We start from the raw sequence: 288,358 nt of genomic DNA on the forward strand, positions 1-288,358 counted from the left end.
AGTATGCTATAAAGCTCGCCAAGCAAAACTGGGCAGATTTCTGCAATTCGCTGAAAGGTACCCTAAGCACGGCTAAAGCATGGTCAATATTAAGAAGCTTGATAGACACATCAAAAACCAAAACGGCCACAAGAAGAACCCTTCACACCATAGCCCATAAATACCCGGGCACAGATGCAGAGTTGATCACCGCCATGCACAAGAAATACATAGGAGACCCTACTCCGGCTTGCCAAACTTCATATGCGGGTCAACCAAACCCCTCCCTTGACTCCCCCATAACACTGGCGGAGGTCTACTCAGCCGCCCGTACATTTACAAGAAACACTGCCCCTGGAGGAGACAAAGTCACCTACGCTATGATTAGGAACTTAAGCACCGAACATTTGCAAGACCTAACGAAGTACATCAACGAAGAACTGTGGGAGAAGGGACAGGTCCCAACAGCTTGGAGACACGCGGATATCATCACCATACCAAAGGCTGGAAAGCCACCGGCTGTGGAGAGTCTCCGTCCTATCTCCCTCACTTCTTGCCTGGGAAAACTCTATGAAAAAGTAGTCCACCTAAGGCTCCAAAATTACATCGACGAAAACAACATCTTTCCTTCCTGCATGCTGGGCTTCCGCAAGGGACTCTGCACGCAAGATGCTTTCCTCCGGATTAGGGAAGAAGTCATCAACACCATACCCCGAAAAGGCGAAAATTTCATTCTGGCACTAGATCTCAAAGGAGCATTCGACAACATTGGCCACCAAACCATATTGCACGAATTAAGCAATATCAACTGCGGGGAGAAAATTTTCAAATACGTGAAGGCTTTCCTCTCTGATCGCACAGCCACCATAGGAATTGGAGAGATGCGATCACCAAAAGTACCCATGCCGAACAAAGGTACACCGCAGGGTTCTATAATCTCTCCAATGCTATTTAACATAGCAATGATAAATTTAGCAAAAAAACTGTTGACCCGCACTGATATTGGCTTCACTTTATACACGGACGACATCACCATCTGGGCTACTCAGGGATCCTTGGCGCAAAAAGAAGAAGCTCTGCAAGCCGCTATAGACCTAGTCGAGGAATTTGCCGGGGAGAGCGGTCTTCAATGCTCCCCAGAAAAATCCGAACTTATCAGGCTACACAGAAGAAATTACAAGTCCCCAGGAGAAATTCAGCTCTCTCTAGGAGACCAGATAATTCAAGAGAGAAGGACAAGATCAGAGTTTTGGGGCTGTGGTTGCAAAGCAATTTGAGAGTGGATTATACAATCAAAACACTCAAAACCACAGTCATCCAAATTTCCAGAATGATTAGAAGGGTGACCTGGCACCGGAAAGGGATGAGGGAGGAGGACACCCTCCGCCTTGTACAGGCCCTAGTCGTTAGCAGGATTACCTACGGGCTCCCATATCACGAAATTAGATTCACTGATAAAAAGGCCATTGACACTATCATAAGAGGAGCCTATAAAACGGCCCTAAACCTCCCGCCAACAACATCAACGAAACGTCTTTGGGCACTCGGAGTGCACAACAACTTCGAGGAGCTCAAGGAGGCGGTTCTAGAGAGTCAGAAACAACGCCTAACAACAACGCAGGCGGGTAGGGAAATCCTGTCAAAACTAGGGCTATGGCAGGCACTAAGAACTTCTGAGGTCAAATCACAAATTCCGACATCCACAAGAAACAACATCTATGTGAACCCTATACCCAAGCACATGCACCATGAGTTACAAAAGGGTCGAAGGAAAGCAAGAGTCAAATCATTGGAAAAACAATTGTCTAAAGACGCGGAAGCTGTCTACGTGGACATAGGGGCTTACGGCGAACCTGGCAAGTTCACAATAGCTGCAGTTGACCACAAGAAGAGGCCAATTATTCAGGCTTCGATCTATGCCAAGGATCCTGCGGAAGCGGAATCACTGGCAATAGCCATCACCATAAAAACACAAGACAACCAAAATAAGTCATCACACGTAGTGACGGACTCCCAACCAGCCTGCAGGGACTACCTGGCCGGAAAACCTCACAAAAGAGCGTGTGCAATATTACGTTCCATCTCCCAGACGCACACAATTACATGGACACCTGGACACGAAGGCCTAGAAGGAAATGATGTAGCGAATGATCTAGCCCGAGCTCTCACAAACCGGGCGGATCCCCATCCCTACCTCACCCCTCTCCTAGGACCCTACGGCGACAGGCTGGAACACCTACGGTTAGAAAGAAGAATTTTCTCACCACCACACAAACACCTTCCTTCCTCGGACGCTATAGACTGGAGAAAAATACAAACAAACACATTCCCTAATCTTCAAATTTTAAATAAGATAAGCCCAACAAAATACACGAGTTACTGTCCTTGGTGCGGTGCAAGCCCGACACTCTTTCACATCTCTTGGGAATGCCAGGACAAACCTGACCCAACGTTAATAGTGCCATGCCCGACACACGAGCAGTGGGAGGCGGCCCTGACCAGCGACAACCTGGACCAGCAAGCCTGGATTATCCAGCTAGTCCGCAAGTCAGCTGCTGCCAGCGGAGCCCTAGACTAGGGGCACCGACCACCCAGCTCCTGCTAATATTTACTGATTATATGCTCATTAAAAGTTTTCTCTCTCTCTCTCTCTTTTTCCGTTCTGCGAGGTGTTTTTGAGCATGTCCTTACCCGTCGTTTTGCGGTGTGGCTTTGAGAGCTTTGAGCTGCTTTGAGTAATCGCAAGGAGTATTTTTCGACTGGGAAATCTTGAAACAGGAAGGGCCATCCTCGGCAGGGCGTGCGGGTTTTTTTTTTTTTTTTCTTTTTGAAACCGTCCGGCGCATGGTATTTCTGTTATATACTCGAGAATGCCGCCCGCGTGATTTTACCATGCGCAAGGAGCACCTTCGTTAGGCACTTGTTAAGACGACTTCAAAGACGGGAATTGCGCCTGAACTGTGCGCGTTCATCTTATATTAGGTCTAGTCGAAACCTGCCTGAAGATCAAATACCGCCGAGCCGTGTAGCCGTGGCGCCGTAGTAGTGGTAGTTGTAAAGGTCAGCGTTCATCTAAAATGAAAAAGATGCTGCACCTGTCTTTTTTGGTAATAGCTAGTATGAAACAATTGAGAGTAGAATAATAGCAAATGACATTCCAGTTTCAGCCTGGCAACGAGAGCTGTAAAAAAAAGAACAACAAACAAGTCAATAGTAGGATCCTATTTATGGTTGGAAAATCAAGCACACATATACTTCTAGGACTTCCTGCACAATTACGCTACAATAGCTCACTGAACCCGGTCTTGAGACTATCAAACTTAATCATAATATAAGCCAAATGAGTAATACCACCTCAACATCATTTTTACATACACAAAAATGTTCTTGTTGAACACTTCGGAGCTGCCACACACAATTGACTTAGAAAATATTATACTATAAATACCTTTCTCTCGACATGCTGTGGAGGTTGTGAAAAGAAAAAAAAATTAAATTTCCTTCTATCAGCGGCCCGATGTTTTCGAACGCCTGCCATGATAGAGAGATCTTGGTAGTATTTGGCTTTTGCTTACTTAGGCGTTCTCTCAGCGCAGAAAGTTCTATGCGATTGACCGCAGCTCCCTTGAACATTTGAAGGCAATAGTCCAATACTGTCAAACTGTTAAATACAATCGAAAAAACACACACACACACAGTGTGATGTGTTGTAAGATAAGCCACCGACAGCTAAGAGAGCGTTCTATTGTTAAATGAATTCCTTTGATGGCTCATTCGCTAAGGTGTTCTACTTTCTCAGCGTACCACGAACTTGCGGGGCCGATACGTGGCATCGATACTTGATGAGTGTGAGGGGACACGACCATCTAGGTAGTTTTATATGTGCACGTAAAAGAATCCGGATAACTGAAAGCCATTCCTTGTACAACTTTGTCACTGCAGCTTGCCGGACTGCTGCTAAATCTGTTTACATTGACCATAGAAGCAATTTCTAAGAGGTAAAACGGTCTTGTCTTACTACGCCACTATCAGGAAATCTCACGTTCACTAAAACGCCAATGAGAAACACATGTGTTTAGGCGGGTCAGGAAATGGGTGATGCTGAGAAAATACGTAAAGCCGTATCAGGTGCAACGTGAATGCGAAAAAAATGCTACGTTTAGCTCGTTTCCAAAAATTAAATTGTATTTTCTTTTCTTGTTCGACTTTTATATGTAGCGGATAGCAGATTTTGTGACCATTCGGTATTGATTGAGCTGTGAAATGAGTGATTTTATTAAGCGAAAGGGACATGCCACTAACAAATGTTCACAAATTCGAAGAGTATCAACGCAGAGTTCTCAGCACATTTCCATTGGTTGACAAATGAAAACAGGAAAAAGGACAAGATCATGGTAATAGGAATTGTTCATGTCTCCCATCTGCTCTTTCTGTTAAGAATAAAAAGCAAATTATCTTTGACTATGTCAGCCAAAGTAGCTGCACAAATATTGTCTCTGTCCATCACTGAAGATCGTAACGCAGCCCGAACGAAGATGGTGGAGCTGCCTTTTCTTTTTCCGTGCTGGGGTTTTCTTGTACACAAGCGGGAAAAGGCTAGCATTGTAGCTTACGCTGTTGGGTTCCTTCGATTTCGAATTGTCAATAAAGTGACTACAGCTAAAGGAGTGCGGCTTCGACTCCGAGATTCTCGTGCCGCCACTCCTGGGGAACAGAAGGCACAAAGCATCCGGTAGCAAGCGGAATTTTAAAAATTCGGCACTTTCCATGACCACACAGTAACCAAATACGTAGATTCGAGCCTCTGCCTTTGAAAGAACCGTGCTTAGGTCACCCGCCATTCATGCTTGTGTGGAAACCCGTAGAAATGAATCGACTTAAAAGCGTCCGACGTGTTTCGTTGATCATTAATTTAGTACACTAATTCAGCATCTGTAAGACATCTGACAGTCCACACTGAGCCCTGGACAATCCCCCTTCGTGGTTATGTACCGTTTATCAAGGTAAAAGAAGAAGAATCAGGGAATTTTTCTTATTTCCCGTTTTGTTTCTTTCCTCTACCCCTCAAATTACTTTTTGTTTTATGCAAGTATACTTCAAAACTTTTATTTTCTGCCCAAATCTTGGCCGATCCCTCTCTGTGGGTATGTGCCATAAGTTATTTGGTCAACAACAACAACAAAACAACAACAACAGAGAGACTGTCCCGCTGCTGACACCCGGCTGATTAACGCCAAACGAAAGTAAATTTGCAAGTGACAAGGATATAAATACATTTTTGCGAGGAATTTCGAGGAAGACTATCTTGAGGGAGGCGAAACGCCGCGGCAGGACAGGTAAAAATGATCCGACGTCTCAAGTTCATTGCACTATGAACACATTCTTGAGGGAGAACAGCCAGATCTATGGAGATAAAAGTTAAGGGGAGGAATCTTACACCTGAAATTCGTAAGAAACACTTCGCATTGACGGGAAAGGCACTCATCTGGATTACATTCATACTTAAAATGCTGAGAGTCTTCAAAAGATAGAAAGGGTGAATTTGAGGACGTCATCCAAAGAAATTGTGTGAATGACGCCTCCACCCATGAAGGGAAGTAGGGAAGTAATGAAAGGACAGGGCCATTCCAGGAAGCTGACGCAAGAAAGTGAGTGGTTTCGTTCATTGAAATTCTATACAGGCCGAGAACCAACACAAGTCTAATTTCACTGATATGAGATGTCACGAGGACATAAAACTGCCGACGCAAAATAGATGCATTCGAAGACGTCAAGGCAATACAAACTTAAAGAACGTCCGTAGCCACAATAAAGTTGTAGTGATGTAAACAAACTCTTCCGGTGAATAAAACAATAGCTAAAGATTCTGCAGTAAATATGGTGATATAGTCAGCACGGTGAAGTGAAAAAGCCCAATCAAATTGATAAGGAAAATTCCCAACCCCTCCTTTCCTTTATGCTGTGCAGCATTAGTAGCAATCACGGCATTAAAATGTTGCAAGTGGTCATCCAAAATGGAAACCAAGGTAGACTTCAGCAAAGAATTGGTATGATTGGGATAATTATTATTATAGACCAAATAAAACTGAGATATGCCAGAACTGGTTTGTGAAAGAGAGCACACATCTACTGGCAATTGAGATAAAAGCGACTTGACATATACGACCGGTGGCCTTTGATAGCGAGACCAATAAGTGTACAAAATAAATTAGGTGAAGTAATGAAGATTGCAAGGGAACCACAATGGAAAAGAAATATAATATTTTAGAATGGACTGTACCGTACGTAGCTGGAAATGGGAATCCGAAGGAAGTACGCGAGCCTCAGAGTGAAGGACATTTATTGCCACAAAACTATTGGAAGGCCGAGGCAAAGCAGGAACTTTTGCCGTTCATTTAAAAAAAGTAGTCGAAGCTAGCGCAGTCTGTAAAAAACACGCAGCCGAATTCCAGAATAGGGCGCTAGTAAAGTGTATAGATCATAAGAAGCGCAGAACTTCTCATTACATATCTCCTGTGGCTTATGCGACGCCGTAGACCCAAGGCGCTCCCTTTACGCTTAACACGTTCGATATGAGGTCTCCAACTCATTGAATGCTAATAGAAAACTCCCAAATGTTTAGGAATGGTAACCTGGTCTAAAGGCTCTTGATGGTATGAGAGAGAAATAGAAACCGATTGACTGACCGGAAAGACTACAAGGAAACATTTATTGACAATTACAGTAATGGAATGGGCATCTAAATTAGTGAATTCTTCTTCTACTTCTTTCATGGCAAATGGTTTCAGTGGACAGACAAATGTACTGCAGATGCTTGATCAGTGTAGTAAATCGATTATCGACAAAACAAAAACCTAGAATTTTAGATCATAGAACTGAACGAAAGAAAAAAAAAACAGATACTGAGCAAAGAGTTTGAATTATATACATTCTAAACACAATTAGCAAGGGAATCTGTACCTAGTTGGGGTGTATAATTACGTACATGTTGACAAACTTGAAGTAAAGAAAATGCTGTTGCACTCGCGCCGAAGGAGAGAAGAAGAGGGACCGGTAAATTAAATCCCAATTGTAGTATTGGAATTTTCATATGAACCCTTCTCTGATGCAAAAACCTTGGGCAGCAAGAAGCAAATGCTCAATAGTTTCAACCGCACCGTAAGCCTCACAAAGGTTTGCGAGACTGAACACGCATCTGAATACGTAAAGATTTAGACGGGGGATCATGCATCGCATAAGAGTCAGCGCAACCGCACACTGCCTTGGTTTATAAGAACGGACTTTCCATGTGGACATGACATGTTGATTGTCAGCTGCACAGAACAAGTCATCGTTGCACGAGGCGGCAATGTATTAGTGGGGTTGAAGACGAGACAATTAAAAAATGATGATACCAGGGACGTTACTTAGAACAGGTGCACCAGAGGCTGAGTTTGACAAGTCTGCCGCTCCATTCTGGAAAATACAGCCAGTACATGTGACTCACAAGAGGCCTACCTCTTTCACCTATCCAGGTATGAAATACTTTAATCGGCGGCTGAAAAGAGCATCCCGTGGTGACTCCAATGACAACAAAACACGGAGAAAGTCTGAGAGAGAAGTGAATTTTGACTGATTGCAGAGAACTTGCTAAAGTGCAAGCCAAATTATTACAAACTCTGCTAAAAATAAAGGATGGGCAATTTCGCACACGCACCCAAAACTCCAGCAAAGTCACTGTGAAAAAAATTATAATTGCTGATTTCTGTGCGGTCCTAGATGCATCAGTGGTGATTACAGTGGGATCCGGAAACCTTTCATAGAGATCTGAGAGGAGAGTTGGTATTAGTAGGGTAAGTGCTTCATGTTGTAGCGCGAATTCTGCCGCTTCATTGTTTTGACTTATTTGCTTTCGCACTATGCATTTCTATCTATTCATTAGAATTCGGATCTGCGTTGTTGTTTGGTACACCTGCCTATAATGCCCCTCTTTCCGTTCCATCTCAACCCAGGTTTTAACTGGTTTCCAGGAAAGGAAGCCGCAGTATTTTTCACATTTATTCCGTGGACACCTGAACGGAATAGTAGAGGAAGGGGGGACATGAGAGTGAAATCCCTGCCTTGATGGCGCAGTTAAGTCCGACTACTGCTCCGGAGTTCCCGGGTTCGAACCCGATCACCGGCGGCTGCGCTTCGATGGTGACACGGACAGACGTCCGTGTGCTGTGCGATGTCAATGCACATTAAAGATCTCCAGGTGGTCCCACCCGCAGTTGCGGCCGAGTGGCTTGGTCGCCCGACTCGACATTGGGAGGTGGCAGGTTCGAAACCCACCGCCGGCCAACCAACCGGTATAAATGGGTACATGATTCCCCCGATCTGGCGGACAGTTCTCACGGGGAGCGCCATGGAAGAGGCTAATCTCGCTGGGACCTGCGGGCCATCCACGCAGTTTTGAATACCGCCTGGAAAGGTGGTTTGGATGTGTGTTTGTGTGTGTGACGTCCACGTACTTGTCTTTTTATGTTATCCTCCTCGAGAGGGATGTCCAGGCACCAATGCGGGGGTTGTGGATGCACCCTATGGCGTAGGTGGTAGGTCCTGGATCCAGCTACGGGGCCGGCGTCAAAATCAAGACCCTTAAAAAATTAGTAGAATCGGACTACCACTTGAAGTGCGGCACAAAGAGAGTTACCGAAGTCGTGTGCGATGCGGCGCCTGGCAGGGGTGAAAGTCATGAAAGGTGAAATTTTGTCCCGCTACTAAAGCGCCGCAATTCATGACGTGGTGGTGAAATGTGAAACGCGGGGCGTTACCGTACAGAAGCTCCGCTGGCTTCCTGTGCACGAGCGAAGATTGAGTAGCGCCAGGCGTTTTTTTGGCGACACAGAAACGATTCTGTCGATGGATGCAAAATGGAGGTACTAAGTAGTGTTCTGTCGTTGGCAGCGACAACAGCAGGCGAAGCGCTAAAGGACGAAACTCACGTGTGAAACTGCAGATTCCTTTGTCACCTTTTCGGCAAGACCTATTTCTGATACGAATGGTATCTTTCTGAGATGTCTCGCATTCCTTGTGGAAACGAAAAGATTCACGTTCCCCCTTCGTAAACTCAGAATATCGCCAGTTGACCGAAACAGTACACAAAATTGTTAAAGCCTCTGGTAGGATTCCCTGCTAGGTGGGCCGATTCCGCTCTTTCTGCTCTTCAGATTCTTATTGAGTTGAAACTAATCTTTTTTTTTGTTGATGAGTACGGCCTTTTTGAAATTGTATTAGACATTTATATGTGCTAGTCTATTTCGTATACTCATATCTAACCGCGTAATTTCCATTTTACTGGATTCATGTGTGTCCAATCCCACTCGTGGGTATGTGCCATTATCTTACGGCATACCGACAATAGCAACAGCTCCATCGACGAAATGGAACGTCACTCCTGGACTTCATTGCATCAACCAACCTTTCTTCATTTATTTCATCATAGTGTTCATCCTGCATAACCTGACTTTTTATGCCCCAAGGCAATAAACATCGCAAAAAAAAAAAGAAGAAACTAGCTGTAGTTAGACTCAGTCTATACCACTGTTCTGTACTTGGAGGCCCGCATTCCGGATCTTAACTCCCGTTTCCGCCTTCTAACTGTTAGATCATTCTTGCGATCATTTGAGGCTACTCCCGTTGTGGCTATACGTATTTTTGTGTCAAACCCAGCCCTCTTTCTCACTCACCAGTGCCAAGGGTCGGCATGCCCCAGGTTGTTTTCACGCAGAGCATTTTAGCAAACATTGGTGTGGACCTAGGTTCTGTATGTGCTATTGGTTGCTCATCGTCCTTGGCGGATATAAATTATGATTCTATATTTCCATCTAATGGGCAGCATTTACCTTCAAGCCTAATATCCAGTCTCCTATGTGATCACCTTGAAAAGTTCTCTGATCACACTGTAATTGCCACTGATGCGTCTGTGACTGCGCAGAAAGCAGCGATTGGAATTTTTTCAGAATCTATCCTGGAGTTTTTCGGTGCGTGTCCCGGATTACACACCGATATTTTTAGCAGAGTTTATAGGAATTGGGCTAGCACTACTAAAAGTTCCCTGCAGTCAGTTAAAAATAATTTTTCTATCACACTCTCTTTCTGTTTTGTTTTCACTGGGGTCAGCACGGGATGCTCCTTTGAGCCGCTCACTAAAGTATTTCATACCGGGGTGGGTGAAAGCAATACGCTTAATCTGGGTCCCCGGTCACTGCGGTATTTTCAGGAACGAAGCGGCAGATTTCCTGGCTAAATCACTCTTGATGCATCTGTTTCATGTACCATCCCTAATATCACCATTTTTGGAATGTCCCGTTTTCAGCGTTATCAATACCTAGCTGCTTCATGCAATTATCCCTCGCTATCTCCAGCCGAATACCAGCATTTGATATACTCATGGAAAGTTCGTTCTTGTAATTTACGGCAATGTGAGGTAACGATGACTCTCATGAGATGCAGGATTCCTCGCCTAAATCTTTATTTATGTAGATGCGGGATCCACACAAACCTTCGTGAGGCTTGCGGTGAGATTGAAAATATTGATCGCTTGCTTCTTGCTTGCCGAAGGTTTTCACATCAGAGGAGGGTGCATTTAGAAACTCCAATTACACGCATGGGATTTACGTTGTCGGTCCCGCTTCTAGTCTCCTTCGGTGCGAGTGCGAAAGTATTTGCGTTGCTTCAAATTTGTCAGTACTTACATAACTACATCACAGCTACGGACAGATTCCCTTGCAAATTGTATTCCAAATTTACAAACTTCCAAATTTTTTATTCGTATTTTTCCTTTCAATCAATTTTGTGATCTTAAATCTTATGTTTCTGTTTAGTTAAAAATTACTTTAATGCATTAATTCAGTTTGTGTAGGACATTTGTCAGTCCAGATTGAACCTTGGCCAATCCCCCTTCGTGGGTATGTGCCATATATAATGGCAGAAGAAGAAGAAGAAGAAGAAGAATGTGCTAGCTACGTGCAATACGAGCGCCCCTGCGCCAACAATCAAGAACCCTGTGCTCCGGGGTGCTTTCCGATATGATAAGTAGTTCCTGCCGGCACTAGCGCCGAATATTCGCACTGCATCGGCTACGTCAGCAGGAAATGTTATACCCAGGCTCAGAAATGCCTTTCCTTGAGGGAGGGATAAGCTGTAGCGCTTTTTCTGACGGTTTTAGAGTTTCACTACTAGTACTAGTAATCGTATTGAAAGAGAGGAAGAGGAAGCGAGGGGTGATGCGGCGCAAGGCTATAAAAGGGCTCACCCATGCCCCTAAATAGCAGTCGCTATCCTGGGAGCTGGATTTGCGGAAGGGGACTCCAAAATGGACGAGATTGTGCACCTGCATGCGGGGAAGTGGGGCACCACACCGGAGCGAAGGTAAGCAGCGCTTCCGACTCGGGGGTTTTTCGCGGCACAGAGCTCGCCTCTTCCAGCGGGTTTCGGTGCGTCTTAGGTTAGCCACTGCACCGCTCTTAACGCGATTTTCGAGAGTCTCGTTTCAGACTACGGGCGTAAGTACAGGCTTTTGAGCCAGTCGCAGCAGACAGTAGGTGCGGTTCTCAGCTGCTTAGTTTTGGATTCTTTGTGTGCGTGTGAGAGCTGCGAACCATAGTGCGCCGCCAGATTTGACCTCTCCATTCGCGTTGACTGCTGCTTTCACTATCCGAACAATAACACAGCCGACATACAAAACGGTATTCTTTGATATTGCAGATGGTATGGCGTCACATTCTGGTGGTTGCAGCTTTTAGAGCGCAGCTCTTCGGCTCCAGCTCCTGCGTTTCGCGTCGCCGTCGCCGTCGGCCACGTAACCAACTCCGTCCCGCACTCAGCGTCCCAGCTCAGCTCCCCTCTTCCTCCATGGCACTAATCAGTTCTAATGGCTAACTAGTCACCTTCCAGTACTAACTAAAGATTAACTAGTCATTAACTACTTCTAATTCTAATTAGTCATAATTGATGACTGAATAGTCATGAGTAATGACAGACCACTATCACGCCATCGGCTGTGACGTCATGACAGGATGGGACGTTGTCATGATATCACATCCGATCATGGCTAATAACCGGACGTGATAATGACGTCACATCCGGTCGTGACGTCATGACTGCTGATGACGTGAGATTCACGCATATATGAAGCTGACCCCGTCGAGGGTTCGATGCAGGCGTATGTGCGGAGCCTTTCATTTGGCGCTTCCTAGAACGCCGCACCCCACTGCATACTGAAATAGACGCAGGCATCAGCGGCGTTTAAAATGGCTTGACCGCAAAGAAAGGGCGCTGTATCTGTCACTACTCTGCGCAGACACCTTAACCGAGCTGTAAAAAAAAAGAGAGGAAGGTGGCAGTGAAAAAAGAAAAAGAGGCGTCGTAGTGGATGGCTTCGGACTACTACAAAGCTTCCTTTATGACAGTCAAGAACTGTTAGTGGAATGTTTCGTGAAGGTATATGTGCTAAAAATTAAAAAAAAGTTCCGTATTTGTACATACATGTCTTGCTCGAAATATTTGCCTCAATCTATCAAAAAGATGAGACAGCTGATGAGCTGCGCTCAATTTTCGCACTATGAAGTAACGTAATCATCGACAGACATTTTGCCTCTGCCTCCTACTCGATGTCAGAGGCGGGACGTGGGTGTGGATGGCATTCGCAGAGGCATTCGAAGAATACTTAACCTGTGCTGTGATCGTGAAGAACAACTAGATTCATAAGGACTAGGTGTGCTGTTAAGCTTTGCCAAAGTTTCGCGAGAGTTGAGATACGTAAGCCGTAGGGCTCCTAAGGAAGGCTCTGCTCCAACAGCATTCTATGAAAAAAAATAGGCACGTTTTTTTTCCTGGAATTTGAAATAGTTCTTTTTGAAATAGTTCTTTTTGAAATAGTTGAAATAGCTCGAGCTCTCAGGCCCGATGTGAATGTTTATACTTGTCGTCACGGTTAGGTGTGAAAGCGCACTGATTAGTCCCATTTCTACCCGTCTGCAGCTCCGGGAGGTCATCTCTGACGAGCATGGCATCCTTCCATGCGAGGTCTACCAAGGGGATTCGGACCTCCAGCTCGAGCGTATGAATGTCGATTACGACGCAGCTTCTGGTGCGTGCCCTATTTAATAATGCGAAAACAGTTCCTGCTTCATTAGTAGCTGACGTGCCATTAACTCAACTCATCTCATAAGTGGCGTGTACAGGGTGTGTCGGCAGAGCAGGTCATCAGATCGTGTCGGTGCAAACATTCAATCAGTAATAAGAAAATTATAGAAGGTCTTAAGTATGTCCAAAAGAAGGTCGTGGGTTCTCGTCGTGAAGAGCGTCGCCAGTTCCGAGTCCATTGCTTCAGTAGCATTGTGAAATGCTTTCACATTACAGCGCTTAAGCCGACTTAAACCTTTAAATTTTTTTCCTTTATGCTGGCAGTTCACTTTCCTACTGTAACGGTCGCCTTGTGAGCTCTACTCCGGTAATATTGTTAAGAAGTGGCAAGCCGATGAAAACAGGAGAAAATAGAGATGGTCGATCACAATGAGATGACGTTTTATGAAATGTTGCGGGGCCTAGCGCGAGCGCTCCTGTCCGCGCCACTGCCCGCTTCTTTTTCCTTGATCGTCCGTATCAATAATTAGTTGACAGGAAAGAAAAGGCCCATTATCGGTTACACTTGCTCTGTGGACCCCTGACCCGCACCGTAAAGGAAGGGAGGAAGAAGCGGAGAGAGAGAATAAGGTGCCATAGTGGAGAGCTACGGAGTAATTTCGACCACCTGGATTTTTAACGTGCACTGACATCGTCCAGTACACGGACGCCTCTTCGTTTCTCCTCCATTGAAACGCAACCGCCGTTGGTCGGGATCCCTATATTCAGCTTTTATGTGACAGCTGACCGCTTGCCAAGGCAATTTAGAGGAGCTGTCATGGCGAACAGAAGTAGAAACTGCATAATAATAAATGGTTTAAAGGAAAGAAAATGCGAGCATCTGTCACTTTTCCGTGGAAACTTGATCACGCCGTAAGGAAATAGATGATGAGAAGAGGTGCATGTCTTCGCCAAGGTTCTGTGCTTCTGGCTCGCTCTAAAGTTCGCTGTAAAGCTTATATAATCCTAATTTCGGCAGAAAGTGTGAAATAATATGCGAAAAACAATTAAACGTATGCGAAACAATGATTCGACAAACATGAACGAAAATTCAGTTTCGTATTTTGAAAAAAGAAGCAAAAGGAGAAACGTAGCTTCCTATTCCTCACAAAAAGAAATTCATATTGTTCCAAATAGTTAACCTGACCATTGCAGTGATACAAGCCACTTATTAAGCTTGAAAGCAGCAGGTGCGATAAAGGTCTGTGACCAAGCATTTGTGACCAGCTAACAACAAAACCAACAGCAAAGGATCCAGGAGGAACATTAATTCTGATGGGTTACACAGTTACACACAATTGCCATCATGAATACGAAGGTCAAAGATTTATATGTTGGAAGCAAAATGTACTGGCAGATTGTATACTTATGACTAAAAAAGCAAGTTCATGCAAAACTCGCAGATAGCAGAAGGAAGTTAACAAAGCTCAAGATGTGCTACTCTGCTGAAGTGTCAACAAGGAATGATCTCTTCAGAATACAATATTCACTAATATTCCCAAGGTATGGATGACGCAGCAAACCACAATGCGATATTATCGTTACATGCGTTCTTTTTTTCAAAATTATGAACAGTGACACTACTCATGGTTAATTATACATCCCGATGTTTCTTACTGAAGTTTCATTTCTTCTTAGAATAAGTTAAACCTCGAAAGGTGGGACCGCAGTTTGTATCTCTACTAGACATATTCCAATCTTTTGTTATGTAATGAATCCTGATTTTACGTACACCTCGCCTGTACATTTGCAAAGCTTGACATGCTCGTCCAGGGTTTGTAGTCTATGATGTGGTCATTCAACTTGAGAAACATATTCTCTCTGGAGACAAGCTCACCACTCAAAGCGCTAGGCGCTATTTTGAAATAAATTGTCTAAAGGACATCAATTCTGCTTCCAATCGATGCAGCCCCTTCCTGGACCGTTAGTTATCATATACCTATTTGTTGCCTCTAAAGTAGGGGGCTGCTTCTTACGTGCTATGAATGCGAAATCAATTTTTTGTCTCTCTAATTTATTCTAGTATAATCCAAATCAGTCACCTTTAATCCAACATAATTCACAATAATTCAACGTGATCACCATCAATCTAACGTATTTCTTCTTAGTACAGCGTCCTCATTTTTATTAGACGTAATCCGCCATATTATAAGTTAATCCAAAGTATCATCCTTAATCCCATGTAAACTGCCTTATTCCTCCTTAAACTACCCTAATCAAACTTAATCCGCCTTAATCTCCAGTGTTGCCAAATACTGGATTTGTCACGTGTCGGGCGAGACCATGGCTCGGACCCGTTTTTTTTTTAAGGTGAGGCACTCATCTGGGGCCCAACGCAATTTTTGGTCGAGGTTTGGTTTGCTCCACGTTGGGCGCCAGATGAGGGCCTCGCCTTAAAAAAAAAACGGGTCCTCGAGCCCGACGAGTGACAAATCGAGTCTCTATAAACACCGGTTTATTCTGGATAAACGAAAAGGCATTATATAAAAAGAAACAACACCAGGCGCTGCTGCACTGAGAACATGCTGTTCAGGCGCGCGACAATAGAACACCAAAGAAAAGCGGGAAGCATGTCAAGGCTTTACCGTGGCGAGATGAAATACACTGCGGAGCGAATAGGACGAGCAATAGGGCCAAAGCCTAGCGGCGACAGAAGAAACATTGCTCCTCGCGTTACAGCAACTCACGCGAATACGCCTAGGCTGTTGCCGCTGGCACTCCTTCCATCTTCGCGTCGCCAGTCTTCTTTCCGTCGTCCGTGCACACCCCGCTGGTCCTTGATTATCTACTCAATCATGCGCACTCGCACTGCCCGCGCAAACACCGCACAAATAGGAACACGCGCGCGCGGTTTAAAACTCTAAAAGGGGCTGCGGAGCCCCACACATTATAGTGTTTAATGCAAAGTAATGCGCGCTAATCGCCCCTCACCATTAAAACTCACCATTAAAGCACCATTAAGCCTGTAACTGATTACCGTCGCCTATAGCCTCACCGGGCATAACAAATTCGTCACAAAGCGTATGCACGACCGTGCAGTTTGTTCAGTCCAGTCAAAGAAGTCTGGAGTAAACAACCCAACGTAGGTGGCCTCTGAGACTTTTGCTTGCCAACCCTTGTGGCTAACAGCCCGTTCACAACGTGTCTGCGTCTTAGGGAAACCTAGCAGAAAAGAAGCAACCGCTATATGCCCGCATGTACGCGCAGCAATACAAGGAGCACGGCGAGTTCAGAATGAACAATAACAAGCGCAATCTGCAAAATATGACTCCTGGTGTCGTTTTTACGCGGTTCGTACAGCCACAAGCCGTGCATGAACCAGCGATATTTGTCTTGATCGTGTTAAATGTTGCGTATTTGAACAGCTTTCACGTCTCTGTGCGCTCAGCAGGCGCGCTCTGTGCCAACTGGCTCAGTTTTCCTACCCCCTCACAATAGCGTCGCGGAGGTTTCACTCGACGGGCTTGGCTTCTCCTTAGGAGTGCGCGAAGCTTTAGGGGTTTTTTAATTAGCGCCCACTTGTTCATTTCTGCATTTATTTTTTTCGTTTCCTCATTAGGCATTCGGTCAGTGCATAAATCCAGAGGTTTTAATTGCCCCTGTGAAAATGATTCCGATTTTAATGTCTTAACCCACGCTTTTAAATACCTCCACCTTCAGGCCAGGATGGTGCAGGCTACAACTGGGCCAAGGGCCAATGCACGGAGGGTGCTGAACTGGTGGAGTTTCTGCTCGACGTCCCCAGCAGGGAAGCGGAGAACTGCGACTGCCCGCAAGGTTTCCAGATCTACCACTCCGTGGGTGGAACCACCAAATCCGGCATGGGCACTCTGCTCATCTCAAAGATCCGCGAGGAGTACCCGGACCGCGTGATCAACACATTCAGCGCGGTCCCTTCCCCTACGATATGAGATTTTCTTTGTGACACATTTTCCGCGCCTTTGAATCAGGTCGCCCAAGGCACGTTCCAAGACATTCTTTTCGAGATTGCCTTCGCCGGTGCGAGTGCTCCCAGTTCTCAGTGGGCTTTGTGCTTCTACCTCCAGGTTTCTGAAACCATCGGCGAGCCCTACAATGCCACCATGCCAGTGCACCAGCTGTTAAGGAATGCCGACGAAACTGTCTGCATAGACAACGGAGCCCTTTGCGACATCTGCTTCCGGACCCAGAGGCTCACGACTCCCACTTGCGGAGATCTTAACCATTTGGTCTCGGAAACTATGTCAAGTGTGAGCCCATGCCTTGGGTGAGTTTTTGAATGCTGCGCACAATACTGCTTTCCTTTAATTAGCAAAATAAATGCATTTCCTGAAGATCCCACAAAGTTTCACAACTCTCCACCGCCTGCTTCTAGTGACAGCAGCGATCGATTCAATATGAGGCTGACTGGAAACACAGCTGCCTCGACAGATATTAAAAAACATGTACACATATTCAGAACAGCATAATATACATATGCATGAAGTGCGTTTGGAAGCACAATTCGCGCAAAAATTCATTGAAACTGGAAACGTAAATAGAAAGCACCCCCGGCTTTTATGTCTGATTCGTAAACTAATAATAATCGTACTTCGTACACCAGCTAATTACAGGAAGCGAAGCAGGTTTCAGGATGCACTGAATCTGCAGTGGCAGTAGTGACGTCCACATGTCATTTAGGATTCTCCAAAAGCAGCCGCAGGCTGAAATAGCAGCCCCGATGCAACTCGCTCCGTCCGGTCTTTCGCTGCACCCTCAGGAACGGATTCTGTTGGCAGGGCCGACTTGGCTTCTCACAGTCTAACACTGATTTCGCCTACTATTTTATTTCGAGTTCTGTTGTGCGTCACAACTCACTCGTAAGTTGTTCTTGTAATCTGTTACTTCTTTTTTTAACATGTGCAGTGCCCTTTCTGCTTGGACCATTGTCTCCATTATGTGCATAAAAATCACCGTGTCCGTGTAGCTGTAAAATTATCATTACTTCGGTTACAAGCAAAAAAATTGAATATCTAGACGTCTTTTATTGGAGCTGACATAGATAGCATAGGTATATTAACTACGGTCGCCAAATATGTTTGCCATGTATTGAATTCCTAATGTCCCGTCATATATAGCATACGAAGCCCCCGTCCCTTTCCGTCCCTTTTTTCATCGCTGTAATACCTGTTGTAGCGGCGTGTGCCGCAGATGTACACGGAATGCCAAGCAACCAAGAAAATCCCCTTTATTTCAACATGCAGTCACTTATATACACAGAGCGACACTGGTGCCTCTGGCGGCCGGTGATCACAAACTCAAACCGAAACCAAATATACAACATATTCCCTTCCTTATAAAAACGGCTACATTGGTTAGTAATTTAGTAGTGGTAGTACGTTAGTGCTCGTGTACAGAATTATATTTACAATAATGACAACGTGCTTGTCCTAGCACATAATACAAAAGTATATAGAAAACAAAAACAAACAAAACAAGATACACTTCAATAATGTCCACATCTTTCAAACTCAACAACATTCGTGCGGAGAGTGACAAATTCATGTTCACTGCAGCACGAGTCCTTCTGCACTCAGTGTCCATAGCGGTCTGGGGGTCGCCTGTTCCTTGGTGGCTGTACCCTACGCTGTGGTCCCGATGCTTCAGAGAACCCACTGGCTGCAGGCGAAGTCTCTTCCGGTTCACAGCAGGTCACTGGTGGCATAGGTTGCTGCTTAGCAGCAGCCACAGCTGAAGACCCGGTTGGCGCTTCTGAAACGGGTCCGTCCATGGTAGGCGGTGAGCTGCTTTCCGTAGCGGTATCATTTGTACCATTCCTTTCACCCCACCCACAAAGGGATGCAGAAGCTTGTGGCATCCTCGACAATTTTGAAGCGTTCCACGTTTTTCCATCATCAAGGTGAAAAGACGATTGCCCCTGCTTTCTTATCACTTTCCTTGGGCTGCTAAAAGCGAAGTCACCTTTAAATGCAGTTGTAGGTCTTCGTACCCGTACAAGGTCACCAACATCCACTTTGGTTTCCCTTGCGGCCCTGCGAGCGTCTGTGTAGAGTTTACTGGATTGTTGCTTTTGCTTCACCCGCTCGCGTAGGCGGTGGAGCTCTGCACTAGGGTCAGTCGAAAATATGGCTGACGGGTACCCAACCACATCAAGCCGAGTTCTTGGCAAACGTCCATGCAGGAGAAGTGCTGGGGCAACAGCAGTTGTGGCATGTGGCGTGCAACGGTAAACGCCCAAGTATTCTGTTACCGTCTGGCGTAAGGGACGCTGCTCGAGTGTAGCTACTTGAACAAAACTTTTAAAAACTCTGTTAAACCGTTCTACTTGACCGTTTGCTTGGGGGTAGTATACGGATGAATGCCGCAAGCGGATGCCGCGATCCTGCAGAAAAGCTTGGAACTCTCGAGATGAAAACTGTGGCCCGTTATCGCAAACGATTTCTTCTGGGTAACCTTCACGTGCGAACACTGACACCAAGAAGCTTGTGACTGTGCGTGTTGTGGCTTGGTTGCAAAAATATACCTCGGGCCACTTAGAAAAGTAGTCGACCAGCGTGATTGCATATCGGCAATCGTGTGGCGCTCTCTCAAATGGGCCAACAATGTCCATTCCCAGCTTTAGCCACGGTTCCTTTGGTAAGGGGACCGGGTTCAATGGTGCAGCCCTAACCTTCGAGCTTTTGTCCGCTGCCTGACATATACTACATGTTTGGATAGCTAGCTCGACTTGCCTGTCCATGGCTGGCCACCAAAATTTTTCTCGCAGACGTGCTTTCGTTCGTACAATTCCAGGGTGGGCCTCATGAGCAGCGGTAATTATCCGCGGTGTAAGTGATGCGGGGACCACAAGGCGTTCGCCACGCAAAATCAAATTGTCCACCACTGAAAGCTCATCGCGAAGTTTGAAGAAAGGTTGAAGCTCACCCGGCAAGGATTTGTGCGTAGGCCACGACGATTCAATGTAAGCCTTGATTTGTTGCAGTGTGCCGTCTTCCGACTGGGCCTGTTCAAACTCTTCCCTGGTAATGCAAGAAGATACAAAGGCAACTGATACAGTTTCATCTGGTAAGGTCTCTTCTTCCTGAGAAGATGACGCCGGGAGACGAGAAAGCGCATCTGCTACTCGATTTTGCGAACCCTTCCGGTACTTTACTGTATAGTTGTACTGCAGTAGGCGCTCAGCCCACCGTGCTATTCGCAAAGGACGCCTTCCTGGCCCTTGGGTAGAAAGCAATGCGACCAAGGCTTGGTGGTCAGTAAGCAATGTGAAATGGCGTCCCCACAAGTAGACATGCCACTTTTCGCACGCCCAAACACACGCAAGTGCTTCACGTTCTCCTACTGAATATCTCCTCTCTGCGGATGAAAGTGCTCGAGAAGCAAAGGCGACTGTGTGCAGTTCCTCTCCATCCACCTGTTGGAGAACCGCTCCAAGCCCACAGTCAGAAGCGTCAGTGGAAACTACAACGGGAAGGGATGCATCGAACATCCGCAGGACTGTGCTGGACGCAAGTGCCTCTTTGATCTTTCGAAAACTGGAGTCTACCTCGCCAGACCAAACAAATGGTTGCCCTTTTCGAAGAAGAACACGCATCGGTTCAACCATCTCGGCAAAGTTGGGAACGAACCTAGAGTAGTATTCGACCAGTCCAAGGAACGATCGAAGGCTGGCTGCATCGGTGGGTGCCGGGGTATCCTTGATGGAAGCAACCTTTTCCTCCAGTGGAACAATACCACTTGCTGTGATCCTGTGACCCAAAAATGAAAGTTCCTGCGTATCGAAGATGCATTTCCTGTTCAACTTGAGTACTGCCTCTTTAATGCGTCTAAGTACTGATGCAAGGTTATCTATGTGCTCCTGCCGGCCCCGCCCGAAGACTATAATATCATCTATATAGAAAAGCACGCCCTTACATCCCTGCAGGACTCTGGACATCATACTCTGAAATGCAGAGGGCGCGGAAGCCAGCCCGAAGCACACTCTTTTAAAACGAAAGAGGCCTTCGTGAGTAAGAAATGCGGTCAAATCGCGACTCGCAGGGTGAAGCATGACCTGGTGGTAAGCTGATGCGAGGTCTAGCTTAGAAAAATGTGTTGCCCCCACTAGACTATGCAAAAGCTCTTCTGTATGAGGAAGGGGAAAGCTGTCTGCTACGACAGCTTTGTTTGCTTGTCTAAGATCTACACAGAGGCGAATACCTCCCTCTTTCTTTTTAACGACCACAATGGGTGACACCCATTCAGATGCCTCCACCCTCTCTATCACGTCAATATTTTCCAATCGACGGAGCTCTTCCGAGACCAATGGTCGCAGTGAGAGCGGAAGGCGCCGAAGTTTTGATTGGAATGGCTGCACTGTGGATCGCGTTTTGACGTGGTGCACAAAACCTTTTACGAGGCCAAGGCCTGGATCGAAAAGAGATCCAAACTCTTCAACTAATTCCTTTGGGAGGTTAATTTCCTGCACGGCTTTTGTCGGCTCAGAGCGCTGTTCCCTTCGAGAATTAGACGTTAGCGTCGTTTCAAGGCATTGAAGAGATGACCCATCAATCTGTAGACCGAGCGCCTTGATGGCATCGATACCCAAGAGTGAGGTGCCTTGTTCTACAACATAGAAAAGAAGACTTGTTGTGTCAGCTTTGTACGTAACGTCAGCGAAGAAACAGCCACGAACCGGAATTGGCTGTTTTGAATAGTCTAGTAACCGAACTGTTGGGGCAAAAAGTACGTGGTCTCCAAAATGCTGCTTGAAAAGGTCCTGTGTAACAATGGAAACAGATGACCCAGAATCTATAAGGAAAGTTATGTCCGTGCGACCAATCGAAACTGTGACGTGAACTGCGGAGCGAGCGGCCGTCGTCACAGCCAGAATGCTCAAAACTTCCTCGCTAGAAGAATTTTGGCTGTCTACCTCACGAACCGGAGCGGAGCCTCGTTTCTTGCAAACAGAGCGGAAGTGACCCATAACACCGCAATGGTGACAACGCTTGCTTTTGGCTGGACAGCGAAATGATGCCGCACTGTGCTGAGATGAACCGCAGCGATAACAACGCGATTGGCGGCTGTGTGACTGCTTCGAGCTCTCGTCGGAATATGGTGTGCGCGTAGGCGTATTTCCACGAGTATTTATACGTCCAACAACTTCAGAAGGAAATTCTTGCAGATCATTGTACGCCTGCTCAAACTGCCTTGCCAGGAGTACCGCTCTAGCGAACGAGAGAGACGATCCTTCAAGAAGAAAACGTTCGCGCAAGCTCCGAGACGAAATACCCGCAACGAACTGGTCACGCAGCGAATCTTCCTCAACAGGAAACGAGCATGTAGCAGAAAGCTCCCGTAATGCAGTGATGTACTCATTCACTGATTCACCAACTTGTTGGACACGCCTACTAAAACGATGCCGTTCGGCAACAACATTGCTTGTTGCCGAAAAATGAGCATGCAGAGCGGCCACTGCGATATCATACGATGATACTTCAGGCCTTCCATCGCCTGAGCCCGATGCTTTATCAGTAGCAATTTGCTCACCGAGCTTGGCGTTGTCCAAAGATGGGAGGGTGTAAAATATGCGCTGACCTTCTACCCCAAGACTGTGAAGAAGTAGTGCCTTGCGACGATCCGGTGTGCAGTCGGAGGCACCCGAAGCAAGCAGGTAGTTCTCGAAGATGCGGAACCATTGCGGCCACGCAACAGCAGGTTGGCCAGGCGCGGGCAGGAACGGGGGCGGTGGCGCGAGTCCCGAAACACTCATGGCGCCGAAGAGCAAGCGACGAAAGTCACGCCCCCTGAAATCGGCCAATCCTCGTCGCCAATGTTGTAGCGGCGTGTGCCGCAGATGTACACGGACTGCCAAGCAACCAAGAAAATCCCCTTTATTTCAACATGCAGTCACTTATATACACAGAGCGACACTGGTGCCTCTGGCGGCCGGTGATCACAAACTCAAACCGAAACCAAATATACAACAATACCCTCCAGGGTAGTGCGGATATCTGATGGAAGGTGGCCTGTGCGCGTAACAAGAAATGCAATTTTAGTATTTTAGTACTTAATGTAAAACTTAAGTATTCGAAAGGCTTTAATTAAGATAGTAAATTGCGACATCACTACATTGTTGACCATTTTCGATTTTGCAGGCTCATGAGCGGTGTAATTTATACTGCCACATAAGATTGCCATCCAACGTAGACCGCGCAAATTTATTCCCCTTGTGAGGCTTCTAACCGAACATCTTTTCCTATCAGGCTTTCTGGGCACCTGAAAGCTGACCTTCGCACACTGGCTGCGAATATGGTGCCCTTTCCACGCCTGCACATCTTCCTGACTGTTGTCGTTCCACTCGGCTCGCGAGGAAGTGAGCAGTACAGGGCCCTGACTGTGCCACAACTGCCGCTGCAGATGTTTGACGCCAAAAACATGATGGCAGGGTCGCTACCTGGCAGTGGCGGCTGAGTTCAGGGGCCGGATGAATAGGCAGGATGTCGATAACCAGATGCAGAACATGCAGAACCTTCTTTCTCATTTCTTCATCAAACGTATCGCAAACATCATCAAGAGTACAGTGTGTGGCATCCCGCTTGGGGACCTGAAAAGCACATGCTGCCTCGATGAGGCGCGTCGGACTCCTGCTAGAGCAACGTACCCAGCGCTGCGAAACTTGCGTGTTATCTGACGGTTTCTGCAGCGCTGGCACAGGCGCTTTCTTGTTGCACGGGGGGCAAACTTGAGATGCCGACCTCGCTGTACTAGCCTGCGAGCCTCACATCCCCTGTACCTTTTCTTAAGTTTGTTGATGGGGCCCTGAATAAGCGGAATGCCTACACATACATTGTATCTTCAGGGTTTTATTCCCCTCGCCCTGCCAAACGTTGCTTTTCATTTTGGGGGTGATAGAGTTGCTATAACTTGATGGGCTGGGCTGCCAACCTCTCTTGCCTCGCATGAAGACAGGTCGCACGGGCAGCTTTAGTTATGCTTGCGAATATCCTTTTAGTGCATTAAACAGCCCATTCATGGAATACTATATGAATATCCCGTGCTAGATGGTCTGTGTATTTTATTTGTATGCTCAATGTACCCAATAAACTCTTGTTTGCTATCGCCGCCCCCGAGTTGCGGAGTAGTTTTGCGGACCTAAATCAGCCCCAATAAAAAGTTGATTTCCATGCAGAGACGCCTGTGCTCATGTTTGTATATACAGCCTTGCCACTACCCCTTGACAATATTCACTCGACTACATAAATGTGGCTCAATTCACTCGAAAAATAAAACGTGCGTTAGTGTCCCTATTTGAATTCGGACCCATACTGAAATGTAAATAGCTTTCGTGTTAGGTTATTGTCTTCGATTTATTGCTTCTGCGTTTTCCCGTTTTCTCTTTGTGTGCGCCAATAACTGCCTCATACGAAGACGACGCGTTATCAAGTGCTCTTGCTTGCCCTCATAAGCAATAAATTATATCTGTCGATGATAGAAAGTTTCAATACTCGAGTGCACACTATGAATGTATTCCTTCGTGGCTAATTTACTTTTCATTCCTTATTGAAGCATTGCTGAGTTTTTGATATTTTTTATTCATCTGCACAGCTTGTCTACCCTTTGGTGAGTGGCATTTAATTATATTTTCGCGATTTCTGCATTTGTTAATCACTAATAGAAAATAAATCCTTGAGCCAAGTATACATTAATTTTGCCGGTAAGGCTATACTGCTTTAAATAATTACTCGTATGAATAACTTTTTTTTGCCCAACTCAATGTATTTGTCATTTGTACCAGCGAAAATCAGGTAACATGCATTTACACCAATTATGAAGAATATTACAGATTACAGAGTATTTAAGGCAAACGTGCAGTTATATTTTAATATGCTCGAGCTGTAAAAACTACGGTACTCCTAAAGAACCCTGACAAATAACGGGCCTCGATTCTCATATACTCCGCTTTCCTTCGCATGTAATTGCTTGAATACATATAGGCTTGCGCTTCTCGGCAGCAATCTTAATTTCATTACGGGAAGAAAGAATGCTGAAACGATTAGGTATATGGGAGCATGCTAAGAGATAAGGGGCTCGCACTTTGAGTCTACTCCATTGCATAAGCCACAGGGATATGGAATAATATCATCCATTGTTATGATTTATAAACTTTAGTTGGGCCAAGTCTGGAACTCGGCTGCGTCTTTTTCACAGGGGGCGCTCCTTAGAAACTTCGACTACTTCTATTGACTGAACGGCAAGCATTGCGGCTTTGCGTCGGCCTTCCTAGTTTTGCGGCTATAAATGTCGTGTGCTCTGAGGCTCGGGTACCCCCTTTGGATTCCCGTTTCTTGCAACTTACGGTAGAGTCAATTATAAAATTTATAATTACTCTCTACCGTGTTCCGTAATGATATTTATTGCTTCACCTAATTTATTTTTTGCACCTTTTAGTCTCGCTATCTAAAGCTGCAGATCGTATATGTGCAGTCGCTTTTATCTCTGTTCTGAGTAGATGTGTGCTTACTTTCACGACCCTTACAAAAATTGGTTTTGAAACTCCATTGTCGGACTATTGACCGCCTTTTGAATTTATTGAATATCGATAGACTTTCGGCCCCAGTTGAGTATAGTCTTCACACGACCAACAAAATTTTCATTGTTTTCTACCCAATAGACTTTCTGTACTATTGTTTCTATATGCTTTTTGTTGTCAGCTTTCAACATTCACGAAGAAAATAGCGGATACTGTAGTGCTGACCCATGTTTTTAAGTGGTTTTAGGCGTCAATGTTGAGAACATGTAGCGATTTCGTTATGCTTCTTTGATCTCACTTGATATTAACGATTGGCCAGATTCTGCAACGTAATATAAGAGCAGCGCCCAATTGCGTGCACGTTCATGTTTATTGAAGTGCATATGGACAGTTTTTAACATTAACGGTGCACACCTAGCTGATAGTTCGCAACAGAGTAGCGAAAATATGGCCCTGAAAACTTTATGATGGCAAAAGCTCCCCTCACTATTAATGCAAACACATCACTGAATGCTACTCAAACCTCGTAATAGATCATATTTTGTATGTCACACAAGGTAACTGTAATGCGAGGATATACGTATATAGTTTATATCAAAAATAAGTTCAGTGAGTCATCGCACTAACGAACACGATCGTAGATTTAACCTACTATGTAGGGCAGGGCAGAGCTTCATTAAACCAGTTGCAAAGTTTAGTATATGCTTCAGTGTCTGACATTCTGCAGAAGCCTAGATGTTTTTGCCCATAGCTCATTGCCGCAAAATGAGGTGCAATCTGCATTGGAATCCTCCACCGCTCTGCGTGTCTTTCGAAAGTTTCTTTTTTTTTTCTTTCCTTTTTTTGAAGTGGCCACCACGCTAAAATTAAGTCACTTTAAGCATTGGGGTGTTCTAATAATCACGGTTTGATCACACGGATACTAGTGAACAAGAATAACAAAAACGTTCGTTGTATTAAAAAAAAAAAAGGATAAAGCACGCTTTCTTCCGGTGACTCTTTTTCAAACACGCATTCGGCCGCCTTGCTCTTGTCCCCTTCATACGCACACTCCCCGTGCCCCGCGGACGGGCGCCAGCACGACCGGAGGCTCGGGGTTGCTTCCTGTTGCTCGGAGGGGGCTCCCCGCGGTGTCTCTGCTCTGCCTTCTCGGCCGTTTCTCCTCACCGAGGCGGCCTTCGCGCCGTGGCCGCGGCTTCCCCTTTTCTCCGAAGTGAAACCGTTTTTCTGCGCCCCGTTTCTGCATGTGTTTTCTTTCACGGCGACGCGGGTATGCGTGAGTGCGGCGGTGGGTAAGTTGGCGCTTTCCCGCCACCGTGGTCGTATGTTGCACTGTGAGCGAAGCATCGTGTGGAGGTTCTTTGGTTGCGATTATCACGAAGTTGGTTTTGTTTACATCGGAGCGCGAAGTGAAGTGAGACCCGTACGCACTGAACTCTTCGGAGGAGTCCGTTGCTGAGATAGAGCTTCTGCGCGAAGAGAACGTGTTTAAGAAGTTGAACAGTTGCAGGCGTTTTGGATTCAAGGCGAAAAGCGGGGCGGACTGAGCGTCTGCGTTCCGGTGAGTGTTTTGCTTTTCCTTTTCGTGTTGATGCCAGTCTTGTACAGTATGTGCTACAAGATAATGAAGCGCGTATGTACATATTTCCGGCAGGCAAGCCAGCCTCGTCGGAAAAAAAAGAGGGGGGAGGGGGAAGGAGAGAGATAAAGAGAACGAGGTTTGTCACTACCGCGGACGCGACATTTTCTTTCTTTTAAATGGTGACCGTTCTTGACGGGTTGTTCGGCACAGTGTTGTACTATTTCGATACGGTACCTGCGCCGTAGGGTAATGCTGGCGAGTTCTGGAGGCAGCGGCGATGCTAACTAAGCAGTGAAAAAGAGCGCCAACTCATTTTAGACAAGAAATGCAATTTCTTTACCTATGACGTGGGGCAGCGTACAGATCGCTTCGCTTTATTTTTTGGTTAGTATATACCACACCTTAATTATGATTTCCATTGTTTATTTCAGTTTACGCATGCGAGGAGTTCCCGGATGTATCAGCATCTTACACAAAGAACTGCCTGGCGTCATACCTTGCGCATGAATTGAAATAAAGCGAACAACCCAGCTCATGGTACGGGTTCAGCAACGATGCAATCCTTATTTCGTTTGTTATTAACGCGCATTTTAATTCTGTGTTCCTTTTCCACTGCGGAACGACAGAAAATGATGTATGATCAACGGTTAGCCAGGGGCAGACACGAGCTGGTTTTCATTAATGCAAAAGTAATACAGCACATATCCTTGCTGCGATCAGTCAACATATTCTATGTTCTGCTCGACCAATCAACAATCTAGCCAGGTCAGAGTATACGTTATTAGGTGAGCATGTATAATCGGGCTTAAAATAACAAGATCTTTTTTGTTGTTCTTTTAAGCCTCAATATACTTATCATTACCAAGCACTGATCTGACAGGATTGTTGATTGGTCGAGCAGAACATATAATGGGGTGAGTTATCGCAGCTAGGAGATGTACTGTACTACTTTTGCATTTATGAAAATCACCTTGTGTCTGCTCCTGGGAAACCGATGGTCGTGTACTATTTTCTGTTGTTCAGGAGTGGAAAGGTAGCAGAAAACCAAAAAGCGTCACTTGCAGAGCTTGTGAAGCATTTGAGCCTGAAACCAACAGAATTTCAGTGGTGCGAATTCGAAAAGCGCTCTTAAGAAACACATGGGCCACTATTCCAAAAGAGCTCAACATGGGGTCAACACGGCACCTTCAAAAATGTTGATGATTATCGATAGAGTTTCAACAGCGTATGTTGACGCATCTGATCCGAATTTCTATAGACACCCAATATGCATTTTTGTAAGGGGAGCGAGTTTTCGTATAAGTTTAATTTTGTCTATGATGACTTTTATCCGAATCATGACAATTATTTGCTGGTGGCTACCTTGGTTCCCATTTTCGATAACCACTTGCAACATTTTCAATCATATGCTGTAATTGCCACTGATGCTGCACATTGTGAGAAAAGAGCGGGGTTTGGTATTTTTCCTTCTCAACTTAATTGGGCTTTCTTCCTTTGCCTCTCAGATTATACCCCCTAATTTGCTTGTGAAATCTTTTGCAATTGTTTTAGCCACCCCAAGAGCTTGTTTATATCACTGCAGCTTTATTGTGGCGACAGACGCTCTTTCAGTTTGTACTGCCTTGAATTTTAGATTGCATCTATTTTTCGTCGGCAGCTTTATGACCTCGCAACATCTTATATCAGTTGAATTAGACTTTGTGTGTTCTGGGCCATTGTGGATATACAATGAACGAATCCGCGTACTTTCTTGCGTCAGCTTCCTTGAATGGCCCTGTCCTTTCATTACTTCCGTACTTCTTTTTATGGGTGGAGGCGCGATTCAAACTATTTATTTGGATGAAGATCTGAAATTCACCCTTTCTATCTTTTGAAGACTTGCAGCATTTGAAGTATACATGGAATCCAGGTCAGTATCTTTCCCTTCAGTTCGAAGGGTTTCTTACAAATTTCAGGTGTAGGATTCCTCCCCTTAATTTTTATCTTCATAGACCTGGTTGTTCTCCTTCAGTCATGTGATCATACTGCTATGAACCTGAGACATTGGATCATTTTTCCCGGTCCTGCCACGCCGTTTTGCCTCCCTGCAAAAACTCTCCCTTGAAATTGCTTGCAAACATTTATCTGCATTCTTGAGTGTTGCAAATTTACTTTCCTTTTACGCTACTCTGTCGGGCATCAGCAGCGGGACAGTTCGCTCCACTGTAAGAAATTTGATACAAGCTCTGGTACAACTCTCTGTTAGGTCTGCCGATTCCGCTGTTTCTCCTCTCCAGGTTCTTATTGAGTTAAAATTAATCTTTTTTTTTGCAAATGAGTACTGCTTTTTGCAATCATGCATATTTATAAGAATTAGTGTATTTTTTAATCTCATATCAAACAGAATATTACCGTTTTGACTTGGTTATGTGCCATATCTTAGGGCACACCAACAATAGCAACCGCTCCTTCGGTGAAATTGAACGTAGCTCCTCGACTTCATTACATTAACCAACCTTTCATCATTTATTTGATCATATTCTTCCTCTTTCATAATATTATGTTTATGCCCCGATGTAATAAACATCGCCAAAAAAATAAAGTAGAATCAAGCTAGACATGTGCTAGCTACGTGTACAACTTGCGCCCCTGCGCCCACAGTCGAGAGCCCTTTGCTTCGGGATGCTTTCCGATACGATAAGTAGTTCCTGCTGCACTAGCGCAGATCCTTCGCACTACATCGGCTACGCTAGCAGAAAACGCTATAACGCTATACGTGTACAGGGTGTGTCGACAGAGCATCTCATCAGAACGTCTCGGCAAATATAGTCAATCAGTAATAAGAAAATTGTTTAGGGAGAGAATGTAGAGGGATCGATTCCCATAGAAGGTCGTGAGTTAGTCCAAAAGAAGGACGTGCGTTCTCGTCCCGAAGAGCGACGTGGGTTCGTATCCATCGCTTCCGCAGTATAAGAGAAATGCTTTCAGATTACTGTACTTACGCCGACTTACACCACTGGAACTTTTTCTTTTTGGTTGACAATTCACTTAGCAAATGTAACGGCCGCCTTGTGAGCTCTTGTCCGCTAAAATTATATTATATCACAGGCAATTAAAGGCGCACTATCTGTCGCAATCGTTCTGTGGAGACCTAACCGTACCGGAAGGGAAGGAATGTGGAAGTGAAAGCGGAGAGAGAGAAAGAGGTGCCATGATCAAGGACTACAGAGTAATTTCGACCACCTGGATCTTTAACGTGCACTCACATCGCAAGGCACAGAGACGCCTCTCCGTTTCTCCTCCATCGAAACAAAGCCGCCGGCGGTCGAGATCCCTATATTCAGCTTCTAAGTGACAGCTGATCGCTTGCCAAGGAAGTTTAGAGGAACTGTCGGGGTGAACCGGAGTTTGCCTGTTTCACTATACTATACTATATATTGCGGAGTCACATGCTACTTTCAATAACGGTGTCTCTTTATAAGGTAGACAATTTTATATACAATTTATAATAGAGATACCGAAATTGCGACATATTCACAAGAATAATACAGTATTTGATACCAGATAATGTGGACGCTCCATTAGCATCCGTTAAACGCAACTCAGTTTCATTAGTGACGTAGTTCTCTTCTGTCTGAAATGTTTTCTCTTTAAGGAGCATATGCTCCTGTTCTTCTGAAGTCGCGCTTTCGTTCGGTTGGCGCGTAATTGCTTAGCAGTAGCTATTGCATCCTTTTTGCTGCGATTGATGTGGGTTGAACAATTAAGTCACCAGCCTCATCTACTAAATTGCTTTTACGCGGTAACGTATAGGGGGTATTCACTGGCGCGCGATGCGCGGTGCATTGTGGGCAATTTCGGGGCAGTCGACCATTTTTGTGTCCTCCGGGGTGGAGGGTTATCGTGCGGTCCCGCGCATTCGTCGCTATGGTTTATTGCGCTGTCTTCGGCTGTAATAGCCGTACACTGAGCAGGCAACAGAAGCTAAAGAGTTGTGCGAAAGACATTAGCTTTTTTAAGGTTCCTAAAGTACGTACGAAAGAGTGCGAACGAGCAAATACGCTTTCCGAAGTGCGACGTCGCTTATGGCTGGCGCGGCTCAACCGCGCGGATATCACGAATCCTGACAAATGGCGGATCTGCTCACGGCATTTTGTATCAGGTATGTACACAAATACTGCCAACTTTAAGCGCTGAACTTTCGATGGACAGAGAAGAACACGGAATATAGCGAATGCATGCTTTCAGCGAAAAAAAAAAGACACGGGGCGAAGAAAGGAGACAGACGCAGGACGAACGCTGAAGCTTCAGCGTTCGTTCTGTGTCTCCTTTCTTCGTCCTTTGTGTGTGTGTGTGTGTGTGTGTGTGTGTGTGTGTGTGTGTGTGTGTGTGTGTGTGTGTGTGTGTGTGTGTGTGTGTGTGTGTGTGTGTGTGTGTGTGTGTGTGTGTGTGTGTGTGTGTGTGTGTGTGTGTGTGTGTGTGTGTGTGTGTGTGTGTGTGTGTGTGTGTGTGTGTGTGTGTGTGTGTGTGTGTGTGTGTGTGTGTGTGTGTGTGTGTGTGTGTGTGTGTGTGTGTGTGTGTGTGTGTGTGTGTGTGTGTGTGTGTGTGTGTGTGTGTGTGTGTGTGTGTGTGTGTGTGTGTGTGTGTGTGTGTGTGTGTGTGTGTGTGTGTGTGTGTGTGTGTGTGTGTGTGTGTGTGTGTGTGTGTGTGTGTGTGTGTGTGTGTGTGTGTGTGTGTGTGTGTGTGTGTGTGTGTGTGTGTGTGTGTGTGTGTGTGTGTGTGTGTGTGTGTGTGTGTGTGTGTGTGTGTGTGTGTGTGTGTGTGTGTGTGTGTGTGTGTGTGTGTGTGTGTGTGTGTGTGTGTGTGTGTGTGTGTGTGTGTGTGTGTGTGTGTGTGTGTGTGTGTGTGTGTGTGTGTGTGTGTGTGTGCGTTCGTGCGTGCGTGCGTGCGTGCGTGTGTTCTTGCGCTGAAAATATGCATTCGTCGTACCAAGACTAACTAACCAATCTTTCCACGTTAACGGAATGTAATGCGCAGCACGTAGCACAAAGTCGATCGGTGCGTGTTTCAGAATGCTTGACAGAGGGCATGCCTCGCTGATTAAAATGGTTCAAACAGTGCATCATGGTCGCATTAACAGCTGGTGTTTCGCAAATTGTATATAAATCTAACATATGTGTCTGTTCTGCACGAACGAAAATTTTCGCGCAGGCTCGCCCGCTGCCCTCTTCGATGAGTGCAATCCAGACTGGGCTCCTTCACTACATCTTGGCTATGACGCAAAACCTGCCGACGAGATAAGATACAAACGGCTGAAGACGCGGCGAACTCGGCGAGAGCAGGTAGCTCCCGCTGGTAAATCAAGTAGATGCCTGCATTATGTGTAAAAAAAGTGTTCTTGTTGCGAAAACACTTTTCTGTTTTACTTTCTCAGATGAACCAATGGATGCATCGGTCGAGGCACCTGCGGTAGTAGAACCTGCAACCTCAGAACCTGGTATGCGCTGTTTACAGTATGGTCTGCACTGCCACTCACACTCCATACCTTACCTAACTAGAAGTACCATTGATTGTATGTGAGTTTACAGCTTGCCATCAGCAGTGATATGTACATATTTTGGTAGCATTTGAACAAGAAGTTGATGTTGAAAACTTCAACATGTCTGATTTTTGCTTAATTATGCATTTAATGTTTTAATTTTCTACTTTCCTTTATACAACGGCAATGGATGAACCATTCGAAGCAGCTGCAGCGATAGAACAGCCAGTGCTTCTCGTGGAGCCTGGTATGTTTTTTTCTCAGCATTGCCTGTACTGCCAGTGCCACTCCATGTATTTTAGTTAAGTGCCACCGATTGTGATGTTATGATTACATTAGAGGTATTTACAGCTATAATGTCAAAAGTTTGGAGCCAAAGGGGTTAGCTTCAAAGTGTGTTGTGGGCTTATGTAACATAGATAACTCAAACTTTCAGAGGATTTGGGATGTTAATTAGTTCCTGTCACTGACAAATATGAAACGTGAGTGCATAACGAGCTATACAGCAAGGCTTAGAATGAAACTTCTTGAGATCTTTGATTTTGACAGAGGTTGTACATACACAGGTAGTAATCAGACAATGCAGTGCAGGCTTTGCACTAGCCTTGAAACGTCAGGCAGGTATGGGTTTCTGTGATTTAATTTCCTGTCCTCATTTTTGTCTGTTGTAGGTACAGGTTGCCAAACGGACATGACAGCTGCATACATCCACAAGCTTGAAGAAGAAATCATCAATCTTCGAAATGAGCTACAGAATTCAAAGGAGAACTTCACAGCAACAAGGTTTTCTGAAGATTGTCTTCGTGGCAATGATGAGAAAGTTGCATTCTACACAGGACTACCAACTTTTCTGATGCTTTGCTCATTGTTCAATATTCTCAAAGACCATGCGGCACATTCCTCTAGAAATCTACTCTCGCAGTTTGAAGAAATGATGATGTTTCTCATGAGAATGAGGCTAGGTCTACGTACACAGGACCTCGCTTATCGCTTTAACGTATCACAATCCACTGCATCAAGAATATGTGAAAAGTGGCTCGATGTCTGATATGACCGGTTAGGTGTACTTGTACGCTGGCCAGAAAAAAAGGATATTGTAAAGACAATGCCAACAGCATTTATGGAAAATTTTGGTCTGAAAGTGAGGGCAATACTGGATTGTTTTGAGGTTTTTATAGAAAGGCCAAGTTCACAGCTGCCTAGAGCTGAGACATGGTCGTATTATAAGCATCATAATACGGTTAAATTCCTACTGGCAATCTGCCCGCAAGGCATGGTCACATTTATTTCTAAAGCATTTGGTGGCCGAGCAAGTGATAAAACGATAACAGAGGAAAGTGGTATTTTGCAGTTTTTAGACAGAGGAGATGTTGTGTTAGCAGACAGGGGTTTTTTAATTGCTGAGAGTGTCGGAATGAGCTTTGCCACACTAGCTGTGCCTGCATTTACGAAAGGCAAGCAGCAGCTGTCAAGTGCTGAAGTTGAGCGAACCAGAGAAATTGCCAACGTTCGCATCCATGTTGAGCGTGTAATTGGTATGGTTCGAAACAAATACACCATACTGAAAGGTACATTGCCGGTGGAAGTGCTGAAAAAAAACAGCAGCAATGAGTGCCTAATAGACAAGATTGCAAAGGTGTGCTGTGCACTCACCAACCTATGCAATTCGGTTGTCCCATTCGAATAGTGCGGCAACCTCCTGTTGTGGTGGGCACCTGTATCTGTATGCATGTGTTGTTGTTTTTTTTTTTTTGGGGGGGGGTCATTTATGGTAGAAGAGACTCAGTAGCCATTCATCATTTTTTTTTTATTTCTGTCTTTGATTCTGAATCCATGTTCAACACTACACAGACATTGGAAGTTCATCTTGCAGCTTTAATACCAGTCATGACGATTTCCATGACGCTGACACATCTGTGTAACGTTGAGAGGAAGTGTGCAGAGCGGGTCAGAAAAATAAATCAAGTTAATGACATTCTAGTGCAATTCAAGAAAAAGAAATGGGCAGGGCATGCAGTGCGAAGAGAGGACAACTGATGGTCGCTTAGGGTAACACAATAGATTCCAAGGGGGAGAGAGCAAAGTAAGGAGAGGCAGAAAGTTAATGGGGCTGATGAGGTTAAAAAGTTCTCAGGGGTCATTTGGATGCAGCTAGCAGAGGACCGGGTTAGTTGATGTAATATGGGAGAGGCCTTCACCCTGCAGTGGGGATAGTCAGGCTGATGATGATGACACATCTGCACCCAAGAACTGCTTGAATTTGTGCAGCACAGGCACTGTGCACATCTCTGACGTTCACTCTGCAACTAAACTAGTAAAGAAACCTAAACCAAGATATTACCATCTTTTTTTTTTATTATTAGAACCTCAAGGGCCCCCAGATGGAACATTACATGAGGGGTAATTCTATGTAATTCATAAAAATGTATTCGTTACGAATTAAGGGGGTACCTTCAGAAAAACAGGAACGTGTGTAGGGAAAAAGTGCATGTGTCGCAAAGTGCAGTGACAGTAGATCTGATTGCGCTGCTCCCCTGTTCATTGCCTATTTTGTTTTGTAAACAGAGACACTAGTTGCTTTGTGGTTTAAAGCCTAGGATTTGGGCTCAGCTAATGTCAAATGTACACAATAATTTCACTACTCTTTCAAGTTTCCTTACACCGCATTTACTTGAGGAAAACAATTTTTTACTGTGAACATTGGATTCCTATACAATGTGTCAATTTGTAAGGCTAGAATTGAATGCGCTGGAGATTTACACAAGGAAGTGTACAGCTATAGCCAGAGTCAGTTGATTTGACAAATTTTTGAAATTATGCGGTTTTAACTGTGTGTGGGAAAGGACAAGAGAAGCCAATATGTTTACTCACAGGCACAACCTAGGGTGCAATTTGGTGCTGAACTATGTATGTGTATCCTTTCTTCTGTTGTGTGCTGTGTACAGTTGGAACCCTAAGTCTCTGACATAGTCAAACACATGCCTTAATGTGAATTGTACACTGCAACCAAAGGGAACCTTTTGCAACACAGCCAATTTGTAGGGCAAGTTGTGCTTTGTATTTATGTTAAAGTGGCACTATAAATAATGCTTTTACATGCATTGGTGACAGCTGGCATTTTTGGAAAATTCCAGTGACGTAGACAGGCTTTATTTTGAAGGCTGGTTTCCAGAACATGAGTTGCAGAACCAGTACCGGCTCTTCGGAGCTCGTTTTAGGCCAACACAACTGAAATGAAACCATTTCATTTCGCACTTCTTGTTGCCGCAGGCAATCATACAGCCTTCTTCAGGCCCCTTGCATAGGCAAAACGTTTGCGTTGTTGCATTTTCTTTAGCATTCGATGTTTGTGTTTTTTGACTGTCGAACATTGTATTCGAATGCTGAGCATTACATGGCAGTGGTGCCAAAGGCATGGGGCTGTTGCTGGTACCTTTCATTGTATTTTTCTGGCTGTCATTTACGCTGACATCTTTTGTTACTGAAGGTTCTTTACCTTTGTTATTTTTATTCTTGCTAGAGTTTGAGAACTGATGCGCAACTAGTTCTGGTAAGAGGACTTTCTTGAAGAAATTGCTTGCAGTGGCAAGTTGCATTGTGATGAATTCGTTGTTGCTGAAAACTCGTTCAACATTTATCTCTTTCTCATTCCACAGGACAAAATCTGCATATTCTGTTTTGCACACGAACATCTGTAATTGAATCTGGTAGTAGTAGCGGTGTGTTCTCTTTAGTTGCAGAGTGCCGTCACAGTCTTTGACACAGGTGTTTGTATCTTTGAGCAAATCGCTCAAGAGGCCGTCTTTCACTCTCCACGGACACTTTGCGTCAACAACTCCTGCTCCACAGCATGTACACTGGACAAGCATGTCAGGTGTTGCAGCCACGAAAGGACACTTCTGCGAAATAAAAAGTCCAGCTTGTTTGAATTCAACGTTCTGGTGGAACTCAGTCATTACCTGTTTGTACTTTGAAAGTGCCTCAGGCTCTTTTTCACGGCCATATCTTACTGCAGGTGTGGACAGCGTGCTCGTCGGTGGGGTACAGATACGGTTCATAAGACTTGCTGAGGGATCCTCTAGCCGTGTATGACACACGTCATACAGTGTTGTTCCAGTGATTCGACCTCTCCTGTACAAATGCCATCTAGTATTCATAGCCTGGTTTCTCGTTCTTTTCTCAATGCTTGTGATGGCTTGCTCACTAATTGTTAGAGTCTCAAATACTTGTTCACATTGTTCTAATAATGCTTTGTGCGGTAAGTCGGCTGCATTCTGATCGTAAAGCATCCGTAGGTCAGCACCACTGCAGCTTCTGGCTGCAGGTACAAATAAGTCGCTGTACTTTGGGTCTGTGCTTGCAACAGCAGGCTGAAGTCCGCTGGCAATCACGATATCAAAGAATGTTTCCCACTCTCTCCTCGATGTTGGGGGCGCGGGTTTTCGGGGTGGAATTTTGCGCTCAACGCCTGAAGTGGGACCCTCTAAACGACGTTTTTTCATGGTGGAAGATGAAAAATCCATCTCAACAATAGGCCGTGCCGTAATCTTTCGGATGTGCGCTGATAGCCAGCTGTTGTTGCGATCCGTGCACGATTGCTCTTCACGTACACGCACGCCGTATTCAAGATAAAATAATAACGCGGCGACGTGGGAGCAAGCTTCCCCTTTCCCGGCCATGCACATGCAGTGCGCTGCCAACACCTCCCCGTCGTCTTTTGCAGCAATCCAAACCTTCAAAGGTGGGCTCGCCAAACTCTGAGTGATTGACCTGCATGTGGAATGAAGTTAATTACCAGTGGTTTCAGCTCATCCATAAATAACACGTCTTGCGCAATTACATGCACGCCGTAGAATGCTTTTCCCGGGATTATCTTCATTCTCAAGTACTTTAGCTGGCCAGCTAAATTGCTGAAACCTTGCAGCTCAAATTTCCCGCGGAAATGGAAACTGGTCGTCAGTAGTTTTTAACATCAATTTTATTCGAGCCCCTTGTCCCATTCGATCAGAAGTCGGATGCTTACGTCGTGTGTGCCTCGCCGTGGTTAAGATGCTAGACCACTGTGCCGGAGTATCCGGGTTCGAACTCGACCGCCGGCTGCTGCGTTTTAATGGAGATGAAACGGAGAGGCGTCCGCAGCCTGTGCAATGCGAGTACACGTTAAAGATCGTGTGTGGGGGCGTAAAAGCAAACGCGACTCTCGTTGTTTACATCTGCAGCGCCCTCCTGAGATTCGGTGAAGGAAGGTAGGCGGGCCGACTTGTTTTGCGGAAGGTTAGTGCTTATTATGAACTATTTATAAATAATTAGCATTTGGCCAAACCTGCACTAAAACAAGAGTTTTGTTCGTGCATCGCAATCTTTTTAAGCTCAGAACGCGACGAGATGGCACCACCGCTGCCATCGCTGCCACACACGACGCGAACATCCGACTTTTTCAGATCGAATGAGGAAAATACCCCAAACAAACTTGGTATATAAAAGGTACTGACGACCAAATATTATTTCTGTGTAACTTTGAGCTTCAGATATTCAGCAGTTTAGCCGGGAGAAGCACTCTACGGCATGAATGTAAGTGCGCAACTAACCTGCGTTATGGCGATGACGGTGCCTGGGTTCGTCTGCTTTAGCCACGGCTGCTTAACCCACCCGCTTGTAAGGTAGTTGTGTCCTTCAAGTGATTTGTACGCCTTCATTTGGTTTCTGGTGACGAAGCTCGTTCGTAGCACAAGGAACTCGTGGATGTCACACATATTTATGCGCGGCCACAGATCGACACTTACCGTGCAGTCGCGCATATCGACTGCGAATGGGTCAGTGCCACACAGGTCGATTTTTTCAATGTAACGTGCTCTGTCCACATCGCGCAGACTTTCCAGATAGTTGAAACTATCAGTCATGATGGCGATTTAGTTTTTGACATCAATGCTGCCATGAAGTAGAAATGACAGCGAAGCGCACACGATTAACTGAACCGCTAACCGGCGACCGCACTAGTCGAAATATAGGACACAAAAATGGCGTCGGTCACGCACTGACGTAAGCTGTGACGTCATGTGAATACCCCCTAATGGGTTCGTCTGCCGAAAAGCAGTCTCCGTCACCGTACTTCCTAATTTACTTATCGCGTAAGAAAAGTCGAAAAAAAGTACGCATAATTTTGGTTAAAATTGTGACGCAGCCGTACTTTGTGGAGCGTTTGGGGTTGTGTCATGCCGTTTGGCTTTCCATGTGGCATCCGCCTCCTAATCAAGTTTGAGGCCCATTTGTGATGGGGATTCGAACCGTGTACCTCCAATTGAATCCCAGTGGACAGTCAGCATATTTTTTAATCAATCAATCAATTAATCAATCATTTATTTCAATAAATATACAAATTGCAAAAAATGTTGGGCCAATTGCCGAAGCTAGTTTAGGCCCGTACATACATACATTCACATACACAGCAGTGGAGACACGCTAAAGGACATGTAACATGTTTTCAGACTTATACACACGCAAACGTAGCAATCAATGAGCACACAAAGTACAAAAAAATCCTAAAATACATAACAGCAAAGAAACGAAAAGCAGGCATGCACATACACAAATTATTTTAGGCGACTTGCATAACTGAGAGATCATGGAATACCGTTCCCTGTCTGAAGAAAATGAATACAACCAAGACATACACATTTGGTAGCGCCAGAAATGTAAGCATTTCTTATCTCTTTTATTTAGTGTTATAATAATATAATTCTGTCAAAATAAAATCTGTTGATGGAAAATAAAAAGTTCTTTGCCATTTTAGTTTCAAGTGAAATATTGTTCCATATTTTTACACCGACATACTGTATTAGGTGCTGGCCGTAAAAGTTTCTTGTGATAGGAAGGTTAAAGTTTATATTGCTTGCATTTCTGGTGTTCCTGTTGGGTAAACAAATATTGTAATTGGTAAAGGGTGCGCATTCAGGAGAATGGCATTTACTACACAGCAAACTTTTATTTACGACGCAAGAGTAAAAGGGAGTATATGTAGCTCTGAAAACAATAAAGGTGTAGATGAGTGCCAATTTGGTATCGCCGTTGGCTATTTTACGCCATCATTTGCAAGTCGGTAGGTCCCACCTAGAATGACATAGTGCGCCTTCCTTTTAACCCAAACCAACTGTTAAGATGCCTGACTACTGTGCCGGGTACCCGGTTTCATCAAACCACATGCTGTGACATTCTGAGTTTAGTGCTTGATAGCCCTGTGCCGATTAGCGCTCTAACAATATTACTTCCTTTTATTTCTTTAGAAGACAAGGAAAGATCAAGAGAAAAGGAGGGGAAAGGAGGGAAAGAGCGGTAGGGAAACAAAGAGAATTAGGGCAAGAGATAGAGGATGCGGCCTGCAGCACATCCCCCCTCTTCCTTTGTCTCTACTTCTGATCCATGACTATCATTATCTATCACTAAATATATCGGTCACAATATACCAGAACATCCACTGACATCCCGCTGAATCTCGCGAGCACATCTCGCTCGCAGATGTCGCACACATTTTGTGCGGACGCCATTCATGCGTTGTTAAAAGCTTTCGCATTGAAACTACTGAGTTGTCGGCATGAAGGTTTGCAGTTTAGGTGATTTCCCTTTCTTAAACGGCACGATTCAGGTTCAGAGAAATGTTGATACGGCGCGAATCTTTTCCAATAAACCAATTTACAAAGAAGCTGACGAAACTTGATCATGCCTATAATTTTTTGCGGCATGCCAGGGCTCCTATTCCATGTTTGTGTTGTTTTCCGAGTGTCGTTTTCGCCTCACCTCAAGTCGTAATACTGGTAAAAACACCTAGTAATAATTGGTTTATAGGAAAGGAAATGCGAGTATCTGTCACTTATTTTCGTGGACAATTGAACCACGCAGGTGGGAGTGGTGGAAGGTGAGAGTGAAAGTGAAGAGGGAGAAAGGATTACCGTAGTGGAGACCTTACAGAGTAATTCAGACCCCGAGGGGACCTTAATGAGCACTTCACTTCGCATAGGACACGGATGCCTCTCAGGTTCGCCACCATTAAAACGCCGCCATCGGAGGTCGGGTCCGAACCCGGGTATTCTTGGAACATTAGTCTGGAATCTTAACTACTACTGCTCCACCGAGGCGGGATGCAAACACAAAACTGGATGTTCGGTGTCCACCCATCTCACGCTGCGGTGGTTACACCAATCAGAATGGAGTTAAAATTGTCAAAATGACGCAAACTGGGAATACGCGCCCAAGATTACGAGACATTGTAGTGTGAAACAGGCAGCAGCAGTTTTCAATGGGTTATGAACGTTTCACAGTTTAAACCGTACGTATTTAAGGGACCAACTGTGTGTATAAGTCACATCGTGCCTGACTGAAGGAGTTGGGATATTGTGTATTCGTTCTGCACGAGCGGTAAAGAAAAAGAGTGAGATATCGCCTGCCCTACTCAGCATATACTTTCATCATTTGAGACTCCTGAGCTGTATCTACGCGTATCGCTCTCACTTCATTTAGGATTACGTGGACTGCAAACCACGATAGTAATTTTGTGTGTAAGGAAGGAGCATTACTATTAATAATGCAACTTGACTTCGAGTCATTTCAAAAGGAGCTCTGGCGAGACGATGAGTATGGGGTAACGGAATTTGAAGCCATGTAGAAGCACTAGCTCTCTATAAATTTTCCTACACAGTAAAATTAGGACATTATTTAACTATGATTTTATTTTGTTTCACTAGTTGATACTTTGTTGCGTTAGTTTACTTAGCTCATTTCAACCTGTCTCTTTATCAGTATAACGTTCATTATGTCACTAATAATATGTACAGGCATTCCGTCGTACCGTGAATGAGATTTCTTGTTAAGACGAAATCCTTTATGGGCTCATGGGTGCGTGCAGAAAGTGTCCGTCCGCAGAAGATGTTGCACCATCACTGTCGAATTTATGAGTAAAAGAATGACTGTATGAAGTAGAGGGTGAGAAAATGCCTTTATAAAAATTTGCTTATGAGAATTAATTATTTAAAGCCTAGAAAAATAAATTCGATGTCGAAATAGCCATGGACATTGAAATAGTGTGCAGGCGTAAACAGGCACGGACGTCAAAATTATGTTAAAACCTTCAAAATTACTGCGAAGCTTTAATATGAGGCCTCATGATTGGTCGCAACATCGAAAATAGTCAAGAGGTAAACATACAAAAAGTAATAAAGATTAAAAAAGTCGACCAGTAAATAGGAAATTAACCAATGAAAAAGTAGGAAGAATTAAAAAAAGAATATAAAAATGACAATGCAGCGAAAAAACAAATTAGTGAAAAAGCGGTAATGAGTGCAAAGACTCGCAGGAAAGGCTTGCGCCTTACAGCAGTTAATATTTGAGATTCCGCGAATGTTTTGCTTCAGGAGGTACATACGTTCCTCGGGCAATCCTGGTTGACCTCAAGCTGGGAATCATGGACGCTGGGCGCTCGGGACCCTTCGGATAACTATTCTGCTCCGACAAATTTGTGTTCGGTAAGCGGCTGCTCCTAAATGTTTGAAGCAACCTCGATGGCTTTCCATTTTTGAAGCGAGAGCTAAACTACTCCAGCTTTTTCGAGCTGTCATGCATCAGGGAAGTTTTCACCTTGGACAACCCTGAAGGTCAGGCAGATACTGCGCCTTTCCTTCCTTATGAAGCATTGTAAAATATATAGAAGAAAAAATATGAAAACATGATCTTGGCCTGGTTAGGTGTAGGTGTCCACAGTTCCATGCGTCCACTGAAATGTATAATTCTTCTTAATTTTTTGAAAACCTAATTTAAATAAAAATTATGAAAAAAAAACGCAGATTGAAAAGCATGTCTTAAAGAGCATATCGCTGCAACACTCACAGCTTTCGCTCTATAACTAGGTTCGAGCTATAGTTAAACCACAATTTTTGTTTCATTGCTGAACACACAAAAATAAAGTGCATGCCACTTAAGAGGGAACATTTCGGCTGGAGGTTGAGGGTCGTCCGTTTTTAGGCCGAACGCCAGGGTGACCCCGCTCTTCAAGAGGAAAACCGCTTGAAGCCCCAATCTGCTGCCGCCAGTTTGCTTCTCTTAGCGGCCTTGTCGGATGCATGGCTCTTCAGAGCGTCTGCATGTTCGACCATTCATTAACCTAAAAGAGCACGGTCATACAATATTAGCGTCCGCTCGCTCATTATGTTATCAGCTCAATTGCATCGTGGACCTGCATATCTCTCAGAGAAGATCTCGACTATATTTACAAGATTTCACACAACTGTACAGGGACGAGAAATTTCTCACCACGAGACAGAAGTCAACAATAAGTTAAATCAAGGGAAGTATATGGTGATTCTTTTTAAGTCACGTAATTACCTGTTATGGTAAGAGGGGCCCCCAGGTAGAAGGCTTAAGAAAGTTTATATAAAGACAACTGCGTTTCAGACCTGCAATTTGATTTTATCACTGCTTCAGTTGCGCCAGTGGTTCGCCTTCGGAGTTCGCTCCACGTGCGCTCTCCATTCCCGTCTTTTTACATCCAACGCCTCCAGCGAAGACTTTCGTGGCAGCGAAAGAACCTACCCAGGAATTTTCTGGCAACTCAAATGAAACATCCTGATTTTTCGGGTGCCTCGAGGACCCGGGGGATTAGAGGTGAGGAATTAAGTGATCAGTAGTGGCCTGCTATATCCGCCTTGCACACAAAGCGCCACAACGCGTCCTGCATGTGTCACTCGTTGTCGACCTCGAGGCCGAATCTATTCTTCGCTAGTCGGTATCCAGCAGTTTTGGGCGGTGCTTCCGGCGCGGACTGTCCAAGCCTTGGAATTCCCTCACCAGGTGACATATTGATGAGGTCTCGTAATGTCTGCAGGCGAAGCGTCTTTGGGCGCCCGTCTCGAGTGGTTTGGGCGCCCGTCTCGGCTGCGGGAGGTGGTCAGTTCGAAACCCGCCGCCGGACACCCACCGGTAAAATTGGGTACAAGCGTCCCCCGGCCCGGCGCCTGGCTCTTTCAGGGGTGTGCGTTTGGGAGAGGCTCTGCTAACCCTGCTGTGCTCCTTCGGGGGCTTAGTTTCGAACAACCATGGTCTGCAAAGGCCGTGCTGAAAACATGGAAAACATGGAAAACATGGAGAGGCTTCAGTGGGGTCATCGTGGGCTTCGCTTTGAGTGCATGTGCGCCTGCGGCAGCGCCAGCGGGCGATCACGTCTTCGGTGTAAGCCACGGTGGTCGGAAGTAATCGGGTCTGCATAAAAATCATATCATAGTATTTTGTGTTTCTGGTTCGTTTCGATGAAGGCGAAATGGAGAGGTTTCAGTTCACGTTAGAAATTAAGAATGAGATAGCCAAGAGATCGAATCACGGTTGTTCTGAGTACTTTATTTTACTTGTTTTCTCATTCATTGTGGATTTCGCGTTTCAACGGACAAGGACAACTCCGACGCCGGCTTTCTGCGACACAGGGCTCTCACGTTATCACCTAAAATGAAACATTGCATAAAGGAGACTGCAAAGTTGTCAAAATGTTTAGCAAGGAAAGTCAATGTTTGGTGATGATAAGTATCAACATAAAAAAAGTGTGAATAATAGAAAGTGAAAAAAAAAAACACACATTGTTTCTATAGGGCCATTTGTTTAACCTACACCAGCTACACCTGTGCAGCAAAAATGAATTGTAGGTATAGGAGATTTCCTACACTGGTGTAGCTGGTGTAGGTGAAAGAAATGGCCCTTGCGTGTGTAACACTATTGCGTCATAACCTTCACAGTGTAGCTCCTGGCGTCGCATAGAACGCATACGGCGCGTTCCGCTGAGCGCGTACTGGGACACGTCAAGTTTCAGGAAACGGTGTCTAAGCTTAGTGGCGGTGTTATCACCCTGCCGGCTACAAACAAGAAATATAAAACTGATAAAAAAATGAAAAACATCGTCCGCGTGCGCTTGCTACATTAGGCTAGCAGAAGCGGGTTTCCCCGACGCTACCCGAGGCCACAAGTGCGCATGTGCCGTAACCATGGCAGCTAGGGGCCTCGATCCACAGATGTTGGCATCATACATGGCAAAATTACTTTTGAAAAGGAAATAAATTACATTACTCATTACTGCTTCCCAAAAGTAATGAAATTACATTACAATTACTTGCACTGAGTAATTCAATTACTTTTAAATTACTTTCTCGTTTCCATCCATGCAAAAACTAAGTAAAGCTAGTAAACAAAACAACAACTTGCTCTCCAGACGCAAAGCACACACATTCTTTCGTCTTCTCGAAAAATTCCGATCGAGAGCTATTCCTCCCCTCTTTCCTACAGCACTTGCCATTACAAAAGCAAGACAACCGCAAAAAAAAAAAAAAAAAAAAGAAAAGCAGAAGCAGAAGCATGGTCGAACGGTCGTGAAATGACCGGCGAACGCAGCAGCGTATTGCTGGCCCGGTGCTGTCTCCACTCCCCGTCCCTCAACATGTAATCGCCATATCAGAAAATAAACGTTTTTCACTCACACTCACTCCGCCATTTCAAGGCCCCGAAGAAGCTAGGCTATTTATTACTTGCTCAGTCCCAAGAATCGACATCGGCACCTTGTCCTCACTGTTCAGTAATGCTCAAGCCGCGGTGGCTCACGCCATGGACCCTCCCGCACATCTCCGCCTCTCTCTCCCCAATCCTCTCCAGCCCTGTGGTGACGAGTGTAAGAAGGCACCACTGTGCCCTAACCGACGCAACAGGGAGTGCCACTGCGCCACGCTCACGAGTCACTAGTTTTCAACTCCAGCCTTCTTGCACCATCTCTCCTTTCGGCATTCCCTTGACGCCTTGTATCCTGCTGCTCGGAGAATGGTTGTCGCTAAATGACCCTGCTACACACGAGGTCTCAGACGCACTGTTCTGCACAATTCTGTCTTCTTTTGCCGATCCGTTACGCTGGCTTCGGCTTGCCGCACGTCGCTCCTGCTTTCGCGGCACTCTACTTCGTTGTCTATTGAAGGAGTAGTGGCGCACTTATGTAAAAGTAATTTTGAAAGGAATTAATTACTTTTGCTCCGAAATTACTACTAAAATGTAATTCATCACATTATTAAATTAGCAACCCGAAAAAGTAATCCCTTACATTACAAATTACCGAAAGAAGTAATTAAATTAAAGTAATTTCATTACTGTAATTCAATTACTGCCATGTCTGGTTGGCATACACCGCGCCGGTTTCCACTGTTGTACCTAGTGACGTCATCTGCCTCGTCATGTAGCCTCACTGCGCATACGGAAACCGTTCTTTGGTCACGCAGTGACTCATTAGGAACGAGGTGCTCGCAACAGAGAGGAAGACGAAAGTAGCGGCATTTCAGCAGAAGAGAAGCGTAGTTTCCGCTCTTCGCACGCGCACGCCGCCGCGGAGTGTTGACGGAGTCTAGTAGGAAACAGTCTACCGGCATCGCATGCGCAGGATATTGAAAGTGGGTTCTGCACAGAATGCTGCTGAACTTTGATGCGTTCAATGGAACGCCGGTTGTGTTCGATGCAACGCTCGGTCGCCCGCAGCCAAAGTTTTCGCTCCATAATCGATTCAGCATCGTTGAGCCCCCTAATATTTTGTTACATTTTGTACGCGAGGGCACGTATTCTTGGTGGGCCGATGAGGCACCTTAATGCTTTAGTACAGTCGGTCAGTAATGATTTTTTTTTGTAACTGGCACGTTACGTCCTGAACATATAGCGACAGAAGTTAGACGGCGAAGTTCCGCATCCGAAGAAACGCCGCAGTTATTAGGGGTGCGAGTTTTGGGCGACCTCTTTGAGCCTGTAGAGCGGCAGTTGTAGGCGGCTCTGGGAGCTTGTAATGGGTCGACCGAGCCTGTACCGGCAACGGCAGCTGCCTTTTATTGAAGGTGAAACGGAAGGCTCCTATTAGGTTTGCTCAGCCGCTTACCGCGTCATTCTACACAAGAGATCCTCATCTGGCTGTTAACTTTCGCCGCACAAACTAATTTTCAGTTATTAGAGTTGGCCACAAAGGACACGTTCCCTGCAATTTTGTTTTGTTGCTAACGCCGAAATTCTATCCATTGTGAAAAAGATGTGGCGTTTGCAGTGAGCAAATTAGGTGATTTCGAGAGGTGTCATTAAAGACAGTGAAACGAGTCTCACGAAGTAACCACCTCATAAGCTCACACACATATAAGCACAAGACAGGAGCGCATAGATTTAGCAGGAAGTTTATTTATTTATTTATTTATTTATTTATTTATTTATTTATTTATTTATTTATTTATTTATTTATTTATTTATTTATTTATTTATTTATTTATTTATTTATTTATTTATTTATACTGGGACCTGCAGCACCCCAAGGATATTATTGCAGGGGAAGGGGGACATTTTGACGAAAACATATGTCCTAAATGGACGTGTAAATGAACATATATCGGCATTAGACTTGCACTTGATATTTGGTACTTTGAAGACAAATGTCAGATCTTTATGGCAATCTCGTCCAGCTCTACTATGCCCTGTAGTCGATGCACAAGCTCATGAAAAACATCAAACTTAGCTTTCGTCGTAGTCCGCTTCTTGCGGGTTATTTATTTGATGTTTCAAGCAGTACTTTCAGTACTACACGAGTTTTCACATAACCATAGTGATTTAGAGAGTGCAAGTTTAAAGGTTTCGAGGTAGTTATCTGCCTTGGGTTTTGAAGCGATATCTGCACTACGCGAAATGAAACCAAAGTCACCGTGTGCTTTCGATGACTTTCAAACAGCTGTGCGATCGAGTTGGAATTTAAGGGGAACGAGATGATCGAAGGCAACTTTCTTTTTGACTCAGAGTGGTACAAATTAGTTCACTGTCTTGAAATGGCATCAAGGCTCAATGGAATATCTTCAGCAAGTTTTGTTTTATCACAGCTTACACGTTGCTCGTGGAATGGCTATCACGACTACAACATTAACTATTGGTTTTAATATTTAATAAGAACTGTTGTCTAGATCAAGTCCATCTTGATTTATTTATATTTAAGTGCTCTTCTTTTTAAAGATGCTGTATGCACCCTCTCCTTATGTTGAGAATGCATCATGGCCGAAGTAATTGTTAATAAAACAAATGTGAGCCTGGACAGCAAATCTGAGGCTGTCTCGATACAAAGCATATGTAAGTGATTAGAACAAACAAACGGTATTCAAATCTGTGCATCGATTGCGGTGCTATATTTTTCACGAGCAAGGTGATATGCCCAAAACAAGCCTTAAAGTTCTCATCTAGCATACATTACTTATGCACATTATATTGTGTATATATCTTTTTGAATAGTGCGTAGTGCTGTGCGATGAAGTAGAAGGAAATCTCTACTCCGGATTCACAAGATGCAACTGCTACAGCCATACAGCGCCTCCCTAAACGCCACCATCTCTTGACCAGAACTGTCGTTATTCAGTGGACCCCAGGTCATTCGGACGAATCAGGGGGCAATGCGGTGGCACACGTCGCGGCTACCTTGGCAGGTGGGATGTCCACATTTACTTCCCCACCCCCTTGCTTCATCCTTACTCGACCTTTGACGGGCAACAAACCCCCTTTCTTGCCCTTATGCACTATACTCGGATCAGTCTTCGTAGCCTCAGTCAGCATCGCATGCAGGTGGCCACAACTGACCCACCTTTTACGCTAAAAACCCACCTCACCAGAAGTCAAGAAGTCTTTTTTGTATAAGCTCATCGCCAATGTGGCTTACACGCCACGCATTATGGCCCGCTGGCGTCAGTATACGGAGAAAATGATTACGTACCCTCACTGTACGACTCTAATGCACTGCGGCATATCTCATCTACTCTGGGATTACCCTGCTTTTTTTTACTGCATGCTCCGAGATCAAACACTACCGCATGGACTACCGTTCCCTCCTAGAAACTGATGCTAAAACAGATGATATTTGCCAAGTATGGCTGCCTAAGTAGCCTGGTTAGAGCAATATGATTTGAGTGAAGACCTAAACAATGAAGATTCTGTCTACTCCCCTTTACCCCCATCCATGGCCATGAGCCCTCCCATGCTTCCCATTCAATAAAGGACATTCAATCAATCAATCTCTTTGAAGCACTTGGAATTTGTTCTTGGGAGAAATGTTTCAGTACAAGTTAAGCTTTCGCCATTGGTGTCCTAAGAGACATCTAAGAGACTCTCTAATATTATTGCTGACACAACCTTAACGACAAAGCCTTGTAATGCTTTCGCATTAAAAAAAAGTGGTCTACTTGTGATACCATGGCGTACCTAGCAGAACGTTACGCCATGAAAGAGACGGCGGCGTGCGCTTCGCCTTCACTTCCATTTGGATTGCGCCAGTCGTAACCTTCCTGCCCACGAGTGTTATACTATGCTGTGTGATTGCGCTTGCGTGATACGTTGCAGTATGGATGTGCCATCTGCATCGTCAGATAAGTACATCTGCTTCAAACTTCCCTGGAAGTCAGGCACCAGGAAACGTATGCCGTCCTGAGTAAAGCAAACGGAGACGAGTGTGAAGGATCGTGATTAATTTTGCAGTGCAATGCGGGTAACTGCGGTGATCTCTAACGTTTTAAGCTTTTCAGTTTTAAACGACCGTTGCGTGTGATAGCGTTGTCAGTGACCTGGTTCAGGTGACATGCGCTAATACAAGCAATTACTGGTAGGCCTCATGGTAGGTAAGTACAACTAGCGTTGTCATCAAGGTGGTTATAAGAAACTCCTGCAGTGGAAGTCTTCTATACTCACCAATGGGCTCGGGTGAAGCCTGCGGCGGCTTGTGGGGGGTCAAGAAGCCGCCTGCCAAGCTTTGGGAAGCACTGTTCGCCAGCATTGCCAGTGTGTTTTAAGTGTGCAGAATGTTTTTTACCACATATGTGTGCTATGAGAGGAGCCATACTGGACGTCTCCAAATCAAATTGAACTACCTGGATATTTAAAGATCTTGACAATATCCGAGTACTGGGGCATATTTAGCTATGCATATGTGCCAAAGTCGCAGCTCTACCTAAATGTCAAACTTTTTAGTCAAGCCATAGGAAAGCTAGTATTATATAGTTAAGTAGCTTATGTTGAGTATAGTACCACTGGATTAATTGCGAGTCTTAAGTAAACATAACAAATTATTACCTGCTAATAAACATGCGACATCACCGAATGATATATATCTCGCGCAAATTTGCATTTGGCTCATTCTAGTCCCTAATTATTACTGCTAGAGCTAACTTGGAAGAAATGTTTATATGCATGCTATAGCGTCAAGTTATATACCTTTGGATATATTATGCCAAATAGAATTGCACTGGTCAAAGTCAAAGTGCACGTCATATATAATGACCGGTAATTAGTTATAATTTAACATTGAGATGTATGCTTTATACTTGAAGTAATTTCTCTCGGTGTCTCTCTGCATTCGTAGGTAAAGCTCGCTCTAACGCTTAAATGTACCTAGCTTCCGCCTAAAGTAGAAAATAGTATACGAGGAGCCATGTAAGTTGTCATAATTCAAGTCATTCCAAGCATACAAAATAACAATGCACGCAACAAGCCTCACTTTATTCAGTATTAAAAAAAAAAAAGAGGAGAAACATGGTTTTCCATTCCTCACAAAGCGAAACCCATATTGCAGTAAATAATTAACCTGACCATGGCACTGATACAGGTAACTTTATGAAGCTTGAAAGCAGCAGATGCTATCAAGTTCTGTGACAAAGCATTTGTTACCAGCTCACAAAGAAACCTGCAGCAAAGGATCCAGGAGGAAAATTAATTCCGGCGGGTTAGTCAGTTACAAAGCCTTGTCAACATGAACACGAACGCCATTTTGTTTTTGACAAACAGAATTTACTGGCTGAAAGATACTTATGACTGAAATAGCAAGTGGATCCAAAACTCGCAAATAGCAAAATAAGTAAATTATTAAATATCAGTAGTGCTACTCTGCTGAAGTGTAAACGAGGAATCATATCTTCGCAATACTTTATTCACCAATATTCCAAAGGTTTGATTGACGCAGTTCAGTTCAGGCGTTCAGTCGTGTCCGACTCTTCGTGACCCTATGGACCATGTCACGCCACGCTTTCCGGTCTCTCAACGCAGCAAACCACAATGCGACCTCGTTAATGCGTTCTTTTTTTTTAATTATAAACAGTGACACTACTCACGTTAATGCTATGATCCTAATGCTGCATACAGAAATTTCAATTGTTCTTAAAAGAAGTTATTCAGGCTTGAAAGCGTGGACCTCAGTTTGTCATTTGTACCATAGACATATTCCCCTCTTTTGTTATGCAATGAATCCAGTTTTTACGCACACCTCGACTGCATCTTTCCAAAGCTTGTAGAAATGCTTGCCCAAGAATTTTAGTCTATGATGTGCGATTCAACTTAGAAAACGTATTTTTCTCTGGTGACAAGGTCAGCACTTCTAGCACCAGGTGCTTTATCAAATAAATTGTCTGAATGATACCAAATTCTGCTTGCAACCGATGCAGCACCTTCTGCGCTCTTAATTAGCAAAAACTTATTTATTTCCTTTAGAATAGTGGGTTGCTGCTTAAGTGCAATGAATGCGAAATGAATTCATTAGTCCACGTAATCAAGTATAACCCAAATTAGTCATCTTTAACGCAATCTTAGTCACAACAATTCAACGTGGTCACCCTTAACTCAGCGTAGCCCTTCTTAATCTAGCGTGATCACCCTTAACCACACGTAATCCGCCATAATCTAAGTTAATCAAAAGAAATCATCCTTAATCCTATGTAAACTGCTATATTCCGGCTTAAATCATTCTAATCCAACTTAATTCGCCCTAATCTAACATCATAGCGCTGAATAAAATGTAATCCGCCCTAATCGCCCCTTACTCGCTAACTCATCATTAACTCATCATTATGCCTATAACTGATTACTGGCGCCTATAGCCGCACAGGGCATAACAGATCCGTCACAGAGCGTATGCACAACCGTGCCGTTTGTTCAGTCAAGTCAAAGAAGTCTGGAGTAAAATGAACCCAATAGAGGTGGCCTCTCAGCCTTTTGCTTGCCAGCCCTTGTGGCTAAAAGCCCGTTCGCAACGTGTTCGCGCCTCAGGGAAATCTTGCAGAAAAGAAGAAACCGCGATATTCCCGCATGTACTCGCAGCAATGCGAGGAGCACGGCCAGTTCAGAATGAACAATAACAAGCGCAATTTTTGAAATGTGACTCCTGGGGTAGACTTACACGGTTCGTACCGCCGTAAGCCATGCATGAACTAACAATGTTTGTATTCATCGTGTTACATGCCGCGCATTGGAACAGCCTCCACTTCTCGTGCGCTCAGCAGGCGCGCTGTGTGGCAACTAGCTCGCTTTACTCTCCCCCCTCCCCCCCCCCCCCCCTTAAGACGGCATTGCGGAGGCTTCACTCGACGGGCGCGGCTTCCACTCGAGTAGTTTTTTATAACCTCCTTGCTTCTTACTTTTCTCCTTAGGAGTCCGCAAAGCTTAAGAGGTTTTTTTTTAAACCCTCATACATCTATGCTTACAGCAAAATTAGAAGAAACCTCAAAATAATGATACTAAGATTTATGCCGCAAACATGAACGGCAAATGCTAAAAGGTGGTAAAAGCAATGACAGGTAATTTTCTCAGGGCAATTAGTATTAATAATAGGCATAAATAGCCGAAAGTATGTCAAGACACCCACTAAGTATAGAAGAGTGGACTATCGCTCAAGACAGTTTGCGATATTTGTTATTCCTTTTCTGTAAAAACTGTCAACATTACGCATATTCCGTCCAATGCCTGTTTGCCATGTACTGAACTTGCAATGGCCCATCATATATACTATATGTAGCCCCCCCCCCCCCCCCCCCCCCACCATCCCAACCTTCTTTCCTTCCATGTTTTTATCGCTGTAATACCCTACATCATCATCACCAGCCTGACCATACCCACTGCAGGGCGAAGGCCTCTCCTATATTTCTACAATTAACCCGGTTCTGTGCTAGCTGCATCCACTTTATCCCTGCGAACTTCTTAACCTCGTCCACCCTACTAACTTTCTGCCGCCCCCTGCTACGCTTTCCTTTCTTGGAATCCAGTTTGTTACCCTAAGTGACCATCGGTTATCCTCTCTTCGCACTACATGTCCTGCCCATGCCCATTTCTTCTTCTTAATTTCCACTAGAATGTCAGAAACGTGACTTATTTCTCTAAGTCACTTTGCACGCTTGCTAGCTCTTAATGTTACCCCTACCATTTTTCGCTCCATAGCCCTCTGAGTTGTCCTCAACTTAAGTAAAACCCTCTTGGTTAGCCTCCACGTTTCAGCCCCATAGGTGAGTACAGGTAAGATCCAAGTGCTGTATACTTTCTCTTGAGCGATACCGGTAAGCTGCCAGTCATAATCGGCGAGTGCTTGCCAAATGCGCTCCACCCCAATCTTATTGTTCTTGTTACTTCCTTTTCATGGTCCGGATCTGCGGTTACTACCTGTCCTAAGTAGACATATTCGCCTACTACTTCCAGTGCTTCGCTACCTAACGTAAACTGCTGTTCCTTCCCGAGGCTGTTGCACATTACCTTAGTCTTCTGCATACTGATATAAGCCTACCTTTCTAGTTTTCCTGTCTAGGACATCAATCATTATTTGCAGTTCATCCCCCGAGTTACTTAACAAGGCAATGTCGTCAGCAAATCGCAGAATACTGAGGTATTCTTTATCTACCCTTATCCTTAACTGCTCCCATTCCAAGTCTTTGTATACTTCCTCTAAGCAAGCTGTGAATAGTACTGGGGAGATCGTGTTTTCTTGCCTAACACCCTTCTTTATGAGAATTTGGTTACTTTCTTTATGCAGAACTATGGTTGCTGTGCAGCCACTATATCTTCCAGCACTTTCACGTACGGCTCGTCTACCCCTTGATTTCTCAATGCCTGCATCACCGCCGAGGTTTCTGAGTCAAATGCTTTTTGTAATCAATGAATGCTATGTATAAGGGCTGGTTATATTCCGAGCATTTTTCTATCACCTGGTTGATGGTAGGGATATGATCGATAGTAGAGTACCGTTTCCGAAAACCTGCTTGATTTTTTGCTTGATTGCAGTCTAAGGTTCTGATGATTCTTTTAGCGATTACCCTAGTAAATCAGTTCAGTCGTTCAGTCGTGTCCGACTCTTCGTGACCCTATGGACCATGTCACGCCATGCTTTCCGGTCTCTCACTATCTTCCTAACATCACTTAACTTCATCTGCAGTGCCTCGAGGATGCCATCTAACCATCGCGTTCGCTGCCTACCCCTTCTCCGGCGACCCTCAACCTTTCCCAACATCAAATCTTTCTCCAGCGACTCCTCTCTTCTCATCAGATGACCAAAGTAGCTGAGCTTTAACTTTAGAATTTGACCCTCCAATGAGCAGTCAGGGTTTATGGTCGACAATATCGACTGATTTGACCTTCTGGCAATCCAAGGAACTCTCAAGAGTCTTCGCCAGCACCACAATTCAAACGCGTCAATACCTTAGTAAATACCTTATACGTAACAGACAGTAAGCTGATTGGTCTGTAATTTTTAAGGTCCTTAGAGTCCCCTTTCTTATGAATGAGGATAATGTTTGCATTCTTCCATGATTCCGGTACCGTCGATGACACCAGGCACTGCGTATACAGGGCGGCCAACTTTTCTAGCACGATATTCCCCCCCCCCCCCCCCCCCCCGCCGCCGTCCTTTAACAAATCTGTAGTTATCGGATCCTCTCCAGCTTATTTTCCCCCTTTTATAGTTTCTAATGCTTTCTTGACCTCGTCCTTTGTCACTGTTGGAACGTCTGACTGTTTCTCCCTACCGCCAATCTCATTACGGTCCTGAGTACTTTGGCTGCTGTAGACATCTGTATAGAACTCTTTGGCTACTTTGACGATGTTGCCCGCCTTGTCCTTTAATGCATACATCTGAGTTTTGCCTATGCCCAATTTCTTCTTTATCGCGTTGAGACTTCCCCCGTTCTTTACAGCATGCTGAATTTTCTCCATGTTATACTCCCTTTTATCGGCCACCTTGTGCTTATTAATTAGCTTTGATATCTCGGCCAATTCTATCTGGTCTGTTGGATTGGAAGCTTTCATGCTCTGGCGTTTCTTAATCAATTCTTTCGTCTCCTTAGATATCTTGCAGGTATCCTCTCTAAATATCCTACCGCCTACTTCTAGAGCGCACTCAGTAATGATATCTTATTGTTCATTGCGTCTATGGTAATGACGTCATCCTCGGTTATAGCTGAATATCTATTCTGTAGCGACATCCTGAACTCTTCTGCTCTCCCCCTCACCGCTAATTCTTTGATGGGTTTCTTTCTTACTAATCTGTTGCATTCCTTCTTCAGATTTAGGCTAATTCGGACCTCACCATCCGTGGTCACATTATTGCTTTCTTCTTTCACTAAGAATTGCTGTAACGACGTTTGTATCCTGGGGCCTCTCACAGACACCGCGGAAAGTGCTGTACATGTTGAAAGAGCTCACCACAACATGTTATACCGTTATTTTATTTACAGAGCGCGTCATCCCTAGTTCGGCAGCTCATTGAGCAATTATTAGGACAGATCAAATCATCTGGGTAATATTACCCGCTGAGAATGATACAACAGGCTTGGTGATCCACCTAGATACAGAAGGCGTCACTGAAACAACCTCTCAGATCTGGTGATGACGAGGCTGAACTTTTCCTAAGGTGAAGGTGTAGAATTTTTGTTACTCTTCCAGGGGAGATGAAGATGCTGCAGGAAGGACAGACCGAGCCTGCCCCGGTCATTTACCATGGTCACCCTAAAGCATCGCTCGAAGGATCTGCCTATCCAAGCCGGTGGTCGGCGCTCCCTTTTTTCCGCAAACAAAGCGAATACGAGGCGCTGATACACTGTCTCCGCTACCATCATTATTTACGAACTCCCGACATGAACTGAATGTTCGGTCACTTCAGAGCCGACAGGTAGAAGTGCTGTATAAACATCCTTGCAGCTGTCTGCATGCAAGCGCATTCTAGGCCTTATAGCGCAAAGACTGCAGCAAGGGGGTATAAAAAATTGCGGCAGCAAAATGACAAATAATGTTCAAGCTAAAACCATAAACGAATATGCAACTTAAAATCAGTAAGGGGAGTAACACTCAATTCCCTCCTGATAAGCCGCGGCCACGAGGCGAGGAGAAAGCCTGAAGTTGCGATATGTTCGCATCCGTTTTGGGACATTCTAAGGCGAAAGCCTTATTAGGCTCATGAGTGTCCATCCGCAAGAAGTGTCAGACATCTTCGCGAGATTCCGCGGGATACCGCATTAATGTGACGGCTTCACCTGGTAACGTCATCGGCCATGACCGGACGTGACGTCGTCATCACATCTGGTGACGTATAATAACTAGAAGTGACGTCACATCCAGTCATGACCGATGACATCACCAGGCGATTCACGCGTATACGAAGCTTACCCAGCCTGGCGTCCGGTCCATGCTCCGCCTTTCATTTGGTGCTTCCTCGAAAGTCGCTCTATACAGCATGCAGAAGCAGACATAGTAAAGCAGGAACCAGCTGCGTTTCAAACAAAGGTTTCGGTTCGGAGAAATAGCGCAGAAGACAAGCGCTCAGTGTGCCTACTTAATCTCTGTCCCTTGTATTTTGTGCTATTTCTCTGAAGTATGAACTAACCAGGCCAAATTTCAACGTTGCTCAAAGGTTTTGGCTTTATCGCACTTCTGTGGTCCAAAGTGCCTCAACCATTTTTTTTTTCCGATTTCGGAAATATGTGCCTTTTTCTGGGGACGTTTTAACAGAAACCCATGCACTGTTATATCGTTATTTTCAATACCGCCGGTCTACTAGCGTGCATCGTACTTATTGTTCTCCATTCCACTCTAACAGGGTGGCATATACGTTTACGGGAGGCATGATCTCAGGAGGCATGATCTCGGAAATTGTAGCATTACCTGGCGTCATACTGACATGGTATTGTTATCAGCGAACCTATAATGAACGCCATTTCATGCCTGATGTAAAACATTTTGGGTGTCTAAATTACGTGACTAGGTTTATAATATTTTTCCCCAGCACACTTGTCCCCTGTAAATTGTTCGATGGGAGACCAAACGTAATTTAAACGGCAAAAAACTAAAAATGCCTCTTCTTGAGTGGAATTCCCCAGCCAAGCACAAGAGCTCCCGCGTACGCTGCTCTCTCTGCTCCCGACTGCCCACATCTCGTGGCGCTTAATTGAAAGTAGCTTTTGGGAAGGGCATATTGAAAAACAAAAAAAAATGCCCGACATCGATAGAGATTTGCAGTAACCTTATTTATGCGTACGACCGATAAGTTTCAGATATTTGTTAGGATTATAACGTCCCCTTTTTACGAACACGCCTGTTCTAGGAACACAAAAATATCACCAAAGTGCAGGTTTGCCGGAAAGTGGCGATCATTATTTCGTTAGTGCGAATCCCTAACGTGTATTTCACTGGGGATTGCCGCGTACTTGTGCTCGATCTCAATACAACAAATGCGCAATTTGATACAAAAACTGCACATCGTCGCACAGCTCCACGACGCTTCACAATCGGAGAGACGCGGCAGAAAATTGCGATTTAGTCCATTGAGCCGGTTTTGTTTGGGCGCTCCCATACAGCCACATGTATTCTTAGCGTTACATTATTTGCAAACAGGAAAGGTCTTTGTATTACCGGCCAATTAAGGGAAGGAAGGAGGCCAACATCCGCGACCCGCGCCGTCCGGCTTCGGAGCGTGCGCCCTGGCTAAGTGGTGGAGTTCACGCTACAACCAGTGCGAGCGATCGTGCTTGTCTCGCAACGCTCTCGTGGTTCTCTGCAGAACAAACGAAGCCGCATTTCACAGTAGGTACTGGGTTGCACAGTCGCTGCTTGCGCTGCAGAGAAGCTGCATAGAAATAAAATTAAAGAACGAGGACATTGCTTTTAACGCACCAGTTACGGGCTGTGATGTGTTCCGTAGGGTCACCGCCATGCGCTCTAAGCCAATATATGCTTACGAATGTAGATAATGATGGTGCTTGCTCGAATGAACTGATGGCCATACGTGGCAAATAATACTGCGGCTTCCATTCCTGAATTGAAGCACAAGCAGACGGCGCTACCAAGCCGAAGCATCGCAAAACATTTTAGCTTCCAGAGCTATGCAAACATTTCGCAAAGCCTCGTTTATCTGTAACAACGGAGCATAATACTTGAGACGCACTACTTTTGTTTTTCCGTTTTCCCCGCCGCCGGGCAGGAATCCGCAGCGCTGGTTATCCTGACATCGCTAAAAACGCCTCTGGAGGCCGGCGATGATCGTGCGTGATTCTGCAGGCAATGCAGACATTTGCAGGCACTGGTCGAGTATATAGTTTTAAGCAATATCTTATACAGCTCGTTCGGTCGAAAAGCCGTCCGCGTATAATATAGTAGGGGGGGGGGGGGGGGGGGGGGGGCACCGTGTGTCGGAAATAATCGTAGGCTGCGTAAAAATCAACTAAAGATAATTTCTGGTTCTATTAATTGATGATTGAATTGTGGGTTATATGCGATCATGAATTAATGAAATCAGTGTAATTAACTGATGAATTAAGAAAATGAAAAATTGAGAAATGGGGGGTTCTAAGGTGTCAAACTTCTCAGAATAAAAAATTGCCGACGATTACGTTACTACCTAATGCGAAATTTGAGCACCGCTCATCAGCTTTTCGATAGAGTGAGGCAAAGAACTCGAGCAAGACAATTAGAGACAACTTTTAGGCAAGCGATTCGCAGTGGCGAACGGTGGAGGCCATGCGTTTCGGCTCGGGCGGTACACATATCGAGGTCTGCCGCCACCGATCCGGCGCTCTGGTTGTTCCCGCTCGGGGGTGAGGGAAGAGAGCAAAATAAGCTATCGGGAGGTCACGGAAGGCAGCGCGTGGGCCCATTGGAACGTTGCGCGGCGTAGAGATAGCGACTGACTGATGCCGCTGACGCCGCTAGCAAGTCAAGTCAGCGAGGCTCTGCGTTTCGGCTTGGAATGCAGCAACGTGATCCGCTTATGCCGAGCAGGCGCTTCGGCAACCGTAGAACGCCGTCGCCGCCACGTAGGAAGAGGGGGGGGGGGGGGGGGGGGAATACACGCAGCCGCGAATGGCGGCGGCAGGAGCGCACGCAGCAATCGGGGAACACGTGCGGTCACCGCCACGGAGGAAAAGGGAGGGGGAGGGGGGGGGGGGGTACAGGCAGCGACGAACGGTGGCGGTAGGAGCGCGCGCTGCCCCGGCTGCGGAGCTGGTTATGAGGGACAACGCCAACGGCGACAACGACGCGAAACGCAGGAACGGGCGCCAAAGAGCTCTAAAAGGCCGTGCTTGATGAAGATAATTAAGAAAACTTACAGCGTAGTATTGATGAAACAATTAGGTCGAAAAAAAATGAAGAAAGCGTTCATAGGTTTCAAACAGATCAGAATGCAAAATCAACGTTTTGCTGAGGCTAAGTATCGGCGTACAAAAAAACAAAAAAAAAAAACAAAGCAAAACAAATTAAAGAATTAAAAAGAGAAATAACATCGTCCATGCATGTGAAACAGTATTGCGTCATACCCTTAACGGCGGAGCTTAAGTGACGTCCCCCCCACTTTTCCCATTATTCGGTTAAATCAAAGCGAATCACAAACAACTTACCTGAAAGAAGACACTCACTTTGAATGTACTAATGCAAATCGATTGTGCGGTCAAGGAAATTTATTTCGCCAACAGTGAACATAGCACTCTTTTTTATGGTCTCCATCTTGGTTGAACTGCGGCACTACTGCACTTTGAGAAAATTGCCGGTAAGGACGTTTCAATTACAGTACAAAATCTAGTATATTGCTTTCAATATAATAGCGTTATTTTGTGTTATTAGAGAGGTATTTTATTACATAATCCTGTTTTTTGGTACAGAGCAGTTGAACTGGTATAGCTCCACAATTTCGTATTGCTTGACCGTCACTCACTAGACATGCTGCAGTCACCCTTTGAGGATTGTTCTACCACCATTTTTAATACGCCTTGTTTTCACGCGGCTCACGCTTCCTTTGGCAATGATTTCTCAATCCTGATTTCGCATTGCCCTTATCGTCGCGTTCTCCTAAACCATGGCGAAAGTTGAAAATTTTCAGCGCAGAATTATAGACCGGAAACAGGAATATAGACTGTAAACACAAATATAGACCGTAAACACAAATATAGACAGTAAACAAAAATATAGACAGTAAACAAAAATATAGACCGTAAACAGAGAATAGTTCCATTCTGCCTAACAGTTGCGCCACAGGGACGGAAGCCAATTCTCCCCTTCAGAACGCATGGGCGCGCAGTGCGGACTACTGCTGTACCGCTTGTGCAAGAATGCCAGCTGACTTAAACACCGGTGCTTTGATGCAGGTGTCATCTGTTTTGGCGAAGTAATCTGCGGGGAAGTAGAGCTCATGACCATGTGGTTTATTGGCGGAAGAACAGACGACGCTTTCTACATATGGTGCCCATCATGGCTTAGGCCGCCGTTTTTCTCGGAGGTGTATCACGAGGTGATGTTTCCTTCTGGGAGCTGTGGAAATACGAGACCGACCCTGAAGTTTTCCAGGAGTTATATATTGCGTATTTGCACTGCTGCTGCGTTATTTTCGTAAGATATTAAAATATATCTTGGCTGCAAAACTTCTGAACGAGTCGTCTCTCGCCGAAAGCGTGACCATAATCTGGACCCCAGCACACGCCGGTCTCGCCGGCAACGAGGCTGCCCACATGCTCGCCCGCTCCTCGCTACCTCGGGGTGCTGCGAACGCCTCCACAACATCTAAAACCAAAGAATGTATAGGTACCTTTAGGGATGTAACCGACAACTTGAAGAAAGACCGGAGGATATATCCGCCACCGGTTAGATCCCTGAGTAAAAAGGAATCGTACGACTGGAGAAGACTCCAAGCTCGAAATTTCTTTTCGCCCCTGTGGAGGAGTTGGACGGGTGCCAGAGGGCGGAAGAGGGACGGTGCAGAAACCGAAATTTGTAAATTTTGCGGCCACGTGGCAACATTAGATCATATAATATGGAGATGCGTTCGTGCCCCAGGGCGCAACGCGATTAAAACTAGCGATGAATGGGAGACCACGCTAAGAAGCTCCGACGAAAAAACACAGCGATTCGCCGTCCGCCTGGCGGCCGAGGCTGAAGACCTCTTCTCCTAGACGAGGCCAGGTGTCCTCTGGCCGCGGTGTGACAGACTGCCTCCCCGGACGCCTGCGTGCGGACTCGTAGGTGGCTGCTGCACCATATTCGGCGGAAATAAATGTTCTTCCTCCTCCTCCTCCTCTTGGTGTCGCTGTTAATTTCTACGCGTTCATAATGAACTGATTGTGCTAAGAGGGAAGGTCAGTGGGTGCATCTCAGGGAAAGTGCTTACTTTAAAGAAGCACTGATGCAATACATGTAATAATTGCTGCTTTTATCAGACTTATGCACTGGTCAATGGAATTTACCATGATATTTTTTTTTATATTCCCGCTTCTTCAGGCTGCCTACTGTGGGTGCTGAATTGCGGTGCAGTTTCCAGTCACTTTCGCCCGAGCGCCGCTGAGCGCCTGATGCAGCCTTTTAGCTGCGTAATAGTCTTTTGAAGCCAGGACGTTTACAGGAGGTAGAATAATATCTTATCAATTGCAGGGATATTACACGAGTCTATATTCAGTAATAAATATGGCGCACAATGCTAAACAGTGAACGTTCATATTGCGCAAACCAGCACGGTCTGATCCTGCTTTCGCCCTTTGCGCGAGAAAATTGAAAGGAAAGGTTTCAGGCGATATTCGGCTTGAAATCTGTTTAGTTTTACAGTATAAAGCTATGTTTTCCACAGAGAGCGTGAGAGGGAATTGAGAAAAAGAAAACGCCCCCACGGCTGACGGGCTTGACGACACGTTGTAGTCAAAGCCGGCAGTCCGAAGGTCGCAGTAAATGAACTACGTGGTTAAATTAATCATTTTGTAGCACCTGCTATGCGCTCTCACAGGATGCTTTTGGGTTATCTACAAGCTCCTTCTCCTCAAGGATAGCGGGTACGCAGTACCGCGCAACCGGGTGCCAGCGCTCTGGCAACCGTCAAACCAGCAGACCCGAAGGCCGGCGATAGCGGAAGGGTCACGTGACCAAATATGGCCACGTCCATGCTCTCGTGCTGTAAAGGGGTTATAGCACACGCTCACAGGATATACATAGAAGCGGATGTTGGTTATCTTAGAGTCTACGGGTTCTAACGCCCCGAAAAAGCTCAGGATTTGAGAGACGCCTTAGTAGAGGACGCCTTAGAGAGGGTTCCGCAAGTTGTGAACACCCGGGTCTTTTAACATGCGCCGATATTCCTCCATCGCGAAGCGGCCTTTTGGGCTTTTTACCTCCACCTAGAAGCGGCCGCCACAGCCGGAATCAAATGCTTGCATGAAGCAATAAAAGCTCCCCTGACGGAAAGCAATGAAAGATGCTCGGCTTCACTTATTTCTACACTAACACTATCATTAAAATTGCCATACAGGCCTGCCACAACATCGGTGTCTGCATATGCTTCTGCTGCAAGAGCGCTCTGGAAGGCAACATGTTCACGACCTCCGTTTCAGTGCGGAAGGGATACTCAGCATAGTAAACGTCAACCACTAATCCTGCGTGAAGTTTTTACTGTGCTCAGAGAAAGGAAAAGCTTCGGAGTGGTGCGGACTCAAACTCAAGGATTTCTCGTGGGAAGACAGTACGGAACCCCGCAACTACTTCTGCTACGCCGCAACGTCGCAACATTCTCTCGCACTGTGCATTGCATGTAGTCACCTCTATCAACTTCAGTCTTTGGAAAAAATATTTCGAATATCCTGCTCGCTTTAAGTATACACTAAAACAAAACTACTGCTTATTAAGTACTTTGCACCTACTTTACTGCAATGTAGGAAAGCGCTGTCTGTCGGTTTAATTGAGGCGTTGTGGATCTGATGTCGCAATATTTTATGGCTGGTACGTCATCCGTAGGCTGTAGTGAACAGCGCTCGGAACGTATTGGTAAGGAGGAAGATTTAACACGGGCTTGCAAATATATTCAATAATCTTCGAATGTTTAAATTCGCTTCACCGGATATAGCCGTTGCAGGCGTGGAGCCAACCACCTTCTCTTGATGTACGCTCTCCCAATCTGCTCTCAACCTTGAGTGCGAGCAACGTACCATTCTGCCCAGCCATTCTAGACTGAGACGCTGATCGATTGGCGCGGAGTGGTTATATTTCGTTGACACGTAGAGGGTAGTTAAAAGTTCCTAGGCCGAAGGTTTGCTTCTGGCCGGCATATTCTGGCACTTAAGATCTCAGTAAAGCTATCAATTATCTCAGAGGTTAGAATGCTTATGCTATCCCCCAGAGATGTTTCGATATTTGAGGTCGTCGTAGCTGCCCGATTATACTGCCCAGAAGCAGACACTGTGGCCTGAGAACTTTTGACTACCCCTGTACATCATAGGCCCCACCGGCTTACAAGGTGGAATACCTTATAATGTTCAAACGTTCTTAAACTACACTTTATGCCACTCTCTTGCCAATACTGCACAACCAAATATTTTATTTTGTGCTCCGACGCAATGGAAAGAATCAGTAAGATACGCTTTCAGTTTGGGACTTAATGGCCTTTATTACGCGATATACCGTTAGTGTTCAAGTTTATTCAGAAGAGTTTCTCAGTATAACTTTACTAAAACGCTTATATGAACGGTGAATTATATAAAAGCAAATATTTTGAAAAAGCTGCGGCTCTTCACGAAACCAATTGGCGAGACGCGCGCAGCATTAGGAAATAGCGTCAAAGAAAAAAATAAAAACCAGCTAAACTTGAAATACGTGTTATACGAGTCCCTAAAGTCTCGAAGTTTTGGCCTAAGTATCCACAGAGGACTATCTGGTCCACGATTCCAGAGTTTTCTCGTGGACAGGCGTTTCGAATTCGGCTTTTACTCTTGCCGGAAGCTGCTCTCTGCACTTCAGCAACTCGTACTTCAGCAGAAGCTGGTCGTCTTCAACGTAACCATCACGCTCAAGGTCGGCCAGTAAAAACGAATGTTTCAGGACGTATATGCCTGTGTTTGCCTCTTCTGCCGGTTTCGAAAAGTATTCAGGATCTTTCTTTTCGGGCTTGAAAATACTTGCGCTCTCCTGACCAGACACCGGATGAAGGACGCTAAGCCTGATGGCATGTGAAAAGGGCCATTGAAGAACATCGTCGATCACACCCTTGAGCAGATGCATGCGTATATGCAGTGACACAGAGCCACCATCATTCTGGAGGCGCACACCGGGCGACATGCAATAGCCGAGAAGATACACCCGATCGCACATGAAATTTATGCGCCCTTGTCTCACTGCAATGTCTTTGAGAGCGGTCACTTCCGTTACGCTGAAATGGCAATAGGAGGAATTGAGTGATGTATGGGCCAGCAGTTCCTCAAACCGAAGCAGTGTCTTGTGCTTGCTCTCTGTCATTTCCATTTGCATCGCTCCAATAGCCTGTTTTATGGAGAGCAGGTCTTGAGAGATTTCGTTTAGAGTAAAGCTTGGTGTATTCAACCACTCTTCCACTTCCTCGTCAACAGGGCAGCATACTTCAGGTGCGCTTAGCTTAAACCCGCACCGTGTTTGCTGCGTCGATTCCTTATCTCCGATGGCTTCTCTCAAAGCGTTTATTTCACAGCAGACTTTGCCGATGGTTTGGCTCTGTTCTCGGGTCTCCGTGGAAACTCTCCGCAAATCAGCCTTCAGGTCTGCCACGTCTTCCTGAAAGAACGCCAGTAAAGCTGCCGACGTTGCTGTTTGCTCTGACGGTAGTGGGTCCTCGAACGCGCCCGAGATTACGAAATCCCTGCAATCTGATCTGAGGTGCACCCAGACATCCCCGCAACGAATGGTCGATGAACACCGCGGACAAGACGTGCAGTGGTATTCACATTCGCTTTTGATGTGCTCGGGCAGCCTGGATGCAGGCATCCGTACTCCGCAGCCAGATTCTTCATTGCAGCATCTGACCTGAGAGAAAAAGTTGAGTTTATGAATTGCCAAATTCTTTTTTGGTGCCTGGAAACTTTTTGGTGCCTGGAAAGAAGAACCCCTGAAACGTTTCACATTTGTCGAACAGCAGACATGAGCAATAGCTTTCTCGCTTCCAGCTCTCGAATTCTTCTTGACAGAGTCCAGCCAACCCAGCAAAAGCAGAAAAAATACAGAATTCAATTATTTTAATTACAATAAAGAATTGAGCTCAGGATCAAATGAAATCGTTAGCACTGGTGGAATTTAGACAATTGGGCTGTTAAGGAAAAATGGGAGACTTATGCTTTGCCTTAAAAGGTGAGACCCCCAATCTTAGCGCCCTCCGTTATACTTGGAATTTATTTTTGTCCAAATGTAAATTTTTGAGCGGCCCAGGCAAAATTTAGGGGTGACCTGGACCAACTTTGGTGGTGATAATCGAACTGGACGTAGTCCATTATGACTGAATATCAATTTTGTCTAGATCACCAATTTGAGGCCTAGAAGAACGTGTCCATTGCCGATGTCCAAAGTATATTTTACCAGGCCCGCTCAATCAGGTGGAAATGAGACTGTACGCCATCGAATTCGACTTTGCAAAACACTGCCTCTTCTTCACGCGTACCAGGCGTGAGCTGGAGCGTGCAGTCGTCATCGACTGGACCATCGTAGCACGTTGTAGGACGCTGCAAACGTAACCAATGTGTTGGGCGTCCTGCACATAGGTTTCAAAATTTACGCAGGTTGGCGATTGGTCACCTGTGTGGTGACTTCACATCCTTTCTGACTAAACTTAATTGCTCCACAAGAAATACAAGATCTTGCTCACGTTGGTAGCCTCCAAATTAGTACTTTCACTCTAAATGCTCTCCTTTCTGTCCTAAAATACCGCATCGACGAAGAAGGATTCTTTATATCCTTATAAAAATCTTAGAGGTTTATCACCCTGACTACGCAAACCAAGCGGCCATTTTCTTTTTAAATTGTTTTCTGCCTAGTGGCTCCTACAGCTGTGTTGTTTTCACAGGTAACTTAGCTGTCGGGTCCACAAGACCGCAATGGTACAGTCAGCCTTTCGACAAAGTTTCGCAGTGCTAAAATGCATCGCTGGAAACGCAGTTGGGTCTGATGTTGGAAACACAGATGCTAGGGCGGTCATCTTCCACGTACATACATATGCGGGGAACCTCTTAAATAAGGTTGTCTTGATAGGGTTTGCGTACCTACAGCACCCCTTAATTGGTGCAGGCGATCATCCTCCTCGGGTCATTGCACTCATAGGAAACCGCATCCATCCTGAGTTTCAGCCAAATGTTACTTCGGAAGCTCAATATTTAGATGACCAGGGATGAAAACTTAAAGAGCGAGTGAAGTCGGTTTTAACCCCCTCCACATAAACACGTTTGCCATTATTGCAACGTAGTCCTGCCGCTGTGGCTCTCTTGTTAGCGCGCTCTAATACTGATGTCCAGAACGCGGAATCGAATCCCCGGCTGCGGTGGCCGTTTTTCGATGGACCAAAAGCAAGGTGGCCGTGTACTGTGTTACATCCGTACGCATTAAACAATCTCAATTGGTATGCATTTCCTTCCGGAATCATCCATGGCCTGCGGCGTCCCTCATAGCATGCCTCTTTGGGATGTTGAACCCCTTTTACCGTATGCCATACCAAAACGTACTATAGCATGCAATATCCGTAACTAACATAGCATTCTATGTCGTATGAAATCTATCTTACATAACATGCTATAGCCTATAACACACCGTAATTAGCATACCATATTCTATCATACCTTAACATACCATACCAAAATTTTCCTACAACTCTGCCGCGGTGGCCCAGTGGTTACGCGCTCGGCTGCTGATCACAAAAACGCGGGTTCGATCCTGGCTGCAGCAGCCGCTTTTCGATAAAGACCAAAAGCAAGGCGCCCGTGTACTGTGCGATGTCATTGCAAGGTAAAGAACCTCAGGTAGTCTTGTCCATGCGTCCCCATAGACTGAGTCGCTTTGAAAGGCTTAACCCTATAAACCGAGCCATTGCTGTAGCTTAGGAGGAGTTCAAGCTTCAAGTTCGAGGAATAACATGTGAGAACAGTTCGATAAGTCAACATTCTAAAAACTCAGTCAAAAAGCTGCTGCTCAAGAGCCCTTATAACCCTCATGAACTAGAATGCTAGGCTTCTGTCTGGTACACGGACGAAATATCTGCTGTGAAGTGCCGTCTTCAGAAGACCGACGTGAACGCTTTGGATTGGCCGTATCCGTTCTAGCACCACTTGTGCCTTGCACTCCGAGCAACATTGGGCACACCTTGCTTGACGAGCGCCAGCAGGCGGCTGTGAAAAGAATGTCTGAACTCTACTGTGGTGGTGCCTTGGTCACACAAGCACACGCGATATTGTTTTAGAGTTTAAAATATGCATCTACCTGTTTCGCCCCTATTAAAGTAATGGTAACACTTATGTATTGGTAACACTTCGTGTCCTTTGACGATGAATGCGTGATATTAAGCGACCCTGCAAGCTTTAGGTGAGTTGTAAACGTCGCTGTTAAACTAGTTTCCAAAACGACCGGGCCCCATGATCTTGCAGGTGAATTTACACATGACATTTAGATGTCTTATGGCCTGTTCTACACCAGTTTTTCCCTACTAGTATTAGCGTTGGAATCCTAGCTGTCACATGTAGTCATCACGAAGGTGACTGCTGTATACCTATACCGTTTTTTGATGGAAACGAATACTTTCACAAATGTTTTATGGGGTTGGCTGCAGTGCGCAATGTTTACTGGAATATGGCCTCCCCAGACGTGTCTCTTGAGGGGTCCGTTAATACGGTACAATATTATACGAGGGCGCACTGCATTTTAGTACTGCTGCAACTCTCAGGAACACTTGAAAATGCTTCAAATCGAGAATCTAAAGGCGTGTGAGAGTGTGCACCGGTAATTCATTTGTTTTTTAGTTTAAGAGAAAGTCAGTGTGTGCGTAGTCCCCAAATGCACTAAAACGCGGGGTTTCACCAGCTCCGGCAGCGTTCCGCGCGACGCAGCGATCGCAATGCTCAGTTCGCGTACAGTTGTTCAAATAAAAAAACAAAAATCTAAATTACACGTTAACCCTAATGAAGTCTACAAAGATCAGTGGAGATGGTTGCTGTCAAGCCTACCGTAAGTTTTGTCATGGTACAGCTGCGACGGAAAAAGATTAGTACAAGTGACTTGTGACCATAGCAGAAAAATTGCGATACGCGTTGCTATCGAAATTTGCCATGCTGAAATTTCCAGGCAAATTCTATTTTCCGAATTTCAGGTGGCTGGTAGAAATCAGCACGACCAAAAGCATGCACTTGAAATAATAGCTTGCGAGTTGCTTTTTGCTAGAATCACGCGCTACGTTGCTTCGCACGAAAGTCTGTTTTCTTTTTTGTTTTAGCTGGTGTTGCGAGCAGCCGTATTTTCTTTATCGCACTCTTCCCAGAAAACCCGCAATTAGCTGGATTTTATGATTTTGCTGTGGTCTCACGTAGACACTGCCGCACATTGCTTTTGACAATGCATTCCCCAGCCATTTTCTTAAAGGAAAACTGACAAAGTTACCGCTGCTCTCAATGCCATCACACACAGAAAAAAAAAAAAAGACAACCATGTGTGCAGCGACGTCGATACATAATTCTGACGACAAGAGATACACTAGCTTTAGTGCATGGTGCAGTCTTCTGGATTGGGCATCGTCCGAATGGACTGATTTTCTGCCGGCCACCCGTGCTTTAGGAAATGGCACGTGCTTGGCACTTTCGCCATCAGCGCCTTTGGTGAAAATAGCACCGCGTATAGTAATTTTTCTGCTCTAGTCACAAGTCACTTGTGCACCTGTGCGTTGAAACGATGACGCGGGCTGTAGGACGGAGAAAGACTTCGGCGGCGAAATCTCCCTTTGGACTGTTCCATCCTCCAACGAAAGGAAGCAACTCAAGGGCGTCCATGCAGCACACGCCCGTCGGGGCTGCTTGTTGATTTATGGTTTCACTATTTAACAGTGTAAAAACGCCTTTGCTAGAGCAGTTTTTAGCCGCTTGATTTAAAGCGGCTTATCCTGCATATGTAAATCGCAATTTCTTCCCCTTCATTTTCAGCTAAAAATCTCGAGACATGCATCTCGTAGTTAGTAGCGCCCTGCCTACCAAAATCATTTCACGAAAAGAAAAAAAAAACAGTCCATAACTCAGGCCCACGGGTCAGTGACATTTCCCGTTATCATATGTGCTCTTAACGTGTAGAAGACAATAATCGACTTTACTCAAGCAGTATGTACGAAGTGACCTCAAAAAAGCAGCGGCCAAACGAAATATGTCGCTCCTGGATTCTCTTCGTTCTGAGCGTGCATATAGCTTGCACAGAAACTTCAGCCGAGTAAAATATTGTGAAACGATCATTTGAAATTGAAATTGTTTGCATAGAAGACTTCAGTGGAGCACTCGCGGTGTGCCGCGAGACCAAAAGGAGGAATTACATTGCACCTGAAGTGTCCCGTAAGTGCAGATGACTGCTATTCATTTAAAAGGCGTACTAAATAAGGCGGAAACTTGGGCGAGTTGGAAAGGATTTGAATCCCTGAAAGCGTGGCGTTGCAAAACCTTCGCCTAAAGAACGCTGGGTTTCCTGAAGAAACCATTACATCTGTCGCTGAAAAGCTACTGAAAGAAGTGAGAATTGGACGGCGACCAAACCGTGAAGATCCCCATCGGCGTACTCGACTTGTGGCTATGCGCTATGTGCACAACGTGTCGCACCGTTTTAAAAAGTTGGCAAAAAAGTGCGGCGTCGATCTTGTATTGACTGTCCCAAGAAAGCTTGTGCGGCTGTGCCCTCTTGTGAACGGTGCGGCAAGGCAGACGATTTGTGCTAAAAAGCACCAAACGCAGTTCGTCCCGTGCAAAGTCGGCGTCATGTACGAAATCCTGCTCACTTGTGGCAAGGTATATATTGGACAGTCAGGTCGATGCTTAAATGAAAGGCTGAGAAAGCATCGTTTGGCCGCGGGATCTATATCAGCTGGGGGAATATCGCTGATCACTGCAAGTGGTGCCTCATCAAAAAACACCCCGGCGACCCAAACCTCGTACCCTGCACACCGATCCCTCAGAACACGCGCGTACTAGCAACCAATAAGGCTCAATCAGAAAGGGAAATTGCCGAAGCCCTATGTATAAATAAAAAAGGCCAAAACTGTGTCATCACTCCATCTGTGTATTTATCTGATAAAGAGCTATCGTACCTTAAGCGTGGCACCCTCACTACGCATGTGTGATGTGCACGTTGGGATTGTATATATGACATGTTGCTTCAATAAACGACAGTTGATGACTAGCGTCCGTCCTGTTCTTATGTGTTCCTCCTTCATCTAATGTCCCTTGTGTGTTAAAGAAGCGTTAGAAAAGAAGATTTTAAATGCGTACTGAACGCTGAAGCACTGTTCAATGAAAGACAGCGCGGCTATCAAGACCACGCCTCTGTTCCTCAAAGTTTCAAAATAGTCTTTAATCGCTCGGCTTTCGAACCGGTTATAATATTTCCTTTGGCATGATGACCTAAGCTAAGAAGGCCATTAATAACGCGTCACTTAGCAGAGCAACAAGAAACCGAGCGAAAAATAAATAACGGAAGATACTGGCCTTCGCTCCTGTCCTAGTATTATACACCATAGTCGGGCATCCTTCCTCCGGCCCACAACTGATGCTCAGGAAAAAATAAGCAATATTCTCCTTCACTACTGGACTTACGGCGTAAACAGAAATATATACCTTTATGCACACATCCAGTCCTGTCGGTTATTAAGTTTCCTTTCTCACCTCTCTCTGCAGCATCTCATCGGCAGGGGACTCCTTCTAGTCGACATCCTCGCCCTGGGACCGCTGGCCGTCGAGCGGACAGACATGCGAGCCGTCTTGAGCACACTGCTCGTAACAAGCCACGCAAAGGAGGTGCATGCAGGGAAGCAGTGCGTTTGTCTTTCGTATCAATCCGCAGGCGCTGCACACCTTATTCTGAGGAATCGGCTTAACGAAGCGCAGTTGCCTCCAGTCGAGCGAAGCGCAAAACCCGACCAGCGTGTACTGCAGACTTGCACGATGCATCGTCCTGGGTGTCCTGTGGCCGCACAGTGCTCTGCTTCCACTTCCTCAGCGGTTGCGCAAAGTGCGCCCTTATGGTTCTGCTCCAAAAAACTGTGAACGCGGCAGTCGCATCGATATCTGCTGCCTGGAATTCAGTTGGTTGCAAAGTTTGTGCGCGTACGTACGTCGTAAAGCAACCTCGAAAAGTAAATTTTTTTACGAAAAGATACAAAATCTTCAGTGTTTCTGTTGGTTATCTGAGTACCGCGATAAACGAAACAAAAGTGATCGTAGCAAAACGTCTTACGCATCTTGCAACGGGATCCCAAGTCAAGTTCTCAGCTACACGTGGCAGATTACGTTATGTGCTGCTTCGGCGATGAGGTGTTTTAGCGCGGTACCTTAAAGATTAGCACTTCGCTTATCACAACCCTAACGCTGCAGGTGGGAAAGTATTTTTTGAATCGTTTCTTTGCCCAAGTGTCGTCAGTGTGCTGTCCTTGTCATGCATGCTTATTTGCTCAGCTTATCGGCACCGCCCAGTATTGGATCCTAGCCCGTAAATTCAGCGCTTGCTATAGGAAGCCATGCGCCGAGTATGCGCCATTCTTATGCATGCTTTCCTTCAAGAACCCTAGGGCTACGGGTGAAAAAATTCAGAACAGAAAATCAATAACTGCAATTTTGTTTCAAGCAAAAGCCGAACAGATACGAGAAAAGACTTAACAGAGCCACGAAAATTTCGTCTGTAAGATAAAACTCTGCTGCCCAGAAGGTGTTAATTGCAAAGGTAACAGCTACTAATTTAAATGCCAACCTAATAATAATGTTGAAAAATCCCAGTCAGGCATTGCATTGAGAAAAAGCAGTAGATATTTCCTCAAGCCATTACCATAGACAGACATGTTGCACCATAACGAGCATGCACGGAGCCTGTCTAGGGCATTGTGGGCGAGGGAGTAAGCGGGTACAGCCACAGAAAACTGTTTACAGTACGCCGGCTGGCGAGAAAAAAAATATACGAGTATCCAAGTGGTCAGGCAAATAACATGAATGGCAAGCGTAAGATCATGGGAAGATGTACAGCTGCCCAGATTTTTAACAATATAGAGTGAGCGGCGATCAAACTGCTGGTCAGCGCCTTATAGCGACGATAAGCGTGCAACACGGCTAGAGTTTGTGCATGCGTACAAAGGTGGAGCGTCGGCTGCTACACTGTTCCGATCATGAGATCACACGTCCTGCCATATTATCTGTTCGTGAAAACCCAAAGGGCAGTAGAGCGCATGCGCACGAATAACACGCGACACTTAGACGTGATTTCCTTCCTTTTTTTTATTACGAGCGGCCACACTGGAGAAGCAGAGTTAAAATAAGAAAAAATAAAAGAAAGGAAATAAATACAGCAGCACATGGAAAGCATTGACTACTATTGCAACCTTCTGATTTGAGCAGCCCTCTGTATGGTGGAAACACAGTAAAGAGGCACAAGCAAAGCACGTGTGCTCTACTGCACGCCGGTTTCTTTTGTTTTTTTTTCTGTTTTTTTTTTCTTTTACAAGAAATATTGTGGCAGGGCGTGTGTCGTCGTGATCTGAACAGCTTACTAGATCTGGCCCTACCTTCTTACGCGTGCGCGAACTCTTGCACGCTTATCGCCGTTTTAAGGCGATGACCAGCAGTGTGGTCGACGCTCGCGCTATATTATTAAAAATCAGGGCTGCTGTACGCGCTTACTCCGTTGGAAAAATAGCAGCCAACTGGCTTATGTGCCAACACAGAAATTTATTTTCAGGCCAATTCGCTTGCGAAAACCTTTTGCCTAGCAGTATGCACTCAAGAACACCTCGTGCTCACTTATTGATCAGAAATTGCTGGGGTAGAAAACTAACTTCTGTAGCCAGCATTGTTTGACAGAAGTGGCGCATGCAAAACCTAAATAAGGAGGCCTCGATGAAGGTATCGGTCATGACTCATGCGGTGATAGAGTTACCGATGAAGGTATAAGGCTGTTCTAAACATGCACAACAAGCACTTCCATTGTCAGGGATCGTTACTAACATCCGCAGTTTGATTTCAAAGCGCGACATTCTTTCGAATATTGTCAAATCATCCTCCAGCAACCTACTAATCTTGACGGAAACGTGGCTAAGTAGTGACGTTTCTGATAGTGAAGTCCTTGCCGACTTTCCTAAATTCCGTGCTTTCCGTAAAGACCGTCCAAATAGAAGGGGAGGGGGGGGGGGGGTACTTTATTGCAACTGCACAGGAGCTATCATGCACGGTCATTCACCTCTTATCGGATATTGAAATAATATGGGCCTTGTGTCATGCCTCACCAAAGTCAGTTGTAGTAGGCGTTTGCTACAGGCCTCCTAGCAGCCCAGATTTTCCTCAAAGACGTAATAATGCATTAAATGAAATTAAAACCAAGCATCCTAACACGTGCACTATTTTATTCGGAGATTTCAAGTTTCCCAGTATCGACTGGCATAATCTAACCGCTACAGGTAACAGGGATGCTAATGATTTTCTTGACGTTTGCCTTAATCTCGTTCAATCAATATCCGAACCAACCCGTGTAACGGATGACTGCGCTAAGATTCTAGACCTAATATTAACGGATAGCCATGAATGCGCTCATTCTATCACCTATCTACCAGGTATCAGCGATCACCAAGTCGTACATGCCGGCTTCACGATTAAACCATCTTCACACGCAACATGAAAGCGAACAATGCGACTTTACGATAAAGGGAACTATATTGCTATAAATAATGAACTTCGTGCATTTTTACAAGATTTTCAATTTAACTTTCATCAAAGATCCGTCCACGAAAACTGGTTCATGTTTAGGAGGAAAATTGAAGATTTGGTCTACAGGTTTATTCCCAACATAAATATTCGAACTAACCCTCAAAACCCTTGGTTCACAAACACACTTAAACGTCTTGAAAATAAAAAAGAAGCGTCTTTTCCGCTCGGTCAAGTTACGCCCTAGTCAAAGCGCTTAGAACAAATATTACGCAGCTGAAAAAACGTATTTACTAAATATTCGAGAAGCCAAACGTACCTTTTTCCATACCGATCTGCCTAAAATGTTGACTTATACTAACCCCCGCAGGTTCTGCAAAGTCATTAACCCCCAGCACACACGCACTATTTCCCTCACCGATGCATCGGGTGCTACCATCTGTGAAACTGAATGCGCCAACATGTTCAACACAGCCTTTTCATCCTTATTTACCAATAAAACAGATCCGACATTTCCTCCAACGCATGGCTATTATCCAGGATACCATGCCTGCTCTTACATTTTCTCATACAGGAATTTTGTCCCTAATAGAAAACATTAAACTTTCATCCTCGGCTGGAATTGACAATATTAGCGCCAAAATACTGATTAACACCAAATATATATGTTCATCCCTGCTGTGCTTGTTATTCACTCAGTCACTCCTCACAGGTCAACTGCCCAAAGAATGGAAACATGGGAAGGTTGTTCCAGTCTACATATCAGGCAAAAAAAACTCACCACTAAATTACCGTCCCATCTCGCTAACTAGTATTCCCTGCAAAATCATGGAACATGTCATCTATACCCACATCATGGCATTTCTTGATTCCAACAATTTTTTCCATCCTGCTCAGCACGGGTTTAGCCGAGGTTACTCCTGCGAGACCGAACTTTCTACATTCGTTCATGACCTGCATGCTAACCTTGATTCTAACCTATAGACTGAAGTCATATTTTTAGATTTCGCTAAAGCTTTTGATAAAGTACCTCATAAACGCCTACTGATACAACCTTCTCGATTAAATTTACACCCCGATATATTGAAGTGGATTAAAGAGTTCTTGACTAATCGATCTCAGTTTGTCTCCATTAACAATGTGAACTCTAATTCACTGAGGCGTCCCCCAGGGGTCTGTGCTTGGCCCGCTACTCTTTCTCATATACATTAATGATTTGCCCTCAAACGTAACATCTAACATACGCATGTTCGTTGACGACTGTGTACTGCATTATATATTCTCACCACCGCTGACCAATCTTATCTTCAAAACGATCCTAAGGCTGTTCAGGACTGGTTTAACGAGTGGCTAATGGAACTTACCCCACGTAAGTGTAATCTTTTGTCCATTAACCGTCGCCGTAATCCTCTTGTTTTTCCTTACGTAATCTCTGAAGTTCCTGTACAACTAGTTCCTTCATATAAGTATTTAGGCATAACATTTTGTAGCGATCTTTCTTGGAGTATGCATGTTACTAACATAATATCGTCAGCAAACATGACGTTAGGTTTCCTATAACGCCATCTTCATCATGCTCCCGAACACGTAAAGTTGTTAGCCTACAAATCATTCGTCAGGTCCAAACTAGAATTTGCATCGCCCATTTGAAATCCTCATCAAGCGCACCTCATTAATGCCCTCGAATCTATTCAAAATCGTGCCGCTCATTTGATTCATTCATCGTATTCTTATGACATCAGCATTTCCTCCTTAAAAACAGTATTATCCCCCTTATCGCTCCGTCGTCGCATTGCCAGCCTATCTTTATTTCACAAACTTTTTCACAGCCCTATGCGCATCGCACCTTATATACTTCCCCCCGCACGCATATCTCATCGCACCAGCCATCAGCTACAAGTTGCCCGTCCACGTTCACGTACCGTCGCGTTTTCAAATTCCTTTTTTCCTCGAACAGCTGCAGACTGGAACGGCCTTTCGGATAACATTGCTCTCATCACTTGCACACCACAGTTCATCGAAAATGTCACAACTTTCCTGTTATTGTGATTATGTATTTTTACTCTTGCCACCCCTTATGTAACACCCCTTTTAGGGACCTTTAAGGTAATAAAATGAAAATGAAATTAAATGAAGGAAATATACGTAGAAAATAAAGTTGAAATCATAACTTATGAACAAAAAAATCACAACGAAGGAATCAGAAGTGTGATAACATTCGAGGAAGACACATGGGACTGGGCCAGCGTTGTCCCTTATCACCACGGCTGTTCATGATTTATCTAGTGAATATAGATAGTCACGTAAACTATAGTATCCTTCTATTAGCATAATTGCAGCGCGTTGAGGTTTTAGTTGCTTAGATAATGAAATTGTTTGCAGGTGCTGAATAGAGACGACCGTAAACTGAACTCCGTTTCACAAGGTATTCTCAGGACTACAAAATTTAAGGCGATCTGGTTCAATCAGGATGGCGCCTGCTGCATAATTGTTCTCCCATGCTTTTGTCGCCAACTGTGGTACAGAAAGGCAGGCGCAGTATCATGTAGTGCGCGCAATCTTGATTGGCCTATGGTAGACCTGTACGTTTGTAGTGCAGCATGTGAAACAGAGTATAGACATAGGTTAACACGGGACAAGGAAACACGACACAGAATGTTGACTTTGTCATTCCAAAGCAATCGAAAAGGACAGAAGAAATAAAAACAAATGGAAGAGAGGATTTGGAGACGCGTGGAACCGCAAGGCGAGCCATCAAATGGGCGCCGTTAACGGGTCCCATCAGGCGGAGCTCAAGTGGCCACCCTATATTTTCCGACTGCCGTCTACGGCGGCAGCGGTGGCTTTTCAGCGAAACGAGTTGCATACGCTATCGCGTAAAAATATGCTTTGCTTTCGCTTGTCCTTTCTTATGAGGGTGTGTCCCTTTTAGGTTGCGTTATGGGATGTTTTTGTTTATGAGTAGCTGTCCAAGTAAAGGCAAACGTATACGAGCTGGGAAGTAACATCAAATGCTGAGGTATGGCAACGCTCGCACTATTTCATTCCGTAATTATTTTGGTAATTATTTCTCGCTTTCAGTGGGTGTGTGTTACCTTTAGGTTGGGTTTACAGACACTTCTGCACCGCAATAATTGTATAACTACCTTATATAGCGTGTCCCAGCTAACTTGGACCAATATTTTAGAACATTCGGTTAGCCCTAGCACAGTTAAACCGATTCAGAGCTGTTCAGAGTAGACTATGCTAACCTCTAGTATTTTTTCGTTCACTAAAAGTAAATAATTAGTGAAGACTAATTAATTATTTTTGTAAATACTGGCTTGAGAGAAAAAGTTTAAATGCAGAAGTTGCAGATCTCGAAAACCAGGTAGCTACGTTGTTTCCATCAAACTAGCGTTTACGAGAAGTGATATTTTTACCAGCCGAAAACGAGGCCTGGCGCAAAAAATAAAATAAAATAAAACTTCCTCGTTACAGCGGCGTCACTTTAAAGCTTCGAGTCGCGCCCGAGATAACAAAGTCTGCTTTTCTTGGTTTTGCTCTCTACGATGTAGCTGGTTGTACGCGCTTGGTGAATAATTTAATGTAACAGCTGGTCACGTGACAGCATTTTTTGAAGGCCTATATATAGAGCGGCGTAAGTCGTAGCGTGGTGGAAACAATGTACCTACTTGTTTGGCGAGAAGGTCTACAACGTTTGCATTAACACTTTTTCTCTCAAGCCAGTAATTACAAATAGCTAATTAGTCTTCACTAATTAACTAACTTTAGTGAACGACAAAAATACTTGAGGTTAGCATAGACGACTCTGAACTGGTTTCACACTGCTAGGACTGACCGTGTTTTTTAAAACCTTGGTCTAAGTTGTTAGCTGAGACATCCTGTATATCCATCCAGATAGGCGGAAAAAGTTCCAGGACCCTACAGTTGAGAGATAGTAATCATGCATCGCCGTAGCCGATCACGCCTTGTGTAAACCTGCAACACACTGCTGTGCATTGAACATCGTCGTTTGATGAAGTTCCATCTGCGCCATTTCTTGATTTAACCTAGGTAAATGCGCCATACGTAAACGCCATCTCACTAAAGACAGAGACCGCAGCCGTGCCAGCCAGGCTACCGGGACCATTGAACAACTAGAAGACAGACTAGCTAGTTACCGAAAAGCTTAACAAGCGCGGAAGCGAGCCAAGATTGATGTAGCAGCACCAGCTGCGGTTGCGTGCAGTGGTGAATGCACGTGAAACTCGGTTCCAGATATTTGAACTTCTACATTTTTTTTCATCATGGAAATTTTACAGTGAAGCAAATGTTCTGTGTATATGAACTATGTATATATATGATACGGGTGAAACATCAGCACAATGCAAGAATATGGCTAAACCACGCAGCAACACATTAGCAAATAGGGTATGTGGCACGCAACACGGAGAGTGAATGCCACGATAGTCCTTCAATACCACATTATGGTTGTGAAATTTCTCCGTTATTCAGTGAAAGATCTTGGTATGATGCCCACAGTGACCGCACAGCGGCGCTGGCGTTAATCGAAAGGCATGTCTTTTGCGGACGGCGGAGTGGGCGCCCGTCTAATGCGTGGAAAGCGATGTGTTGCAGGGTTCGTTGTAAGGTTTTCGCATCGCGGCGGTTTTATTGGAGCATTGTCGACGTTCGTGAATACGCTTGTTTTCGTAAAGCCATTGAGCTCTGTGAACGATGCTGTCAGCTTGTTGTGTGATGGGCTGACGCTATGGCTCTGGGATCAACGACGAATAGGTGTCGCTTCCTTGTTCCTTGTTTGGTGTCGAAATACGACAGACAAGGATACTCGCCATCCGCCAAAAATAAGTTCGTGGCCTCTGATTCTACTCCCCAAACAAGTGTGTTTCTGAGAATTATTTAGGCACCATGAACACCGTCCGGTACGGTAAATTTGCAGCGAATGAGAAACTTGTGTGTTTCAAAGCTCCCAAGAGTGATGCCGGTAGCAGTTCCGAAAATGATCGAAGGGACCCCACGGTATTTAACGAAGACAAAACCACGTCGTCGTCCATCTGAAGTGGCGCCATATTTCATAATTTCTGAAATGCCGCGTACAATTTTTTTTCTCGGCTAAAATTCAACGCTTTGAAAGCGATTGTGCATATCAAATGCCCACTGAGCGGAGGCAAAACATTGAAAGCTTATATTTATCGATTTTAATGCGCTCAGAGCCCAAAGTCATTTCAGAAGGGAGCGGAAGAAAGCGTACATTGCATAACATAGCGCAGCAATAAAAATATTACGCTTGATCTGTATATAAGAACATTCTGTTGCGAAAAATAGAAACGCTGAATGAAGGTGCAAATTAAATTGACGAGATAAATTACATACCGCAGCCGGTGATGTTGACTACTCGGTAAAAATATTACAGGGGTGTCTCCATCCTTACGTGCAGAAGGGCGAAACCATTGCGAGGTCCACGCCTAGTTTCGTTATCCAGGTCGCCCTGCGTTTCGTTTCTCTTCTGACGACTGCAAATTTACTTTTACTTTATATACATGCTTACTTTATTTCTTATCACCATTCCGTTTTAAAATTTCTGCCCGCCGCAGTGGTGCATAGTTTAGGGCGCTCTACTGCTGTACCCAGGGACGTGGGGTCGAATGCCGGCCACGGCGGCCGCTTTTTGATGCTTTCGCAAAGCGGCCGTGTGCTGTGCGATGCCAGTGTAAGTTAAAGAACCCAAGGTGGTCTAAATTTTCGGAGGCATCCACTATGGCGTCTATCTTTGCCTGAGTCGTTTCGGGGCGTTAAATTGCAAGCGCGCCGCTATTTGGGTCCAGCTATGGACACTTAAATATACCACGAGAGCAGCATGTAGTTACTACCATCGTTTACGCGCGCTGTAGTGAGCGCCAAGCACTTTCTTGCTATCGGCACCACCGAGTGTGCGTGTCTTTTCTGGCGCTTGTCAACGGAATAAAATGTTTCTTTGGAAAACCATTCACTGTTTTCCTCACTTCTGCACTGCCGTAAGCACTACGTGGCTGTACGTGAATACATTGTTCATTCTGTATAAGGGGCAGCCGCATTTTTTCTTTCGCGCATTTATATACCACCGACCACAGCGGTGGATAGTTTGGGAAAATAATTTACACTGCCATGGTAAGCTCCTCTGTGCAGTGCTGTTATGTGCATCAAAGCGCGTCTAAATTCAAAACGGTGTTATTCGATCGGGGTCCGAGAATTTAGCGACACCGTGCATAGCATATTCAGTTTACAAATCGTGGTACCATGCTTCAAAATGGTAAACCTATGCGTGCCAAAACGTGTAATAATGAACTCAAAAAACGAACAAGAGAAAATGTTGTTTGCTGTGCAAGTATCGAGAGCGAGAGTGCACTACAGGGTCTGAATGCCACGCACAGCACCAACCATGTGCGACATCTTTGCGAGGTCGTAGGCTACAATCGCAGACGCTTAGTTAGAAACCATCCGGTAATATCCCCCGCCATCTAGTCGTCAGCGTGCATCAAGATGAAGCGACGTACAGTTAAACCTCTGTTGATGTCGGATGACCACATGTGAGCAAGCCGGGTGAGCAACAAGCGCAATACGAATCCAGTGAGTGCTGTCCGCTAACACGGCGTTTGCCTTACCGTGCACTGCTCCGCGGTCACTAGTATATTGTAGGTTAATGAGCACACTACACCCTTCGGAAGTGCTTCAGTGCCCCACTATAAGTAAAACAAATCTCACCACAGGAGCTAGACAATAAAAGATAAGGAGCCAGCTGTGCATGGCTCTGCTGGCAGCTTCTTAATATAAGCTTGAACTGTCCTACGATTACGCATGTGCAGCGGATACACAACCCCAGTTCAATTTCGCACTAAGTAATAAAAACAGAATAAAACAGCAGGAGCGAGAAAGCAAAAATGTAGGGTCCAAGCACGCCGTACTCCGCCGGGACGGCCGGCCACTCGCGGCCTCCCGGTCGGTGGTGGCGCCCCTCGCGGCCGCTTTTGTCAGCGAACCAAACTTCGGTGAGAGTTTCATGACAATTCGGAGTATTGAAGAACTCTGGTACCACTAAGCTTTGAACTTAGTCTGGGCATGCCCTCCTCTTAGATGAACAATCATCCTTCTTAAGTGGTCTTCTGCGGAAGCAACAAGTTTGCAATCTCGGTCCATCAGGCGTGCGTCCAGAGGCTGTTTGTGTAGGCCATTTAGAAAGAACATATCTAAACGATCATCAACAAATGACAATGTCGTGAGATAAAGTACAGAATATTGCGTCAAATTAAGCCTCTTTTCAATGTCCATTCCAAGATACCCCACAATGACACTGTGTCACGTCGAGTTTGCCTTATACAGGTCAGTAGCCTTGGCAAAAGGTCATGAAAAGAATTATTCTGACGTTTGTTGGGAGGGACTCTGAGCACTATAATATCTACCCCAACGCCATGGCGGGCTTTCGGAGGGGTCGCTCCTCTACTGACAACGTCATTGATCTTACCAAGATACTTTGTTGGGCGAGTTGGTACTTATTCATTATTAATATAAACAGCGCGAACACGAAGACAAGGGACAAGATACAAGAAAGCCACAGTACAAGCGCTGTGTATCTTGTATCTTGTCCATTGTCTTCGTGTTCGCGCTGTTTATATTAATAATGAGTCATTGATCTCGTCTCAACAGTTAAACAATGGAAACGCCTGTATCACATGTCCGTTACACTTTTTCTTGAAGGCTAAGGTGCCTGTGACAGTGTTACTCAAGGAGCAATCTAAGCGCACTGGAGACTGATCGAATTTATTTTCAGATTTTTATGTAGACAGAATGTTATCTGGCCAAAAGATCATTTTTCATCCGGCATGAATCATCCTCATCAGCCTGACTATACCCCCTGCAGGGCGAAGGCCTCTCCCATATTTCTCCACTTAACCCGGTTCTGTGCAAGCTGCATCCACTTGACCCCTGCGAACTTCTTAACCTCATCTGCCCACCTAACTTTCTGCCGCCCCCTGCTACGCTTCCCTTCCATTGGAATCCAGTTTGTTACCCTAAGCGACCATCGGTTATCCTCTCTTCGCACTACATGTCCTGCCCATGCCCATTTCTTCTTCTTAATTTCCGCTAGAATGTCGGTAACCTGAGTTATTTCTCTGACCCACTCTACATGCTTCCTATCTCTTAATGTTACCCCTACCATTTTTCGTTCCATAGCCCTCTGGTTGTCCTCAACTTAAGTAAAACTCTCTTGGTCAGCCTCCACGTTTCAGCCCCATAGGTGAGTACAGATAAGATACAACTGTTATATACTTTCCTCTTTAGCGATACCGGTAAGCTACTAGTCATAATCTGAGTGCTTGCCAAATGCGCTCCATCCCAATCATCCAGTATGAATATGGCCTGACATTTGTACATTGCACTTACCGGGCCGTGCATCCCATTGTCGTGTTCTCAGCACGACCCTCTTTCATCAGGCGCTCATAACGCCTCCGGATAACTTAACCAGATACCTCCAAATCTTCATATGTACGAGAATGGCATCATCATTCGGACCTGCTTTATGACGCGTCTCTTGGTGGTTGTCCGACTTCAGTGGGCAGCCACAATGACTTCTTCCTTTATCCGAGAGCAACGTATGACTGTTTCACCTGCAAAGTGCTCGCTTGTGGTATTCTCACGTAAATGCATGACGCCACATCTAGTGTTTATTTAAGTCCATAATGTTTCTTTTTTTTTTTTTTGCATACACCCTCGTTTTTCAGGGGTTTTAATAGTAAATTATTATGAAACCTGTATTGCGCGGTTCTGGTGAAAAGCTCACCTCTATCGCTCAACTACGCAAATTTCAGTCAGTGATGGAATGTTTAGGGCACTCGTAGAACTCCTGCCGTACAGTGCATTTGCAGTTTCATACACGTTCGCGATGAAGTTGCGTTTCCTCAATACTGTGCAACACAAGATCTTCAACTCATATGAAGGCTACGAAGCTGATACTGAAGTTCCTAACGGGCTTAAGGTTGATTAACAACGGTACAAATCACCATCTGCAGAAAAGCTTATATTTCAAATTGGGAAAGAAAGCTAGAGCAGAGCCTATGTTGCTTCCACATCGTGTTCCAAATAAGAAGCTCTAGAGAAGTTGACAGGCGACGTCGCCTCATCTAAATAAGAAGTTTATAAAAATAGGTTCAGTGCATACAGGTTATTTTGGTGGCAAAAAACTTCACTCGTCTAATTTTTTCACTGCAATTAGTCACTTTTCTTACACCATTAGCCAAGTTATTACTTTCATAATAACTGAAAGTGGTTTTTAAAAAGAAACATTGTTCACAGCATCACTGATACCAGCAGCTTCGCTACGGGCAAAAACAATTGGTAGTGTCATAAATAGATGCGTTCAGTTTATTTGACAACATTAAAAATAGACAACAGTGTATGAAACTATAGTTTAAGTATATTCTATGTATCTTAAGTTCATGTAAATGTCATTATTGCCACTTGTCGCCGCAGATGCGTTGGCTAGTCGACGTGTCTGCAGCGTCACGGCTTGCAGATGGCACCTGTCACTGTCAGAAAGGTGTACAGGAGTAATTGTTGCTTAGCTCTGCAGTGTGACGACCTCGATAATCCTTTTTGTCAGACGACCGGTGAGTGACGAAGTGAATACTTACAAGCCCGGCTTGAAGCGCTGCTACCGGCCGCTTCCGAATGATCTCACACGTCTTCCGGCGCCGCATCATTCCATTTCGGTTAGTGAATCTCTTGCGTTTCATAAAGTCTGATAAATGTCTTCACCACGTTATGCCTCTACCGCTTCTGTCAGATCCACATTACCCTAATTTTCTCTGTTTGCTAACCTGGAACGCCGAAGTTTTCTTAGCCCCGTCACTATTCCATCCCCTCATTATGCTGATCTTGCCCTGGCTCTTGGCGTGCCTGGCTCGGGTTCTTTTCACCGGAGCATCAATTAACCGTTGTCCGACAAGCCAGCGACCTCCTTAAGGAAATAATTTTGCATCTATTACTACACCTACAACTTTATTACTCCGGTAGCACGTGGTCACTGAAGTGAAAAGTTCAGATCACGGGAACACTTCCCATTTTATGCGTAGTTGGTTGTCGAAAACGTACTTCTCACGGATGAGGTCCGCCAGAATAAGCGAGGCACCAGGAAACCAACACCCGTATTCGCCTGATTCGGGAGGTTTTTCCAGTGCAAAAGAACGGGGTGGCTTGACGCACAACTGACGTTCTGCACCGTCCCGTGGATGCACGATGCTCAGCTTGATTTTTTGTTCAAATGGCCACTGTATAACGTTGTCGAAATCCCCCTTGTGCAGGCGGAGCCTCGCGTGTAACTTGAGAGATTCGCCATTTCTGCGCAATCTTATCCCAGGTGTCATGCGGTATCCGCGCAGGTATACCTGGTCGCTTTCATACTGAGTCCACCCTTCCCTCATAGCGGCGTCTCTGAGCGATTGGACACCTTTGACGAAAAACTCGCAACGCACCACACTTAGCTCAACGAGCACGAGCAATTTGTTGATGCGGTCTAACAAAGTCTGACCGGTTTCTTTTGTCTCTTCTCGGATTGCACTAATAAGGGTAATAATCTGGGTTTGGTTGTCACTGCTCTGACTAGTCGCATTATCGAGATGCGTTTTCGGTGCCTCATCGAGTTTGTTTAGGCTGTAGGAGAGCGCACTGATTGGACCGGCGCGCGAAACAGTGCTTTCTTGAACTCGCTCATGGACCGCCATGCACTCGCGCACAATCCTTGATACATTATCCTGGTTTTCTCTGGATGCCTGAATACGGCCTTCTTTGACGGCATCTTTTATGATGTGTATGCTGCGAGAGAGTTCCTGGGTAATTGTTTCTTTTAATGAGTCAATATTGTGTAGGCAACCATTTGTTCTGTCAGTCTGCCCCCCACTGTCGATGAGCAGCGGCCTCTTAGGAGCCCTCCGTTCACTCTCTTCTTCTTGTAACGCTCCGATAGGGTATGCAAGTGACATTGTCTCATCCTCGCAGCTTGACAGTGCGTCTTGTTCCTTTGAAAGGGGTGGCCCCGTATTGGTGCAGTCCGATCTGAGGTGGGCGCACACGTCGCTACACAGAACTGCGGCAGAGCACTTGGGGCAGCGAGTAGAGTGGTGTCGACATTCACGCTGGAAATGTCCGACTACGTCAGCGGCAGCCACGACTGCACCGCAACCGCTACCTTCGTTCCAGCATTTAACCTGTGCGATTAGAAAAAAAAAAACAGCATTACTCCATTATTATTAAAGGGCCAAATTAAATCTCAGACGTATTATACGTGCGCTTGTAGCATTAAACACTTATTTGTAAGAGAGGGAAAAAGTGTAGTGAATATATGAACACGCGATATGGAATTTAGTTTTATTTATGCATTATAGACAACATGAAAGAAAAAAAAAGACCATGACTGTTAAGGTCGCAGGTTCTGCAGACATTCTCATTTTTTCGTGAATACGTTACCTGAGCAATAGGATGGAAAACCGAAATTGTGAATGCCGGCATCTCCAAGGCAATGCCACTGCTTAAACAGCCTCAATTTTAATCTACTTTAAAGGGAGGTATTTTAAAGTACTACAGTGTAAGCAGGAGCTTACCGAGAGCCCTGTCGCGCAAATAGAGAACAAAACGATTTCAGCTTTTAAGATGCGAATTGGCAATCATCCTTCTTACCCTGGAACCCGAATCTTACAAAAATGTGCGTGCTTTGAAGAATTTTCCCGATCCCTCAGCCTAGAGCTGCCATCAAGTTTGGCCGCTTTGGCCGTTAGGTGCCCTACCGAATTAAAGGAACGCTTCCGGAACCATATCCACCTAGCAGCAGCAATCCCGCTTGAGCACCATGCAGGACCCGTGCTGCGAAGCATAACCTTTGACACACCGAGAAAACGCAGAGCGACATCCGAGCCTTTCATTGTGCAGTGAGTAGTGCGTGGAAGCGGGTATAAACATGAGACAAAGGCTTTGTTTGTCTGTCATTGTTTTTGCAGATAATGAATACTCCATGCGCCAGGTTTATCTACAAAGTCGCATTGCGTCTATCAGTCCGGCCGAGTTACTTTTCTGGGGGGGGGTCATGTGTATACCCTGCTGTCTTTTTTTGCTAACAAATAGCAGTAAAGCATCCTGAAGGGGCCAGGTAACAAACAACGCAAGCAGTAGTCTAATTTGTGTTGTCGGACTGCTAATTATTTGCAAAGCGAGTCATTAAAAAGGAAGAAAGGCGCTGGGAGGCTAGTTGCTGTAGAGGGAAATATCTGCGCAAGCCTTTATTGGCGAGGAAACCAGCAGACGGATATGTATTAAACTTGCGACATTCGGGACTGGAGGGAAAAAGAGGCCTGAAGAGGCAAGACTAGGAAAACTCTCTGTGAGTAAAGTCACGTTAATAGTTATAAAGAAAACTCGTCCATAGCGTTGTGATGGAAAGAAAAACAAAACAAAACTCTTTTTGGAAAAGGAAATGCGGAGTAAAAGTCGTACTTTTCAGTGGCAATCCCATCCAGATAGTGGAGAGAGAGAGAGAGCGATAGAGCGAAAGAGATGAAGGAGGCAGTGAAAAACGGGAGAAAAAAGCAGGCGCTACAGTGGACCGCGTTCATCCGTCCATGTGTCTTCCTAACAATAACGTGGTTCTTGAATGCAATCGTGTCTGAAGCATCAAACAAACGGTGCTGATTTTTCCTTGAGCACTTCTTGTTAGGAGTTTATTTCATAGCAGCAGAGCGTATTCAACGAGCTGATCTCTATCTCGGCGATTGGTAAGCAGCACAATCTCTCAATTAGTGCCACGTTCCAACACGGAAATTGCAACATACCCCATTCAAGCGGTGTCATGTGGTACTCAAAAAGCTGTCTTGCAGATGTTATTTAATTACGCCGTTCTATGCTGTGCATGAAGTAGATGTGCAAAAATGCGACACAACACTTGCCTTACGCCGCTGTTTTGCATACAGCTGGCTACACGCACGCGCATCGCATTTGCTGTTCAGAACTAAATTCGACCGGGATGATCTATCAGGCGTTTGCCAGGCGGAGGGGGAAAAACATCCACGACCACTACAGAATCTGCACTGGATAAATGCGAAACTCTGAGCGTTGCTCGTGCGCACGTTATATCGCGCGTTCATTGAAGAGCTTTCGCTACCAAGGCGGGGTCTCGTGCCGCCGAGTAGAAATTTGCTTGGCGCGCGTTCATTGCTGTGATATATATAATTATAATTGGTTTACAAGAAAGGAAAGCCGCAGTATTTGTCATACTTTTGAAAGTGTGAGATTGGATGTTACACAATCGTTCTTGTCGCGTGGCGTTCTTTGGCGCGTGTTCGTGTTAGTGCTCATTCAAGTGGGGATTGGCGGGCGTCGCTCCTATCGCGCGACGTTCTCGTGCATCTGCTAGTTAAGTCGCGGACAGCTCACGAGACAAGATTTCCAACCAGAGACGTATCTACGTCGGAAACCGCTGGCATGCAGTTTTGTCAAAACGCGTGGTCTCTCCACTTTTGCTCACGAGTGTACACGTACGACCAATTGTGTGCTTTCAAACCGCGTATTTTGGCGATTACGGCTTCCAGGTGCCGCGTGAAGCATAGCAGTTTACGTCGATGTGCAAACATACACGCCGAATATAATACCAACAGAAAGAACTTTAATAGCTGTGGAACGCCTCACTCCAAAAACCTTTACCCTCGGTAATTTAAGGCTTTCGAATTCCTACACATAAACCATTTGAAATCTTTCTATTAATTTTTAAGAAATATAGTTTCCATTCTCTCATAGGCCCTGGCACTGACGGGTGATCGGACTTTGACCTTACCTGAGTGCGCTTAATTCAAAATATTAAACAGATACTGGAGACTGTTGGAAAGTAGCGCGACACTCCGCACAGAAGGCCACACTGAAAAATCGCTTCTGCCAACAATATAACACGGCTTTCTTTCGACACAGCTGCTTGGCCACCTGCCCCTAACGCCCCATCTTTTTTTTAAAAGGACCGGTATACTCTCAGTCCATTTGGATATCACGCTAATATTTACACGTCTGACAGTAGGAACAGCTTAGAGTTTGTTGATATCTTTAATTTATTTGTTTTATTTTTGCATGTTTTTTTCTTTATTCCAATGGTACCTTGCGAAGAATGCACTTGAAGTGAACTCTTTGCTTGTTTGCCCCCCCCCCCCCCCCCCCGCCGCCCTCCCAAATCCGCAACAATGCGAGAAGCAATCTCTACACCGTCTTACGTGTATGTTATTGTCGCGCGCTCTCTCTGGAACTGGATGCACTAAAGGACCACGCTTGCTCCTTGTCTTGCGGACTTGGTTACCCCCGAACAACAACCGCGATGGGGATTTTGCTCTGCTGGCATGATGGCAACATTTTATGCTCCTCTCTTCAGACAAACAGTCAGGTGTTTGCAAGGTTTTTGTGACCTTGGCTCAGGTTATATCTGGTGCTTAATATTGGCACATAACGGCAGTAGACCACACATGAAGACGATGAAGGGCTTCCCTAAGAAACGCCTTATTGAGCTGATTCGCTTGCACAAAGAACTGCTTACTTGGCAACGGCGATATCAGCAAAACGCTATTGGCTGTCGTCGAACTACAAAATCGCCGCTTCTACCAGCAGCGTAGGTTTTAAAATCGGCAAGGAAACATAGAAGTAAACCGGGCAAAGGCCACTATTACAATATAGAGAAATGTAGAACAGTAGCGTGTGGCCACAATCCCTCGAGATAAACCTCCGCCCTTCGTCTGGTACAAAGAATGATAAAGCTGTCTTCGGGTGGCATGTCGCAATAACAAATAAAAAAGTAAATAGCTTCGCGCCAATATCCAGCGTTGACAAAGTTTTCTCTATCTCTCTTTCCTCTGATATACCCGAATGATTAGCTCACCTAGACGCCAATTTGGAAAAACAAGCACTAAATAAAAGAAAAAAAAGCATTAGTCGCTTAGGCTTCCTTCCTCACCTCTCTTCTGAGGAGGTCGTCGGTAGGACATTCTTTGCAGTCGACGTCTTGGTCCAGACACCGGTGACCGTCGATAGGACAGACGATTGCCGTACCTTGCTCACACTGCTCGTAACACGCCCCGCATAGTATGTGCATGCACGGAAGCAATGCGGTCGTCTTGCGGACCAGTCCACAGGCGCTGCATACCCGGTAGTGAGGAATGGGTGCAACGAAGTGCAGGGGCCTCCAGTCTAGCTCTGTGGAGAACCCGACCAGCGTGTACCAGATATTTCCAGGAAGCATCGCTCAGCGCCTCTCTGGCCCAGAGCTCACTGCGTGAAGTGTTTTCGTTCCCGGAAGGCCCACTGATATCTTTGAACGTCTCTTTTTCTTTACCTAGTCGTCCAGGCTGCAATCTGAGCGATATCTGCTAGCCCGCGTTCATCGCGTCATCTGCGTGTCTGCACTTCGAGCTTAATCATTTCTTTGCGTTATGCTTACGGTGCTAGAACGTCCTTTGTTTTTTTGGCTAAAATGTCCACGCCCAGAATCTTCGAAATGTTTGAAGGTTGTAAAAGTGCATTACGAGTCTGTCTATGGGGTTTTGTGAGGCATGTTTGCAAAAGTAAGTTCAAGTTCCTGGCCGTTTTTCTTAATATATTCATTATGATTCTCTGTGTAGTAAAAAGCATCTTAGGTTTTGGCTTTTGAGAAAGGGATTGAATGGATAGTCTCCGTGGCTTTGGGTCAATAAAGTCATCAATTAAATGCCTTCATCTGAGTAGCTGCATGAAACGTGACCGTGTGTCCAGTTCAGGCTATCCATAATCTTAAAGAGGACAGCAGTCATAACACAATTGTCATCATGTATCCCTAGAGAACTTATCACGCGCTTCCATTGTTAAATAATGGAAATAAAACAGAGAATCCGAAGAGAGGCATGAGAGTTTATCAACCAGCCACGTCTTGTTATGTAACTTACGGCGCTTTCCTAAGCAGTGGGGGGACGTACATTTATCTTACCAGTTGGTGTTTAAGCGATAAATACATCAGATTCAGGCAAAAAACGAACGGGGCGGCAATATGGCTTTGATCCGAGGAAGCTGCTGCTTACATTTACTTGTACCCAGTATGTAGAGCAAAAGACACAACAAACAGAATGGTAAGCAAAATCATACCGTTATCACTTATCAGAAAATTCAGGTAGGCATGGGTAACTAAACCAATAGTATTATTCACAGTTAAGGATATTTTTCTAGGTGTCTATACACGTTGAACGTCCTGTTATTATTTGCCTGGCAGTGTGGCAAGCTGTGCGCTGTCACACTAAGAATGGTCTTTTGGTTGAGAGAGATTTTTGTTCGAAGCACTCTGGAACCCAGGACAGAGAGGGGCAGCAGGAAAATCTCACCCCGCGACCCGGCAGAAAACATACAGGCTCTTACAATTACTCGAAACCCTCACACATTTATGATTTAATTCTGGCAATTTTGACACAGAGGCATTGCTACTCGCATTTTTGTATTTCGCCGCAGTAGCTGTGAAGCGTCTTTTGAGCAACCTTACGGGAAAAAATAAAGTTGCATGGATTATCTCTCTTAAACCGATTATTGTGCGAAAGCAGGGCCTATTTTTTACCGTGCTTGCTTTAAGTGCGTGTAATTGCTGTTGTCTACACGATGCTCACCTGATACAAATATTTTGTGTTAATAGTTAGCTACAATTTGAGCTGCATATGTTGTGGCATCGGGCAGTCGCTGCGTCAAAAATAAAAAAGGAGGGGGGTAAATGTAGCCCGCCCCCCTCCCTCCCAATCAGTTGTGGTGCAAAGGCGCGCTTGATCTCGGAGGACACGGATTTGACCCTACTTGCGATGCCAGAACGTGAGAAAACACCCGCCGCGGGGTCGCAGTGGATAAGACACTCGGCTTTTGAACATGGTTACTAGCGTTCGAACCCTACCGGTTGTAAGCAGCTCCAATTGTTTTTTCTTTAATGTGGAACACTACAAGAGGTCATGGACAGTGACTGGTCAGTCATAAGTCCATCATTCTCTTTGATGGCTGGGTAACTTGAATTACCCTTCAGGGAGACCCACGTGTTAAAGACGATTTACTGGACTTATTTTGAATTACTGCCGCGAAGCCACGCGGTTGTGTCCTCACGAACACGGTAAAGACCTTGTGTAGCAATTGTCTATCCTCGAACAGATAAGCCATTGTAGGTAGCGTTAGACCACTGCGCCATCTCGTTTTTTTTCCCATAACGAAAGACTTTTGTTTGTGTGAAGCAGATACTCGGCCATACAAGGACACAGACGATCAGCGCGTTAACGTAGCCTTGAAGAACCAGGAGAGAAGGGAAAATGAACGTACTGAAGAATCCTAGAGATTGACTAGTAAAAAGGGGATAGAGAAAGTGAATCACATAGGCATGTTGGCCTAGGATACCGGCAACGAATGATTCAAGAGACAAAGCCAGGGATAAGGGGGTGGAAACTTTGGCCAGTTGCTGGCGATGGTGCAGACCTCAGCGGCATTTGAACCGCTTGTATATTTGGGTTATGAAATAAACAGCAGTGCAGAAACCCTGCTGCAGCTCCTCCCGCACGCTACAGCGTTAGAGCCATTCGCGTCGAGTGCGCACGCGTTCACCCTGTTTTGTTCACCTGGCGCCGCTACACTGGTTGCAGGCCTCGCACACACTCCACCATATGCGCACACCAGAGGGCACGCAGTGCACTCACAAGCACGCATTTTCGAAAAAATACTCAGAAGGCGCTTCAAGGCACAATAGGCCTGTGTACTATGCCGAAAAGCCTGCGCACTTCGTCTTTGAAGATGAGCGCAGAGTCTCAAAACGTGTCGTGCGGTTGCTAGCTTGCCACACAGCAGCTTGTGAGTTGAGAGCGGGCGGGTCCTTTTGTGTCGTTGGTACCCTTGTGGAGACGGAGCTAGCTCCCTTTGTATGTTTACGCTCCAGACGAGCTCGCGGCACTGTCTGAGATAGTTCAATCTCTTACCGTTTCCATTTCGTCCCTGCAGTAGTCCCTGGAGCTTCAATTGCGCCATCTCGGATGCCGACTTCTTCACCTGGTAAGCTGGCAGCCTTTCACGCTACGCTTCGGATGTCGTCGTCTTCTCCTCTGACAATGTTGCACCTAAGGGCTTTATTAGACCTCCTTCCTCCTGAAAAAATTCTGGAGTACCCATGTGAGAAATAGAAAGCTAAACAAAGCAAAACTAAACCAAACGAGTGCTAAAATATTTCTGCATGTGTACAGTCGTGAGTAAAAATGGCATACAACACTAAGCAGGAACACTGCATCTAAACGCCATCTAGCAGCAGCGAAAGAGACAGCCACGGCGGTACACGTATGTCAATAAAATGGAGTGCCGCCGCAACAGTCTCGATGCCAGGTATAGCTGTTACTAGATGAGGCTTAAAAGCTGTTTTCCAGAGCTCCGCTATTGGCTGCGTGTTATATATCCCTTTTGTTCACGACTCTATACCCCTGCTTAGCCAACTTTAACCGCCGCTTTATTTTTCATTTAAGGGAAGTTTGAAGCTTGAAGTTTAAAAGTTGACGTAATCTGCTAGAATGGCTAAAGATATTGCAAAACTAAAAGAGGAATTCCGTAACGAGCTCGCGAAGCTTAGAGAGGAATTTCAGAAAGAAGTGAAAACATTAGCTGAATCTGCAGAACGTGGCCTGCGGAACGAAGTACGCGAGGTGAAAAAGGAGCAGATGGAACTAACTAGCAGCATTGAGTACGCCCAGAAGGACATTGCTGAATTGGAGATAAAGTTGCAGCAGGAAATAGAAAAAAAATCGAAGCTAACGATCGAAAATCAGGAGCTTAGCTCCCGATGCGCTTCGTTAGAAAGGAAGTCTCGAGAACTTGAGTTACGACTTGTTCAATGTGAACAATATTCCCGAAACCACAACCTCTAAATTCAAGGTGTCCCAGAACATGAGGATGAAAATGTCAGTGAGATTCTGTCAAAACTTGGTGATGCAGTCAAAGAGCCGATTACAGACGTAGATGTAAGGCTTGCCACCGAGTTCCTATTCGAAACTCCGGAAAATCTAACATTGTTGTTCGATTCAAGTCCAAAGCCAAGCGTGATGGTGTGCTGCAGAAATCAAAAACGATGCGGCTGACTACGGAGGATGTTGGACTGGATGACAAGATTTCAATCTATGTCAATGAACACCTAACGCCCGAAAACAAAAAAAAAAAGACTTCTTGGAGCTGCAGTAGCAAAGAAAAAGGAACTTAACTGGAAATACGTGTGGACGAAAAATGGGGCTATTTACGCTCGCAGAACTGATGAATCCAATGTCGTTCTTCTGTATCTGCAGGATGATCTGTCAAAAATGGCGTAGTAAGTGCTTATGCTCAACAGACACATCTGATCCCGATCCTTACTAATATGGAAGAGACAGCACTTTTTACACCATGTGAGTTCAACCGTTGTCTAAGAAACAAAGAGCGCGGTAAATATTTACATATGCTACACTTAAACATGCAGTGCGCTTTAAATAAAACGGATCAACTGACAACTTTTTTGTCGAGTCTTAAATGCACCTTTGACGTAATCATGATGTCTGGAACGTGGTATCGCTTTGACAGTGACATTATTCAAATTCCGGGATACCAGACTTTCGTTCTTAACCGAAGCTCGAAACGTAGTGGGGGCGTCGCCCTTCTAATCAAAGAAAGCTACTCGTGCCATATCAGAACACTGTCTGAGCGACCAGAACATTGAGATGCTTGCGGTTCATTCTGGCCGTCAATCCTTTACTGTTGTTTACCGCCCACCGCAAAGCAGTATAAACGAGTTCTTTCCGGTTTTTGAAAAAGAAATCAATTTCTTGTCAGATAATTTCTTATCTTGTATAGGAGGTGATTTTAATATAGACATGGGTGCCAACAGTTCTGCGCAACAAGAACTCACGATATTGCTTCAAGCTGCTGGCTTCCAGAACGTCATAAATAGGCCAACGCGCATAACGGCTACGTCTTCTAGCGTTATCGACCTTTTTATCACGAATTATAATGTGCCTCTTACCGCCGGGCGTTTCGCAGTAGACATCGGAGACCATCTGCCTATTTTCCTACGCATTGATACAAAACCCCGCTTAACAGATAGCTTTAATCCCTGTCGGCAGCTTATTTCACAGAAAAACCTTGAAACATTTAGATGCCGTATAGAGCAAACAAACTGGGAACCTGTTTTTTTACCACTGACTCGAATGTTGCCTATAGAGCTTTCTTGCGGATATTTTTACCAATCTATCATGATTGTTTTCCTACTATTGAAGCAAAAGTGCCGAAAAACGCTCGCAAGCCGTGGATGTCCCCACGACTTCTGCGGCTTGTAAAGAAGAAGCACAGAATGTTCGCTAAATTTATTAACACGAAGGATACAGCACTACTAGCCCGCTTTAAAGCATTTCGGAACTTCTTGAACAAAGAGATCAGGACAGCTAGGACGACTCACCACAATAACCTCTTTGATAAGGAACTATCTAATAATCCTAAAGAAAAATGGAGGCGCCTTAATCAACTTTTAAATAGAATCACTCATCCCAATAGCATAAAAAGCTTAACAGTAGATGGTATTGACCTAAATGGGTGTCCTTTTGCCAATGCTTTTAGCGAATTTTTTACTGCAGTCGGGAGTCGATCTCACTGCCCTGACTTCTCTAAATTTCTGGGCGATAGAGTTTTGCAATCTCTCTTTTTTGAGCCGACCGATGAAAATGAGGTGTACTGTATTTTAAAAAGCCTAAAAAATACGACAAGCTTGGACTCTTGCGATCTCCAAAGTCGCCCAATAAAATATGTCTTGCCTTTAATAGTTCCATGTTTAACGCACATATATAACACTGCGCTAATTACAGCAAATTTTCCTGCTGATATGAAACTTGCTAGGGTGGCAGTAATCTTCAAAAAGGGAGACAGAAATAGTTTGAGTAATTACAGGCCAATAACTGTCTTACCTTTCTTCTCCAAGGGACTATAACGCATAATTCATTCTCGAACGCATAATTTCCTTCTAAAACACTCTATTATAAATGACTGCCAATATGAGTTTACCAAACATAGGTCCACGGAGCATGCCTTACTTGATCAAAAAGAATATATATTAGGCAACATAGAATCCCAGAAGCTTACTCTTGGAATTTTTGTAGATTTCAGTAAGGCGTTTGATACACTAAATCACAATACCCTCTTTGCTAAACTCGAACATTCTCGTATACGTGGCCATGCCCTCAACCTTCTCAAGTCATATATGTGCTCGCCATCCCAATATGTTGTTATCAATAATTGTCGTTCCGATGTGCTACAAATTTCGAATGGCGTGCAACAGGGCAGTCTTCTGGGTCCTATACTCTTTAACGTATATATTAATGATATTGTTAATATAAGCAACGAGATAAAATTCATTATTTACGCTGACGACACCAGGTTATTCTGCTCCTCTACTGATATTAATCAACTAACAAACTCTGCGAACAAGGTACTCGCTTCTTTGAAGGAATGGTCATGCTTAAATTCTTTGACGGTAAACAAAGAAAAAACAAAGGCAATAATATTTCATGCTAAGGGCACGCTAATAGGGAATGCGCCACCTATATTTTTCGGCGGCTCAAGAGTCGAATATGTCCAATCATTCACATCACTTGGCATAGATTTTACACCCACAATGTCATGGGATACTCAGATAAACAAAGTCTGCGCTAAGCTTTCTAAATTCATAGGCATTATCTCTCGTAATATATATATTCTACCAACGAAAACGAAGCTTGACCTCTACTATGCATTCTTTTTCTCCTACTTAGGATACTGCTATTTGGTGTGGGGAAATACCACTATGTCCAATTTGCAAAAGCTTTTTGTTCTGCAGAAGAAAATGCTACGCGTTATAACAAATTCCTCCTATGACGCCCCAACCCGTCGCATACGGATGAAATACAAAATAATTCCAGTACCTAAGCTGTTCGAGTACAGGTTTGCTTGTTTTTATAAAAAACATACCGCACGAAATGACCCATTTTTGTCCCGCATTGTACAGCTGGTGCCACACAACACGCCCTATGCTACAAGAAACCCTGAATGTTTGAGTTACCCATATGTAGAACAAATTATGGTTTTGCTATGTTGAAGTATATACTGCCAATGTGTTTCAACACTTTTCTTTACAGCAACATGAACAAAATGACTTTTTCTTTCCTCCGAGAAATGTTCACTGATTAGGTTGTATTGATAAGGAATGCGTCTATCGACAATTCATTTTTACTTTTTCCTTGTCATTGTATAACTTTTTTTTCTGTTTCAAAGCCTTGTCTCATTTTGTAACGCTGAGTTGTTCATTTTATATCGCACAAACTGCCGCTGCTGTTCATCGTCGACCTTACGGGTGGCGAAGCCCGTCAAGCGGTCATTGCGAACTGCTTTTTTTTCGTCATCCGCGCTTTTTGTACGACAAAAACGGATTAAACATTGATTCATTCAAGTTTATTTCATCACGCAGATTACAGTGGAAAGAGGGGGCATCGGGCAAAAATGTGCATAATGCAGCTTGAAGTAGCACTCAGTGCCCCGGATATGTATCGAAGGCATTGTGTTTCGTGAATATCAGACTTAAGGTAAATTTAACAACCCCATCTCAAATCCAAATCCATATCCATATATCAAATCGGCCCGAAAGGAAAGAGCAAATCCTCACGAGGTTTTAGAAAATTTTAAGAATTAGAAGGGAAATGAGGGATATTTTTCGTGATAAAATACGGCTGAAAACCGCGTGGAGACGACACCATGGTTAGATTGAAATTGAAAGACAACCTTAACCGTGCAACCTGAAGTTAAACCATGTTCCCAAATTCTTAGCACCAATAGTAAGCAAACAGAAAAAAAGAGACTCGGGTGGCACTTAAGATCCGTCTTGATGGAGTATAGTCACCAAATATTTGGGCTCGTGTTTTAACCTCTGCAATGATGCGCAATATACTACTGTACACGGATCACCACGTGATATTCGCCTCGGTCCGTTGGATATGCTATAATCGAATTTCTTATCTTACCTCTTTCAGTTTTGGTCTTAACAGCCGACTGATGGCTGCGACGTCAAAATAAAGGCTATGTCACATGAAAAAGAAACAGCTATAGAATCGTTCCTTGGCCGTGTGACTTCCCTACAAATTTAAAGCGAGCTGGTGTCAAGAACAGGAATCACAATCAGATGTCCTGTCTACAAGTCACAAGAACATGAGGCAGATATTCACCATTTGTTGTGGGTTTGCCCTGCACTGAAGCCGGCGAGAATTCGGCACCTGGCGGCAGCGGGCCTTTCGCCAAACAACTCAACTTCGTAGATCGCTTGGACGCAAGGGCCTTATCATCGCTCTCTCTTGAACTTTATTAGAATAGCCAATCTTTTTTCTTTCATTTAATGTCCTTTAAAGTTTTCTAAACATAGTTCATTATGCCCTGAGGCAATAAGCAACGTTGTATATAAAAAATGCTCAGCGCTCCCGTGGAAAAACAACGAAGATGTCAAAAGCAACAACAACATGGTTCCGCTTTGGAGCTCACGCTTCTATCAGCTGGCAGCCGCCTTTCATAGGTCTTCATGAGGCGCCTTCAGCTAATGTGGACAACTCGCCACAAAGGCCTCGCCTTCTAGAGAACGGTTTATTAAAAAAAAAAAAGAAAAAGGTATTTGCAACGACCGGAATCGGGCGCCGTTTCAAAGCAAAACATAGGTCAACGCTCACGACAGCGCTATGCTGTTATTACACAGCTCTGGGGGTCAGGCCATCAACGTGGCTAGACAAAACACATTGGCGCGAATGGGGTGATGCGACACGGCAAAAGAACCATGAGCAGTAGAAGAAATATTGTTTCTCCAATGGTGGGGCTACTCACGTAAAGCGACTAAACATTTCAGGAGGCGTCAAGCCGTGGTGGCGCAGTGATTAGTGCGCTTGAATACTGTGACCAAGGATGCGCGATCGAATTCCCGCCGCTGCGGCCGCTTTTCGATGGAGGCCAAAAGCGAGGTTGCCGTGTGCTATGTGATTTCAGTGCACGTTGATGAACCCCAGGTGGTAGAAAGTTTTGGAGCCATTCCCTACCGCGTCTATCATAGGCTAAGTCGCTTTGGGGCATTAAACCACATAAATCAGTTGTTATCAGACATGAAGAATTCGGGGACCCCTTGCAAATCAGTGGAATTGGTGGGGGCCTATTGGGGCCGGAGGCGGGGAGGGGTGACTTTGAGGTGATCTTGTGTGAACTACTGCCCCAGTTCCGGGAGCAGTTCTCGAAACTGGGATTGAGTCAAGGCTAAATGGCCTCTAAAAAACGCGCACTTGATAAGCCAGTGCGCCACCGCCAGTAGATGACTTGGGGAAGAGGCTACGCGTCGGTACCGCTATGCTTGCAGCTAGAAAGGATTCCACTGCTCCCAATACCCTGCAGTTCACTTATCGAACGCCTGAATCGCTTTGCATTGCAGGTATGTCCAGCAGTGCAGCCAGATCTCGAATTTCATCTAGGCCGGCATCAGCAAACGCCGTACGCTCTTTCTCTCTCTCCTTCTCATCCGAGAGTATTCTGTGTACGGGAACGCTAGTTTGTGTTAAGCCTAGCGTCCCCCGATGCGTCGCGGCGGCTCCACGCACGCTCGTTCAGCCGCGAAGGATGGAGTACCCCGTCGACGGTGAAGATATTTCACAGGAACAGCTCTCGGAAGAGGGCTGGGAACGAGTTCTGGGACACCATGAGAAATACAGCCACATTGGACGCAGGAAATCCGCCAGCGGCCGGAACGCGGGAAGCAGAGATGCCGAGATGGACCCGTCGGAAGTCAACGTGGCCAAAGGCGAGTCCGAAATTCCCTCCGCTGGCAGCAAGCCACCTCTTCGCCCTCGCAGGGCAGCCCTTCCCCGCCTTCCGGCAGACTACCACAAAGTAGTCGTGAGGCCAAGAGGCTTCGAACTTCAGGCTTAAAGCCCCCGGGCAGTCCACCAGGCAATCACCGCATCAGTGAATCTCGACCCTATATTGGTGCTGAAGGAAGATTGTGTTCGAGTGAACCCTTACAACAACACGATCCCTGTCGCCACCCAGGATCCCAACCGCATGAGAAGATATCGCCAATTGCAGTCCGTCAAACTGGAAGGCAAGGAATTTCCAACTATGGCATATGTTCCGTCACCCGACGAGTCGTACAGAGGCATTATCTACGGAGCCTATCACCCGGGAGAGCCACCCGATGAAGTACTGGACGCTGTAGTAAGTCGCAACCCGGACTTGCCAATAATTTCTGCACGAAGAATTGGAAAAGCTCGTTCAGGTTTAATTACATTCGCCGGAAAGCATGTGCCCTATGAACTTTACTACGGTTCAGCATTGTTCCACTGCTATAAATTCTGAGAACAAGTCGAAACATGCCTGAATTGCCGCACAGTGGGGCATCGCGCTGACGTCTGCATCAAGCCGACGCAGCAGCTGTATCATAGCTGTGGTGAACAACACCCGCCCCCGAGCCCTGGCCCGCCCCTCCAGTGCACTCCTAAGTGCATCGTGTGTGGGGGCGCTCATGCAGCAGGGAGCAATAACTGCAAGTACCGCTACGTGGATCAAGTCAAGCCCTCAGCGCCGAAGAACCCGAATTCCAAGGTCGGGCAACGACGTGAATCAAGACCAAGGTAACGTCAAAACAAGAACAGTGGACACGGAGAGCAGTACAGATCGTTCCAGCTCATTTCCACCTCTCCGCGCAAGGTCGCAGTCTACACCCCGAGGAAAAAGTAACAGCAAGGGACACGAAGACACCAAGCCGGATAAACAGGTGGGGTGGCGTGCCGGGGTCTCCCAGGATAAAAGCCGGAAGCAGGAAAAACGTAAAATTGACTCCCCTTTGGATGAAATTCTTCAGGCTATTCGGAACATAAATAAGCGCCTAGATGCTATGGATCAGCGGATAGCAGCCAATCAGGCCACCATTGCCAATTCACTCCCCAATTCGCCTAAATTCTCAACCGGTAACCCGCGTCCTACGACCATGGACGAACAAATCATGGACACTACGGGCAGCAGCAATGCGCTCAAACGCCCTGCTACCTCTTATAGGGAACCCCAAGCAAAAAAGATGGCGGAATCCCCTTCAGACAAGGACCTCCCATCTAATCGTTTAACAATGCAAAAATTCGATGCCAATTGTAAACGCTACGTCAAAGAGCTTGAAGATAAAGTTGAAATCATGTTTCCAAACTTCCATTCGCAAATCATGAAACGATTAGAATCCATTCTACCCCTCCACACCCTGCCCCCGGCACAGGTTACTCAACCCGCACAGGTTATTCAACCCCCCCGCCTATTATTACCAACCATTAACCAAAATGGCTTCGCGAAGCCGGGAAATTGAGGTATGGCAGTGGAACTGCAGGGGGTATCGAAACAAAAAAGCCAACATGCATTTCCATATTCAAGCCCTCCAAAAACCTCCAGACGTTCTTGCCCTGCAAGAAACAAACGCAATCGTAAAATTACCAGGCTATAAGGTTTTCCAATCTCCGATTGATGAATGCAGAGGGCGACTCCCTGCGACTGCAACTCTCATTCAGAGAAATATGGTAGCGATACAACACAACATAGACGGAACAACAGTACCTCATACACTCATCGAAATCCTTCCGCAGGGTAAGGAAAACATAAGCTGCTTTGTCCTCAATGTATACAGCTCGCCCAAAGACAAAGGCACCGAGATCCCAGGTCTCCTTCAGAAGGTCGTTAGAGCAGCAGGGAGAGCTCAACTTGGAATCATCGGTGACTTTAACGCCCAACACACCGCATGGGGATACAGAAAATGCAGTACCAAAGGAACCAAAATTTGGATTGCAGCACAAAACCTTGGCCTCTCTTTCCTCAATGACGCGCAAATTGCCACAAGAATAGGTAATAGTGTCAGTATCGATAGATCTCCAGATCTCACGCTGTCTAAAAACATTGGCGATATTCGGTGGTGCAACAGGGGTATCTCACTTGGCAGTGATCATTATATTATCTCAACCGCTTTCCAAATCCAAGCCAACAAGCCCCCCAAAACGACCATCAAAATTACAGATTGGGACAAATTTCGCAAAATTCGGGAGCAAACCGCTCCAACCGATATCTCTAACCTGGAGAAATGGATCTCTGATCTTACCTCAGATGTAGAACATGCCACTTCATTGGCACCTGCGTCTGCAGAGCAACATACCACGGACAATAAATTACTCCACATGTGGGAAGCGCATGCCAGCCTTCTTAGACGCTGGAAAACACAGCGCAACAACAGGACACTACGTGTAAAAATTGCTCACTTAGAAAGGGAGATTGAGCAGTACTCTCTTGAATTAGAAAAGCAAGAGTGGGGCCAAATCTGCGACAGCATGAATGGACAGCAAGGCACCAAAAAGACGTGGCTTCTACTTAGGCACCTTCTAGACCCCAGTAACCCTAAATCGGCTCAAAAAGACCAATTGGTTCGACTTGTACACCAGAATCCGGGTACACAGGACGCACTCATTAATGAACTCCAGCAACGATATGTAAACACCACAGACAATGGACTGCTGCCAGACTACATTGGGTTGGATAATGCGTACCTCGACAGGGACATCAAGGATGCAGAAGTCTGGCAAGCGCTGGGTCAACTGCGCACAGGCACAGCACCTGGAACGGACGGAATAACCAATAAAGTTCTCCGAAATCTGGACCCTAAGTCGATCCTCGCCCTAACGGAATTCCTTAACCATCATTGGCAATCAGGCACCCTCTCACAAAGCTGGAAACATGCCAAAATTACTTTCATACCTAAACATGGCAAAAAGCTAGCGCTAGAACATTTGAGGCCCATCTCCCTGACCTCTTGCCTGGGAAAAATATTTGAGCACATTATCCTTACTAGGCTCCAGAACTACGTTGAGGACAACGGTCTCCTCCCGGACACAATGATTGGTTTCAGGGCCAACTTATCTGCCCAGGATGTTATGATTCGTCTCAAAAGGGATATAATCGACAGGGACAGAAACAAACATACCAGAGCCGTCCTGGGCCTTGACTTAAACAAGGCCTTTGACAACGTCTCACACAGAATCATTCTTGATAATCTAAGTAGTATTAATCCAGGCATCAGAACATACAATTATATTAAATCATTTAGGTTTAAACGTACAGCCGTCATAACACTAGGAAACATAACATCCGCCCCAACAACCTTAGGAACACAAGGTACACCGCAAGGCTCGGTCCTTTCCCCATTTCTCTTCAATTTGGCACTCATCCGCCTCCCAGGTATGCTAGCCGAAATTCCAAATTTGCACCACACCTTCTATGCTGATGATATCACCCTCTGGACCAATAATGGTAACGAGGGCGAAATCGAGGAAACTCTGCAATTGGCAGTTGACCAGGTAGAAAATTACGCCGCACAAGCAGGACTCACTTGCTCACAGCCTAAATCTGAACTCGTCATTCGAGGTAAGGGGAGAGGTAGGCGAGCACATCAAGATTCTATTCCCATTACTGTTAACGTTAACGGACAACCCATACCCGAAGTCCAGACACTGAGGGTGTTGGGCCTCTTCATCCAGAGTAATGGCAAGAATGCGGAGACGATTAACAGGCTTTCTGCCACTACCCATCAGACAATCCGTCTGATTAAACGAATCGCCAACAGGAGAAGGGGCATGAGAGAGAAAGACCTGTGCAGATTAGTGCAGGCATTTGTTTTCAGTCGCTTCACCTACTCAGTGCCCTACCTACAGCTCTATGCCGCAGAGAAGATCAAGCTGGAGTGCCTCACCAGACAAGCATTCAAAGCGGCACTAGGGCTTCCTCATTACACATATACAGAAAAATTTCTTCAATTCGGCATTCACAACACACTCGAGGAACTTTGCGCGGCCCACATCACCACACAGATGGCGCGACTGACAAAAACTAAAACAGGCAGAACCATCCTCGGCGCACTGGACGCAAATTCAGAGCCAGAAATAGATGAACCGAGAGATCTACCCACACCAATCAGGAAGCGGCTCACCATTAGGCCTCTGCCCAAAAACATGCATCCTATACACCACAAGGGTAGGAGGATGGCCAGGGCCCTGGCTCTTCATACGACTCATAAGCACCAACCGGGTGTTATCTACGTTGATGCGGCTGAGTATGCAGTTCCAAAAAGAGCATTTGCAGTGGCAGGGATTACGGGAACACACGCCACAGCCTTCTCGGCCTCCCTCCGTGTACGCACAACCGAAATGGCTGAGGAGGCAGCCATCGCTTTAGCCATTACAAATTCAGAGGCAGATATCATCAGCGACTCCAAGACTGCCATACACAATTTCGCCCGAGGTAGAATTGCACAATCTACTCTAAATATTCCTAATAAGATTCCTTTCCCAGATAGGGACATTGAATTGATTTGGGTACCGGCACATTCTGGCAACCTTGGAAACGAGGCGGCTCACCAGACAGCCCGAGGTTTAGTCGGCCAGGCGGTGACCACCTCCGCTCTTGGGACAGCCAAGGATAATCTTATATCATTTCATGATTTAACCCACCACTTCCGCCTTGAACGAAGGAAGTTTCCGCCCCCGCACAAGCGTCTAAGCAAAGAACACGAAATTACCTGGAGGAGACTCCAAACAAACTCCTTTCCAAACCCGGTAGTTCTCTCACATATTTTCCCTAGCCAATTTTCTCCTGACTGCACACTGTGCGATGAAAGAGCTACCCTCAACCATATACTCTGGGGATGCAAGGAGGACCCCCCACCTCCAGAATTAGGAGAAATCCTGCATCCAGATGACTGGGAGACCCTGCTGCGCAGCTCGGACCCGTGCATACAAGACCGGATCCTCAAGCGCGCCTACGAGGTCGCTAACAGGCTTGACCTGCTGGCCATCTAGTAGGGCAATATAACTCGCCCGGCCCTATATAACTATCCGTGTAAATAAAGGTTTCTTCTCTCTCTCTCTCTCTCTCTCTCTCTCTCTCTCTACGCACTGTTGTGGCTTTTCTATCGCTTAGAGAAGCTAATGTCGGCTTTGAGAGCCCATGATTTTAACCTTAAAAAGTTAACTACTGAGCTAATTGGTTGTCACACATAATTATAGGGAATTCAGCGCATGTTTCAGTGTATTTGTGTATTCAGTATGTGTTTGTGCTGCGCTGAATTTCATGTTGTGATGCGATTTTAACCCTGCGCGCTCGGCCAGGGCTATCGCGCTGCTTTTCTTTTTTGTGTGTGCGTGGCTTTCGTGGACCGCGAAAGTCACTTCATGGACTCCATGAGCTCCGCGGACCCCCCATTGAGAAGCAATGCTATAAGCCAAACCATTCAGGGGGCACCGCTTCCGTTTTCTTTATGGTAATGCTTTGCCCGAACGTTTGTGTACACAATTTCAGCTGCTCGTGCTTCGTTCTGCCCACCAACCCCGCAACAGAGCCTCCGCGGCGTTCCCGTCAGAATCAGCTTTCCTTGGATACTTCCGTGCCGATCACATGCCGCCCCCGCGACACGCCGCTCCTCTTGCGCAGTGGCGCTGCACACGGATGCAATAAATGACAAGGAGCGCACGTAGTTGCGAAGTTTCAGTTTAAACAAGAGAGGCTGCGGAGGTCCCACATTCACCCCCTCCCCTCTCTCGAGAAGGGACACCTCCCGAGGAGTCGACGAAAAGAAACGTAGCGATAAAATACATCAAGAGTCCAGCTAATGGCGGGATGCATACTTGGAGCCATTACCGAGCTCGAGTAAGCTTTCTCATTGATACCCCAATGCTGGTCTGTACAGTCGCAAGTCAACACCACTTTACGTATCGCATCCTCGATCCCACGCACCAGTGCACCTTCTATCCTCGGCCAACCGCAATGGTACGCACCCGCACTCCTCGATCACCGAAAGAGCACTCGGCCAAGACAATGTTTGTTGCCCCTTCCGGAACCTAGAAAAGAATTGGTTCGCAAGGGTGGAATTCCAGTAAATACTGCAGGTTACACACAGTGGGGAAGCCGTCAAAGCCGTTTTGCCCTTCTCAATGTGCTCGCGTATCCACGCAGACTGACGCGTTGCAGCAGAGTGTACGGGTGGTTGCCGCAATCGATTAACTGTAAGGGGTTACTTTTGAAATGGTGCAGTTACATGTAGCATCTCGCCCACATACCAAGAGTTCGGGTCAAAGCAAGCTGAGGGCACATCATGCATTCACTGCTCGCCGGTGTTCCGGAGGAACAAAGGCGCAGGTATGAGCACAAGTGCTCATTACGACAAAAGCTGCATGATACAACGTTATACTAACCCCAGACTTGATTACAAACCTTAGTCCAGCCGCAGCATCTGACTTCGGTGCCGCGGCGCCGCACGCACAAAGCGAATTCTACTCACGCGTTCGCGGTGAAGCTACGAATACTCACGTGTCGCACAGCCAGCCAAAGGATTAAAGCACCACATCTCAAGGAGGAGGATATGAGATTCTCGGAGCACATTCCGATGACACAGGTCGCGCGTCTATCAACGCCGTGTATGCCACCGGGACTAGCTAGCGATGACAGATACCGGAATAAATTAGGTCCTCCCGACTCAATAGCGTCCGCGCCAAAAAGGCGGGCGCCGGACTATTTTGAGCACTCGTTCACAATCTTCGGTGTGCCCGATGTGGGCATGAGACTTTCCAGTAAGAACAGAATTGAAGGGTGATTGACAGCAGCTCTCAGACGAGCTCCCCTTGCAAGTGGTCAGCAGTCAGCAGTATAACTGCCATTCCATTCTCTAGCTGTGATCATCGCCTAGGAGTTTTTCAATGAACAAAATGGCAGAGGCCGACTGGTTCAAACACACACACACACACACACACACACACACACACACACACACACACACACACACACACACACACACACACACACACACACACACACACACACACACACACACACACACACACACACACACACACACACACACACACACACACACACACACACACACACACACACACACACACACACACACACACACACACACACACACACACACACACACACACACACACACACACACACACACACACACACACACACACACACACACACACACACACACACACACACACACACACACACACACACACACACACACACACACACACACACACACACACTGGGTACTCACCAGTTTCCAATGGGTACAAGATTTTCCTTGGCCAGGTGCTCCGCTCTTCTGTGGTGAAATGCTTGGGAAATGGGGGCATGAACCAGAAATGTTGGCTCAAAAAAAGGCCACATAATGGGCTTTTTCCGCGCGAGGCGGGCCTATTGTTGTCCAATGATGGAGCTTAACACACACGCACACACATACACACCGGGTATACCCACCGGTTTCCAATGAATACAAGATTTCCACTGGCCCGGCGCTCCGCTCTTCTGGGGTGAAATACTTGGGAAAAGGGGCCATGGACCAGAAATGTTGGTTCAAGAAAAAGGGCCCCATAATGGGCTTTTGCCGCGCGAGGCGGACACATTGTTGTCCAATGGCGGAGCTTAACACACACACGCACAATATACCACACCAAGGGTAGCGTTGATGGCTTCGGGTGCGGCAACGGGCGGAAGAAATCCCCTACCAAATCCACGCGGCACTCCTTTATCAAAACGAATGACAACTGGACGAACTCGATTCTCTACACATCCTCACGTTAGCGCAACCCTAAGGTAGAGAGAGCTCGGAGGAATTGAAATTGAAACAAGGGGAAAAGGTACCCGCAGGCAGAGAGAATGGGGTGAGGGGTAAATCTTGCTTCCTTCCTTCCTACGTAGTGTTTTAAAAAATGAGAAGGGTTCAACGCTGCTGAACCGAATATGGAGCGAAAACATTAGTTGCGGGTTACCGAGCGTTCTTCTTCTTATTCGCGGCTGTTCAAGGTCATTCGCGACTTCGGCAAAGGACCACGCGACGGGCCGAAACCTGACTTAGTATCGTTTTCGCAGTAACAACACTGCAAGGAACGGCATTGGTCAGTTGGGGAAGTATATAGTTTCCTCTGGTATATAAAATTACGGTAGGGTGGGGCACCAAGGAGTCAGTAGTTTTTCGATGACCGAATCAGCCTAAATTGTGTGAACACGTGTGCTGAAAAATTGTTGCCGCGGGAAGTTGTTTTGGTACTCGGCTCTGTCAGCGGCGCGGGGGTGCTTTTGTCTGCGGTGATATTAGCTATGCTGAGCTGTCTGTCGACTATCCGAGCAGTAGGGCACGCCTGGCTGAGCTCGATTTTATCGTAAAGTTGTTGCTTTCAATAGTGAAGCGTACCACATAGAGGGCCTATCTGCCTGACTTTCTCGATTATTAAATGTTTTTCCTCCCTCCTCCCTCGTACCGCATAAACTCGCCCGCAAAACGATTATGCCCTCCACAGTGGCTGAAGATGTTGATGGATGAGAATTCGGCCGCAGTCGTACCCGTAATGGCGAAGAGCGGCAGTGATGAAGACACGCAGTGCGTGTTGGTGCCACTGAAGGAGCCGAAATCGATATCTGGCGGTGGTGGTGGCGATGATCGTCGTCCTCCTTCCGCTCCTCCTTCTCTTGCTCCAGTGTTTGGCAACCAACCACTGCTCGACTTGAGCAGCTCGGAGAGTGCCTTTGGGAGACTCGAGTGCCAAAACGCTAGTGCTCATTTTGCTGCAGTAGCCCTCGGCAAGGTTGTCAATGTCAGCAAAAAGTTCGGGAAGGGTGTGAGGGTCAAGGAGGCCGTCACTTGCTGCAAGGTGCCAAAAGAATGTGAGCGGCGGCGACACGACACGGTGATGCTGCTGCGCTGTCCCTCCAAGGTGGAGGATTGTAAGAAAGCGCGGGCAACAGGAGTCGGCTGCGGAAGCAGGAGTCGAGGACCTACGGATTTTGCTGGCTTGGAGACAATAACTCAGTACCAGGGATTATACTTCTGTTGCCTGTGGGTGAATACAAATGGAATATCAAATTGGTCGGATGAATCTGCCGTGGCCTGAAGCTGGTACTACTGCTCCTGCTGGACCATGGCCAGATCGTGCTTCTCCATCTGCAGCACCATCTGGAAGAAGTCGTATGGAGCCATCCCCAGCAGGGAGGCCGCTTTCTCGGTCTTGATGTTTACGAAGCATTTGCAACGGTCCGGACTAATGTAGATATAGCCAAAGTCCCGGAAATCACACGCATCTTGCAAGAAGAATAAAATACGATGCATTGGGTGGTGGAACATCAGCTCCCTAGTCTCCTCGCGTATCTTGACCACATGGGGGAAGACGGTCAGCTGTAAACGCGGCTTATTCTGCCCGGATGTTCGGGCAGTCATCTTGAGCCGGGCCATAGGGGCCTGGTCCTTGTGGTCCACTCGGACCTAGGGTTCCTCCTGGATGTCGATGAGCTTGGCAGGGAAGATTAGTCCGGTCCACTTGAACTGGAATGAGTCACCATCCTTGCTGGCACTGCAGCTGCCAACGCCCCCACCACCGCCTCTGTTCTCGCTATTACTGCGGCTGTTAGGCTGGCGGTTCCCGATAATTCGCATCGACGCGTGACTGCACAAGACATTCTCTTGGTGGCTGCCTTCTTCGTTCTTCTCTTCCGATAGATTTTCCACTCTATGGCTCCACCAGGGCCTCTGGACGACGATGGTGATACTGGCTAGCCAGTACAATGTAATACTGGCTGTGTCTTTTTAAAGGGCCCATCAAAAGCTATTTAGTAAGACTAGGAAACGCACACTAGTACTAGGAATCCTATCAGTCCTCTCCTGAAACAAGATATTTAGCTAGCGTCGCTAACACCGAAGATATCGGGGATCGAAAATGACCCTCCTCCTCTGCCCCCCCCCCCCAACTCAAGTCGGGCGGTCATAGAGGAAAACAAAATTAGCTGTGGTTTAGCTCGTGGTTAAACTTGGAGTTACGCGAGAGCAATCTGCATCTCTACGCTTAAGTTCGGTATGAAAGTAAAGACATGGCTTTCGCGCATAGTAGTTGACCTTACGGTTTCAGCTTTATTTATGTCGTAGAGGAATCACTTCACTTATGAGCCTTCTTGCCTCTCGTCTTTGACAATTCTCATTAGGGCGTAGAAGACTTCTAGTGGAAGACTTCTACGTCGAACTCCGGGGCAAACCACCGTCATAACGTTCTAACGAACCTTCTGTGCTAGCAACTCGCTGTTGTTGTTTGCCTCTACCAGCTACCGAGTTATTAGTCTTTTTCTTTTTCTTCTTTTTTTCTTCTTTCATCGCTCTTCGGACAGGCATGGCGAAATGGCGAGATTGTGGCAAATGTAGCTCTCGCTACAAAAATTAAAACAAACCGTGACGGCGCACGACCACGCGCTCCGTTCCGCCCACGTCACGTGGAAGCGCGGCAATGAGTGGACGCACAAAGCAAGCTTCAATGACGTCACATGGGAGGTTCGAGTTTTAAGGGAGATTTGCGCGGAGTCAGCGTGTCGCCTTAATTGGTTCTGAGTGGTCGCCAGGGCTACATTGTAAAAATTATTCGTAAATCACCGACTGCATGCAACGCATTTAAACTTGTCTCTGGATTTCTTTAACTAGAGATTGGATTAGATTGGAGAACATTTATTTTCAGCATTGAGTCCTATGTGGGCACTATACTAGAAGGCTTTGAGTCCGTAGCTGTCGGCGACCATGTAGCCCACTCAGTGGCCTGAACTTGCGTCAACGGACCCAAACTGGCAATTATAGTCTCCCACCGCTCTAGAGAAGGGACTGGTAGTAAGTCCTCCAGTAGGTCCGCTTTTTTGCAGCTTCATAAAGTGTGATCATGTACACGGCTATCTCGCAGCATTATCTACTATTTGGATTGTGCTGCGTTGGGTACCTGATTCCTAGTTTGGACGGGCTAAAGAAGGCTCGCGTCTCGAGGCGACGCCAGGATACTTTCTGCCTTTTATCAAGCTTCTTGTCCGATGGAGGATATATCCGCCTTTCTTAAAGTGATTATTATCGTCGTGAAACGATATCGTCACGTGGTGGTGACAAGGCCGATGACAACAAAATAGAACTACGGGAGTGCACTGAAGAAACTCTTTGTTGCGCTGACGTGCGCCCGCAAAAGGACTAGCGATTCGGCGGCGGCGATAACAGCAAACGTGCGCGCTGTTCGTCGAACAGAGAATGCCCGTTTCCCTCCTCAGCGTTGAACCTAAAGGCGGCGAAGAAGCTTCTAGATAAAACTGTCAATAGTGACTAGCACAACTTGGAACATTGTAGCAACACACGCGCGTGACTTGAATTCTTCGAGAGACATCTCGAAGCATTTTTCCCAATAAGGGAATTGATAAATAGGCATTTTGCGACAGCCCGCATGAAGAAAAATACATAATCACTCCGTGCGCGCTACAATCAATTATAAGTCCATATGCCGGCGCCTGTTAAAGAAACAACAAATAGAGATTGGAATATTTCTCGTGAATTCAACTACATCGCTCGTAAAATTGGGGGATTCAAGTTGGCTGACTGCAAGGTTTACATAACCGAGATATATACTGTGAGCCAACTCGGATCTTTTGTTTCCTGAGTGTGCCGGCACCCATATTTCCGCCTCATTCTAGTCCCAGTCTTGATGTCGTAGGATTCGTTATGAGTCCTTGAAGATCATGCTCCTCGCAAATGTTTTTATAGCGTTCTTGAAGCAGCTAATTAGTATGACTACTTTGGAGCTGACCATTGTCATCACGACAGCCGCTTCCTCAGCAGTCCTGTAGTGTTGTTTTATTGCGAAACCAATACTACGACAGTCAAAGCGAGACCTCGGGTGGCAGCAGCTATGCCGTGAAGAGGCGTAGATACCGTCTCCTCATAAAAAAGTCAGCATGTCATTACATTTATGGCGCATCCCTAGTGCAAAATCTCGTATCGCGCCAAATGGGCTCTAACCAGTTCTGTATTATCTCGTATAAATTTCATACCGATGTGACCAGTCCTGTATGAAGCTTAAACTGATTTATACCCGACAGGTCATGTACGGTAGGAATCTCAAATCGGACTTCCGGTCCGATATGGAGCTAAATACAGGACAGACCAATTCCAGTATACATCTCAAACAGGACATCCCGGTCGGGTATGAATATGAATCCGGCTTGGCCAGTCTTGTATGGAGCTCGTATACAGGACAGGTCATGTCCGGTTTAACTGAAACCATACAAACCTGTCACGAATGCAAATTACGGGACAGAGTATTTCCGCTTCTCAACACAAGCCGGGCGGATCATGAAGCTCAACCTGAATGACAACATAGGAACATATATATGCCTTCGCGCTAAATAAGCATGAAACCGTGCATATTATAAGTAACAACGTTTCACAAATACCTAGAAGATATGAAGCCATTGGTTGTGCACGCTAGCAAGTACAGTCGAACGCGATTTGAAGGTTATCGTGTGAATGTCGACCAGCCTAGCACTCCAGGCACCTGGCGGTCGGGTTCGGAACAGGTAAAATCATGATTTCGCACTCTTCTCTCTCTCGTTCGCTTTTCCAAACAACTATATTCACCCCCGCGACAAACACACCGCCCTTTCTCTCTACTCTAAGCTTTTCATTTATTGCGATAAAGTGTCCAATTTCATATACTAATACCAAAGAATACGTAGAGCGCACTACGATCACTGCCTGTTCGCAGAATCAAAAAAACAACAGAGAAAGAAACTGATAGCCCAACAGGGAGTGACGGCTGCTGAAGGAACAGCAAAAAGAGTGAGGGAAGCTGGCCTGATACCTGCCTAGCCTTGGCAGAGAATTCTGGGCCATGGTGCTGTTCATGCTCCCAGTCGACGCTCGCGGGATAACCTTCAAATCGCGCTCGACTGTACATACGCGCATCGCGTTGCTTTTGCGCGTGCAGCAGTCGCTGCAGCTTGTACGACCTCATGGTGCATCTTCATATCTGCGACTGAAGATCTGCCACCTTCAACGCGAAAGTGCAAGCAAGAACGTAGCGTTTCGTTAGCGAGGATGAAATACGCTAGAAAATCAATGAACACATCGCTGACCATCGAAATATGCACAGATTAGCCGGATATTGGGTGTCGCTTCCTTGAGTGTTTACGTATGCAAAACACTTGGTCGGAAGTGCATTCATTGGCGTCGCTGCTCCGCTGGAAGCAGGTGAAGCTAAAACAAGCGGTATTACAAGCGTTGTTGCACCGCATATCTCTGTATGTAGCAAAAAATTACATGCGTTCGAAGACGATGACAAAACACATCGGCACTAGTAAATTGCGACATTCTGAGGTTCTTTTTGCAAGAGAGCGATGCATTGTAAAGATGCAGGACACGGATAACCCTTCGTGATAGCCAGGAAAAAGATTCAGCGTGTTTAAAGGGCGATCGGTCAATTACGACCACAAATTCTACTCCCCACAAAAATTCATAGTGCGAAAGAGCAATGTCGATTGCGTAAAGAGAAATATAATCGTCTTAATCAGATCCCGCCGTGCTGTAGTGGTTAGTGTATTTGCTTGTTGGTCATGAAGACTGAAGTTCGAATCGCGACATGTAAGTTTTCTTTTTTTCTCTTCGCATTTTTTTCTTTTTCAAATGTAGCATGTTATTTTATAGGTCTGCATGCTCTTTCCAGCCTGGCATCGACTCTTTTTTTTTTTTCAGACACGAATCCCATGGACCATACTGGAATTTCCGGAATCAGAGCTCTGCGCGGTTTCATGGCGGTTCAGCCTGTATCAATTAAGCAGAAACCGGACGTATCCGTCGTTTCTGGAACTGATATCGGCCAGAGTATTTCCGCTCCTGAACAGAAGCTGGCCGATCGATGAAACTCGACCAGAACTACCATGCCGGAGCACGCCAGCGCGCTAAATAACGTGAAATCATACATATTATACAACTATGTATATAAACACGCTTCGTTTCACAAATACCTCGAAAATATGAAGCCGTCAAAGTGTGCGCTAGCAAGTATGTGCTCATCGCGTTGCTTTTGCGCGTTGAACAGTCGCTGCAGCTCGTACGATCTTGCGGTGCACCTTCATAACTGCTACTGAAGATCTGCCGCTTTCAACGAGGACGTGGAAGCACTAACGTATTGTTTCGCTAGCACAGACAAAAATATCCTCGAGAAAAAATAAAAAAACATCGCTGACCAGCGGAAGATGGACAGGCAGCCGCATACAAGGCGACACTTTCTCGAATGTTTACATATTGAAACCACTCAGTAGGAAGTGTATTCATTGACGTCGCTGCTCCGCTGCCAGCACGTGAAGCTAAAACGCGCAGTATTTCAAGTGTTAGTGCACCGGACATCTCTGTACGTGGGAAAACTTACAAGCGTTCGAAGACGATGACAAAACACTCAGCACCAGTAAATTACGATATCTTGAAATTTGCTTGCAGTAAAGCGACGCTTTATCAAGATACGGGACATTGGTGAACACTTGTGAAAGCCTGGGAAAAGATTCAGCGTGTTTAAAGGGCGACCAGTGAATTACGGCCACAAATTCTACAGCCAAGGAAAATATTCAAAGTACGAAAGAGCAAAATTAGCTACATATACTGAATAATAACCGCCGTAACCAACCTGTTGTGGAGTAGTGGTTATTTTAACTCCACAATGGGTTAGGGTTACGGCGGGTATATTTCTCTATATGTACCTACAGATTTATTATCACATTTTACACATAAATAACATTACTCCACAAACACACAACATGGGTTAAAACCACGCGATTTGGGCTGCGTGATCCATTACAAATCAGGCATTTGCAGCAGCACTTCATTTCTCGGAAGCAACTCAGGCACTTCGTCTTGTGCCTTAAAAATTTCAATAACACTCGCAACGCAACGGCTTCGCGAAAATACTGCCATAATTTCCTCGCATCAACGTCTGCATGCCTGAAAGCCATTCTGGATCGCCAGATACTGTGCAGGCCCAATAGCATGATCACGTTCAGTGGTAGCCCATCATCATCTTCAATTGCTAAAAATCGAATTCCGAATGCACCCACGGGTAGATCTTTTTTAATTGTTCGTTGTAGAATGTCCCAGAAGAAAAAGGCTTCACAACAGTCTTAGAAATCATGTTCGATAGTTTCTAGTTTGCAGCATATGAAACAGTGATTTCCCCAAGGTGCAAAAGAACCCTTCAATTCTAAATAAGTATTAACTTCTAGTGTATTGCTATGGAGCTTGAAAAAGAAAGTTTTTGCTCCCCCTAGTATAGCCATATTTTTTACTCTTTAAGGACTGACTTCCATGGACCTGCACAGTACAATGATCTGTACAATGGGATCGGGAGAAGACATCGCACAAGTCCTTATAAAGTTTATTTTGCTTCACATTTGATAAATATTCAAACAAAAACGGGCTTGCAATACACGACATGGCATGTACACTACTTTAGGATTCCGAAAATCCTCCCTTGCATGCTCGCCGAAGTTACAATTAAATTTGGTAACACTTTGTTCAACCTAATCTGACATACAGTTCGTAAAAATGGGTCCTTCGTATCACGAAAGAACATAAAACGGTTAACCACTAGGCGCAAATATCAAATGTGCCGAACCAACTCCTCCAGAGCAGACGCGATGAAACAAGCTCGTTCGGCGGGTGCGTTCCCAAATACTTCTCCACACAAAAATGGCGAGCACACGCACGGTGGAATTTCTGCACATTACTGCGAGAACAATGCAGTACTTGTAACACGCACCTTATCTTAGCAACAAGAAATAAATTACAAATTGTAGCACGTACAAACTTAGACAAACCGAATCCTTTTAGTCTGTCGGCCTTCTCACGTACTTTTAAAACCTGCTGGTTATAATATGACTCACTGTGTCGATAGTTTTCCACTGACACTCCTAAATACTTCCCTGGGGTTGTTACCCAAGGCATGTTCACGAAATTCGCAGGGGCTGTGGGCCACTCTCCAAGCCAGAAACCAAGACACTTATCCCAGTTCACAACACTACCACTCACCGAACAAAAGCCCTTCACGAATTTGACAACACTGCGAATGCTTTCGTAGTCAGCACTGAAGACGGCAATGTCATCGGCATACGCGAGTATGCGGACCTCTGCTGCATGCAAACGAAATCCTCGGACACTGCTGCTCTCGATAATGCTCTGACAAAATGGTTCAATATACAAGCTGAAATCAATGGCGACAGGCGGCAGCCTTGACGTACAGAGCGTTACACTTGGATGCGCTCACCCACCCTCTTATTTACTATCAGGCGCGTCGTGCACCCTCTGTACGCCATTGCGACTCCCTTGCAAATAACTGAGCCTAGATTTACATGCTCTAAGACTCATAACAAGACATCATGCGGCACCTTGTCGAAGGCTTTCTCTAGGTCAAGCTGGAGCATGGCAACGCTCTCATGCAAGGCGTCTCAACACTTCAGCACAGACCGTGCCTTGTGGATATTCGTATATATGGTTCGGCCTTTAATGCCGCAGGTCTGATGCGGTCCTACTAATTCTTAAATTAAAGTTTGAAGCCTTTCAGCTAGAATTTTCATAAAAATTTTATAATCTGTGTTCGTCAGGGATATTTGTCTATAAGCGGTAACTTGAAGCATCCGTCTAAAGAGTGAGAAGACCGAAGTTTGAATCCAGGCTTGTCGCCGTGAGTTTTTATTTCTTTTTTATATACCTTTTATTTATTTTTTAAATGTAGTCGTGTTATTTTATATTGTTGCAAGCTTTTTCTAGTCTGGAGACGCGTTTTTTTTTCGGAAACGAGGGCCATCAACCATGCAGGAAATTCCGAAACCAGAGCTCCACGCGGTTTGATTCTGGACTTTCCTGTGCAGTACAGGCATTTTTTGTATTGGAACACAATCCTGTATCCCAGATTCTGTACAATAAACCTGTACACGATCTCCTATATGGATTTTATACAGGATTTTTCCGTACGGATTCGGTTGCAGAGACGAGAGCATAGGCGCCGAGCATTGCAGAGTTATACAGAAGTACGCCGAGCGAGGGCGTAACTGTCCTCCCACGGGATCGCTCTCTGCGTGTCTAGAGCAGCGCGCCACGAACACGAGACCGCACTTCTCTTTCCAGCACTCTCTGCCTGCCCGCAGTGGCGGCAGTCGCAACCCAAGGAGCGGCCAATGCTCCGTTGAGAACCGCTTGTTTTGTATGTCTTTGTTCTCACAGCGGGGCGATTTGCCTCCTTTGGCCCTTTCGGCATCAGCAGTGACTCTCAAACATACATACAGCACCTCAGCAATGCTTTCCTCTCATGACGCAAATTCGCTTGATTCCTAAGAGCTCGCCGAGCTAGAGCACTTTAGCCTAGCGCCGACGCTCTGCAGCCACCATTTTGAGCGTCGCCGACTCAAGAGAAACAGAAAAGATGGCGCAGATATGACGCTTTATGCGATGTGACTTCCTCTACACTCGCTTTTGACGAGAGAGCAGCCAGGAGTGCACTTGGCTGCTCTCAGCGGAGGAAAAGACCTCCTCCTCTACCATTGGAAGCCAGTGATTCTACTCCTGCTCTCCCACTAGAAGGCGTCCGCTTGTCTGAAAGCACTTTCGAAGTGCTCTGGAGTGCACCTGCTCTCCCACTCGAATTCGCCATGAAATTCACGTTACCCCTATGCTACCGGTAGGAGCTGCAGCTCGGGTCACTCTTTTCATATGGGAGGGTGATATCAGAATCAGCCTGGCAAACCGTTTCCATTCTCGTTACCCCTACGAGACGCAGGCACGTCCATACAGCTTGGTTGAAGCGTGAATTTATATGTGGGCCAGTAGCTGACGCTCTCGCGTCATACCCTTAAAGGGTGAGCTTAAGTGTCCCCAATAATGTAGCACCTTACACTGATAGGGCATGATAGGGATTAATGTAGCAGGCAAAAGAAGCTTCCGCCGTTGCTTTCGCAATTCAACTAGGGTTAACCAGAGCTAAACGACAGCTAATTTTTATCAAACTTGCCATTATTGCTTCACCCGAGTCATTCCCTCCCACGACCACAGAAGAATTGACTACTTCGTATTATGCCGCGTCTACATAAACAGTGTATTCAGAGCCGTCTAATTTGGAATCAAGGGCCTTTGTACCTGCTCTCCTCCTGCCTTCGAGAAAAGGAGGGTGCATATTTTTGTTACCTGTTTAACAATTAGTACTAAGTAACTCACCACGGCCTACAGTTTTACTTATACATTTCTTTCCGCGATCTTGTCTTGAATTCTTGGGTATTCCATGCCGTGGACGTGAAGGCGAGCCTCCAACTGAATAATTGTATGGGTCTCGCACAGTTCAGTGGTGTTATTGTAGAAGTCTTTCCGCAGGGGTGGAGTGGGGTAGCCCTCGTGCTGATTTATATGCCTCCTATAATCTTTTCTATTGGGTTCTTTTCCGCCAGCCTTAGCTAGAGGTAGCGGATAGCATAAACTATTCCGCTTATTACAAAAGCCTGAACCATTCTGTACGTCTTTCTCTTTCTCTCCCCTCTTTTGTTGGCTAATCACCTAATTAACCTGGCTGACATGCTAATTGTCGACTTAAGTTTATACATGGCTTCTGTGTCTCTTTATTGTCCAGGACTATTAGTCCCAGGACCCTAATTTTGTCTACTCTGGTTGCCAGTGCTTCATTTGCTCCTACCAGAATATCTCCTGCGTTGATATTGAGTTTTATTATCCCACGGATCGTTAGAAGACAGATGTACTTGGTGAGAATTTAAACATTGCCTATTCCGCGTATTTTTAAACAATATTGATCGCCTGCTGGAGATTTTCTTCTATTTGCCCATTGTTGCCTGTATGTTCATATTATGATATTGTCAGCACTAGCACCTGTTTTAACTCTCTAACAGTCACAAATAATGACGAAAGGTTAATTAACACCAGGTTGAAGAAAAAAGGAAGAGCACTAAGCCCTTTGGGGCGTTCTTAACTCCTTGCTTGAATGTTTCCGACTTGATGTCTTCGAAGTTTATTTTTACCCTTTTTTTTCGGTTATAATTCCCTAACGTAATCGTAAATCACTTTGCCAAAGGCAATCTTCCCTAGATTAGTTAGCATGGCTTCGTGTTTGGCATTTATTAGATAGAGGCACAGTATAGTTTTTCTACTACCTTTATTGGTCGGCTTTAAGTTGAATCATTACGTGACAACTTGCCCCAGAAACCCAACATTGTTTTTGGAAAATTCCTTCCTTTCCTCTGCATGTTCCTGAAGTCTCTTTAGTATTATATAATCCATCCGCTTCTCCAAACGGTACGTTAGCGATATTGACCTGCGGTTGCCTACTTCACGTTTCTTCCCCCGGTTTGGGCATATAGATCACTTTAGCATGCTTCCCCTCGTATGATGCTTAGTTTCCATACCCCATGACCGATACTAAATCTAGGTTCCTCAGCATTTTATTGGTTACCCCATCTGCCCCCCCCCCCCCCCCCGCTCATACGTGGTTCTTAGCTGACTCATTCCTCTCCATACCTCCTCTATTCCGTCTTCAATGTAATCGGTGTGTCACTGGCAAGGGCAAAGAATTTCTATCTGTCGCTTTCCCAGGCAGCACCGTACAGCGAAGAAGTCCTGCACTTATTTCCTACTGTTTCTTTAATAAACGTGTCTGCGGCCTGCAGCAGGCACTAAAACAAACTTTAACGATGATCAATGGGATTAATGCTGCATATACGCGGCTCTGACGGCGCTTCTGCGCCCTTCCGAGCGATCAGTGCCCGCTATTTCACCTGTCAGAGACATGCTTGTAATTTTTACAGGATGTGAGGCTTCATGCAGGGCATGCAAGGGTTTTCCAGTGTGTGTTAATTCCGTCTCGCCCATCCACATGAAAGGAGCTGCCTGAGTTGCCAGTTTCTACGAAAGAGACCATGTCATGTGGTCTCGTCACGGTCGCACAACCAGCGTACCAAACAGTGCCCAATCATGTGACCAGCAAGCTCTGCCAGAGACATGCTTGCGATTATTAAAGACTGTCGGGCTTCAAACGGTCCATCCCGGTAGCGCCGGACAATTTCTTTCCGGCATGAGGTTCCTAACGCTCACGTGTTAAAAAGCAGTCCCGGAATGTCATCTCATAAACGCTTTATTCAAACAACAAGCCACTTCATGAACAGGTCTTTTGTTTCAACATAGACGCACTTCTCGTATTCTATACATCCAGCACAATCAACTAGCAGGTATGCAGTGTCCTTAGACTTCGAGTACATTTTGGCAGTTGCGTGGCATGCGGAGAAAACACTCAAAGAGAAGGCTGGCAGAGGATGTTCCACGTTGCATCTGATTAAAGACTGATGACATGCAGTGTGCCAGAGGCTCAGAAAAGCATCCTGAGGGAAGCCCACCTGTACTTTGCTTAGCTATTTCGATGATATGTGTACCTCTTGCAATCCAGTTTTCCGGAGGAGACAAAATTTGCAAAAGCGAGGGAAATAGTTGCGAGAAATGTGGAAAAAATTTCCCATCGATCGTTTTACGTGATAGATGCTTTACTCGTGTAAAGCGTCTCGCCTTCATGACATGGAATCTTGTCAAATGTGGGTGCGTTTACTATGATGCAGCGTTAATTTGAATAATATATCGAAATTGTATGTTAATACGCATTCCTTACACCTCTCAAAGGTGTAAGGATCTGTCAATTATTTGTCGGCGGGACATATTATATCCTATTCACAACGCTAATGTACTGAAGAGTGCAGAATACGCTATCCATAACCTCACAAGTGATCTGTAGCACTGTGAAACTTAGGGCAATATGATTCAGTCAGAACTGTCCCACTGCATGAATTTCGCTCATTCTCTCCCGTTATACCGCGACTAATGGCTCCGTCTGCAGAAGGAAAAAAAATCAGTGCACAACATCTGCCCATACGAAACAGCGATGGCAGACATCAGCCTTTTGGACGGACGCATGGTTGCAAATGGCGGCGCACCGCTTCGCAGGAGGCCTCCACAGTGTTGTGTTCGTGCGGACTGTCGCTGATAATTTTAACATTGAATAAAATGCTAGTTGTAATTTCCAATGAAAAAGGGCGACCAAGCTTTATATTTGCTGCAAACAAATTGTTTACCAGCGTGCAGGTATCTGAGAGACATCTGTTCTACTTCTTTACCCTTGTTTGCGAGACAGCTGTTGGTTTTAGAGTTTGGCAAACAACTTGCGAGATGGAATAGTGATCGCTGTCACATGCATGATAATTTGGAGGCTTGGCAGTAATAGTTAGTCATATTGTGTCTTGATTTTAAATTTAGGTGATGCACCCGTAACACCCTCACGTAGACAGTGCACACGGCTTGTGGTGGGTCTTTATATGCTATATCTCAGAGCAGTCACGAACACGCAAAACAAGAGCACAAATAACAGCCTCAATAATGATACAGCTTTCAAGATTTTGCACTTGATGAACGTGGAGTTGAATTATGCTACTGTATTTTTCTTTATATTTGCAAACAAGACCACTTACGAAGTGTTTTGAAAGCATCCCTGAAAGAAGCAGGAAAGAAGACTATTCACAGCTCAGGCGGCCAGGGACAAGCAAATAGTCAGTTGTACTTGCGCATAGCACTGCGAGATTTTAAAAATTTTTGGTTCACTACGTGGAACATCCTCTTTGATTTTTGGATTGCAAGAGTCTAAAAAGGGTGATTTAAATGCTTCATGTATAGTTACTTGATGTATTCGGTATTTGACAAACACTGACTCTGCTTGATGAAACGCTCGCGGAAGCGAGTAGAAACAGTCAAGCGTTATGTCGACAATGTGGTTTTGATGTCGCATTAATAGATTCGAAAGTCCATGTTCATATACAACATTGATGTTGCAAGTGAGAAGCGGATGCAGTCACAAAGAAATTCCCAGTAAAGATTCAGTTTAAACACAATAAAATTATTAATCGTCTTATTAACAAGACTGATAAGAAAAGTTATTTGAATTCCAAAAACTTTCACAATAAGGCAGAAAACTTGCTCCTTTTTGCGACGCTGATGGCGAGCGTCCGTTTCCCAGATACGCTAATAAGGCTTATTGTCCCTCATTGCATACGAATACGCTTCGTGCACAGAATAAGGAAGAAAATTTTTCGAACGTATTAACTTTTCAGGCGAAACAACATTCGCATAGCACCCAGCCATGCCTACTTATGCCGAAAAAGCTGAGATATTGTTCTTCGTAGCTCGGTAGGTTTGTAGCAACATATGTGAAAGAATGCCGAGGGTCAGAAAAGCAAGATTTAAGACAAGGCCTCAAAGAAAGACAAACTATCGCGTAGGACAACACTGAATTTGCGCATTTGCCTGCTAAAAAGACAGCGATAGCTGTTACACATTTGGTTCACGCAGTGCTTGGCTTGACCTCGTCTGGAGTCACATATAAAAATCACGACCTCTACTGCGATGGAGCCATTAAAGTCGTGGCTCTAAGAACATATCGGCCATTGACAAGAGCCGAAGGACTGCTGCCTTCGTTCGCAACATACGCTCCGTAGCTCACGCCCTCTTCGAAAGGTGTGGAAAACTATACAGGCGATTGCTGGAAATACGGTGCTTTTGTGTCTTAATGGTCCCTGTATCTTCACCAAGATCTCGGGATAACAATGGCAGTCCAGTGCTTTTCATGGAAAATTAAAAACCGAAATAAATTGCAACATTTTCGTGCGATTGCTTGCTTAGCGTGACAACTGTGCAGACGAACACAGTCTAGCTTAGACTGCATTGAGATGGGGTCACTAAAATTTGCCTTTAGTGTAGGTAACGACCAATAAAGTTTTTTCACTGAGCTGAATGTAACAAGCTTTCCATAACTTCATATGTCATTGGTGCACGGCTCACTTAGGGACGAGAACGGAATAATAATGCGAGCCAAAGTGTAACAAACAATCAACAGTATTATATTCAACTGCAATATACAACAGAAACGCGTCAACTGTAACTAGTATTTGAGACCTATAGTCGTGTTCTGAGTGCTCACAGAGAAACGTTTAAAGTCGTGCGCACGCGAGTTATTTAAGGTGGGACATGGCATGATAACATCTGACGGTATCTTGAATGGAATAAAACAAGCAATATTTTTACAAGGAACACCAACTCCTCTGGAAATCGCTCGGCAAAAAACCTCCATAAAAAAGGCTTTGTCCTAGGCACGGTAGGGGCGTATCAGAACACCTGAATGTACGAAACGGTTCGCTATTATAAAGGTAGAATGCGAAACATTCAGACAGGAAAGTGCAAGGGCAGGTGTGACGTCAACTGCATATTGTTATACCCTAGTTTCTAATCGTACGAAAATCTATCAATGGTGGAAAAGTGACTCGAGGGTAACATTGCAGCGGGAGCAAGGTAGAAAAATCTATACTATCTTGGCGCGCGCGGCAGTTCGCCCTTCTACTGAATCAAGGAGAGGGCGAACTGCTCCCGAGGCACGTTCGTATTCTTTCCGTATTGACACCGTCGTAGGCTATGGTGAAGAGGCTCTTTTTCTCGATGAAAGCGTTCTTCTTCAGACGCAAGTTCTTGGCGCCGGCTCCTATGCCAGAGTCGGAATCATCTTGTTCCGACTCATCCAGCTTCCCTAGGCTGGTTTTGAGCTCTCGCTCAATCGCTTCCAGCTCTGAGTCGCTCGCCGTCCCAGTCTGGGTTGCGGAGCCCTCGTGCAAGATACTGCCGTCAGTCGCAATTACCTTCGTGGTGATCTTGACTGTCGAAAAACCTTGGTGTGTCGGTGTCTCTTCCGCTTCGGTCGTATGGCCCGCAGCACGAACCGGTAACGGGACTTGAAGCCTTGTCTTATTTGATCCATCATGTACGATAGCAGATGGGATAGGCCCCGACGAAGGCCCGCTAACCGGAAATCTGTCTTGGTTCCCTTTAATCACGGTAGTTGATACCTTTTCTGCTAAATTGTCATGAGCGATTCGATCTTGGGATATCATTTCAGTTCGTCCTTCTATGGTCAGTGATGAAGTTTCATTTCCTTCATGTTGATCGAAGGTGAGGTCTTGTCTGCTCCCAGGAACGTGAGCCGGCACGTGTGGCACTTGGTCGCGCAGATGCATCAAATGTGTGGTCTGGTCTGTGCTATAATGTGTTGGCGCTGGCCCAGAGGGATGATGATGTACACTGGTCGGAGGGTAACTAGGCTGTGTGATGTCCACGGGCTGAGGTATCACCTGGGTGCCCGGAAGTTGTGTGCTGAAGAATACGGGCGACATGCCGGTGATGGCTACTAGCTGTGGGCCCTGAAGGCCAAGCAGTGTACTTTGTAGGTGGGATTGGGTGTGTGCGGCCTCCTGTTGAATATGGTGTGCTTGTGAAACATGAGACACCGCCGACACATTCGCAGCATCCATCGGTACAGTGTCTGAAACTCTTACGACGCTGCCTTCGCTAAGCGTGGAGCTTAGTTTTGCTTGAGAAATGGATGAGCCACTAATATTTGGGGCTAATGAATGTGGTCCCACGCTAGAGTCCTGTTGCGTTCTGGTTGTCGATGTCGTCACTTGCATCGATGCACCTGAGTTGGCCCCAGCTTGCTTCTCGGGGAGCGCGAGAGAGGAGGTTTGTTCTGTGAGGTCTCTTGAGTGAACAGACAATACTGCTGCTTTAGAAACCACGGAGGAGGCTTGAACACTTTCGGCCGCGTGAACTGCTCTATCTTCTATTCGGCTCGCACGCATGTGTTGCTGAGTCGCCGTATTCACATCTACATCCAAACCTCGAGCAGGAACGTCCGTCATGTCGGTAGTGACAGTTCCCTGTTGTCTTATGCTTTGATCCTGAAGCGATGATTCAGCTACGCGAGAAAACGTGGGGCCGTCCGCTTCACCGCCATGGACTTGAGGCAGATCATTAGCGGAGATGTTTTTTGACCGAAGTTCACACTCCTCAAAGGACTCACCGAAATCGCTTGTTCCCAGCTCTTCGTTGTCTACCCCTACACGACGGTGCATTGCTCTCAGACGTGCATTTCTAGCAGCCGGTACCGGCCTCCCGGCAGGCTCTTCGTAGCGCACCGCGTCGCGTTGAGCCACTCTTCGCGGCTCTTGAGGCACGATCCATACTTGATCGCGAGGCAGCCCTGATGTTGACGACACGGCGTCTTCGACGCCATCGGGCGAGTGCGACTGCAAAACGAAGGACGCGCCGTCCACTTTGTGGTACCGGGAGAACCTGACACGGCGGGCGTTTTCGCGGCGGTTCGCGGCGGCGCGGTGTCGGATGTTTCCGCTGTCGTCGGCCTCTTCTTCACGCAGACGGCGCCGACGACGTGACGACGAGTCTTCCTGGTAGTCACCTGCGACACTGGCCACATCAGGTGGAGGGCTGCGGATGTAGAGGATCTCCGTTCTGCGTGGTCCCCCGACACCACCCGGCGAGCCCCCGCTGTACTCGACACTTCGCGTTGTACCGAAGGTGTCGCTGACTGGCGACGACGGCGCTTCTCGGTAGAGTTGGGTGTCCGCATCAGGCACTTCTTCGCGGCGACGTCGCCTGGCTGCAGCGGCAGCATCTCGGCGCACCACAAGAAAGTCCCCTAGCCGGTGGCCCCCTCCTTCGCCGGCGTGCACGACGGCATCGGTGTCGAGGCTGGAGCCATGAAGCAGCAGACGGTCTCGACTCGCGGGTCGTCCCCGCTGCAGGTTCTCCACGGTGCCGCCCTGGCGGGTTGCCTCATCTGCACCGGTGGTCGTACCGACGGCTATCGACTGGGTGGGAACGCTGCCGTCCGCCGGCCGAGGGCTGCCGCCATCTCCCTGCCAACCACGCCGACCGCTGGGAACGCTGCAAACAAGACCCAAAAGTCATCTCTGATAGCTCTGCATGCAATAGTGATGAATCTGTTTATAGTACCCGAGGCTATTTTTTTTGTTTCATTATAGGTTCATGCTACAAAATCTCGAGTCTGGCCCTTCTACACTTTATTTTTTAGTGATGGACTTCTACGTTTTCGATGTATCGTAAACCAATCTGTGCCGACATTACATTCGGATGAAAATTCGTCGTTGCAAGCGCCTTTTTTCAGCGCGCTTTTGATCACTGTTAGAGTGAACCATAGGTAACTTTGCTATGGTCTGCACCTCCATTGCTAGAGAGTTAGCGGAATGTACGAGACAGGAACGCTTTTTATTAAATTAGCCGTTCCGTCATCGTTCTGTTTTTCTTGTCGCTTCTTCAAGTCAAACGGAAACAAGCTACACATTGGAGATTTGCAATGCCTAATTACTTTGGTTCATTTACGTTTGACTAATATGAAATTTATTTAAGTCTCCAGGAATAAAGAAGAAAACAACGACTTATTTTCGGTGAATTCTCGCAGATTACTAAAACAGGTTCGGATACTTGTTCGAAGATCTGCGTACAATTACGTATTTTCTTTATAAGTAAGTTGTAGACAGGTCTTACTACGTACGTCATGTTTAGTAGTTACATTCCGGCACCCTAGGGAGCTGGGTACTAATTAGAAGCAAATGATGTCGAGGATCTTCACGCGCCGTCTGAAGTAACAAAAGAGATGCAGGCATGAACGAGAGATTTAGCCAAATAATGAGCCATTAATAACGTTCGCTTTTACATTCCAGTTGCAACCGCGTATATCGATTTCGATTTGATTACCGCGACTATAATTCACTTCACCACCGACGAGTCATACTTCTATTTTTTTGGCAGCTTGCCAAGATGCATGTGAGCCCCAGAACCGCATAGTCAAAACCACGTCAAAAAGGTGGAATAAAAAAAATCCCATTGATTGCATTTCCTCTAGTCATGCAAGGGAACCAGGTGCTCCTAATCGCCAATTACTATACCTGGTGATGCGGCGGTTGTACGCAGTGCAGAGGGTAACGGGCGAAGAGGGGTGCAGCGGGGATAGCGTGAGGAGGGTGTGGGGGTCCCTAGGTGGCGCACCTTCCGTTGGCGGCCGTAGTCGCCTTGTCCGTAGTCGAGCGCCGCTCGCGGACTGACTGGTCAGTTGTGACTACTCCAGCAGATGTCGACGGAGACACCTTGCTGCTCGAACGCGGCCGCTGGTTCCTGCAACGGGATGTAAGGCGATTGAAAACACTATATGCATTACTTGGACCGTAGCACTAGTAGTATATAACAGGACTGTAACACCTTTGATGCCTCATAAACCAGACGAGTGCTTTGTGGATTGGAAGTTCTCTTTATCAGCAGTGTGTTAGATACTGCAGTGGTGAAACCTCCTCCTAATTTTCGGAACGTTCTGGGACGAAAGTAATGCGTTGTCCAGTAGCCCGCGCTGTTTCCTATAGATCACAGGTGTTCTCCCGTCTCTTTTTTGTCTCTCTACTCAGTCAAATAAAAATTACAGGGTCTCTTAAGATACCTCTCAAGAGGTGAACGGCGAAAGGCACTCTTTCTCCTCTTATTATTCGCCTCTTTCTCTCGCATCTTCTCTTTACCTATAACTCTTTTTGCTTCTCTTGGCCTTTTATTTGTCATTACTAGTAATTACTAAGCATTTAAGTCATTTCTAAACATTGTAGTCTTTACAAGTCGTCGTCAGACATATCAGTCATTTGTAGTCATTAGTTGTAATTTTAGCCGTTACTTTTCATTACTGAGCACTTTTACTCATTCTGATCGATTGTTGTCGTGGCCGTTCGTCGTTAGACATATGGTTCATTACTAGTCATTAGTAGTCATTATAACCGTTACCAATCTCTTAAAACCTATATTAGTCCCTATCGCTATTAATCATTTTTACTTCTTTAATTTAGCTGTCTTCATACGATGGACATTTCCTGATAACGCGTCCGGCAGTCAGTCACTTTTGCGAGCACCATGAGCCTTTTTAAAAAGGCTTTCACCGTAAAAGCGTACAAGACTAGTTCCATTATTGAACTTCGTGGCCGTTACGAATAGCGCAGAACATTAGCTGGGCGAGAAAGCAGGAACTCGCAGACATGACACAAAACCGGCATCTAGCAGGTCTGCATGTTAACGAGCTCAAATACAGTCGACCTTGGATATATGGAATTATTGCTGATATGCAAGTTCCAGAATATCTTTGGAAATTCCAGGCAAAAGTGATGTTCCTCTTTATCGAACTACAGTTCAGCGAAACATTCGATATGTCGAGCTACGAGCTGTGCCTCTGCAAGAGCCGCTTCTTCTAATGAAGCCCCAGTTACTTTTCGAGCGAAGCCAGGCTGGTTGCGCAACCTTGGCCGCCAGCTGGCAGCGTTAAAGCTGTAAAACCGCGAGTCCTATTGAAAGAGATCTGCGGTCTGGCATGCCTGTAACGCGACACTGCTGATATAACGAGAAGCCGAAGTTCGATGGTCTGGTTGTCGTGTGGCGACAACCGAAAGCTTGCGGTATCTGTTGCGGGACCTGCTTCGCTGCTAAAGGTGAAAAAGAAATCACTTAGTACCGCATTTTATCTGAGGTATTGCTACGCTTATAGTGTAACAGTAAGAAATTTAGAGGTCTTGTGATCAGAAGTGGCTTTTTTTTTTTTTAAGCACCGTTCTCAGCAACTTTGATGCAACCCCAACCCCAAAGGATTGTGTCACGCGGCTGAAGCACGGGCCCTGACATCTCAAACTGTTTATATGAAATAACGAGAGCGCGTGCTCGCTTCCGAGGAGTGGCACGCAGAGGTGCTCCTCTCTATCTTTTTTAGAGCGCAGCTCTTTGGCGTCCGTTCCTGGGTTTCGCGTCGGCGTCGGCGTCGTCATCGGCCTCGTAACCAGCTCCGCCCCCCTTTCATCCCCCCAGCGCTAGCAGCGACCGACTGATCCGCTGGATGCCGCTGACGCCGCTAGAGATTCAAGATAACGTGACTGCATAGAACACCGTCGCCGCCATGTTCCTGTGTGGCGGATAGGGTGCTCTTCAGTTGCCGACGCGCCGGTTATTTCCCGTAGGCCCCGGCACGTCGACGAATACGTGACCAGCTTCCGACGGCTAGACCTGGTTCTTGGCGCTGCGGAAGCGAGGGTATCATATTGTTTGCGTCGGCATCGGCGGCGTTGTCCCTGAAACCAACTCCGCAGCTGGGGTTGACTCACTATCGGCGTCAGCAGCATCAGTCAGTCGCTGCTATCTCTTCTCTCCTCCCTTTATCGCGTCGTCCGCTTGCTGCGCGCGCTTCTGCCCCCATCGTTTGCCGCTGGGTGTACACGCCACCCCCCTCCCCCCTCTTCCTGCGAGTCTCCGGTTGTCAAAGCGCCGGCTCGAACTTAATTCCTTTCTTCGCTCCTCCCCCAATGCAACCCATGTGCGATGGCAATCAGAGAGCCAGATCGGTGGCGGCGGATCTGTATATGTGCACCGCCCGAGCCGACACCGATGTTAGTAGTGGGGGACTTTAATGTTGACATAAAGACAAACAGGAATTTCTTCACACTTATGCGGGAGAACATCCCGTTCCTCTCGCTCGTAACGCGTCCCACGGCTGTGACAACCTCGCGAGGCACTTGTATAGATCTCGTCTTTGAGAATCAAGCATTGGTGTACCAAGTCGAACATATATCAGTCTATTTCTCCGATCACAAAGCTTCCTTCATGACTGTCAAGAACTGTTAGTGGAGTCTTTGTTAAAGGAATACGTGTGAAAAATAAAAAAAAAATTCTGTGATAGCGCATACATGTGTTGCTCGATTTCTTTGCCTCAATCTATCGAAAAGGTGAAACAGCTTATTTGCTGCGCTCAAATTTCGCATTAGTAAGTAACGTAATCGTCGGTAATTTTTTTTTATTTCCTTTTAAGAATGAAAAATTCAGTGGGGCGCTGCGTCGATGCGTGGGTGCGCGAGCGTGTATCTCACGGGAAGCTGCATCCGTGGCGAGCGGCGAACTGATAGTATGCCGGCGGAACACGTATCACAGCAGGAAGCGTGCTGCTAACATAGCTACACCTTATGGACGCTTCTGGATACAAAGAAGGTCACCTGTTGGGATATTTTATATATCGAATTATCGATATATCGAACTATTTTGTGATCCCCTTGGAGTTTGGTATATCCGGGATCGACTGTAGTCGTTCCCACACAGGCGTCATGTTACGATGTATAACAATGCTGACAGAAGCTTCCCAAAGCGCATCAGTACTTATAAACAGATGCAACGACGCCTAACAGCGGCGAATGTATCTATATCTGGCTCCTTTGCACTTTTTTCAAAGGAAGCAACGCAACAAAAAAAAAAATTACAGGCTAGATGTAGGCATAAATGAATCTCAGCGGAACAGCGGAAGATTGTTTGGACAAAATAGCATCTGCTTTCTCGTACTGATCAAGTCTCTCGGCTCCTGAACGTTCTGCACGCTAGTTTTCTTCCAGCTGGGCAGCAAGGGCATGACCTCCTTTGCTGCTTCAATGACTTGAAGAGCCTTACAAAATAAATCCTACAAAATAAATTCTAATCTACACATTTAAATGAAAGCATACTTTACGGCTGTAAACAAAGAAGACGAATAAAAAGACTGAAAGACATGGGCATTGACCTTAACGCGTTTCGAATTTGTGATTTGTCCACTGACAATCCGATGTTATCAGAATCGGCCATCAATCTCCTGCCGTCTTTATTCCTGCCGCCTCGTAGTCGTCGCAATCATCGTAATAAGCCTAACTGCCGTGTGCAGGACGCAGACCTCTGTCATTTCTCTCGAATTAAACCCGCGATATATCAGCTGCGACCACTTTACCTCGCGAATTTCTATATCGAAACCGCTCACGTGGCACTTTGCTACCCTTGCTACGTTTGTCCTAATAAAACCCGTTACATTACGTTTTTATTTATTGCTTTTCGGTACCTCAAATGTGTCTGCGAAGCGGTTTTACATGAATGGTTTGCATCAATTACAGAAGAATTCTTTAATGAAACGCTTGGAATGATCGTAATTTCGGTTGATGGCAGGAGCACCCGCAAGGTGATTCCAGTCCTTGGGCGCGTTTTCACGAAAAATGACGAAAGCTGGGCTGACGAAATGGATGAAGGTGGGTAGACAAAGTAATTTTTTTGTCTTGACTAAGGCAGCATTAGTGACAATGTGCCGGTAAAAAACAGTATTTCAGAATAATTGTACTAAAATTTACGGAAGATGGAGAGACGAACGACTTTATGAACTTTAAACTATTGCTTATTCGGTTATTTTGTTTTCGCCCAACATGGACTTCCCGCACCCATTATTTTTCTTTATTTTCATTAGGATGTCGTTAAATCGTGTTTGTTCCCCGACCCATTCTGCTCTTTTGCTGTCTCTTGATATTACGCTTAACAGTCTGCTTTCCATTACTCGCTGTGCTGTCTTGAGCCTTGTTCGTTAGCTTCCCTGTCACTGCTCCGTAGGTTCTCATAGTTACAGGTAAGCTGCTATTCGGGACCTGAGATTCCTGTAAGCACTCGCGAATAGTACTCGAGCAACCGTGTTTCCCTTCCTGAGGCAAGATATCAGGAATATTGGGGATACTCTTTTGAGCACCGCCATTAAGGGTATGGCCCAATAGTGGTAATGGCGGCCGTCTGCGGCTCGATTTGCGGGTTATCGTTTGCGCATATTTCCTTTTGTGCTCACTTAATCAATAGTATCGTAATTTTTTAGTCTGACATGCTCACTAGCAAATAGTAAAGGTAACGCGACATAGATGTAAAGCCCTGCTTTACTTGTCATGCTACATGTTCTGGTCACGTTGCACAACGCACCGACAAATCAATGACAGGAGCCATATATCACCTGTAAATTGCCGCGTGCTATAGCCATGGCCGTGATTCTTCGCTCACATTGCCAACAACGGTGACAGGGTGGGATTTTGTATAGAGAAGGGCATTTAACGATGTCACGTTGAAATCGAGAAAATAAAGGCGAACGTTAAGATTTGGAAGCTGGACGGCGAGAATGGGCGTCTATCACTTTACCGATGAATGACTATGGTGGCTTGCAGCCATTATAGATATTTTCCAGTACCTTTACATATGCCTCTTATGCACCCTGATTCCGCAATGTCTGCCTGATATAGAGGTTTCGGCTAAGTCAGACGCTTTATGTGTCGCCTGATTGACTACGTGAACATTGTCCGTTGTGGAGTAGCCTTTAAGGAAGCCATCCGGGTCCTTTGGCTGATCGAAATCTGAGGTTGCTAAAGTTAAAGCTCAGCTACTTTGGTCATCTGATGAGAAGAGAGGAGTCGCTGGAGAAAGATTTGATGTTGGGAAAGGTTGAGGGTCGCCGGAGAAGGGGTAGGCAGCGAACGCGATGGTTAGATGGCATCCTCGAGGCACTGCAGATGAAGTTATGTGATGTTAGGAAGATAGTGAGAGACCGGAAAGCGTGGCGTGACATGGTCCATAGGGTCACGAAGAGTCGGACATGACTGAACGCCTGAACTGATAATTATAATACAGTATACCTCAGTAAATTCATCGTAGTCCATGGGCAGATGCAAAGAGATTTGCGGCTTTTCCTCTCTCTCTCATCATCATCATCATCAGCCTGATTATACCCACTGCAGGGCGAAGGCCTCTCCCATATCTCTCCACTTAACCCGGTTCTGTGCTAGCTGCATCCACTTGACCCCTGCGAACTTCTTAATCTCATCCGCCCACCTAACTTTCTGCCGCCCCCTGCTACGCTTTCCTTCTCTTGGAATCCAGTTTGTTACCCTCAGCGACCATCGGTTATCCTCTCTTCGCACTACATGTCCTGCCCATGTCCATTTCTTCTTCTTAATTTCCACTAGAATGTCGGTAACTTGAGTTATTTCTCTGACCCACTCTGCACGCTTTCTATCTCTTAATGTTACCCCTACCATTTTTCGTTCCATAGCCCTCTGGGTTGTCCTCAACTTAAGTAGAACTCTCTTGGTTAGCCTCCACGTTTCAGCCCCATAGGTGAGTATAGGCAAGATGCAACTGTTGTATACTTTCCTCTTGAGCGATACCGGTAAGCTGCTAGTCATAATCTGCGAGTGCTTGCCAAATGCGCTCCATCCCAATCTTATTCTTCTTGTTATTTCCTTTTCATGATCCGGATCTGCGGTTACTACCTGTCCTAAGTAGATATATTCGCCTACTACTTCCAGTATTTCGCTACCTAATGTAAACTCCTGTTCCTTGCCGAGGCTGTTGAACATTACCTTAGTCTTCTGCATATTGATTTTCAAGCCTACGTTTCTACTTTTCCTGTCTAGGTCATCAATCAATATTTGCAGTTCATCCTTCATTTGCAGTTCAAAGGGGACGCCTGTCTCTAGGCGTCCCCTTTTTTATAAATCTAGAGAGTGTTAGCCTTCTTGCAAACAATGTTGTGCCCTCGGGGCCATAAGTCACTGCGTAAACAGGGAAGCAAGGCTTTTCGCAATCTAATCAGGGTCATTCAGTGAGTCTGCAGTTACCTGGTCCTCCCCAGCTGATTTCGCCTTTTTTATTGCTTGCAAGGGTTTCTTTACATCCTCTTTACTTACGGACACGATTTTCAATTCCTGCACATCAATGCCTCCGCCCTTGTCGTCTCGGCTGCTTAAGCTCCGTATATATCGGTGTATAACGCCTCGGCTAACTTTCTTATTCGTAATGTAATGACATTGCCTTTCTCTTTGCCGAGTGCGTACATGTGAGTTGCGCAATGCCTAATTTCCTGGTGACCGCTTTAACCTACCTTCGTTCTTTACAGTACGTTCTATTTATTTTTCTACTTAGCTTCCTTATGTAAGTTACCTTACGGCTATCAATTAGGTTTAACGGTTCTGCCAGTTTTATAGTATATGTACGCGTTAGTGGTTTTAATGCTTTGCCGTCAATCACACCTTTGGTCTCCTAAGAGTGATTGGTAATATCCTGTTTAGCTATCCTACCACCTCCTTCTATTGCGCACTCCGTAAGGAGATTTATCAGATGATAGCTCATCGCTTGAAAACTGGATTGGTCCGTATCGGTTAAAGCCGAATAGCGATTTTCCAACGAGTTCCTGAATTTCTCTACTTGCCCTTTTACCGCTAACTTGTTTAAGTGCTTTTATGTACTTGTTTCCTGTGCTCCGTATTTAAATATGGGTGGGGAGGTCTTTAAGGTAATAAAGTGATGAATGTGATGTGATGTGTGAGGATGTATGATCACTATATCTCCCCCCACCTTGCCGAGCACGCCATCGTCCTGTACGACGCCAAGACGCGTGTACATAATAAAGTCTATCTCATTTTCAGTCCGGCGATTGGGGCTCTTCTAAATCCATTTCTTGTTTTCCCGTTCGCGATTGCAAGCATTCATGATCGGTCGGCGATTACATACTACTAATAATAATGTCTGTCCTTTATTCTTAGAAGCCGTGTCATAATGACCACAGCAACGCGCAAAATAACAAAATGCCAAAAAAAAAAAAAACACCGCATAACTTCTGTTTGCAGCAACTTAAGCAGCAGGAGCAATATGATCCATTATTGCACCTTTTTTAGCCGCTGGTCGGCGCCGTGACCATAACACAATGAATGAATGAATGCAGGTTTTAACCACACTAACATCAGTAGTAACCTCGCCGTGGTATTTATTTTTCAGTTTTATTATACGTTTTGTAGCGTTTAAGAAACAAACTTCAGCCTAAGGGGCTTCTTTAAGATCTTCCATTCTGTACTCTTTAGGTGTTTACTTACGGGCTCAGGTGCCGGCAAAGACAAAGAGAGTCTAAAGCAATGACACTTGACGCCGGAATGGGTCCTTTACGTAAGTGCTGCCAGTGGTGCAACACTCCTTTCCAACCAATGTGAAAAAAAAAAGCAGGAGTGCAACTCGCTCCCGTTTACGTCATCCAATACGCAGCTCAGTAAAGGCGAGTTTTTGTGGTGAGATTTCTTGTGCCACCTAGCAGGCTGGCCATACAGCTTCCAGCCCTTTACTAGAAAAGATTAATAGCTCAGCCTCACCATTTATTCAGAAATTACCTCCAGAACTAGCGTGTTTCGCAAGCAAGCACAACTTTCAATGAGTTCACCACACTCAGCAGCGGCTTCCTGTTTGAAGCAGGAAGCTGCTTTAAAGTCTTGTAGCAAAAATTAAAGAGCACTGCAGAATCTGCATTAGAGTAACCCGAAAGCACGGATGCTGCTGTCGCTTATGGTTGCATAATTCACTTCTTGTTTACCCACTTTAGTATTGTATTTTCAAATTGCGCGGCAATCTCTTTCTATGCCCTTTTTCGGCTCTACTTCCGGTTGAATGACGTCACATCCTCTACGTCACATTAATTCCCTTCTTGTTACCCATTTCAGTTTTTAGCACTTCCCAATTGCGTGCCAATCGCTTCCTGCCCTTTTACGGCTCTACTTCCGGTTGCGTGACGTTACATCCTTGACGTGACCTTAATTGACTGATTTATTTAACTATTTTAGTATTTGATACATTCAAATGTGGCGCTAAGCCATTAGCTAAAAAGGCCATTTTTGCCTTTACTTTTTATATTTTTAGCCTCTAATTAACTACCTAATAACTTTATTGGTCTATTTATTTTTCGGACACAACATTACGTCACCCTTTATCGACTGACACCACTCATTAGCCTCTTCCACTTCTCAATTACTCACAACTGCTGCGGACACATTTTACATTTCTTTGCCAGTAATTAATGACATAATTAACTTACTCGCCTAAATATTTTTCGGATAACATTACGTCCCTCTCTATCGATTGATACAACTCATTAACCTCTACCACTTCTCAATTACTGACAACTGCGGCGAACGTGGTCTGCGGACGAGGCCTGCGGACATGCAGCTTACCTGAGGAAGTATTTCCAACAGCAGCACAGCATGATGAGGAGGAGTAGAAGTATGATGAGAATGAGCACAATGAGCAGGATCCAGAAGACGCGGTCGTTCCCCGACCGCTTTAGAAGCAGCGTCTCTCTCTCCACGGACATCTGCTCATAGTTCTTGCCATACAGGTTACTGCGAACGAATCCATACGTGACAGGTTAGTCAGCGCTGGCGAAATGTGGAGTCGCATTATAACTAGTCGGCCCTCCATATATCACATCGCACTGACGCCAGTCTGGCAGCCACAAGAAAGCTGATGTCTCTCAAAGGAAGCAGTTTATTGGGCGAACCTGTGCCGTCAAAAGAGCGCGACTGGACAGCGGAGATACAAGCAACTGTGCTTGGTGCTGGACGAAATTTAGACTGGCAGTCTGGCTGCCAGCCCCGGCAAAGCTGGATTTGAGTTGAGGTGAGAGTTGAAAATATTTTTTAAAAATTGCAGTAGAAGCCGCAATAAGGGCTGTGCGCGATTTGCGCAGTGCACATGCACACACGCACACACACGCGCGCGTGCGCACACACACACACACACACACACACACACACACACACACACACACACACACACACACACACACACACATATATATATATATATAATCCTCTCTCTCTCTCTCTCTCTCTATATATATATATATATATATATATATATATATATATATATATATATATATACATATATATATCGTCTGACCACGTCTGTGCTTACGATTTGTCGACTCTTGCCACTATCGACATGGCTACCGAACAGTGGAATGACCCCTGGATCAGTGCACTTTTGGATTTTCTCTCAAGTCCTACTCTCGGTCATTCATCCAAAGCACTCTTCCGGCAAGCCCACCCCTTCTCCATTCGTGACGGTCTTCTCTGTCGCTGCAGTTATTTGCTTGATGGACGGACGGAAGTGGCTTCTAGTCGTCTCGCGTCATCTCCCCGCCGACATTTGTGCTGCGTACCACGGTGACCCACAGTGTGCTCACGATGGCGTATTGAAAACTAACGCGCGCCTACGTCTGCGATTTTACTGACGCGCACATTTCGTGCATGCTTGCGAATCTTGTCAAAGCCGAAAAACTCCTCAGAATCCCCTGTTTCGTTGCAGCCGTTACCCTGTCCTGCTCCTCCGTTTGACCGCGTTGGCATAGATCTCTATGGCCCTCTTCCTACTACTGCCGCTGGAAACCGGTGGATTATCGTGGCAGTAGACCATCGTACTCGCTACACTGAAACATCACCGTTACCCTCTGCCTCTGCAAGAGACGTTGCTTTGTTTCTTCTCAACAACGTGATTCTTCGCCACGGGACTAAGAAGGAACTACTCAGTGACCGCGGACGCGTTTTCTTGTCCGAAGCTCTTGAGGCCCTACAGAAAGAATGCCGCATCATTCACCGCACCGCAACTTCTTACCACCCTCAGACGAATGGCCTGACCGAACGCTTCAACCGTACTCTGAGTGACATGCTTTCCATGCACGTCAGTGACGCTCATTCCAACTGGGACCAGGTTCTTCCCTTCGTAACCTACGCGTACAACACTGCGATACAGACAACCACTGGATTCTCTCCCTTCTTCCTTCTATACGGGCGCGAGCCAACCTGCCCAATGGACGCGCTTTTTCCCTACCGCCCTGATGTTTCTGAATCGACGCCACTCTCGAACGCAGCCCAGTACGGAGAAGAATGCCGTCAGCTCGCTGGTTCGCTTACAAAGGAAAACCAGGGGCAACAAAAACACCATCGTGACACTGGCGAGGGGCCTTCATATGCACCCAACTGCCTGGTGTGGTTCTGGGTTCCTGCCACAACCGCCGGCTATTCAAAGAAGCTTCTTGCTCGGTATCACTGTCCATACCGAGTCCTTCAAAAAACATCTCCTGTCAACTACGTAGTTGAGCCTCTGCGGACTTGCGTCGCGGTGGACGCGAAGTAGTTCATGAGGACCGAATGAAGCCCTACTACGATCCGTCTGTCCTTTCGGCTCCATGAGTCGCCAGGATGGCTCCTTCTCTACCCGGGGGGAAACTTTCGTGTGGTAATCTTCATCGTTATAGCCACTGACATGCGTCGCGTGCTGGCGCTCTCGAGAACGAAGAAGTTGGTTGTTGTTTTTGTGATTCGGTACGGTTGACGCACCGCTGCGAATTCATCCTGAGCAGCTGAACCCATCTGCGTCGACTGAATAAACACATCCCTACACTATATCTTCCTCTACACACACACACACACACACACACACACACACACACACACACACACACACACACACACACACACACACACACACACACACACACACACACACACACACACACACACACACACACACACACACACACACACACACACACACACACACACACACACACACACACACACACACACACACACACACACACACACACACACACGTGTGTGAGTGTGTGTGTGTGTGTGGTCAATAGCAAATGAAAAATGAAAAAAAATTATCCACACACACATGTGTGTGTGTGTGTGTGGATAATTTTTTTTTTTCATTTTTCATTTGCTATTGACCTGAATTAGTGTTGTGATCAATTTAGGAAGATAATTTTCTTTATCTTTCTTTCTAAATTGATTACAAAACTAATTCAGGTCAATAGCAAAGTGAAACATTGAAAAAAAAATCCTCTGCGGTCTTTTTGGCCTCGCCGACTGTTTTTACACCCCAGGGGTCCACGAAACGATTTTCGGTTCCACGTTTATAAAAACATTTGTAGAAATGTCGCATGATATGTCTGGCCTGGCTGCAGGCACAGTTTTGCAGGATTGAAAGTCCTGAGTTTAAAAGCCGACTTCCGTCGCTCTATTTTCTCAAAGCGAAACATACGCGATCGAGGAGTACAAAAACGGAGAGCGAGCGCGAGAGAGGAAGAGAGAGAACTCGAACGGAATTTGTTGCAATGCTATACTGGATTGCAATGCAAAGCATATCGGGTGTCGAATCCTTTTTAGCGGTATATATACGGGCACCTATGCGTCGCCTCTTCTTCAGTCCCTCTGTAGGCCGTGGCGTGCTGGCTTATCAAATTCGTGTTTCTTAGAGGCCATTTTAGCCTTTACTCAATCCTATTTCCACGACGACCTGCTCCCGAAACTGCGGAAGCAGTCGGCATAGAATGCCTCCCCCATCTCCCTCTCTCCGTCCTGGTCTCAAGGGGTCCGCCACCACTTCCAGTGGTTCACAAGGGGTCACCGACACATCCATGGCAGAGAAATACTGATCTGGTAAAGCCGCAAAAGGCGACTAGAACAAACAGTAACACTGTCAAAAAACACGCGTGTGGATCGAATCATTCCAGACACATCTCGCCGCATCTTGCGCGATAAAGAAAATGATAAAACCACGTTTCAGTACCCCTGACTATAAACAGAGAACACAAGCTCTGTGCGGTGTAAGCGGAGTGATAAGGCCAACTTCAGCGGCGGCCAGTAGCAACAAATAAACATTACAAGGGCTCGCGGCATTACTCTCCTCTTATAAATAGATCACGTTGATGTTCCAAAATAAACAAAGAAGGCTAAACGTAAGCATTAAAAATTGAAGCCCAAACTAACCTCTAGCGAACGTAATTATTATTATGGCGAACAACATGCTCGATTTCCTTGCGCGCGCGGTGCCGCTGGGATGCTGTCGCGCCTTCGGGGATGATTACACAGTCAATTTTTCTGATACGGAGAGGCGCTTTAATTGTAATAACCAAAGTACGGCCGTAAGAGCAACCTGTGACAGCGAATCTGGGTTAAAACCCAAACTTTGTCTCCCTGATTGTACTCCCCGTCACGTTGTCGTAAGTTGTCATGTCGAGCACCGGTATGTCGCTGGTCTTTAATGCGTAGTCGGGCGAGTATTCGGGCTTCTTCTGAACGATGAAGGTGGGCGGCGACGTCGACTTTCTGCTCGTCTGGAACATGTGGTAGCACTGCATCAAGGGTTTTCGTAGGTTCCCTGCCAAACACAATTTAGAATGGAGTTGCCCTGGTTCTGTCTCGGACGGTGGTGTCATAAGCGAAGATCACGTAGGGCAAAATTGTGTCATATATGTCTTATGTCCGGCGTCGATATACATGGCAATCATGTCCGTAATCGGTTTGTTGAGAGGCTCCGTTAGTCCATTGATCTGCGGATGTCGGGCAGTTGTCATCCTGTGGCTTGTCTGACTGTAGTGCAATAGGGCTTGCATGAGCTCCGTCAGTGCTGAGCACCTCAGGAGCACCGTGTCGGAGGAGGATGCATTCGACGAGAAACGTAGCGACTCCTGCTGCCGTACCATTAAGCAGGGCTTTTGCTTCGACGTAACGGGTAATTTATTCCGTGCTCACGATGATCCATTTGTTAACCATCGATGAAGTCGGGAACGGGCAGAGGAGAACCATACCTTTTTGTTGAAAGGGCTTTGCGTGGTGATATGGGGTTTAGCAGGTATCATGAGGGGAAAGGGGACGCCATGTGTCGCGGACACACACGGCACGTTTTGGCTTAATGGACAATGTCGGCAGCTAACCGTGGCCAATAATACTACTCCTGGATTCGGTTAAAAGTGCGTGCAAGCCCTAGATGCCCTGCTCGGCTCATCGTGGAATGCCTGCAGAATTTCCCCTCTGGGGTTTTGTGCCCAAGATGATGTGCGGTCCTGTTGAGCGCGAAGTTCTTTTAGAGGGCGTCATTGTATAAGGCGAAGGACAGCTGACGCTTGAACAAAGCAGGAGAGGAAACGGTATTGCCTCCCAGGTAATCGATGATATTTTGTAACCCAGGGTCCGAGCGCTGCTGATGTATGAAACTGCTAACTCTTGTCGATTCCAAGAAGGCATCGTCGTCGTTTCCCTTCGGCAGCATGACAACTGGGGTTCGTGACAAGCAGTCTACGTCGGAATGCTTGAATAAAGACCTGTAGACCTCTGTAATGTTGAAATCGTGAACGCACAGGTTCCGTCAAGCAAGTCGACGAGGGATCTTTGAAACTGGCGAGCCAGCACAGAGCGTGGTGATCGCTCGCAACCTTGCTTGGTCCCCCTAAAGGTAGGGGCGAAACTTCGGTGTGGCCCAAAAGACACTCCTTCTCGGTCGTCGAGTGATTGGTTTTGGCTTCTCAGAGTGACGCATTAGCGTAGGAGATCACTTGCTCAACCCATCGTACTTCTGAATGAGGACAGCGTCTAGACAGATTGCTCGCGTCCGTGTGAATTTGTGTGTCGGTGTTTTGAAATGCCCTAGGATGAGGGGGAGGGAGGATGCAAGCGACGCTGAAGTTCTTAGAAGGCTTCCGCTTGAAGCACTTCCCTTTTAAATGGCATGTCTGACTGTAAGCTTGGTCAGTGGCTCGGCGATGAGTTTGAAATTGTCCACAAATCGCCTCTAATAGGTACACGATCCGAGAAATCTGGAACGGCTGTCTTGTCGGTAGGTTGCGAGATTTAGACGATACCGATCATATTCAGCGGCTCGGGATGTATACCGTATTTGCTTATGACGTGATTGAGGAACGGCAGTTCTTGGTAGGGAAAGCGACAGTTTGTAGACTTAAGGCAAGTCCTGAAGAATTGACTGCGTCCAGTACTGCTCTCAGCCAACTGATATACATCTAGGTGCATTTGTTTGAAAACAAAACTGATACGTCCGCGTCTCGTGGACACGAAGCGTAAACAAACAAAGAATGGAAGATCTTTATGTGCTTAGAGCCGCGAAGAAATTCAGATTTTTCTCAAGAATTCCGCCCTCGAGTCAAAAACAAAATATTAAAACTGTGTGTCGGTGGCTTACAATACGAATAAATGTGCAAGGCAAAGCTTCTTGCCAATATACGGTCGTTTACTTGAGCACGGTGTTGCATGAGTAATAGAAAGTAGAATTCTCTCCACCTGTTAGAGAAAAGAATGCAACGGAACAAAACCGCCAAGTGACAAAGGTAACGTTGCTGCTTCCGAGAATATTTACACAATTCGCTCCATTTAAACTCACCTCATAATTTTGCCGAAGGACACGAGGTCGATAGGCTGCGACTCATAGACGGCCCAGGCTCGAGCGACAGTCCTACGTACATATGGTAATGTTAGCTTGACATCGGAAAACTTATCTGGACACTTTATTTTGCTTCATTACCTTGTATTATCACAGCACTGCGAGGAATTGGTCTACAAGCAGTGTTTAATGACTCACAATTAGGGTGTACAGAAAACTGACAGGCAGTAGATAATGCACTTGTTCGTGGAAGTACGCATCACCAAGTACAATTCTGCCTGCTTTGGAGCGTCGGAGTGTGCGGGAGCATTGCCAGGAAAGACAACGAGCGCGTACTTCAAGTCAATGAAGATAAAAAATGCTCGTGATAAAATCTGGCGCCTCCTAAAAAATAAAGTTAGTTGGCATCCTGTGTTCCTCAAGATATGGAGTCAGCATTTTGGAGCAAGATCTCACCGGAAATGTTTGCATTTCAAGATCAGCTTTAGTTTGGCTCATGGGGTTTCACTCCCCGAATGGTCACATAGCGTGTCTTGAAAGAAAATTTCCGGCGAGGTGTAGTTGCAAGGCCCTGTCTTCATACCTTGAACCTGTATACAGTGCCGAGTTATTGTCATTATCTGGCGGCGTCACTTTTTTTTATCGCGAGCTTTTTTCTTTATTGTGAATTAATCGATGTGCACGCTAGGTATTTCCTGACAGTGGTCCCACGCATAGACACCTGAAGACAAAGTAATTAATAACCATTCTTAATATTCAAAGTCGCGAATAACACGGGAAAAACAGTGAAGACGACAGGACGAAGCGCCTCGTCGTCTTCACTATGTTTGTCTCGTGTTATCCGTGCCTTCTAATGTTAAGAATGGATTGTACTCAACTCGCTCAGGAACAAGTTCTCGTAATTTACAACGAAGAAAAGCCACAACAAAGACTTTTACTTCAGCCAAGTTTGTCTCAAACTGTCCGATAGCCATCTTCTGATTGCAAAGGAAGACAGTCTACGGAAGTGTGTTTAAGGAATTTGATACTTACGCATTTTTGGACCCGTTGTGTGGCATCATTGAGTAAATGTTGACGTTGGCACCGAGAAGATCAGATAGGCCCCTGAAATTAATAAAACACGTGTTCGTTGGATGTAAGCAGTTCATAGAATGCCACGTGAAAGTTTGTTCTTCCAGTACAATAGGCAAGTGTGTTGCTTCGTTCGGTTTCCACTACACAGGAATGCAGTTAAAGGGGCATAGCACTGAGTTTACAGTATTGTGTATATTTATCGCGATGAAGTTAGATCATTTTACCGCTTGAGCAGCTGGCTCATTTTCTATAAAACTGCGGACGGAGCTGTCATATTGCTGCAAACGTTTGTCCCTTAGTAAGCTTTATAAGGCTACTGGTTCTGCCACGCGTGATCACACCCGAAATAACCTGCACTAACAACGAAGCACTAAAGCCGTCAACGCCCGGTGGCTGCTGAAAGGTGGTGATGGCGTTACCCCAAGCGTAAAACTGCAGCGGAATGCGTATTCAGAGTAATCGCGGCGGAGATCCCTACGCTCTCTCGTCCCGCCGCGGTGGCGCAGTGGTTAAGGCGTCCGACTACTGTACCAGAGCACCCGGATTTGAACTCGACCGCCGGTGGCTGCGTTTCGATGGAGGCGAAACGGAGTGACGCTCGTGTGCTGTGCGATATCAAGCCACTTTAAAGAACCCCAGGTGGTCGAAATTTCCGGAGGCCTCCACTACGGCGTCTCTCATAGACTGACTCGCTTTGGGGCGTTAAACCCTGCTGAGCCAACCAACCCAAACCGAAGCCTACGCTCCCATCGGCACCTGCCACCTTGTGGCGTCTTCTGCGGCAGACAACAGATGACGCCGCTATGGTCTTTCGGTGCTAACTTGGCGTTGGCAGCTTTCGGCTTCTCTACTGCGACGAGACTAGAATGAACGGCGGCGCAACAAGGACACTAACAAGAAAGGGACACCACATGCGTGGAATGCGTGTTTTTTTTTTTTTTTTTGTTCTTGTTGGTGTCCTTGTTGCGTCGCTGTTCATTTCATCATGAACCAACTAGCCCCTCAGGCCGTTATTCAGACTATTATGGGTTTGTATTATGCGCGGCTGAAACAGGCATCATCGTCAAACTCACTACTACATAGTTACATTAATGTCAAAACTCCAAGCACATCGCATGCGAGCCAGCAATTAAGCGTGAAATGTTCCTAGTCTACATAATAAATACGCATACTCCTATACTTCAGAGTACTGAAAAGGGGTGAATGCCATAGAGTTTTTATTCTTGGTAAAACTGAATCTATATGGCTCTTTCGTCTATGCTTGTATGGCGGCAAAATACACCTTTATTGTTGAGAAACTTGTAATTAAATACTGTCTCACCAGTCCATTCAAACTCATGACATATGGCTTGAAAAGGACTGCGATAACTGCTTGGAAGTGCGCACGCAGAGGTGCAGCCCAGCTTTTGAGATGTGCGCCCTGAATTCAGATCAAGGTACAGCAGTTTATCGGCGATATCGGCTGGGGATGGCGACACCTGCATCTTTTTTTTTTTTTTTTTGACCAATTTTTGGCTTATAAACGTTTCGTCCATTTTTTTTTTTTTTTATTTGCTGAAAGCAGTGTACTACCGTAGTTTAATGCTGTAATATGCAGGCCCTGCAGGCCAGCGGCCTTCGAGCAGTCGCTCTCATTCTGACCCCCGACCCTGGCCTACTGCATCGCATCGGAGTCATATTATATACATGCGGTACAAGGCATTGTCATCGTCAGGAAGGGGAAGGGGGGGGGGGCGCATCTGAGCAACGTTGGTATGTTTGGTTAGGTTATTTGGCAATAAATTCCAGCAAAGACGCATTACTGCTGTCCTACAGGCAATTAAGTGCAGTGAAAGAAACCAGGAACAAAACGCACTTTTGAGGAACGCACCGCCTGACAGCGCTGTTTTATTATACCTTTCAATATTTTCCTTCCTGGGCCGGACTTGATCCTCGCTTCCTGGCAGCACGACGACTATAGATCTATTCAGGTACTCCTGAAATGGCAAGAAGGTTGGGGAACTGTAGTAAATAAGACAGGATTGCGCACTTTGATTGTACGAGCATGGCGCGTGTTTGTTGGGAGGGGGGTGGGGAGGGGGGGGGGAGTGTTTCGCTGTTACTCGGGGCAAGTGACTACAACATTCGTGCATATCGAGAAAAAAAGTCGAAATATTGCTTTACCAGAATGTTTACCTCCCAAGAGATGAGAAATCTGAATTATCTAGAATAATCTTCAAAAGCGAATTGAAGGAGAAAGGTGTTAACGTTTGCTGGCTTTAACTACGCTCTAAAATTGCAGCAGCATTTGTACGTTTTATACAACCAACCATATACCACTATTATCACCAAGAGGCCAAAAAGAATAAAGAACAAAGGGTAGTACGACTGGGGAAAAGATGCTTTTCGGCCCGTGTCTGCGAAACACTCGTCTGTACGTGCACAATGAGATTCTGTTTATCTTCCGGCTCTCTCAGAAACGTACACAAAACAGTTTTTGGGGATACAATTTTCAGTTCTCAGCGATAGCATTCGTGGCCTAATTCCTTCTGAGCTCGAGCCTGGCGCGTTTTCTACGCTGTGTGAACTTAAACGCGCAACGACTCACCTACTTTTCAATTATTATTTACCCTTTCATCAGTTCTTCTCCATTCTTCGATATCTGTACTAACGTTTTATCTTTGTCGTTTCACAGGAAGCTCTGCCACTCACCTGCGTGTGCACGCGCACGGGCACAGATGCAGAGCGCACGGGGATGCCCTGGTCGTGGGCGCGCACCGTCAGCACAAGAGGAGGCAAACCCGCACGGGCTCCCGTGGACGCCGAAAGGGGCGCCGACAGGCTCACGGTGCCCGACACGGGATCGATGCGGAACTTCTGCTCGTAGTTTCCGCTCACTATCTCGTACGTCACGTTACTGTTCGGGCCCGGTGCGTCGGCGTCCGTGGCCTGGCGAAGGATGGCAGGGGGAAGAAGTTCAGCATTTGTTTGGAAGAATTAGCAAAACCTTATTCGCTGCCGCAAGCCAAACACAGAAAGCAATTATTTCAGAGTAGAACACTTTATGGTTTGAGACACACTAGAATCCATTTGATAGCGCTTGATATTCAATACTTTAAAATACAGGCTTATTTTGAAGCAGCCCAGGATCGTGAACGCAATTCTTTCCATGATGACTGACCTGCAAGAAAGGTTAGCTTTCCGGCAAATTCGCACCCTTAGTTGCAGCTGTAGTTTTTGTGGAGACTTTTGTTTCTATATCTGATAACCTTCTTTTAATAGTAGTTTAGTGGTATCTGAAAGGCTTGGAAAGAAAGGACAGTGTCCACAATCGTACCGTCCTCATCACACCCATGTGAAAAATTTACATGGTTGGCTGCACAATTGGGGGCGGGTTCTACAGTGTAGTGATGTAACGAGAGCACTTTATAGTCCAGAAGAATTTAACCGTCATACTGAATGTACCCACCAAGAAGAAAGTTTTCTCAGTGCCAAGACACCTATATTGCTTCATCAGATGACAAGCAGTCTTGCTAGGCTTTGTACGGCAAAGAAGGCTTTTGAGGCAGTACTAATAAGAAAATATGCACGCATTTTTCCCCTTATCCAAAACACCCATGAAAAAGAATTACAGCTGATTTAGCGTAGTTGGCTCAATGCGAACTATGTGCGCACAATGTCACGCCGTCTATCGCTCAACGCTGTACTTAAGATTCCTAATAGCTCCAGGACGAAGAAGCGGTTGGGCTATAGCCAAAAGGACGCTCAGTTGTGGATGTGTCGGGAAGTGACCGGAAAGTCCGATGTTGCAAAGAGATATATCACATAGCAACATGGAATGTAAGATCTATGACGCAATGTAAACTGGATATCGTCAAGCGAGAAATGGACAGATTGAACATTGATATCCGGAATGGGAGAATTTAATTCCGGCCACCATTATGTCTTTTATTCTAGGCACGAATCCAGGAGAAGGAATGGGGTCGCTCTCATAGTAAATAGAAGAATGGGCAAAGCAGTGCTAAGGTACAACCCCAAAAACGACCGAATGATTTCACTTCGGATCCAAGGTCACCCTTTCAACATAAAAGTTATTCAAGTCTATGCACCAACCACTACTGCTGAAGAAGCTGACGTTGAGAGATTTTATGATGACCTGCAATGCCTTTTAGACCGCACTCCATCAGACGTCATTTTTCTAATAGGAGACTGGAATGCTAAGGTGGGGAGTGAAGAAATATCTGGAATTACAGGCAAGTTCAGTCTTGGTGAGCCAAATGAAGCTGGGCAGAGGCTAGTAGAGTTTTGTCAAGAAAACAACCTGACCATAGCGATTACTCGTTTTCAACAGCACAAGAGGCGCCTGTACACATGGACTTCACCGGACGGTCTGTACAGTAATCAGATTGATTATATTCTTTGCTGGCAGAGATGGAGAAGCGTTATACAAGCAGTAAACACAAGGCCTGGGGCCTATTATGGCACCGATCATCAGCTTCTTGTTGAAGTTGAAGTTGAAAGTTTATTTTTGCATAAAAAAAACGAAGTACAATAATATACAGCGAGATTAAGGAAAACGCAGAACACTAGAAGGCCTTTCAGGTATGATCTGGATCAAATTCCATCAGAATATGCTGTGGAAGTGAGAAATCAATTTCAAGAATTAGATCTAGAAGACAGAGAGCCTGAAGAGCTGTGGACTGATGTTCGTGATATAATACAAGAAGTTGCTACTAAGGTAGTTCCAAAGCGAAGGAAATTCAAGAAAGCAAACTGGTTATCTGAAGAGGTTTTGCAAATAGCTGAGGAAAGGAGGATGGCAAAAGTTATGGGGGAAAGAGAAAGATACAAGGTTCTCAATACGGATTTGCAGAAAATAGCAAGGAGAGATAAGAATGCCTTCCTGAACATACAGTGCCAAGAAGTTGAGGACAACAGCCATTTAAGGAACACAAGAGCTCTGTCCAAGACAATCAAAGATTTCAAAGGAAGCTTCTGTGCTAAGTTGGGCGTGATAAAGGACAAACGAGGCAGAGGCCTCACTGAAGCCTCAGAGATAAAGAAGAGGTGGTAGGAATACACAGAACTGTACAAGAAGGACCCGGATGTGCAAACCCAACATAAGACGGTTGTGATTACTGATGTCGAGCTGGGTATCCTGAAGAGTGAAGTTAAATGGGCCTTAGCCAGCCTTGCTAAGAACAAAGCTAGCGAAACTGATGGCATTCCAGCTGAGTTGCTTCAAAACCTCAACCATGATGACGCTGTTAACGTTATGTATACATTATGTCAGCAAATTTTGAAAAACCTGCTGTGGCCACAGGATTGGAGGAGGTCAGTTTACGACCCCATTCCAAAGAAAGGCAAAGCCGAAGATTGTTCCGATTACCGCACGATCGCGCTTATTTCGCATGATAGCAAGGTGATGTTGAAAATCCTCCAAGGTAGACTGCAGCAGTATGTGGATTGGGAACTTCAGGACGTGCAAGCTGGGTATCGCAAGGGTAGAGGAACTAGAGACCAGATTGCCAATCTTCGCTGGATCATGGAAAAAGTAAGAGAGTTCCAGGAACCCATCTACTTCTGCTTTATTGATTATTCAAAATCGTTTGACTGCGTAGATCACAGCAGATTGTGGCAAGCTCTCCATGAGATGGGAGTTCCAATTCACCTCATCTGTCTCCTCAGGAACCTTTATGAAGGGCAAGAGGCCACAGTCAGAACTGGACATGGTCTTACTGATTGGTTTCCGATTGAGAAAGCAGTGAGACAAGGCTTCATACTGTCGACCTGCCTATTTAACATATATGCTGAGTGCATAATGAGGAAGGCCGGTCTGGACGAGTCTTCAGCAGGAGTGAAGATTGCTGGAAAACGTATCAACAACCTTAGATATGCGGATGATACCACTTTAATGGCAGAAAGTGAAGTGGAACTCAAGAGACTTCTGATGCGCGTATAAGAAGAGAGCGAGAAGTTTGGGCTTAAACTGAACAATTAAAAGACAAAGATCATGGCGTCTTGCCCTATCAAGTCCTGGAGCATCAAGGGACAAGAAGTGGAAGCTGTGACAGATTTTCTCTCCTTGGGCTCCACGATTACCCCGGAAGGAGACTGCAGCCATGAAATTAGTAGACGCCTGTTTCTCGGAAAGAGAGCCATGGCTAGCCGTGACCGCCTAGTAAAAAGCAGAGACATTAGCCTGCCAACCAAGATCCGTATAACTCGGGCTATGGTGTTTTCAGTTGTGATGTATGGATGCGAGTTGGACTGTAAAGAAGTCTGACCGTCGAAGAATTGACGCGTTTGAATTGTTGTGCTGGCGGACACTCTTGAGAGTTCTTTGGACTGCCAGAAGATCAAATCAGTCGATATTGTCGACCATAAACCCTGACTGCTCATTGCAGGGTCAAATTCTAAAGTTAAAGCGCAGCTATTTTGGTCATCTTATGAGAAGAGAAGAGTCGCTGGAGAAAGATTTGATGTTGGGAAAGGTTGAGGGTCACCGGTGAAGGGGTAGGCAGCGAACGCAATGGTTAGATGGCATCCTCGATGCGCTGCAGATGAAATTATGCGATGTTAGGAAGATAGTGAGAGACCGCAAAGCGTGGCGTGATATGGTCTACAGGGTCACGAAGAGTCGGACACGACTGAACGACTGAACTGAACTGGCTCAATGCGAACTATGTGCGCGCAACGTCGCGCCGTCGATCGCTCAACACTGTACTTGAGATCGCGGGGCTTTGGGTGGTCGCCCCAGGCCAGCGCCGCTATGTCGTTATAAATTGCAGGCACGACAGAGACACAGAACAGAGCGACAGTACAAACCGACTGTTTAGCAAAGTAACTCACTTTCTGCCTGAAAGCGGTTTTTCTGGAGAAAAAAAACCCTCGAGCTTGCGCCTTAAAAATGGGCAGTACTCAAGAGGATATACACAAAAGTAAAATGTTAGATATATAAAAAAGGAAGAAATAAACACGCGCATTATCATATCGCATCGCTGTGTATGGCTATTAAACAAATAGGAGGATGTCGTGGAATATGCTCTATTTAGGAAACGAAGCGTAATAAGTGCACGCACCAAAAATTTGAATCTATCCAGATAGAGCAAAAACAAACGAAGAAATAAAATGTTACGACCCAGGCGCGCCAGGTGGATCGATTTATATTTCTAGCTGACAAAAGCACTTAGTGCGCCCGTGTCATGACGTGAAGCCGCTCGATTATTGCAACATAAAATTTCCACCACAGCAACGAATGGGAAATGTAAATGCTTTTCAAAAATAAAACTCAGCAAATTTGAGCTGCTTTCAGCACTGCCCTTTAGCATAATTTTTATTTCTAACTTGTCGCTTTGTTTTGAGCACTGTAAAAAGTCCCGAAAAGAAAGTAAGAAATAGAGAAAAAGAGCAGGAAAAAAACAACAACAAAGGAAGCACATGAATGACAGCGACAATACAAAACCTCCACTAAGTGCATTTTGTCCCATCTTGTAGATAGGCCACTCTCACTCTTGTGTGCGGAAGTCCTAGAAAAGGTACTTTCACACAAAAAGTTGGATGAGATGAATGCTGCTGTACGTATTTAATTATTTATAAGATACGGGTTTCCAACCGCGGCAAGTCGACTATGCCCCAAAATAAACGCGAGTGAGGTGTCACCCGGTTTAACAAAGGGTTCACATAGTAGGTCTAGGTTATAAAGTACTGGTCAAGAGCACAACGCCTGCACTGGAACCCTGCACATATGGTCTTTTGTATATCTCAGCAGAGGTGATTGCATTCAGCGTGGAAAGGCACAATATGTGTGACGAGGAAGAAAATCATTTTTCGCTGAAAACAGCTTCATTGCAAGCCGCTTAACGCAAAGCCCTTTACAGTGACAGTCTGCCATTGCCGTGACCGCACAGAGCTGAAAACTCGTAGCCGTTGTTGCAGCACGGACTGCTTGAAGGTTCCAGGAGAAAAAAAAAAGATAAAGCAATTTTAATTTCATGTGCAGCATATGGACAAGCGATTAATATGGGCGGTAAACGGTATTTGAGGGGCCTGTTATGACATACTGTGAAGTAAACCAACATTGGCTCAAACCCAAAGAGAGCACAGGAGAATTGCGTTTTATCTTAATTGGTGTGGTTAATGAATGAGCAATTAACAGTGAACAGCTTTGAGCCTGAAAATGAAGACATAAAAAGTCAGGAGAAAGATAAAAAAAAAACTGGAACAACTTTTCATGTGGCACTCGATATGCCTGATTTTTCCATGAATTACATTCGACTAGGAATGCTGGCTAGCAAGGTGATTTCGTTTTTCTATATTTTTTTAACGGTTGATTGTGTTTCTAAGCGAACGCTTATGCTCAGACTAACTCAGCTACCATTCACCCAGCTGCTATTGCATATATTAACGGCTTTCTCTCCGTTCGACACCGGTTTGCTTGCATTAACAACCACAAACCACATCACCGCTTAGTCTACAGTGACTTCTTGGACGCCACAACCTAGGTTTCCGGGCCTACTCCGTTTTTATACATATTTTAAGGACTTACCCACCTGTGTTGTTTTATGTTGCGCTATATGCTGATTAATGCGTAATATAGTGAGACATTAGTTCTTTCGCAGGGCACTACTGCTTAAAATGTGACCATTATAAGAACGTGCATAGCGCATATCTTGGCTTATGCCACATAATACTTCTAAAACGGAGGTCATATCCTTCATTCGTAGTTCTTCTTGCATACCCCAAAATAACGATTCTGCGAAGTTTGACCCTGCATATAAATATCTCGGGGTTCACCTCCAATCAGACCTGACGTAGCGCCATGCCATAATTAACCTTGAATACCCGCCAACCGCTCACTCGGCATACTGAAGCGTAACCTCGAACAGGCTTCCTCGCATTTGAAGAAACGTGGCTGCATCGCATTCATATTCCCAAAAATTCAGCATGCATCAGCCAACTTTTGATCAAGACCAAGTCTATTTCATAGCTAATATTAATTACTTGCAAAATCGTGCTGCATGCTTCATCCTTCATGAATACTCAGACACTTCCAGTGCCATTGCCTAACAAAACTGCGCCAAATTCGAAGTTTATCTCAAAATCGCAAAACTTTTCGACTGGCAAAACTAGCTTGCGTACATAAAGTTTATCACCGCCACTAGTACACAGTAGGTTTTTCCAATCACTGTCAGACTTGTTTCAGTGTTCTCACCACGAACACGATGCTCCGGTCATTCCATTCCGGTCATTTTCCGGTCATTCATACCATGCGCTAACATCGAGCAGATCAGTCTATACCAGTGCACATAAGCCATTGAGCCTAACGCGTCCAAATTTCATTATCTGATAAACAGTGACAAATGTATTCAAATGTTTCTTTTGGTTGTTCCTTTTTCGTTTACAATGGTTCTTGTTATTATTTGTGCCTAAAACATACTCCATTGCTTTTTTTTCTCGGTTGTTGCAATATTTAATTTTTTGCCTGCCTAAGATTCGTATTATAATGTGTAATGTTTTCGCGTGTTTATGTACAGTCACAGGTGCTTAAATTACACTGTCATGTTATAACTAGACTCTTAATCGTCCTCTTTTCAAGTTCTCGATATTCCAAATAGTGCATTACACGTTATCTTCCCCGCTATATATTACCCACGAAAGGGTGCCTTTTTAGTGGTACCTTGAATGTATGAATTAACTTAAGAGAGCAATCAAACGTGAAAGCCATGTGAGCTCAAGCACTTCGCACCGAAACGTTCGATGAGCCCTAAGGTCTGCCGTTTTTAGAAAGGGAAATATTCGTAAGCCTGTCTATGGTAAAAGAAAATCAAAACGGTTCATGCAGAAATCTGGCTCTCGAAATCTGACATGTTCAATAATATTAGAAGTGAAAGTGGAGGCAGGAAATAAATTATGCCTTTCATGGGCCGACGTTAGCAAAAATGACAGCTACACCGCGGCTTCGGAAGTAGGGCCTTCGCACCACTCTGCAGTAAGTCCACTCTTCTGCACTAGGACAAGGAGCTTGAAGCTTGTTGAGTGCGTGCATAATAAACCCAGATCCTACCCCTGGTCTCCAATGGGTGAAAGATTTCCCTTCATAAAATCCACATAACGGACTTTTACCGCATGAAGGAGCACTGAACAAAAGTAAATGTAGTACGCCTCAGTTCGCAGGTCCAGCCAACGTTTCGACAAGTGGACTTGCCTTCGTCTGGACAAGTCCACTTGTCCAAACATTGGCTCGACCTGCGAACTGAGGTGTACCCCATTTACTCTTGTTCAGTGCTCCTTCATACCGTGTAAACCATGTTCTTCCTCTCGTCATAATGGGCTTTTGCCGCACAGGGTGTACTTATGGTTGTCCGATGGCGGAACCGATCACTGTCCCATCGGCGCAACTATAATCGTGCGGCTCGGCCTCCGTATGCGCGTGTGCGTGCGTGTGCGTGCGTGTGTGCGGGGGGTAGGGGACGAGGTGGCCTTGCTCACAAATTTAATTTTTCTGCCACGATGGCCCAACAACTTCGGTGATCGACTTCTGCACCTAAGGTAGCCGGTTCAATTCCCCTTGGGCTTCAGAATTTCCACAAAGGCTAAATGGTCGTAAAATATTGATGCACTGAAATTTCTCACTAGCCCATTAGTTAACTCCGGATGGTTTGAATCTATCCTGAGGCATCAACTAGGAGTCCCTCAACTGCAGTCATGATTCTCGTTTGGACAGTTGAGTATTATACGAATAACCAGCCTCAGGTCTACGCTAAGAGGACCACCCCTCTCTTAATTTTACCACTCCAATGTCATGTGTCGTAGCCGGCAGGATGTCGAATTTCGTAGAGGATGCGCGCAGACAAAGCCGGCATGTCATTCGCTAAGCATCTCTCTCATGCTATAGTCATTACAATAAACCAGCCACTTACTAACGTGACCTACCTGCATCAGTAAGTTCGGGTCTATTGTTTTCGAATGCAGCTTCGCCTACTATATCTGCATGACTCAACGTGAAAAGCAAGAAGCAGCTCGTATTTCATCGGAATGAGAGAACGCTATAAAAAAAGGAAACCCGACCACCCTTGCAATCGCCACTGGTCGTAAAATTGTCTGAGCACAAGAGTGCGTGGCTAGCGTGACTCTCTGCACCACAACAAAGAAAGCTCAGCTAAGGAACGGAGCCTGCTCACGAGCGGCCTGACCAAAGTTTGCTTGTTTTACACTTTTAGTGACCACCATAAAGACTAAATATGGTTAGAAGAATTCAGTGCCGAAGAGCACGTACACTGTGGCTGTTTCGTCCAGTTTGATGCTCATGATAGACCATAAAAAAGACGATATTTCCTGAGGCCATAACCTTACCGCACTAAAAGCACCTTGTGCATGGCATGAAGCCTGCTACATTCGCTTTCCGGCTCACGTAGAGCAAGGGCACTATATATGTAGCGTTTAACACGCAAACTTGTGAGGATATTTCCATGCTGTAGATGCCATGTAACTACGGTTTTCCTTAAATTACAACTGGTAGGCGTACTGCAATCTACACTGCAAATTACGAGCAGTGATGCCTTCATCTTGGCGCCCGGAGGCATCTGTCGTAAGATGGATTTTCTATGACGCGCTTGGTGCATGCGGTATTTGCAGGAACCCTCCCTGTCAACCCGTGACAGTTTTTCTTTTTTGCACTACATGGCGTGACGTGTGCACTTTGGATATAAAGTTGGCACTTCTGTTTGGTTGAAAGGTTTATGAGGGTAAATATAGAAGCAAAATGGCAATTATTACTGATAGCAACTCTAGGACCACGCCACTAGCTCGCGAGACCAACTAGCCCACTCAAGATGTCTTTGTGAGCACTTAAGGTCGTTCTATCGAAACATGGCTCCCGAGAATCTGCCCCCCATAAAGCTTAGTTCCGTCACACTAACACGTCTTCTGCATGGATGCATTCTACCTGGACAATGAGGGGCTCTGCGAAGTCCGCCAAGTCCGCCGTGAGGACGGCGTCGTAGCGCAGCTGCCGGAACGAAGGCGCATTGTCGTTGGCATCGCCCAGGCGCACCAAGAGTTGTGTGGATGCCCTGCGGCCTCCGCCGTCCTGTGCCTCGACAGTGAGGGCGTATTCTGGCACTGACTCGCGGTCGAGGCCTTCGGATGACACCAGCGTCACCTGGCCCGTGTCGGCGTCCAGCTTCAGACTGCACAATAACGCACACGTGACAGCTCAGCTTGCATCAGGGGCCGCCCTGTGTTACCCTGGCTGCCTATCACCCAATGTACTTCTTTTAAATCATTTAATTCAACCTCTCACTGCATTCGACCACAGCTTACTTGCTGAAGGTTAAAAGGCTGAACTTTATTTGAGCTGAGTAGAAAAAAACAACACGATACAACAACAACAACAAAAGAAACCGATGCCTTCCTCCAAACCTAAGTTAATGAAGCCAGTAGGTACAGCATGACATACTTTGATTGTGGAAGCAGCCCGTCTGTATTGAGCCCGTAGCGTAGCAAGAATGCCGGCGATGCCCTCTTCTGGCCCCAGTTATCTAATCTTCCCTCGACGCTTTACGAGAATTCGGATGCTAAGTGAATGGTAACGGATGTCAGCACGAAAGCATACACATGCTCGTGAGGTATTGCAGAATGGTACCCAAATTTCTCGGCGTTAGACAGCATTTACAGCCTGATTTCTTGTGAGTCTAAATTCAGCCAATTTTTGTCGAGAATACGGTTTCTTCCGTCGCCTCTATCCGAGCTTAGATGAAATAAATTTTGCTAAGAAACGAAATCAAATAATGTATGAAGGAACACAAGTAGCCATCATAAACAAGCTAAAAGTTATATGCGTCACCACGCCATCTGTAGACCTTTTTGAAAAAGAGATACAGTCCATCTCAGCATTGATCTGATTTTTGGCATTCGTTAGAATTTCGCTCGCTATGCTTTTTCGCGCCCAATCGTTTATACCTTACTGGTTTTAATTTTGTTTGCATCCTACCTTTATTTCTTCATAATAGGGTTTTGCGCCATCATAACTCTAGTCCTTATGGCTAAGATTTAGGCCGCGTTTCTGTATGCTCATGACACTTTTTGTATTCGCGTATGTTTCGCCAACTCATAGTTTTCTTTTTCGCCTCCACTCATCCAATATTTCAAGCATTGTACTGAATTATTCTCAATGTTTTTACGCGTAGAAGCTGGACCAAGGATCTCATAAAAGTCGAGACACTGCCTAATGAGGCCAAAGTGCCACAAAGCGACCATTTTTGCAGTTATTTAAGGCATCATATTTTAGGAACTTTGAGTTAACCTATGAGACACTAATTCCAAAGTGGATGATCTACAATTCACTATTTATGTAGACTGAAGGGCTGCATGTATTTTGTGTTGCGCAAAGACATCAAACACATCCTTTGGCTCAGTGATGAAATATCAGAGAACACTTACTTTCTTGCGATCGGACCGTTCAGTGATGTGTATTTTATTGTGCCAAAGCTTCCAGTGTCCGGGTCGGTGGCCTGCGTGCATGATAACGTAAGAAATGCATCTTTATCAACCTCAACGTAGCCGCTAACATGTCGAAGATTTGTCGTAAGCATAAGTACCCCGTGGTCAAAAGTTTAGGCACCAGTGTTTTGAATCGCAGAGTCCAATACAAAAAGAATAGAAGGGGGCGAAGGGACGAAGACGAGTATCGTCAGCATCAAGATATGCTAATACTAAATTTGTTTTGGAGCGCGATTCTAATTGGATAAGATGACCTTAGTTATATGACGCCCGCATGGCGACGACAGTGATGACAGTGATGGCGACAGTGACAGTGATGGCGACGAGTAACAGTAGAGTCCGGCGTATGACAAAAGTAACCAAATAAATTATCATCTTTCATTTGAGCCTAGCAAAATTAGAATCTGTGCAAATTAAGTACGTCGTTTGTACTCGGCATTTCATAGCCTCCTTTCTTCCTGACGCTTCCACCATGTCCGCTGTAATTACTCACAGTGACGGCAGCAATGACGGTGCCCGGCCTGGCATCTTCGGCCACAACTACTTCGTACATGTCACTCGTGAACATGGGGGCGTGGTCGTTAGTGTCCACAATGTTTACTCGCACCGCCACGGAAGACGTGAGAGGCTGCACAGCTTCGGTTTCCGCCGCCACGACCTGCAAACAAACCATTTCGAGCATCCCTTTTAGATGTAAGAATTTTGAAATGTTTCGCCAGATTGTTACAATCAAAGGGTTGGGAAACGAAGTAATAATTCGACACGTAGCAATTATTGCTTTTAACCTTTCGTTTGCACTTGCACCGTGTATTTAAGACTCGCAGAGAAAATCAATGGGACATGTTTAGACAATAATTCACGCAACCAAGGCTACAAACGCCCCGAGAGAGGATTGCGGATACCGTATTTTCGCAATTCCAAGCAACCCTCGAATGTAAGCACCCCCTTAATTTCACAAAAAAGTTTTGAAAAAAGTTTGCGTGCAGATCTAAGCATCTTCTTTTTTTGCTAAGAAGAACACGTAGATAAGGCTGCCAGCACACTTGCTCACTCAACTATCGAGCCGGAGTCCTCGGAGTCGTTGAGGTGATGCGGCGTCCTCTGTGCGTTCTCTGGCTGCTTGTGTTGCTGCATTCTAACACTAATCGATAGCTGGCGGCACAGAACGCAAAAAGCCAATCCTAAAGCCACCCCGATAACTTAGCGTGCTATGAGGAAAATTGGCGTTCATTCAGCAGAGATCGACACGTTTCGCAGGGGGACCGCGTTAGTTTGCTTGGTGTCAGCTGTTTGGCGCCCGTAACAAAAGTCCGACTGACTTTGAAGAGGGCTACCACAGCTCGAAGTTCGAGCGAATCGCTTTCGCATTAGCACTAGATGTTTGCCAGGTTTGTTTGTTGTATAAAATTTTATTTCTCGCGCCCAGCTCCTGAAGATGTCGACGCGAAAACTGAAAGGAGGGGGGGGGGGGGGGGGGGGGGAGGGCGGTAATTTAAATTTTACAAATCTAGGCACCCCCTCTCCTACCCCGCCCCCCTTTCGGTATCGCGATCGTGAAAAAAAAGCGTGCTTAGTATCGAGTAATACGGTATATTGATTTACGCAGTGTAATCGCACTATATGCGGCAAACTGCTCTCATAAACCATCTCTCATCGAAAACATAAGGGCGACACTTAAGCTTCGTCTTATGGTATGATGCGACAGCGACCTGTGGCCCTCTGGGGCGTTTCCGCATAGAGAAATCGACGCAAATGTGTAGTTCACTTTGCGAAAACCGCTTTCAACCTTAAAATTCGGCGGCGCCATATTATTTGCATCGACGTATCAGTTCTGGGTGGAGTTCGGTGGCTGCCGAATGCCAGCGCCACAGAATATTTTCCAGCACGTTTTTTACGCGATATCTCAGATTGGAATACTGCGACGGCTCTTCGGCAGAACGAGGCCAATGCGCTATCGCGTAGAAGATGCAATTTTGCATTACAGATGGCACAAAAATGTATTTTGAACATTTCCTGCAACTAGAAGCCTCCTACGTTGAAGGCTTAAATTGAGTAAGAAAGAGAGAGATAGACACTTTTAGCATACAGTGTTTGTATTAACATTACAAGATCGAGTACTGTGAGTCCGCTTACCACCAGTGCGCGCAAGCTGACTGGTGTCGACGCCTCATTCAAGCGCTGAGTTCACGGGAACCTGGTGCCATCGGGCGCCTTCAAGGCGATCAAAACCAATAAGCGCATGTGACTTTCATGGCGGGCATGCTAATGGTACTCCGGTAACGTTAACGGAACCATGGTACACGGTATGCTGAAGGTGCCTGTACTGAACTGCTCTTTTTCAGAGGCAGCGTATACGTAAAGGTACGGAATATCATCACGACATCCGCATATCTTTTTAAAGATCCACATGTTTCGCAGCTGGTTGCCGAGCTTCTTAAAGTCTATTGGCTACTCTGTTGCTCGCCTCACTTGATGACCCTACACCACGCTACTAAACGACCTTGAATGGTTACTCTGACCAACCACGTTGTGCGATGCCTCTCAGAATTCTTTTTCTTGGAGAAACATTTATTCAGTCAGAATATATTGCTGCTTTAATATTAAATTAGTGGCGTTGTATACTGTCGACGGATACAGCTTTGGGGCGTAATGCACACAAGTATGAAAGGAGGTCCTCCAAGTAGTGGTATCCAGGTGGTATCTGAAAACATTCTGGGGTCTTCCACGCGACCGCGGAGCCCGAAATCTTTTTTTTTACATGCAAAACAATTTAATCTCCATATCTACATTTGACATGGGTACTGCATGTTCAAAAAGCTGCCAGAGTCGAAAGAAACATTCTGCAGCTACAAACTGACCCGGAAAGCTGAGATTTTATATGCCTAATGTTGTGTCAGCACAAACGAGGCAGAAGAAAGTAATACGTAAAAGGCGTATGTGAAAACTGCGATAGTCGTAATAGTTGCTGACAAAAAAAAGTTATTTCTATTTAATATCATTCCCATGAATATCAGAGCAAGAAAACTAAACATGGCGAAGATTAATAAAATTGCAAACACAAGTGTTAAGTTCACAACCCCTCCGCCAAATTTAGTTACTCAATTTATTTTGATTCTTCAAGGCTGCGCCATCAAACAAATGATTAAATAATCGACATCAACGAATTGAATTTTGTCTTAAACTACACAATTTCACTTCCTTTTACGTCTCAGTTTTTTCTAAGCTTGGTAGAAACGTTCAGACGACGCTCACCATGAACTCGACGTACTTTGGATTGGCGACCTCGTAATCCAACTTCGAAGAGTCCTGTACCAAGATGGCGAAATCGGCTTCCCGCGACGCCGATTGCGGGTGTATGGAGAAGGTACTTTCCCCTTCTCCTTCGAGGTACAGCCTGAATGTGCTGTTTCTTCCCTGCAAAAAGATTAAAAATATGTGACGCGTAACGCGGGGAGCTGCATCAACCCCTTTAATTTTTTTTTTTTTTCTCATTCATTGTCTTAAGTAAACGTTCCAAAGTGCTGAGCAAGCATTTTGTTGATTGAAGCATTTTCTACTTGTTCTCGCCGGGCTAAGAAGCACTCGTCCCTCCGGACCGCAGTGAAATCAGTGTGCATCCTTAGAATGGTATCACAATTCAGGAAAAGGTGTGCAGCTATATCTGCGCCAAGATTCGATTAGACTGCAACAGGAATGGATGCTAATAACATTACCAAGTTTAGTTGCCGTGAGTATACGCACCGAGCTTTGTAGACAAAATGCACCGAGGAAATAAATGTGGATAGCGTTGTGGGACATTGGTCACACCTTTCCTATTTTATATTTACGGGAGCTCCCGCAAAAGGGCACGCACTCTTTTTTTTTTTTTTTGTACGCAAGCTTGCCATAAGGCATATTATATAAACTCATGTAAATGGTTTTGCGTGAGGAACCGGAGTAGGCTCCCGCTCTTAGCGTTGTCGGTGAGCCATTTAGAAAAGTCCTCTTCCCTTGTTGTGGTTAGTCCCACTTCGCGCAGAACCTGTGTCCTTGATGCCCTTGTCCCTGCACAAGTCCATAGCAGGTGGCGAACATCCACCTCTGCAGCTGGCGTGGAACACGGCACATACCCACGTTGGGGGATTCGCCAAGGTGTAGAGGCATATGCAAGTGAAGTCACTCTTCTTTTACTACTACATCATCTTCGTCTTCCAAGCTGGCACGAATTCCATGAGTAGCCTATCCATCTATATGGTGGCCATGTAAACACGCAGCGAATATTTTGTGCAGGTGAGTTTGGATCTGGATTGTTATTTACGTCAGCGTTTCATGACGCAGGTGAGGTGTCTGCCCACGGAGGGACGAAAAAACAAAAAAGAAACGAGATAGCGACATGGGCAATAGACAAATGAAGATGTAGAATACATTTACGCGTTAAAATTTAGAAGAAGAGTGCCGGAGCAGCAGATGAGAATGCTTCACATGTTTCTGTCTGTTAACAAAAGCTCACAGATGAATACGCGTTGTTTGTAAATTATTAAGAAAAAAGTCATTCCAGATAAACTGAATTAAAGAAGGTATTCCTTGGTACGCTAACATGTCAAGCAGCAATGTTAGCCGAATATTTAATTGGAACAAATCCACTTGAAGGCACAGATGACGCTCACCCTTACCCTTTAAAAGGAGATATGCTTCGCATGGTGCTTACAAGAGAATGCTTCGTTCGAATAATATTTCATCATGATGCGCATTTTTGCTTGTAACCTTACTATCTCAAACAAATGGCTTCAGAAGTATGAAAATGAGGCAACATTGATGGCTCCATAAACTTGTGTTTGGACGATGTGCTCGTGAACACACTTCCCTCTTTTCGACTCGATGGTGGCGACAAGCTCAGGGATCAATTAAAAGAATCAGGGGCCAAAAATAATGGCGATGATGCAAAATGAAGAAGGTTAATAACTGGGCTCTGTGACCACCTTGCCCTCTCGGTATTGAAAGCTTTGAATTTTAATATCGCCACCAGGGAATGTGCGACCCAGCGCACGGGTGCTGATTTCTGGACCCACCTGATCCCGATCGTAGACTTTGGCCAGCACACCAGGGGCCCACTGCACCGCCGTAGAAGGGGCACTGTGCTCAGCCACGTAGCCTACGTACACCTCGCTGGCAAAAGCAGGCGCGTGGTTCTCGCGTGACATAAGCACCACGGCCAGCTGCGTGGAGGCCTCCAGTGCGGGGTACTCGGCCGTGCCAGAGCTCTCCCGTGCCTGGTAGACAAGAAAGGAGAGCATGGTGCAAGTTATTTCTTACCGAAAACTTACCAGCACTAAGAGGGGGGACTCCACTGGCATCGCGTATGTGGCTAACTGGGCTGATGCTTCCTTAGACAGTCATATGAAAAATTAAAAGAAACATATTTACAAATATTTGGGGCGCTGTTTCCTTCAATTTTTTTTGCACAATATTTTGTTCACATTCCCGTCGTTTGCAAGTTTAGTGGTGTTGCGACGCCGCAATTTTGAAAAATGTTCACTGATTCCGTGCTTTAATTTTTTCGCTCCAATAGTTAACTCGTTATGGATCCTCAGAAAGCACTGCTTTATTCTGGCAGCACGGGTGACTTTTGTAACCAGCCGCAAAATGAATTGATTTGGTTTGGTTTGATTTGCTTTAAGGGGCTCTACGTCTCAAAGCGACTCAGGCTATGAGAGACGCTGTATTGGAGGACTCCAGAAGTTTCGACCACCTGGGGTTCTTTAACGAGCACTGACATCACACAGCCCACGGGCGCCTTGCTTTTCGCCTACATCGAAAAGCGGTACGGAAATTTTAAGTAGAATCCTCGTAAAAAAAACTACCAGGAATAGAAAACACAAGACTGGGGCACCAATTACAGCTGTGCTAGTGAATTAAGCCAATGCTCTCAAGAAGAAACGTATAATGTTTGATTGAAATGTGCGCTGCTATACTCTGCGCGAAATGCAATCGCAAGAGACGCCTAACAACCTGTACTCGTTTCTTATAACTTGCCTTGTAAACGTCAGTGTGGTCGATACCAGTTACAAAAACTGCGTCTCGCTGTGATTGCGACTCCGCTTAAAGGTTATAGATAATTTCGCAGGGCCCTTTTATTTTAATGTATAATGTAGTGCATAATGACATTTGGGGAAGAAAATGGTAGCACTCTTAACAAGAGAAAAACAGGTCACTTTGCCAATCTGAAGAGTCAGAAGACGTCCAAGATCCGGGGCAGATTTAGTGCCAAACCTCAGGCCGATGCAAGATAGATAGGAGTGTTTATACCCAGTGCTATACAATCGGTCGCATAGCCGACTCCATTCGCAGCATCTGGGCCACAGCCGGAAGCGCATTGTTTAAATTTGTGATTGTTTATGGTTTGAGAGGCTTAATTGAACATTAAAATTTAATTATAATTTCGACTACCAGTGCCTGCACTAACCTCAAACCCACATGAATGCGCAATTAATGTTAGTAGCAAGTGCATCCGACAGATGGCTGCAGGTGCCAGGCGCAGGCTTCCAAATCGGCACGCGCAGTGGACGCCTCGTGAATCCGGATCGTGGCAGCGTCTCCAAATTGCTTTTCTTGTCAACCAGTGACAGGCAAATTCTCGCCGCTCCAAAGAAGGCACCATATCTTGTGAAAACAGCAGATTACCCTGCCTTAAGTCTTCTTTCTCCACACGGACGCTCTTGGCATGCAGTACTCTCCACTGGTTGAAAAGACCTCAGTTGCGCATGCCCAGCTCACGTTCGCGATAAGCGTATGCGACGGATTGTGGCAGATGTCAAGCACACAGGACGCCCACTTCGCAGCCGGAATTCGCACATCGTGGAAACATTCGCGGTGCCCTATTTAGAAGACATTGCGTTTTTTTCCGACTCATGGGCGGACCATATGGTACATCTAAGAGCTGTACTGAGCCTTTTGCGTCAAGCTGGGCTAACCGTAAAGGCCGAGAAATGTTGCCTGGCAAGGGTGACCGTGGACTACTTGGATCACAATGTAGGTCAAGGGTTCAGGAAACCCAGCGATATTAAGATTTCTGCGGTAGCAGACTACCCGCGGCCAAGCAGAAGACGGAAATTCGGGCATTCTTGGGGCTGACGGGATACTACAATCACTACTTCCCTAACTATTCAGCTTTGGCTAGCCCCCCGACCGACGTTATCCGCAGGACAGAACCGACAAATATAGTCTGGGACGAACAAAAGGAAGCCTCCTTCGTAAACCTGAAGGCTGTGCTGATTAGCCGTCCGGTATTGCGAGCTCCAGACTATGGCCGAGAATTCACGGTCCAGTGTGATGCCAGTGATCGAGAGTTAGGTGCTGTTCTCTGCCAGAGAGATGGCGACGGTAATGAGCACCCCGTGCTCTACCTGAGCAGAAAACTGAGCTCTAGAGAGAGGGCTTATTGCGCGTTAGAGAAAGAGTGCGCTTGCATTGTATGGGCCATTCAAATATTGCAGTGCTATCTTGGAGGGGCCAAATTCACCGTAGAGACTGACCATTGTCCCCTGGCTTGGCTGTAAACTGCGACATCGAAGAACAGTCGCCTTCTGAGGTGGAGCTTGATTTTACAGCAGTACAATTTTGAACTAAGATACAAGAAGTTGAAGTTAAATGGGAATGCGGACTTGCTTAGCCGCTGTTTCTAAGCGGTCCGAGGTGCTCCTCACCATGTATCCAAATTGATACTCAGGTTTTTTTTTTCGTGCGCTTGTATATATGTGGCTATGTAAAGCAGCACGTTTGGTTTTCTAGGCATACGTGGGTCCTGCGTCTTGAGTGCGGGCTTTTCTCGGACAACGATGGCAGTTTTCTTTTGACCTGGTCTCGTCAGACGGGAGTCGAGTGCTTGCTTAGACATGTGGTTGAGTTTCAGAGACAGCTCAAGCAATTTGGCCCACGACTATCAAGACAACGCGACAAGCGACAGCGAGCTTCAAGCGTTCATGTGCAGGCCATTAAGTCGTCTCTTCATGCAGCAGCTGCGACTGCTGCCCTCCGTGACTCTTCTGGCGGGGTAGAAGGCTGTTGTGACCGTGCATGGTCCGCGCTTGCGCGCACTATTGTGCGCCTGTGGGCATGGTATTGATATGTGCTGTTTGTGCAAGGGCTCTAAGTGAGCGTGTTCACATGAATCTTTTTGTGTGAGCATGCTTTGCTTTGTCGTGACCCTACAACTGCCAAGTTGGTCCTGTCAAGGGAACGTCAAGAAAAATACAAAGAAACGTCGCCCTGTGAGAAATAAGCGGAAGTGCTTTTGTTCAACTGTTCACCCTTCCCGTCGAGGCGCGCTATTGTCCAGTGAGGAATGCCTATTGTCCAAAGGAGACGATCGGAGTGACACGTCCGCTGACGTACAGGAGATGAGAGGAGCAGGAGGATTACGGCCATTACAGGTTTCCCGTGAATGCAGGAAAGAGTTGCAATTGCCGGAAAGGGTCAATGCTGGGAGCAGTATTCGTAGCGCGCACGTACACTTGGGTTTCTGAGAAGGAAATCCACTTGCCGGAACCAACATAGCGGATCTTTGCAGAAGAATCGAAATTTACCTCCTCGCCGTTCCCAAACTCTACCCGACAACAAGTGACCACGCCCGAAGAAACAATATTGGACCAGTCAGTGCATCATACCATCAGTGCAGTGATGTGTTCGATTGGTTGCCGATATCTGAGGGGTGTGCCCTGGAACTGATTGGTCAGCATCTTCAGAGAGGGGCTGGACATAGGGGATTTAAGGACGTTGCAGAGCACGAAATGACGCTCTGAGCCCTGGGTAAACGGCTCATCCAGACGCCTCTCGCTATGAACTCTTAACGCTTGCCATTTTGCTGATATACCCTTTTTTTCATGTAAATAAGTTTTCTCAAAGTGCCAATAAACCTGCTTGTATATAATTTACCAACTTCGAAGATTCAATCATTCATCAACCCGGAGTCTCTGCACGCTACCAAGTGAATGCCGGGTCGACTCAGTCCCAGCGTCATGACAGCCTTCACATTCACTTTCCCTTCATTCGCTGTTTTAAGAACGGGAGCGTCTATAAGATCCAGTTGCAAGGAGGCCCTCCTGTCTTCTGGATGTTTCCTTTTAAGCATTTCAATATTCTTGCCGTCCATCAAGGAGCAATAGGTTTTGTGCCATTAGACAAGTGTTTGCTTTGGAAAAGTTGGTCATTCTTTACTGATTTGTGTGAATATTTTTACCTACGTGAGCAATAAGTAACGTTCCTTCAAAAAGACGAACTTTAGACTTGTAGAACTGGCGAAATAAACAGTGGGAAAGGCTAAATTGTGAACTATTCCACAGCGCCGTACCTCCTTTCGGTAAAAGCTGCCACAGTCACTCTGTCAACCGTGCTAAACCTATTACGCCGCTAACTGCTCGGAGCTGGTCGTGACGGGCAATATCGTGGTACGGGCACTCCTAAAGCCCCTAGGCACTCCTCTCCACCAGCGCCATCAATAGGGCGTGCCGTGAACCCATATGGCACAACCGGCGCTCTCCCTCGAGTCCGGCCGTGGCCCAACCAGCGCTGGCACAACCGACGGCTGGTCTCGAGGGTGAACGCACTCACCCCGAGACCAGCTGTAGAGCAACTATGTTAATAGCGTCGCGTGTGTCTCGTGCTGCGAAGTTTTCCAAATATACCTTTATGGTGAAACATGACCTACCACGACTTTGAGAATATACACCGCAGTGCCTCCGTATTTGTCAGCCAGCTCCGATATTGGCCTCGTCGTCTTCACCTCGCCCGACTGTGGGTTGACCGTGAAGTGGCTTGACCAAGGGTTCTCTGCGTCCGAGAGCGGCGAAAGATGCGGCATCATGTAAATTTCATCACATCCGAACATTGACATGGTCACCCTAGTAAAACTTGCAAGCCATTGTTCAGCGAGTGCACTGTGGAGGCAAAGAGCAAAGATAAATACACACGTGAAATAATCGGGGCACACGATTCGCAAGAAAGCAGCTGATTGCGTTAGTACTCCATCGATTAGTCTGTCGGATAAAGAAATCGCGCTTCTCGATCGAAATAGCATGTGCATGCGATGAGCGTCGTCTCTCTTTCTTTGTTTTTTGATGCACTATCTTCTGTATATATGTATGCATCTGCACCATCAATAAAAAGTAGTTGCAAGTTAGCCCTGTATCCTGTGTGTCTCTCACGTCCCTGTCTCCCTTTTTGCGCTTCAGGCTTCGCCAAAAATGTGCAAAATCAATCAACTAGCCCAAGAAACAACTTTACTGTAAGGTAGGGCTTAGACGACAATGACATCCCAAACAAATACCATCCATATACAAAACCTTATTAATTGTCATTGTCACGATATACTGCATCCATTCGCACCAATATGATTTGGTTTGCCCATGTGAACAAGCCTTACAAAGACCTGCACATTCTGTGAAAAAAAAAAAGATGGAGACACTTAAGCTCCACCTTTAAGGTTACGACGCGGTGGCGTAAGCTGCCACCTCACTCATCAAGCTCCGCTTTAACTAACCCGTATGAACGCGCCCGTGTGGCCTGTGTGGGTACGGGAATGCAAGTCCTTGCAGGATTCTTTTGATGTCACCCTCTCATATGGAAGGAGAGCCCCGAGTTGGGAGTCTCTGCCAAACGTAATGTCAGGCAAACATACGCTCATTCAGGGATCGTCCATGTCAGCTGTCAGCTACCGCTTGCCAGCGCCATGCTGGTGATTTTTCGCTCACAACGGCGACGCCAACGCCGTATTTAGGGTGAACGGGGCCTTTAACGCTATTGCATTAATGCAGCTCACAACATTGTTGATTGCCAAAGCACCTGTCAAGCTCGTCAGCTGTTCTCTTCAGTTAAATATGTCAGCGCGGATAGACGAAACACACAATGAACGTGCCATGTCAATCACAGTGCGTTCTGACAAAGCGCATGGGGAGTAAAAACCTGAATGCTGAAACTATCAAGCAGAATTTCACCCTTAAGTTAGCTCCTAAGTTTCTTTGTATGCATGTTTGCTCGTTTGTTTGTTTGCTTCAGAAGTGCTTCTGACGCGGGGGGTCACATAGGCTTATTTCGTTTCATAACTAATCTATTTCACTGTGATATGGAAAATGCTCAACTGGTCCCAATGAAAAGACCCCTATGAAACGAGACGTTTTATTTCTGTCTAACGTCGTTTCGCTCTGCTGCATACCTTTGTCGAGACGATAGGTGAGGTTTCTAGGATTCCCGTAGTCACCGTCTTCGGCTGTAAGGTTCAGAACACTTGTACCCTGCGTATAAAGAAGAGACAATATTCATTCCGGGTAAAAAATACATACATCACAAGACAAATGATGAGATTTGTTACGGTACGGCAATGATACGGTGCGATTTGGTGTGCTATATGGATTTTCCCATTTAAAACGCGTACATGGGTCTTCTTGATATGCCGTAGCGGACGGCGCCGGATTGATTTCGACCACCTGGGTGTCTTCGATGCTTACTGAGGTCGCGTAGCACGCGAGCGCGTTTATGTTTTGCCTCTATCGAAATGCGGCAGCCACAGCCTGTGATTTGATGGTTGGTTAGTGGTTTGTGGGGTTTAATGTCCCAAAGCGACTCAGGCTATGAGAGACGCCGTAGTTAAGGGCTCCGGAAATTTCGACCACCTGGGGTTCTTTAACGTGCACTGACATCGCACAGCACACGGGCGCCTTGCTTTTCGCCTCCATCGAAAAGCGACCGCCGAGGCTGGGATTCGATCCCGCGTTCTTGGGAACAGTAGTCGAGTGCCCTAACAATGCACCACCCCGGCGGGGTGCCTGTGGTTTGAATCGGCTACATTTTGAAGGGAGGTAAGGAAAGAATGCCTTAAAAGGAAATGATCGAACTTGTTCCGTACGAAGGCAAAAAAATAAAAACTATTTCAAACTGAATTATCCCTGGCGTTGCGCCATCGCCTCAAGTAGTCTCTTTTGGACCTAATAGCAGCAAAATAACATGATTGTTTGACGAAAAATGTGCCCATAATGGGAGGGGGGTAGAAGGGAGGGCGGAGGGGGAGGAGATCGTGTCACTGAAGTAAAAAAAACGAGTTCTTTACCGCTCAGTTTCCAATTAATGAAAATTATTTCCTTTTTAAAAAAGGCAAATATTGGACTCCATATTCGGATCGCTGTAGTCTTCGCACAGACCTTATTCGTACGCTTTGTTGATCCTAAGGTAGTCATAGCTGTCGCGAATAAGAAGATAATTCCGTTCGAGAGTTGAATAGCTCTAGTCTTGTTCCCGTCTGAGCCATCGCCAGGAAAGATAACCTCCTGCATCACAGCCAAGACGCTGGCCATTCACTGGCCCTTTCGAATAGAGAGAAGTCGAATCGAGAGAGAAGAGTGAGAAGTCAATTACCGATTTTCTGGCCCCGAGAAGTCAAGTTTAGAGCTCGATTGCTGATTTCCAGCGTCGCTCTGATCTTTTTTAATCAACTTATCTCTACGAATTTAAATCATCGCGATTTTTGTCAATCCATAGCTGCTCTGACAACGCTGCAACCGGGCTCCGAAAATATCTCTGTTTAGAAGTTGGGAGTGTGGATTCAGATCCGACCTCCTAGTGAGGTGGTACCATGCAGTGAATTTAGGGGTGTTTAGCTAACCTATATTTTTCTGGCCAGCATCCTTTGGCCATGTTTCATTGGCTGAATTAGAAACGCGCACTAGATTTTGTTCTCTCCCGACTGTATAAAGAAGCTACATACAACTACCATGTGTCTCCGTAAGATAAGCAGCACTGTTTATCTCGAGCCTTTGTGACTTGTTGCTTCGTAATTTGAGTGCCCATGAAGCAAGGCGCCGGAGTTTCGATCGTCTACGTCAGAGGCGTTAGCAATAGCGGACGGAACACGCGATTCTCGACCGAGTGAAAAGAATAAGTTTAAATGGCAGCTCATGAGCGCCGTTTTCAGTGCGAACGCGGCTTGCAAAGCTATAGCCACTGCATCTTCCCGTTGTATGCAGCAACGTCTACTCTCTTCGTAAAAATGGGAACCGGTTCCCCAGTGTCCCATGCTTCTTGTTGACAACAGGAATTAGCGAAGTGAAGGATTCCTGACCCCTCTGTAGGCCCGCTGCTGCCTCTGAGCTTGACTGTCTGACTGCTTGAAACATTCACCCGATATTTCAAGCCTGTAACGAAGCCGGTGAAAAATAGACTACAAACGCTGTCGCGTGTGCACCAACACATAGTTCAAACACTGCGTCGATGATCCCGGAGCCTGATGCGTTATGGAAAGAGCTGTCATGAAAATCTGCTCGATTTTTTTTTTTTTTTTTACAAATAGCCGAAAGCTCCATTCCTGAAATTGCACCCCGCGCTAAAAGATTGCGTTAACACCCGTGTCAGAAAATTTCACTAACTCAAACGTGCCGACCATGTACCCTTGATATTTTCTTGCTTAGAATTCATAGCTTAGCATTGCGTATTGTAAATGGATGATTGAGCGTTACCCACAGGGGGCGCAGAGTCCGAGACCGTGACCATGGGCGGCACGTTCTGGAATCGAGGTGGCGTGTCCGGAACGTCCTGCGCCACCACAGCCAGGGACAGCACGGCTACGTTGCGTGTGTCGTAGCGCTCGTCCGTCCACGCATTCTGCACAAGCATGCCGCATTCATACACACTACGGGGAACTACTCTCACCAGAAAGGAACGGAAGAGCAACAGTTCGTTCAATGATTCTTGCTAATGTTGCTGAAATTACAGTCGACATTTCAAGTGCCATCACATGGATACCTATTTATGACACGGGTTAAGATGCAGTATTAAATAGCCGCGTTGCAAGAAACACACAATCACCATCTTTTGTCCAAATTGTCAACAAACAGCCCAAAGTTAACGCTAGAAATGATTAGCCGCACAGTTTTTAACCTGTTTTCGAAACACACGTGACATTTATTTAATAATGCGAAAAAAGTATAGACCCCATAAATTCCATTGGCGACCGTTCTAGTTGGAACCGAGAGATGGTCCAAAAAAGATGGCTAACCACGCCATCGTCAGATCATCAGGCAGCGCCAACTGCAGGCACACGTGATGCGCCAAGGCCAAGCGTGCGAGGAGCAGATCGCGTCGCGTTTGGGGATCTACAGCAGCGGCAAGGACCTTTCAATGGCAAGTGCGCTGCGTAGATGAAAGGCCGCGGAGGCAGAGTGTCGTCATCAAGGCAACGAGGGCGCGACCAAAAAGCGTATTCCGCCGAGATAGAAGGCGGAGCTTCCTCCATGAGGCGAAGCGTCCATATCTGCTGGGGGTGCCGGGGTGCACCGTCAGCACTTACTCGCAATACGCAGATGTGGGCGACTCAGGCAAACCGAAGTACGAGGCTCACCGTACGCAGAGAGCTACGCTTGGTGCTTTCAAGATATTCTACGTATTTTTCAGCCTCCCAGCGAGGTGCTAGACGTTCCAGTCTAAAATGCACCGGACAAAACGTAGTCTCGTAACTGCTGCAACGCGAGGCGTCAAGACAACCTCGATGTGCGGCAACGTGAAGCGGAGGCTATGCGACAAAAACGACAGCAGGACGCAGAGGTCGCGGCAACAAGAAAAGCGAGACAGATGCAAAGCGACCGTGCAGCGAACAAAACCAAGCCCTCGCAGGAGGAGACGCGGCGGCCGTGCGGCATAAGTGGTGAGAGCAGACCGAAGCCGAAGTGCGCGCCCAGGTCCCCTACATCGCGGGATCTTTAATGAATGCAACACGGCCTCGCAAAGAAGTAATGTTTTCGCATTCCCACAGGTCTAGATTGTCTCTACCATTATTTTCTTTTGTTTCCGGATAGTGTAGACCTATGCGTTTTTCCCCAACAGGAGTGAAATAAAGCTGAATATTACAATACTCGTCAATGAGAAATTCGGGCGCAGCTCTTCAGGTACTAAGAATTTCGATACTCAATTTATGTGTTAAGCAGCTAATTGAAAGGGAAATGAGGGTCTCCTATGAAAAATGAATGAAGGAAGTGAACACTCAGCGAGGCCAAGGAAAACGTAGAGGATATTTTTTTTTTTTTGCTCTTTACCTGAGCTAGTACTGTGATCATTATAGGCAGAAAGGCAAAACAAATCAGAAGGAAAAATAAGACGCCACTAGTGGGAAGCGAACCCGCAGGCTCTGAATATCACGTCCAGTGGGTGCCCTCCCTTATCAATTTATCAATGGCTGTTCAACCTTCCATTTCCTTGGGTATGTTTGAGCTAACTTTGAGAGCTTTCCCGAGCGCCACCTTTTTCCATAGCGGTGGAAGATAACCAATGCATATATATAGTATAAACTGGTTGTATAGAATTTCAATTTTTTAGCACTTCTTCCATGATTGTTACAATAGAGACATAAAGATCCCGGCACATGTGGGCAGAGACCTTGAGAGCCATCTGGACGAGGGGCCGAGGGGCACGCTTATCTTCTGCGCAAGCATATTTTACCGAACAAATATTTGGAGTACACTTAAGGTCCGCCTTTTAAGCGCATATGACCCCTATTACTTTGTTATTTGTTCTAATCCTGCCATTATGCAGGATGTAGAGGTAACCGGAAAGGTGCGGTGTAGTGACCACAGGACGGTAAGGTCCAAAATTAACGTAAGTTTGAAGAGGGAACGCAACAGATTAGTAAGGGGGTATTCCATTAACGATTAATGGTAGGGGGAAGATAGAAAAATAGAACGAGAGCAGTTAGGGTAAGGGTTGAAGCGGGAGTTGAATCTGCGATTTGCTGTTGACATTTCCTTGCTAAGTAACTCAGGGGATGAATTTCAAATGATTATTGATAACCGAAGCAGGAAAAGCAGAAAGGAAGGCATAATAATAAATAGGGAGAAGAATTAAGTAATGTTCAATAGCTTCAAGAAGGAACAGCAGTTTACAATAGGTAGCGACGAGCTGGAAGTGGTAGGCGAATATGTATATTTAGGACAGGTAGTAACCGCAGATCCAGACCATGAGAGGAAAATAACCAGAATAATAAGCTTAGCATGGAGTGCAGTTAGCAAGTACTCGTGGTTTATGACTAGCAGCTTACCGGTATCGCTCAAGAGGAAAGTTTAGAACAGTTGTATCTTACCTATAGTCACATATGGGGCTGAAACTTGGAAGCTAACGAAAAGGGTTGTACTTATGTTGAGGACAACGCAGACCGCTATGGAACGGAAAATGGTAGGTGTAACGTTAAGACGTGGGAAGGCTGCAGAGTGGGTCAGAGAAATAACTCGAGTTAAGGACATTCTAGTCGAAATGAATAAGAAACGGGCCCAGGCAGAGCATGTAGTAAAAAAAAAAGAGATTAACCGATGATCGCTAAGGGTAAAAAATTGTATCTCCAATGGAAGGAAAGCGTAGCAGGGGCAGCATTAAGTGAGGTTGACTGATGAGGTTAAGAAGCTCGCAGAACTAAATTGGATGCAGCTAGCACGAGACCAGGTTAGTCGAAATAATATGGGGGAGGCCTTCATCCTGCAGTGGGCATAATCCGGCTGATGATGCTGATGCTGATGTTGATTTACCTCTTTCCCGACCGCGCCTATTGAGCATCTTTTGCCCACTAACGATGACTTCGCGCGCACATTTTGAACCTTTTCGCGTTGCTCACGGACACGCTTTGCCATCTAGCATACAGTCAGGTAACTGAAGCTTAAATTTTTCTGCTGTTTAAATTTTTTTCCGCGAGGTAGCTATTTTTTAACGCGCTCCGAGCACGCGGCAGCGTTGAAGTCACATGCGAAAATGGCGGCATCCGCATCGACGACGCTCGCTTCGAAACGTCACAACTCTGACGATTCCACACTCTCTACGACCAATTTTATCGATAACGAAAGCAGCAGCGACTCTGAAGATGCTGCCTTATCGTCAGAATTCAGTTCCGACCTTGATGACGATCGAAACCAGCCCGGAGCATCGGCGGCCACACTTTATTGTCCTGTTTTGCATGCGTCTGGGACCGCTCTGGATGCTTTCTTTGTGTTGGTGTCAATTATCTCATTCCCAGGATGGCAACATCATTTGAGCACGATATCTTGCCTCCCTCAAAACAGGGAGTGGCGTTCTGCCCAAGAAGGGAACCGGGCATCTATTCCGGCATGGCGCTCTGCAGCGGCTCTCGTTGATTGCTCATTATGCATCAAGAGCACTAATAAATACTGAAAATTTATTTTTACACATGGAGTGGCCAATATAATGCTCTGTATTTTGTATACCTCTAAATAATTTTAAAATTTTTGTCGTTTCATACACAACGGCATTTCGTCAAGCTTTGTTAAACTTTTTTCTAAAATCTGGTTTTTGGGAAATTGTGTGTTACAACCCACAACCTCATATTGAAAGTTTTATGCCTAAAACGCCAATCTATCTAGCTTTCTTTTTGCGCATTGCATAAAATTTTAGACAAGATAGTTTTTACAGAAAAAGAATCTACTGAAACCTACAGAAAACTGCATGTCGCCCACTGTAGGGAAAGAGTTAAGAGCATCTCGCGACTGCGATTATGAACTCAATCTGCGGTTCTTCTTTTAGGTCCACGTTCGTGCGCGTGTATTTTGGAACTCGCTTAATCACTACTTGCTTAATTAGTGCCTCTATCACCTTCCACACACTAATTAGCTGTCCTAGCTACCCCATTATAAAATGGAAGCCTTACCAGTGCGAGGACGTCCAGCTCATACACCTTGCGGGTTTCATAGTCCAGAAGCTCGATTAGTTGGATCACTGCCTTGCTTGTGCCACGTGGTCCGAATTCGTAGCGAATCTTGAACTTGTCTGAGCCCTGCGTTGAGAAACGAAAGTCCAATAATAATGCTTTTGACCCGAGTGTAGGACGCAGAAACTGAAAAATGGTGTAAAAGTGACTGAAACAAAATTAAGTGAAAAAGGAAGAAAATAAAGGCTCTCATAGGAGGGTAATATGCGAATATACTTCAATAAAGTGGCCAGCATTCCACGTTGCAAACAATTTTTTAAAATACATTTTCATGCATATGTGGCTGTTGGATTGTATAGGCAGTTGAATGATATCGTACTTATATAGAAACAAACTCTTGAAGTTAATTCCTCGCTGAGTGCTGTCTCTAAAACAATGTGTGATAGCGAGAAGTGTGGCTGAATGCACTCACCAATTAAGGTATACATTCATGTTCTTGAACACTAAGTATGGGGTAGTTCTGCAGATGTGAGTATATTTAGCAATGAGACCTATGTTCATTTATGGGACTCGTACTTTTTCCTGCTCTGAACTTTTGATGATATGCGGTTAAGTACAGGAGGCGATCATTGCACGGGTAAACAGTGCACGAAAGTATGGATGCTTTTTATGGTGATGTCATTTATATTTATTTCTTCCTGAAATAGCACAATCAATAGACATAAAACAAAACACGGTGGCGCACCCTGAGTTCAAAGGTGACTGGTAAGTTGCTATTTTCCCTCTCCCTTGCTGTCACGTATCCGATGCTGCTGTTGACCTTGGTGTTCTGCAAAGAAATGCACCATCGAAAGAAGGTTTTAATATTTTGACAGCGTTAGACTTCCCGTTTGAAGAGAAACAGGGGGTAGTGAGATGATGATTACATTTTCTGAAATGTTTTGCGACATCACAGATCATGCCAAAAGTGTATTGTAACCTTTAAGGAAGGAAATAAAATACTTTCGCTGAACAAAAAAATTAGTAATAGAAAACAGGGATCACAGTTCGGTTTCGTGTGTCGCAAAAGAAAGTGCGCTACCTGATGACGGTGTATTCACATGCGTGCAGCGGCAATAAAGGCAGGCAATGTAGTTGCAAAAACAATAAATATCACTAGGGTTATGACTGTGGATCGGTTTCGTCGGGCCTTTGAACGCGCCAAAGATGTTATCGGGTAAGATAAGAGGCTCCAATGACGATAGTGAATGGATTACTAAAGTGAATCGCTAAGAAACGCCACGCAGAGTGATTCGCACAGGCTACTGGGTTGAGTTCTCATAGCAGTGCCGAACAGTCCACAGACGACAATACTGAATCAAGATTAAGACCATTGGCACTGGCAATACCGCTGTTCGCCTGGAGCGATACCAGTAGGCACGATGATAGGGAGGTTATCGATGTAGGTATCACTGCATGCTTGGCACAACTATAGCCAGACTTGAACGTGAAATAACGAGTTAGAGAAAGAATCTAGCGCATTACATCTAATGCAGAAATGTTAGATAGCGGTACACGATGGTGAATCGGTAACGCTATAAACTTCGATTTTCTGGGCGTATTTTAGTCACAACCGCTTTGCAGCATCGACTTCAGGCAGAATTCATCGATTTTCATACATTACTATGACCCCTTTTCAGCCTTAATTGTTCTTTTTCAATGTTTTATAAGAACTTACCTGCTTTGAAATGCCTGATCGATATCGGCGCGGGGCGTTATGCGAGAGGAGCCAGCATCCGCAAAACCGAGAACGAAAAAAAGCTTGATTCCCACTAGCCCGCTCATAAAAATGAGTCATGAAGCATGCGTGGTTAAAAAAGTGAGCGCTGGTTCGCGTTAGAAGTCAAAAATTATAACGAATAGGTCTACTTCTTACCACTATTTTTACGATTTCAATAATGCAACGATTGTTTAGGCTTCATTCTTTCCATTTACCTGAACTGCGAATCACTGGTGCCCCGGTATTACCTGAAAGGCCCGGCCAGGATGACGAGTAGAGAAGTGCAGTGAAAAGGATGATTTGCAGCAGTGGTTGCGGTCATCGAATCTACCGCTAAGCATCTTTTACTGTTCACCCAGGTTTCCAAGCCCCTGCACGTCCCAAGTACCTGTACTTCATTCCGTTTTCCTGCAAGTTGGTCTGCGCCCCGCCACGTGTCAACGAGCGCGTACTGAATAGTCATCTTCGAGACGTCACCTTCCGGAATTGTGCCTTCGCTGAAGCGCCTGCGCGAACTTCCTGCTTGCAGCCTTAAAAGCCATCGCCTCTTGTACCCCAGCTTCATTGCAGCAGTGGTTGCGGTCATCGAATCTACCGCTAAGCATCTTTTACTGTTCACCCAGGTTTCCAAGCCCCTGCACGTCCCAAGTACCTGTACTTCATTCCGTTTTCCTGCAAGTTGGTCTGCGCCCCGCCACGTGTCAAAGAGCGCGTACTGAATAGTCATCTTCGAGACGTCACCTTCCGGAATTGTGCCTTCGCTGAAGCGCCTGCGCGAACTTCCTGCTTGCAGCCTTAAAAGCCATCGCCTCTTGTACCCCAGCTTCATTGCAGCAGTGGTTGCGGTCATCGAATCTACCGCTAAGCATCTTTTACTGTTCACCCAGGTTGGTGCCTTTACTCTCTTGTTCTTTAGTCAACCTAGACTTGCAACCACTGCTGCTGCTAACTCTGTTTGCGTCGCTGTGTACTTTATGCACCTTTTTTCACGATGCCAACCAATGCCGAACTAGCAAAAAAAATAGAGAACTTGGAAGCTATGTTTGAGGCCAGGATGAGTGAACTAGTTAATCAACTGGTTGCAAAGGTAACTATTAAGCTTCAGGAATCTGGAGTTGACATGAGTGGATTGAATAAGGAAGTTTCTAACATGGATTCTAGCCTCGCGCTCTTGAATGATATGGTGGAAAAAGTTCAGGACACTCAAGCTGAACTTCGGGCTGCTAACAAAGCTCTCAAACTCGAAAACGAAATGCTTAAAAATCGCATCGCTAATCAAGATCAGTATTCCAGAATCAATAACATAGAAATCAAAGGTGTCCCGTGCACACAGGGCGAAGACTGCGCTACAATTGTGGCGACAATTGGAGAGATAATTAGCTGCCCTGTTGACACTTCTGACTTGGATATCGTTCACCGGGTCCCTGCACAGTCAGGACAGAACATTATTGCTAGATTCATTTCCCGCTCCAAAAGAAATGACTTCTTGGAAAGGGCTCGCAAGGCACGGCTTGACACTGGTAGCATTGGTTTCTCAGGGGAAGTAAAGGATCCAATATACGTAAATGACCACCTCACCATGGAAAACAAAAAACTTCTCACTAAGGCACGCGCACTCAAGAAAGAAAAGGGATGGCTGTATCTCTGGACGAAAAACTGTCAAATTTTGGCACGTAAGTCAGAGAATAGCCATGTCTTCCGTATTAAATCCGAGTCCGATCTGTCGATCTTCACCTAAGATTGTGTACTTTTTTTCTGCCCATCTCGTTCATTAGGATGGCCTCGTACTTCACGCCTTCAAACCTAAAATCTTACCTTTCCCCTTCTTGTAGATCTTTAATTCATTTTAATGCACGAAGTCTAAGAAAACATTCGGACGACATTGCTAACTTTTTATCAGCTACTCAACACCAGTTCTCCGTTATCTGCGTCAGCGAGACTTGGCTGTCCGAAACTGATAAAGAACTATACTCGTTACCTTCTTACAGCGCAGAATACTGCCATCGTAACGACAACGCTCATGGTGGCACAGCAATCTTTATTTCCTCTAGCTATCATTATCGCCGCCGACTTGATCTAGCTCTTGCAGTGATAAACTGTGAATCTGTATGGATTGAACCGGATGAATCTTTCTTTTCACGAGATAAAAAAAATTTAATCATTGGTTGCGTATACCGATCACCCTCATCTCCTGTCAAAGATTTCTGTTCAGCTTTACACTCAGTCTTAAGCGCGTTATCTATGGAACGCAAAAATGTAATTATAATGGGTGACATCAACATTAACACATTAGACCCCAACTGCCCTTCACATAAAGATTACTTGGATGTTTTAAACATTCATGGTTTTGAAAATCTTATTACCATTCCGACTCGCGTTTCGGCGAGTGGTTCAAGCTCACTTATAGATCACGCCTTATCCAACCTAATAACCGCCCCCGACGCAGGTGTCATAGAGGCTGATTTAACTGATCACTGCCCTATTTTCATTCAGCTGGATAACTATGTTACCCAGGCTAGGCATACACTCCGCATTAAAAAAACACTGAGTGCTGCATTATTCCTTGAACGGATTGCCAGTGTTGACTGGTCAGTAATCAAGGCCATTGAAGACGCTGATAATGCATTTAACCAGTTCTTTCTTAATATCTCTAATGCTGTTAATCAAAGCTCCACTGTATCTACGCGCAATAAAAAATATTCAGCTCCGATTAATCCCTGGATGTCTTCCAGCCTATTAAACAGTTTAAGGAAAAAAGATAACCTCTACAAAAAGAGCAAAAAACAACCATTCAACTTGAGACTTCTAGCACGCTATAAGAATTATTCTAATTTATTAAGCATGCTCCTCACAACAGCTAAGAAAAAATACTATGAAAGAGAGTTAAATCTAGCCGGAAATGACGTTAACAAGAAGTGGAAAATTATTAAAGCATTCCTAAATAGAACCACCACAAAAGTTCCCATATCTGCAATTTCTTCAGGCGAGATAACATTTAGCAACCCGGTAGACATTGCTGAAGCGTTTAGTGACTCATTTGATTTACCATCAGGTAATTCTAACATTGCTATAAGTTATACATTACATCGATCTCCCCATAGCATTTTCCTTTTTCCTGTGTCACCTGACGAGATCTGCAAAATAATACACAATCTGAAGGACACCAGTCCAGGTCTGGATAATATACATTCTTCTCACATAAAGATGATTGCTCATCTCATTTGCGATGTCCTCGCTCACATTATTAACCTGGTGTTCAAATCCGGAATTTTTTCCTACTGCGCTGAAAAAGACTAAGCTCATTCCTATCTTCAAAAAGGGAGATAAGCATAACATTTCAAATTACCGCCCTATAGCTATTCTGTCATTTTTCAGTAAAATCATCGAAAAAGCCATTGTTGTCCGACTAAATAGCTATTTATCGAAATTTGACATTCTCTCGCCTAACCAATTTGGTTTTAGATTAGGATTCTCTACTGAATTAGCTGTGATCGCTCTCACTGATCAAATTAAATCCGTCATTGATGCGGGTAACATCGCTGGTGCATTATTCATCGATCTCTCCAAAGCATTTGATTCCCTTAACCATACTATTTTATTCAATAAGCTTGACGCTATCGGAATAACTGGGCCTGCCCTTACTCTAATCAAAAGCTATTTATTCGAAAGAAAACAAGCGGTATTCATATCGGAGACATATTCAAAATACAAGACCACAAACATTGGAGTTCCGCAAGGTTCACTTCTTGGTCCTCTCTTATTTTTATTGTACATTAATGACCTCCCTGTGCGCCTTAATAATTCTAACTGTTTTCTTTATGCAGATGACACCACCATCTTAACATCGGGTTCACACATAAACACTGTGGTTGAAAAACTGAATGCTGATGCAGACACTGTATTAAGCTGGTGCCGGGATAATATGCTGTCCATTAATGCATCCAAATCTAGTTTTATAGTTTTCAGCTCATCTCATAAAATTATCTGCGAAACCCCGTTTGTTAACATCGGCTCTAATTCTATCTTTGCTTCTGATCATGTGTCATTTTTAGGTGTGGAACTTGATAAACATCTAAAATTTCGGACTCACATCACATCTATTTCTCGTAAAATGGCTTATGGCATTAGAGTGCTAATTAAAGTTCGGCCGTATTTTGATATTCCCACGCTCATTTCTCTATATTACTCGTTCATCCACACTCACATCCAGTACTGCATTTCATCTTGGGGAAACACGTACCCTTCGCACTTATCTTCCCTGCAAATTATCCAAAATCAAGCTATACGCATTATTACTTGTAGTCACCGATCAGAAAATGCCCTTCGTTTGCTCCAATCACACAATATTCTTTCTGTAATGAAAATAATCGACTACAGTTTATGTATCCTAATGTACAAATCTGTTAGAGAGCTACTTCCATTCTCACTAACCACCAATGATCAAATTCCGCGTCGTACGGACACACGTTTCGCCATCAACAACAACTTCTTGCTACCTAAACCAAACACTAATTATGGGAAACAATCAGTCCGATTCTCTGCTACCACTCTTTGGAATTCATTACCTACAACTATCAAACAATCATTAACTATTTTTGCCTTTAAATCCGCTCTTCGTCAGTTTTTGTTATCACACTTATCGTAATTTTCAAGGTAATCTGTTCATGTGTTATCCTTTATATCTTTTTTATGAATTGTTTCCTATGTTTTCTTTATGTGATTAGGTATTTATTCTTTGTTATTACATCAATAGCGTCTGTACTAATTCATGTTTCATTCGCCCCAACCCACTGATGCGAAATATTGTATAATTTCTGCAACTGCTCAATATGTATTTCTTTTCAATAATCATCATAGGAGGTCCCGTTCCGCAGTCCTTGACTTTGGGACCTCCTTCTGTATTCATGTTTTGTTAACCTTTGAAATACAATAAACTTCAAACTTCAAACTTCAAATTATCTGGGCCTAAATAATGCCGCGATTGGCGTACATGTGATCACTGCGTCTCTCGATGAGTGGGACAGAGAAGTGTAGATTGAGTGGTTTGGTGTGAACATCCGCGCGCTGAAACATTGGCTCACCTCCGGAACTCGCAGGAGCGTGCTGTAATCCACAAAAGGATGGGGAAGGCCGGTCCCATTGGTCACAATAATTGTTGATTCTACTTCGGTTGTCTGCGAACGCGAATAATAGAAAACGGTTTTCAAATGAAGGCATTACTAAGAATGCGCTTCCCTTTTAAAGTGCTTGCAAAAGTGAGGCTGCTAAACAGTCCAGATAAATTTTGCATTCTTCAGCGATTGACGAGTTCACAGTAACGCGAACAAATTTTAACTGTGGAGGCAGGATACGAGAAATTAGGTGCGAAAAAACAGCCGCGAGAAAGTACTGTCATGTTTTTCCGTACCATGTTCTCGCTCGTTAGCGTTAATAAACATTTGGTACTAACGAACTGCTGCTCTGTAAAGCAATCGTCACATGGTTGTTAAACACCAGTAAGTTAACAGTGCAAGGTAAGAGTTTGAGTGGGGTTAACCTGTAGTTCAGTTCTACACTGAAGTGTATTCGTGCTGGATTTATTCGGCAAATAGAAAGCAGCACTACTCACCTCGGCACCATCTGTGACGAACAGTTGTATTGTGTATTCTTCCTCCTGCACAATGCGATCAAGCAGGGGAAGCACAGTAAAACCTAAGTCAGGCTGGAACAGGAAACTATTCTGTATACTTACTTTATATGAAATCTTAATTTTTCTCAGCACGAATGTCATGGTCGCCGGATAATCGTAACATTTAGTCATAAGGAAATACCCACTATGTCCATCCTTCCTTTGTAAACATTCATCACAACATTTAGAAAACAACAATACAAAACAGAGTCGCCACTGAACGCTGTTGCTTGCATGTCCCGCGTGGATATCGCAATGTGTTTCGAAAACAAATAAGACCAAATGATGTTCCGAAAGATGCTGACAATGCCAGCACTCTAGCTGTAGAGCGGATATGGTGAATGCTCGTTGGTTCCAATCTCGTTCCTCAAGCAGGCTTTCAGTGTACCGCAGCTTTACTCACAGAAAGAAGGACGAGAACTCGGTTGTGAATGTGTCTGTGGGTGCATTAGTCAACGTGACCAAAGTGCAAAGGGGCGCGCCCGCAAAGCGGAGCAATCGCGCACGCTTTTTAGATAGTGCACAGGACGCGTACACACTAGGTGTAACTGTTCTTGCTCTCTGATCAGTATCGCTCATCACTACGCCACGCTTACGATCGTTGATCACGCGATATTGACGGTATTTAATATCGCATTCGATGACGAAGTTTTACCTGATGTCGTTTTGAAAGCTGTGCTGAAAAATGTTTCTGTTCCTGATCCGCAGTACAGATACAGCGCACCTTTTTGTATTCTAAGATGGCTTATGACTGATAACTGGCTGAGCGTTCAGGAGGATACCCCTAGGTAGAGTATATTTCTATAAATAATGAATATACGTTAGGATTTAACTAAGCTCAGCCATTCAGCAACAAAAAAAAAAACTGTAAAGTTTCGACAGGAACTTCGCAGTTGAAGAAACATTCACCCTGATCCGTGGTCCGAGCCAGTTGTGATCAATTCATTATTGCCCTGTCATATGCTAACCGTCATGGCTAGCTTCATTTGCAGAACAACCGTGTAAATGAGCCAGTGGTTCCAGGTTTGAATACCGGACCAGAACAAAGTTTTCTTCGACTGGGAAGTTCCGGTAGGACCTGTATAGCTTTTTCTTGCAGACGTATAGTGCGTTTGAGCGGGTGCTCACGAAAAATCATTCCGGTAATATGATCGAGAATTATGACTCTCCGTAGAATTATGCATGCAGAAGCGAAATCAAGGTGAGAGATGAACGTACAGTTTTCTCAAATTCAGAGAGGAAAGAACAAAGGTCGGTGCTCTGCGTACCGTGAGTGTTTTCTTGAGGATCACGTCCGCCTGGCTAAACTGCACAGACCGGAACTGGAACAGTGCCTTGCCGACAGCATCTTGAGCACCGAACGTGAGCACATCCGAGTCGGCGTCGGACCCTTTTAGCCGGTACACGATTGTGCCTGCGCATTTATGAAGGGGAGGTCAGATGGAGAATAAACTTCTCAGTGAGTGAAGCGAAGGGGTAGCCACTTATGTGTGGCCCATTATTATGTATAACGCATGAATGCGCCATCCACATTGTCGACTTACCGAACAACCAGCAATAGAAGTTTGCCTTGGAGCCAAACGGCAATTTCGTGTTTATCGTCACTTTCATATCACTGGCTCGCACTCCAAGTGTAGCGATAATTTTGGGACGCGACTATGACTGCAGAAATAACGAGAATATTTCAAAGTTGTTGTTTTTTGAAGCCAAATAAGGGGGGTTTCTTAGCGGTGTTTCTACTCGAAAAAAAAAATTGTTTTTTGCATATAGGCCTCAAGAATTAAACTTCTTTTTAGGCCTAATCAATGCCGGCTTTCCACGAAGCTTATACAGAACATTTTATTCAGCGCAGACAGCGGCAAAACAGCGACAGGAATGCATTTATCAGGCAAGAAAGTGTCGCCCACACTTTCAGCCGAAAAAAATGGATATTTAAGTTTGCTGCTATAAATACTTACAGAGCTTCTAATAAGTGACTGGAGCCTATACTCTTAATCGATTACACGAAACACCGAGAAAACTCTTTCAACACTTTCGGTGCGTTCTGGATCAATAGGCACGCTCAGTTTACGAGAATAATGAGAGCCTGCACCCTCCCCATGTAGAGAGGCCATTACAGCCCACGACCGACGAAATCTGCGCTTCCTGACTAACAGGTATAAGTGCCAGAGGTGGAGCTTATATGCGAGCACGATGTCTGAGAATCTCTGAATTTCAACGCTCTCAGCCCTGAATTCGTGATGTGCGGGTATTTTTGTCTGCTGTTCCCTGCCTTGAATATATAATAAAGGTCTCTGACTACGGGACCTCCTTGTGTATAGCATATTTATGCTTTGTAGTATTTGTTAATTAATACACCTGATGTTGATTGCGGTTGCGAATGTACGTTGTTGGCTCTGAGTTGCTATTCCATACGTCAGGCAGCCACAGGCATTAAAGTGCTCAGCGACAAAAAAGTATCTCATTTTCTTTTAGAGTGTTTGAGGAAGGCAGAAAAAGAAACATTGTTACGTTGCGTGAAGCTATGATCATAAATATTAAAGAAACCGACTTTGGAGTTCCATGCTATCATGCCGGTTTCTGTAGCGGATTGTAAGGAGCTGGGATCATGAAATGTGAAAAATGGATGCTTAGCATGCACAATATATATACAGTGGAAATAAAAAACTGATTGAAATCTGAAACAGATTCCCTAGACTGCAACGCTGAGGGATTCAATAATCGACTGAGAGCATATTTTTGCTCAGTAATACGGATCGGATTACGGGTAAAGCTAAAAAAAAAATAAGAACAACATATGCTTACTATAACGAAGCATTTCTATCGCATCCAATGAAATCAATATTAACAAGAAGTATGATTTAGTTTATTTTCTGCTTAAAATTTAGAACTCCAGCATGTAACATACCGAAAAAAGTGCAGACGTTCATCATGTTTGTTCTGTTGTCGCTGCGTGCGCACACGATATTATTAGCTTTAGTCGTTGGTATTTATATTCACGTATTCTGTTTTAACTCTGGTTCTACTGAAAAATAATTGATACCTGTGACGTAAACTATCTCATTACATAGAGGACACACACACATAAACACACACAAAAAGTGCGCATGCCCTTTAGTTCTTGACGCGTAGAATAGCTGAACTATAGAACATTATCTTCACCGGAAAAAGAAATCGGATTGAATTATTTGCCGAACTGAGAAGCTTCTCAAACAATAATTTAGTTGCTACATTTTATTCATCGAAGTAGAGTACAATATGATTACTAAGTATATAGCCTAAATCAAGGAAAAACGAGAAAAATAAAAAGACAACCGTGACTGCTACCCTTAGGCCTGGTGGTTCAGTGATTAGCGCTTTCTTTTGTTAAATACAATTAGTGTGATGGAACCTAGGCTGCTTTAATGTGGAAACCACCATGTGCAGTGAGAATTCAGTAAATATTAAAGGATCTCAGGTGGTAGAAATTAAACCGAAGCCCTATAGAGCAGTGTTTTTTACCGCGCACATGCAACTTTGCGCCATTAAATCCGTGCTTTAACGTGCCTCACCAGAAGTAATTGTTTTCCATCTACCTTTATACAACTCATCAGTTTTCACAAAGATTAATAGAAATACTGTGTCCACAGATAAGACGCAGCCGTCATTTCGTGGCGTAATGGCGTTGTAAGAGCTTGCTTCAGAAGGCACAGATAGAGAAATTTGCGCTCAAAACCCTGTACGCTTACCTACGGGTGTCTCCTTGGGAAGCTTGAGAACTCTCATGTTGTGTGAGTAGTCAATGTTGGGAGCATTGCCTGAAAATGACAGAGCGAGAGATACATCATGTACAATTGTCAACCTTAAAGTGCTTTGAAGCGGTTCCAACGTTTTCTTTAAATATGCAAATACATTCAACTCTCCATCGAATTTTCGCTTCATTTTTTCCTGTTAGAAAGTCATTATCATTTAGGCAGTTAGCCATGTTCTGTCCAAAGTTACCATACTGTGGTCACCAAGATAAACATTTGTATTTCATATTCTCAAAGGCTTTGAAATTTGCGACATATTATTCGTCCGTGTGGGACAACACAAGCTAGTGAGTCGCATGAAACAGCCGCAGTGCAGCTGAAACGAGACCCACCTTCTACATTTCCAACGTCTAGAAGTAGAAGCATGCAGAGCCACATGGCAGCCGTACATCTGCAAATGAAAAGAGGGTGGAAGGGAGAAAGAGAAGCGGAGCCCCCTTCTTACGTGTTCTCTTAGTGTACATCATGCTTTTATTTTCGCTTGCGGATCAACTGCTGCATTCCGAGCCATTCTGCGATATCCAGTTTAAGTATTTCCTTGCCCACTTGAGTGCTAACACAGTTCTAGTTTTGCTTTCAGTAATGCACACAGGATACAGTGTAGGCTGTACAAAGACTTTCCAGAATAAAGGATGCTCGCTTTAGCTAATATATCGGGCTGTAAAACTAGTGAAAAAAGAAAGTAATTATTTCAGTGCAGAACCAACCAACCAACATTGTTTTTTGAAAGTGGCCGCAATGAGAATAATGCAAATTAAGTATAAGGTATCTCGTTTAAACTCGACAGCGTGCCTTAATTCCAGCCACAGATTTGACGCAACAGGCTTGTGGCACTTCAGTGAGAGAGAAATAAAAAGCATGTTTTGTGCGCTTTGTACATATTGTACGTTTTGTACGATTCAATTCCACGAATGCATGCGTACAGGGGTGTTTTTCGCAGCCTGCGAAGCTGTTTCTGCTTTCGCGGCTGGTCGAAGTTCTCGCCGATTGCTCGTGAATACATTCGCACTGCAGGTGATCGGCTACTGCAGAGGAAGGTTGCGTCTATGGCGAAGGCATTAGCCTTCCAGGTAAAAGGTTTCCATGGATCAGCTGACCCGAGTTAGTGCGCAGAGACAGCCGACTAACTTTACCTTAGACTATACTTCCCTCCCCGATCAATGGGCGGAAGGAACCCGGAGAGACTAATTTCACTCTTCTAGAGCTACAAATGAAATCTCGAGATTTTGTCGTCTTGTTGACCGGGTAATGCTGGTGAAACCCCGTCAACTGAAAACTTGCAAGGACGGTAGAACGAGCTCATTGGTAATTTATATATATCAGCGTCCGCCTCGCATTCGAGAGGTACCAGGTTAGATCCCTGGTGCCTCCGGGTGCCCACTGGTTTTTCAATAGGCAGAAGATTTCCTCTAGCCTGCATGGTGCACGGCTCTTCTGGGTTGAAATTTATTTTATTTTTTTATTTATTTGGTAGCTGCATCATGGGTAGGCATTACAGCAGGGGGGACACTTTTATATTTATAAAAAAAAAAAAAGAAAGAACGCACTTATCGCGTAAAAAAGTCTTCCTTTGATAAAATAATAACATGTGGCGTCAAAACATCCCATTCACGAACTGTTATCAGAAAACACGAATAAAAGAGTATGTCACTTCTAAACGAAAATTCAAAATTTTTAAATTGTGCTTCCCATGCTTCGAAACGGCGGCTTCAGCTATTTTGTTTCATCAATACCGGTTTTGGAATAATAAGTATTGTTCCAAACGTTTAAACTCACATTTCGTTTTTTGAGTTTCGAGGTCAGGCCACTGAAGATTGTTTTTACTTTCTGACATACTTAGTGCTCTATCATAATTACCAAGGACAAAACGGACTGCTCTATTCTGAATTTTTCAAGTTTATCAATAAGTTCTTAAATATATGGGTCCCAGAACACTGACGCGTATACGGGTACCATTCGGATTCTAGTAAAACACAACTTTTCTTTTAGATGCTTTGGGAAACGGCTGAAATTTCTTAACAAACCTAACATACTAGCAGCTTTCTTCACGATGTAGCTATAACATGCTTTGACCACCTCAGGTCAGCAGTAAGATAAACGCCTAGGTATTTATAATTCTGCTATTTGTTCAAGGCTACATAGTCGATAGTGTATACATAGGACGGGTAGGAGCGCTTCCTCGAAAAGGTGACGTGTACACATTTTTTAGCGTTCAAAGTCATGTCCCACCTAGCAGACCACACAGCAAACTTATCTAAGTCATCTTGCAGGCTTTGCGCATTGTGTGGACTATCTATAACTCTGTAAATCACGCAGTCATCTGAGAACATTCTGAACGAAGAAGAAACATCAGCATCAGCATTAATATCATTTATGTATAACAGAAAAAAAAAGAAGCAGCCCCAGAACAGTGGCCTGGCGGATGCCCGAAATGACAGGACCATAGTTCGAAGAGCGACCACCAACAACTAAACACTGCTGTCGTAGCGACAGGTACTCAGAAATCCACAAGTTGACCCTTTCATTCAAATTATAGCTGCGTAATTTCGAAACAAGGAGGTCATCTGCAACAACATCAAATGCCTTCTGCAAGTCCGGAAAAACGCAATCAATAACCTTCTGTTTATCAATAGCAACTCCTAGATCATGTGTAAACTAAACCAGCTGTGTAGAGCAAGACCTACCGTGACGAAAACCATGCTGAGCGGGGTTAAGTAAATTATGTTTGACAAGGTGCAACATGATGCCGGTGTAAATTACATGCTCCATTGTTTTGCAGTCTATACTTGTTAGAGACGCTGGCATATAAGTTTCAACCATATTTCTCGGTCCACTTTTGTGGATGGGCACAAGGCGAGTCAATTTCCTGTCTGTTGGCAGAGTCGCTTCGAGCAAACTTTTTTCAAATAAACGAGTAAAATACAATGACAGAGCTTAAAAAAAACGTCATTGACAAAAAACAAAAACATAAAAGGGGCCACATATGAGCTTCTGCTACGCGAGGCGGATTGTCTGATGGCGGAACGAATCAAATGCCTATCAGAGTAACGTTTTGTGACCGCTGCTGCCATCCTATCTCTGTTGTCCTATCTTTCTCCGGCCCTGTCTTAAGCGCGTGCTGCTTTTTTTTTCGTTGGAGACACCGTCATTATCACTTTTCACTTCGCTCTTAAACTAGGCGGTATAGTTTCGTCAGGCATGCCCAGCGTTCCTGCTCCACGTAGCCACCATTGCCTCTGAAAGTGGCTGTGATACTTGTCCAGTGAGTTATGTTCGTTGAAATACTCATGGCAGCTGACAGGCCCGTGCATACTTTCTTCTTTCTTCGTGCAGGAACATACTGCTACTTGAGCTCCTATTAGGCACATTGCGCATTTTACGTTACACATCTCTTTCCCCCGTACACCCAAAAAACAACATAAAGACGCGTAGAAGAACGCTGACAACAAGAAATACAACAGGTTCGTGGCTAGGGTATAGCGAGAATTTTTGAGCGCTCTTTGTGGTGCGATAGCAAGGACATTTTCACGCATATGTCACTTTTTTTTTCGCGCAAAGCGAGACAGCCGAGAGGGAATGCTCACTTCCACTAGGACTACAGTAGTGCTGGAAAGTGAACATCTTTCGGAATGTCCCTCACAAAAGTTATTGGTAACTTGCTCGTCTGCTTAAACACGCTGGCGTGCATGTACGCACATTCCTCTGCTCTCCACATGCTCTTTTTCTCGCGGTAGCCAGCCCCCCCCCCCCCCCCCCCCCCCCCAGGCAGTTGTCGGGTGGGCGATCAGAAATAACGGTAAAAGAAAAGAGAAGATTCAAATGCATTCCTACATTAAAAATTGATGCCAGTGCATCTACTCCGCCCGCGGCCACTGGTTGCAATGTTTAATGGTCCCTGCACAGCAGAGGGAGAATACAAGCAGCGAAATTTTTATTGTTTTAATGAATACCCCAATGTGGAGTAGATTCTTACTTAGGGAATATTTACTCCTTAGCATCCACCCCAGCGTAGCCGTATGGCTGCGCTGGAGTGGATTCTAATGCGTTATTACTCCCTTATTACAACGAGGTAGATGTCATATACCCATGTCAGTCTTGGTGTCTATCAATCGTTCGCACTGTCCTTTCTTTCGGCTGCCTCAGCGGCGAATACTTCCAGTACTCACAGGAAAGAACAATTTTCCACTCCATCTGTGCCCGCTTGGACACGCTTCCGGAAGTTACCTGCCTTGCGAGAGTTTATCTCCGTGTGTCGCCCTGCAATCGCTTACGGGCAAGGCCCTCGTTTGCAAGGACTGAGCGATTCCCCCGTTCTAAGCTTAGAACCCCCGGTGCACTCCACCCATTTTCGTTGCGAATGACGTGCTCATGGAGGAACGGTACAAACTCGTTCGGACAAGACTGCGCATGAAATGAGCCCCTGATTGACACCGCGGCCAGAGCACTTAATCACCTGGATTAAATTGCTTCGGCTCGGACAGCTCGGTATCCTCTCGCGCACCATTACGTCAAACGTGACAAGCAGCAAAATAAAAGAAAAAAGCAAGCATTCGCGACCATGAACTTTTCCTCACCGAAACCTGGCAGTTACGCGCACGATTTTCCATACGAGCATCCCGAATGAGGACAATTCTATTCACGTGGCCACAGCTGACCTGGTCACTGCGTAAAAGGTGTCCCTATTGTGGCCGCCTAAGCTGTGTGAGGAAGCCACAATCGATGGGCGGTACGACCGGAAGTCGCGCTAATGAAAATGTTCCCGCGGCGTCGCCCTGGCCGCCCCTCCAACCGCGCCCATCGCGCGGAGTCGTAACGTCAGGTTTACTCGCACCCTTCCCCTTTCTGCGGTCCCTTTAGGGAGCGTGCAACGCGAGCCTCGGCCCACTTGCGGTGAAGGTGGCCGTCATTAGGGAAACCCGCAGCCCGAGGCCCAGTGATCTCAAAATGTCAAGTGCCCACACCCCGCCCAGATAACGGCGGGTGTCAACTATCGTGCTCTGCAGATTGGTGTGAAATTGAGCGAGGCTCGTCGGTGGACGATACTAGGCCGGGAACATATCAAAGAATTAGTAGTGCGGATTGAAACGACGGACGCAAGAACAAGGCGATGCCATGCAATCTACACACTACGAAGCGCAGTGGGCGGCAGAATCAAAAGGGTACAATCAGACGGTCATTTACGATAATTCCGCACAAGAAAAAGGGTTTTAGTTGTTTCAGGTTTCTGCCGAGTTAATCGGAACCACTGAATCACGCGCGCCCAATACGTTGGACGCCTAAACCAGGCTGCCGTAACGTTGCATCTGAACAGGTGGGGGAACGGTGGCACCGCCATGTGCAGTTCGTGCTACGGGGACAGTCGGTTCTTGCCCTGCGTTCGGGGCTCTACTCCCTTCCCACCAACTTAATAGGAAGAAGAGCTCGTAAAAGCGATCAGTTCATGTTATCATCGCATTAATTTATTTATTCGCGGCTACAAAGAAGGAAATATGAAAGTCGCGTGCAATGGTATACCTAAATGTTTCTGCCTAACGCTAAAAGCCCTGAAGAGCGTAGAGAACGAGATGTACTGTTATATCATTGGCTAATCTGGGAGTTAACTGCGGGCAGCCTGATGTGTCGCAGCTTACATGCAGCTGTTTTTGAGGTAAATTTGTGTTTATGTCCATAACAGATATCATTGACTCTGGTGTGATATGATGCCGAAGAACGAGAAAAAATAGCGCAAATAAAAACGGAAGATGAAAAGAGGCAACATGCGCACACTAATAGCCGAATGAATGTACAAACGGGCTGACAATGCTGCCAGCTTATAAACGACGCCGCGTGCCATAAGTAAAATGCGAAATAGTACGAAAAGGAAAAAGAAAGAAAAAATCAGGAAGAAAAAACAAGAAAATAATTGATGGGTCAGAGTCACCGTAACAGGTAAGCGATCTGCTTCGGACGCTAGACAAGCAGGGCTGCTGACGCACTCATGGCATTTCTTAAGGAAACATGTTGCTTCAAAGGTCTCTCGTGCGTTCTGTCTATTCTATTCTTTTATGTCCTCCACCACTGAACAATGCTGTGCAACCGTCATTGCGTTGGTTGTGGTGTGTGGCTGAGCGGCTGGCCATGCCTTGTTTCGGATACATTTTGATATAGCAGCTGGTCCAAACAGCTACACTCGCCGAACAGGCGTCCGTGGGCTGTGCGATGTCAGCGCGCGTTAAGCATGCCCATGTGGTCAAGACCTCAAGTGAGGTTGAGGCCGACCTCATGAGGTTGCCAGCCTCTGCATCGCAGGTAGGCAAAGCGGAAATGTTCTTAGCTACTCGCTTAACTGTTACTTCTGTAATTATTTTCTTTCAAATGACGCACCTAAACATTACTTCAGTCATAAGGCAATGCATATATTAAGTTCAACTTTATTCGGATGCGGTTCTGTAGCGGAGTGGGTACGTGCTCACCTCACACTGAGAAGAAACCGTGTTCGACTCCGCGGTTTTCCGCGAAACCCTTATTGTTCTTTACTTTCTTCCGGTTTTCGCGTCGCAACCACAACGTCAAATACGCCGAAACCGGCGTTACAGCAACACGGGGTTCTCTACCTGTCCCTGTGTTCCGGCGTCCTTGTAGAAGTTGACAGCTCTCGTCTTAGCTTAGCTCCAAACGTGGAAATTCAGAAGCTTTCCGAAGACCGAGTCTTTGTGTTTACTGCGAGTAATACAACAGTTTGGTATTTTATTTATGCTTATACTACGAATATGAATAATTAACGCAATGCGTGCAGGAGGAACTTAAAAATGACTAAAGATTATGGACCATAGTATGCGAAATCACGCTTCTTACACTGGAACGAAAACTTCCGAGCAATATTGACGGCAAAAGCGAGGTGCTACTTACATGGACTACCTGTTCTTGGCGTGAAGGTAAGGTAAAAAGTTGGGTATCAATAAGTCACGCAGAACATTGCTCACTTTGTCACCAATATTCGCGCCTGTGGTACCGTTGAGAAGAAACTGAAGTGAAGTGGCAATACAGTACAAGTCTCGTTTACACATAGTACCGAAAGTAACTTGTGCACTCACACAAAAGAAATATTGAATTTTAATAACAAATATAAAAACAAATCAACGAAGGGAGGAACTGTTAGCGAACATTAATTCAATAAGTTAGAACAATAAACAAGTTTGAAAATGGTTCCGGCTCTTACGAATGACATGGTTTAACGAGCACAAGGACTGGCGCATCCTCAGACGACAGATGCCCGATTGCTGTAAACTGCGCTCTCTGAAAACAAGTCACGAAATCCTATTCCTATCTGCCAGTCTTAAAGGATGAAGTGCGATTTTAGGTGACGACTGTTCTTTGCAAACACGTCAAGTTAGAAAGAAGCTGTGACAGTTCGCAAATGATGTTACCTTGAAGCTAAGTCTAGAAATACCAAACTGTTCATTGACAAGTGCTACAGGTACATTCCTATTCATGGCAGCAGCGCTTTCCAGCAAGCTGGCCCCTCGAGGCCATTACCGGCCTCTTATCGTACATAAAAACACGATACATCTGACTTTTATGATGCTTCTACATAACACTGTAGGGGAGGCAGTGGACGGCCGCCTAGAGATAAGAGTGATTTTAATAATTTTACTAACATAAAAGGTATAATACGTAAGCCCGAGGAACAAAATTTAGTCATCGACGCATGTGATGCTAGCGCATTTCTGCAAAGACTGATATTAAGGAACTGCTTGATCGCGAGAAGCTTTGCAATGTTTATTGTTGTAATAGAGGTCGCAAGGTGGGTGCCCGACAAGGAAGGATGTCCAAACAGTAGCCACGGCCGATAATAGTGAGTCATCACCCATTAACCTGCCTAGCACTTTATAGTTGATCTGGGTTAAATATTGAATTGGGTACAAGAACTGAGAGATGGTTTAGCTTAGCTAACAGTGGATTATCGTGCGTTATTGAACGCTTCGCATGAGTTGTGCGTGTCTTGTGCCAAGTTGTTACTGGCGTCCTTCTTTGTCTTCAGGGCTGAGCTCTATGCGCTCGAAATTTCACGCCAGCGCGATGGCGGTAAGCGCCGCGCGACGCCTTCACGCGAAGCGAAATGCATGAGCCGCTTGACGTGTCGCTTGCCTCGTCGCTCGGATCCGCCAGAAGAGAAAGTTTCGTTCTGCGCCCGGACGTGTACGCGTGATTAGCCAATTAGACTCTCACTGGCCGTTTCCGGTTTGTTGCATAGCTCCTCCGCAGAACTGTGTGTTCGTCTCAACGAGCGTGTCGTCTTTGCCATCGCCGATGCTACTGCACAGCTTTCATAGAGATTCTGCATTAGCTGTGCGGTAGCCGCAAAATTGAAATAAACGTTACACTGTACTAGTCGCTAGCGAAAGTGGCGGAGATCTCAAAATTTGAAGCGGGCTTTGAGCGAGCGCACTACGGCGACATGCGATTGGAGGCGGACGATTGCTCGATTCCTTGTGTCGCTGCAGTACGCTCCAGCTGTTGGAGCAATATCGCTCGCGGCGCACATTCTCACTAGCATAGTTTTCTCCCTCGCAACAAGATCAAGGCACACCTTACGGGTGTGTTCACTACTCCAAACTACGGTCGTACAGCATGATAGTGCATTCCACCCCACTGCCCCGTGAATGCATGATCTGTAATTCGCCTCCGCAAGTGCGCTAGCTTGGTCATCGGCGCTGGCTACACCTTTACCGAATGGAAGGCATTTTGTTTAATGCGTAAGCGTTTAGTGGCTTTGTTTGAGGAGTTCATCACCAGGACTTTGTCGGCAGGACTGCGTCAAAGTGAGGGGAGGTAGGAAAAAGCGAATGATTACAGTAGATAAGCGATGAAAAAAATGTCACAAGGAAAAGCATTTGGTGAATGTGGAGTCATCAAATATTTAATTAGAACGAATTGAGTCAATTAGACGTCGAAATAGATAAACGGGCTAATGTTGACCTCCAAAGTGATGACATGGTACCTTCCTTCTGGCCAGGTCACTTATGAGGACGTCAGAATAGTGACGTAGATATGTTGACCCCGGATTTGACATCTGTGTGCGACGTCATAAAACCGGAAATTGGCGTGTTTGGGCATGAAAGAGCCGAATAAACGAGTGAAAGGGATCAGAAAGTGTGCAAAGAGGATTAAGTAATAAGAGCAAGTGTGAATAAATTAAGTATAATTATTAAGAGGAAAAGGTGTCCAAAATACCTAATATATGACGTACAGAGATGCGGTCGCTAAAGTGGCTGCCGCCGTGTCGTCATGGTGCAGCTAGCAACGCTTGACGTGCTTGCGCATTCCTCCAGTGCAGGTGGTTGCAGTGGTCCGAAACGTTTTTTGTCCTGGTTAACAGCGAGGCCGGTAATATTTTCAAGGAGAAAACAGAAAGCAGGTTGCGGCAGTGTTTAATAAATCGCGAAGGGTCGCAGAGACACCAAAACCGCTGTGCACGTCGTTGTTGCCTTCACTTGCACTATAGTGTTGCCACCTATCACTCTCTTTTTCGCGCGCATGGAGTTCACTTTTAAGGTCTCACGGCAGCTCTTCGCATGAGCTTGTGTGCTCATGGTGTCGAGTCGTCGTCGAGCAGGGCGATGTTCTGCGCCAGGCAATCCGAACGAGCCAGATATCTAGTCTTCATGCTAAGCCGAGAAAGCAGGTAAAGCCTGTTCAGACACGTGTAAGCATCGCTATGGCGTGGATTCGTTGAATAAAGCTTTCAACTGGGCAGGAAACGCTTGCACCCGCAGTGCAAGCGTACGCGCGGGACACCAAAGTCGTTCTATTCGTGTACAACACGAAGGCCAGGTTGGCAAAATATGGCCACACATTTAGAACGAATGCCACCCATTGAGAAACTGTGTCGGAAGAGATGAAGATGACGGCATCGAGAGAGAGAGAGAGAAAACTTTTAATGAGCATAATAATCAGTAAGAATTCGCAGGAGCTTGGTGGTCGGTGCCCCTAGTCCAGGGCTCCGCTGGCAGCAGCTGACTTGCGGACTAGCTGGATAATCCAGGCTTGCTGGTCCAGGTTGTCGCTGGTCAGGGTCGCCCCCCACTGCTTGTGTGTCGGGCATGACACTAGTAACGTTGGGTCAGGTTTGTCCTGGCATTCCCAAGAGATGTGATAGAGTGTGGGGCTTGCACCGCACCAAGGACAGTAATTCGTGTATTTTGTTGGGCTTATCTTATTTAAAATGTGAAGATTAGGGAATGTGTTTGTTTGTATTTTTCTCCAGTCTATAACGTCCGAGGAAGGAAGTTGTTTGTGTGGTGGTGAGAAAATGACGGCATCGAAAGTTCAGCGGAAAAAACTGACAGCGACCAGCACAGCTGATTTGTTTCAGCTGGGGTTGGGAACCCACTGGTGAAGAAGATGTTTATTCCGTCGAGATTCGCGATGTCGAATGCTGGAATCGGCTTCATGGTTACAACTTTGCGTTTTTTTTTTCCAAGAATGCGGGTAGAAGTGCTAGTACACTATAAACTTTATTCTAGTCATTGGCTACAGTTACTCACTTTCGAGAGCAGCCTTCGTTGCCAATTTACATGATGCTCTTTACATTACCTGAGTACACTTTAGGGTACGCCAATTTCGTTAGGTGGTGACTTCAATTTTTGCGATATCATGTGGAATAATACATCACCTTGAAATAGCCTCGTTTTCTACTGAGTGCAATAACGTTTTCTTTCGCTGTATGGTGTTCAACCTGTCGCAGCTTGTTAATAAACCAGCTGGTACCACGCTATCCACATCCAGCGTGTTGGATCTTGTCTACCTGCCACACCGTCTGCCTGAAACGTTAGTTGGAACCTGGAAACAGTGCCGCCTTACAAATTCCTTGCGCATTCATCTCTGCTATAATCTTTCTTGGAAACCCCATATCAGTTACATCATACGTAAAGTTAACCGCATGTTTAGATACCGTGGGTGGAACGTTTCCTTTTCACCGAATTTATTAAACCGATTGTTTTACAGGATTAAACTTGTCCGCTTGAAACTGGAATAGGCTAAATCAGTCTGCAGGCCTGGGGGATGAATCATTTTTTCCTGTCTTTATAATACAGTGGTATCATTTAATAATTTCCAACTTTCGTCACGCTAGTTGCGTAACTGCCTTAAAAGCAAATCTTTCTCTGCCGGATTTTTTCTTCGGGCTTTTTTTCAGGACCGATATTATGTCTCTTGCCCAAGATTTATCACAATGGTTATCTTGAAGACAAGTTACGAACAAGACCATTGTATATTTCAGCACGCGTTGATCACTGGTGCAAATTTAGGATCACTTCTTATCTCAGAAAGTGTTTTCACGATTAATTTTTTCATACCCGAACATTCGTTAACTGAAACTACCTTCCCATGCTATAGCTGAGATCACAGGCACTTCTGCCTTCTAAATGGTAATGATGATTCTTTCTGAGTGCGCGCTTGTAACTTTGTTGAATTCTTGGTTGGTGTTTGAGGGATTCGTACTTGTATATTATCCATATTCAACCCTGTAATTGCTAACAGTACGGAAGCTAAGTAAATAAATAAAATAAGCGGAATTTTCCTACGCTCTGATAATTGGCCCGTCTGTCAGCGCAGTGTTCGACCTTCCCTGCAGCTTTGAAAAAAAAAGGATAACGTTCACTGCATCCTGCACGACGCACGAAAACTCGAACTGTGACTCATGCAACGGCTACCCTGTCTGCACAATAAAAATAAGAAGGCTTTGGGGATGCTGTAATATGCTCGCATTCTTTCCGAAGACGACATCAATCGCGCTACCTCCACAGGTCACGCGTCGCACGGCGATCGTTACGCCGACTACGGCAATTTGAACGCTAATCACACGGTCGCATTGCCACCCATACGCCATACGGGACACGGCGTTATGGCTCGCGTAGCGGGCTTGACAGCGGCGTGACCGTCGCCCCAATTATCACCTGCTTCAGCGAAAGAGTCGTCATTCAAGCTAGCGCATCATACAGCACCGCACGAAGCCGTGAGCATGGATCCTCTTGGCCAACCACGTAGCCGAAAGCGAATGATGTAGAGCGCGTGATGTCGCTACAAATCAAGCCACCTCTGTGGAGAACCAAGTTCACTCCGCGCATGCAAAGGCTGCTTATTTTAGCCGGTAACCGGGCGCTCGTTGTTCGTCCGATAGGCTCACGTGTACACGGAAACAACCACGGGCTTGTTACACATCGTCTCTAAGAGGCTTGTAGGGAGAAAAATACGGGCGGCCGCCAAAGAAGAGCGCGCTCTGACCCGTTCCTTGTCGGTAGCGAGCGAGTTGCATAACGTATTCCTAGCATGAGCTGTCGCACTGGCCACAGCCAGCGACGCGCATTCGTTCCTATGCACGTGAGGTGTGGTGGATCGCTCGAGCCCGGTGAATACCTGAGCGTGCCCCTTGTTCCCGCAGGGTAAAATGAGGGAAGTAGGGAGTTGGATAGGAGGAGCAAAAGGGAAAAGGGAAGCTCGGAGCGACCACGTATTACGGTCACTGGACCGTGCGCGAAGTGTACCGAGTGTGTTCGCCCGCTGGTCGGGCGGGCGAGGGTAGGGCGCTTCGCGACGTGCCCCGCTAACTCCCCTCGGTGTATATATCTATATATATACGTGCAAGGGTGAGGAGACGGCTCGGGCATAAAACTGCTTAGGCGACGACCGTGTCACCTGGCGCGGTCTTACCACGTGTCTGACGTGAGAGGTTAGTTTATGTCGGTGACTTCGAGCAGAGTTGAGTATCTATTCGTTGCGATAGCTGGTCCGCAGAAGCCGCGCCCCTGCACTTACTGCTACGTAAAGTATCGCTGCTGTATTAACATTGTCATGCACAAGCGCCTCAAATGTCTCAAAAAGTTGCCTTCATGGCACAGGTGTAAACGACTGCTATATTTATAAAGAAAACATAATTACAACAGAATTGAACTCAGCTAATTTCGATGATTTTTGAATGCACGCAGCAGGTAAAGGTAGTAGCAAGGGCATAGGCGCATAAATTTAAGCGCGAAATTCAAACTATTTCATCTTTTGTAAATTTGTAGTATAATTACAACCAAGAAAGTTAAGGGTTTTCAGCGCTTATGTGAATAATGTATGTTTCAGAAGGGCTCCTGAATTTCCGGTAGTTGAAAGAGTGACCTTATTTGGCCAAAAGAAGAGACCGTTTTTTAAACTCAATATTTTAGCAGTTCATGTAATTTTGCAAGCAGAAATGAAGGCAATTTTAGCCAAGTTTTGCACCCAGTAACGGAAGTGATACACAAGTAATCGCAGGTTTAAACAAAGAAGAAGCGTGGGAGGCTCAGACAGCTTCTTACGCTGAGGATGGAGAGCAGATTATGGACGATGGATTCTTCCTTTCTTATTAAGCATAAATGAGTGCCTGCTTATTATGGCGCATTAGGAAAAGAAAACCTTTATTACCCACACAACCTCACAAAGAAAAAATGGGGATGCTCAGAAAAAAAAGGCAGTGCAAGAGCGCGAAAAAAAAGCAAAAAAAAAAAAACAAAACAATCTGAAGTTATTCTTACGAATGGCGCTATTTAAAATTGGAGCTGTTAGTTCTCCGCTTCAGCGAGCAATGAACAATTGTTGCCAGCAGACGTCACACCCGATAGCTTCTAGAAAACGAGGGCAGAATCGCGCACGTATGAGGGGCGAAATCATTTAGGCCATGTGGATTAGAAATACTGAAAGCCTTTATATACGAATGTTCTCCAATTTCGAGGCCTCAAAAAGAGAGGTACAAAAACAGTCGTGTGGAATACTCCGTAGTGGTGAAAGGAGGGAAGGAACAGACGTGCAACTAGAATACAGTCAGTACTTTTTTGTTTTACGTGTATTCGTTCTCGCGGTGGCAGGGTTAGGAAAGAAGCAAATGCAGATATAGTTTCGGCGATCATGACACAATGACTATGCGGAGCTCTGCGAGGATAGGAGGTCAAGCCTTCACCGAGGCAGCTCATGTCTCGCAGGGAAGCACGAAAGAACCAAAATGACGGCGCGCGCAAAAAAGACGGAGAGGAGGGCACTACTCTGCGACGAGAGGAAGAGAGTGTGAGGAGGCATCAGGTAAGGAAGGCACGTCGAGGGAATTAATTGTGGGCGGTGGGCACTGCGGCGTGGTCAGATTTGATGTCACCGGTCCAAAAATGACCTCCTCCTTTTAAACGGTCAGCTTCCTGCGTTGTCGTCTGGCCAGCTGACGTCAATCCTCCGGGCCGGCACGCGAAGTAAACGCAAGAGCGGAAACAATCGAAAAAGAGGAAGGAAAGAAAAAAAGAAGAGAAAAGAAATGAGGAGCGCACCAAACACAGTCGGCCGTTGATGCAAAACGTAGCCAGCAGCGAAACACTGCTACGCTCATTCGTCGTCGTCCGGGGACCTTTCACGCAGGCGGCTCGGAGAGTACTGCAATCGAGGTCACACTGCAGCTGGTCTCCACGTGTGCAGTGCAGATTACACATGCGAGGCGCGAAGTTTCTCTGCGCGTTATCAGCGCATCTCTGGTTCGGCGCTCAGGCACGTGTCCCCGTCAACGGACCATCCGCGCGCCCGATGATCCCGGAAGTTTATGTTTGCTTTCGCACGGCTTTGTGAAATTGGCAGGGAGGCCACCAACGGGGATAAGTAGAGGCCATTCTTTTTTTTTTCTTTTGAAGCTCTGGCATAAGGTCTGCGCGACGCTGCTTTGTTTTGATAACGCGGCTGGGGATTCAGCATGCGTTCACTACCAACCACCGGGACGATGCGGTTTGTTCTGACATTTAGCCGCCTTTTGCTTTTTCTCTTGTGTAATGATTGTACAAATCTATTTCTATGTTTTGCCCTTTACTACACTTCTTTTGCAAGCCTTCTCGCTACGGACCTTTCGTTACAGAAAAAGAAATATTTACAGGCTAGTAAAAGTAGAAAGGAGATGCTTTTCCTCTAGTTGAACCAAAACAAACAGGGAGCTGAGGAATTTGTGATTATTTATTAATCAAAATGCGTTTTTTCGTTCGTGCACTAAATGCGAGGATGTTTTTGGTGCGGATCTTCATTTCAAACTTTGATGTGCGGAATCTTAATCTTACATTCCCGGGCGTAAAACTAAGGCGTTTTTTAATCAGCTGTGCAGAATGAAGCTGTAGCGCCCACATGCCGGAATGTGGAGAAGAAAATAAAGAGGAGCGGCGCGTACCCGGACCGCAAGCCGAGCACGTGCAGTTTAGTGCTGGAAGCCGGACACGTTGCATACCTATATCTGGAGCCCAAGGAGGAGACAGGCGACCGGACGGAGAGTACCGCGAGATCAATGCTCGCACGGTCACGAAGCTATCCCCTTCCACACATCCAAGATTTCACTGCACACTTGAAGGATGCAAGGTCTTCAGCAAAGTGGACCTTGTCAAGGCTTGCCACCAGATCCCCGTTGAGCCTGAAGATATACCAAAAGGCGGCCATCACAACGTATTCTGGTCTAGTATCTGCGCATGCCCTTTGGGCTTTGGCGCATGCCCTTAGGGCAGCTCAGACACTTCAAAGACTTATTGCCGAGGTAACGCGTGGGCTTCCGGCTCTATTCGCCTACATCGATGACATCCTCTTCTCGAGTCCCACACTGCAAGATCACGAGCGTCACCGTCGAGAACTCTTTCAACGACTTGAACAATTTGGCCTAGTGGACAACGCCCAGAAATGTATCTTCGGGTCTTCCGAGCTTAGAGTTCCTGGGCCACATCTCGGCGTTCAGAATACGTCTGTAGGGATCGTCAGACGCGCGCGGGGTCATTCATTGCGCCGATGACCGGAAGCTCGCAAGAAGCGACTGAAGGGTAAGCCGCCGCCTAACGCCCAGACAGCAGGACATTGCTTGATGGTAGTTCCAGGCCCCTGAATAACCGTGTGGGAGCAGAGCTCGCTAAATCAGCCGGAATCCGGAAGGCATCGAAACTGCTAACAAAAGAGCGATCGCTATCCGTATACCGGGCCAGGCAGGTGTATACCATAAGCATAGCCGGGGTGCGGCTATTACCCAGCGACAACGACATGTCGTTTGCGTGAGAAAGATAGCTGCTTTAAACCCGGTCGGTATAGGCACGCGATAAAGTGGATGGTGCATCGAGGTTCGAACGGCGAAGCTTGGGTATTGTCAAAAGAGATGTACCTGCTTGCAGGGACCATGGCTAGTCGTTTCGACAATAACGCGCTCGCAGGGGCGGTGTAGTAAATTTCGGGAGAGCCAGCGAGCCAAGACTTCCACTTATCGCGGTGCATGGCGCGAATTAGGACGAGAAGAATGCGTTAAAACGACAACGCCAAATTACTATTGACAACCAGGGCGTTTCAGTGATCAAGTACCCGATATGAACGCGTAGGTGACAAGGGGAGAAACCAAAAGTTGCGTTCTCGTCTGCCTTTCTTTTTCCAATTCTCTGTAAGAGACGAGCCCGGGCATAGATTGAAGTTGTGCGGGAGAGCCCGTGGTTTGACAGCCAATTGTGGTCGCTCGGGTCACTGCAATTGCATGTTTTTACTTTTTTTTTCATACTATTTTTGCTGGTACAGATGCCTTGGGAGAGAGTGAAAGAGGTTCTAGGCAGAAAGCAACTAATCATGCTTCGATGCTTGCTGCAATTGGCTAAGATTTGGGTGTGGGCTGGGCCCCGAGGAATTAAAACAGAGCGCGAGTGCCCAGTCGAGGTTTCTGGGCTACGCGGTCAGGTGCAATGCATCATCGGCTATGCCGAGGAACGAGTCTGCCCTCTTGCTGAAAGTGCTTTACTTGTAATTATGTAAAGTCTATACATATAAACATTGAGATGTAATCCCTACTGGCTGTCATCGTCGAAGTTATCACAAGGCCATCTCTTACGGGACGGGACCCCTCTGGTGCAAGAAAAAAAATATTTCGTGTCTTCGTCACCAACATCGACCCCGGGTCGCCACCACGACTCTGAAATTTACTACGTAAATTGCCTTCCCACGTCAAGGCTGCAAAATACTCTGCAGCTCCATTACCCTGTGCAAGCTACGGGAGTTTCTGGGGCTAGTCAATTTCTCACGACGCTTTATTCCGCACTGCGCCGAGCTTCTGCAACCACTGAAAGAGCCCCTCCTCCGCGATTTCCTCGTTGCCAGAAGCTCAAGCTGCTTTCACAGCTGCCAAGAAAGCCGCAGCAGATTCGGTCCTTCTCATTCAACCGAGGACTGTTGAGCCCACGCGCATCATGGTGGATTATTCCAGTGAGGCCATCGGCGCTGTTCTCTAGCAGAAAAACCGACTTCGAGTGGCACCCACTGGGCTTCTTTCGGAAGCTCCAACCTGCCGAGCCCCGCTGCAGGTTTTTTTCCATGAGCTGCTTGCTATCTACTCCACTACAAAACACTTTCCACATTTCTTGGAGGGCGGTAATTTTATGCTCTTACGGATCATAAACCTTTGGTGTATGTGTTCCGCACGAAGTTGTTTCAAGTACGTATCACGTGAACTCCGTCACATGGTGAATAATGTCATTGATGTACTGACAGGAGAAAGAGTTGCTAATACTTTCACCATGAAACGTGAACGTAAAAGAAATTAAATATCATTGTGAGTGTGATATGTTTTCATCTTAGCTGGAATATAGCAAAAGTTTGCTGCTCCGTGCAGTGCTACAGTTAGGCAGAAGATGTAAGCATCAGATGGGCGAATAAGAGCTCTACCTTCGATCAGTAGGCAAGCGATACTGATAAAATCTACAGAACTGGCTAAGCACGGCAAAAGCAAAATTAGACGTGAATTATTCGAGGCCACTTTTTCTGGACATTAGTGCTTTTGTATATGCATACCGAGGGACTCTACTGAGGTAGATATTTATTAGTATCCAATCTGTATCAAGATGGGGAAAAGCGTCAGATAGCTATCCATCCTCTGCATCTTCCATAATGAGATGTCTGTTTTTCTTTTTCTGCTTTCTGAACTACTGTCTTGACGCTCTGCACCAATCCTCGAGTGATTACTTTCTCGCTTCTACTTTCCAATATGTGCGCATGCCTTGTCTACTCGGAAACCGCAGTGCTTCTTGGATGTCCGGGGCGGCCTAATGGATTGAGGATTACAGAGCATCAAATTGAAGAGAAATATGCTCTATTGTTTCTCTGGCTTTGCACGCAACAACAGCAAATGTCATGCGTGGTGTCAAAACGTTATTAACAAGACTTCGCCACCAAGCAGCCAGACTCGAAAGGAGCATTATTTTTTTAAGATTTGTTCGAAACTTGTTGACTTTTATTGCTAGCCATAGCCGTCATAAAAATCTCTAATGTCCGCTTGTTCACTGTTTACTTCTGCCAGTGGGTATTTTCCGAGCATTGCACTTTCCTGCACCTTGGTCGTCTTTCTACCACTGTCTTCATTTGGACATTTGTATTTTTTAGCTAGCCATCAATTTCTTCTCCTCCATGTAGTGTCGACACTGCATTGGTATGAGTACTAGAATATGCTTGCCACCAATTACTTTCGTTGAATGCGAATTCAGTCATTTCCAAGATTTAGCACATTAAAAGTCAATGGACAGCGAACGAGGATGCCAGGCACATTGCACTGTCTCGTATTTGTGATGCGCTACAGCTTGAAAATCTGAACCAACAAGCCCAAGTTTAGACGTTACTGAGCTCAGTCTAATTCGCGCACTTTTCCGACTCTGAGGGTCGAGTTTCGAGATGGCGCGTTGTCTTGTTGAAAGGGGCCTTGCATGCCCGCTAATGTGGTCCACTCTTCGTCATAGCGCGCACAGCTCGTTCGCTCGAAAAGGCGTCGCCATAGCCGAGAATTCGGAATAACGGGTCGGAGAAATACACGCACGTGATTTGGTATCGAAACTGTGAAGCGGCCGTTTTTTGTACAGCGTCCAGGTTTGTGTAATGCCATTGCGTTTCCCATATTAGCATCCATCCGCTATCGTCAATTTGGAGGCTAGTTTGCAGGAGGCATTCAAGAACGGCAACATATGTAGTCCCTCCAATTTTGCGCCGTTTGCGACGTTCACTAAACGTGTAGGTGTCTACTGAAAAATGGAACACATACTGTCTGTGTAGCGTCCAGGGTGGTGTCACACCATTTCGCTTTCTATTTACCATCCATCCGCGATAGTAGTCCACTTGGAGGCTAGTTTGCAGGTGGGATTCAAACGGCAACATTTGTAGTCCCTTCAATTTTACGCCGTTTACTAAAAGTGTAGAGGTCCATCGGGAAATGGAACACATACTTCGCCTTTCTTTCTCGAAAAACCAAACAAATAAAATACGTTTGCAAGTTTGCCAAACTCTATGCCAATCTGATTTCCAAAGTTCGAGGAATGAAAAAATGATGTTGTAGTCGATATCTCGACTGCTCCTAAGGCGAATTTTATGCATCCTTCAAACTTTTTAGATCTTCTCTACAATGTGGAATACGTTTTTGTATTCTTATTCCCCTGCTGAAAGTAGTCGATGAGGACGATCTCTTGCCCGCCTCAAGAAACAGCGGCCATTGACATCTCAGCCCACAGAACATTCTTAACTTTATATAAGGTGCTTTTATCCAATTTGTTCAATGCATCGACATACTATTCGACTTTAAGGTTGTCGTCCACGGCCGTGTGTCGCGTATACGATCGCGGAGTAACAAAGAGAGTCCTGCGATTTAGGACTGCGATTAAGGATCGCCTAACATGCGCTGAAAGGGACCTCTTTTGTGACATGTTTCGAACTGAAAAACAGCTAGGGCTAGATATTAATTGCAAAAAATAACAGCGCGAACAACGGGGACGAAGTGAAGAGAAAACACAGGGCACAGGAAATTGACTATTGCTTGTGACATTTTTGTTTTCGTAAGCTGCGAAATGACGAAAACAACTGACATTTGGGCTCAGGAAGGCAGCAGTCTACGCACTGAATACTGCAGTAAAATGTCGCCGCGCTGTTAGAACGTACATAGAAACGAAAGTGCTCCAGTTGTGAGTTGGCGCAGACAAACTGACTTCAATGTTCTCACATTTAATTCTCACTGAGGATGCTATAATGACGCTGTACACCCCTCAATACTTACACAAAACTAGATTTATATCTGAATGCAATTTCTCTTTTTTTTACCCCGCCGGGGTGGCGCAGTGGTTACGACGCTCGACTACTGTTCCCAAGGACGCGGGATCGAATCCCGGCCTCGGCGGCAGCTTTTCGATGGAGGCGAAAAGCAAGGCGTCCGTGTGCTGTGCGATGTCAGCGCACGTTAAAGAACCCCAGGTGGTCGAAATTTCCGGAGTCCTCCACTACGGCGTCTCTCATAGCCTGAGTTGCTTTGGGACGTTAAACCCCACAAACAAACCAACCAATTTCTCTTTTTCTTTGCTTTTCTGGCCCGCTTTGTGCTCCTAAGAACTTTTTGGCGCCTGTAGAAGAGCCGCGAAAGGCGCGGTTGCTCGCTGACATAACGGGCGCTACCATGCGCGTGGGCTTCCCCGAAACGTTACAGGTGTACATATCGGTGTTATCGGTCATTCGTGGCCCCCGACCAATGTGGACGCATTTCAACTCGAGTAAGTGATCCCGTAGCGGTGAAGATTTTTCGACAGCAGCTTATGCCACTGCGAATCGATATTCATAGAATAAAGGTACCCGCAGATTCCGCTGTCACACGGTAAGTTGCGGGCCCTTACGACTCATTTCTCGGTAAACCGAAAGAGAACGGGAGAGGGAAATTCGTAAAACCCAGCCGAAATTGATCGGAGTGGGCTCGCCCCGCCGGAGCCACATGTGTCGTGACGTTTTGGCCGAAACCCACACCGGCCGCTTTGCATTAGTAGAACAGGACACGGCTCGCGAGGAGGTGGCCGCCCTGAACGCCGTCGTTTACGAGAATGAACGAGCGTTGCGTGTTGGGGACTCTGGCCCTCGCTTCCGCTTCGCCGAAGACAGCCAGGCACGCTGTCTTGGTCGGGGGTCAATAAATTGCCACAAAGATAAACAGTATTGGGTTATTATGCTTATCGACGTCGAGCAAAGGCGCGCCATGTACAGTCGACATCACGCTTGTGTAGAGCGCTCGGGCAGTGCTCATCCCGCAATAAAAACTAAAATTAAAAATCAGCCCACGATTTGCAGACAAAGTGCTCATGCTCATCTTCCTCACAGGTCTATGTCGATCTACCTCCGTACAAGCATTGCTTGTAAACACTAGAAACTGCGACGAGGTATCAACTTTTATGCAGAGAAGTGCGCCGATTGAGTGCTCTACACAAGGGTGACGTCGACTGTACTGGATATGGACAGCTATGCTGAGGAAAGTCGGTGGCGACTGTGGGAAAGTGTAACTTTAGGAAAAATTGAAGGCCTCACAGTGCACAGAACCGCTATTGCCCGCCTTCCTTCAATTCTTCCTCGACTCTTTTTCCTTGTGTTCTTTTATCTCCTGGAGAAAGGAAACGCGAACTTCTGCCAAAGAAAGTAAAACTGTGCATTACGGGCTTACAAGAAAAACATGAAGCAACGGCACCCCAGGGGGCGCACCATACCCGCAGGATGGCTTTTTCAGAGCATTGCTCTTTATTTTGCGTACATATATTTTATTCTAAACCATAATCCTAATTATTTGATTTATTACGCTCATTTTGACTTTGTTCATCATGAAGCGCCAGGCCTGAAAGCCCGTTCTCTAGTGAAGGCAAACGGGAGCTATGGCATCACCCACAGACGAATGTGAGTCCTCCTATCGGTTGAGTGATCTATTGGAAAAGTGGAGCGACAATGAACATACGCAAAATGCTTCCCTGAAAGGGCGATGAATTCGGCTTTCTATTCTAAGCATCCGCACCCCGCTATTGCCCTATGCCGCTATGCGATAGGATCCTCCTATCTAAAACGCGCTAGGGATAGTGCCTGTGGACAGTGGTCGCATGGATGGCATGCCAAATGAAACTTTCTGAATTTCTGCACTGCATCTTCAGCACTGTGATGTAATATACAGCGCTGATTACAGATTACTTTATTGTATTCGCCGAAAAGCAAAAGCAAATAAAAGAAAAAGGTCCACAGTGGTGAAAAGGCAAACTGAAAAGGTTTACCAGTCCTCGAAACTGGCATGAGTTGACAGCTGTGCAGTGTGAAACATCTGATGCAAATGTGGAATGACGCGCGCGCGCGGTGACGAGCGGCAATACCAAAACGTTTGCAAATGCTGCCTGCTGCAAGTGAAATTTGGCCAGCGTGTAAGCCTTTAACTTAATGCTATCATTGTTGAAACGCACGCTATACGTATGTCAGCGGTAGCACCCAAAATGTATTACTCTGTACTTGGATACCCAGATGTGTAAAAACAATTCTCAATGGGATTTATCCGCTTCTATAACTGCCAGCGGCTAGCCTCGTTGCACACATGTAGCTTGATCTGTTGGGGCTGCGAGCCGCTTGTATTTTGAGCAGGGAAGTGGGAGGAGGGAGTGTTTATTGGAAACAACAGAAATTTCGTCTGCACCAAAGGGAACCGGCTGGTCAAGGATCTCAGCATTATGAAAGCTTAGAAAATCACATCACATCCGATTAGCCAAGGGTGACAACTCAGGATTAACTAGGAGAGATAACAACAAATAAAATGTGAAAACACCTGAAAGTAAAACGCACGAATCGCTAGCAGCTCTTACTGGATTACCTTAATCACCTCTTAATAGCAACCACATTACTCGCTCTAAAACCATCGTCGTTGACATTGTTTGTAAAAATGAAGATGCGAACACTGCTGACATGCTTAGTGTATAATCAACATCCGCACCATGGAAAACCGTCTACACTCTTGTCTGCAAGTAAAATAGAGTGTGCTATCGGCGTGTTCCGCGGTATGTCAGCAACCTTTTCTGTTGTGCTTAGGGTTCGAGACGGCTTGTCACTAAGCATGCTCGGCGCGTGCTGCCCCATCGCTTCGCATCCGAGTGACCGCTTTTCCTGTGCGCTGCGCTCGCTTCCAAATTGATGGGCATGCAAAAGGCCTTCATCTAAAATGCGCTCTTTGGGAGACGCAATGAGGCGGATGCGAGTGTAAGGGAGTGTGGTAGGCGCCAGCAGCCCAGACGAAATCACAACACCTTCTGGCACACAAAGTACAGGGTTGAGCATTGCTTAGCTGGACCTGGGCAACCCAAGCGCTGTAGCGGTGTGCTCAGTTATACTTTCGGGACACCAAAATCACACAGCTTACTGACATTTTTGTATGTCGTCTCTCTCCAAAACGCTGGCGTTGCGGTCGGGATTTAATTCCATGAAATAGAGCTTTGTAGCAGAAAGTCTTGACGACTAGGCCACGTACGAGCGGGTCACTGTACTGCACACCGTGCATTTTCATGCTTGTCTCCACTCCCTCTTTCCTCGTCGCCAGCGCTCTTCGCAACTTAGCTACGTTCACTCCCCGCGCTTTCCTTCTCCACTGGCCGCGCTGGGAGAACTTCGCTCCTTTGTGCCGATAACACTACAATGGACGCTGCCAGGAGTGTAATCTCTATATCATAAAAGCAAGGGTAAGGTTCAGGAAAACTTCTTATCCGGCTTATCATCTGCTCGCCTCGCGTCTGCTGGTATGTTGGCTTTTCCGCACGTGCACGTAACTTAAGCGACGAAGAGCTTTGTAACAACGTACCTTGCATTAAAGAATTTTCTCTATAACTCCTTTGAACCAAGAAATTGAGTTATTCAGAAATTTACATTGCCATTTCATCAGTGTGTTGGTCTGTTCAAAACGAGTTACTTGTCACGATATTTTTCCCTTAGGCTCCGTCAACTACATTCGACGTACAGCTAAATATTGGTAGGGAGGTTTAAGCGATTGTAGTTGATAAGCGTCAGTATATTTCGGTATTCTTCTTTGGGCTAGTGGGTTCGTGTTGTTTATTGAGAAAAACTGAGCGAAATGAAAATGGAGCAAGAAGCAGACACCGTGTTTGCTTGTCTCTTATCTTCTCACCTCTTCGCACGTATGATTTCGCGCAGCTTTTGAAATGCAAGCGATTTTCGACAAATGAATAACCCTGAAGGCTTCAAAAGCAAAACTAAGTAAATAATACAAAAACTTTGGCTTCTTTAGGGACTTTTTACAAAGCTTGCGGACGATTCCTTTGAGTAAGAAGAAAAAAAATGCAAAATTATGGTCATAAATGGTTTTTGTTATCGTTAACGACTTTTCTTATAGAGCAAATCTGCATGTTTCAAAGGCTATATGTAAGTTTCTTTTATTAAAACTTGGCGGTCTTTGGAAATTGCCGTCAAGTGCTACGGAACAGCGTCTTGCGTAAACTGTGCTCCGAGCCACGAATGTCGGGGGTATCCGATTTCGTTTCAAGCTGTTCATGAGCACTGACATAAAAATGGCTGGCAGGTATGGTGCTTTATTACCAGCCACCAGCGCAGTATCTCGGCACTGTAAAGTGCGTAAAGCGAACGGCAGTGAAGTGAACATGTTGCCCGATACATACGTACCGACCCAAGACGACCGCCTATGGTGTCAGGTGACGGATGCGAAGAAGGCAGAAGCTGTTGTACAAACATTACTCTATTTGAGGAGGCAAGAGGTTGTATTCTATAAACATCCAATTGTACATTTTCCATTTCTGATACTTTTCGTCCTCTGACGTTGGCCACTATTATTCGGAGACTTAGCCGCGGCTTTCAAGCGTCCGTGCGAAGCGACTGAAAAATTGGCACCTGGGCGACTGGACCTCGCCATTCGCTGCATGTCGTAGCGAATGGTAATCGGGTGCTTGCGGCGAGTGGCGAAGACAATCGTCGATGCCGAAATAGCTATCTTGTGATTTATTTTATGACCACTTTTTGCTTTCGCACGATGCCAGCGTCACACTGATGTAAATCAAAACGTAATAAAAAAGGATATCTACTTGAATCGGATTCGTCGTCAATGTGGCCTCAGAAGGAGAAAGAAATTGTTGGGCGCGTTAGGGTACTACGACCGATGCGAAAGGTTTTCGAAAAGTACAGGACGCACTGGAAAATATATTAACATGAATGTTGGTTTCAGTGGGAGTGAGCGATGAAATGAGGAATTGTTGATGGAAGGGGATTTCATCAAGGAGGCTAAAGGAAAGTGGGAACCGAAACACCGAGATATCTCCAAGTATTCTGTCAAATGAATGATTGAATTAGTTTCTTTCTTTCTTTCTTTCTTTCTTTCTTTCTTTCTTTCTTTCTTTCTTTCTTTCTTTCTTTCTTTCTTTCTTTCTTTCTCTTTCTTTTTTCTTTCTTTCTCTTTCTTTTTTCTTTCTTTCTTTCTTTCTTTCTCTTTCTTTTTTCTTTCTTTCTTTCTTTCTTTCTCTTTCTTTTTTCTTTCTTTCTTATTTTCATGGTGTTTATGCTTAGTTAACGATAGCCTAACGCTCAGAGAGCACGCCATTACCACACCTGGTCAAAGCGTAGGGCATGCTACGTCTTGATTTATTTTTTCCGAAAGTCATAATCAGCATAGACAGAAAGCGTGCATGAACTGAAATTTCGATTCACTTCTCAAGAACCTCAAGGGCAGTATGAATTGAATCAGGACCCTCCACTAAGGCGTGGAGCTGGAGCCCCGTATGTTCCTCTGACCCGTGCAATGAATGACTGAATGATAAAAAAAAATTCAGTAGATCGACCAGCCAGTGATGTCAATAGATACCAGGTAAAAGTGTAAGGACCATGTGGCGTGCCTCGCACCGATCGGGCTACTAAAAAGAATAGGCCGGGTAGGCAAAATTTTAGATGTCGAAATGCCGTGCCCTGAATTAAGTGTTGCCCCTCTCTGCTTCTCATGCAAGAGTTATAAACATAATTTAGATAAAGCGCACTCAGTCCGAAGATCACGTGTGCAAGAGCTTTCTGTTCTGACCAAAACTATGGTCGCGTGTAAAAGTTCTGGTAAAAAAAGAAATCTAAAGCACTCTAGAATTTAAACTATAGAAATGCGAAAGCCTGAGCGTTACAACTGCACACGGTGCACCGTGCGTCACTAAGAGAATTACGATGTGTTTCTTATGATCCTTGGCGTGGCAAACTACCCCTTTTTAGTGTATGCGCTTATTAGGCGTCTTAGTTCTCACTTGCCTTATCTATTCGCACAGACTGGACAGGCGCATGAAGGGACTATATGGGGATTCCTTAAGGATTTTGCGGACACCTTCAATTTCCTCGCTGCGTCCCTTTTTTTAGATCACCTGTAAGCCTATATAGTACGCAGATGACTGAGGTTCTAGCGAGTCTTCGTTCCCTATACTTTTGTATTCGAAACCTTTTCAGGAATTTCCTGGCGCTAATTTAAAGCGTTTTAAGCGCATGTGCATTCACGACGGCTGCAAAAACATTATTTTTCAAGCTGCACACATCAACGCTCCCTTTAAAGCCTTGGCTTCCCGTCAAGTAGATGTTTCTGCCATGGCCGATGAATGGCCGCCTTTGTTTAGTTTCTATTGCTCGAAAGTTTTCGCATGCAATGAAAAAAAAAAGAAAAAATCCCGGACGTGGCGCGGTGGGTTAAAGGACTCGGATGGTGATCCGAGGGATAGAGGTTCGATTCTCGATGTATAAAGGGTGTTTATTTTTCTGATTATTGACAGGTGGAGCAGACACTTTATGTCCCCAGTGTCTGCGGAAGCCACTCATACGTTGTTAAATACCTTCGCATTGATAATTGTGGTAATATCTCGTTTTGCCGGTAACGTATACGCGGATTTTTCTGAACTTTTCGGTTGAAATCATTTTTCGTCACTTTTATTTGATTCTAGAATATTTGCATTCCTACTATTTGCTTCTCTTTGACTTCGCTATTAGGTTGTCCAAATATATCATGGATAAATTTGTGCCAACAAAAAATGTGCAAACCGTGTTAGCGTATAAGCTGAAACTGACCTAAAACAAGCTGAGGCATGCTGGGAACAGGTGTGTGTTGTGTGTTTTGCGGCGCATGATCTATCATCATCTATAGATGGCAAATTAAAATTTAATATTTCAGTAAATAGCATTGTAAAATGGTGTAAACCAGGAAAATGGAAATTAATATTTACAAAACTTCTTCCATCAGAATTACACGCAAACAATTTCTTGTATATTATTACACTTTATCAGAATGTAACATAACGAGAATAGATACGGTAAAATATTTAGGCGTCACATTTACACATAAACTAAGCTGGGATACTTATATAACTAACAGGTATGCAAAAGCATTCAAACAACTCGGATTTATTCGTAGAAAACTGTCAGCAGCTCCTTCTCATGTAAAGCTACCAGCGTATAATACCCCCATAAGGCCCATCCTTGAGTACGGCAGCATCATTTGGAGTCCTCGCCAACCATACCTCAGCCAAAAACTAGAAAAATTCAAAATAAGGCCCTTCGTTTTATTTTATCCTGCTACTCATGCCACGATAATGTATCATCAATGCGAACTCAGGCGATTATTCCTAACTTTTCTTGTCAGCGACACGTAGATTCCATGCAATTTCTATTCCTTCTTTGTAACGGCGGGATCGAAATTGATACAGATCAGTACATCAAGGCACCTTATCATTGTTCAAAGAGTTTAAATCATGGAAAGTGCATCTTATCCACCCCAGTCCGATGCGACGCATATAAAGTTTCATTTTTGCCTTCAGACATAGAAGAATGGCTGCCACGTGAATTCATGAACGATATCTGCCTTGATATTTTTCTTTAAAAAGTGGAGTCATTTTTCTAGAAGCAAGTGGTATAACAAGAGATAGTTCCTAAAATGTCTTTTTTTATTCACTACGAGTGTACAGTTTAACACCTTGTCTTATTAGTACCTATTGACTAACGTGTTTTATTGTGTCGCTTCGTGGTTAGTGTTTCATATGTGACAAATTGAATGTGTTGCAATTGAAATTATAGTGTTGCAGTGCACATGTTTTCCATTTTTTGTATGGTTATGATATTTTGCCTCGGGGAGGAACAGCAGTGTATATTAGGTAGCGAAATACTGGAAGTAGTAGGCGAATATGTCTACTTAGGACAGGTAGTAACCGCAGATCCAGACCATGAAAAGGAAATAACAAGAAGAATAAGATTGGGATGGAGCGCATTTGGCAAGCACTCGCAGATTATGACTAGCAGCTTACCGGTATCGCTCAAGAGGAAAGTATACAACAGTTGCGTCTTGCCTGTACTCACCTATGGGGCTGAAACGTGGAGGCTAACCAAGAGAGTTCTACTTAAGTTGACGACAACCCAGAGGGCTATGGAACGAAAAATGGTAGGGGTAATATTAAGAGATAGAAAGCGTGCAGAGTGGGTCAGAGAAATAACTCAAGTTACCGACATTCTAGTGGAAATTAAGAAGAAGAAATGGACATGGGCAGGACATGTAGTGCGAAGAGAGGATAACCGATGGTCGCTGAGGGTAACAAACTGGATTCCAAGGGAAGGAAAGCGTAGCAGGGGGCGGCAGAAAGTTAGGTGGGCGGATGAGATTAAGAAGTTCGCCGGGGTCAATTGGATGCAGCTAGCACAGAACCGGGTTAAGTGGAGAAATATGGGAGAGGCCTTCGCCCTGCAGTGGGTATAATCAGGCTGATGATCATGATGATGATGATGATGATATTTTGCATTTTGTATAATGGCCCTACTAGTTTGCCCACTCCTTTGAGAGACTTTAAAGGCTTACAGTATGCTTAAATAAAAAATAGTATAAAAATCCTCTATTATGAAGGCTACCATGCGTCAAGAGCAAGTGTGTGTGTGTGTGTGTGTGTGTGTGTGTGTGTGTGTGTGTGTGTGTGTGTGTGTGTGTGTGTGTGTGTGTGTGTGTGTGTGTGTGTGTGTGTGTGTGTGTGTGTGTGTGTGTGTGTGTGTGTGTGTGTGTGTGTGTGTGTGTGTGTGTGTGTGTGTGTGTGTGTGTGTGTGTGTGTGTGTGTGTGTGTGTGTGTGTGTGTGTGTGTGTGTGTGTGTGTGTGTGTGTGTGTGTGTGTGTGTGTGTGTGTGTGTGTGTGTGTGTGTGTGTGTGTGTGTGTGTGTGTGTGTGTGTGTGTGTGTGTGTGTGTGTGTGTGTGTGTGTGTGTGTGTGTGTGTGTGTGTGTGTGTGTGTGTGTGTGTGTGTGTGTGTGTGTGTGTGTGTGTGTGTGTGTGTGTGTGTGTGTGTGTGTGTGTGTGTGTGTGTGTGTGTGTGTGTGTGTGTGTGTGTGTGTGTGTGTGTGTGTGTGTGTGTGTGTGTGTGTGTGTGTGTGTGTGTGTGTGTGTGTGTGTGTGTGTGTGTGAAATTTGTACAATATCCTCTACACTCTCTACAATATCCCTTAGAGGTAGCTTGGCACTTTCAAAACATTCCCTGATGTAAATTTTCTAAAACAGTGTGCTTTTCGCGTCTCAGCAGCCTGGAAATCTTGGGTGTGTTCTTCATAATGGTAGGCAAATTATCTTCAGCATCTTCTCAAGACACGAGGAAAATGTTGAAGGAGTATAGCGATCAGCTGTTGGTGAATAACATTCGTGGCAAACGTCGGACACAGACATACGCTTTCTTAAAAATTTTCAGTCATGCTTAAGGTCTGGCGGATGACAAAGGCCGTTATGATTCCTCCGACTAACACGTGCCACTTTTCCGCCGCCGAGGTTTCTAAATGTCACCGATTCACCTAAGAAACAGCTTCTGTCTTTGGACGCTTCCATAAGCCTCCCTGCGTACCCATTGTCGTCATTGCTATGGAACGATGTATTAACCCAACCTTATCTTAAGGGCGCTACAAGTATGGAAACATATAAAAGAGAAAAATTAGGAGGACATATAAATTCCACCTTAAGCGCACACAGCTATCGCCTTTAAAGGTTCCCTGCCGCACTCTCTCTTCACACCGTCGCCGTTCTTTTCCCACATTATCAAATCACTAAGCGTCAACTAAGCTGATACCACCTTAGCTGATACCATGTACATCTTGCTTATTATGCAGCTAATAATGACCAGGCTTGTTAAATGAGAAAGAAATAAAAAAATTGTAGTTTGTGTGAGGCACATGGAAGTAAGTGTTGAAAATCCTTTTATATAAAAACCTCCTAAACGAAAGGGTTTCTTGCTCAGCTGCTTCCTGTAAACAAATAGCATTAGACCGGAAAGAACTAGCACGTCCATGCGGATGAAAATTGGAACGTTCATTCAATCAGTGATGGTTTGATCTGGTTTGGCTTATGGGGTTGAATGTCCCAACTCGACTCAATGGAGGGCTCCGTCAATTTCGACCACATGGGGTTTTTAACAGGCACTGTTATTGAACAACACACGGGCGCTTTGCTTTTCACCTCCATCTAAAAGCGGCCTCTGTGGCCGGGATTCAGTCAGTGCTACATACTCCAAAACTCAACGCTCACTAATACAGTATTCACTGCTCGTAGGCATTATATTAGACTAAGGAATAAAAAACATATAGCAGAGGCTTAACCCGGTTATGACGATGACAATGTGCTGAGTTCATCGTTTTGATCAAAGGTGAAGTCAAAGTAAAAGGTCGCGTCATGATTAGTCCCTGGTGAGTAATAGGCTAAGGTATACCAACCTTAGTTTGAATTGCCCGTGCGATGCTACGGGTCTATGACGTCATGAAACAGCTTAGTCAAAGAGAGTGACAGCACGCAATGTTCGATGGTGTTCGATCTTCATCCCGCCCTTTCATATGGAAGGAGCAGCCCGAGCGGGCACTTCATTTCAATTCGGGTCCGTACTCGGAGCTTGCGGCGTTATTGAAAGTGTCGCTATCCCCTTGACCTCGACTCATATGATTTGTGGAAAAACAGGAACCGGAAGTGGTAACACTGAAACTGACAACCGATTCTGGTGTTTTCACCAATCAGATGACTGGAGGTAAGGGAGAAAGCGAACATTTTGATAACGATGAAAACTCGGAATACGGACTTCGATCATGGCACCTGGTTTCGGGACATGACATAACCCGCGGACAATGAATGTCAGATCTTGTTACCTGCCAACTACCGCGTGCCAGATGCATACTCGTATTTTCGAGGCCGTAAGCTTCAAACTGGTAGTGCTATGATGCCGGTGCTTGCTATTGCAACCACCGGGTTTATATTTGCTAGGGTGTAGTTTGCTATTGCAAAGGTAATGACATCATTCGCATAATGACATCATCAAACAGTTTAGTCGATCAGAGGGACGGCACACACACTTCTAATGGTCGGCTAGGGTGAGTATTAGTTTTCTTCCGTCACTATTGAGATCTTGACAAGGCCAGTGCACCACAGCAACCTACGCCACGACAACGGGTGGGCGATAAGGTGCCAGCAAATGAAGGTGCGAGCACGGATCTTATTAGAGTCACGTGGTGTCCTCTCGCCACTTTACCCAAGCTCATCCGCTCGTCGCGAAGTTTGCTGATGGGAGAGAAGGTCTTGTTAGAATCTCCGTGGCGACGGTTCTTCTAAGCACACTAAACGTGCAAAGGGATTATCAGCGTACAAATGAAACGCAACACATGAAACAAACGCCAGATACCTCAAATACTCACGAAGAAGGGCGCTTAATCTGGTTCATGAAGAACGCTCTGTTTCTCGGCTCGAGCATCATGACTCAGGTGCCACGGGATCGATTCTTCACAACCTTCTGAAGTTAGCATGGTAAAATGAGGTGGAAGCAGGAGCAGCTCACGTGTCGCGAGTGGCCCGTGGGCCACGAGGCCAGTGGGTGGAGTCCCAGCAGTCGTCCTCCCTCTGAATTCGACGTGCCCTTCTATCTGCGCTGTTCTTCGCATTGGGATCACGTTGCCTCGCTTCGAGTTACGTCCCCAAAGCAGCCCGCCCAGGCTTCACCGGTAGCGCCCCAGTGCTGCGCGCTCGCGTATGCCTGACGCCGGGCTGGCTTGCGTTTCTCACAGCCTCGAGCATGCTAATGTGCGCGGACTCCTGCAGTCGCCCTGGCTGAGGAATGATGGCACCAGCGCTGCTCGGTTATCATGCCGATGCGCCGGTGATCTTTATCTGCATGATTTTTGTTCTGTTGCCGCTCGCTTGAAGAAAACATACAGAATTCGTTGTACGCCCCTGTTACTTCGTCGGCTACAGTGTTGCACTACTTGAGTCGCTGGAGTAGCCTGCCAGGGAAACATATTCCGTATACAATACACAGTTTCTTCAATTGAGTCTACCTACTGGGTAAGGAAGAAGACCCTTCATAATTTTTTTTTATGTTATTGTTTCTATCTAGTTGCAATATCCTTTAACGAGAGAGCGTGAGTTCCTCCACGTCGAAAAAAAAATGTCAGTTCGCGGCGTCGATCGTCATGAGCCTTGTAGCCCGAAAATATCCTCAAGCACGCCCCTGGCAGTGGGAGTTGATAGGTAAGAGGTGTAAGGCGTGCCGGCGCTCCTTTCTCTTTCGCTCATGTGTGGTTGGTCATGTGATTGGTCGGCGGGTTTCATGATGTCACGATGCCAGTAGGCATCGTCCACATGGAAGACGCTGCACGGCCTCTCGGTAAGCTTCCTTCATTCGGAAGGATGATAAGAGAACAGAAAACATGGGTCCCTTGAACCTCGCGTTTGAAGCCTCGCCGTCTCGTCACACCACGAGCATGTGTTTGGGAGGTGGCATGGGAGTGCCCATTTTTTCTGACCACACGGCTATTTTGATCTAATTACGCTCGAAACTTTCACCTGAGAGAAATCTCGACGACTACAGTTCAGTTCAGTTCAGGCCTTCAGTCGTGTCCGACTCTTCGTGACCCTATGGACCATGTCACGCCACGCTTTCCGGTCTCTCACTATCTTCTTAACATCACATAGCTTCATCTGCAATGCCTCGAGAATGCCATCTAACCATCGCGTTCGCTGCCTACCCCTTCTCCGGCGACCCTCAACCTTTCCCAACATCAAATCTTTCTCCAGCGACTCCTCTCTTCTCATCAGATGACCAAAGTAGCTGAGCTTTAACTTTAGAAAGTGACCCTGCAATGAGCAGTCAGGGTTTATGGTCGACAATATCGACTGATTTGATCTTCTGGCAGTCCAAGGAACTCCCAAGAGTCTTCGCCAGCCCCACAATTCAAACGCGTCAATTCTTCGGCGGTCAGCCTTTTTCACAGTCCAACTCTCGCATCCATACATCACAACTGGAAAGACCATAGCACGGGTTATACGGATCTTGGTTGGCAGACTAATGTCTCTGCTCTTTACTAGGCGGTCAAGGCTAACCATTGCTCTCTTTCCCAGAAGCAGGCGTCTCCTAATTTCATGGCTGCAGTCTCCTTCCGAGGTGATCTTGGCGCCCAAGAACAGAAAATCTGTCACAGTCGACGACTACAGGATATCTCATTTGATCTAGGTCAGCTAAAATGAAATTGCTACCACACAATGAATGATTCAGGCAGCAACAATAATGGCTATGTCGTTAGTTTACATAGGCGACAACACAATCACGTAGCATGCTGTAGTAAAGCAACGCTGTCGCGTATACGCAGCGTGAATCTCGGTGATCGCCTGTGAATGTTTTTCTTCCTGTCTCGCCCTGTTGTGTAGCACGTGCTGCGACACGTGTGGCCCTCTACCACTGTAGCCGGGTGAAATCGAATCAAAGCTCAGCATGTTACACAGACAGGAAATATTGTATCGATCGGAATAAATATTCCATCATTTGCATCAGTTGCGAGAATTCGATAAGCTGCACAAAGAGCACCCGCTATGTTGGTTCTTTTTCTGCTTGTTTCTGATACAGACTCTGCGAACCGTATATTCAAAAACATTTTTTTTTTTACCGTGACGAGGACGCATTCATTGCAGTGAGGTAGCTTGATGCAAATTTTGAAGCACTTTTCTTAAAAGCTGTTTTGAACTGGTGCGCCAACTGATCATTTAATTTTCCTAGCACTCCATATTTACCAATCATAAAATGAACTAGGAATAACGAAGTGTGATCACAAATGAAAGGGTCAAGAATTCAAGACTCTATCTTCAATCATTGATCATACACAGGATAACAAACAAGTATAGTCGCAATGACGAAAATTTGCCTCTAATCTACTCAAGGTATATATACCTGGGTTAGTCTGTGCACCGCACTTAAACGACGCTACTACCTTTTGCCTGATTGTGAATAAGGCTTCAAACGTCTTTCCATCCTACCTTTTTTTGTGTGTGTGATGTCGGCGCCATTTTCGTCGGTTTTTTGTAAGCGCAAGAATTGTATAAGTTGCAGCAATTCATTCTTTTTTTAATCCATAGTTTTAAAGAATGGAAGTCAGTGTTTAATCCACCGACTAAAAGTGCTTAGGGCTACCATGATATGGCTTGCTCTTCCGGAAGTGGTTAAGCCATTAGTTTCAGGCTGCATGTTGAGCCTGCCATCCATTTTTTTATTGAGCGCAATGTGTCATTTGTTTTTAGAAAAACGCGTAACTTAGTTTCTTACCGCCGTATTCACAAACATGCCTTCACTGACACTTCTACTCCAAGCGGCCATCAAAGCCTGGGTTTTGTTTCAGAAAGCAACCTGAACACGATTGCTCCTCCAACGGCGGAGAAAACTCAATCTCGAGTCAGCATCGACGTTACTTTGAGCGCTCCTCGACCACCGCTCCGCTAGTGAACATGGCGGATGTCGCATTGCCTGCTCGCTGCGTGGACAGCCGTTCAATCGCTATACCAAGCTTATCATGAAAGTGAATACATCGAGGATGCACAAAACCTTTCTCTAAAGCATCGACTGAGTGACTGTGACCCGGAACTTCTGGCACATGATCATTTTAAAGGTTCGGCCGTGGCTAGCCACCAAGTTTTCACAGCTCACCCACGAGCCCTCTGAAAGGAAAGAGTCTGCGTTAATCTCACATCAAACGAATAAACGCAATTATTTACACCATTTCTCGAAGCCTATGCCATGTTCTACGTAATGTTTAGGTCAGCATCAGCGACTGTTCCACAGCCATATATTTCATAACCATCTTTTTCATGCAGCCCGCAAAACAAGCTTTACTAGGCTGTAAGCGTCCAGGCTGCTTGTGGAGGTTGTTTAAAATACTCGACAAGAAGATATAAGCATGTTACACACTGCAGCACGTAGTTCTCGGGCCCCATTTTGCCCTAAATCTTGTTCCCAGACATCATTGGTGCTGCTTCGAGTGTAGGAGGCATTCTCTGGGAGACCTTGTCGGAAGAAACATCAAGTGGCGTTCATGAATCCGAATCAGCGTTGTAATGGAAGAGCGCCTGTTTTCTCCCCTCCACGGAGTAGAGGGGGAGCGTCTAGTCAAAGCGCATTTGTGTATACGAGCGTTAGGCTTGTGCCACTTTAAGGCTCCGTAAAAGGCCACTCTGCTAGACAATGACTCTGGTGCGGGCTAAAACATCCAAGCCGTGTACACGCGCACGCACACGTACAAAAAGATAGATTGGCTAGAAATCCTGCGAAGATGTTTACAAAGAAAGGTAGTTATCGATGACGTTTCCTACTCCTCCAGCGAGGTGGAAAGTTGTCAGGAGGACGTAAAGGAAAAGAACACAGGGTTGGTATATTGGCAGCATCCAAAACAGTTGATCAGGCGACCCTATTTGTAGCAGTTTTCTTAAGCGCAAGTAACCGTTAAAGTTCTGCATATCGTCATTCGCCACATGCAATTTTATTACGTTCAGAGACAAGAGCGATGTCAGGAGCAGTTTCAATATGCGAGTTAATACCGATCTTGACAAAAACATGCACTTTGATCAAGGCAGTCGTAAGGGCACTGAAACGAAGTAGTTTTCCTTTTTTCTGTAACCTATGACTAGTGTATGTGTTTTTTAAGTCGGTTTAATGTTCCCTCGCCAGATGCGATTCCGCCAAATGCAAATCAAATGGCATCCGGCTTCGTTCTCATAAGTAGGTGGAATAATTATTCCTCCCTGTTAAAAGGGGGATTATTTGTGAAAACAATTTACTGGGTATTCAAAACATTTTACGGTGCATGTTACATTTTTTGCTATACATTGTCTGAGAAGAGACAAAACTTCGGCTTGCTGAATATCCGTATATAGACCCCCTCCCATCAACCCCATAAAAAAGTAAGAACGCACTGCGCAAAATTTTGAGAAAGCGCACAACCCCAGTCAATATTGACTAAATAATGCACTTCAGCAAGTAATGCGCAATAACTAATTTTGAAACTAAATAAAAAATTAACTAATTATTGAAACAAAATAAAGAATTCATTCATCTTCAAGGCGACCAGTTAAATAATTACTTGATTTCACTCGTGATGATGCACCAGCTTTTTTCCGAACATTTGGCTTGTATACAGAGGGACAACAGCATATTCTCAGTTATTATTTACAAAGTTCTCATTGTATGTTTTTTTTTTTTTTGAAATTGGCACAGTTGCAAAGGCACATCCACTTTGCAAAATGTTTGCGCCCAGCTCTGCACTCACACGGAATGCACCATTTCAATATTTTGGACGAAATTATTGAGGGCACCTTGCATAAAGAACGCTCAGAAGAGGCACAAAAAAAAATCCTAATCTCCTGAGCACTTTGGCACGATTTGCACCTAATGCCACATTCTTTTATTTTTTTTTTATTTTTGTCGCTGCATATATTGTCAACGAATCGGTACGCTTTTTGAAACACCATACTGCTTTTCGCTCCGTCAGTAGAGTGTTTTTTTTTTTTTCGATAACAGTTCTTTGTTGATTTCGCCTACAGGACAATCGCTTGGTTATCTCGGCAGCCACGCAAAAAGCATGCCACTTAACCTTTGCAGACGGAGCTGCGAGAACGCATATTGGCGAGTGATGTACGCGTCTTCCATTTCACAGAGCCTTGGTAGCAACAGTATATGTTTGTAGTTGCTGGGCTCATATATATATGTTAAGGATATCAAACGTTTTCAAGGCAACTGAATGATTGCAGTATGTTCAAAGAGTCACATTGTAAAACTTAAAAGATATTTATTTTGACGCTTAGGTCGTAGCGCGACCTTTCTCAAGAAGACATTCTTCAAGAAGGCAGAAGTGAGCCGATTCGTGCAAAATGTACTATAACGGAATCACTGTAAAGGGTGCTCCTCCGTAGCCAAGGAAGGCATGCAAAGAAGCTAATTTTACAAAGGCACAGGGGCTTGTGAGGTGGTGTATCTCTTGTGTTGATTTTGAAACAGGTCTGACTTTCTGGGGTACCACCTTTAATTTTGAGGGAAATATTTATTGTAACAAGATACTGTTATGAACATATTTACGAAAACGGTATAACTTCCAGATGCGTAGAACAATATTGCTTTTAAAGATGATCCTGCACTCGCACGTCGTATTTAGGTCGCATAGAAAAACCACGGTTCGGGATTTTGACAATTTGTGCGAGGCAGCTGTGTTATCTAAAGCCCATCACCTACCTGTGTGTCTTGTATACGTTTTTTGTGCCTTAAAACTATTTAATTATGGGCAGCTGTGTTATATTGTCAAATACTAATGTTAAGATATTGATAGTTGGTTTGTGGGGTGTAATGGCCAAATGTGACTCAGGCTTAAGAGGCGACGTAGTAGAGGGCTCTGGAAATGTCGACCATCTGGGGTTTTTGGGAATGGCCTACTAATTCGATTCGTACCGATATCTCGCCTTTTAAGCCTGTCCTGCGCTTGCATAGAATATTTATATAAGACAGCTGAAAAATATAATGCGAAAAGTTTTTTATCATAAATATGAGGAAAAAAACAAGCATCTCGAGAGGTGGCCTACGAATGTATTAACAGTTATGATACAATATAACACTTAGTAAAAAAAAAAAACGTTCACAAGCAACTTCCCATTGAAAACTTCAGTTTGTCCAGGATTTCTGGATATGCATGGGATATTGGTTGAATACAGTGAATATGCTACCGTGGTCTCTGTAAGTGATAATAACCACTCCCCAAGCCCATTTAAGAAACACAGGCTGGATACATGATAAAAGAAAGTAACGAACATGTACTGCAACAAAACACATGAAACATAAAAATGCACCGAATTTCGTAGATTAAACTGACACGGCGTCTTGGACATTTTGCTTGTAGTTCAACATGGACCTAAAGCTGCGCAGCAGACTTGAAATACATGATTTCAGCACGCATAAACTGACGTTACTCTCGAGCGTTCGTACCACATGAATTCGCTACTCTTCATTGGATGACTGGTTGAAAATTTTCAACGTAACTTGTGAGAGGGAAGCTGGGGCAGAAGGGTGTGCGAGCAGGTGTGCGCGTTCTTTTCTCGGAGTTTTACATAAAATTTAATAGTATTTCAAACTGTAGTGCAGAAACTAGAAATGCCTTGCGTATAAGACCAACGTTGTTAGCAGAAATAAAAGGACAGCGTTTTCCATTCCGGCTCGTTGGACTTCTATTACATTTTCGATGCAACCAGAAACCTACATAAGCGGGACCGGCCGAAATGAAAGTTTCATATTGGGGAGAGGGGTGCCAGGAATCAATGTGCGTGCCCGTCTGGCCTGAATATGAGTGCAGTCGTTATCGAACGTGCGGTTCAACATCGAGCGCCTGTCGCTGGCCGTGCCGGTGCAGCTCCGGATTTCCGACGAAACCGGGAAGCGAACGAAGAGTGCACTTTTTTCTCCCTTCGCTTTTCAACGATCGCCTGAAATGACCCAGTTTGGCGCACGGCCACGCCAAACACAGCGGCGCTTTTGGTCGGACCGTGTGGCGGGGCCCGCAGCTCGATAACAGGTGCCGGGGCGTGCTGGTGCATACGCCTCTCTAAAAAAAGGAGACTCGCGGGAACGGGGAAGGAGGCGCCCTGAAATCACCTTGCGCTTCCTTCAAGCTGGCCTCAAGGAAAGCGAAACAATATTTTTGGACCAAGATAAAGCGTGAACATAGAAAAGGAGGTGTTTGAATGTCGGAAAGATTAAGTACACAATTTATGCACCTCGTGTTTCAAGTGATCCACCACTATTTCTTTTAAATTGGCTATTTGAGGCATAATTATGTTATTACGGACATCCGGAAATGGGCGAATCGCATTAACTATTAAACTCCTGAATAAATTCTCATAGTGGACAGTTTAAGTATCAAATTCAGGATCCCGGTTGCTATTCAAGATCTGTATAGTCGGCCATTCGTAATAGCCAAAAAGTAAGTAAAAGCAGCCACTTTGAGGCGCGTCTATAGCACGTACGTACCAGGGACCAGGTTCTGCTGCATGGACCTTATCAGACTTAAGGTATATATCTACCATATCACGATCCATTAGTTTAGTAAAGAGAGAAGGTTGGCCTTGGTTACGACATGGCTAAAACGAGTATTTCGATGAAGTCTTTTCATCTGGTTATTAGTGCACACTTCCTTTCAACATCATGAATTCCTACAAATATCGCTTTATTACGGATCTCTCCTACATTACAAGCTATTTCAACATGGTATCAGTAACGGCAGTAACACACAACTCAGTGATACCAAAATTTGACGCCTACGTGATCACGCAAAAAAAAATATATATACAGCGTTTCTTTGCAAATGAGAATGCATCATGTACGTTGTCAGTTTCATGTCCGCGGAATACGTGGGGCTGGATTAGATGACGGGTATAGGTATCGCCACTAGGTTTCTTTTGCATCTCTCTAGTTCAGAGAAAGCAACTATACGGTACACGATCTGAAAGGATTTTTCTTTTCGCGTAGGGAAGGAGGGGGAGCGGCAAAACATTCAAGTTTTCGGCTGTGAAATTCTGTAACATCTACGTAGTTCGCTGCGAAAAAGGAAAAAAAGAACATTGATTTAAGCGCACATTTGAGGTCGCATGCCTCACAGCCAGTGTTGGCGACAACGCGTTACAAGTAACGGCGTTACCGGTAACCCGTTACTTTTTCGGTGACCTAGTAATGCACTGGTTACCATTTCGGAAATGGAATGGGTAACATACTTATGTTAACATTTCTTACTAACGTTAGGTGTCACATTACTAGTAGCTTTTTACTCCAATTATCCCCCTCCACCCCCCTTTCCGAAAAAATGAAGCGCAGAGCACCTAAAGTAATGCAGCAAATAAACAAAATGTACAGGTGGTCTCGATGACCCTTGCTGCGGCTCGCATGCATGCTTGAAAGCAGCTGCCTTTGACGACGCACCCAAGTAAAAAAAAACACAAAACATGGACGAACTCACATTCACACACTTTCCTGTTGCTTAAAATCAGCAGAAAGTTGTAGTTAACGGAAATTTGTCGCTGTAATAGTTCAGCGCTGTTTATCAACTTTGTTTTCAAAATAAAGTTTATTTCTTTCTATCTGCAACTGCGGCTAGTTTTCCGGTGATTACATTCCTGAGTGATCGAGGCTGACCTTGCACGTTCACATAAAAACGGGCATTTCTTTTTTGGGTTGCAAGGGGAAAAAATGGATATGTGAGCAAATATATTTGTTTCAGAACTATGCCATTTAAGCATTTTATTGCTACGCAATGTGCGCCTTATTTTGTTATTAGAAGCACACGGAGCATCTTAGAACATCCCAAGTTTCAGAATTACTGCAGATTTGTTCAGAGTCAGTGATGTTTTCTTTGTAAATTTAGAACTGATGATCCTGTTCATTTTGTGTTTAATGTCAAATTCAGAAAATGGCTTAAGCATGTGCCAAATAGAAGCCATAACATGTAGCTCTTGAGAAAACTTCAGACCACTATAATGTGTAAAATATTTTCGTCAAATCAGGATTCCGGTTATAATCGTTGCTTGGGCTAGAATAAATAAACTATGAACTTTATAAAATTGTTATCGTCAGATCTTGCAGCGAAGACGCACTGATTAAAATTTATGACCATGGAGTACCGTGTGGTCCTTTTTTTTTTCAGTAAGGGTAGAGGTAACGCATTAAATATTTTTGTATGTAGAGTAGGGCGGTAATGCGTTCTTTCTTTCTTTGTGTGTAACGAGTAAGGTATTCAGTTACTTTTTTCTGATAACGCTTACAACACAGATAACAGCCAAGTTTACATGTTTTTGATCATCAACAGTGTAATCATATTTATAAGAATTTGACCTGCCTTCTCTGTAATGACAGTGTGCTGAGGCTAAAGCCCAAGTGCGCACCACCTCAGAAATGTAAATACCACCACCCCTGCCCCCTCTCACCTGAAAATAAAGGCTAGAAAGTGATAGCTGACTGAGGCGATAGCGGCCATCCAACGTGTCCGGTGTGCCCGTCGCCACATTCAGTGCAAATTATCGTGTTCCCAGCCAACATCCTCTGTACGCCCGTTTGTTCCCTTCGCTTCTTTCCTTCGTTGCTCTGAGCGAAGAAAGACGCAGCCTTGCCCGACGCGAAGACACGCGCTAGCGAGCTAGCGCACAACTCAAAAGCAAAGCGGTGACCATCGAGCGAGTCTCACCTTCGCTTTTTCTAGCACTTGGCATTTGGCTGCCCACGCGAGTCGATATGTGCGTAGAGCGTTATTAATAAAGGCCGCGTACAATGCGCGAATGTACCTGTAAAGCCATGCGTTTGCACGCCCAGCACTGTTTGTCGCTCGATAGTGTCTCCGAAGTGGCAGGTTTACGCTGGGCGGCGGTGCCGCATTAACCTTGAGACGGCGGGCGACGCCTGAGCCTCATGCCTCGCAAACGGGCTCGGTAGGAAAAGCGGATCCCTGTTGCGTCTGTCGCTATGTGGCGTGTCATAGAAACGAGACACTGTCACGTCATTCGCAGAATTCGGGAATACTTGTTGGAATCGCCAGCGCCGGCCTTGTTTCGAAAAATGACGAGGAAAGTAATATATATATATAGGCGAAACATAAATGGGACTGATGGCTTTCCCGGTTCCATAATGATTTGCGGCACGAAACCCGAAACCGCCATGCGGCGGCCCAGGATACATACCACCGAGGACAGACGTAGAGACAGTTCCGGCGTCTTGCGATCCGACGCTGTCTCGTAGGAGATAGGCATACCTGGTCTCAAGAATGAGGAAGTTGCGCAATGTTTGTGCCCACTTTACATATCGCGGTTTATCACTCGACCAGTAAAATTCCGGTAGCCTCTGTGTTAAAGGAATTGTTGAGAACGGGGAATCTAAAATGTGGCAAGGGATGCGATGCGTCGTATTTGCGTGAATGTATCCTAATTAACAAGCAAACTGTTAAAATATAGGGTTTCAAGATTTTTAAGCACTAATAATCAGTGGGACATGAAGCTACTCTTTGCTTCCAGGCTACGGGGCACGGCTGGCCTAAAATTGGGAGAGAGCTACCATCATCATTTTTAAAACAACCTAAATTCAATTAGGTAAACATTTTAGTAGATGTTTTAGTAGAAACGCATTGCAGTCGTAGCTCTGTAGTATTGCAATTGGTATCATGCTCAAAACTGGCTTCAGTTATCGAGTTTTCTTTCCTCCAAATGGCCAACCTGTGCCGCTTAAGTTACGTATGCGTGACACCGAAGATTGCCGGGAAACTTCGGGGAGGAGTGATGCAGCTGCGACATACGTCGTCGGCCAAAGTCCTAAGGGTAATAGATAAAGTAAATGCTCTCTTTTTCCTTCGGGCTTGCAAAGCAAAATGAATTCCAGAAATAAAAATATGCGAAGCCTAAACTTTTCACACCTTCCTACAGAACGCAATTATGGCCGACTTGGCTCAGAAAAACGTCCGGCTTCGGACGGCAGGGTGGAGCACCTTTCCGACCTGGGGAAACTCCTCTGATTCGGCGATGAATGACGCCGGATAAATGCGGGAGCATCCATGAAGTGTCCAATAAAAAATAAACTTATCTTTCGTTCGGTGATCGCCCGTCTTACAGATACGTTGTTCGATTAATAGCACTCTTTTGTAAGACGTCTGATGACGTCCTCTTTTCACTGCCCTCCGAATTCAGCATTGGTTGAATTCCTAATGCCAGTGCCTCGCTCCCTAAATAGTTTCGCCTCCGAATCCTGCAGCATATGACCAGGATAATCGCCACGTGGAGAAACATTTGACGAACCAGGCATCTTTGTTCGCGCACAGATATGTGGCGAGTTCACCAAATTTTGTTCACATCTACACAGAGAGAGAGAGAGAGGACCTCCTCTTAACGTCTAGATAACCAGGCACCTGTAGTACGTCAAAGAGCCGTTTAAAGAGCAGTTTGCCTTGTGCTCTATTGGTGGTGCACTAGGATGGCGTCACTTTTGTGTGGCCATTTGAGCCACCCTTAGCACCACTGGTGTGCAGTGCATGCCGCTGTAGATGATTGCGCGCATGGTTGCTACCTTGCTTGCGTTAGACGGCATATTTACAATGCAACGAACAATCGACGCTTTTAGAACTCTGTGCACCCATGGAGCAGCGGTGAATTTTTTTCAGAATAGAATTTGGGTTATTTCAGCTCATTGCGGCTGGCTCCCACTCTTAGTCTCGAACAAAGATGCAGTTTTTCGTCTTGCTCTCCCCAGAACAGTCCACCATAGTTGACCGCTTGAACAGGCCTTACAAGCAATGGGCATCTACAAAGTGTTTGAAATTATTCAATGTAATTTTTTTGTTTTTCAAACGCTATTCAATATATGTTGGTACAATTCTTGCAGGCGAACATTACGGCAAGGCTGACATTATATATGTTATAGAGGGTAATGTTTAGATGAATATTTGCCTAAAATAACAAACCGATTTTTAATAGTGGTTTTTAGGGGCGGAGTTATAATTTAAAATTGAAGGCCGTCGTGTTGAAAGGTCAGTCCTTTTTTTCAAATTTGTTTAGTCTGCATTGTGACTAGAAATATGAAACGTCAACAATACCCAGTCGGAAAAAAACTACACAAAATTGTCTGCTGTCAGGAGAGAATTTATTTGCGGTTTTTGACAGTAACCTGTTGTGACAACAAACACTTTTGTAGTAACATCAGAATTTTCTGTAGTTGAAACAAAATGTCTTACAGAAACCACTGCAGAAAACGTTAGAATACCACTGGCAAATGCTAGAGAACTAGAGAAAATTCTGACATTTACGACAGAACTACAAAATAATTTGTTGCATTTTTGGCACAGTTCTTATTTATTTATTTATTGATTTATTTCGTTCTGTTTTTCGATAAGGTACGCAACAGAAAGCTCGGTGAGTTGGCTTTCACACGTTGAATATTTTAAAATTGCCTCTTTAAATTTATAATGGATGAAATACAGTCGCAATTTGTGTATTTAATGATGCAGAAGAAGTTGAGATTATTTTGGCAACAATGCCATGGCCAACGACACCATTATCGAAATATAAAATATCTGAGAGGTTCGCAGTCTAGATCAGGCGCGTGCCCATTCAGTTCTATAAACATACAGCATTAAGAACCGAATATTTCTAAGTGTCTACTCATTTCTCCTTCCGGCAAAAATACCATGATCTGAAAAAAACAAGCGCTCAAATAGTGTTGAATTTTTACTCAGTTATTTCAGAGGAAATGTGTGGTCAACAAAGAGCATTAGACAACGAATTGAATAAAAAAAATGTTTAATGTACCAAAACGACTAAAGTAATGGGGAAACCTTTCTGCTTGTCAACATAAGTTTCGACAACTTTGAGTTCTTTAACCTGCACTTATATCGCATAGTACATGAACATCTTGTTTTTGGCTTCAATCACAAAGCGGCCGCTGGAATCAAATCCGCATCTTTAAAATGAGTAGCTGAGCGTACTAACCGCTGAGCCACCGAAGCGGAGTAGTTTAAAGAATTAAATCTGGAAATGGCTGCACGGTTTATGGAAGTATCCGGGCCGATGCCGATGCTCAGAAAAGAAAATGACGTCATCGAAACAAACATTCAGTTCTAGCAATAAAAAGCATGGGCATTCGAAGATTTTTTTGCTCCGTCCGCCAGACTGTCATCCATAGCGAAAGCCAGAAGAGCGCCTTGCAGCAGGGCGTCAACGTGCTGGCGACCGTCGAAATCAGAAGGCCCAAAGGCCGTCAAGGCTGGACGAGTTGAAGAAATATAGTTGCACTCAAGCCTTCGCGTTGTAAAGCGTCTATAATTTCAGTGCGGTGTCCACTGGCATATCTTTGCGGAATATGCAGTTAATAAGGGCTAGAAGTTGTACTAATTGCACTGGCAACGTTCCCTGTCACATTACTGGTTGTTGTAGACAGTATGTGGTTACACGTACGGGTGGAAACGGGATAAAATTATAGTACGGCTGTGTATGATTGCACAGTCACTGCTATGTAAGGCATACCTCTGCAGGATTTTCTGTCACTGTTGGTCACATTTCGGAAAAGAGCAAATTTCTTAGCGGGCGAAGGTTCGAGGTTTCACTGTGCTCGTTAACAACTATCTTCGCCTCAGTCTGCACAGGATTGCGTTTCGCGTTCTGCCTTATGCCATTTGTCGTCTCCTTATCTTTAAGATTAGACCTGCCTTAAATAAAGTGCCTGCTGAATAGTAACTGTGATGTGCAAGTTATTTCGCTGCTGAGCAGCTCAGTGAAATTAGTAAACACAGGAAGCAAGAAGTGAGAATTCTTCCAAACCTAACCATTTACTGGCCTGTTGAATAAGGAGACTGCAAAACTGAAAACTTCCACACCATAAGGAAGTTGTAAAAAACTCACAGTTATCAGGAATAATCCTTTACGGAGTGAAGTTTCGAAGGATGAGCCCGTCAAAGCAACATTTTTATAGGTGAGAATAATAGCAACTAGCGAATAAGCGCTTATATTAGTGTCCATAAACAGCGAGATTCAATGTACGGGCATACTTAAGAGAAAGAAGTCCAGGAAGTCTGGACAAGCGCTTCTAGTTTGTATGGCCGCCACAAAAAAAGCCATGAGGCGCTGGACACTCTAAATCACCACTCGAATTTGGAATCTTCTTTTGCGCAGTATTCTTTTCTATGGCTATCGAAAATAGCTGGTATGACCGCAGCAACTTTAATCGCCCAGATTTTGCGGACAAGAGGAAGAATTGGATTAGGAGCGGATGAATGGGCCACTGAAAGGGAGTAGCCACAGGCATAATCCGGAAAGTGGCTGCCGTGGAGGAAGCGGGTTATGGCGAGTGCTGCGGATCCGAATAAGGAGACCGTAAATAGCGTGCCAAAAACGGACGTGCGGATTAAACGTGCCTGCTAGAAACGGTACTTCGAAGTAATGCCGGAACAGGGCAAGTTTTGATTCACGCCCTGGTGCCTGATTTTGCGAGAAACAATAATTAACAGGATATGTTCGCAGATAAATATTAGCTTCCACACAGAGTTGTGAGCGTGGGAGACATTCGTTTCCCACGCTCACAACAATCCAGTGATTTTTTTTTTTTTGCTTTTATAGTTCATGACTCAGGAGGAAGTTATAATGGCAAGTGGTTACAAAAAGTTTTTCGACACTTTGGGAAATGTTCCTTACGTTCTTTAAAATAAGAAAGTATCTTCTCGTCCAAAATTTCGCTGTTAGCATTTTAGCTAGCTTCCAGCAAAGTGAACTTAGTTTTGTTTAATTTGATCACTTTAACGTTTAAAAGTGAATAACGCTTTGAGGGACCACGTAGTAAACAGCGCCGAATAATTTCGACCAAGTCACACAGGCGCCTAGTGTTTCGCCTCAATGAAAAGGCGGTCACGCAGCTTTGATAAAAAGCAGGGTTCTAATATTTGACCTCCCTAACCACTAAGCCACCACGTCGGTTAGCGAACTATGCATAGGACGGGTCTGATCCTTACGCAAAACTTCTTTTACATAGCTCGAATCAGTTTTAGACCATAAAATCCTTGGGGGACATCATGTCTGTTGGGAACATGCACCGCAAAAAAAGAAAGGTTGCTAGTTTTTGGAGCTTAACATCCCAAAGCGACTCAGGCTGTGAGGGAGGGACACCGCAGTGAAAGATTCGGATAAATTCGACCACTAGAGGTTCTTTAACGTGCACTGACATTGCGCGGCAAACGAGTACTTTGCTTTTCGCCTCCATCGAAAAGCGGCCGGGATTCGATCCCGCGTCTTTGTGTGCAGCATCCTTGCAATTCGCTATCGTGAAGTCGTATTGTCATGCGAGAGCAGTCACATTTTCACGCAGAAGATAAACAGTTGCTGCCCGCCGAGTTCCCCGTCTGTCCACCAAATGAGTAGCTGAAGGTCCCGCTTCAAAAAAAAAAATTAAAATAATTAAAACATTAAACAACATATGTTTGGAAAGAACTGCGACGAGAAAAAGAGAAGGTTATAAACTTAAAGTGGTATCATTAGTGCACGAGATCGTCCGTAAGAAGCATAGCAAAGTGGCGACGATGTATGGGGCAAATGACGTCTTTTATGTCTCTCAAAATTTCGCCCAAATTTGCTTACGCTTCTCGTGCAACAGAATTCAAAATAAATGCAAGCAAAAAAAAAGCAACGAGAAGAATTTGGCGAAGTGCTTCATCGGTGCATTGTTGAAGTTGCTTTGGCCAGAAGGAAGGCCTACATACAACAGGCGGCGCAACGCATCATTGGGGGAAAATTTGCCGTCGTGAAGTGTAGAAGAGGAACACAATTATCAGAGAGGTGCACCCTGTAAAAATATGTGTGAGCCACGATTAGACAATATAGAACAGAAACTGAAATACAGACGGCAGGAAGTGTCTGGGAAGCATATCATATAAAAAAAGAAAGGAAGTTATTGCATCGGTGGCATGTGTGTGAAGCTCTAAGTATGGATTATTGCGTCTTGAACGTATACGAGTGAAGGTGGCATTGTTTGCGGCAGTTTTTGCTGTCTATGTCTCGTTCGTGTACTGTAGTATTTGCAGTCGAGAACCGAAAACAGATCCAAATAGAAGTTAATGCTTCCTTCTGCAATCTTTGTTTGTGATGAATGCGCGTTATACCGCTTCTTGAAAGGAAGTTAAAGATATTTGCCAGTGTAGGATAACAACGTCGTTTTTGAGGTGTTTAGAAGTTTGTTCTTGGTGCGCCTTTTGGCGAAGTCCTTTACATCGGTCTAAAGAGTGGTGCAGTTATTGGGTTGGTTCACACATTGAAAAGCTCGGTGCAATTGGTTTAAAGATGAAATTAGAAGTTAGTTATGTCACACGTGATACCACTACCATTAATGAAACCAGTGCAGGTTAAAACACTGATCTCTAAGGATTGCCGTTTGTGGACACGCAATTAAGGGTTTCGGCAATAACGCAAATACATACAGTGAATAATATAATTGACTAGTTCAGTTTTTTTTTTATTTTGGATCAACAACGCTGAAAAGCAGCTCTATGTTTGTCGACAAAAAAAAAAAACAGCTACTAACGCATGCTTCGCCGTTATAGAAACAAACCGCGAAATATTACTGATCGAAACCGCAGATGTGCCAGCCAGCCCAGAAAGCATCCGTTTGCCAGAGCACTCGTTCTGTATTCGGAACCATGGACCGATGTCGGGCGGCTTAGGTCCCAGTGGGAATATGTGCGTACTCGGAGAATCCACATCGAATTAATGGAGAGTCCGACTGGCGTTCGTGTCAGTGAAGTCCATTGTGTGCAAGAACAATTTAGCGTTTTCCTTTAAAATTGATTTGCAGTTTCATCACCGCCTGATCCCAGACAAGTCAATGAGCGGAGCAACGCACGCAGAGCTTTGATGCTAACTTCTTTATTTCCCTTTGAGAGTATGTCCTTGTGACAAACGTTTTACACAGTGCAAGAGTATATACGTGAAATAATTACTACAAAAATAGCATTTTCACCACGGTTACAATAATGCAACCTGTTCCAAGATCGAAATTCGGTATAAACGCCACACTACTTCCGGTATAAATAAGGTTTGCGGGAAGCCAAACCGGGTACTAGTATGGAACTCCTATCCCTAGCATTAAATGTGACCCTATGGTGCATATGCAGTGCGCAGAAGCCTTGTCACTGTTCCCGCAGAATGCTATTGTAAATCCCCGAACGCATCCGCTTCGCGGCGGCTGACAACAGTAAGCACGATGAAAAATGCGCGCAAGTGTTATTCGCATCGCCAGAGGCTTGGCAATCAATCCTCGCTCCAAATGCCGTCTTTCATTTCCTTTCGCCATTTCTCTTCCCTTTTGCCTGTGCTAAACTAATAAAACCTGCGCAGAAGATATGAGAAGGGCGCGGCGGTTTAGTGTGGTGTTCATCCGCCACTCTTCCGGCGCGGTGGTGCGGGGCCCGATGTCACGTCGGCGAATCTCGCGAGGTCAAATCCAGGTCAGAGCCCACCGCCTACCGCGTTTTCAGAGTGGCGAGTCCCCTTCACGTCGACACTGGGGAGTGAGGGGGATCGGAAGGGCGGGCACCTTTTCCAACCGGACTGTGGGATATTACGCGGAGCTTACTTAACGCGGAATATGTTTCGCAGGCGCGACCCGGTTTAATAAATTAACCCGCCCGCTCATCTGGTCGCCTTTCTATAGAGGTCATGAATTCTCATTAACACTCTCGTTTTCAATGGTGTCTTGGTCGAACGTTTGCCGGAAATTCAAAAACAAATAACAATAAATAATCTGACCCACGAAGAAATGTTTTCTTTCTTTTCTTCCTACTCAGTTGGGCCTCACCGGACCCGCAGTAAATGGCAATGCTTGGTGTAGCCCGAATTTCACTGCATTGTTCAACCTGCAGCAATATACTTGCGACTGACATCTCTTTCCTCTTTTTCAGTTTTTTTGTAGACCCCGTGCCCCGCCGCGGTGGTGCAGTGGTAAGACTTCCGACTAATGTGCCGGAGTACCAAGGTTCGATCTCGACCGCCGTCGGCTGCGTTTCGATGGAGGCGAAACGAAGTGGCGTCCGCGTGCAGTGCAATGTTAGCGCACGTTAAAGATCCCCAGTTGGTCGAAATTACTTCGGAGCCCTCCACTACGGCACCCCTCTCTCTCTCTCCGCTTTCCCTCCCACCTTCCTCCCTTCCCTTACGGCAGGTTTAGGTATTCACAGAACAAGTGTGACAAATACTGCGCCTTTCCTTTCCGGTGAACCAGTTATTATTATTATTATTATTATTATTATTATTATTATTATTATTATTATTATTATTATTATTATTATTATTATTATTATTATTATTATTATTATGCACCCCTTAAATTCATTCGCCAATGTGTCAATGTTCTTTAACCGAACAAAGAAATTTAACATAGCAACACCATGCCCAATTCCCCTTGCTAGATTTTTCCATTTGTTCTTGGCCGAATAAACTTCCTAATAAAGTATAATGAGTCATTAATACCGGCTGCAAAGATACATTTTGATTGAGGTAGTGAACATGTAAAATGAACAACACTTGTTAAAATTAGCATATAAATGCAGACGGTCTAACTATGCGTCCTACTGCCGACGGTCGCAAAATACTGACTGCTTTGTGGGAACCACCATAGTTTCAAAATATAAAGTCTCTTCAAAAAGCTTTTCCGTCTTCTCTACTTCAGTAGGCTTAAGTAGTAAATGGTCGGAACAGATGAAAAAGACGGCTGATGTATTCTGCACCGACACATCACACTGCAATCCTATCGTTTGCTTGATTGAATGGGTAGAATGCCTATCTTATCGCCACGCTGTAGATACTATCCAATCCTTATCACGCAGTACGGAACGTTCAATATGCAAAATAGGTAATCAAGATAAAAAGTTATTTAACATGCATAATGAATACAGTTCAATAATTTCGTAAATTAGATAAACGCCTATACAGTGACATGCTAGCGCAATTCGAAGTGCTTTGCCTTAGACGAGCTACAGATCCCCATAGAAGCCAGAGAGTGGCATGGATGTGCGAGCAAGCAATAAGTGCAACTGTCACGCACGCGCAGTTCCCTCTGAAAGAGCGTGTGAGTGGTGCCTTGGGTTTATTTACTAGGCTATCTATGATATAGGTCTTTTCTGCACTCTGGCATATGCTTGCAAACACTGCGTCCATTCTATTGACTCATGAACTTTACCGCACGCGCGCACACCCCGACGTACGGGTTGCTGTAGCTGGCCTCTATCGATTGTGTATGATAAATCTTCGGGGAATTCCTTGGACCGCAATTTGCATGCTCTTTCCGAGGATGCTGTTTCGTAACAAGCGTACCGGTTGGCGCTAGTCGTTCAATGTCATCCTTTTCAGGAGAACCGAGAAGGGAAGGAAGGGAAGTGGGTGGAGGTTATGCGAAAAAGGACTGGTAGGGAAATTCCCCTTTTGCGTTGATTTGAGTAGGCTCGTGGACTAAAAATGAAGCAAGTTCATGTTGCCACGGATTGAGGGTTTACGCCCTTTTGTGGCTATATAGGCCAATGTGCACTGAAAAAGATTTTGCATATTTGTTTGGAAGGTGAAATGTCAGTGCACCTTTCGATTTTCACCGGCAATGATGAGAATCCGCACGTTAAGAAAAACACAAAAAGCAAACAAATGTAAAAAGTCGCTTCAATGTTCCTTTTTCTGTGAGCGTGAATTCTTGGTTTTGCACGGTAGTCGCTAAGGCTTTGAAAGATCCGGATGAGGAGGAAAGTATTTAGCCAAAGACTTTCATTATCAGCTTGTCTCTGTTATATAGGCATTCGTTTTACTTACTTTATCACCCTCATAATGGGCTGAGGGTAGCAATAATGATTGCCATTTTAAGGAACATTGGTGCAATTAAAAGCGTACAGCTTATGCCCAAATAATTTAATTAGGAAGTCATCCCGCATTCGCGCTCAAATGCTGCGCTTTCCTTCTCTGGTGGTTTTAAAACCCAAGATAACAAGTTCTCAAAATTAATTAATCAAACAATTAACTAGTCAATCAGTCAATCTCTCAGGTTGTGATTTCCACAAGTTCCACAAGCGCGATTTATTGCGGCACCCCATCTACAACGAATAGTACTTTTCTATTTACTGCTGCTCTGAAGCCACAGTTGAAGTTAACCGCATTCTTTTTTTATGCAAAGATTTCACTGGGCTCTCATGTTATTCCGAAAACGCCGCATTTTTTCAAAGAAAGAACGCATATTGGATGAATGGTGCTTAGACTGCTGCTGCCGCACCGCTTCTCGTTTCATTATGAACCAACATGTCGATTGTCATAGGTGTGCGCTTTTATTAATTTCTCACAAATGAAATAGGTATTTGCATTTTATCTTGATATCCTCAGATACTTGTTAGTTACGGCATGCATTGATATCCCCAATCAGCTATGACGTAGAAAATCACACGAAGGAGGACATAAGCTATCAAACCTTAAGTTGACTGCGAGCTGCGGTTATTAGTGAAACCTTCGCGTGGAAATAATTTTAGCCTCAATTTCTCAGGGGCAAGTTAGCTCATTAAGACGGATTACATTCACATCGCAATGTACCGCACATAACATTTAAATGTAGACCGGACAAAAGCTTGTCTCGTCTACATGCGTTGCCCTATATATTAAGCAATTTCGTCGTTAAGTTGATTGCTTTTTACAAAATACAAAGCTTTCATCAATGGGTATTCGGGCAGTTGTTTTCTTTTTTATAGATATTCTGCACTAACTGTGGGCCTAGCGTGAGTTTTTTTATTACCACTTAAATTCTGCGCCTTCAAGTGCACTTTTTTTACTTCTTCTCCGGAGATTGAGATCTCCGTAGTTTATTTTAGTACTTCATTTGTTTTTGTTTCAATCGTACGTCTGTGCAAAATGGTTGCACGAAACTCACTTTATGCTTCGAGTTGTACGTGGAGCCTACCTTGATGCCTCTTATGCATTCGATTGAGCCCGAAGGGTGACGTGTCGACTTACATGGACAACCTACATGCTTGTGTTTGTCATATTTTCACGAATTGCGACGAACGTCACTAAAAGTGCCCTAATTTGTGCTCCTTGTTTCATCGAAAAGATAAATTTAGAGTGCTGGCATGCTGATCTTTTCATGTCCATAGCAGGAGCTGGACTTTAATCAAAAGAGAACAGCACTAAAGCAAGATGACTTTCGAAGACGCAAGACGAAGCGCTCGTGTCGTCGTCTAACTACTATCCTTTTCAAGATCTCCATCGACGGATCATTTTTATCTCTCACTGTGCTCCCCAATCCGAGTAATTGGCCGGATAGAGAGAGATGGTTGGCAGAGCACCTTGCCTTGCACGCGCTTTCCCGGGCAAGTGCGGCAGCGGTAATGCGCCAGGTTACCTAATAAAACATTCAGTTGGGCGAGTTGGCATAGGTTCATGTTGAAAGAAAAAAAAAACTGCGCACAAGATACTATCGACTAGAAGAAAGACAGGCACTTGTCATGTGCTTGTTTTAGTTCTGGTTTATACTCTTTTGAGTGCTGTTTTTTTTTTTCGACAGGTTACCTAATTTTGCAACATTTTTCAATTACAAGCCTCCTTCTTCGATTTATGACCGCGAAGCTTACTTCAAAATAGTTTAATGTAGGGACTCTTAACACGTTTTGATAATTGATGCTGAATCCATTCCGAACGCTTTTGAGTTAAATTTCAGCGCATTGACACTTCGGACCAGCAGCAGAAGCTTTTCAAGAAGCTTTTTATGACGGCATCAGAACAAGTGGCTCTTACCCGCGCCTAACTGTGTTAGAAACTTGATTGTCTGGAAGGGCGTCGACATTTTAATTTGCCCAGAGAAGTCAGTCTTAAAGACTCCTTACCGAAATCATGTCTCATTAGATATTATGAATGACACTAACTGTGCAGCATCAGGCACGTATAGTAGTATGTTGAATTTTGACGGCTGTTAGCGTTTGCATTTGTCAACGCTAGAAAGCATAACAATAATAATGTCATAAATAACTAGTTTTGATTCTTTCGGGTCGGAATTATATCATTTAATGTAGCGAATTAAGGTCAGCTTACCAGTATAAAAATTATACCTTAATTTCTCATATTTATTTATTTATTTATTTATTTATTTATTTCGACCTCAAAGGCCCCATTGAAGGGGTATTACATGAGGGAGTGGGTTACAGGGCATAATATTGCTTCGAGTGATGCTCTGAACATTGATGGCTCTGTATGGAGCACGACGTCGGCAGGTAAGTCATTCCAGTCTTTTGCTGTGCGAACGAAAAACGAATATAGATGCGCAGATGTGCGGGCTTGCGGAGGATGGGTTGTCTTTTCGTGGTTCGTGCAGCTGGAGATGCGGTATGCAGGGATGATAACAGATTCGTGCGAAATATGATAATAGAATTTATGAAAAAGAGATAGTCTTGCGATGCTACGCCGGTTAGCTAAATTTGATTAGCTGCGACTTTATTATACACAAGACTTGTATAAAAATTGCGATTGCCTTTTGAGAGAAAAAAAAACGCACTTTTTACGTTCAGAATGGCATAAATGCGTTCATGGGCTTTTGCCAAACTCTCCAATCATTGGTATGTGATCGGGCAAGCCGTCATTTTCTAGTGCCCCCAAAATAAAACGAAGCACAGGCCTCTGGAAAAAGTGGTCTCGTTCGTTCGGGCTGCTCATGAGGCAAACATCAAGAGCGTCAAGCCAAACACCCGGGTGACGCCGAAGCACCAAAGCTATACAGATGCGCCTCTTATTGCAGGGCGCGCCGCGAAACAAATTTTTTCTCTTTGGTGTGCTCCGTTCAATAGTTCAAAAATGTTCACAGGCAACAGCTTGAAAGGCAATGTCCTAAATTAAACAAACGACTGAGGTTATTCAAGATAAGCTGTTCGCGACTCTATATCTATAACCGGCGTCTGTACTGCAGGATCCTCACTGAAAGAAATGAAGACACGGATTGAGAGGAGCGAAATCAGGCGTGTTCTACACGCCTGATTTTGCTGATATCGCGGTGAAAGCAGCTTCTAGTAATATGCGTTGTGGTTCATACTAAGATTGGTTTTATGCGCACAAAAAGACGACACAAAAAGATAAGACAAGCAACTTGCCGCAAGCTTGTTACCTGCGTGACACGCATGCTAGATACCATTGAGCTTGTGAACAACACACCTCCGATTGCACTCTTAGCAGTTGATAACAGGTAACTACAAATAAAAGCTAACTAGCTTGCTCTTTGATAAGCGCTTACTTGCGGAGGCGGCTTCGTCGTAGGTCACGTTGGGAGTTTTCCTCCAGCGTTGACCATGACTGGAAACTGCCAGCGCCGCATGCGCTGGACGCGTCGTGCGCTTTCTGAGCGCTTCCCAGCGCCACGGCGGAATCCGAAGACCGCTGTCACCGGCGCCGCCGGCTGGAGACGGTCCCATGCGATCGCTCACTGCCCTCGTCCATCGCGGCACTGACAGAAACGCCGGTGAAGCAGCCGGCGCGTACACGGCGGGAGACAGGCAATGTCCGAGAGAGTGGGACACTGGGGCGGGCGGCCACCGCCGTTTGGCCCTGCCCGCTGTAAAGGCGGTCGCGCTGTGACCCTCGCGACTGACGAGCCCGACGCCCGGTGCGCGCCGGCAGCGCCCTCGTTTGGTTTTCCCACGTGCTGCTACCATTACCGACCCGTGTCGTGGTTTCACTGAGTGATGCGCCAGTGGGAATAATTGCGCGGGCGCCAGTGGAGCGGGTGTCGTCGAACTGCGTTCTATTGTTTTCAGCTGGGATTTTAGGGACAAGAGCATTCTCCCGGGACAACCGTTTTTAGGATTCGGTAAGATATTGTCGCTGCTGTTTATGGCTGATCATCGAAGCACAACCGGGGGCTTGCAAAAACGAACACAACAGCATTATTTTGCCGATGAAAGGCTGCCGCGGTTACGAAACAAAGGCACGAATTTGCGTCTGAAGCCCCCACAAGTGCTCTCCGCAGTAGTAGGTATGATTGGACGTATCCTTCGCAGATTATCTTTCTCCGCATTTCCAGTATGACGAGGCAAGGAGAGAAGTAGATATCTATTTCTTTAATTATTATTTTTTGCTTATTTCTTTTCGTATACGACAGGCGTTTGGCGGCTCCATGCTGCTGGGAACGCTGTCCAGTTGCAATTGAAGGGCGCAGATGGGGAAGTTATTGGTATGCCTAAGGCGAGAGGCTTCTGCAGCGAAAACGCAGCACGCCTTCGGGCGTACGTGAGTTTGAGTTCTAAAGCGCGCCGAAGTCAGCGCTTCACGTTATTCGTCACGAGTGGTGCACTGTGACGATGACTGCCCTGCCGGAAGATTTTGGGGGTTATGTTAGTAGTGCGATAAAAAATAACCACATTAACGGGACCGCGGTATAGGCCCCTTTATCCAGAAAATCACGCGTTGGTGTTTGAGCAAAAATCACGGGCACGTTTCTAGCAGGTGCCAGCTGGCTCGGCCGGGCGCTGATTTTACGCCGGGTTGTACGACGTCACACGACCCCGTGACATGGGCAAATTGGCAGGAGCTGCCAATCCGGGCTTCTCATTTCAGATGCAAGGCTGAGAGGAATGAAAGCTTCCAGGAACATTTGTATTCTTATAGAACGAGAGAAAGAAGATGGCTACACGGTATGAGTGAGAGTGAAGAGGTGGAAAAGCCTCAGTTCGCAGGTCGAGACAATGTTTCGAGAAGTACGTACACTTGTCGAAACGTCGGCTCGACCTGCGAAATGAGGCTTCCCTCCCCTCTACTTCTGTATTACGAGTCACACATGCTGCCCTGTATGACAATCCGGTACAGGATTTGTCAAAATTGTAGTGCCCAGGGGGTCTGCTTCTGAGCCGTGTAGTGGCGCTGATTTAGCATTAGTGGAGGTCCATCCCATTGGAGAGGGTAGGACAAACACTTTTCTTACCATCAAGAGTTTCGGAACATTGAAATATGCTTGAAGCCGCGCGGACCGTCTGGGCTCTACATGTTTGAAAAAAGCTACACATTCGTAAGGCTGGTTAAGTGGGGGATTTCATTGATATCGGGTGGTCTTTCACACAATCTGGTACCTTACGACTCTATGCTGTAGAGACCGCGTGAGAAAACTAAGGCAAAAATTACGGCCTTCGTGATTAAGCCAATAGCAAAGTGTAAGCACACGAACAAGAAACCGCAATGGAATCCGCGGACGGGAGTCTTTAACATGGCCGCGTCATACCCTTAAAGGACGATAGATACCAAATTTCGGTGGCATTTTTCTTCTTGTTAATGATGCGTAAGTCAATCCTGTACATCAGTCCGCAGGCAGTTTTCGCCTATGGTCGCTAAATAATTGATAACTTAATTTTCTTTTCTCACCAGTCTTGGTTTCGACTGCCGAGATATGGCTGTGACGTCACAATCATGTCTTGATGCGCGTCATGAAAAAATAGCGATATGATTACTTATTTTTCGCTTGTAGTGATTCCTGTTCTTCATACAGGCTGGTTTGGTCATTGTAGTGAATACAAATACACATCAATAATTACATATTGCTGTTTTTTCCCCGCTCGCATGACCTAGACTTGACTGGGACGTCACAGTCATCGCTCGGCTATTGAAACTGAAACTGAAAAAGGTGAGAAAAGAAATTCGATTATAAATTGCTCAACGCCCACAAACGAATGTGACGTCGTGATCTATGTACACTAATGTCCTAGGCATCATTACAAACTATAAAACACGAACCGAAAAATTAGGTGTCTAGTGTCCTTTAAAGGCAGGGCTTTAACGGCATGATCTTTTTTGTTTGTTTGTTCTAGCCCTGTTTCTGAATTTATCCAAGACACATCCCAAACAGAAACAAGATTTCACTTGGTGCTCGGGGTCATTCCGAAAGGTTTCTTCTTTTACGAATGTTTTGCAGAAAGACTACAGTGTTAAACTAGAGTGGCGCAGCTGTGGCGTAGCGATAGAACATGCAAGAGGACCGGGGTTCAAATCCCGGTACCGCGCAATTCTCCACCGGAAAAAAAAAATAAAAATCCGCGTGTAGATGGAATTGCATAAACAGGTTTCAGGTGCGACCTGATGCCGGTGAACACCTCCGGCAACGCACTCCCTCACCAGAACAGGGGTTGGCCACCCTGGTGAAGAATTTGGCCGCGACCGCCTATAATTAGCTCCATAAAACCCCGGCCCTCAGTTACTAGCGGCTGCGGAACAACTGACCACGGCGGCGGTCAGACTTGAGACGCAGCAGGGGGTGCTAAGAATTTCTGGCTCCGCTGGACAGGCCGCCATTGGAAACTGACCCTGGCAACGTTTAATGCTAGAACCCTAGCTAGTGAAGCTAGTTTAGCAGTGCTCTTACAGGAACTGGAAGGTATGAAATGGGATGTCATAGGGCTTAGTGAGGTTAGGAGGCCGAATGAGGAATACACTGTACTGAAGGATGGGCATGTACTGTGTTATCGAGGTTTACCGGAGAGGCGACAACTAGGAGTAGGTTTCCTTGTCAATAAGTATATAGCGGGTAATATCGATGAATTCTATAGTATTAATGAGAAGGTGGCAGGCATCGTAATTAGGCTTAATAAGCGGTATAAAATAAAGATTGTACAGGCCTATGCACCTACATGTAGTTATGACGACCAGGCAGTTGAAAGCTTCTACGAAGATGTAGAATCGGCAGTACTAATGGGCGACTCCAATGCCAAGGTAGGGAAAAGCAGGCAGGAGACCAGGCAGTAGGTTACTATGGCATTGGCTCTAGGAATAGCAGGGGGGAGTTCGGCTTGCAGAGCGCAATAAATTAAGAATCATGATTACCTTCTTCAGCAAACGGAAGAACCGGAAATGGTCATGGAAAAGTCCCAACGAGGAGACTAAACATGAAATTCACTTCATACTGTGTTCAACCTCCGCCGTTATGCAAGATGTACAGGTAATCGGGAAAGTGCGATGCAGGGGCCACAGGATGGTGAGTCCCGAATTAGCCTAAATCTGAAAAAGGTACGCAACAGATTAGTAAGAAACCCATCTACGATATAGCGGTGAGAGGGAGGGCAGAAGAGTTCAGGATCTCGCTACAGAATAGATATTCAGTTCTAGCCGAGGATAGCGAACTACCCTAGAAGCAATGAACAATAGTTTCAGAGATATCATTACTGAGTGCTTTGTAGAAGTAGGCGGTAGGATAGTTAGGATACCGGTAAGCTGTCTAAGGAGACGACAGATTTAGTTAAGAAACGCCAGAGTATGAAAGCATCCAATCCAACAGACCAGATAGAATTGGCCCAGATATCAATGCTAATCAATAAACGCAAGGTGGCCGATATAAGGAAATATAACTTAGAAAAAATTGAGCATGCTGTTAAGAACGGGGAAAGTCTTAAAGCGGTAAAAAAGAAATTGGGCATACGCCGAAATCAGATGTATGCGATAAGGGACAAGGCGGACAACATCATCACGAATATGGACATGATGGTCAAAGTACCGAGGAGTTCTATACAGAACTATACAATAGCCAAAGTAGTCAGGACGTAATGAGATTGGCGGAAGGGAAAAACAGTCAGACGTTCCACCAGTGACGAAGGACGAGGTCAAAAAAGCATTAGAAACTATGAAAAGGGGGAAATCAGCTGTAGAGGATCAGATATCTTAGAGATTTGTTAGAGGACGGGGAGGATATCGTTCTAGAAAAACTGGCCACCCTGTATACGCAGTGCCTGGTGTCATCGGCGGTGCCGGAACCACGGAAGAATGCAAACATTATTCTCATTAATAAGAAAGGGGACTCTAACGACCTTAAAAATTACAGACCAATCCGCTTACAGTCTGTTACGTATAAGGTATTTACTAAGCTAATCGCTAATAGAATCAGGAAACCTTAGACTGCAATCAAGCAAAGGGTCAAGCAGGTTTTCGGAAAAGGTACTCTACTATCGATCATATCCATACCATCAACCAGGTGATAGAAAAATGCTCGGAATATAACCAGCCCTTATACATAGCATTCAATGATTACGAAAAAGCATTTGATTCAGTTGAAACCTCGGCGGTGATGGAGGCATTGTGAAATCAGGGGGTAGACGAGCCGTACGTTAAAGTACTGGAAGATATATATAGTGGCTGCACAGCAACCATAGATCTGCATAAAGAAACAAAATTTCTATAAAGAAAGGTGTTAGGCAAGGAGACACAATCTCCCCAGTACTATTCACAGCTTGCTTAGAGGAAGTATTCAGAGACTTGGAATGGGAGCAGTTAGGGATAAGGGTAGATGGAGAATACCTCAGTAATGTACGATTTGCCGATGAAATTGCCTTGCAAAGTAACTCGGGGGATGAACTGCAAATAAGGATTGATGACCTAGACAGGAAAAGTAGAAAGGTAGGCTTAAAAATCAATATGCAGAAGACTAAGTGAATGTTCAACAGCCTCGGGAAGGAACCGCAGTTTACGTTAGGTAGCGAAGCACTGGAAGTAGTAAGAGAATATGTCTACTTAGGACAGGTAGTAACCGCAGATCCGGACCATGAAAAGGAAATAACAAGAAGAATAAGATTGGGATGGAGCGCATTTGGCAAGCACTCGCAGATTATGACTAGCAGCTTACCGGTATTGCTCAAGAGGAAAGTATACAACAGCTGCATCTTACCTGTACTCACATATGGGGCTGAAACGTTGAGGCTAAGAGGGTTCTTCCTGAGTTGAGGACAACTCAGAGGGCTATGGAACTAAAAATGGTAGGGGTAACATTAAAAGATAGGAAGCGTGCTGAGTGGGTCAGAGAAATAACTCAAGTTACTGACATTCTACTGGAAATTAAGAAGAAGAAATGGGCATAGGCAGGACATGTAGTGCTAAGAGAGGATAACCGATGGTCGCTTAGGGTAACAAACTGGATTCCAAGGGAAGGAAAGCGTAGCAGGGGGAGGCAGAAAGTTAGGTGGGCGGATGAGGTTAAGAAGTTCGCAGGGGTCAAGTGGATGCAGCTAGCCCAGAACCGGGTTAATTGGAGAAATATGGGAGAGGCCTTTAGCCTGCAGTGGGTATAGTCAGGCTGATGATGATTATGTTAAGCTAGACATACATACGGATGATTGAAGGGTGCTGAATTTGATGTACGTACTTCAAGGAAGTAAACTTCGCCCACTGCTTTGTATGTCTTGTATGCTTGTATGGTTTGTATTTATATACCGTACTTGAATTGGCGCAGCTCAAATTGAAAATGCTTCAGTACGCTGACGATGCAGCCTAGCACTGAAGTGAATGAATATATATTTATTTTCACATAGTGCAGCCTCAGTGGGGCTGTTGTAGTAGTTGGAACATGATACAGTTCAAAACAAATCACCAATTACAGCAACAAATATACAAAGCAAGAAAGGCTAGGGATGATGATATTGAAGTACAGACAAAAATTCGTTTAATGGAAGGGAATTATCGGCATCTGGTAGGGAATTGTAGAATTAAATAGTTTGTGAAAGAAAAAAAACTATATCTGAAAATGTTTGTACCAGCACAAAAAGCTGTAACAGTAAGTGCATGATATCTCCTACCAGAATATAATTTAGCGAAGGTGATATATGCGTTACTAGACAGGTAACAGGACGAGTGAATAATGCCATGAACAATATTAAAGAGTTGACGTACCGTAGTTCAGCGGTTAGTGCAGACACGGCTGACAATGGCGAAATCTGATAGTCACAACGCCGGTAGATAAATCGAACAGCTTTATTTTGGACGGTCTAAACTATCTATTTTGAGTTGCTTGTACGGGTTCCAAATTGTGCAAGCATAGTCAATCATTGGGCGGATTATTGTTTTATACAGTAGTCATCTGGTGTCTCGTGGAGATTTAGACAGCGTACGACGCAAATAGCCTAGTATTTGTAGGGCTTTAGACGTAACAGAATCAATGTGCTTAGACCAGGATAGGTTAGTGGTGCAAATGAGACCAAGATACTTACATTCAAAACGCGTTGAAGGTGATTATCATTAAATTTGTAGCTGAAAAAGGAGGACGAGTTTCATTAGTAAAGGACATCACTACGGTCTTACAAAAATTAATCTTCATTTGCCATGCTTCATAGCATCTCAAAAGATTAACAAATGATTCATTTAGGCGAAGATAATCCAGGGGAGATGAAATTATGTCATTTAACACGCAGTCGTCTGCACACATTCAAATTTTAAAGGAAATCTCGCAAGGTTCATCGTTAATATATAGCAAGAAGAGGAGTGGTCCCAGGACCGATCCTTGGGGGCCGCCTGATGACACATCTGCTATCGAAGAATTTATTTAGTTAAAAGATACGAATTGAGAACGATGAGACAAAAAACGTGCGATCCAGTCCACCAAATGAGAGTTTTTAAGAATGGTATTCAGTTTTCACAATAGTTTTGAATGAAGTATGATGTCAAATGCATTGAAAAAATCTATTAGTATAGTGTCAATTTGAAATCCTTTATCCAGGTTGTAAACTATGTCATAAGGGAACTCGACAAGTTGCGTTGTTGTGCTAAATACGCGACAGGCACCCGAGCGTTTCAAATAGATGCAATAATGTTAGACGATTGCGTCTTCAAAAATTGAATTTTTCAGCGTTCACAAAGAAGGCTGGAATGTTTTATAAGTTCTCATAATAAGTGTCTCCTTTCAAAGAACTGCACTTATACTTCTCCTATTGTAACCCTTGTAAGTACAAAAACATGCCAATTTAGAAAACTGTTGATATCCGGACGTGTGCACTTCGGTCAACACCTGACTATGAGTGATCACGTCGCCTAACCGTCAAAAAGATTAGGGCTATTGCGGCCAGGGTATATTATTTTCACGAAAAATTCCCACTTCATCTTAGAAGAGTTGCGCAAAATTAGCAGAACCAGTTTTGAAGTATGCAATTAGTTTATTGGTAACTGTTCAAATTGCAAAAACCAAGCAATAAATCCTACATTCAGAAAAATAGTGATTGTTGTAACTTACGAATCAAACTGTACTCGGCCTAGATATACGAATATATTGTTACGGACTTGTTCTCAAACAGAGCACGGAGGAAGAAAGAAAGAAGAGGACGAAGAAGTGTGCGCGCCCGGGCGTAACAATATATTGTGATCCTTGAACTTGTGATTCTTGAACTGGTTTATTTTATTTTTGTTCACACAGTAATGTTATAGCAATGAACACCACACTCTAGTCAAAAACAAGTGTTACTTCAAGAGAAACAGTACTCTACGTCAAACTACGGGCTTATTCAAGCTATGTGAAGGTGAAATATTGCTCTGTATTAGGCATATTGATTTAAATACGTGATGATTTCAGTCTCACAATATGATGTCAGTGATAACTGATGTTTGTAGTTGGTGCTCAATGGTTTCTCCTTGTGCATAGTTAGACTGGCCTGTAGTCTTTGCTGCCACATTCAGGGCTATCATGGCGACTGAAATAAATGTGTATCCTGCATTACGGGTGCTTCACCAGTCTTCCTGGCCAGGCAACAGGCAGTATTATTGACACAGATCACAAGCGATGGTTTTATATGTACGACTCACGAATAAATTGAATAAGATGCAACAATTAAGCAAAAATCCTTGTTCTCTTTTTCCTCGTAAATATATTCGTATAACATGGCCAAGTTCAGTAGCTCCTGTGCAAATTGACGCTTAATTACGTAGTTACAATCCGTGAAAAATGTTACTGCTGATTGAAAACAAGTCACTCCTGCCGGGGTGGCGCAGTGTGCCCAAAGACTACTGTGCCCGAGGATGCGCGACCGCATCCCGTTCTCGGCGACCGCTTTTTGATGGAGGCGAAAAGCAAGGCGCCCGTGCACTGCGCAATGGCAGTGCACCTTAAAGAACCCCGGGTGGTCGAAAATTCAGGAGCCCTTCAGTACGGCGTACCTCAATTTGGGACGTTAAACCTCATTAACCAAACCAAACCAAAACAAGTCAGCGCAAAACAGGACGAAAAAGAGAGAGGTAGGCAGGGCGACGCGCCTCCGGCAACTGACTCTTTTACTGAAGAACACACAAAATATACTGCTGCCCGTCACACCACATATCAGCTGCCGGACACACCAAAAAAATGACTGTTATCGGATAATAAGGAGATTCATGTTTACATACGGTAGGCTAAAGGTGATGTGTTTCCCATTTCGTGATCTTTGCTTGAACTCGGAAAAGATTGACAGGTTCGTAACCAAACGTCAAACGTAGTGTTTTTCACATTACGATATAAAAGAAGAAAACGCCTCATCACGCTGCGGAAACTGCGATAACGATGTCAATCTTAAAAATATATATTTATGTTTTCTTGTCATCGCGACCTTTTTTTTTTTTGAGTTCCTGATGTGCTAACATTTGAGAGAAAAACCACAGAACAGAAAACTAACCAAGAAAATCGTAAATATTCGAATACATTTAGAAGGAACTTCAATATACAGGAAGTTTGAAGAGGTGGATTCTCCAATCTATACTGACACTGCAGAAGGCGCATTGAGAGTCATGTCGCAAAACAAGCTTAGGAATAACAATGTCATTACAAAAACAGCTCGTCAAAATTGTTGTCTCTGACTGAGCAATCTTCGCTGTTTCTGAAAACGTAGGCTGGAGGAATGTAGAATAGACAGCTGAAATATAGTCAGAGGAGTGCCAAAGCGTTACCACTGTGAACATCCTTTGAGAAAATAATACTTATAAGGACACTGCTGCAGCCACACATGCATATAGTAACAAAATTATAACTTTCAGTTGTGTTTTAATTGCATAGTTCCGAGGAATCGAACTAAACCCTTCGAATTGGGAGGAGACAGAAAGGTGGCTCTGATTACTATATTTGTGACAGCTTAACCGGAGGAGCTCAACATGTCATTTGTTCACCATACTGAGCTAAAGAGAGAAGGGTAGATGAAAAAGGAGAAATGACAACGGTAGAAACTGATGAGAAGATATGCTCCGCTTTCCATATCCCACACGTAACAAACATGGAGCCAAACTTATGCAGAAAAATTGCTGCGATCAAATATACATATACATATACATTTACATATACATATATGTATGCATATACGGCCATTTCTTACGAGAAAACAAAAAAGCTAAAATTATCTCTCGTTAGTTTGGGTTTATCAGAAGATATATGCACCTGATTAGAAATGACCGGAGTCCAGAACAAATTATTTATTTAAAAGTTCATCACCTCTCCCATATCCCTCTGTGTCAGCTGCACCCACTTCATCCCCGCAAACTTCCTCACACTTAACCATCCTACCCGCTGCTACTCTTACTTTCCATTAAAATCCAACGGCACTGCACTAGGTGACCACAGGTTATTGGGCCTTCGCGTTACATGCCATGCCCATGTCCATTTAATATATTTAAATTAAATCAGGATGTCACTAATTCGCCTGTTTATCCTGATACATTCTTCTCTTTTTATATTTTAGCAGCACACCTGTTATTTTCTTTCGCATAGGTCGATGAGGTGTCATAAACTTCATGTCTAGCATTTTTGTAAGCTTCCAAGCTCGCGCCTTAGACTAATACTGGAAAGGTATATCCGTTAGTAAAACTTACATTTAATTAAAGCCTTATAAAAACCCCTTGGGACGGACGTTTGTTCTCGATGGTCGTAAGCAAGCAGAGAAGAAGCATCCTTGAAGTTCAAGTGTTGCCTGTAAAGCCTAGTCGCATTGTATTCGTGGGCAAAACTTACTCTGCCATGCCAAGTTTACTATCTTTGGGTCCTTGACCTTCTTTATTACTGTCGGCGTGTATGTTTGAGTTGTATATTTATATTTTTGTGCTGCTTTCATGCCAAGAAATTTTGTACAAACTCCTAATTTCAACCGTTAATTTTGTTTGGATATAACAGTAAAGATATCGCAAACGTTCAATGTTTCCGCAGGTCGCATTCGTCTGGCCATTTGTAGTTTTCTGCTATTTTTTCCCAAAAGCCCACCCCATTGATTTTCTGTGAAGAAAAGAACCGTTCCTCGTTACTGAGGCCGAGGGCTTTCCTAACATAGAAAGTGGTCAATTATATTCCAGATCGCCATCACATTCTTATTTAGCATCTGATACCGACTTCCCGGTAGCAGGCACCGTGATGCTCAAACTTGCAAAAGACTACGACATATTATGGGGATGAAGTATAAGCGATCACAGTCTGCTACCGCGGCACTCACTATGCCATTCAGGATTGCCAGCAGGTGTGCTGGGACCTCTTGGTTCTCGTGGCGGCCATTTGCCCTTTTACTAATCTGAAAAGGAGTGCCTATAGCTTTAAACATGGAGACACGTTCTAGACGTGCATTGTTATGTCTGTTGGGTATGTCAAGTTTGTCTAACTTATTTTGTGGGGATCCTACTTTTCCCTGTCGGAAGACTGTTAATACATTGCTCGGAGCGTGCCAAAAAATAAAAATAAGGATCTCTCAGCATAATCGCTGCCTTCTACAGCCTCTGATTTCGTACAGAGGTTGCATTTAGTGGTGATTTTGGTCTTATGGCAGGTTTTGGTGTGATATAGTGCCTTTCACGCAGTCTTCGCTGCCCCTCAGCTCTATGCACAATGAATTGAAGGTCCCAAACGCTAGTCAATTGATAACATTGCAGAGCTAGTTTAGGTTCCCTAAGGAACGAGGCTCGCTCATTAGGGATGCCACGGTTGCGCAGACCGTGGCTGAACTCCTGCCAGTGCTCTCCGCGGCGGGTAGCCACTGTCGGGCGCTACGAGTTACGCTGTAGGCACGTGTACAGTGTAACTCAATTTAGAGGTTATCACGTTTCCCGAGTTCGAAACGGAGAAAGAAATGCTTCTTGCGCCATGGTCCCTTATAAGCCTACAACACACGTGATAGCGCAGGATAAGGAAAGAAATCCTTCGAGTAGTTCATTTCTTGGTTGCAGCTTTTTTGGCGAAAAGAAGCAATGTTAGAGCAGTTTATCGAAGCAGGTTACGCCGCGATTATTGTCACAGTGCGTTGTACTGCACCGCGTGAAATAATCCTATTTTAGCAGGTGCTGTTTCGGATGGTGTACGTGAGCGTACTCTCTGGCGGGCTCTCATCTTTAAATAGAAATTAAAGACATCCGCAAAAAGTACAAGACGGCAACCGTCACAGTGGACATAAATATAAACAACAACAACCGCAACAACGACATCAAAATGTTCTAACGTGAAATCATTCGCATGTAAAGGAATTAATTACAAAATTATTCGTGAGTTTCTACAAGGAGGCCTGTTCAGCTTGAATCTACAACGAAGCTTGAATCTGCAACCTGAATCTACATAGCATCTGGGTAACTGGCTGTACGAGGTAGAAGTAACCAAGCTTGGTAACAGGGCTTCACTTGGCTCGTTACTGAGCCCGGAGTAGCAGCGACGGCCGCTCTATGCACGCCGAGCGGGGCGCCCCTTCTTTCGGGCATCCATTTTTTTTTTTTTTGTTTCTCTGCTGCTTGTCTCGTTCATTGCTGTCCCTATAGCGGCGGCGTTGTTTGGCGCTTGTCCTCCCTCTCACCTATCGCGTGGTGCCCCTTTCCGCTTCGACTGCTCTGCTGGTCGCCATGGACACAGTAACGGTAGCGCCGCCGTCAGCTGGACTGCGCGCGTCATACCGCACGTTTGACGTGCCTGAGCGACAATCACGCGCGCTCTTGAAACGTTTGCCAGTGCCAGATTAATAGACAGCTATGGGAAACCGTGGTTCGGGGAAAGGGCGACGCTATTTGCCCGGTAAACGTCCGAAGCCTTGTTTTCTTTGAAAAAGAAAAAGAAGCGGGTAGTGGAAACTGAGTCGTGATTCGGTTTCCCGAATGAAGTTTTCTCGCTCGGAGGGAGCATCCATCTCTGACACCCTTTTTAAATTCGCTCTGCATGGCGAAGAGCTTCGGCGCGCGAACTGCCGTGGGCACCGAAAGTAGCACTACAAGTTGGACCTATCAGAAGTCTCAGAGAAGATCTGCTTTGGACTTGCGTTGCTTCCCGAGTTCTTCCCGTTACAACAAGTGTCATTGTCACAAGGTGCGCTTATTACGAGGTTTCCATTGGGGCGTCGCCGTAAATGTACTCCTTAAAATTATTGGATCAAAATATATCCAGAAATGGCAAATAGGTACTTTAAATCAAGATTATTTTGAAAGTATTGAATAAAAATGAAATATATTTTTGTTCACTACTTTATGTGAGGAAAAGGTGAAGAGAGAAAACAGAAATGAGATGACTAACTGGAGATGAGTGGGAATAAATATAAAAGAGCTGACTGTGGCGCCAGAGGGTAAGACATTACACTCAACGAAAAACGTTGCGTTCTGACATGACGAACAAAGGCGAACACAGGACGGATGCTACTACGAATAAACTTGCATACTAAGGATGATTAAAGCTAACAATGACTCATGATATTATGACTAAGCATAACTGGGCAGAATACAGATGACTAAGAGCAACTCAACATGTGTAATGTGTTTAGGATAAACATACTAATATTGAGTAAAGCGAACAATGACTCGCGACATTATGTTTAGGAGCACGACTCGGGAAAATAAAGGCGGCTAAGCACGACTCAGTAATGCTAAAAATGACTGAAATGAAAAAATTGACTTTGCGAAATGAAATTTGCTAAAGCTTACTAAGGATGTCTAGGATGTCCAACCCTTACCGAGAGAAATAATGACAGCTAAGAACCACTAGGCACGTTAGATGAAAATACAGCCTGTAGAAAGCTCCACGTGCGATAGGGCTGGTGGTAACTACAGAGACCCATGTAATGTTTCAACAAGTGTCTTTAAAGCGCTTCTCATGAATACGTAGACGGTGTTGAAAAGGCGTATGATTGGGTGTTTCCTTGTCATCAAAATGATCTGTCCTGAATTTTAACGCGAAAGCTTTAAAGACTCCGTTCTACGTAAAATCGAGCGGAAAATCATTGGTATGATTTTGGATGGTGGATGGTGGCATGGGAAATGGCCACGCACTGACTGCTCGTCGGTGTGTATGACGTCATGACACCACATGGCATGGCCGAATTGGCAGGCACTGCCAATTACTCTAGCTTGACCTTTGAGATGGGAGATTAAGATTGGAATGCAGCGCCTTCCAGGATTCTTGGATTCTCACTTAGACATGCTGTCTCCGGGCCACGCAGGCATGCATGTACGACGTGGTTAAAGCGCACATTTATATCTACGTCGGGCGGTCTTTTGAATAATTTGGTATCTTACCTGGTGTATAAACAGCGCTACAGACTTGGACGGAGGTAAAAACAAACAGTATCAACTCGCCCAGATGTCTCTTCTATTATGGTATCTCCCGACTACACACTGACGGGTATGTGTGGGATAATAGACGCGCAAATTAAACGTATTCATTAATAGAGTAGCATAGCGTATGTATGAGAATAAGGACATGCATGGGTGGGAAGGCGGCAAACGGGAGCCATTAACGCTGTCGCATCATGCCGTTTTTCGTGCGCTTTTTTGTTTTCTCCTCAGGTCCGACAGAACAAACCGCCGTCTTTTTGTGTTTTTATGTGCGCGATGCGTCCTCCGAGCGGCGACAGACACCCCCGAACGTTAAGCAGAGCAGTGGAGGCCGACAGGCGGGCCCCTGGAAGGCGGCGAAGGGCAGAGATGCGGGCTGCTATACAAAGCGCATCGCAGCGTCCAGTGTAGGGGTGTAGCCGCAAGTGGCGGCACCTGGTAAACGATGGCGGACACCTTCAACGGTCACCTGTTTCTACGAACCGCTATTGTGCAGTAGGCATTTTGAAAACGACAGAAGGAGACTGGCCAGCCAGGAGTCAATTAGGAGGACCTAGAGGTAGAGGGCGACTTCGAAGACAGCCGATCGACACAAGAGATAAGATACTGCACTCGGGTGCCGAGACAAGAGTGCCTGATGGGAAAGCGTTTGTAATTTGTGTATAGCTACAAATTAATGAATAAATTTCTGTCTCTTGTAATAAAGTGGTCTGTGTTAATTTGAAGAAGACTAGTTTGAAGAGAGGAAAAAACTTGCAGTTTAACTTCATTAAAGGCGACGTTTAAGCATCTCCTGATTTTTTTTTTCTTTTATCTGTAAGATCGTCTATCAATAAGTGTTCTTTCCTTCGGTTTCTACGATGTCCATTAGCATTAGAAAGCCTATGATAGACAAAACGTTCCCGGCGTTGGTGTGCATAACTCCAGACTTCTGGTGCATCTTCCACCTACTAGCGTGCACCACAACCCCTATGCAAACCTTCCCTCCCCTGGGGCATCTAACAACTTCCATCCTACCACTAAAACACTCCCGATATCACAAAGTCACGATGAAGGCGAATTCATACACACATACACGTCTAGCAGCTGAATCAGTCTGCAGAGGCGCCAACTGTCGGCTGACTCTAATGCTGACATATACACCGGCGCATGAATTGCACTAAGTGTAAATACGTGACTTTTTACAGCATGAGCTGCGTCGTTTAAGATATAATGGGGTCCCCTGGGACAGCCAGTCAGGATTGAGGAAATGATGTTATGAAGCCGGAGACCACGTGGCCCTGAATCCACTCCAGAGTGAACGTGGGAGAACGCCAGCACCAAGGAACATGCAGATACGTCTGTTTTCGACACCTGTCGCGAGAAAACTTACTGAAACAAAGAACCCAAACTCTGAGGCCCTGCAAGGCAAATTTATTGTTTCCGCGTGTCCCCTAGTGACTCGAGGACAGCGCGCCAGAGAATGCGTGGCCGCCTGTTCTGAAGTTCGGAAAGGGTGCGGTAGTTAGCAGAGATGGGCAAACACCATCAATTTTTCGCTTCTTCCCTCACCCTCACCTTTCAATATTTAGCACTATCTTACCCTGAGTTGGCAAAATTCCCTGGTCCTCCATCACCCTCATCGTTACTTCATAAAATATTCTGGTCCTCCCTCGCATTCACTCTCAATTCGCAGGCCCTCCTCTTCCCTCAACCTCCCACCCAGCAGCTTTAACTGTCAAACTAATAATGCGATACCATTAACGCCGCGTTAGCCAGAAAGTCCGTCATCGAAATTCTAGGCGTTGTGAACAAAATGTCACGGCAATGCCTCTGCAGATCATAGCCGGGAGGTACCATGGCCGGACTCTGACTGGCCAGCAATTTGTAGAACGTCGCGAGATCACATGCCATGGCCGAGCTCTTTTGAGATGGAAGGGTACGACGGGAGTCGAACCTTCCGGGGCTTTTAGATCTCGAGTCAGACACGCTACTCCAAAGCTACGTGGGCACATTCGTACGGCTTGGTTAAAGTTAGGCTTCTTATCAATGTCGGCATGTCTTTTACATAATATGGTAGCTAATGACTGCATGCTAATTATCTTCTGTGAGATAACAAAAAATTAGGAGATTACTAATTATGCGGGCAGCAAAGTGCATGTACCGTCTTTGCCAAAAGTAACCAGGTTGCATCTTTCGGCTTCTCAGTCGGGTTTCAGAGAATTTTTACCACTTATGAAGCTGTAATTCTATGCAAAGTAAAGGCGAGCTCCGGTCCTTACTACTTAACAAGTTGTGATCCTCTGGGAATTTATGTTAGCTTTAGAATACAAGTGAAAAGCAAACCATGCAACCTGTTTACTTTTGGCAAAGACGGTACCCGAAGGGCAAGCAGAGCCGCAGAAAGGAGGTGGTAAAGCTTTTGCTTCATACCCTTAACCACCGAGCGCATATGATGTCCGCCAAAAGTCCTTACTGCCGATAGATGCTGATGTTGCTGAGTCGAACTATAGCACAAGTGATTGTTTATTGCGTCCGCTTTCGGCTTAGTATATCCACGCGGTTCCTTTAAACATCGCAATCCGCAATTTTCAAAGACCGCAATAAAAGCAAGAAATAACAGATGGAGAGGATTCATTCTGTAACCGCTCATAGGCAAGAGCTATATCGATCTGCTGGTGTTATCCCAGCAAAGGCTAAGATAATCTGTGCCGCAAAACCCGAGTGCATGAAACGTGAACGATTCCTTAAGTGGCAAATCGATAGCGATTGCTAGGATAGCATCAGCCGAAAAAGTTTCCTGGATGCCCATACAAACAAGCAGTCATAATTAACGGGGTAAGCCGGCTCGCCGCTAAACATACAGTAGGTTTCAAAGAGGTGGAGCGACAAAATACTCTACAGCGTCTGTGGAAGAAGATTCTGTTTGATAATAAGTCGAAGACCAAAAGCATGGGGCCTGCAAAACATATTACACTACAAAGCTAGGTACTGTGATTAATGTTTTGCAACAAAACATTGTTTCGCTGAGACAGTAATAGTAAGAACGTGTTCACCACAAATCAAATAATCAAAGCGTACATGACTGAGAAATTAGGCACACATTAGGAATGCAAATTATCGGGAAATGCGATGTATACAGAATGGTAATATGGAGTAAGTAGAGAAAAATATAATTGGGACGCTTAAGTCAGATTAAAAGTGCGATGCGACAGCTTTATAAACAGTGTTCCTGTTACATGTTTACGTCATTGCAATCCGACGTGCTTTCGCTTTTTATTTAGCGCGTATACAGGATGTCCAAGCTAACTTTGGCCCAGGGTTAATAAATGAAACATTTGAGGTAGGCCAGACAAACTACTTGTATACAGTTGCAAGCTATCTGGCACATCACATAGATTTGTTAATGTTACAATTAACTAATTAGTAACTGATATTTTTCTAGTTGACTAACTATTGCCTTTAGACACTAAATGGATTTGCAAAGTTGGACAGCCGCTTGTAAAACCCCCATTCCATTTATTTTCAATTAAGAAAGCCTCACGTGTATCCATTTTCAAAGCTCTAATGAAAGCTCGCGAAATGCAAAAATTGGCCGTGGCTTAGCTCAGTTAGCCAGGATATACGTAGCGAAAACGTGTTCCTGGCGCTGGGCTACCTACTCCACTCCAATCCAATTTAATCCCATCAAACCCAACGTAATCCAATCCAATCTAGTCTAATCTAATCCAAATGAATCCAGTCTAATCAAACACAGTCCAATCAAGTACAGTTCATTCCAGTCAAGTACAATCAAGTACAATCCAATCAATACTGTCCAGTTCAATCCAAACCTGTCCAATCCAAACCAGTCCAATCGAGTCGAATCCAACATAGTCCAATCCAATCCTGTCCAATGCTGAGTATACGCTCGTCCTAAATGCGCCGCACGACTAGCCTATCATCAACATTACTATCATCCTCATGCTAGGGAAGAACGAGAATTAAGATGCGCTACTGACTATGTCTAGCTAAGTTGTTGCATCAAAGACATCTTCTGGCTGCTTCTTGATTGCCAGATGACGTGGTTAGCTCGCAGCGTACGCCAGCTCCGGCGGTTGCTAGGCAACGGCTGTGTGCCTACCGCCACGCGAAACTCCTCGTTCGTGGCCAATATAGCTTTCGCTGCAAGCAATATCACGTGACTGGCGCATTGGTGCGCCACAATAGTGCTGCGCTCAACCTGGGTTTCATAGAGCGAAATGAGATGCGGCCTTGGCTCCACTATCCCGCTGCAGCGGCAAGCCAATGTGCCTGCGGTGGTTTCTTCGCCCGCTTCATGCAGTCGGCGCACGTGACAGTGCAAGTCGCAGCGAGCTCACAGCGCTGTCTGCAACCATCGCATATAAGCCTACCGCTGGGGCTGGGGTGTCTAGTCACGGCCGCAGCTAATTTCGTTCACTCATGCCACGACTGAGAGCACCACAATCATGGCGCCCGAATGCGTTAGCCATGTTACAGTTTGTGTGTTCCGCAGGCTTCTTTCTTTAGAGGTTGGAAAAACGATACACGTCAGGCTTTCTTTATAGCAAATAAATGGAATGGGGGTGTCAGAAGGTGCTCTCCGGCTTCGCAAATCACATATATTGTCTACATACGATAGTTAGTAAATTAGAAAAATTATCTTAATTAGTATTTACTTATTTGCAAAATACAGAAATACCTATTGGGCCCCAGATGGCTGGCAGCTGTAGAGAAGTGCTGTCTCTGACATATCTCTAATCTTTCATTTTTTTATCCACTGGCTTAAGTTAGCTTGGACACCCGGTATACTGCGTTACTGTGCTTCAGACTATCGTTGCAGAGGTGGCTTTTATTCTGGCTCTATTCAAACCTGATAAGTCACGTGGCATGTCATGCGGTCTCTTGACGTCACACACCCTGGCGATTAATCAGCGCTCAGTCATTATATCCCGCGATTTTCTGACGCCATCGTCTCGGAGAGAGACTTTTACGGCACCTCTCGGCCAAACAGAAAATTTCCTGGCACTCCCGCGCTTTCTGCGTGTGTGGACACTAACGTTGTCACCTTAGTCGTATAAACGTACTCAATGTTACGCGATCGAAGGAAGCAATAAAACAATAGCACCAAGGCGTGGTATAACAAACGGATACGACTAAGGGAAGTGTTCGAGAGCGGTTGAAAGTGGTGGAAGGCTCCTTAGCGTTCGCCTTCAGACTATTGGTATTATTTAACTGTTTTCAGTCAGTCTTAAGCGCAACTATTGGAATCGAACGTACTAGTCGCCAAACGTAAAGAAAGGCTAGGGTGGGCACGAATATTCTGACATATCCTTACCCTCAATGTATGCATTATATCCTCTTACAAAAATCTCACCTGCTTTGAGCTGTTTCGCCCTCACCTTCACTTTTTTTTCGGCGCCATTATTCCCTCGTCCTCACTCCACCGATTGATTTACTCATGAAGTGAGTGTGTGGACGCTCTCATAAGGGCTCGCCCTAGTGAAGCTGCCAGTATCTTCTAGTTAGTCGCACTGAGGGTTTTGAGAATACACGTTAGGCAGCCCCTAATCCGATCCGCTTGCTCAGTCGTAAGGCATTTACAGCTTTTCACTCCATAGTGAGAGAGTGAAGAATAAAGCAAGCTCGCGAGCTGCATGCCTGCAGCAACGAGTAAAGTCACTGAAAACGAGAGGAACGGAACGCCGCAGTGCGAGAAGGGGACAGTGCCAGGAGGTGTGTGCCTCTTTCCGACGAGGGGAAGAACGTAGGCCGGGTACGGTAGCGGCATGCGCCGGCAAAGAAGCAGAGCAAAGTGCTGGGCCCTCCATCAGATCATGCTGATGGGCTCTATCTTTTTTTTAGCTTTCCTATGAGACGAGAGTTGGCCCTGTAAACCAATGCTGGAAGAATGCATTGGGCACATACTTCCCTTTATCAGCTCATTACTTTGATTACGTGCATGCGTGCGCTTGTATGTGCATTCTTGTGTGAGTCTCTGTGTGTGTATGCGCGTGCGTACGAGTGCGTGCGTTTGCGTGTGTGTACTGCGCTTAGTCTATCTTTTGTTCTACCGCATTGGGTTTAAGATTCGGTTGTATCGCATTAGCTAGACCAAGGGTGATATACTAGCTCAATATACGCTCGTTTTCCGGATTAGATCATGCTTCTCACCTCCGTACGCCGTCGAGCATTACATTAGTTTTCGCGGTACGAATTTAAAAGCTTCACGCTTTCCTTTTCTTATTAGCAGCCGCAATCATTCGCTGGTCTGAAAACACCACCCATGTGAGCCTAATAACGTGCGTACATAATTTAAGGCCTCAGCTTCTCTCATCGTGGGGTCACGAAGCGACCGTCCGAAGGTAAGCTAAGGCTTGACGCAGCGTATATGTTTACACCATCGGTGAGGACGGCGATAACAAAAAGAAGACAAGTAAATGGTATCTGCTGCAGCTCTTTGGGATTCCCATCACGTGATCAAGCAGTCTCAAACACGCGAGCACGCGTGCGCAACGGCCGGGGACGGGGATATTAATCGCTTGGGGCACTGGCTTCGGCGTCTACTTTTGGCCGAGCCTCGTGGAGCAGGTATGCGCCGATCAACATTGACAACATTGCAGCTATACAGGGCATGTGGTCCATATTTTCTTCCGGAAAAAAAAGCTGCCCATAATGGAAGCAGCACCGGAGGCTACTTTTCCCCCTAGCCCGCGCACTAATAAGTCGGCTCAGCGTAAGCACCGCGGCGTCGGCACTGAAGCGCAAAGGGCAAGCTAGTGCGTTCGGGACCCGGCGAAAATACGTGGCGAAGAGCACCACACTCCTTGGGCTCGAAGCGCGGTGCTTTTTCTAGGTCCGTGGACCCACGGCTCTATCCGTTGTGTTTTTTTTTTGTTTTGTTTTTGCCGTACAGGCTGCACCTCTTTGAAACGGACGGGCCTAAGCGGCCCTTGAGGCTGGCATGCGTTGGATCAATGTTACAACTTCCGCATTTAGTGCTCGCTGCAGCGATGTGACGCTGCCGAAAAACAAGCGCGGTCTCATGGACGTCCCTTCCTAATGAGTATCACTTAAGCGATACCTTTTTCACTTGGCAAGAGGAGATTATTGCCGTTCCTCAAATCCGCTGTCGTAATTGTGTCCAGGCAATACAGTAAAACCTAGCTGATACATTTTCTTTAAAATGCCGGAAAAGCGTATTATCCAGGAAAGCGTACTATCTAAACTGCGTAATAAAAAAAAAGAATAACTGCTCAATGAGGTACGAAGGCATTTAGAATTGAGACTTCCACTGCACAAAAATGTAGATTAGCAGAAATGTAGATTAGGGCACTAGCATTTATATACATGAAGTATGCATAGCTCTTTTTTACAGCTCTCGCAGAATACAGTCGTATTTGCGTGGTTCTAAGGGAAAAGATTTAGCAACAAATCCCGTTCGCAAAAGCCACTGATGAGCCGGGATAGCTTTTGCCCCCTTACAAAACTGCCATGTGGAGAAGCCATCGTGATGGCTTACACTCGCCACGCTTTTGCCCATGCTTGTAGCCAAATTTGCATCCAAATGAAACGAAGCAAAAGGCATCAAATTTCGGCCCTTTTTCTTGGTATTTAAGCAATTGGTGCGTTGCAAATAAATGAATAAAGTATTCTACGTTCAATGCGCGTGCACAAATAGCTTATTTAGAATAGATAATCTTATTGCCAGATAACTTTTACCGCAATCTATCGAACAACTCAGGTTGGAAAATGTTACGAATGGGCTTTCTTGGACGCGCACCGAGATCAAGGACCGCTTGCACGAAACGATCTTAGGACTGTCTTAGCCAAGTCCAGACCAAACTGATTCTAAAGGATAGGCTACTAGCATGGCCGCTTAAGACTGGAGTAGAGACTGGGCTTAGCCCTGACTTGAATAAGTCGCTTGCACGATTACGACTCTAGTGCCGTCTCGGTTCAGACACAAGGACGCCAGTTACCTCAGTAGAGAAATTAGAGAAATACAGGGATGCGCTGACCCTGTCCCCGCTGTAGGATGTAAACATCCCGTCATTCTTGCGCTGCATAAAATCCGTGTTATTGCTTTTTGCGGCTTAAGATTGTGTTACGAGGTAAAATGCCCCATGTGGTTGCTGAGGCCGTTCAGGGAAGCCACTCTGGTGAACACGAGCCGAGCCGAAGCGTTCGGAACCCGAGCAGTCTTAAAGAAGTATGGTCTTGCTAAAGACAATGTTTAAGTCTGGACTTAGCTCGGACTTTATCGTGCAAGCCGGCCTTGTTTGGCTTACAAAATCGTCATTAAGGAAGCCCACTTCATTTTGTCGTGCAACACTATTCTTGCCAAGTGCACATAAGAGAACACGCACTCAGGGAACAAACTGAAAGAAACTGGCGTTGATAAAATGTTCAATGCGTTTTGCGACAAGCAGAGAAGATGGCATTCCCCATACGTGTCCTTGTGTGATGCCACTGTGCGCCACAAACTCCAACACGCTTGATAAAGTGTACCTCTGTCGGCCAATCATTTGGTCTTTGCACACATGGCTCATGGTTAAACATAAATAAGCAAAAAGCAATGGGCAGAGCTTCACATACCCGCGTTGGGGCAAGTGAGGGTTGCAATATGACATCATACCTCCTCATCGGAGTCCGAATGAAGCACTCGCCACAGTCGTCTGTGGCCCGACAAAATTTGGGAACGGCTACCGCCACTCTTGTCTACCGCTTGGCGCCCTTGCCAGTCCTAGTATGCGTGATTCTCACGGAGGAAGTAGTTTAGACGTACAATGTACCAAGTTAACTCTGAGTACGGTGACTACACGCGTGTCTTAAAAGTCGTGCCATGCGCCTATACTATGCTTCATAGGGGAGTGCATGATTATGCCTATCCGCACAAGCCCCGCTGACGGAGACGACCCGCGCACATCGCCGACGACTACATGCCTTCAAAACAATAGGTTGCCTTTATTTGCTTGTTTCTGTATCTTCCAATACTGAAAGTGGTTAGTAAATGCACCAAAAAATTGTTTGAAGTAACCAGGGGGCCAAAATGACATTTTTCAGGGTCGTAAAGCAGCCAATATGGCTCATGGCAGCACCAATGGCCCCCCTGGCCTATTGCGGAATGCGGAGGTTTTTAATTTTCAATGATAATGAGCGAGCGATAGGCAAGAATGGTCTTCCTCTTGGTTGAGAACAATAGTGTAGGTTGTAAGGTAGCCTCCTGACATCCAGGGTTGCCATGTATAGGGAGCTTGCATGAAGCGATGCATGCCGGGTAATCCGCCATGATGTCGCTGCTAGCAGACAGCAGGCAGCGCAGCCAGGCTGAATTGAGCAACTGCCTCGTCTTTTTCGACGGTCCACCGAGCAAATACGCGGCTTTTCGTGCGCTGCCCTTACGTGCGTGCGACTGTCGGCAGATTCCTGAAGAACGTACGCGTCGACGCTGTGCCCGAGAAACCGGGCGCGCTATGAAGAAATGAAAAGCAGTGCGACGCGGACCTGTTCAGGCTACGCGACGACTGACTGCACTATACGTCTGGACCTGGCCGCCCGTCAATATCGCCGACATTCATGATTTCTAGTTCTTGCAAGTAGTTTGATATTACCGCGATTTGCGTCGATCTCGTGTGTGTTGCCCGTGCGAGCCATTCGCGCCGGCGTCGCTAGAATCACTTACCATCTCGTCCTGTGCAGACGTATGTTTTGGAATCGTGAAGAACCCGCAGCCGGCCTCTCCGATCGCGCCAGCATCGTCTGCTACGCGACCATGCTTGTAGATGAGGCGGCAGTGCCGTGCTTCGTCGTCTGCTGCCAGCTCTATGGCTGCCCGCGACAACATCATGGCGGATTACCCAGCATGCATCGTTTCATGCAAGCTCCCTATAGGCACATGCAAGCGTGATCCACTCCGCATAGATGCCATGTTCAGAATTGTGAACGCTGGTAAGTTTGGCCGGAAGATTTTCTTTATTAAGTTAAATAATTGTAGGAAATATATTAAACCTTCAGGTGTGCCATATTTTGATGGGGAGAGGTGACGAGGCTGACTATTCGGGCCAATCAGCTTTATTGTCCGATAGGACAGGAAGGTTTCTACATAGCTGAATAGGCAACAGCTGGATCAGCTTTCTGAAGACTTCCTAGGATCGCGCTGTGGTGTACATTGTCGAAAGCTCCCTACTAGATGGATATTTGAACACCGCATAGTTGTTCTAGATACCCCGAGGAAAGTGCTTGCTCCCCTTGTAACTGTATTTTACGTCGACACGTTTTGCGGTCTTGGATTTCAACTACTATTCCATCCACTTGACCTAACATACTTACTCAATCTGTATCCGTGAAGCCTGTATATTATCACTCAAAATAGTATTCCAGGTGTGAGAAATCGTAGTAATGCAGCATGTGCTTTTTTCCTGACTTCATAATACGCATCAGCGGTAATCACTCACCTTCAACACGCACAAAGTGGCAAGGAATCTGGCGATTTTATACTTGGTCTTCAGTTGATTCCACCCTAAGCGACGATTTCTTTCTGCCTGCCATACGCGAAATTCTGCTCAAATATTGCGTTTTGCGCGATTTTTATAGCCCGCATGAAACTGTCTAGTTAACATTTGTGACTAATCATAAGTCATTAGACCACGCGGAGCGTTCTTTAGTAGCGTTCTATGTCTCTGTGTGTTTTGCACACATATAAACATACTGCACCTCAAAATAAATATAGAACAGCAGTGTGAGCTTTGCAAATAAGAGAAGTTCACATCAGTATTCATTAAAAACTTGTCTGATGGCCAGAACTCCCCCCTCCCCCCCCCCCCCCCGCCCTGTGCCTACAGGAGTTACCCACAAAGCAATACCAACGGCTTTGGCTAATTTATAACGGAGCAGAGTGCTTCAGCAAAGACCGTGACATCATCACAAGCAGTTCAGAGAAGCTCTACTAGATATCAAACTATTTTCAACTTGCTCTAGCTTGTTTCAAGAACTTATTTCCTTAACCCTGCCGACGTTCGATGCCTTCATTATTGGGTACAGCTGCTGACTTGCAAAGTTAAGTAAGTCAGCATATTTCTCAACGCCCTCGACGTGCATAACAGGAGCGCAAAAACCAGGACACAAGAAACACACTGAAAAACAGGACTATCGCAAAGTGTGTTCAGGGCGTTCCTTGTGTCCTGGTTCCTTGCGGTCCTTTTCTGCACGATGCCTCACCGACTCGCCAACACAAAGGTATTAAGCCCTTGACGTTTCGTGACAAAATGATGGTAAGAATACAAGAGAATTTTGTTATGGCTACGCCGAAAACGACTGTTAGAAGAGAAAAATAATTTAGCCTTCTTACCTTGGAAAATTATGCCAAATGGATTGAACTCACCCTATAATGATCAGGTTTTCAGGCGTTAACTTCGAGAATGAGGCTATGTGCCGTAATGAAAAGCGTACTGCATGAATATAAAACGTTGTTTGATTTTGCGAACCTATTTGTTGTCACCACAGAAGCCTAATGTCAAGCCATTTAGAATTACGACGAAGTTCATTACTTTTCATGTCGACACGACGATCATGACCTCCTGATGGCAGTGTGTGTGTTGTTATAGAAAACAACCAAGAGAAAGACCGAAAGGTTTGCTAAACACTTACCTCACCCTTCTCCGAACCTGACGGAGCACGAATCTGCGTTAATAAATCAAGTGGGATCAAATAATTTACCGTACGTTTTGCAGAAGCCTCTCATACTAAGTGTCAGGGATCCCCCATCACTGTCACGTGCGAGTTCCTAGGCTCACAACACGCACACACGCTGGGCCTGTTCACGTGCCACTCACGCAGCACATTAGCTAGAATACAAACTCCTCCTCCACACTTTACCCCCTCCCGCCTTTTGCATGCCTTCTTACTGTGAGAGCTAAGCCGCTTATCATGTGGCACTAAATACTGTGGCTAATGTTATAGTCTACTTGCCTACATTCTTAAACTTGTTGGGTAACAACAACCCAACGCCGGACTACAGCCTCAACTCCACCAGACATGGCATTAAAGGTGTATCCTGACAACGCACCGGCGACTGGGCCGCAGACCGGTCACATGGTGTTGAACGCATCAGCCCGTCTCGCTACATTATCCACACGGCGAGCCAAAATAGCAGTCGCCAAACCAGACGGCGGGGGATGGGCTGAGATAGGCGTGATTCCCACCTCCCAACGGTAGGGTCCCGCAACTTGTTCTTTCTTATAACTGGCTTTCTGTGAGCGAGTTAAACGGCAAGTGCGACCCAGATGTGCTTCTGAAGGCAACCTAAGGCAACGCACATCCATCGAAGGTTGGAAAATTATGAAGATAACTGCATTGAGTGACTATTGGCATACCCTAAAAACTGGTTGTGTTGGCGGCTGGTTTTGCGGCAGTTTAGAAGAGGCTGCAGCATAGAAGGCTTTCGCTTTAAAATAAAATACACTATAATTTTTGTCATGTCCAATGGTGGCAGAGCGCCCGCGTCAGTCAGGAGGACTTCTCAATGTGTTTCAGGCATAGCAAATGGGTCCGGGTGCACACCGCCATCAATCAGCTTTGAATTGTAGCGCTATTTATCTTATTCCGACAAGCTTTTCACATAGTCCGACAATGCTGCAGCGCATACTACATTCCCTTGCAAGTACTGCAAGTCTGACGATTCACAACTGTTCACAGAACGATAATCTGACCGCGTACACTTACAAAAAACCGTGCAACCCCGGCGCCGTCACTAGCAGACGCTCCGGAGCTGGAGGCCACCGCGGTGGCTGCGGTCGGTATCGCCAGTTGCGCCGTCGTCTGCTGCAATGCGCGATTCTCGTTCGGTTCATAGTGTCGTATGGCGTTTGACAACTACATTTTAAATGTAATTCTCTCTAGGATGTATCACTTGAGCGACAGTTTTATCAAGCCAATTTACCCCATGCGGCAGCATGTCAAACTAAATCAGCGTGATTCGCTGCAAGCCTTTTGGGGTGTTCGGATTCACAACATAAATTATTTAGGGAGTTTTAGAACTAGATTGCCTCCGCAGTGACGGAGCATACTTTGTCACACACTTCTGCAAAGCGCAATGTTTAACGACCCGCTGCCACTTCTGATGCTCTGCGAAATGAGAAAAATGTTCCGTATGTTGTGTTTACATATATTTCTACGGGTCGCCCTCCAAACTCGCACCCCTACATGTTTCGCGGTATTTTAAAAATACTTCGCCTCGGTAATGAGATTTCATATTTTTCGGGCTTTCGTTTCTTTATTATTGCCAACTACAAAGTGTACAAAAACAAATAATAGTGGAATAGCAGAGAAACGTACGATAAATGTAGTAGGTAGCGCCATCTACACAATTTGCCTGCACTAGGAATGTCACAGTTCAAAAAAATTACGAGGGTGGCGCTAAAAACGCACTGAATCCAGGGGTATTTACGAGAAGGTATTATGTTTCTACAGCGTTTTCACTCTGCCCTTTCCTTTCCATCGGGCGAGGGACGTAAACACTGGCGGGTTGGGTGAAGTGGTCGAGTCGAACTTCGGTGTGGGGGTGGATTGACTCGGCTCGACCCCACTACGGAAAGCATATAAACGAAATCAAGTTGAATCGGGGCAGAATGGGACATCGCGTGACGGATTCGTCACGGAAGGGGACATCCGAAGAATCCCTGGTGTATTGCTCGGGTTTCTCCCTCCGTGACGAATCGAGTCTCGCAACCTCTGCGAATGGACCCTTTTCCAATAGCGCACCTTTCTTGCAGGCGTCAGGGGAATTACTGTTGACAGGACAGATTGCCAAGAATTTGTGCAGAAATTCCTTCCTTGTAGTGGGGTGAGCTTATCTTTCAACCAGTAGTTGAGTGCAGGGCTGGTCTCTAGCCTGTGTGGAGACGTGTGAGTCATCTGTGAACATACCTTGGTACACTACCCCCTCCCTTCCCCTGTTAAACCATGACAATGACAAAAGCAAGCTGGCGAACCTGGCCGGGTCTTCTCTTTTGAGGCAAGCTGCGGGAGGCGGGGATGATAAAATGAGTGCATTCCGAAGGCCCAGAAGGTGCTAGCACTTTACGCAATTATTGTGCAACTGTTCGTCTTGTTGGTGATGGGAGGGATGTCGTTTGCTGCAAAAGGACATGCAGCGAAGTCCTCCCCCTATTTTCTAGTGGCACCCTGGCGAAAATGGCGGCCGAAGAGGGTTTGCGCATGCGCAATAGCGCTGCTTGAAAAAAGTCTATTGTGAGTGCACACTTGCTTGCTTTGTGATTTACTTTCGCCTCCCATTCAGTGTGTCATACTGTTTGTGTGCCGAGTCCGTCTTCAAACGAAACGCCGCCAGCTAAAGCTATCGCGCGTGCAGCTGAGGTGCACCCCGGCTACAGCCAACACTGTACCCCGGCGAACGAAACGTGCTCCCGGTCCAGTGCAAGTAGCGGCTTTCGTTACTCGTTTTAGTAACACACATCATGTATGCTTGTGTTTGGCAAAAGCAGGCATCTTGCTGCTCATGAGGCTGCCTTGCACAAGAAGCGAATAACCCCTAGCACACTCAACACTGGAAAACCGACGAACACAGAGGCCTCTTTCTTTCCACATAAACGACTAAGCAGAATCAGTCATTCCAAGAATAGTGCTGTCATAATTTCAACATACAAGCTAGAGATACATCCAGGCAACCCGGAATCTCTCTGCATTCTTGAGTCAGTCTTACACTGAAAGTGAGGCGTTGAAGTCTTGCGCGTTAGAGGGTCGGTATCATGCAAACCCTCGAAAGAAAAATAAAATCGGATGCTATGGAAATTATCGAATGAGGAGAAGAGGTTCTTACGTACCGCATAAATTTATTGCATGATAAGAATGCTTTACGAGTTCACAAAAAAGTCAAACATCGTAAAAGAAGGACTAAAATTCTGCTCAGGTCAGCAAACACGTGATAAAGAATGCGTCGGATGCTAAACCGTAGTTTATTTACTAGTATCAGCACACATACATTGCTGTTTGTTTATTTTGCACATCTTAGGCAGGACAGAAAAAAATGTTATAAAAGTGCGAATAAACTTAACTTTGACTTTGCCGCTGCAGTTCCGTTCAAGCATCCTCGACTACACTTGCAAGATAGTTGAGCCGAGGGAAGAAAAAAAAACGGTTGCAGGGTCGTAGCAGCTAAAATGACCCCACCTCTGTCTTTTGTGCTCAACTTTTCTTCTGTGTGTCCCCTTTCTTTTGGACGGGTTTGTTTATTTTTTCGCCAAACTTGCTCTCTTCATTGTTTCCCTGAGTGACAAAGAAACTTTGGCGATCAGAAACGGCGGTCCTGTGTACTTCACCGTGCCCGTCATGTTCCGTAAGGCTGGAAACAGCGACATCGGTCTCGGTGACCCATTGCAGCTACCTGTTGGGTCTGCAATTATCAAAAGTGCCGTTTTATTGCTTTTCATCACCACGAGCGCAAAGGTGGTTTGGTGGCTTCGGTTGCTGCTCCTTCGTCGTTTCTACTGCTTTTTTTTTTAATTTTCCCTTCGAAGCCTAGCTGCAGCGCTTGTGCCATGTTCCATTGCCTCTGTTCTCTCTACAAGAGTACCAGGAGAGGAGAGAGTGTGCTGGCCACTCGTGTCTTTCATGTTCGCTGGCTACATTTTGTTACTATAGAAACTACGCCTCTCTTGGAGCATTTGTCCTCGTCCTTAAACTCTATCCCCCCCGCCCCCACACACACACGCACGCACGCACGCGCGCGCGTGCGTGCGCGTAAATAAATAAATTGAGGACTCTGTGGAGCATCCAATTTGGAGAGGGGAAGAGGACGGGATAAGCGCCTACAAACTGGCCCCGTTCGGTCCTTTCTTCTGGCAACGTTCCTTTACACGCCCTCCACTCCCCTTCTACCATTTCTCACATAGGTTAGTGTGAATCCGTTTCTTTAGTGCCTAAGTGAACATGAATACATGCCGGCATCCTGCGCGGTACATAGCCTTTTGGTGGATTTCATGTCCCTTTCGCAATATACGATTGATCTCAAAAGAAAACAAAATGGCATCATTAACTTATCTACACATTGTAACTTACTAATTCTAGTTTCCAAGGTTGGACAAGCTCGAACAAAATATAAACAAGCAAGACAGCTGACTGAAGTTCTGCTAATTATAGCTTTATTTTCATATAAGTAATAACTTATGATAAAACAAATTGTTTCTTGACTGCAAGAGGGGCAGTTTACACTCCAGTCGGGCAGTGTTCTGGTCCCTACTATATATCAATGGCATCAACAATAGGGAACTTTAGAATAGGGTCCCCTATCGCTTAGGGTGTAGGGCAATAGCGCGGCAACCATGCGTACGCACCGAGTGCTGCGATGAACAGGTGAAGGGTGCGGTATATTACACTGGGCATGGGCACCTGCGTCCCGCTATTAGACTATCCCCTTTGCCGATAGGGTCTCCGTGTTCTAAAGCTCCCTAATGATCACATGACAGCACAGCGCTAAAGACGAGGATCAAAAGGACACAATAAGGCGCCGACTTCAACTAATGTTGATTGACGAAGTCTGCAGAAATATATGCCATTCGCTTTTCCTTTTCACTGGTACCAGTCGCCACTGCCGATCTTCTTCGCAGCACTATTTTCGCTACCAAACACTGAATGCATATATGCGTGTACTCTGTATCTGTTCCTGTCAGAAATTAATGAATCGTATTTTAGTGTTGAGTAGAAAATGAATAGTGTAATAATTTCTCCAACTCTAATAGTAAAATAAACATATTACATAATAAATTGGTTGCTTACTGTGTGGCCAATCCCCCTTGTGGGTATGCGCCACTTTATAAGGACAACACCAACGACTCATTCCTTGTCATCCTTGCCCGGTGTGCCTGCGTGCGCGCGCCGCTGTAGCACTGGGGGGTTGCACTTGACGTCATCGGCAAGGACCGCTGCTGGGCCGCCCGCCATGGCAATGGCCTTTGTCGCAGAGGACGCGTGCGCGCTACAGCAACTTTGGTGCGCGGTGCGACTGTTTAAGTGACAGCTTCATTACGCCATGTCAAGGCAAGGTCACGCTCCTGCGCATGCACCGAGCAATAGGTGCTCCGCGCATGGCGCCAGAGTTCCGCCACCGCCGCTGACTCCGCGGCCTCGCTGCGCCATCTCTGCACGCTAGAACACTGAAGTGAACAGACGTGAACGCTGACCTGCGTTCGCTCCGATAACTATAAGTCCTAGACCTGCCTAGCAAACCTGCGCCTTCTGAGCCGAATGGAGGCGAAATACAAAGGCCTCCGTGTGCGGTGCGATGTTAGTGTTGTTGCAACTTTAGAAAGACAAAAAAAATTAAGAGCACTGTAGAATCTGCATTGGAGTAATGCGAAAGCACGGATGCTGCTGTTGGTTCCTTCTAGTTGCCTAATTCACTTCTTGTTTCCCCATTTTAGTCATTGGTACTTTCAAATTGCGCGCCATTCACATCCTATGCCCTTTTTCGGCTCTACTTCCGGTTGCGTGACATCACATTCTTGACGTCATATTCACTACGGCACCTCTTTCTCTCTTTCCACTTTCACTACCACCTTCCTCCTTTCCCTTGCGGCGCAGTACAGGTGTCCACAGAACAAGTATGGCAGATAATGCATCTCTCCTTTCCTGTAAACTAGTCATTCTAATTATCCACCTAATTAACTTATTGGCCTAAATATTTATCGGACACAACATTACGTCACCCTCTATCGATTTACGCCACTCATTACCCTTACCATTTCTCAATTACTCACAACTGCTGCGGACAGGATTTTGCGGACACGTTCTGCGGACACATGACCTGCGGATACGGTCTGCAGACAGAAATCTGTGAACATAGTGAAGTAATGCTTTCGCATTAATAGAATTCACGGTCCTGCTACTGGCTCTGCAGCTGAGCCACCTCCGCTGCCTCGTGCGGAAAGAGGAGAAAATAGAGAAGGAAAGAAACAAGTTAGCTGTGGTTTAACTCGTGGTTAAACCTGGAGTTACGCGAGAGGTATATGCATGGCTATGCCTATAGGTTCGGGCTTCAAAGTAATGACGTGGCTTTTGCACATAATAGTTTATGGCTTCAGCTTTATTTATGCCATAGGGGGCACTTATGACCACTAAAGTGCAATGAGGCGAAAGCGTCTACCGCGCGGTGGTCCGAAGCCCTGCACTATGGCACCTCTTTCTCTCTGTTTTCACTCCCACCTTTGCGGTGACGTGATGCATAAAGCCCCGTTTTAACCAAGCCTTATGAACGTGCCTACGTCGCTTAGGAATAACGTGAATGCAAAGGTTTTGGCAGGCTGATTATGATATCATCCTTCCATATGAAAAGAGAGACCCGAGTTGGTAACTCCTGCCAAACGTAATGTCAGGAAGCACAATGTCCCGTCAGGGCTCGGCCATGTCAGCTGCCATCAACCGCCTCCCAAGACTTCATCTTCTCTCTCGGACCACTGTGCCCGCTTTTTTGCGCTTAACAAGCCCCCGGGAGAGACGACGGTGTGCCCGCAAGTCATGCAGGCTCAGTCGCCAACCAAGCCTAAGAAGGCCCGGCAGCCTCCCGATGGAGACCGTGCCATTAGCTGGCCATTCCTGCATACAGCAGGTATGCCACTATGAAGCGACTTTGTTTGGCAAATAGTAGGCAGCTTGGAATTCGGGCACCTCAAAACTCTATATACCTTCTGCGCCATAGTGCACGAAATATTTGCCTAAAACAGGTGAACTTTTTTTAACCCTTTGCATACCACAGCTCCATCGGCTTCCGTCTTCCGTTTAATTTGGGAAAATAGTTTAAAGCGTATTTTAACGCCAGTTTCTCCCCTGTGCCTCAGCCAATCAAAGGACCTAAACGTCGAAGGTGTCCAGTTTAACGTGCTCCCCTCACCTTACAGTGCTACCTAAATAAGAATAGACGTCACCGAAGTACCCAGTAACGCCTACCCATCCTTTCTGTGGCTGCCATTGCGTTCTACGTGCTTATAAAAAAGAGAGGTTGCATTCATCCGATCATAGTAACATTGCAACTTAAGTATAAAAGCTGTTTTAGCTTCGGAAGGCAGCTATGCAATATGTTTTCAAAGCAGCCTTTTTGAGATACAAAAACAGTTTCTGTAGTGCAATTGTGCTTGTGTTGGCGGACATCTTGAAGCAGATGAGCAAAGTTAACATAGCCAAGTATCAGAAAATATCAGCTTACTGTATAGGAAGATTATCAAGTCTACGCAGGAAAAAGGAGGTTATGTGATATTTGCTCACTGGTGTGGGCACTGAGGGCGTTATTTAGAGCGCAGGGTTTTAGGACGCCCGTCTTTTGGTGGCATATACCGAAAATTTGCGGTGCCTCAGCGTCGAGGGTTATCGCTTATCAAAATATATTAGTAATGGCCGGCTGGAAATATTGCAACCAGATGCTTACCTCTAATAGTTATTAAGTAAATTATCAACAGTGTTTTTGGTTATATTAGTTTCTAGCGTCATGTTCTTCTTTTCTGATGGCTTGCTTTAAACACATAGTATGTTCAGCCTCTTTGGCACCTTCCTTTGTACGGCGGGAATTTTGGGTTTTTTGAACTCCTTTGTCACTCCTGCAATCTCCCAGTCAGCATTCAATCTATCCCGACAATTATTTCAACTATTATTCCACACATTCCACGCTTCCGTGAAACCAGACTGAAGTCCTCAGGTGCTAAGGCTGACGATGACGTCAATAAAAGGCGTCCAAGATGCTCTGAAAAAAAGTAATTCGTCAAAGGGACTGTGGCAATTTCTGATGCTACATTCGCAAGCCGAAAGCGCTCCTGAATACTATCGAGCCACCAGAAAAGTACGGCTTCACAGAGCACAACACGATCTCAATGGACGTCTTCCGCACAAGTGGTATCATGTTTGTCTCGCACTAGCTGCTTGTTCCCATAAGGACTGAAAACCCCAATGACTGTATGGACCTTTTTTTCTGCAAGCCAATGGTGTGAAACTGGATGCTTGCTTCTACAGCACAGTGTCTGAATGCGACGATTTCCGTAATTCCTTAAGTGCCTCGCCCCCCCCCCCCCCCTATCAATTTTACTTTGCAATTCAAGTTAGTCGTTTGTAGCGCACCGTGCGAAGGAAGAAAAAGGTGGTCAGTGCCAGAATCTTCAGTTCCTGGAGCACGATGTCTAGGTACGAAGCACTCCACAATGCCTTGCAAATCAGTCAAATCGGCGGTATGCAGTCTACGACTCAATAGGTGTTCCGTCGATTTCTTAATTCGCAAAGAATGCTTTTTTTTTTTTGGTCCGCCATACGAATATGCCTCCGGTTGAAAAAAGTGCCCGTATCTTGTCCTTGCTACTCTAGTATACAGCAAAGCTGCTAAGCTCAGTGCGGCGACTACGCGAAACTACTTTCAGGCTGCTTTGCATATTACATAACCACCTCTACCCGCTGCTAGCGGATGGCATATAGCAAGTATATAGCAAAATTCCTGTTTTGAAAACTAGTCTTGTGCTAGCCCCTGGTAGTGAACTCAGTGTGCTTAGTCCGTCCCAAGAGAGCGGTTCAATCCATACAGTGTAGCCTTGTCGCCATTTCGACAGTCAATTTCATATTTTAGTATTACAAGTACCGACAGGAGGAAGTCAATGCGTGTGTGCTCCAGAAAAGCATCATAAAGCTGCAGATAAGTATCGACCATGCACAAAACATTTCCGGTGCCGACACGTGCACGGCGTGTCTACTATTTAATAGTTAGCAGAAAGCTACCTCCGACGCCTTCCACATGCAGAGTTTAGTGTCTGACACATGAAACTGCAGCCATAAAAAACAAATTCCGTACAAAAAACCTTGAACAGTATTACGCTCTTTAAATCAATTTTGTCTTTGCGTGTGCGGCCTTCTGCTTTTTAAATAAACTGACGAAGAAATGCAAACAGGAAAGCACACTTTATTTCAAACAAAAAAAGGGGCCAAGTCCCCTTGACAATCGAAGCAAAAAAAAACGAAAAAAAAGTGCGAAAGTCAGCGCTGTTCCCGAACACCTGGAAAAAAGCAGGTGTAACCAAGACAATTAGTGAAACGAAAATTTAACCTCACGTGTTATTCCTCTGAAGCATTGTGGCATGTACGTGTACTTTCGTCTCGCCGAGAGAAGTTTCACAGCTTGAGTTTCACGAGCTTTCGTTTCAGTTTATCCTACATAACTATTAAGTCCTGCCATGGCTTTTGTCAAGGCATTGTAACTCGTGGTAAAACAGTGCTTGGTTTACTTCCCGCGGCAGCTTAGCTTTCCCAGAGCAAAATGAATGGCCGTCGTGCTGTGTGACGTCATGAGGGCAGAATCGTTAGGCGCTGTCATTTCAAGCTTTGAGATGAAAGGGCAAGATCGGAATACAGCCTTCCACGACCCTGGGATCCTGGGTTTAACAAAATAAGATATTCGAAGTCAGACATAATGTGCTATCCTATGCGACTGTGTGTTAAGGGTTATGTGTGTGGGTGTATAGTAAGACAGGAATAAAAGACTTGGGCGGGTATCAAAGTGCATGGACGCGAATGGGGAATAGCAGAGTGAGCCGGTAAGCGGGTGCCTAACGCTGTCACGCTCATTGTTTACAGTCGCCCAATACCCCGACAGGTGAGCTCGAGTGCCCTCCCAATAGTTTGACTCCTCGCTTGCTTTACAATTGGGTTAATCGGTAGCTTTCATTGTCATTTAATACTGCACTTTTATTATTGTACCGCAAAGGGAACGACACCAGTGTGGCGCACTAATATTTGTGTCGTCTACTGCTCGCTACCCGGCTGTTTTCTTTTAAAGCGCAATAATGAATGACGATCAAGGGATTATTGATTTGCTGCCTTAATAGCGCAGCTGATTCTAAGTGGGGATCGAATGAACTTTAAAGCTGCACCGAGCACATGGTCTTATTTTTAGGAACGCGTATTGCCATTCCCTGAAAAGTGCAGCAACCTAAGTGCCGGGTGGCGTCACTAAAAAATAAAACACAACAAGAAGGAACTCAACAAAGCTTTATGTTCTTTTAGTAAACAATGCAGTGCATAAACTTAAATGCACATGCAATAAAATAGTTTGCTGGAATAAAACTGCTCGCAGTAATCCACTGATCATGCCAGTTGCGTTCGGCGCGCCATATTTAGTGCGTTGAATCGAAACGAATAAGAGCGCATTTAGAGACCGCACTACCCGTCACTTCCGTGGCGCAATGGATTGACACCACGTACCTGATTGTAGGACGTGAGTTCGATTCCTGTGTGTACGTTTTTATTAATTCACAACATTCAAATAAATTACGATCATATTTCCTGGGGCATGTTCCCATTTAGGTTGCATATTACCGTGATTTTTGTTTTAATAGCAGCAAAACCATCCGCGAACGGCGCCAGGATGTGACGGTATGCCAACGGTTACACTATATAATTACCTTCAACGTAATCAATTCCTGTCTTCAGTGAGTGTATGTTACCTCTAGGTAACATACAACTCTCCGCAATAATCACCTTTTAACATGCTTTAAACTCTTTTTTACGGATTTACGCCGCGGCAATTTATCAAGTTAACTTATTCCACGTAGTAAAGATGGCGCGACGAACGGCACTGATGTATTACGCTCTTTTCAGTAAGTAATTTCGATCCATAAAGCTATTTTATTAATATTGCATTTCGTACTGCGCTTATGCTCGAACAAAAGGTCAGTCTGTGTTATTTTTGACTGACGCACCCGGCACTTCCGTTGTTGCAGTTTTCGGGGAACGGCAATACGCTTCGGAAACATCACCAAAACACCGCAAACGGTGGGTTCGCACCGTACTTTCTGTGCCTTCGTTCAACCATCCTCATGCCGAGTCGTTGGCTTTTATCACGCCCTATAATGATTGCTTCTACAGCTGATCTGCCAAGGAACCCATTGCATTCGACAGTAGACTGCCAAGTACCTGCACCCAGGGTGGAATTCTGGCCGCGGCGGACGCTAGGCAGAACCTCCTTCCTACATCTTCCCCAAATAGTCGAAAGTTAATCTAGGGCTCTGGACTACGGCGTCTAATGTCCCATGAGTTAAAAAAACATCATCATCATCATCATCATTATCATCATCATCAGCCTGATTATACCCACTGCCGGGCGAAGGCCTCTCCCATATTTCTCCACTTAACCCGGTTCTGTGCTAGCTGCATCCACTTGACCCCTGCGAACTTCTTAATCTCATCTGCCCACCTAACTTTCTGCCGCCCCCTGCTACGCTTTCCTTCCCTTGGAATCCAGTTTGTTACCCTCAGCGACCATCGGTTATCCTCTCTTCGCACTACATGTCCTGCCCATGTCCATTTCTTCTTCTTAATTTCTACTAGAATGTCGGTAACTTGAGTTATTTCTCTGACCCACTCTGCACGCTTTCTATCTCTTAATGTTACCCCTACCATTTTTCGTTCCATAGCCCTCTGGGTTGTCCTCAACTTAAGTAGAACTCTCTTGGTTAGCCTCCACGTTTCAGCCCCATAGGTGAGTACAGGCAAGATGCAACTGTTGTATACTTTCCTCTTGAGCGATACCGGTAAGCTGCTACTCATAATCTGCGAGTGCTTGCCAAATGCGCTCCATCCCAATCTTATTCTTCTTGTTATTTCCTTTTCGTGGTCCGGATCTGCGGTTACTACCTGTCCTAAGTAGACATATTCGCCTACTACTTCTAGTATTTCGCTACCTAATGTAAACTGCTGTTCCTTCCCGAGGCTGTTGAACATTACCTTAGTCTCCTGGATATTGATTTTCAAGCCTACCTTTCTACTTTTCCTGTCTAGGTCATCAATCATTATTTGCAGTTCATCCCCCGAGTTGCTTAGCAAGGCAATGTCATCAGTAAATCGCAGATTACTGAGGTATTCTCCATCTACCCTTATCCCTAACTGCTCCCATTCCAAGTATCTGAATACTTCCTCTAAACAAGCTGTGAATAGTACTGGGGAGATTGGGTCCCCTTGCCTAACACCTTTCTTTATGGGAATTTTGTTTCTTTATGCAGAACTATGGTTGCTGTGCAGCCACTATATATATCTTCCAGCACTTTCACGTACGGCTCGTCTACCCCCTGATTTCGCAATGCCTGCATCACCGCCGAGGTTTCAACTGAGTCAAATACTTTTTCGTAATCAATGAATGCTATGTATAAGGGCTGGTTATATTCCGAGCATTTTTCTATCACCTGTTTGATGGTATGGATATGATCGATAGTAGAGTACCGTTTCCGAAACCCTGCTTGATCTTTTGCTTGATCCTTGAAAAACCATGCCACGCCAAAACTTATAAGGTGGCATCAGGAATGTTAAGTGAACAGTGAAATTCGCTCCCATGGCAGCGGTCCTCCTTAGATGAAGTACATGGCAGTCTGGAGGAAGTCGATCACTTTGACTGCTTCGACGTACTGGCTGGTGGACACCGAGTGCCCTCTGCCGCCGGACGAGTCGCTGCTCGAGCTGGACACGTCCACCTTCCTCATCACGTGGTTCTTGGCGCGGTACGCGGCCAGGTGAGCGTAGTACACAGGCGCCGGGATGCTCACGCTGCGTGAGCAGCGGGCGTAGGTGTGGCAGAGGTAATAGATCAGCTTCTTCAGGTCGTCCACCGTGGAACTGGAATCGTCCCAGACGACGTAGTTAGCATGTGCTCTAAGGAAAAATGCGACACAATATAGAGAAAAAAGGATAGAGAATGGACAATTGATGCAGAGGAAGAAAAGATATCTGGCGTCCTACCTCCATCGTTTTGCCCACAAACTGGTTAAAAGCATAGTACTAAAATTACTCCTATGGTTCCTGATAACGTTAAAAGTATGTGTGCGAGAGTGAATGGGAAAATGAATAAATTATGATGTAAAACAGCCCACCGAAAGAGATATTCAGAATGTAATCAAGGGATAGTATATAAGATTCACCTGTTCTGTGACAAGAAATATAGATTGGCCATAAGGGGAGCTAGTTGTATCAGCGACTGGATAATGAACACGGTCTGAAATATTGGAGAAGTCTGGAACCCAGCATACCTTAACGCAGTTCGTTTTGAGAATGAATTAGGATAAGCTGACGATGGAGAAAGCCTGGGCAATATCTTCGGCTGGTCAGGATTGTGTTACCACGCCTTCCGTTCTCTTATGAAAGAGGAAGATTATTTAGTTCACTGGGACGACAATGAAGGATGAAGTGATGTGTACAGGAACAGTTGTAAAAGACACAGGTGTGCGGGTATAAATCATTAGCTGTCAGTGACCACAGTTTGTTTGGGATATTATTGCTTTGAGCGATCCCATCAGCCTCTACATAGCCACAAGCAAATACCGACTAGTAGCATTTCAATGCCACACTGCCCATTTGAATGCCGAAGTGGCTGAAGAGGTAGAAGTTAAAGTCAAGCGGGTGCGTCACCACGGAATCGACAGTGGTGCCGGGAGGCACATAGCGGCACTTGCCCACCTCATCCCGGTCGCTGACGGGCATGAAACGTCTGTGGTGGCGATTCTGGACAACGATTAACATCAGCGCCGGCTGTTACGTCTCATTCGGAGAAAGCTCCTGGCAGGCCAGTCGGATAGCGGTTACCTGGCGCAAGCAAGAATCATGGAAGAGGAGTGGCATCTAATTTAAGAACCATCAGCTACCTCAGTAGATATGTTCGATGAACCAATGAGCCGATAAGATGCCGCCCTAACTACGAGTGAGTTCAGGCCACAGTAATACCGGGGCAATGATCGGCGAAATGATTTCGCTATTCCGACTCACCTCGCGGTTGCGGATCTCCATGCACTGACCATCGCTCACACCGTCCCGGTAAAAGATGATGCGCTCCGGCTTGTGCCTTGTGGCTCTGTAGAATGCTTTCGTCATGTCTTTCATCATATCCTTGAGCTCCTTGATGATCTCCAGTCGCGAAGTGGCGGCGGAATCCTCCATCTGCACGCGAATGGAGGCGTTAAAAAGGACGGGATGGAGTTGAGCCTGCCGACGCAAGCCGCGATCGAGGGGCTCAGCTTGCCTCCGGGCGCCGGGTGAGTCACATACGCGCCGATGATGATCACCAGCTTCGGGAAGATAGCTGGCTTCTCCTGGGTCAATAGGCCGTAGTTGGTGCCATCAAGCTTGGCGCTGATTTTCTGGCACAGGTTGGTGATGAGCGCAGTGTTGCACTGCTTGATCACGTTGTTGTTCATCACGCACTGGGTGCGACATCCGATCTCGATCTCGGCCACCTGCTTAATCTCGGCATAGTTCGATTTCTTGGTGAGCACGATGATGACCATTTCCAGGTTAGCAGTCTTGCGCTGTTCCTCGAGCAGAATGCTCCGCATGGGCTTGCGGTTCGCGTCAGTCATGGTCACGTCCAGCGGCTGTTCGACACGCCTGCCCCGCTCCTAGCCGACGCGGATGAGCATTTCACAGAGTCCAAGCTGTCTGGCTTAGCGAAGCGGCTCAAGCAGAGCAGCGTCCAGCGGGTCAGCGTGGCCGGCTTGTAGAGCAGCGTCCAGCAAAGCGTGGCCTTGCGGTAGAGCATCCGCCTCGTGTTTGGGAGGTGCCAGGTTTGATCCCTGGTGGCACCGGGTACCCACCGGTTTTTCAATGGGTACAAGCTTTCCCCCGGCCTTGTGCTTGGCGCTTTGGGGTGAAATGTTTGGGAAAAGGGTCATAAGTCTCAAATAGTTGCTCCGATGTGACAGTGATCCGTTCCGCCATCGGACAACAATAAGTCCGTCTCGCGAGGCAAAAGCCCATTATGTGGCCCTTTTTCTGTCAGCGCGAACTTTGCAGGTCATTAGTTTATTCAAAACTTTAAGCCCTCGAAGGAGCACAGCAGGGTTAGCACAGCCTCTTCCAAACGCACACCCCTGAGAGAGCCGGGCGCCGGGCTGGGGGAAGTTTGTACCCATTTTACCGATGGGTGTCCGGCGGCGGGTTTTGAACTGACCACCTCCGGCAGCCGAGACGGATGCACAAACCACTCGGCCATGAACTTCGTCGCCGGTTCCTCCATGACGCTCACCACATTGTACTAACGCGGGTAGGGAAGGTGTGTAACCTTGACACGCAGGCCCTTCAGCTCCTTGTTGAGACGAGCGTCCTGGAAGTCGCGCAGATCTCTGAAGTCTCCAACATATATCTGGCGCCGGCTATCGCTGAGCAGCTTGCATGTGAAGTTGATAACGAGCAGAGGCTCGTAGAAAGCAGTGGCTGACATGCCAACATTCAGCATGGGCTTCCACTGAGCTGGCCGGATGCTCGTGTAGTAGCCGAACCAGACTTCGCGGCCACCTACGAGGGTGTTGTCATTTGGTGGAGGCGCCTTGAAGAAGGATCGTCCAACAGGCGTCAGTTTGGTCGGCAGTCCGTGCCGCAGAACGATGACGACGGCCTGGAGAACCTCCTGGGGAACATGGTTGACGCGGTTATCGAAGACGGCGTGTAGTGCATCCAGATTTCCGGTGGCCACGTACTGGATCTTGACAAAGAACTTCTGAACCCGTTGGTCTTCTTCGAAACCGACCGTGAAGGTACGCTCGCGCAACTTGAGTTCCCGCCTCGTATATAGATTTTTGCGGCCGTCGAAAGCAGCCAAGCAGCCGCTGAGGTCGAGCCGGTACTTCTTGACAAGCATCTTGATAATCAGGTGGTTTATCTTGGTGCTGATGCAGCGGTACTTGCGCTTCTTTGGGACTTTGGCCTCCTTGCGTGTTTCGGAGCAGATCTCCATGTCGCAGTGGTACACGTTTCCGGTAGGGATCTCCACGCTGAAATCGTTGGTGGTCAACTGGATCGGCCGGCCCAGTCTGCCCTGAGCAGGTCGGCGTAAAAACTGAGACGACAGGATCTTCTCGATTTCCTGCAGACATCACGGGAACAAATCGCGGCAGTCAAACAGTACTTGTTGGACTAGCTGGATTGATTCCATGCTTGCGGTACTGAGCGCAGAAAGATGAAGCATAAGAACAAGGACGTCAGGACGAAGCGCTTCGTCGTTGCTCATCGTTCTGCACCGAGACTCAAGCGTGGCAGTGTAAGAATTCAGCTACGCTACATTGCCGCTTCCGATTGCTCATAAGGCTTTCTAAAGGATCTTCGGAACGCGAGTTGATACGAATTCAAAAGAATGCTCTGGTAATATAGGTACGTTAAAGCTGAAAGTACTAGCGTTTGTGATTCAGCTGGCGATTCAATGCATATGGATCTTTAGCCATGGGGCTTATCGGCTACCACGGAATCCATCGCAAAGTCCCGGAGTGCTCAGTCGACTGTATCACACCTGCTGAGGACCTCAGTGGCACAGCGAGCACACCGTATCGAGATGTCGGCTCCGTCTGTTTTTCATCATCATCATCATCAGCGTGACTATACCCACTGCAGGCCGAAGGCCTCTCCCATATTTCTCCAATTAACCCGGTTCTGTGCTAGCTGATCCACTTGATCCCTGAGAACTTCTTAACCTCATCCGCCTACCTAACATTCTGCCGCCACCTGCTACGCTTTCCTTCCATTGGAATCCAGTTTGTTACCCTAAGCGACCATTGGTTATCCTGTCTTCGCACTTCATGTCCTGCCCATACCCATTTCTTCCTGATTTCCACCAGAACGTCAGTAACTTGAGGTATTTCTCTGACCCACTCTGCACGCTTCCTATCTCTTAATGTTACCCTTACCATTTTTCGTTCCATAGCCCTCTGGATTATCCTCAACCTAAGTAGCACCCTCTCTGTTAGCCTCCACGTTTAAGCCCCATAGGTGAGTGCAGGTAAAATGCAACTGTTGTATACTTTCCTCTTGAGCGATACCGGTAAGCTGCTTGTCATAATCTGCGAGTGCTTGCCAAATGCGCTCCATCTCAATCTTATTCTTATTTCCTATTCATGGTCCGAATCTGCGGTTACTACCTGTCCTAAGTAGACATAGTCGCCTACTACTTCCAGTGCTTCGGTACCTAATGTAAACTGCTGTTCCTTCTCGAGGTGTTGAACATTACCTTAGTCTTCTGCATATTGATTTTCAAGCCTACCTTCCTATTTTTCCTGTCTAGGTCATCAATCATCAGCTGCAGTTCATCCCCCGAGTTGCTTAGAAAGGCAATGTCATCAGCAAATCGCAGATTGCTGAGGTATTCTCCATCTATCCTTATACCTAACTGCTCCCATTCCAGGTCTCTGAACCCTTCCCCTAAGCAAGCTGTGAATAGTACTGGGGAGATTGGGTCTCCTTGCCTAACACCTTTCTTTATGGGAATTTTGTTACTTTCTTTATGCAGAACTATGGTTGCTGTGCAGCCACTATATATATCTTCCAGCACTTTCACGTACGGCTCGTCTACCCCCTGATTTCGCAATGCCTGCATCACCGCCGAGGTTTCAACTGAGTCAAATACTTTTTCGTAATCAATGAATGCTATGTATAAGGGCTGGTTATATTCCGAGCATTTTTCTATCACCTGATTGATAGTATGGGTATGATCGATAGTTGAGTACCGTTTCCGAAAACCTGCTTATTCCTTTCCTTGATTACAGTCTAAGGTAGTGCTCAATCTATTAGGGTTTTTCTTAGTAAATACCTTATACGCAACAGACAGTAAGGTGATTGGTCTGCAATTTTTAAGGTCCTTAGAGTCTCCTTTCTAATGAATGATGATAATGTTTGCATTCTTCCATGGTTTTGGTACCCTCTACGACACAAGGCACTGCGTATGCAGGGTGGCCAGTTTTTTCAGCACGATATCCCCCCCGTCCTTCAACAAATCTGTAGTTATCTTATTCTCTCCAGCTGATTTCCCCTTTTCATAGTTTCTAATGCAATCTTGACCTCGTCCTTCGTCACTGGAGGAACGTCTGAGTGTTTTTCCCTACCGGCAATCTCATTACGGTCCTGACTACTTTGGCTACTGTAGAGATCTGTATCGAACTCCTCGGCTACTTTGACTATCTTGTCCATATTCGTGATGACGTTGCCAGGCTTGTCCCTTTTCGCATACATGTGGTTTTTGCCTATGCCCAATTTCTTCTTTACCGCTTTGACGCTTCCCCCGTTATAACAGCACGCTCAATTTTCTCCGTATTATACTTCCTTATATCGGCGACCTTGCACTTATTAATTAGCTTTGATATCTCGGCCAATTCTATCTGGTCTGTTGGGTTGGAAGCTCTCATACCCTGGTGTTTCTCTGGCGTCTGTTTTTATTTTAACTTTTGGATGACATCGATTGCGAATGAAACTCGATAATTTGAGACCTCGCTCTCCAAGGGGAAGCAACAGCTATAGACAGCCCGAGGAAGTTTTTCGTGTCAATCGCATCGCAGTCTACCCAGGTCAGAAAGAGGAGCAAGCAGACTTGAGGCGCAACCACTGCTTTTCAACAGCGCCTGCCAGATTTGCCATGCGAGCCATGCGAGGGCCTCTCGCCAGCTAGCTGGACAGCTAGAACACTAGCAGCGCCGCTTGGACAATACAGGTTGTTGGGCAGTGTCCATGTCACTGTTTCCCGCAACACTCTACTGAAACCTTATGACTCCAAGTGGTGCGTTCCCAAAGCGTATCCTGGCATGTGCAATGTGCTTCGCGCCTCAGATAGCTACACCTTTCGGCAGCTAACGTACGACCTATAACACCAATCTTTCACCCCATGAAGGCATCGGCAGCACAAACCATCGGTCAATTATTGGACTTTGTTCGCAGTCTTACGTAGGGCTGTACACAATTCCAGCCCGCTCCTAAAATTGGGCCAGTGGTTATGCTACTGGGAGGTGGGGGGAGGGTGGTCCAAATGCGCGCAGTCGCAGCCGACGTCGCTCCCCTGGAGCTTGAGCTCTTCGTTCTGCGAATTTATGTTGCCAATGTCGTTGCGGGCCCGCATGAGTGTGGCCGTTCGCGACGGCGAGCTGGTGGGCAAGCCCTCGGTGGGAGCCTCGGAGAGCGCCCCATTGCCCTGGTTGGCGCCCCCGCCGCGAGTGATGACGGCGGTAACGGTGGTGATGGCGGTGACGTTGGCGACGGCGGTGACAGTGGAGGAATGCAGTTGGGGAGGCGCCGCTGCGACCACGACCTGCTGTATGGCTTGCGCGAATGAACTTTGCGAGACGCCATTGAAAGAGAGCGCCGAGGGATATACCTGTGTGCATCCGGTAGGTCCTCCTGGAAAAATAGGAATACATCGCTGACGTTCATAAGACGTGCCAGTGTGTAAGCTCTGTGGGAAGTTCTGCGACACATGGCAGGACAAAACAACTCACTTCACAAACGAGTCTTAGTGTTCCGCCAGCGTGATTAAATCAAGTTACGTTCCCGCGACGTCGACAACAGTGGTTAGCCTAATCATTCGGTGATCAAGACCCGCCGCAGAGAGACTAATGCGCGTCACCAAGACCTGAAAGACGACAGCTCAATAGTAGTGCGCAGTAACGATACTTATTACTCAATACACGCATCACAGCAGGACCTGACGAAAGAAAGTGGTCAAGGCAGGAATTGCAACGAAAAAGGGGCATAGGTCGAACACTCGTCGTTTCAGAATGACCTACGAGTCGAGTCGTGCTTTTCGGCAAACTGTAGTCGCGGAGGTGCTGCATGGCAAGCCAGTTGCAAAGCTTAGCGCTAGGCTTAGCAGGCTCACGCAAGTGATGAAGATGGATAAATTTTAGGACCACTGAACAAAGCTCATGCAAGAGCATCAGTGTCGGGAAATACTGTGATGAAATTATCTTTCGCTGAGACGAGCATCAAGAGGCATCACACTGAACGCGGGGTGAAGTGCTGAATCGTAATATTTTTGCTGTGCTTTCCAAACGCAGGTGCGCAGCAGTGGCCCAATACACTCCTGACGTCATCAAGACTACGCTGTTATGGGATAGACTGACCGCTAGCGATTCGCGGAAAAAAATTTGCGAGCCGAGAAATGCGCTCACCTCTCCCGCAGCGTCGCGACCGCGCTGGCGGGACGATCTCCATCTAGGACAGGGCACGTTTGTGGGAGCCCAGATTTGCGACAACGAGGAGGGACTCCTCTGGCTAGTTGGGTGGGAGCACAGGGCGCCTCAGCAAGCAAGTCAGAGCGACTTCACTCTCCGGCAGATGAACGAGCTCCTTCTGAAGCGAGCTAAGCTGTGCCTGCTTCGCGCCTAGCCTCTGCCCGGATGGGCAAGTCTCCGGACAGGGCCAATGGAGCAGCCAGCCAGATTTGAGCTCGCGCTGTGACGTAAGAGGTCACGCCCACCAACTCATGGCATGTGCTACTTAGTCCTCTTCGCCTCCGAAGAATAATTGGGCAAAGGTGTTAGTCGTAGTCAACACGGTCAAGTTTGGCTCCGCTCTTTCGTTCATGGTGTCACGGTGTAGGTGGTCGAAAGAAAAAAATATCCTGAGTTGCGCTTAGAGGAATAAAAACTAGATGGTGATGATTAGTAGAGTTTATTGTCGCAACGGCATCCGGGGAAAAAGAGCGCCAGACACTGATACTGGATTATTACTATGTGAAATAACAAATAGTCATGAGATGCTGTGAATGTAGAAAAAGGATTTAGTCCACTGTAAATGAGTGGATATATAATCAGAAAACTTATGACATAAAACAAGATGATCACCCGGTAAAAAAAGGTACCATGTTTTATGGAAATTGCAGGATTTGCCATGAGCAATAAGGCGGTCAAATTCTCACCGTGCATGGCATAGAAACTAGATCAAAGTGGACGCTTCCACATCTTATGCTTTTAGGAGCCTTATCTTTTCGTTTCGCTATAATGAGTACGGGACGCAGTGCTTTCAGCCCTGCAATTGATTTTTAGTAAATGTGAGATGCAGTAAGTGTTTGTCTGCACTGTGAACACCTGATCCGTGTTTTGGGGTAAGGGACAGCCCTCCGTCCGATCGTGGGAGGAATGGGAGGCCCGCCTTGCGTCGCATGACCTGGACATCCAAATTCTGTGTGAACCGGGGTGCCGGTACCTTGGCCCTACGTGGCCTGGACACATGCGCGTAATGTGAGGGTCGTGCGGTGGCCCTGGGCCCTCTAAGCGCCCAAATTCACTCGCCAATAAAGTGTTTTTCTCCTCCTCAACATACACTGACATCGCGCAGCACACGAGTTTCTCTCGCGCTTCGCCTTCATCGAATAGCGGCCGGGTTTGGACCCGTAAACTCCAACTTAGTAGCCGAACACTCTCACCACTGCACCACTATGGCGGGCGATGTCTGTACACTCGCGCCCGTCAAAAATGTAGAAAGTAGGAGGCAGGACTACGATATTGACACGTCAGGACCACAGGCATCCGACGACATCCGCGGGAACCTCTCGCTCTACATATATGTTCCGTTGCTGTCGTGAGTGCCTTCCCTGTAATGCCTCTGCATTTCGAAGACGCGGCAAATCACGAATATTTGCATGCAGCGAGGCGAAATATGCTAACGTAAACCTAGGAGGAGCAAGAACGAAAAAAAAACGATGGAAATAAGGTTCCGCTGATGGCAAGTCCTAAGATGTTAAGAGCGCTCTCACCATTACGTGAGATGTGGTCAGGGACACGGACTAGGCTTAATTAAAAATTACTGATTCAAAAACACATATGTGGTAAAAAATATATGAGCAAGCGACACGATCTCAAAATCAAAACTAAATGCGGGCTTTAAAAGTTTTGTTCAATGAACAAGAAAAGAGCGAAATCGCGACAAGGAAACGCAAATACGAGAGAATAAAATTTATCGTCCAGTGCGCGAGTAGAAACGTGTAATAGAGGACAGAAGTGGAACTATTTCCCGATATCAACCATTCCATTTATCCTTGAGCAAAACTCTTCGCTGCTTCAATACGCCACAGTAGCGGCGTGACAAATCAAATCTTAAATCTGCGATTGCGCTGAAAAACTACCCGTCGACGAATGAGCAGAATTTGTAACCATAGCGCGAGCCGAAGTAACCGAGCACCCCATGAGACCGCGAAAACAATCAAATGTGTGCGCGATACGTATCACTTTTGCAAAGGTTCAAGTCCACCTAGGTAAGAAAAAGCATCGAAAGGATGCTACTCTTTAAAGAAATGCCTTTAATACATTACTCATTACTAATCTACTCGTCTCCTCGTTTAAATTAGGTGCGAATCGCAAGAAAAAGCATAAACCACGAGCAGCTGTTGCAAGGGTGGAACACTAATACTGCCACGTCAGAAGATCCTGAGAGTGTGTTCGATCAAACGTAAACGCATTCGCACCACGAAAATTTCAAAAGAGCAATACCGCGGAAGTTTCCCTCAACATTTCTTTCGTTACGTTGGATAATTCTCGATCAGCCCAGCCCAAGCCAGCAATCATGTTGATTGACTGACTCGCCACCGCGCTAGGTCAGAACAGTGCAACAAAATATGTAACTTTAACCTCACTGCTAATTAACCTCACAACCAGACGGCTCCTAATTATTCGAAATTATGGACAACGGGTCGTGCTGTTGTAGTAGGAGGTTATTTGTGGTTCAAGGCGACGCCCGCGCATTTCGAACGCATCATGTCCTCTCGCGCTTCGGAGAGGCCCCTTGGTGGCCACCAGGAAAAACTGGAGTGAAATAAAAAATAAATATACTCACTGCGAACTCCCCGCATGACTAAACCCAAATCCTTGTTGTGGTGACGTTGACTACGCCGGGACGGTCGCAGGTTTCGTCTTCATCCCTGCTATACAAGCAATGGTGGCACCCTGCACGAAATAAACGACGATGTCAGGAGAGCACAATCACTGCCGCAGTTGTTGGAGCATAGGTTACAAATAGGAGATTGGGTATAGACAGGGAACGAGAATACAATGCAGAAATTTACGAGCACTGACAGAATTTGGTCGGGCGCTGACGAAACGGAGAATCAATTCGAATGAGTCGGATGCCTGCCGATATGGAACCTCCCTGCAGTCGAGCGAGAGTAGAATGATGACACTGAAATGACCGTACGCGCTTTCGTCTGCTTTTGATGGCGTAGCATATCTTAGTCTCGTGACATACATGTGTCGCCATGCTACTGGTTCAAACCTCCGGGCACGCACGTTCTTTCCAGTTCTACCAATGTCAAGTAGACACGAAGAAGGCGTGCGCGCGTGTGCGCGCCCTTGCTTGTGCTAATGCATACTTTGTGTTTTTCTATGTGCGGGCAGCGGCTTATAAATAACAAGGTCGTCGGAACCTTCTAGCTCTGCAGAGGCAATTTGCAGGTTAAACTGCTGCTCGAGGCAATATAGTAAACTAGAAGTTTTGGAAGCTCTGTTAATCATTGATTCATTAATTCATTCACAAATCTTTAATGAGAATGGTGAAAATAGTTATAGTGTTTGGTCGTAGGTGGCGCCGGTATATGGTATTTATTTATTAAGGCGAAAGACTTTAATACCTCATTGTTGTCAGCCGGAGCTGTCGGCAAAGGGTGTCACACTTCCAAGAGCGCAAACATCTAAACATCCCCCTCCCTTATCTCTGCGCAGTAAAGCTTTATTGCGAAAGTAATACTACGCCAGGTCTAACCGCTCGTCGCTGAGTGTGGTGCCTGTGTACGTGGTCCCCTGGCAGGAGCTGCCAAC

General features: G+C 45.5%; 4 protein-coding genes and 3 pseudogenes across 5 annotated transcripts; 2 read left to right on the forward strand and 5 right to left on the reverse strand.

Annotated features, from left to right (window-relative positions):
- The first annotated feature begins 11,317 nt into the window (after positions 1-11,317).
- Positions 11,318-23,779, forward strand: LOC146182855 (tubulin beta-4B chain-like; annotated as a pseudogene).
- Positions 18,316-23,064, reverse strand: LOC146182856 (uncharacterized). Its single transcript, XM_084608957.1, has 2 exons — positions 22,684-23,064; positions 18,316-20,126 (listed from the first exon to the last, which is right to left on the reverse strand). Exons 1-2 carry the CDS (start codon positions 22,856-22,858, stop codon positions 19,975-19,977), a joined length of 327 nt encoding a protein of 108 aa, XP_084465083.1. The 5' UTR covers positions 22,859-23,064; the 3' UTR covers positions 18,316-19,974.
- Positions 23,780-32,904: 9,125 nt separating the features above from the next.
- On the forward strand, positions 32,905-34,405 carry LOC146182857 (uncharacterized; annotated as a pseudogene).
- Positions 34,406-63,358: 28,953 nt separating this feature from the next.
- Positions 63,359-70,810, reverse strand: LOC146182858 (TNF receptor-associated factor 5-like). Its single transcript, XM_084608958.1, has 2 exons — positions 70,665-70,810; positions 63,359-64,809 (listed from the first exon to the last, which is right to left on the reverse strand). Exons 1-2 carry the CDS (start codon positions 70,677-70,679, stop codon positions 63,685-63,687), a joined length of 1,140 nt encoding a protein of 379 aa, XP_084465084.1. The 5' UTR covers positions 70,680-70,810; the 3' UTR covers positions 63,359-63,684.
- A 12,263-nt stretch (positions 70,811-83,073) lies between these two features.
- LOC146182859 (uncharacterized) lies at positions 83,074-89,007 on the reverse strand. Its single transcript, XM_084608654.1, has 2 exons — positions 88,690-89,007; positions 83,074-84,922 (listed from the first exon to the last, which is right to left on the reverse strand). The coding sequence occupies exons 1-2, from the start codon at positions 88,972-88,974 to the stop codon at positions 83,762-83,764; spliced, it is 1,446 nt and encodes a 481-aa protein (XP_084464780.1). The 5' UTR covers positions 88,975-89,007; the 3' UTR covers positions 83,074-83,761.
- Positions 89,008-118,793: 29,786 nt separating this feature from the next.
- Positions 118,794-239,147, reverse strand: Cad86C (Cadherin 86C). 2 transcript variants are annotated; one of them, XM_084608959.1, is made up of 23 exons: positions 238,792-239,147; positions 184,223-184,281; positions 183,828-183,896; positions 181,368-181,513; positions 180,040-180,084; positions 179,513-179,605; positions 173,418-173,501; positions 172,673-172,798; positions 168,496-168,636; positions 166,199-166,277; positions 164,696-164,817; positions 160,062-160,262; positions 158,266-158,427; positions 155,507-155,671; positions 154,954-155,024; positions 153,458-153,701; positions 144,223-144,459; positions 143,428-143,507; positions 141,490-141,561; positions 140,458-140,529; positions 134,445-134,612; positions 125,617-125,742; positions 118,794-124,494 (listed from the first exon to the last, which is right to left on the reverse strand). In XM_084608959.1, exons 2-23 carry the CDS (start codon positions 184,266-184,268, stop codon positions 122,106-122,108), a joined length of 4,938 nt encoding a protein of 1,645 aa, XP_084465085.1. In that variant the 5' UTR covers positions 184,269-184,281; positions 238,792-239,147; the 3' UTR covers positions 118,794-122,105. The 2 variants fall into 2 exon arrangements, 1 of the variants encoding a protein (XP_084465085.1); XR_014708672.1 differs by having other exon boundaries at positions 124,365-124,494; positions 125,517-125,742.
- A 38,015-nt stretch (positions 239,148-277,162) lies between these two features.
- On the reverse strand, positions 277,163-284,762 carry LOC146182861 (protein argonaute-2-like; annotated as a pseudogene).
- Positions 284,763-288,358: the final 3,596 nt, after the last annotated feature.

This window comes from Amblyomma maculatum, chromosome 7 (assembly GCF_055883805.1).
Source record: "Amblyomma maculatum isolate TAMU_Amacu chromosome 7, ASM5588380v1, whole genome shotgun sequence".
In the NCBI taxonomy this organism is placed as follows: domain Eukaryota; kingdom Metazoa; phylum Arthropoda; class Arachnida; order Ixodida; family Ixodidae; genus Amblyomma; species Amblyomma maculatum.

Excerpts from the sequence above, each read along its gene's own strand:
- LOC146182856 (XM_084608957.1), bottom strand. The coding sequence starts at position 22,858 with ATGAGTGTTTCGGGACTCGCGCCACCGCCCCCGTTCCTGCCCGCGCCT. Across the intron at positions 20,127-22,683 it reads TCACAGTCTTGGGGTAGAAG|GGAAGAGTTTGAACAGGCCC; the intron begins GTCAGCGCATAT and ends TTGCATTACCAG.
- LOC146182859 (XM_084608654.1), bottom strand. The coding sequence starts at position 88,974 with ATGCTTCCTGGAAATATCTGGTACACGCTGGTCGGGTTCTCCACAGAG. Across the intron at positions 84,923-88,689 it reads ACGACCTCCTCAGAAGAGAG|GTTAAATGCTGGAACGAAGG; the intron begins GTGAGGAAGGAA and ends CTAATCGCACAG.
- Cad86C (XM_084608959.1), bottom strand. The coding sequence starts at position 184,268 with ATGTGGCTCTGCATGCTTCTACTTCTAGACGTTGGAAATGTAGAAG. Across the intron at positions 179,606-180,039 it reads TCGTCACAGATGGTGCCGAG|ACAACCGAAGTAGAATCAAC; the intron begins GTGAGTAGTGCT and ends TCGCGTTCGCAG. Across the intron at positions 144,460-153,457 it reads CAGAGCCCCTCATTGTCCAG|GCCACGGACGCCGACGCACC; the intron begins GTAGAATGCATC and ends ATCCTTCGCCAG.